The following is a 288,358-nucleotide window of genomic DNA, read 5'->3' as shown; positions in this document are numbered from 1 at the left end:
TTTTGCGGACCGTGAAAAAAAACTGTCGTGTGCATGAGGCCTAAGGCTACTTTCACACTAGCGTTCGGGGTTCCGCTTGTGAGTTCCGTTTGAAGGCTCTCACAAGCGGCCCCGAACGCATCCGTACGGCCCCAATGCATTCTGAGTGGACGCGGATCCGCTCAGAATGCATCAGTCTGGCAGCGTTCAGCCTCCGCTCCGCTCAGCAGACGGACACCTGAACGCTGCTTGCAGCGTTCGGGTGTCCGCCTGGCCGTGCGGAGGCAAACGGATCCGTCCAGACTTACAATGTAAGTCAATGGGGACGGATCCGTTTGAAGATGCCACAATGTGGCTCAATTTCAAACGGATCCGTCCCCCATTGACTTTCAATGTAAAGTCTGGACGGATCCGTCTGACTAACTTTCAGACTTAGAATTTTTTCTGAAATATAATGCAGACGGATCCGTTCTGAACGGATCCCATTGTCTGCATTATAGGAGCGGATCCTTCTGTGCAGACACCAGACGGATCCGCTCCGAACGCAAGTGTGAAAGTAGCCTAACAGACTAATCAACAACAGGAGTGAGGGCCAAGATCACAAGAGCTTACAATCCATGAAGAAACAGGGGGACAGAAGAGGTCGCAGTTAGTGTTTAGTACAATGGTCCAGCCTTAACTAAATAGAGGAGACATTTATGTTATACCTTGTGGATATGCCATAAATAGCCCTTCATCAGGTAGCAGATTTTACCTAATAGCCCCAAAACGCGTTGTATATATTGCTGAAAACTGGAATAAAAAAGGAAGATATTCTATAAGTTCAGTTCTGGCCGTGGTGGTGTCTTACCTGTGGCTCCTAATATTCCCCTGGAAGAAGGGCATTTCCTGTGGGGGTACTTACCTGCGGCTGCATACCCAAGGACTGGAACTGATTTTATTTACTCACAAGCCTACAACAGAGTTGTGCCCATATCTAGCACCCCTCCACAATCTCGGACGGACTTGCCCTATATTGCGCCTCTGTTTGTTGTTTGACAGCAATCCTTGCCTTGCTCAAATAAGTAGCCAGACGGCACAGTCCCTGTAACACTGTAACAAAGAGGTTGTGGTGGGGCAACCCATTTAAAGGGGTAGCCTAGGGGCAGGGGCATAACGTCTTTTTTTTTTTTTTAGAAAAGTTTTAGAACTGGTTTAAAAAACATATGTGGAATAAGGCCTCATCTACATTTCCGTTTTTCACTGACATGACACGGACAGCACACGTACCCATCGATTTAAATGTGTCTGTTCACATTGCAGTATTTTTTACTGACCGGAGACATGCACTACTTTGATCCGTGATGCGGACCAAGCACACCCATAGAAGTCGAGGGGTCCGTGAAAATCATGGACACACCACGGATGGCATCTGTGGTGCGTCCGTTTTTCACTGAAGACTAATAGGAGATTCTTTGTTAATACATTTTCAGCTGAGCAACATCAGTGAATTACGGATGACACACGGATGGTAAAAACGGACCAACCACAGATCCTTCACGGACATCTTCACGGATTAAAGACTTACGTGTTTTTTTTTTTCACGGACGTGTCACTGATACGGAAATGTGGATGAGACCGAAAGCTGCACTTCCACCACAATCTCAGGAGCATACCGGAGGAGAAACCTCAAGATCTCAGAGACTGATACAAGTTCGTTAAGGGGTTAATAATGCCGTGCTGTTTACTTGTTTAGCAAATTTTATTGAGACAAGTCAGTATTCGTTAGCGGTAAATCCAGCATTATTTTGTCGCGTTCACGGTCACTTAGCTGCCGGTCGTCTCTCTGTATTTGTCTGAGTTTTTACCAAGAAAAGAAAAAGGAGATGAAAAAAATAAATAAAAAAGACATAAAAAATTAAGCCTAAAAAAATCTAAAACGGTGTAATGAAGACCCCTTATGTTTGCTGTGAAGGGTGATGACTTAATAAATGGCGGGCGATGCCCTGTGGTGGCCGCGCTCGTTCCTTTTAGCCTTGTATAATTATTGGTCTGCGGTAAAGTCCTGGGACGGTTCAGGTTGAACATGACTGTGATGGACAGCTGCTTATTCACCGCCGCCCAGCACTTCCCGGGAAGCCTCAAAGATCGCAGCCAAAGAGCCGTCCCTCTGAATCGCAAATCCCCTTAGAAAGAATCCTTCGTTTAATGGCAGCTGCATGGGCCAATTATAAAGCTTTTGTTAGGGAAATCTCGCGCAGGGCCCGGCGCCTTATGAATTTTCAGAGCCCCTTTAACTAAGTTACTTTCGAGAAAACAAAAATTGCTAAAAGAAAGCCCACATTCTTAAATTCTAAGAGCTTAGCTTTTTCTCAACTTGAGTTGTAAAATTTACCGCTATATTTATTTATATTGAAACTGGGGATTTAAAGCCATCAGAAAGCAGAGCCGTGAGGTGTGAGCGCGGCGCTGCACCCTCTGTGGTCAGGAGTCCGGGACCTAAATCTCCTCTTTAGAGACTCCTGGGTTTGCCGTTGACAAAGCCTTTGTTTCTCTGCTCGGAGAATTAGCATTTTAATAAAGGCTTTTAATGGAATTCCAGGGAAAAAGCTTAAATATAAGAAAAAAAACTGGAGAGATTTAAGTGGAGCCTTCGGCTTAACAGAGATTTATTTTGTCTCTTGTCAAAGAGGGGTGCGACCCCAGCGCTTTAGAAGAAAGGTGGAGGCGGCGGCCTCACGAGATCCCCGTGTTCCCCCTGACGTAGGGTGAAGAGTGCCGCCTGTTTATTTTTAGATTATTTTTTTTTCAAGATGCCCTGACGAGGGCAGATGTCCAGTGCCAGCGGGCACTGTGCGGGGAAGTGCCGTCTTACCCTTAGTGGTCTTTGTTAAAGACTTCAAATAGAGATTAAATTGTGGATACAGTTAGGCTAGGTCTACACGACGACATTTGTCGCGCGACATTTTTTATAATGGCAGTCTATGGTGTCGCACTGCGACATGCTGCGACTGCGACGCGACAGTCGCAGAAAATCCATTCAAGATGGATTTTTCTGCGACTGTCGCAGCATGTCGCATGTTGCAGTGCGACACCATAGACTGCCATTATAAAAATTGTCGCGCAACATTAGTGCAACAAAATGTCGCGCAACAACTGTTGCGCCAGTCGCGCGACAAATGTCGTCGTGTAGACCTAGCCTTAAACCTTTGGTTGTCCCCATTTTATAAATCTAAATTATTCATGCAAACCATGTGCCTTGCCTGCCAGGGGTTAAAATAAATAGGCAATGTGGTAACAATGTATCAGTAATGTGGTAACAATGAATCAGTAATGTGGTAACAATGAATCAGTAATGTGGTAACAATGAATCAGTAATGTGGTAACAACGTATCAGTAATGTGGTAACATAGTATCAGTAATGTGGCAACGACATATCAGTAATATGGTAAAGACGTATCAGTATTGTGGTAGCGATGTATCAGTAATGTCGTAACAACGTATCAGTAATGTCGTAACAACGTATCAATAACACATTCACTGGACTGTCACAAGAATAATATTATAAAGCACTTATGAACACTGGCAGGCGGCAAATATACAGAAGTGACTCCTCAGCAGATGACAGGAAGCGAATGACATTCGGGCAATGGAACTGACGGAAGACGTCATGGTGTACAGACAGAGAGCGGATGAATGGCGGTGACAGACGCTGACCCAAATCTGCAATACTGACCCCAGCAAGAAGGCTCTAGGGGCAGAAACAAAAAAAAAACCTCAGCAAACAGTTAACAAGAAAACAACAATGTTCAATGCAGCAACAATAAAGGGGCTAGGACACAGACATGACCAGGACAGACTAGGACCAGGATACAAGAAGTACTGTGCACAGAGCCTACACTATACCCTGCAGCTAAGGAACAGAAAGCATGAATATTTAAAGGAAGGCTAGCCAATCACAAAATCCTCCCTGAATTAACCAAGAGGAGCAAAGTGATCATCAGACCCAGGAATCAGGTGTAAGGCGAGTGCAAAGTATCTGCCCCAAACAGTGTCAGTAAACAGGAGGAGATGAGGCAATAGGGGAATCCCTGCTGCTCATAAAGTATCAGGTCTGCATTAAAATAAGACTATTCTTACCCACTGTCCTGACAGTCTGTTACAATGTTGTATGGTGAGGTCAGGCAGCACTGCACGTTAGGCTACTTTCACACTAGCGTTCGGGTGTCTGCTTGTGAGTTCCGTTTGAAGGCTCTCACAAGCGGCCCCGAACGGATACGTACAGCCCCAATGCATTCTGAGTGGATGCGGATCTGCTCAGAATGCATCAGTCTGGCTCCGTTTGGCCTCCGTTCTGCTCAGCAGGCGGACACCCGAACGCTGCTTGCAGCGTGTACGCCTGGCTGTGCGGAGCCAAACGGATCCGTCCAGACTTACAATGTAAGTCAATGGGGACGGATCAGTTTGACATTGACACAATATGGTGCTATTGCAAACTGATCCGTCCCCCATTGACTTTCAATGTAAAGTCTGGACGGATCCGTCTGAGTACAAATTGGACTTAGACTTTTTTCTGAAATATAATGCAGACGGATCCGTTCTGAACGCAAGTGTGAAAGTAGCCTAAGTCGGTGGGTGCTCGGTCTTGCGCATTTAACTGCTTCGTTGAGCAGTCTGTTACAATGTATCAGGGAAGATAGAATGAATCAGTCTGGCGTCCAGGCCGTTTAGCTCACAGAGGATTGTCTAGACTGGATACAATTTTCACAAACCCTTAATTATATCAGGTATACTACACATTTGGGGTCTGTGATTTTTTTTCTGATTCTAAATAGAAACAAAAATGTTCCCATTCATCGTCCTGACACTGGATAATGTCAGGACGTTAAAGGGTTTCTACCACTTCAGTTTGACCAAATTAGCTTTCAGACACTAGCGATCTGCTAGTGTCTGATCTCCATAACCATGCGATTCTTAGACCTTTGTGTGGAGCCATTTCATTAAAAAACTAACTTTTATTCCTATGCTAATGAGCCTCTAGGTGCTATGGGGGCGTCTTTTCAGCACCTAGAGGCTCGGTCTACTCACACTGTATGCCCGCCCATCTCGTCTTGAATGCCTGCCTCCATCACAGCCATCGGACGAATTCACGCGCCTGCGCCGTTCACTTCTGTCTTCGGCACAGGCGCAGTGAGTGAAGGCCACTCTCCTGATGCCGGCTTCCTCACTGTGACGTAGTCGGCGCAGGCGCAGTGAGGAATCCGGCACCAGGAGCGTATCATTTACTCACTGCGCCGATGACAGAAGTGAACGGCACAGGCGCGAGAATTCGTCCGATGGCTGTGATGGAGGCAGGCATTCAAGACGAGATGGGCGGGCATACAGTGTGAGCAGACCGAGCCTCTAGGTGCTGAAAAGACGCCCCCATAGCACCTAGAGGCTCATTAGCATAGGAATAAAAGTTAGTTTTTTAATGAAACGGCTCCACACAAAGGTCTAAGAATTGCATGGTTATGGAGATCAGACACTAGCAGATCGCTAGTGTCTGAAAGCTAATTTGGTCAAACTGAAGTGGTAGAAACCCTTTAAGGGAACTGTGGGCAGTATGGTGGGTGCCTGTTCCAGGGCCACTCACTACAGCAATGCACAGAGTGAAAACTGTGTGCACTGCCAGGGTGGGCGTCCCCAGAGTACGGAACAGGCATACACCATTACATGAAGTCCGGGCTGCGGCGGTGAGTGGGCCTCGCAGCTTACAGGGAACACTGCTGATGACCCATACTCACTGCTGATGACCCATACTCACTGCTGATGACCCATGCTCACTGCTGATGACCCATACTCACTGCTGATGACCCATACTGCTGATGACCCATACTCACTGGTGATGACCCATACTCACCTGCTCCCTGCCGCTCCGTTCTGGCTCCCTCCAGTGGCTTCTGTTCCTCGGCCTGTAAACATCTGCATGGATGGGGGTCACGTGTCCTGATTGGCCTCAGTGTTACGTGTCTCAAAGTGGCACTTCACTGCAGGATCACGTGCTGCTCGGGGACACAGCGCCACATGTAGGCCAAGGAAGGGAAGACCGCCAGAGCAGCGCAGCGGGGAACAGGTGAGTATAAGGTACAACACGCTGCCGGGGAATGCCCTGAAAGCTGCACAAAATGACTATGCATTTCCAGTTCAAACTTCTCCCTTCACTGGTAATGAAGAAACTCTGTCCTGAAACGCGTTGCGCCTACAGATTATTACAGTTTCCCTTGAGATTATAAAAGCATCCGTGGCCAACTTCTCCATTTGGATTCTTATATTTACTGGGAATGTGATGATTTCAGGGTGAGGTCCCCTTTAATCCCGTTTTCTCAGGACGCATCCCTCCACTGCCCTTCATCCTGCACATGGCTGCATTTCCTCCAGAATCTGATGGGATTTGTGCAAAAATGGAGGTAAATGTCGTGTCTGGCATTAAGACGTGTCCCTGCAACAGATGACGCTACAGCGCAGGCGGATATAATGGCGGACACTCCTCCACAGCCCCCTCCCCTGGTAGGATTAACCCTTCATTGTGACCATAAGCACATATTATATTTAACAGCCACTTAAGGTGGGGGGTCCATGTGAGGAGTCGGGATCCTTCCTGTGGGAATAAAATGTGATAATCCCGTGGAGATAACTCATTCTCAGCCGCTACTTTGGGAAAATCCATGTGATTGAGAGCTCTCAATGTGAGGAGGCCCACACCACATTACTGATACATTGTTACCACATTACTGATACATTGTTACCACATTACTGATGCATTGTTACCACATTACTGTTACGTTGTCACCACATTACTGATACATCGTTACCACATTACTGATACATTGTTACCACATTACTGATGCATTGTTACCACATTACTGATACATTGTTACCACATTACTGATGCATTGTTACCACATTACTGTTACGTTGTTACCACATTACTGATACATCGTTACCACATTACTGATACGTTGCTACCACATTACTGATGCATCGTTACCACATTACTGATGCATTGTTACCACATTACTGATACATTGTTACCACATTACTGATACGTTGTTACCACATTACTGATGCATCGTTACCACATTACTGATGCATTGTTACCACATTACTGATATGTTGTTACCACATTACTGATACATCGTTACCACATTACTGATGCATTGTTACCACATTACTGATACGTTGTTACCACATTACTGATACGTTGCTACCACATTACTGATGCATCGTTACCACATTACTGATGCATTGTTACCACATTACTGATACATCGTTACCACATTACTGATGCATCGTTACCACATTACTGATACATCGTTACCGCATTACTGATACATCGTTACCACATTACTGATACATTGTTGGCACATTACTGATACATTGTTACCACATTACTGACACATTGTTGCCACATTACTGATACATGGTTACCACATTACTGACACATTGTTACCACATTACTGACACATTGTTACCACATTACTGATACATCGTTACCACATTACTGATACATTGTTACCACATTACTGATACATCGTTGGCACATTACTGATACATGGTTACCACATTACTGACACATTGTTACCACATTACTGATACATTGTTACCACATTACTGATACATTGTTACCACATTACTGATACGTTGTTACCACATTACTGATACGTTGTTACCACATTACTGATACATTGTTACCACTTTACTGATACATTGTTACCACTTTACTGATACATCAGTACCACATTACTGATACGTTGCTACCACATTACTGATACTTGTTTGTAACCCAGAGGCTATTTCTGATCAATAGACAATAATGAAGCCATAATTTTTTTATTTTTTCAGAAGTATAACTGTACGAGGGCTTGTTTTCTTCTAGGACAAGTTGTAGTTTCTAACAGCTTTAGGGCGCATTCACATGACCATGTGCTTCCGGTTCCGCGCCTCAGCTCCGCAAAAGATGCCTTGTCTTCTGCCACATTGAGGATCGTGGACCCATTTAAGTCAATGAGACCGCACCACGATGAGGAGTGCACATGGTCAGTGCCCATGTTTTGCAGATCCACGGTTTGTCGTTCACATTGATTGGACCCTGGGCAAGAATTTACTTGGGCCCCCTGGATCCCACCTTCCCACACCCTAGCAGGCAATCACGCCCTCCGCCACAACACACACACAAAAAAGAAATCCACACTCCTCGTAGAGTGGTAAACTTTAATAATGATGAGTGGCCACTAGACGTGTTCCTTGGCAGTAATGTAAATCCTGACTTTTTTTCTGAAAAGTCAGTGTTTACAGTAACAAGCGTGCAGAGACGCGCTACAGACACCGGAACTACAACGTTTAGCTGTTGTGGTTCTAGTGACTTTAGTGTCCCTTAATATAGAGAGAAAAATAAAAAGAATCAGCTCAAAAGTATCAAATAAAATGGCTGTATCATTATTCTAAAAATTAAAAAAAGCACAACTTCTGACACAAGTATATATTATATTTTTTTTACAATGTGCAGATAGTACTGTACTACTAACCCCTCCATCCAGGGTAATACAGCGCCCCATACCTCTTACATCCAGGGTAATAGAGCGCCCCATATCTCTTACATCCAGGGTAATACAGCGCCCATACCTCTTACATCCCGGGTAATACAGCGCCCCATACCTCTTACATCCAGGGTAATACAGCGCCCATACCTCTTACATCCAGGGTAATACAGCGCCCCATACCTCTTACATCCAGGGTAATACAGCACCCCATACCTCTTACATCCAGGGTAATACAGCGCCCTGTACCTCTTACATCCAGGGTAATACAGCGCCCATACCTCTTACATCCAGGGTAATACAGCGCCCCATACCTCTTACATCCAGGGTAATACAGCGCCCTGTACCTCTTACATCCAGGGTAATACAGCGCCCCATACCTCTTACATCCAGGGTAATACAGCGCCTCATACCTCTTACATCCAGGGTAATACAGCGCCTCATACCTCTTACATCCAGGGTAATACAGTGCCCCATACCTCTTACATCCAGGGTAATACAGCGCCTCATACCTCTTACATCCAGGGTAATACAGCGCCCTGTACCTCTTACATCCAGGGTAATACAGCGCCTCATACCTCTTACATCCAGGGTAATACAGCGCCTCATACCTCTTACATCCAGGGTAATACAGCGCCCCGTACCTCTTACATCCAGGGTAATACAGCGCCCCGTACCTCTTACATCCAGGGTAATACAGCGCCCCATACCTCTTACATCCAGGGTAATACAGCGCCCCACACCTCTTACATCCAGGGTAATACAGCGCCTCATACCTCTTACATCCAGTGACGTCTCTTTGATGTAGATGGTCTCTTTCCTCATCTTCTCCTTCAGACCAGACACCATTTTTCAGCCATTTCTCGTCTCTGAAGTTTGACAAACAGAATCTTAGTTTACTACTTTTCCATCATCCTCCCATCTTCTGGACAAATCATCCTACCACCCCCAATACTGTGCCGCTGTGTCCCCAATACTACACTGCAGAAACAGATAAACCCCCTGATAATACTAGTACCATCCAGATATTGCCCCCAACAATTATTGGCACATGGTGCCCTAAAATAGCTGGGCCCAGAAAATAGTGCCCCTGACACTAATAGTGTAAACATAACATCCCCCAAAATAATTGTGGTAAGCTGATACTGTGCCAAGGGGCCCCCACAGTAATAGTGCTCCCAAAAGTCCTACCAATAGTAATAATTCTCTGCTAGAGCACACATGGTAGTAATAGTGCTCCTACAGGGCCCCCCACTGTGCCCCAGAAGTAATAATGCTCCCATAGTGCCCATACTAGTAATCATGTTCCCCATAGACCCCCAGTAGTAATAAATCCCATCATAATACCCCCCGGTAGTAATAATTTTTCATTATAATGTGACAGTGCACAAAATACCCCCTTTTAATGCCCCCAGTTGAGCTAATGTCCCCATAGTGCCCCCATAATGTGCCAGTATAAAATACCCCTATATAGTGCCCCCATAATGCGCCAGTATAAAATACCCCTATATAGTGCCCCCAGTAAATGCCCCATAGTGCTCCTCTCCCCCCTTCTTCCTAGCCCCCCCCCCCATAATGTACCAGTATAAAATGCCCCATATATAGTGCCCCAGTAGATGCCCCCAGTGTCCCCCATAATTTGCAAGTATAAAATACCCCTTCTTAGTGCCCCCCATAGATGAGCCCATCGTACTCCTCTCTCCCCTTCCCCATAGTACCCCCCAATGTGCCCCAGTATAAAATACCCCTATAGAGATTCCCCATATACAATACCCCTTCTTTGTGGCCTCATTACTCTCCCCCCTTCCCCCAAATAAAATACCCATTCTTTGTGGCCTCAGTAGATGCCCCCATAGTGCCACCCAATAATGTGCCAGTAAAAAGTGACACCAATAATGAGCCAGTAAGATGTGCCCCCATAGATGCCCCCCAATCATGTGCCAGTAACAAGTGCCCCCATAGATGCCCCCCCCAATAATGTGTCAGTAAAAAGTGCCACCAATAATGTGCCAGTAAGATGTGCCCCCATAGATGCCCCCCAATCATGTGCCAGTAGTAGTACCCTAATTATACTTACCTCCATCAGACTGGCAGCGATGCGATGCAGGCCTGTGTCTCGCACCGTACGGCTCAGGCGGTGTGATGACGTAATCGCGCCACCTGCGCCGGCCTCTGATAGGCTGCAGGCCTAGTGCCGGCAGCCTATCAGAGGAAGAGGAAGGGAGACGCCTCTGCCTGACGCGCCACAGCACTTCCATCTGATGACTATGAAGATAAGCGCTTCCACAATGGAAGCGCTCATCTCCCTGTGCCCTGCCGCCGCCCCCCACGTCACCAGTGACCAGCGGGGATAAAGAGGCAGTACTATTGCGCCAATACCAAATGTGAATGTGGCCAGCTGTGGGACCCTGCCCAGTGAGGTGACCGGGGTGCCGCCATACACATTACACGGGTGCCAGCTGAACCCACCGATTCCCGATGTGAGGTGACACATGCATGCTTGGCCAAGTGTGCACATATACAGAGGGTGCAGAGATAGCATTCAGCTACATCTAATGTGTATGGTCGGCCTTAGAGGGGCACACCTTCATCCTCAGGATCTGCGGGGGTCAGACCTCCTCAATCATAAAGCAATGACATATCCTAGCATATGATGTCACAGAATAACATGGACATTCCCTTTTCATGATTTTGATTACTGTACGGTTTACTTTCTTGCGCAGAGACGTGACCTGGAGGTACGCGGCAGCGCCCCACCTCTGCCTCCACCTACCTGTCAATAAGCTCATCCAATGGGGACTTGTTACATACTGTGGAATCTGTATACAATGTAACGCAATGGTGAGAATGATACATTCCTGTTACATGATACATCCGTAGCTGTCATACATGTGCACGGGGCAGGGATGTGGAAGCAGAGGATAGAAGGATGGCCTCCCCATTCAGGACTGCAGGAAAGCTAGGGGATAGCCACTCTGGAAAGCTGGAATGGCAATTGTATTGGTTGTCGGAAACAGACAGAACTGGGAAATGGTGGAGTGTATTTACCAGTAGACGGGGTTGAGCTCCTCCAGTGTTGCCGCTGATCCGTCCGGCTTGTATGAGACTTGTCTGCACTCATCCCGGGGAGCACCTGGGCTGCGGAGACTGGGGATTGTTATTCCTGGGTGCTGAGATCTACTGGAGCGTGGAGCAGGGATCAGGTAGAGACCCTCCTTACGGGAGCCGGGGGCCCATTGTGTGCCGGAGAAGCTTTGGGGTTAAATGTGCCGTGACGTCTCTTATATTCTGCAGCGATAAGTAATGAGGTGAGAAGAGACGCGGCAGCTAATCGAGCGACAATAAAAATGGATTTTACTCTCGTCCGTAACTTATTCCCTCTTTTGTTTGTCAGCTGCTGAGACCTCCCATTGAGCGGCTACGTCGGTGTACTCTGCGCTGTGCTGAAGGACCAGGTGAGGGGTAATGTTCAGGTGAATATAACCGCCACATTGATTGAAGAATATACTGTAATCATCACTTGCTGTTCCCAGGAGCTCACAATCTAAGGTCCCTATCGGTATGTCTTCAGAGTGTGGGAGAACCCGGAGGAAAACCACGCAAACATGGGGAGAACATACAAACTCCATGCAGATGTTGTCCTTGGTCATATTCAAACCCACTGAGCCACCATAGTGCCCTCACCATTGTCAGGATCACTGCTTGTAGTCACTGAATGTGAATACTCTACTTCAGATCCAGAGGCTGGAACCCTGAAAGACCTAATACTTCTCACAGCTGATGGTTTGTTACAACTGTATCCAGTTTAGACAATCCGCTGTGAGGTAAAGAGCCCCAACTCCAGACTGATACATTGTAACAAACTATCAGGACGGGAGGGAGAGTTGTGCTGCTGATTGTCCGGACTGGGTAACAATTTAATAAACCATCAGCTTGTCACGATGCTGGTTGTTCGCAAGACCCAGAGGTGCACCACCAATGAGGCGAGGTGAGGCGATTGCACCAGGTAGGGGCAAGAGGGGGCAGAGGAAGGGGGATTATCTGTTTCTGCAGTACAGTATTGGGAAGCACAGTATGTGGTGCTGTATTAGGGAACGTTCACACTTACGTTATTATTTTCCGGAATTGAGTTCCGTCCTAGGGGCTCAATACCGGAAAAGAACTGATCAGTTTTATCCCCATGCATTCTGAATGGAGAGCTATCCGTTTAGGATCCGTTCAGGATGTCTTCAGTTCAGTCTTTTTGCCTTTCCAGGATGGAGATAATACCGCAGCATGCTACGGTTTTATTCCGGAACACTTGCCGGAATGCTGGATCCGGCATTTTTTGTCATTATAATGCATTAATGCTGGATCTGGCCCTGAGTGTTCCACCAAAATGGATCAGTTTTTGCGGTCTGCGCGTTCTTAGACCGCAAAAAATGTGAAATAAATAAATGCCGGATCTGTTTTTCCGGATGACACAGGAGAGACGGATCCGGCATTTCAGTACATTTGTCAGACGGATCAGGATCCTACAGATTTCTTACAAATCATATAACAACTGGACTGTCACAAGAATAATATTATAAAGCACTTATGAACACTGGCAGGCGGCAAATATACCGAAGTGACTCCTCAGCAGATGACAGGAAGCGAATGATGATAAGAGATGAGATTCGGGCAATGGAACTGACGGAAGACGTCATGGTGTACAGACAGAGAGCGGATCAATGACGGTGAATCCCCGCGCCGGCCATATGAGGGCAGGGGGCAGCAGCCAATAATGAGGGGGCAAAATGAAATATAGTGAGAGAGGGGCCACTGACAAAACCTTGGCAATAATAACCATGAGCACCGCCGTGTCCCGCCGGCCATATGAGGGCAGGGCATGGCAGTGGCAGCACTGGCATGGCAGTGCCGTGCCCTGCTCTAATATGGCCGGTGGGACACGGCGGTGCTCATGGTTATTATTGCCAAGGTTTTGTCAGTGGCCCCTCTCATTTCATTTTGCCCCCTCATTATTGCCTGCTGCCCCCTGCCCTCATACAGTCAGGTCCATAAATATTGGGACATGGACACAATGTAACATCTCTGGCTCTATACACCACCACAATGGATTTGAAATGAAAAGAACAAGATGTGCTTTACCTGCAGACTGTCAGCTTTACCTGCAGACTGTCAGCTTTCCCTGCAGACTGTCAGCTTTACCTGCAGACTGTCAGCTTTACCTGCAGACTGTTAGCTTTACCTGCAGACTGTCAGCTTTATCTGCAGACTGTCAGCTTTATCTGCAGACTGTCAGCTTTACCTGCAGACTGTCAGCTGTAATTTGAGGGGATTTACATCCACATCAGAAGAACGGTGCAGGAATTACAGCAGTTTGCATCTGTGCCTCCCACTTGTTAAGGGACCAGAAGTAATGGGACAATTGTCTTCTCGGCTGTTCCATGGCCGGTGTGTGTTATTCCCTCATTATCCCAATTACAATGAGCAGATATAAGGTCCAGAGGTCATTTCCAGTCTGCTATCTGCATTTGGAATCTGTTGCTGTCAACTCTCAAGATGAGATCCAAAGAGCTGTCACTATCAGTGAAGCAAGCCATCATTAGGCTGAAAACCACAACAAACCCATCAGAGAGATAGCAAAAACATCAGGCGCGGCCAAAACAATAATTCCTTATAAATCGCCGGTTCAATGCTTTCTGCTAGATTCGATTGAACTGGGGAATGGCATAGACCCCCTGCAGGATCCGTGCTGTCTGAATGGAGGTGTGAAATGTAACCAAATGTGGCCTGCTAGGAGTTTTCTGCTATCTGGCTGCGACTTTGAAGCAAGGCCCTCCTGTGGAGTTCACTACCTCTGCTATCTTGCAGCACATGATGGGTGTGAGGACATGGCTGATTGTAAATATTAATCCATATTCCTCACACCCTGCAGCTAAGGAACAGAAAGCATGAATATTTAAAGGAAGGCTAGCCAATCACAAAATCCTCCCTGAATTAACCAAGAGGAGCAAAGTGATCATCAGACCCAGGAATCAGGTGTAAGGCGAGTGCAAAGTATCTGCCCCAAACAGTGTTAGTAAACAGGAGGAGATGAGGCAATAGGGGAATCCCTGCTGCTCATAAAGTATCAGGTCTGCATTAAAATAAGACTATTCTTACCCACTGTCCTGACAGTCTGTTACAATGTATCAGGGAAGATAGAATGAATCAGTCTGGCGTCCAGGCCGTTTAGCTCACAGAGGATTGTCTAGACTGGATACAATTTTCACAAACCCTTAATTATATCAGGTATACTAAACATTTGGGGTCTGTGATTTTTTTTCTGATTCTGATAGAAACAAAAATGTTCCCATTCACTGAAATCAAGCAGATTATTAGTAACTGATGGTAATCTCATTCTCTCAGCCGGTTCTGTCAAACACAAAGTGACCTCTGGGTTACCAAAAAACGCACGTTTACATTTTGGGTGAAAATCCTCTTTTGGGAATGTTAAACATATTTTATGATTTTTTTGGGGTGATTTTTAAAAATTTTCTATGACACTATTTGTATAAAATAATCCTGAAGTCCTGCAGTTTTCACTCATAATATGCTGAGGCTTCCTGGTCTGTAGAGATCACTTCTCCACAGCTGTCTCATTATCATAAGAGGGCGGTCAGCAGTCATCTAATTACCATAAAAAGTAGGGACTACAAAGACAGGTAACCCTTCTAGAAACAGAGGCAGATAACACAGAATCAACCACTGCCAATAGGTGATGGTCACAGCTCACCTGCTTTCCCTCTCTGAACAGGTCACAGAGCATGCCCACAACCCCCTCCTATAGAGTCATCTGCAGACTACAGTTTTCTGCAGTCCATGTGGCTAAAGGAAATCTCTGAATGCTGTGAACAGCAGCTGAGGTAAGATGGCCGCCCCTATAATCTTGCATAGGAAATAGATAAGTAAAAAAATTAGTTTTATCAGTATCTGATGTTAATTTGTATAAAAGTATCACTAGACCATGCAGTCACTCTGTGCTTCCTGCGGATCAGTGAGGGGTCATACATAGATAGTCCAGCTCTCGAGTGGTTAAGGTGCTCTGACCTGCTCTGCACGGATCCGGGCTGTGTTCACACCCAACGTAGATGCAGCAAAAAGTCCAAATGGATCCAGGGAGTAAAATCAATGATTCTTTATTTCTTCATTTAAAAAAAATGTATAAACAAGTAATCCTCCTGCATAAAATCAACGCGTTTCAACCATAAGACAGGACTTAAGCCTCATTCACAAGTCTGTGTCCGTGCTCAGATCCATTAGCAGGTGGTCAGTGTTGCATCCGTGAAGCCGTCCATGAAGGATCGGTGTTGGGTCCGTGTGTCCGTTTTTTGCTGTCCGTGTTGCATCCGTGTTTCACTGACACTGAACAGCTGAAAAATTATATTTAAAGAATCTCTTCTTAATGATCCGTGAAACACAGATGCAATACGGATGGCATCCGTGGTTTTCACAGACCCATAGACTATAATGGGTGTGATGGATCCGTGAACACAGACAAAATAGAGCGTGCATCCGTGCTAAAAAAAAGTGGAAACCAAACTACCGAATACATATCCTGCAGGACTTAAAAGTGCACAATCGACAAAAAAAACTGAAAAGTTATAAAAGTCCAATAGAACATCTTCATTCGTCTCAAGCATACAATTGCAGTCAAGTCCCGTGACCGCCAAATACCACGTGGGACGCCGACATTCGAGCGCAATAACAGAGCATCATGAAAGAAATGAAAAAAAACGCTCTCGATTGGGCGAGTAGCTGTACAGGTGGGACGCCCCTCAGTAAGCAACACCAAAGTCTTTCGTAAGTAGAGACAATCGAATATCACAATTAGGCCTCATGCACATTTTTAAGGTTCCGTAGGTCCGTGATCCGTGACCGTTTTTTCGGCCGTGGGTCTTCCTTGTTTTTTGGAGGATCCACGGACATGAAAAATGAAAAAAAAAATCTAAGTCAAGTTTGCCATTGAAATGATAGGAAAAAACGGACACGGATCACGGACGCGGATGACAATCTTGTGTGCATCCGTGATTTTTCACGGACCCATTGACTTGAATGGGTCCGTGAAGCGTTGGCCGTGAAAAAAATAGGACAGGTCCTATTTTTTTCACGGCCAGGAAACATGGATGCGGCTGCCAAACGGTGCATTTTCTGATTTTTCCACGGACCCATTGAAAGTCAATGGGTCCGCGAAAAAAAAAACGGAAAACGGCACAACGTCCAAGGATGCACACAACGGTCGTGTGCATGAGGCCTAATTCGCAAGAAAAATCGCATCTATAAGTTGAAAGAGATATCGATAAGAGCGATATTGTCTGATTATCTCACTCTGGTCCAGCGCTTTCCACCTGCAAATACAGTGGATGTAACATTGTTACATTGTTATACATACGGTACATCGGGAAGACTACATATACTTTTCTATAAGAATAATAAAAAAACTGCAATTGCAATAACGAATGCACTTTACAAAAAGACGGGACTCACCATTGGCACATTACATGGATCTTAACATCAAGTCACAGGCTATATCATTTCTCAACTAACTTTCATTTGTTTTTATTCGATTTTAATTTGATTTTTTCATTTTTATCTGATCACCATATATTTACACCATATTTTATATTTACCACACGCTGCAAGTATATTAGATGTTCTTTTACTTGGTATTATACTGTTTTACTATATGGTCCTATTTTATGCTGTGTGTTTTTATCACCTATATATCAACCTTTTATCTAATATCAAATTTATTAATAATTATTAATATTATATCATAAATCTGATATATATGAAATACAGATGGTGAGTGCCTGCTAATTATTATTATATAATTATTCAAAGTCAAGCGATTAGGTGAATCCCTCTTGGCAGAGCACCATCACCACGGTGACAAGAGGGGTGAGCCACTATATTACAAAGCACATTCAATAAACAAAATGGCTACAAAAATATACACCCCCTTTATTGTTTGGATGACTGGACCTCCTTTATCTGTGATCCATTCATGTAGAGGTTTTGTCAGTCTGTGGGGTTCTAGAGTCTCTTGATTTCCCGGACCCAGTAACATGTTCTGACTGCACAGGGCACCAGTTTGGGTAAGTGACGTGCAGTGTCCGCCGGAGCAGTGAAGTCAAGCGTTTCCAAGAAATAGATTGTGAGATTCCTGGTGATGTTATTAGTTATAACAGGTATTATAAGAACAAAACCACAGGGTAATGACTCGCTGTCACTCGAGTTACAGGACAAGGACACTCGGGGTACAGGATAATGACACTGGCACTTGGGGTACAGGATAATGAGACGCTGACACTCGGGGTACAGGATAATTACACTGACACTTGGGGTACAGGATAATGACGCTGACACTCGGGGTACAGGACAATGACACTGACACTCGGGGTACAGGACCCTCACACTTGGGGTACAGGATAATGACGCTGACACTTGGGGTACAGGATAATGACGCTGACACTCGGGGTACAGGACACTGACACTCAGGGTATAGGATAATGACGCTGACACTCGGGGTACAGGATAATGACACTGACACTTGGGGTACAGGACAATAACACTGACACTCAGGGTACAGGACACTGACACTCAGGGTATAGGATAATGACGCTGACACTTGGGGTACAGGACACTGACACTTGGGGTACAGGCTAATGACACTGACACTTGGGCTACAGGATAAAACTATTATTAACAGATTGATACTTTCTTGGCTTTTGTCCTCCTTCTTATGACTAATTTATCTGTGATGAAACCTCTGGGCTCTTTATACTCAGGTCAGATCCGGGTGAGGGGATTTTGAAGTCTCTGTTTTTATTTCAGTGACTTCTGTAGGACTCAGCAACCTCCTGGAGACAATAGGATAAGGGGTAGGAGACGCTCAGGTTCCCCCGTTCCGGCAGAGGTAAGAGTGGGAGCAGGTCGGTGCACAGGTATCTGCATCTTCTCACTTCATGGCCTTGTAAGGAGAAGATGATTACAGAACATTCCAAGCATTTTACTGGAAGAAACGCGACAGCTGCTAATACATGACGAACATACTCCATTGTGTACTGGGAGTAGGTCAGATCCACTGGCTGAGCCCTGAGAGCGCCCTGCAGTGCCCACCGGGGGGAGGATTTGCAGGTGCAATACAACTTGCTGTGCAATATGTAAGGGGGTATAGAACATGCCCTCAAAAAAATCTCCTGACCTTAAAGGGCTTCTGTCACCCCACTAAAGTGATTTTTTTTTTTTGGGCTGGTGAAAATAGTTATATTGCGATATATCACAATATAATTGTGTTACTTACTTTGATCCAGCAGTTTCTTCAAAAAACAAAGTTTTATCATATGTAAATTCGGTCTCTAACAGCAAGTAGGGCGGCTACTTGCTGCTAGCTGCTGCAGAAATCCGCCCCCTCGTCGTGTTGATTGACAGGGCCAGCCGGGATCTCCTCCTCCGGCCAGCCCTGTCGGCATTTCAAAAATCGCGCGCCTCTGTTGATTCGGCGCAGGCGCTCTGAGATGAGGAGGCTCGTCTCCTCAGCACTCCCTCAGTGCGCCTGCGCCGATGACGTCTTCTATTTCGGTGATGTCATCGGCGCAGGCGCACTGAGGGAGTGCTGAGGAGACGAGCCTTCTCATCTCAGAGCGCCTGCGCCGAATCAACAGAGGCGCGCGATTTTTGAAATGACGACAGGGCTGGCCGGAGGAGGAGATCCCGGCTGGCCCTGTCAATCAACACGACGAGGGGGCGGATTTCTGCAGCAGCTAGCAGCAAGTAGCCGCCCTACTTGCTGTTAGAGACCGAATTTACATATGATAAAACTTCGTTTTTTGAAGAAACTGCTGGATCAAAGTAAGTAACACAATTATATTGTGATATATCGCAATATAACTATTTTCACCAGCCCAAAAAAAAAAAATCACTTTAGGCTGCTTTCACACTAGCGTTCGGGTGTCCGCTCGTGAGCTCCGTTTGAAGGGGCTCACGAGCGGACCCGAACGCAGCCGTCCAGCCCTGATGCAGTCTGAATGGAGCGGATCCGCTCAGACTGCATCAGTCTGGCGGCGTTCAGCCTCCGCTCCGCTCGCCTCCGCACGGACAGGCGGACAGCTGAACGCTGCTTGCAGCGTTCGGGTGTCCGCCTGGCAGTGCGGATCCGTCCAGACTTACAATGTAAGTCAATGGGGACGGATCCGTTTGAAGATGCCACAATATGGCTCAATCTTCAAGCGGATCCGTCCCCCATTGACTTTACATTGAAAGTCTGGACGGATCCGTCCGAGGCTATTTTCACACTTAGCTTTTTTTTGCTAATATAATGCAGACGGATCCGTTCTGAACGCTAGTGTGAAAGTAGCCTTAGTGGGGTGACAGAAGCCCTTTAACGTTTGCTACAATGTTTCAGTAAAGGCAAAATGTATTCAGGCAAAAAGTATTCATACCCCTTGAACATGTCCACATTTTTTACTGTCACACCCATAAACGTAAATGTATTTAATTTGGATTTGATGTTGATAGACCAACACAAAGTAGCAACTATGTGTGAAGGGAAAAGAAAATGATACGTGGTTTTCAACATTTGTAATAAAAAATAATCTGGAAAGTGTGGAGTGCATTTGTATTCAGCCCCCCTCAGTCAATCCTTTGTAGGACCACCTTTCTCTGCAATTCCAGCTGCCAGTCTTTTGGGGTTTGTACATCTGCAGGCTGAAATGTTTGCCCATTCTTCTTTACAGAAGAGCTTGCGCTCAGTCAGATCGGATAGAGAGCGTCTGTGAAGAACATATTTCAAGTCTTGCCACAGATTCTCACTGGGATTTAGGTCTGGACTGTGACTGGGCCGTTCTAACACATCAATATGCTTTCATCTAAACCGCCCCATAGTAGCTCTGGCTGGATGTTGAGGGTTGTTGTCCTCCTGGAAGGTGAACCGTCTCCTAGTCTTAAGTCTTTTGCAGCCTCTCCCAGGTTTTCCTCCAGGATTGCCCTGTGTTTAGCTCCATCCATCTTCCCATCAGCTTCCCTGTCCCTGCTGAAGAAAAGCCTCCCCCAGCATGGTGCTGCCACCGCCATGTCTCACGGTGGGGATGGTTTGTCGGGGGAATGCGCAGGGTTAGTTTTCCACCACACATAGCATTTTGCATTTAGGCCAAAAAGTTCACCTTTGGTCTCCTCTGAGCAGAGCACCTTCTTCCACATGTTTGCCGTGTCCCCTACATGGCTTGTGGCAAACTGCAAACAGGACTTCTTATGGCTGCTTTCAAAACTGACTTCTTATGTACCAAGATCCCACAGCTCGCATCTTAGCGAATGGCACCCTTTCCCCAAAATTCCACATAATGAACGGTACGCGTCAAGGATGCCCTCTCTCACCGTTACTATTTGTACTAGTAATTGGATAAAACAATGCTATTGCTGGAATGTCAGTCGGATCCACAATCGATAAAACTGCTGCCTTTGCAGATGATGTTTCAATACTGATCACTAACCCCAAGACTGCGTTCCCAGCAACTCAGGATCAGTACAGGATAAGTAATGTATGTATACAGTGACTGCACCAGCAGAATTGTGAATGCAGCTCTGGAGTATAATACAGGATGTAACTCAGGATCAGTACAGGATAAGTAATGTATATGTACACAGTGACTGCACCAGCAGAATAGTGAATGCAGCTCTGGAGTATAATACAGGATGTAACTCAGGATAAGTAATGTATGTACACAGTGACTGCACCAGCAGAATACTGAGTGCAGCTCTGGAGTATAATACAGGATGTAACTCAGGATCAGTACAGGATAAGTAATGTATGTACACAGTGACTGCACCAGCAGAATAGTGAATGCAGCTCTGGAGTATAATACAGAATGTAACTCAGGATCAGTACAGGATAAGTAATGTATGTACACAGTGACTGCACCAGCAGAATAGTGAGTGCAGCTCTGGAGTGTAATACAGGATGTAACTCAGGATCAGTACAGGATAAGTAATGTATATACACAGTGACTTCACCAGCAGAATAGTGAGTGCAGTTCTGGAGTATAATACAGGATATAACTCACGATCAGTTCAGGATAAGTAATGTAATGTATGTATACAGTGACTGCACCAGCATTATAGTGAGTGCAGCTCTGGAGTATAATACAGGATGTAACGCAGGATCACTACAGGATAAGTAATGTATGTACACAGTGACTGCAGCAGCAGAATAGTGAGTGCAGCTCTGGAGTATAATACAGGATGTAACTCAGGATCAGTGCAGGGTAAGTAATGTATGTACACAGTGACTGCACCAGCAGAATAGTGAGTGCAGCTCTGGAGTATAATACAGGATGTAACTCGGGATCAGTACAGGATCAGTAATGTATGTACACAGTGACTGCACCAGCAGAATAGTGAGTGCAGCTCTGGAGTATAATACAGGATGTAACTCAGGATCAGTACAGGATAAGTAATGTATGTACACAGTGACTGCACCAGCAGAATAGTGAGTGCAGCTCTAGAGTATAATATAGGATGTAACTCAGGATCAGTACAGGATAAGTAATGTATGTACAGGATAATTCCACTGTTTATGGAGATTAGTTCTATATGTTTGGATGTAGCAAACTTTTAATTGACACTTAAAGAGGTTGTCCTGGAAAAGTGGGGTCCAAGTCCTGGTTTTCCCGCTGGTCAGCTGTTTTAGGGAGCCGCAGTGCTCACTGAAGCTATGGGGAGTGATGTAGGCTCCCGCCAGGTTTCCAAGCACAGCGCCGTACACTGTACAGTGGCAGCGCTGGGTATTACAGCTCACCCCCATTGACTTGAATGTACAGTGATGTCACTGGCCTAGGAAAAGGCTGCAGTGCACAGGATTATTATTTTTTTAATAGCTAACCGGCGCGGATCCCAGGTGTTGCACCCCCGCAGATGTTATTAGCTATCCTTTTCCTGGATAACCCTTTTAACCCAACAAAAGTAAATGAAAGTCAAGTGTCAATTTAAAGATTGCTATATCTGTATACTGTTGCATGGTGTTTGCTCCACGTCTGAACATTTCTCTTATGGAAAACTGAAATTAAACCATGAACAGTAGGGGAACCATATTGCTTTCAATAGAAAGTTCTCAGTAACCTCCACAATGGCGGCTTTGCCTTTCGCTCAAATGATCTCAGAGCCGGAAGCCATTTTTCCATTGGCATCAGATTAGTCTTCTTTTTAATCTCCAAGATCTCACTCGCCTTCATCTATAAGAAAGTGCCTGAATGTATGGCTTCCCGCCTCAGCCCTCTTGAAACTAATGTTCCCTGATTGTTCACATTCGAGGGTCTTGAGTGATCAACGTAAATCGGTTTATAGCAAAACAAAAAAAAGAACGAACGCAACCGTTTGTCAAGACAAGAGTGACAAAAATCTCCTGGAGCTTCCAACTGCGTGATGAACCCACAAAAAGGGGCTTGAATTGGCGTCACGTTTCGCCGGGACTTAGCCGGGGACACACACATCGCTGGGATGAATGGTGTCCACAATGGACGCTTTGGGGAGAACAATGGCTTCTGTAAGGAAAACAGTAGAGACCTCGGCGTGCAAGAGAAAACGTGGCAAAGCCTGATAATGGCAGGACACAATCGCCCCCAGTCACCGAACCCAGGAGAATGGAGTTACCTCTTAATTTGACATTGTGAGGCGCTGCATACACATCCTGTATGCTGATCCCCACAGCCGCCCTGAGTGAGGGCAGTGATGCCGAAAACTGCGAAATGGTCACTGAGCAGAATTAAAACAACCACCCCCACCCTCCGCCCCATTTCTTAAAGCACAATGAGACACATCCTGGAAAACAAAGAAGAATCGCCCAACGTGCAACATATGAAACATTCACTGCAATGTACAGGGCATCTGGAGATCGACTGGAGACCTGGTGGACAACTGGGAATTTCATCTAGAGTTTGCTAAGATTACAGAAGAACAGCATCAGTCTTCACTTGTGGCACCTGCTACATCAAGAAAATGGGTGAATTTGGGTTTTTAAAGTATATACAGTGGATATGGATGTTAAAAATGTCAGGTTTCTGTGATATAAAAAAAATGAGACAAAGATAAATCATTTCAGAACTTTTTCCACCTTTAATGTGACCTATAAACCGTACAACTCAATTGAAAAACAAACTTAAAATCTTTTAGGTAGAGGGAAGAAAAAATATAAAAATAAAATAATATGGTTGCATAAGTGTGCACACCCTTAAACTAATACTTTGTTGAAGCACTTTTTTATTTTATTACAGCACTCAGTCTTTTTGGGCATGAGTCTATCAGCATGGCACATTTTGACTTGGCAAGATTTGCCCACTCTTCTTTGCAAAAACACTCCAAATCTGTCAGATTGCGAGGGCATCTCATGGGCACAGCCCTCTTCAGATCACCCCACAGATTGTGAGGGCATCTCCTGGGCACGGCCCTCTTCAGATCACCCCACAGACTGCGAGGGCATCTCCTGGGCACGGCCCTCTTCACATCACCCCACAGATTGTGAGGGCATCTCCTGTGCACAGCCCTCTTCACATCACCCCACAGATTGTCAATCGGATTCAGGTCTGGGCTCTGGCTGGGCCATTCCAAAACTGTAATCTTCTTCTGGTGAAGCCATTCCTTGGTTGATTTGGATGTCTGCTTTCGGTCGTTGTCAGGCTGAAAGATGAAGTCCCTCTTCATGTTCAGCTTTCTAGCAGAAGCCTGAAGGTTTTGGGCCAATATTGACTGGTATTTGGAACTGTTCATAATTCCCTCTAGCTTAACTAAGGTCCCAGTTCCAGCTGAAGAAGAGCAGCCCCTTGGCATGATGCTGCCACCACCATGCTTTACTGTGGGGATGGGGTTCTTCTGGTGTTGTTTTTGGGCCAAACATATCTTGGAATTATGGCCAAAAAGTCCAACCTTGGTTTCATCAGACCATAACACCTTTTCCCACATGCTTTTGGTAGACTTCAGATGTGTTTTTGCAGACTGTAGCCTGGCTTGGATGTTTTTCTTGGTAAGAAGAGGCTTTCCTTTTGCCACTCTGCCCCATAGCCCAGACATATGAAGAATACGGGAGATTGTTGTCACATGTACCACACAGCCAGTACTTGCCAGATATTCCTGCAGCTCCTTTATTGTTGCTGTAGGCCTCTTGGTCGCCTCCCAGACCAGTTTTCTTCTAGTTTTTTCATCAGTTTTGGAGGGACGTCCAGTTCTTGGTGATGTCACTGTTGGGCCATATTTCCTCTACTTGATGATGACGGTCTCCACTGTGTTCCATGGTATATCTAATGCCTTGGACATTCTTTTGTCCCCTTCTCCTGACTGATACCTTCTAACAATGAGATCCCTCTGATGCCTTGGAAGCTGTTTGTGGACCATGGCTTCTGCTGTGGGAGGCGACTAAGAACATTTCAGGAAAGACCAACTAGAGCAGCGGAGCTTTATCTGGGGTTAATCAGAGGCCCTTTACATGATGGCCGGTGTATGCTGACCAGTGCAGTTTCCAGGTAAAATTTCTCTCAGGGCGAGTGTCAAACCCCCCCCCCCCCAGCCCCTATATTAGGCCCAAAATTGCGGAACGCATGCGGACCCATTTTGCGGACGTGTGAATGGAGCCTAACCCCTACACAGTGTAGCGGTATACTGTACATTGTGGGGCACAGTGTAGGCTATATGTGTATAACAAACATATTTCATATGAAAACTTACAGTTACTTGGCTTGGCCCTTGGGGATCTCGGACGCCACTTCCACACTTTGGCCGGGGGCTCGGCGGAGCTGATGTGTTTTATCCTAATGAGAAAGATTTCATAATAAGGATTAAGGGGCAGAGGGGATATCAGAGCAGGGAGAGGATGGTGCTGCTACTAGGGGGTCATACCATGGGGGAGTAATAAAGCCCACCATAATGCCCCCCCAGTAGTAATAATTCTCCTTATAATGTGCAAAACATACCCCCTTGTAATGCCCCCAGTTGAGCTAATGTCCCCAAAATGTGCCAATATAAAATACCCCTTCTCAGTGCCCCCGTAGATGACCCCATAGTGCTCCTCTCCCCCCTTCCCCATAGTACCCACCATAATGTGTCCCAGTATAAAATGCCCCTATATAAAATAGCCGTTCTTTTTAGCCTCTGTAGATGTCCCTATAGTGCCATCCAATAATGTGCCAGTAATAAGTGCCCCAATAGATGCCCCCCAATCATGTACCAGTAAGATGTGCCCCCATATCATGTGCCAGTAAGATGTGCCCCCCACCATCATGTGCCAGTAGCCTGAGTGCCCCCTATCATGTGCCAGTAGCCCCCCTATCATGTGCCAGTAGCCTCATATCATGTGCCAGTAGCCCCCCTTATGTGCCAGTAGCCCCCTTATGTGCCAGTAGCCCTCCTATCATGTGCCAGTAGCCCCCTATCATGTGCCAGTAGCCTCCTATCATGTGCCAGTAGCCCCCCTTATGTGCCAGTAGCCCCCTTATCTGCCAGTAGCCCCCTTATCTGCCAGTAGCCCCCCTTATGTCTGTGCCAGCAGCCCCCCTTATGTGCCAGTAGCCCCCTTATGTGCCAGTAGCCCCCCTTTTGTCTGTGCCAGCAGCCCCCCTTATGTCTGTGCCAGCCTCCCCCCTTATGTCTGTGCCAGAAGCCCCCCTTATGTGCCAGTAGCCCCCTATATGTCTGTGCCAGAAGCCCCCCTTATGTGCCAGTAGCCCCCTTATGTGCCAGCAGCCCCCCTTATGTGCCAGTAGCCCCCCTTATGTGCCAGCAGCCCCCCTTATGTGCCAGGATTGTCATTTTTACATATAAAAAATAAACTTATACTTACCTCCTCCAGGATGCGATGCAGCCTCTTCCGGCCTGTGTCCCTCGCTGGCTCAGGCGGCACGATGACGTCATTGCGCTGCCTGCACCGGCCTCTGATAGGCTGCCAGCACTAGGCCGGCAGCCTATCAGAGGAACAGGGAGGGGACACACCTCTCCCTGCCCTGCCGCATTACAGACATTTGTATCGCTGTCCCGAGGATACATATGAGGTGACTTTGGAGATGAGTGAGCGCTTCCACAATGGAAGCGCAGAGCTCATCTCCTGCTGTGCCCTGCCGGCGCCCCACTTCTGACAGCGCCCCGGGCGGCTGCCCGGCCCGCCCCAAGAAACGGCCCTGATGCTGACTCCTATCTAACAGGATTCTGAATGTGATTGCTTAATTCTGAATACAGCTACATCCCCAGTTATAAGAGGGTGTGCACACTTATGCAACTACATTAGTTAATTTTTTTTTGTTTTCTTCCCTCCACCTAAAAGATTTCAGTTTGTTTTTCAATTGAGTTGTACAGTTTATAGGTCACATTAAGGGTGGAAAAGGTAAAAAAAAAATTACATCTCAGAAACCTGACATTTTAACAGGGGTGTGTAGACTTTATATATCCACTGTACATATACTAGAATACATCCTGGAGAATATTGGTGCCAGCTAAGCTATAGCACTCAATGCCAGGCAGCAGCCGCAAAAGCAGATGTCACCTTAGGCTGTATTAAAAAAAATATATATAAAATCCTGATCTGGTGGAGGTTCTGCGCATGCACCCGACCTTGGCATATACAGCAGAGGTATAAACTGGGGAATACTCCTGACATATACTTCCAATGTATAGACATATGGTTTTTACCCCAGTAAGGAGGTTGCACAGTGGTTGCAGTAATCTGCGACTTGACCGCCACGTGACAGAAGTCTTTGTGGATCCTTATTCTATTGGAATACGAAAACCTGAGATAACAGGCTCTCCCGTTACCCTCTCACTGTCTCCTTTCTGGTTAGGATCTACCCATAATATAAAGAGGTCTCCCACCATGGATGGGCCGGGGGGGGGGGGGGGAGAAAGGTGTGTTCTCCTGAGAAACACAGATAAGAGTGTGAGGAGCTTTTCACACCCAGGCGGTCGCCTCCTCTTATGCCTCCATTGTTTGTCCCTTGGCTTCTTCTTTCGGGAGACATCCTAACAATGACACAGCCGGGCGACCTCTTGAACTTCATTTCATTTTTCACAGGGGTGGACGAGAGAATAATACTCCTGCCCATTGATGCAGGAAAAGCAAAGAAAGAAGAAAAAAAGTCTTAAAGACAACAAAATACAAATCCAAAGAAGCTGGATCTGAATCCCATGGGACGTTTGCATCAGAGGTCAGAGGGGAAGCCCCGCGTCCCACCACGAGTCCTGAAGTGTAATGGGGACCAGTGTTAGGTCCTGCTCCAGGAAACAAGGTCTACGGACTAAAGAGGAAAACACTGGGAAAAAACTACCGGTACCACTGGAAAAGATTTGGGGATATGGGAGGAACTTAAAGGGGTATTCCATCACAGCGATCACTGGTAAATTTGTTAGTGATTTGACAGTGATCATTTTTGTAAATACATTTTGTTACCCAATTCCCACCCTTTTTGAAAAAATAAGTCCCCTCTTACCTGATTGTTGTCATTTGTCTCCCCTGGTTATGGCCACCTCTCGCCTGTCGAATCCCGTGGCCGCTCTTGCGCAGAAGACGGCAGATTTTCTCCTGGCCGGGCCGCACAATGTCCTGAACGCGCATGCCGCCACGCATGCGCCATGATGACTTCTTCCTGGCCAGTATAGTACAGAGCCGCGAACGCGCACGCCGGCTCTGTACTATACTGGCCACAAATAAGTCACCATGGCGCATGCGCGGTGGCATGCGCATTGAAGACAGCGCGCGGCCCGTCCAGGAGAAGACGTCAGCCCGCCCAGCCGAATCCAGGAAGTGAACGTCGCGCTCGCCGCAGTTTAGTATGAAAACTGTTGATGGGAATACCCCTTTAACTTTAGCAACCAGTGTCAGGCTATGGGACTCTTTACTGTAAGAGCAGTGAGACTATGGACTCTTTACTGTAAGAGCAGCGAGACTATGGACTCTTTACTGTAAGAGCAGTGAGACTATGGACTCTTTACTGTAAGAGCAGTGAGACTATGGACTCTTTACTGTAAGAGCAGAGAGACTATGGACTCTTTACTGTAAGAGCAGTGAGACTATGGACTCTACGGAAAGAGCAGTGAGACTATGGACTCTTTACTGTAAGAGCAGAGAGACTATGGACTCTTTACTGTAAGATCAGCGAGACTATGGACTCTACGGTAAGAGCAGTGAGACTTTGGACTCTTTACTGTAAGAGCAGTGAGACTATGGACTCTTTACTGTAAGAGCAGCGAGACTATGGACTCTTTACTGTAAGAGCAGCGAGACTATGGACTCTTTACTGTAAGAGCAGAGAGACTATGGACTCTTTACTGTAAAAGCAGAGAGACTATGGACTCTTTACTGTAAAAGCAGAGAGACTATGGACTCTTTACTGTAAGAGCAGTGAGACTATGGACTCTACGGTAAGAGCAGTGAGACTATGGACTACGGTAAGAGCAGTGAGACTATGGACTCTTTACGGTAAGAGCAGAGAGACTATGGACTCTTTACTGTAAGAGCAGCAAGACTATGGACTCTACGGTAAGAGCGGTGAGACTATGGACTCTTTACGGTAAGAGCAGAAAGACTATGGACTCTTTACTGTAAGAGCAGTGAGACTATGGGATCTTTACTGTAAGAGCAGTGAGACTATGGTCTCTTTACTGTAAGAGCAGTGAGACTATGGACTCTTTACTGTAAGAGCAGTGAGACTATAAGCTGGGTGATAACCCATGTTGGGGGTTGTAGTGGCAGCAATATATGGTGTACTCTCCTGAGAGGCAAATCCTCCTATATACAGGAGCAGGAGATAGTTCAGTACATAACCTCCCCTCCATATTGTGAGGCAGATTTACTGTCCAGGACTCTAGGAAAGCTGTGTGTCAGTCATGATAATGAATACGTTCCCCAGGAACAGATACCTAAGCAGAGAACCAAAGCCTCTCCCATCATCTCCATAGCTCCAACTGCTGGAAAATGAATCCAGGAAACCTTATAGTAGGTCATTGCTGTTTGAGCAATTCTGATGGCTGATAACTGGGAGCAATAGATTGTAGTAATCTGCACAGTGAATGGCGAGAAGGGTCGGGGCCCTTTTAGGGTCCATTCACACGTCCGTTGTTTCTTTCCTGATCTGTTCCGTTTTTTGCTGAACAGATCTGGACCAGATCTGGACCCATTCATTTTCAATGGGTCCTGAAAAAAAACGGACAGCACAATGTCAGATTTTTTTTCAGGACCCATTGAAAATGAATGGGTCCAGATCTGGTCCAGATCTGTTCAGCAAAAAACGGAACAGATCAGGAAAGAAACAACGGACGTGTGAATGGACCCTTAATCTTCCAGCTCTGTTCTAATTCTGGAACTTGTGCTTCCACATTTAGCACTTATTGATCCGCAGATAATACAGTAAATAAGTCAATCAGTTCTAATAAAATCCTGGCCCTCGGGTCATCAGGGAGGCGGCTGCGGTTATCCGATATTGATTGACTTTACTCTGTAACCTCCACTATATGGCAATCAGCGCACATTGTGTAACACAATGCAAGAGTCTGTGCCTATAGACAGCAAAAAGTAACAGCGCCCGCGTGCAGGAGCATATATGGTGTGATATGGGTGTTAATATATATGCGACGTCTGACAGCGACAAAGGGTCCCTTTAATAAATATTTGTGATGCCAGTTGCAGTGAAGCAACAACGGGACAGAGTCCCTTTTAAGAAATGGCAGGCAAACTCCTCTCTGCTACATCTGTTGCTCTCTGGCTCTGCTGTACTAACAGAGTAGCTGTATAACTTAGCTTCCTCTGGATGCTGCAACTTCTCTCAGTAGTCTGTCTCTTAAGTAGTACCGGGGAACTCTACTCCCTGGCTTCTGAGGCTTGAGGCAGTGGCCTCCATATCCAGCAGAGCTGAAGGTGCTCTAGCTGGGACGTGGCCCCTCACAACCCTTAGCAGGGGGTAAGCTGAAACTAACTCTAACTAGAACTCCACCCTTCCTGCAGCAAGTGGGACACGACCACCACAGAGGGGGGATAGAATGTAAAAGAAGGTTCCACTCTATGCAACTGTAGCTCTGCCTTGTTTGCTGCCACCTGCTGGTGAACCAGGCACATTACATATGAACAATTGCGTAACAAGATTATGAATGCACATTCATGTGGAGGACCTGGAAAGACATAGATAAGATGACATTATATTAGCCCATTAGAGATAGTAGCAGGGTGCAGTCTGGGGTGTTACATATACGCATAAGGGGAACCACAAATTACCGTCTGCTCCCAATATATGATCTGAGCCCCATGATGAGGCGGCGGGGGTGATTGTCAGAGCTCTATATGACCAGGATTCTGACCCAACTTTCCCAGGCTCCTGAGTCTCAAATATCTGGTGTAGTTATACATCCCCTGCCCCAATATCTGGGGAGGTTTAGGGTACGGCTACACGGTGGCACTGATTGCGGGCAGCTTCGCCAAGTATCAATAGAAATGAATGGCATCTCGTGCCCGGCACAAGAAATGCAGCAGTGTTGGATTTCTTGCAACGGACGCCGCCATCGCATTCACTTCTATGGAATCACCTGGCCACAACATATCGACTGTCACCCAGCTTTCCCAGATACAGATAAGATAATATTCATATAATCAATAGTGGATGATTTCCCTGGGAGCTCCTCGTCCTGTATGATACAACAGATCCCGCTGACAGCCATTACACTGCACACACGGGTTCTCACCCAGCTCTCCGCAGACCCTGCGTCACATTTCCGTAAGCCTTGTTATGTAGTGTTACATATGCCGCCATCCTTGTCTCCTGCCCTCCCTGTGTATGAATCAGGAAGCCCAGGATGAGCAGAGTCCATGTTATGTTTCTGATGGGGCAGTGTTGCTGTGCCAGGGGATGAGGGAAATATATTTCTGCCCATTGATGTCATTATGCTGAGGACCCTGGAAGACAGGACGGCGCTCTTTATTGTCACAGACAACATTGGGGGTCATTTGCAAACTTTTTATGCCAGTTTTTGGCATGTTTGGGATTTTTTTTTTAAACAATTAGTTTGTTGCACAGTATTTTTTTGCTCTGCCTTCGACACCAGGCCAACAGGCGTACATGTTGGCGATAAGCTACTCCAGCCAGGTGCACGGACTGCTGAAGGTGCGCCTAATTAATGATGAGGCACAAATTATTTGCATCTTGCGGCAGCAAAGCCAGCGCAAAGGAGAGTACAAGACCAGCAATGCCGGTCTTAGTAAATGACCCCCAGTGTGTTCTGCAGGGGACGTCATCAAGTTATTATCTGTTATTGTATCATTCAGGCGAGGGCAAGTCAGTGCTGCAGTGACACCTGCAGGTAAGAGGAGGTACTGCACCCTGATGATGATTATATAAAGGAGAAACATTCAGTAATCTTTAGTTTCATATGGTCTTAGATAAAGCTGAGTGACAACCACTATGGCCGCCATTATAGGGTTGTCTCCTTGATTTCCAAAACTCCTAAGCAGCCAATTTAGCTAGTTCTGCTGCTGTACGGGGGCAGGGGCTAAATGCACAGGCAGTGCATGTGTTAGGGCTCATGCACACGACCGATGTTCTTGTTCGCATCCGATCCGCATTTTGTGCAGTCTAGATTTAGACCCATTCATTTCAATGGGGCCGCAGAAGATGCGGCACAGCCCGCCGTGTAATGTCTGCATCCGTATGTCCGCTCCGTGGGACCCACAAAAATATAGAACATGTCCTATTCTTGTCCGCATGATGGACAAGGATAGTACTGGTCTAATATGGGCTGGATGTTCCGTTTCGCAAAATGCAGATGGAACACGCCAGGTATCCGTGTTTTGAGGACTGAAAAAAGGCTGTGGCTGTGTGTATGAGCCCTTATACTGCGTGCATGTGATTAGGGATGAGCGAATCGACTTCGGATGAAAGTACGGAGCTCCGTACAGTATTAGAATGTATTGGCTCCGATGAGCCGAAGTTATTGCTTCGCGAAGTCTCGGGAGACTTTGTGCAATAACTGCATAAATTAATTTCTACTATAAAAAAAACATTTCCCAAACTCGGGTTTGGTTCCAATAACTTCGGCTCATCGGAGCCAATACATTCTAACACTGTACGGAGCTCCTGCATTAGAACAAAGTTTCATCCGAAGTTGATTCGCTCATCCCTACATGTGAAGTTGTGTTATGTGGTGACACTTTTGGGTCCTGGCTTGCTAAACTGTTGGGCCGCGGTGCTTACCAGCGCTGCCATGCGGTCACGATAGCTGACATAGCAGAGTGCACAGTGGCGCTGGAGGGATGCAGATGGAGCAGGTTCTGGTGGTCCGCACGTTGACCTGTCTCATCTGTCAGGCTTAGGGCACGACCACACGGTCAGGTTTCCTGATGCCGTTCTGGAAGCCGAAATCAGGAACCTGAAGGAGTGACTGTACCCTTGGGCCCCATTCACATGAATGTGTAGCATCTGTGCTCATGTTGCAGAATGCTGACTTGAATGGGTCCGCGATCCGCAACATACGGCAAAATATAGGGCATGTCTTATCTTTTGCAGTGCGGAGGCACGGACCTGGAAACTCACAGAAGGGCTTCCGATCTGTGCCTCCGCACCGCAAAAGATAAGACAAGCCCTATCAAGTCAATGGGTCCGCACCTCAGCACGGACCTCACACGATCGGTGCCCCTGTAATGCAGTCCGCAACACGGGCTCGGAGGCCATACATTCATGTATCGAGGGAGTGTCGGTGATCTGGAGGTCGGAGTGGGCTGTTTGCAGGGGGAGGATCGGTCGGCTGGAGGTACAGGATGGCCTGTCCATTGCAGGAGAAGCCAAGGGGGCACAATAATTAAGCCCGCCTTTTTTTAGGGGTAAAAAGAGACTGGTGGATTGCCTCAAATGTATGATCCCTTAATAAATCTGCTTAATCGTATTGGATTTAAGTCTGACCTCTAGTGGTTGTTTTCTTGTAAGACAGGCTCATATTTACTAAAGCCTCATTCACACATCAGTGATTTCCATCAGTGATTATGAACCAAAACCAGGAGTGGAGCCTCCGCAGACATGAGCTATAATGGAAAGATTTGCATGTTTTCTGTGTATAGAGCTGCGCCTGGTTTTGGCTCAAAATCACTGATGGAAATCACTGACCAGACACTGACGTGTAAATGAGGCCTGAGACTTGTCTCCTTGGTTTGCACATGAAAAAATTCTGCAAATGACTGGAAAAAAGTCACACCTCTATGTCTTTCAATGTAAAAAATTGCACAAGTTCCCCCTCAAAACAGATGGAAAAAATAAGCCTGGTCCGGAGTGGAGTAGAAATAAGACTGTTTATGCGCCTAATTCAGGTGCAAAAAAGGCGCACCAACGTAAATACATCGGAAATAATGCAGAAAAAAAACAACTCAAAAACTAGTCTTAAGATAAGAATTAGCCTACATGCACACGACCATTCCGTTTTTGCAGTCCGCAATTTGCGGAACGGAACGGGCAGCCCATTGTAGAAATGCCTATTCTTGTCTGCAAAACGGACAAGAATAGGACATGCTATATTACTTTTGCCGGGCCTCGGAACGGAGCAACGGATGCGGACAGCACACAGAGGGCTTTCCGCATCTTTTGCAGGCCCTTTTGAATGGGTCCGTGTGGAGTCAGCACTGTCAGAGGGTCCGTGTGGAGTCAGCACTGTCAGGGGGTCCGTGTGGAGTAAGCACTGTCAGGGGGTCCGTGTGGAGTAAGCACTGTCAGGGGGTCCGTGTGGAGTCAGCACTGTCAGGGGGTCCGTGTGGAGTCAGCACTGTCAGGGGGTCCGTGTGGAGTAAGCACTGTCCATGCACCAAGCCCCTTCTCTGCACCAAGCCCCTCCATGTAACAAGCCCCCTCCCAGCACCAAGCCCCCTCCATGTACCAAGCCCCCCCTGCACCAAGCCTCCTCCATGTACCAAGCCCCCTCCATGTAACAAACCCCCTCCCTGCTACTCACTCACTGAGAGCAGGCTTTAGTGGGACTGTATTGCCACCTTGTGGTGACTCACCACAGTGCACCCTTCTGCTTCCTCTGAATGCCACTAGCAGGTGCGGCCTCCCCTCCTGCCTCTATGGCTATCAGTTTGGCTGTTGTCACTTGATACAGTAACTGGCACAGCAGAGGGCGGCTGCAGGCAGTGCAGAAAGATAGAGAAGGCCCAGTGCTGCCCCTGCCCCCCCCAATAACTGTCCTTATGGCAAATGTTATTTTGTGCAATTTGCTGGAAAGTTGCAAGAAAAAGTAAGTGAACAATTTGGGATTAAAGGGGTATCACAGTTATTTCAAATTAAACCCTACCCACAGGATAGGGAATAACTATTAGCTTGGTGGGAGTCCTACTGCTGGGTCACTCACCAGTCATGAGAACAGGGGCTCCGTTCCCCACAGTGACCCCCAAAATGGATGCAGTGGCAGGTCAAGTATGTGCATTCATCTCTGTAGGACTCAGGGGCGGACTGGGAACGTAAAGTGGCCCTGGAAAAAAACCTAAAAGTCGCCCCATGTTGTAGGCGGGACTAAATTGATAGAAGACGGGGCAACATAAATAGGCAGGGCCTGCAATACCACAGTGCAGCACAAAGTACCGCCGCAGCAGAATCAAATACCACAGTGCAGCACAAAGTACCGCCGCAGCAGAATCAAATACCACAGTGCAGCACAAAGTACCGCCGCAGCAGAATCAAATACCACAGTGCAGCACAAAGTACCGCCGCAGCAGAATCAAATACCACAGTGCAGCACAAAGTACCGCCGCAGCAGAATCAAATACCACAGTGCAGCACAAAGTACCGCCGCAGCAGAATCAAATACCACAGTGCAGCACAAAGTACCGCCGCAGCAGAATCAAATACCACAGTGCAGCACAAAGTACCGCCGCAGCAGAATCAAACACCACAGTGCAGCACAAAGTACCGCCGCAGCAGAATCAAATACCACAGTGCAGCACAAAGTACCGCCGCAGCAGAATCAAATATCACAGTGCAGCACAAAGTACCGCCACCCTCTCCACAGTATTCAACTGTATCACAGTCCTGAGGATGGTAATACAGATAAGTTCAGGAGGGCAACTGCAGCCGTTGAGCATCGGATCATTATGTAGCTGGCCTGCAGCCATCAGAAATGCTTGGGTGACCCCCTGGTTCCATGTAGGGTCTATTGCCAATCCACCCCTGGTAGGACTGCTGAAGATAGCAGAGTTCAAGCGGTTATCCCATAGAGATGAATGAAGCAGCAGTGCGCATGCTTGACTTACTATTAAATTCATTTTGGCGGCCCCTGTTCTCATGATCAGTGGGAGTTCCAGCATTCAGCCCCCCATCGAATAGTTTTCTCCAATACTCCTTTACATGTAGTCTGATTGTTATCTAAGTCACTATTATAGACAAACACAATGTAAATAAATGAATCCCACATAAACAGTTCATGTTTTTTATTGGAGAAAAAGTAAGTGAACCTTTGTGTAAATGACTTTTCCAAGAGTTGGGGCAGAAGGTTTTTCAATTAAGGAGATTCGAAGTGTGGGTTTCACAGGTGCTATGTCTATTAAATAAAGGCACACAATGTCCGGTTACTGACAAATCTGTTCTTCTTGACGAATGTGGGTTGTTAGAGTGAACCATGCCTCAATGCAAGCAACCATTAGAAGACCTCAGAAGATGGGATATAGAGACGCATGAAGCTGGTAAAGGCTGCAAAAGATAAAGACCTGGGCATCAATCTGTATAGACGACATATCTACAAATGGAGAACATTCAGGACAGTTGCTGCTCTTCCTCGGAGTGAACGTCCTGGTAAGATCACTCCAAGAACACAACGAATAATCCTGAAAAAAGTGAGAAAACTTGAGAGGAGCAGCAAAAGACTTACCAAAGACTCTACAAACTGTAAACCTTCTGTCTATGTGTCCATTAATATAAAAACACTGATCAAAACTGGTGTTAATGAAAGGACATGGAGGCTGCAGCCCACCTCAAGTTAACCCAAGACCACCTGGATGTTCCACAAAGCTTCTGGGAAATGTTCTATGGACAGATGGGGCAAAATTCTCTCGTCACAATGCACAACACTATTTATGGAGAAAAAAAGACACTGCACAGCTACACCTAAACTCATCCCAACTGTGAATCATGGTGAAGGGGGCATCATGGTTTGGACTTTTTGGAGGGGGCATCATATTTTGTGGCTGGTTATGGAGCATCATGGGTTAGGTCTGGTGGAAGAAGCATCATGGTTTGGGTCTGGTGGAGGGAACATCATGTTTTAGGGCTGGTGAAGGGAGCAGCATGGTTTGGGGCTGGTGGAGAGCATCATGTTTGGAGCTGGTTGAGGGGACATCATGGTTTCGGGATGGCGCAAGAGCATCATGATTTGTGGCTTGTGAAGCAGGCATAATTTTTGGGGCTGTTGGAGGGGGACATCATGGTTTGGGGCTGCCTTAATGCCTCAGACCCTGGATGCCTTATGATCTTTGAGGGAACAATGAATTCTAGGGTGTATAAAAAACATTTTAAAGGAGACTGTAAAGACAGCATCCAAGACCTCAAGCTGGAGAGTGATACAACAACATAATGATCCAAAGCACATATGCGGGTCAACTAAAGAACAGTGGGAAAAAAAGATAATTTTTGCTTTGGACTGACCGAGTCACAGTCTTGACCTTGACCCTATGGAGATGCTGTGAAGAGTCCTGACCTTAACCCTCTTGAGATGCTGTGACATGACCTGAAGAGTCCTGGCCATAAAGGGGTTGTCGGGGTTCAGAGCTGAACCCGGACATTCCTCCATTTTCACCCAGGCAGCCCCCCTGATGTGAACATCAGAGCAGTTAATGCTCTCCTTTACCCTGCGCTGAATCGCGCAGGAAAAAGGCATTTTCTGGAGTTCCGGTGAGGTAGTGGGCTCTCCATAGGGCTGCCAGGCGGAGGCTTCTGCCCAGCAGTGAACCCAGTGACATCATCGGCACTGATGGGTGGGCTTTAGCGCTGACCTAGCCTGTAAAATGGCTAGGGCAGCGCTAAAGCCCTCCCATCAGAGCCAGAAGCCTCCGCCCAGCAGTGTGTTATTGTAAATAAAAGAGCCCTTGCCCTGCACTATCCAGCGCAGGGCAAGAGAGAGCATCGGATGCTCCGATGCTAACATCAGGGGGGCTGCCTGGGGTAAATCATGGGTATGTCCGGGTTCATCTCTGAACCTGGACAACCCCTTTAACCCTATGGAGATGCTGTGACATGGCCTGGAGTCCTGGTCTTAACCCTATCTACATGCTGTGACATGACCTGAAGAGTCCTGGCTTTAACCCTATGGAGATGCTGTGACATGGCCTGGAGTCCTGGCCTTAACCCCATCTAGATGCTGTGACATGACCTGAAGAGTCCTGGTCTGCACCCTATCTAGATGCTGTGACATGACCTGAAGAGTCCTGGTCTGCACCCTATCTAGATGCTGTGACATGACCTGAAGAGTCCTGGCCTTAACCCTATGGAGATGCTGTGACATGACCTAAAGAGTCCTGGCCTTAACCCTATGGAGATGCTGTGACATGACCTGAAGAGTCCTGGCCTTAACCCTATGGAGATGCTGTGACATGACCTGAAGAGTCCTGGCCTCAACCCTATGGAGATGCTGTGACATGACCTGAAGAGTCCTGGCCTTAACCCTATGGAGATGCTGTGACATGACCTGAAGAGTGCTGTGCACACAAGGCATCCCCTCAGTGTTGTAGTTAAGTGGAGGTGTTTGCTACTAAAGAAGGATCTAAAGGTTATTCAAGTTAAGGTTCACTTGCTTTTTCTCCCTGCTCTGTGGATGTTTATATCGTGTGTCACATGAACGATACAGTTGTTTGTTATTACTAGTTACATTGTGTTTAAATATAATTGTGATTTAGATAGCTACATATTATTAGGAATCAATGCAGAAACCAGATCATTTCAAAGGGTTCACTTACTTGTCAAGTTATTTTTTGCCCTATAAGATGCACTTTGCTATCCCCCAAAGTGGGGGCAAGTGCCAGTGCACTGGAACCGCTCATTATTAGTACAGCAGGACCAGGAAGCGGTGTGGAGTGGGGTCACAGCGCAGCAGGAAGACCAGGAAGAGCGCTGGGTCTCAGGAGCGGCAGCCGCGTCCAGAGCAGGAGGGGTAAGTTGTTGTTATTTTTTCTTTCTGAGGTCTGCATCACATGGGGGCTTATGAACATGGGGGTCTGATTGGGGGTCTTATAAAAATTGGGCATCTGATCTAAGGTTTGATTGGGGGTCTGATCTGAGATCTGAATAGGGGCCTTATTAACATCGGGGGTCTGATCTGAGGTCTGATTGGGGGTCTTATTAACATTGGAGGTCTTATGTGAGGTCTGATTGGGGGTCTTATTAACATTGGAGGTCTGATCTGAGGTCTGATTGGGGGTCTTATTAACATAAGAGATCTAATCTGAGGTCTGATCGGGGTCTTATTAACATTGGAGGTCTTATGTGAGGTCTGATTGGGGGTCTTATTAACATTGGAGGTCTTATGTGAGGTCTGATTGGGGGTCTTATTAACATTGGAGGTCTGATCTGAGGTCTGATTAGGGGTCTTATTAACATTGGAGGTCTGATCTGAGGTCTGATTAGGGGTCTTATTAACATTGGGGGTCTGATCTGAGATCTGAATAGGGGCCTTATTAACATCGGGGGTCTGATCTGAGGTCTGATTGGGGGTCTTATTAACATTGGAGGTCTGATCTGAGGTCTGATTGGGGGTCTTATTAACATAAGAGATCTAATCTGAGGTCTGATCGGGGTCTTATTAACATTGGAGGTCTTATGTGAGGTCTGATTGGGGGTCTTATTAACATTGGAGGTCTTATGTGAGGTCTGATTGGGGGTCTTATTAACATTGGAGGTCTGATCTGAGGTCTGATTAGGGGTCTTATTAACATTGGAGGTCTGATCTGAGGTCTGATTAGGTGTCTTATTAACATTGGGGGTCTGATCTGAGGTCTCATTAGGGGTATTTTTAACATCAGGGATCTAATCTGAGGTCTGGGGGTCTTATTAATACTGGGGGTCTGTTCTGAGGTCTGAATAACATTGGGGCTCTGATCTGGAGTCCGAACTGAGCTCTGATAAATATTTTTTTCCTTATTTCCCTCCTCTAAAACCTAGATGCGTCTTATGGGCAGGTGCGTCTTATAGGGTGAAGAATACAGTAAACTGAAACTGTAATTAGAGCAGCTGCAGTAGATATATGGCGTCTCACAGATAACAGCCTAAAGCCACGACGAATATACTCCTGTGGGGGTAGGGCACTATACTTGAGATTACCCATAGAGCAGGTGGATCTGGGCAAGCTTACATGGAGCAATGATCAGGAACGAGTGCTGAAGAGGGCGCCCGATCACCACTACGTGTAAATGTGCCATAAAGGGGTCGTCTCACTTCAGTCATTGGCATTTCTCATGTACAGAAAGTTAATGCAAGACACTTACTAAGGTATTGTGATTCTCCATATTGCCTCCTCCTTTGCTGGCTGGAGTCATTTGTCTATCATATTATACACTGCTGGTTTCCATGGTTATGACCACCCTGCAATCTGTTAGTGGTGGTCGTGCTTGCACAGAATAGGAAAAAGCACTGGCCTCTCTGGTAGCCAGGACCCTGGGAGTGCACGTAGGCAAGCACTTTTTCCTATAATGTGCAAGCACGACCACCAATGCTGGATTGCAAGGTGGTCGTAACCATGGAAACAAGCAGTATATAACACAATGGAAAAATTAATCCAGCCAGCAAAGGAGGCAATATGGAAAATCACAATACATTAGTAAGTGCCCCGTATTAACTTTCTCTACATAATAAATGCTATTTGCTGAAGTAACACAACCGCTTTAAGGAGCTGCACAAGCGGGGTCATTTTATTCAGAACTGCTGCCTGGAGTTGTCGGCTGACACGTGTCCAGGTAAAGCAAAGCCCCCAGGGGCCCCTCCACAAGCCCAAGAATGTTAACAGCTAGAGACAAGGAAGTTATTTCACAGAAATCAAGGAGGAAATGTCCAAAAATAACAAAGTCTTGATCTCCACGGCTCAGAAGTTCAGGAGAGAAGGATCGGATTTGCAGAAATTAAAAAGAGACCATGGCGGCTCTCAGGCCTCCCATGTACACGAGCCTATTAGTCCCTGCCAGAGGCAGTATCTGATAGGAGGCCCGTCAGTATAACTAAGACTCAGGGTCAGAACGGAGCTTCACTATGAAGTGTTCTCTGCATCCCAGACCCTCTGCTATACTGCTCGCTTGTAGCTCCCCCTGCTGGTCATCAGCAGAACCTGGCAGAGTAAAACTTCATATTCACACTACTCCTGGTGAGAAATCTCTACAAAAGGGTATGTTTGTCCTGCTCTCCCCAGCCTCTACCTTGTTTAGCACAGTCAAAACTGCTGACAGACTCAGTTTAAAGGGGTTTTCCCATCACAGACAATGGGGGCATATCGCTAGGATATGCCCCCATTGTCTGATGGGTGCAGGTCCCACCTCTGAGACCCACACCTACCCCGAGAACGGAGTGGGGAGCTCTGTGGCTGGAGGACCTCGGGTTTGCCAGTGCTCGGCTATTTTCGGTGGCCCCATAGAAATGAATTGAGGTCGGCTGATCAGGCGCAGTGTGCCCTTCATCACCTTACCACGCTCCGTTCTCGGTGAAGCGGGACCCGCACCTATCAGACAATAATCAGACCATTGTCTGTGATGGGAAAACCCCTTTAAGTACAGGTGAAACTAGAAAAACTAGAATATCCTGCAAAAGTCCATTTATTTCAGTAATGCAGCTTAAAATGAGAATATTGTGAAAAGGTTGAATATTCTGGGCTCAGAGTGTCACCCTCCAGTCAGCTAATTACGCCATACCCCCTGAGCAACGGGGACCTGAGATTGGGACTTTGGGGTTCCATAACCTATAAGCCATAATCATCCAAATTATACCAAATAAAGGCTTGAAATATCTCGCTCTGCCTGTAAATGAGTTTCACCTTTTAAGTTGCATTACTGAAATACATGAACTTTGCACGATATTCAAATTTTTTGAGTTTCACCCATATATCAATGCAAAAAAAAAAATGCTCACTTCTGGACAGATCTACTATCTTCAGTTTCCGTGGGTGGGCAGCAGCTCATCCCAGTGACATGGTCATCAAGCACCTGCATCTCCCAGGAGTGCACTGCAGTCAGCTCTTGTTAACCCTTTCCTCCCCTGAAATATAGCCCCCCATACACAGAAGCAACGATTGCCCTAATAAATAGCACTATGGTATGCAGTCCCCCCCTACTGACCCCCTCCCCCGGCCGAGTTCTTTTTACACTAGAGAGCGATACGGCCATAGACTGCTGTATCAGAAAGGTGTCCGGGCCACTTCAGCAGCTCCACATGAGACCAGTACGCCAGCTCTCAGAGGAGGAGGGAAGCTACTGAGCATGTGCGTCCACCACTGAGAAGGTGGACCGGAATGATAAACAGCAGGGGGCGATACAGAGAGAAAAATGTACAGAAAAAAAAACACCATTCCAATATTTTATTGCAATAATTTTTCATTTAAAATGTCCGAATAACTTTTCCTGGGAAAACCCCTTTAATAATATTTGTATTACTGCTGCATTTCTGCTGCACATTAGTCGGGACTGTGAGGTTGTTGTAGGTATTGTAGGAAGGCGCAAGGGTCCGTTGTTGACGGAAGGTACAGTCCTCATCAAAAGTTTAAGACCACTTGAAAAAATCTTATTCAGCATGGCTGGATCTTAACAAGGTTCTGTCACGAGGGTGTCAAGAACCACGCCTGACTCTGTTATACCCGGGGTCAGGAAGTCGCAGCGGTTGGCTGCGCGCTCTATGTAAGATAGGGCTGTTTCCTTATGGTAGCTTTCTGGGTTTGCTTTGCAACCCTTTTTGGCTCACTCAGGGATCCGTAGCTCCTTCTCACCAGCTGTTCCTTGTCCAGCACTCCCAACCTCCTTATATTCCTCTCTCCCACTTCTCTGGTTGCCAGATATAGAGCTTCCTGCCTGGACTTCTATACTGACCCACTGGAGCTGTGTTGCTGCGTTCTCTGGTTGTTGGTCCAGAACATTTCCCTCCGGATCCCTGATGGGCCTTTGCGGTCTACTGTGGTCGCCCACCTGGGTTTATGTGTTTGTCTGTATTGTCTGTCCTCTCCTTGGTGTTTTCCTTTTAGTGTCAGTGGTGCGGACTAGTGATCCCACCGCCCCGTTCACTACCTAGGGCTCATCTTAGGGAAAGCCAGGGTTTAGGCATGCGATCGGCGTACGGGTGAGGAACCCGTCTAGGGACGTCAGGGCAGTCAGGTGCCAGCCGCAAGGTGAGTCAGGGGTCACCACTTTTCCCTCTCCCTTGGGCAGGGCTTTCCCTTTTCCCTCCCTGTGCGTGACGCCGGTCATTACAGGTTCCAAGTAGAGCTTCAACATGCGAGAAGAAGAAATCGGGGTGAGACAAAACATTTTTTGAGCATTCAATTTAATGAAAATAACGAATAAACTGACACAGGCTGTTTTTCAGCTGATCCATAGTTTAGGACCACATGCCTTTAAAAGGCCAAATCTATGCAAAGATGTGGATTCATTGTCATCTTCTGTCAGGTAGTCACACGTTGTGATGGCAAAGGCAAAAAATTCTCCCTTTTTGAACGTGGTCGGGTTGTAGAACTGCATAAGCAGGGTCTCTCACCGCGCGCCATCTCTGCTGAGGTGGGACGCAGTAAGACAGTCATTTGGAATTTCTTAAATGATCCTGAGAGTTATGGAACAAAAAAGTCAAGTGGAAGACCCAAAAAATGTCCTCAGCACTGAGCCGGAGGATCCAATTGGCTGTCCGTCAAGACACTGGACGATCCTCGACCCAAATTAAGGCCCTTACTGGTGCTGACTGCAGCCCTATAACCATCAGACGGCATCTGAGACTGAAGGGCTTCAAAAACAAAAAACGTCTTCAAAGACCTCGTCTCCTTGAACGCCACAGAACTGCTCGTTGGGACTTTGCAAGAGAGCACCAAACATGGGACATTCAAAGGTGGAAGAAAGTTTTATTCTCTGATGAGAAAAAATTTAACCTTGATGGTCCTGATGGTTTCCAACGTTACAGGCATGACAAGCAGATCCCACCTGAGATATTTTCTACGCGCCACAGTGGAGGGGGAGCCATAATGGTCTGGGGGCTTTGTCCTTCAGTGGAACAATGGAGCTTCAGGAAGTGCAGGGGCGTCAAACATCCGCTGGCTATGTCCAGATGTTACAGAGAGCAATCCTCATGACTGAGGGCCCTCGTCTGTGTGGTAACAGGACAACGCTACAGTACACAATGCCCGCAGGACAAGGGACTTCTTCCAGGAGAATAACATCACTCTTTTGGCCCATCCTGCGTGTTCCCCTGATCCAAATCCAATTGAGAAGCTTTGGGGATGGATGGCAAGGGAAGTTTACAACAATGGACAACAGTTCCAGACAGTAGATGGCCTTTGTGCGGCCGTCTTCACCACTTGGAGGAATGTTCCCTCTCACCTCATGGAAACGCTTGCATCAAGCATGCCGAAACAATACCGGCTGAGCTACTCATTACTGAGGTCATGTTTGGAAGTTGGATTTCTGTTTTGGGGGGGTTTCGTTTTTTTGGGAGGTGTGGTCCTAAACTTTTGATCAGCTGAAAAACAGCCGGTTTCAGTTTATTCGTTGTTTTCATTAAATTGAATGCTCAAAAAATCCTTTGTCTCGCTCCCATCTCTTCTTGTTGCATGTTGAAGCTCTACTTGGAACCTTGATAAGATCCAGCCATGCTAAATAGTATTGTTGGCCATTTTTCAAGTGGTCTTAAACTTTTGATCAGGACTGTCTGTGTCACCGAGGTTCCTGGCCTTGGTGAAGTAAGAGCCGGTATGTTCAGGTGTCAGCGGCAGCTAATACTGATTGACACTTTACTATTTAAGTATGGCTGTTTATTTTAGTTTATGCACAAACTTTCTACTCGGTGTGAACAAACACCAACCCTGCAAAGAGTGTTTTGGTTTGACCTTATGTGTGAATAAACACGGACATTTGAATTATGAACTTGTACTTTGTCTCTGCGCTGCACCCGCTTATCCCAACTAGCAGAGCGAATCCCCACAGTAACAGGTACCAGCCGGAATACAATCATCACATCTTTGGAGGTCGTACATATACACTCACCTAAAGAATTATTAGGAACACCATACTAACACAGTGTTGGACCCCCTTTTGCCTTCAGAACTGCCTTAATTCTACGTGGCATTGATTTCACAAGGTGCTGATAGCATTCTTTAGAAATGTTGGCCCATATTGATAGGATAGCATCTTGCAGTTGATGGAGAGTTGAGGGATGCACATCCAGGGCACGAAGGTCCCGTTCCACCACATCCCAAAGATGCTCTATTGGGTTGAGATCTGGTGACTGTGGGGGCCATTTTAGTACAGTGAACTCATTGTCATGTTCAAGAAACAAATTTGAAATTATTCGAGCTTTGTGACATGGTGCATTATCCTGCTGGAAGTAGCCATCAGAGGATGGGTACATGGTGGTCATGAAGGGATGGACATGGTCAGAAACAATGCGCAGGTAGCCCGTGGCATTTAAACAATGACCAATTGGCACTAAGGGGCCAAAAGTGTGTCCAGAAAACATCCCCCACACCATTACACCACCACCACCAGCCTGCACAGTGGTAATAAGGCATGATGGATACATGTTCTCATTCTGTTTACGCCAAATTCGGACTCAACAGAAATCGAGACTCATCAGACCAGGCAACATTTTTCCAGTCTTTAACAGTCCAATTTTGGTAAGCTCGTGCAAATTGTAGCCTCTTTTTCCTATTTGTAGTGGAGATGAGTGGTACCCGGTGGGGTCTTCTGCTGTTGTAGCCCATCTTTCTTTCCCATTCTGACATTCAGTTTGGAGTTCAGGAGATTGTCTTGACCAGGACCACAACCCTACATGCATTGAAGCAACTGCCATGTGATTGGTTGACTAGATAATCGCATTAATGAGAAATAGAACCGGTGTTCCTAATAATTCTTTAGGTGAGTGTATATAATACCACAATATACTGTGCATATAAATAATACTGCTATATACTGTACATATTGTATATATAATACCACTATATAGTGTACATGAGAACACTGAAATGGAAAGATGCGTTTTGTGAACACTATATAGCTAAACATCAGCTTTATTATATATCATAAGTAAAAATCACACATATTTAGTAAAGACAGAAAACAGCAGATGACAAGACACCTACTGGGGTCAAAAATAACCCAGTTGGACCAATACAGACAGAGCATAAAGTGCAGTGAATGAGGCGCCTATTGGGTCTGTATCTCGGTACCCCCCCCCCCCCCCCCCCACTCTGGCCTCACTTCCTGCACTTTTTGCTCTGTCTGTATTGGTCCAACTGGGTTATTTTTGACCCCAGTAGGTGTCTTATCATCTGCTGTTTTCTGTCTTTACCAAATATGTGTGATTTTTACTTATGATTAGGGATGAAACATCCAAAGTCGATTTGCATAAAACTTTGAATTCTGTACGGAGCAGGGAATGTACTGGTTCTGATGGCTCAGGTACCACTTGGAAGCAAACCCGAGTTTGGTCAAAGTTTTTTTTACAGTAGAAATCTATTTATGAATTTATTACCCAAAGTCTCGCGAGTCAGCTCTTCAGAGCTAATACATTCTAATACAGTACGGAACGCTCGCCCCAGTATATTCTAATTCATGTGAATCGACTTCAGATGTTTCATCCCAAGTGCATTCGCTCATCCCTACTTATGATGTACAATAGAGATGAGCGAATTTCATATTGTGAAATAAAGGTGATATTTTTAACCATACAGGGGCACATTTAATAAGACCAGCGGTTTAGACGCCGCTCTTAATAAGCCCCTGCACCGGTGGTGGATCCGCCGTAGTCATGAACGGCCCCACCATAACTTCAGCGCATCCGGCGCCAGTTCTAAATGTGACACGGCTTCCTCGCTGTCTTATATTTAGACCATTTTATACACTTAAAAAAGACGTAGTAAATGAGGAATGAGACGAGCCTGCCGACCCTTCCCCACCGCGCTCACTTTTTTTAGACCTGACATGAGTGGGGAAAAGTCGCAGATTGAAAAGTCGCCTAATATAGGCGTATTTCAGCATCATAAATGACCCCCATGGTGTTGGTGGAGCGCATCTTTCCATTTTGGTGTTCTCATATCTACCCTACGGCACCTGCGAGGATTGTTAGCGGGCCTGTTCCTTATAGCTGTTTTATTATGTACTGTACATGTAAATAATACCGCTATATAGTGTACATATAAATAATACCGCTATATACTGTACATATAATACCACTATATACTGTACATGTAAATAATACCGCTATATACTGTATATATAAATGTTACCACTATGTACTGTACATATAAATAATACCTCTATATACTACACATAATAATACCGCTATATACTACACATATAATACCGCTATATGAATAGAATAAAAAAAATTAAAGTCTGTAAAAGAGAGTCAATATAAGAGTCTTCAATAGCTAAAATAATGTCTGTAGCAATCGGACAGAGGATCCTTATCCTGAGAGAACTTCTCCTAAGGAAGGTAGTAATATAGTTTCAATGACACGTCAGTTGTAGACCGTATTTGTGGTGAAGGTTAGATATAGAACAGTCAGGTGCGCTCTATTAGACCGCAAGCCAGACGTGATGTCAGATTTGCTCTCCATCCAGTATTCCAAATACCATATATTGGAGCAGCTCGATACGGTTCCCAGAGTTCACCTTGTACAGGACATGTTTAGGTCTAGGAGCGGACTCGTGTATTTCTGTGTTTCTGGTGGCGTCCCACCATACGCTCATACACGGGCCGCTATTACCTGTCGCGGCATCTTCACAAGCTCCCACCGCTGCTGTATGCCCGATGGCATGTGCTCGGCGTCCCACGTGGCTCCGCGCCGGGATGGTGTGTGCTCGGCGTCCCACGTGGCTCCGCGCCAGGATGGCCTGTGCTCGGCATCCCACGTGGCTCCGGCGCGCCAGGATGGTGTGTGCTCGGCTGGTGGGAGCAGGTATCACAGAAGTGGTTGCGTGGTCTTCTGTGTTCGGCGTCCCACGTGGACTCTCGGGTTTTCAGGCACAGATGAAGATGAATGGCTACAAAGAAGCGCTTCCAGATATTGAATTAAATAAAGTCCGTATGAGCTTGTGCGGTACTATGCTGCGTTACACCAAACGCAACACCAAAGAGAAAAAAGCATAGCACAACTAATAACGAATACACTGTATTTATACCATAAAAATGGATAAAAGTACAAATACAAACAGTACAGTGGCGGATAAAAGACACACAGGATAAATGGACGATCACAGTCTGGATAACACAGTAAGACAAGTAGCAGAAAGGTCATAGAAGGTAAAAAATTCCCAGACAGGTATAAAATGCTAAATACAAATACATGTATGAAGTGCAATGTGCAAAGTAAAAAGAAATGGCAGTGGAAATGAACAAAATGGTAAATAAATAATTACATAAGTACCAGAGTGATGATCGGCCGACCCGACGTGTGGATTCCTGGTATTTGATTGGATTCCTGATCTTGAGAGACGTTTTGGGTTCATACAAAGAGGAATCAATGAGAGCGTCAAGCGTGTTTAATCATTATTTATATATCTTACATCTTTTTTTTTCTTCCTTATGTACAGTATATATACTTATATGTTCTTCTTTACACCTTTTCCACTCTTTCACTTTCATTTTTCCACACTCCACACTTTTTTACATTTTTTTTTACACTTTTTGATGCACCATTTTTCATTTTAATTATATATTATTATTTATTTTTTATATATTTTTTATATATATTTGTTATATATTATATGTCACATTTCATCATCACTTATTCACGCTTTTTTTATGTATTCTTTGATATACACCTTTCACATTTTAACACATTTTTAATTCTTATCTGTCTCATGAAATCGCACGGCCATTATTTATTAATTCGTTACGGATTTGTTTTTTAAGGTCATTCATTTATATATCTCTTATGTATTTATTGTATATGCACCTATACGAGGGCTGCTGTGTGTGTATTGTTCGAGCGGTGGCTGCAGTGCCGATACTTCCGTTTTTCGCACGTGTGCGTTCCAACTGGTCACATGATCGGCCTTATGCGTTCTGTTTCCATATTAGGCATTTCCGCTTTTACCACTTTGGATGCCCGTTACGTTTACATTTTATGTTTTCTTTTCCTCTCTCATGTTAAATTGGTAACATTATTTATAATAAGAAAAACTCAAAGATTGGCAGCACTACTCATTGCTTGATAAAGACCAAACAAGGTCGAAACGTCGCTGTATTCTAGCTGCTTGAGGGAATAAGTCACCAATTTTTCACCAACTACCGGCGAGCGCTGCGGATTATTGAAATTTCATTATTTATAATAATCCATCCTCTGTGTTATATCGGGCTCCCTCTGTCTTTTTCTGAACAGGACGTGACGCAGTGAGTTCCACGGTGGAACGCACACGCTTCACTTCCATGTGTGGCCAGACATGTGTTTCTTTCTCCCGCTGTCTATTATTAAATTTAGTTGGATATATATAAAAGGCACCCTGTCAGCACTATACACTTACACCCCCTGAGGAAGCTTACGCGAAACGCGCGTCGGGCCTGCGGATAATCACCCTGGTACTTATGTAATTATTTATTTACCATTTTGTTAATTTACACTGACATTTCTTTTTACATTGCACTTTATACATGTATTTGGCTTAGTGTAATGCTTTATGGGTCTTAGGTCAGAATTTTTTTACCTGTCTGGGGATTTATTACCTTCTATGACCTTTCTGCTACTTGTCTGTGTTATCCAGATTGTGATCGTCCATTTATCCGCCACTGTGCTGTTTGTATTTGTACTTTTATCCATTTTTATGCTATAAATACAGAGTATTCGTTATTAGTTGTGCTTTGCTTTTTTCTCTTTGGTGTGGCTTATTTGGTATGTAGGCGTAGCACACACTTATCTGAGCTATAGGCGTGTATTTACACCAAGCGTGTTTCGAAGTCTCGCTCTGACTTCCTGGTGACCCACGTCTCTCCATTCTTCCATGCTGTTAAACCCTATAGGGTCGGACTGGAAGTCTGGGGGGTGTTGATCCATTTGCTTTAGTGCATTCTCTGGAAGTGTAATCTTATCTTATTTGGCTTCTTCTCACAGTAGGTTTGGTATAGACATGAGTCTAATGGGTCTCTTTATAAACTGACCAGATTTCGCCTTATTTATGTCCAATGCGGTAACGTTGCGTTTTATTATTGGTATCCATCTTCTGTATATTTCATCAATGTTTATTCTCAATCAGTGTCGGACTGGGGTGCCTAGGGCCCACCAGTAAAATTTATTTTGGGGGCCCACCGTACAGAAACATTCAAATATAATAAATAATTCAACCAGTTTTCTATATGAACACAGGCTGGTGGAGGGGCTGTACATTGAACATATGTATGTAGTGCAGTAAGTCTAATGTGTTATGTGCTACTTGTGCAGGGGGTGGGGGACTAGGGGTCCACCTTGCTCAGGGGCCCACCGGAGGATTCCCCTGTACCCCTGTGGACCAGTCCGAGCCTGTTCTCAATAGTCATATATACTTTATAGTCTATTAGATACAGGTGGTGCTGTACGGAATTCGCCCTTATAGTCGCGTGGGAATTTATAATACCGGAGGATGATAGAATTTCCCATATATCTAATTGATTGACTTCTCCATCCATGCCTTCATGTTCAATAATAATGTCATGATGGTGATGTGGGGGATTGATTGTAGTGGATGAGAAGAAGGATGGGGGCTCCAAGGGGGGATCGAGGTGCTGGTAAAACAGCCTGACCCCGATCCGCCGTGGGCTCAAGACACCCACCCCGTGAGCTACAGAAAGCCGAAAACTTGGAGTTCGGCATTTAAGCCCTCGGGTAGGAGGGTGTTGAATTCAAACATGTATTTGGACTCCAACGAGACATTCCCTTAATGCGGTTACCCCCCCCCCCCCCCCCCCCAATGTTCTGATGTATTTTAAAGTGCTTTTCATAACCAATTCTAATATTGTTGATGTGCTCTGATAGCCTTTTCTTTAATGTCTTTTTTGTATTGTTTTTTTACAAGGACATTGTATCATGTAGATAATGTTAGTGCTGCTACAAGTTAAGAACGCCTTCATTTCGTATGAGTATGAACTAGTCGTCGACTAGATGGTCTCTGTTTTCTTTTGAAAGGAGGTGATTTTGCAATTGCAACATTTGTTATTTTTTATATTATTATATTATATTTATTTATATTTTTTACATATCCCCCCCCCCCCCCATCCTTTTCCCATTGTGATATTAGCACTATCTGCCTTCTAGCGTGTTATTTACAATTTTACTTTGGGAAGTGCACACATCCACCATAATCACTTCCATGTGTACGCCCCAATCCCTTCATTCTATGTGTTAGTGAATTGTCTATCCTATTTGAATGCATCTGCATGACTATAAATATAGAGTGCGGGTCTATACTATTATCCCTAATACCGCTATATACTGTACATCAGGCATGTCCAAACTGCGGCCCTCCAGCTGTTGCAAAACTACAACTCCCAGCATGCCCTAATAGCTGTAAGCTATCCAGGCATGCTGGGAGTTGTAGTTTTGCAACAGCTGGAGGGCCGCACTTTGGACATGCCTGCTGTACATATTTTACCATTATATAATGTACATATAAATAATATATATATATACAGTACAGACCAAAAGTTTGGACACACCTTCTCATTCAAAGAGTTTTCTTTATTTTCATGACTATGACAATTGTAGATTCACACTGAAGGCATCAAAACTATGAATTAACACATGTGGAATTATATACATAACAAAAAAGTGTGAAACAACTGAAAATATGTCATATTCTAGGTTCTTCAAAGTAGCCACCTTTTGCTTTGATTACTGCTTTGCACACTCTTGGCATTCTCTTGATGAGCTTCAAGAGGTAGTCACCTGAAATGGTCTTCACTTCACAGGTGTGCCCTGTCAGGTTTAATAAGTGGGATTTCTTGCCTTATAAATGTGGTTGGGACCATCAGTTGTGTTGTGGAGAAGTCAGGTGGATACACAGCTGATAGTCCTACTGAATAGACTGTTAGAATTTGTATTATGGCAAGAAAAAAGCAGCTAAGTAAAGAAAAACGAGTGGCCATCATTACTTTAAGAAATGAAGGTCAGTCAGTCCGAAAAATTGGGAAAACTTTGAAAGTGTCCCCAAGTGCAATCACAAAAACCATCAAGCGCTACAAAGAAACTGGCTCACATGCGGACCGCCCCAGGAAAGGAAGACCAAGAGTCACCTCTGCTGTGGAGGATAAGTTCATCCGAGTCACCAGCCTCAGAAATCGCAGGTTACCAGCAGCTCAGATTAGAGACCAGGTCAATGCCACCCAGAGTTCTAGCAGCAGACACATCTCTAGAACAACTGTTAAGAGGAGACTGTGTGAATCAGGCCTTCATGGTAGAATATCTGCTAGGAAACCACTGCTAAGGACAGGCAACAAGCGGAAGAGACTTGTCTGGGCTAAAGAACACAAGGAATGGACATTAGACCAGTGGAAATCTGTGCTTTAGTCTGATGAGTCCAAATTTGAGATCTTTGGTTCCAACCACCGTGTCTTTGTGCGACGCAGAAAAGGTGAACGGATGGACTCTACATGCCTGGTTCCCACCGTGAGCCATGGAGGAGGAGGTGTGATGGTGTGGGGGTGCTTTGCTGGTGACACTGTTGGGGATTTATTGAAGGCATACTGAACCAGCATGGCTACCACAGCATCTTGCAGCGGCATGCTATTCCATCCGGTTTGCGTTTAATTGGACCATCATTTATTCTTCAACAGGACAAAATATGTACTGTACATATATTACCACTATATAATGTACATATAAATAATATAAATATATGTTACATATACTACTATATACTCTATATATAATACCGCCATGTACTGTATATAAATAGTAACCTAAGTTTTTTCGGATCAGTGTTTTTGTGTCCTGTGACTGTAGCCTATGTAATGAATGTAATGCTCACCTCTCACCGCCAGGAGGCGCGGCTGCACACAGGGGGCGGGCTGAGTGGAGGGCAGCGGCTGACTCCGCCCACTTGGCTGTGACGTCACTCCGCCCCGGGGTCGGGCTGTAGAGGCTCCGGGCTGCAGTTCGGGAGTTTCTTCGGGGACTGGGCCTGGGGTTCTGTCACAGGATGTGTTGCGCCTACAGGTGAGTGATATAGCGATATGCTCCTCTGCTGCACTGGTTAGTTATGTCACGACATAACGGCGATACCCTCAGACAGACCAGCATGAAGTCGCGACACGAATAGCGGCTCCGTCCGTGTCGTGACATATGATGTGTGTGACGCAATGTTTGTGTAATTATCGGCCAGACGCCATGAGTGCGGATAATACGGGGCCCCTGCAGGAGAGGACACGGGGGCCCCGGCTGTATAATGTCACCGAGTGAGTGCCCTCATATCACACCTGTTATATCTGCCCCGGGACTGTTATATTTCCCCCCCTCCTGTGCTTTACATGGGACTGTTATATTACCCCCCTGTGCTTTACATGGGACTGTTATATTACCCCCCCTGTTCTTTACATGGGACTGTTATATTACCCCCCCTGTTCTTTACATGGGACTGTTATATTACCCCCCCTGTGCTTTACATGGGACTGTTATATTACCCCCCTGTGCTTTACATGGGACTGTTATATTACCCCCCCCTGTGCTTTACATGGGACTGTTATATTACCCCCCCCCCTGTGCTTTACATGGGACTGTTATATTACCCCCCCCTGTGCTTTACATGGGACTGTTATATTACCCCCCCCTGTGCTTTACATGGGACTGTTATATTACCCCCCCTGTGCTTTACATGGGACTGTTATATTACCCCCCCTGTGCTTTACATAGGACTGTTATATTACCCCCCCTGTGCTTTACATGGGACTGTTATATTACCCCCCCTGTGCTTTACATGGGACTGTTATATTACCCCCCTGTGCTTTACATGGAACTGTTATATTACCCCCCTGTGCTTTACATGGGACTGTTATATTACCCCCCCTGTGCTTTACATGGGACTGTTATATTACCCCCCCTGTGCTTTACATGGGACTGTTATATTACCCCCCTGTGCTTTACATGGGACTGTTATATTACCCCCCCTGTTCTTTACATGGACTGTTATATTACCCCCCCGTTCTTTACATGGGACTGTTATATTACCCCCCCGTGCTTTACATGGGACTGTTATATTACCCCCCTGTGCTTTACATGGGACTGTTATATTACCCCCCCTGTGCTTTACATGGGACTGTTTATTACCCCCCCTGTTCTTTACATGGACTGTTATATTACCCCCCCTGTTCTTTACATGGGACTGTTATATTACCCCCCCTGTTCTTTACATGGGACTGTTATATTACCCCCCTGTTCTTTACATGGGACTGTTATATTACCCCCCCTGTGCTTTACATGGGACTGTTATATTACCCCCCCTGTGCTTACATGGGACTGTTATATTACCCCCCTGCTGTACACTGGGACTGTTATGTTCCCCCCTGTGCTGTACACGGGACGGTTATGTTACCCCCCTGTGCTGTACACGGGACTGTTATGTTACCCCCCTGTGCTGTACACGGGACTGTTATGTTACCCCCTGTGCTGTACACGGGACTGTTATGTTACCCCCCTGTGCTGTACACGGGACTGTTATGTTACCCCCCTGTGCTGTACACGGGACTGTTATGTTACCCCCCTGTGCTGTACACGGGACTGTTATGTTACCCCCCTGTGCTGTACACGGGACTGTTATGTTACCCCCTGTGCTGTACACGGGACTGTTATGTTACCCCCCTGTGCTGTACACGGGACTGTTATGTTACCCCCCTGTGCTGTACACGGGACTGTTATGTTACCCCCTCATATTATATGTCATGTGACGGTTATTACACGGCAGTGCGTACGTTTCTCGCGCAGGGCGCTGGCTTCAGGTGTCATGTGACCGATTTTTACGTGCGGAGAGATGGCTCCTGGGGTCATTTAGGATGAGACGCAGGTAAGATCCGGCTCATCCGCATCTATGTGCCTGTATGGGGGCCGTATATAAACCCCTCCATGTAATGTACAGTCTTGTCCTATTGATGGCGCTGCACCGCCCCTCAGTGCTAGAGAAGAATCCCTCAGTCAAGAGGCGCTGCAGCAGCTCCAGCCTGACCTGAGTTCTCTACACAGATGACAGATCCGTGGTGACAGGCAGAAAAGGCAGCCATCGCTGTGCCTGTACGTGCTGCCCGTCAGCAGCATTGTGTTACCCTGCACACTCTTCTGCCTGTGTGTCAGTCTTCACTGCTGTTCTGGCATTCTATTTATGAACCAGGATACTCAGGATGAACAGAGCTATAGGACCTGCTCATATCAGAAGATGCTGCAGTGCAGAGCATTGTGGGTAGACACTTATGATATATTATTAACCCTGTGCTTGCCCTCTGGACTGAAGCTGCGTCTGATCATTGCGAAGCCGCGTGTTCCTTGCTCTGAGGTTTCATATCTTGTGGCGCCCTGGAATGTGGGTCAGCTAAGGCCGGAATGTGGCGCCTCCCCCGTCAGGACCCGTTTGGCGAGTTTTGGGGTATTTTACTTATTTTTCTTTGTCTGCAAGGTGACAGATATTAACCGATACAAAGAGATACTAAAGACGACAATCATTTAAAGGGGTATTCCAGCAGGATCACTCCGAGCGGCCTGCCAGTGACTCCCCCATGTGCACCCCATAAGCCCCTCCTCCAGTGCCTCCGGATATGGTGGAAAGTATTGTGTGACCGGCTTCCCTGTGACAGGAGGAGTCACAGAGGAACCATCTCATCTGAGATGAAGGAAGGGGAGCAAGCCAGTGGCGTACTGCCAATATAGGCAGACCACGCCATTGCTATGGGGCCCGCGGCATATGGGGGGCCCGGAGCGCATGGAAGGCCCCGTCCCCTACAATTTCTATGTACGCCCCTGCTCCGGGCCACTCCCATGCTCCCTCCAGTATCTGACCGCTGTCTCTTTCTGGCCTGAGCTTGATGAGCCGCTGTCACGATGAGCCGCATTTATCACGACAGTGCAACGAGCCGGGTCCGGAGGGGAAACACTTGAAGCTACGGTGGGCCGATGGGGGTAGTAGTTCATGTACTCACGGTTAGCATATCCTCCCTGGGCCGGCAGTGCACTAAATCCTCCGGGGCACTCTTTATTGCAGGGAACACCAGCCGGATGGTGGTTGAGGTGCCCTTGATGGTAGGGGTGTTTAAGGTGCTTTGGCGGCTGGGCCCCTGTGTTCGTGACGCCAGCACCGTAAGGTGAAAATGTTGAGTGTAGTAGTAGAAATGATGAGGAGTCGGTTGTAATTAGACAGTTGAACATTTACTGAATCGATTGTCTTCAGGTAGTCAGTACAGACACAGTTCATTTGTATGATATAAGTGATGACTCAGAAATAGGTTCAGTAGTATTCCTTTTATCAGGTTTAGGCAATTGTCAGTTGAGGAGTTCTCTTTAGGGCTGACACTTTACAGGCAAGACTTCTGTAATTATTCTAAGTCCCAACTATAGCACTCTGGTACTAAATATGCTGTTGTCTACTTATCTTGAGCGATCCGATAAGGGCGTTCTCCCTCCTGGCAGGCAAACTCTCTGCGACATTATTTGCAGGATGCTCTCCTGAAGGAATCAGCTTTTTAAGTTTCCACTATATCCCGGAATGCTCCTAGTGAATAAGGACAATTCTGTGCAGTAATCATCCATTCGTGTCCCAGCACTTGGAAAGTTACTCTCAGGCACTGGTGCTGGTGAGGTCCATAGGCTGGATTCAGCTGTAGCCCTCACTAGGCTTGCTTCATACTTAGGCCTCATGCACATGACTGTTGTGTGCATCCGTGGCCGTTGTGCCGTTTTCCGTTTTTTTTTCACAGAAAAAAACTGAAAATGCACCGTTTTGCAGCCGCATCCGTGATCCGTGTTTCCTGTCCGTCAAAAAAATAGGACCTGTCCTATTTTTTTTGACTGACAACGGTTCACAGACCCATTCAAGTCAATGGGTCCGTGAAAAAACACGGATGCACACAAGATTGGCATCCGTGTCCGTGGTCTGTGGCCGTAGGCTACTTTTACACAGACGGATCTGCAGATCCGTCTGCATAAAAGCTTTTTCAGAGCTGAGTTTTCACTTCGTGAAAACTCAGATCCGACAGTATATTCTTACACAGAGGAGTTCCCATAGTGATGGGGACGCTTCAGGTTAGAATATACTAAAAGAACTGTGTACATGACTGCCCCCTGCTGCCTGGCAGGTGCCCCCCCCTCCCCCCCTGTATTTAACACATTGGTGGCCAGTGCGGCTGCCCCCCCCCCTCCCTCCCCTGTAGTACTGTAGATTCATTGGTGGCCAGTGGGCCCTCTCCCCTCCCTCCCCCTCCTAATTTAAAATCTACCCCCTATCATTGGTGGCAGCGGAGAGTACCAATCGGAGTCCCAGTTTAATCGCTGGGGCTCCGATCGGTAACCATGGCAACCAGGACGCTACTGCAGTCCCAGTTGCCATGGTCACTTAGGGGGGACGGATCCGTTTGCAATTGCACCAAATTGTGTCAACGTCAAACGGATCCGTCCCCATTGACTTGCATTGTAATTCAGGACGGATCCGTTTGGCTCCGCACGGCCAGGCGGACACCAAAAGGACTTTTTTTTCATGTCCGTGGATCCTCCAAAAATCAAGGAAGACCCACGGACGTAAAAATGATCACGGACCTACGGACCCCGTTTTTGCGAACCTTAAAAAAAAAAAAAAAAACGGTCGTGTGCATGAGGCCTTAGACATAGACATTACTGTCTGGTGCTTGGCTGCTGTAGAGGAATGTTCGCTGTACTCTCTTAGCCTGGCCATGACCAAGGGGTAGAAATAGCAGACTACATGGTGGACGATGCCTGTTTCTCTCTTCCATACACTTGTTTCTCCTCTCCACAATACACTCTGTGCTAACTAACTTTATGAACACACCCCTAACGATATATATTATGTGGTGCCAGCACCACCTAGGGGCGAATGGGTGAAATGACATTGCCAGCCTGATAATAGGAAATACCATACAATGCAAATACATTAGATAAATAGGTAGATGTTTTAAATGTCCCTTTTACACACATGTGTGGGAAGCTGCATACGCCACTGCTAGAATATAAGTCGTCCTCGACGTTTGCAGTGATAGAAGCTGTGGATTTCTATGCTGCCTTCTGAAATACACCAAATATGCTCCACACTAGGGCTGCATAAACAATTATTTTAGAAATCGAGTATTCTATCAATTATTTTTTACGATTAATCGAGTAATCTAATAATAAATAATTAATTAATACACTGTTTACCTTTTATAAAAACTCATCAGACCCCAACACTCTTTGTTCCCCCTGTGCGATCAGCCCAAGTGCATCAGTTCCCCCCTAGTGCCATCGCCTCCACTATCCCCAGTGCCTTCAGCTCTCCCCCCACCCCAGTGCCTTCAGCTCTCCCCCCACCCCAGTGCCTTCAGCTCTCCCCCCACCCCAGTGCCTTCAGCTCTGCCCCCCACCCCAGTGCCTTCAGCTCTGCCCCCCACCCCAGTGCCTTCAGCTCTGCCCCCCACCCCAGTGCCTTCAGCTCTCCCCCACCCAGTGCCTTCAGCTCTCCCCCCACCAGTGCCTTCAGCTCTGCCCCCACCCCAGTGCCTTCAGCTCTGCCCCCACCCCAGTGCCTTCAGCTCTGCCCCCCACCCCAGTGCCTTCAGCTCTGCCCCCCACCCCAGTGCCTTCAGCTCTGCCCCCCACCCCAGTGCCTTCAGCTCTGCCCCCCACCCCAGTGCCTTCAGCTCTGCCCCCCACCCCAGTGCCTTCAGCTCTGCCCCCCACCCCAGTGCCTTCAGCTCTGCCCCCCACCCCAGTGCCTTCAGCTCTGCCCCCCACCCCAGTGCCTTCAGCTCTGCCCCCCACCCCAGTGCCTTCAGCTCTGCCCCCCACCCCAGTGCCTTCAGCTCTCCCTCCTTCTAGCCATGACCCCAGCGACAGTACTCACCTTTCCTGTAGGGGTGCCGCTCCACAGCTCCTCCATATTCTTCTATGCGTCGGGTCACAGTGTGCACTTACGTGCACTATGACCTGACGATGTGTCAGGAAGAAAATGCAGCCCTGTGCGGGCCAGCGGGTGACCATGGAGCGGTAAGTAATAGCAAGTGCTTCACTCCCGCTCCATGGTCACATGACACAAACGAATCCTCAATGCAAAAAATTCAGTCAAGTAATCGTTTCAGCCCTACTCCACACACACAAATATGCGTATGCTAACGCAGAGTACTATTATGGCACATGGCACTCGATAACCTCCTGTGAATAAAGGGTTAAGCATAATAATGCACCTTAGGCATCATCACAGATACATTTTTCTTGGTTTCTGCTCTCATGGCGACAAAGGGTAATTGGGCGTTGTAATCTTCGGTGCTTGACAGGGACAAAAGAGCGGTGATCTCACATTTGCGGCAACAAAATTCCATGACATAGTCCTGAGACAAAGTCCATCTCTGATTTGGGGTACGAACAATTTTTAATCGAAAGGATTAAAGTGCAAAGGTTTCTGATTTATAAGAGCATGTGCGTTGCATAAGATGAGGCACAGAAAAGTCTTTCTGGGTGTAGTTCCTTGAACGTTGCATAAAATGTTTGACTTAAAGTCCCAGACAACCTGAGAAGGGGGTGAAAAGATGGAAGGATTTTCCTCCAATTTCTGTATCCTGAGCTTCGGCCCAACCATGGGTTTTTCGGCAATAAAGGGCTGTTTTACAACAAGAGCTGGTACCACTGTAGCTGTGGGTCTTTGGTGACACAAACAACTTCAGTAGATAGCTCTGTCTCCTCCTCGAACTCAGAGTCTTTAACATGTTCCGGAACCTCAGATGGTTGCCCAGGTCACTAGACCGCAGTGGCATACGGACCACGGGTGCCCTCCACTGGGGTGAATTCCACAACCTCATTTGCATAAAGACTATGGAGCCAGCTGGAGAGTTCCTTTCGTTTGACCGATCTACGGTTCACATAATAGTTCCGGTCAGTTTCCAGATCACGGACCCAAACCCGCGCGTCTTTCAAAAAGACAGAACCCTGCCTAGTCTCCTTACTGGGACTGGAGTATGTTCCAGGGGTTCCTCTAGGAGTTTACGAGTTATATCCTCGTACTTTTTACACGCGTGAGTGCGCTGTAGACGGGCCGCCTTAATTTCAGCCGAGATAATTTGGCCCACAGTACAGCATGGGCAGCAACTGGCCACATAAGATCAGGTGCAGCTTGGTCCGGACCGGACCTTTCGGCTAAAATAGTTGCGATACACTGTTCAAGGGTGCTCTGATCTGCAGTGGTAAGCGGTCTGGGTGGTGGGTCCACACCACACTCCATCCAATGTTGATCCCAAAGGTCTTCAGCCTCCAACTCCGGGGTGATGGGTGTATGGATCATTGTCTGCACGGTAGAGTGGGCACTCCCCGCTCCCTCGGGTACAGCTCCCGATGCAGGACCGGCTTGCTTTTCAGCCATGCTGCTCGCTTCTCTCAGCTCAGCATCTACTGACGTGTTCAGCGTGCGCACGTACGTCACGCTCTTCTGGTGCGCAACCCTCCCCCTGGGTTCACTTTGCATAGAGGAGGCGCCGGCATTGTTAGGACAATACAACATTGGTTTGAGGCACATTATTAATTACTTTACATAAAGGGGTGGCAAAATAGATTTTCCCGCTCTGAAGGGGGTGCACCTAAATTTTCCCACTGCTAGCAGGGTGTAACTCAAAGTAATGGCACAGCAAATTAATCAGAAGGGTTCAATTGGAAAGTCAATTCACTGACAGCAAGCAGTCTTATTGACACAACATGTGATTTCTGACACTGCGATTCGGTAGCAAGTGACTTGGGTAGTATGCCCATGTTGTTTAAACAATTCACTAGTTCAATAAAGACATTTAAAGTTTCCACTGTGTCAGCACATACAAAGTCTCTCAATTAGACAAATAGGGCTTATTCTCATAAGGCGCAGAGGATTTTGTATCCGGTTCGTGACGCCAATTTTAAATGCAGCGAGCCGGACCACAGGGGAAACCCGTAAGGCTCGCGGTGGGCCGAAGGGGGTAGTAGTTCATGTACTCACGGTTAGCAGAGCCTCACTGGGCCGGCAGTGCAGTGGATGGGAAGACGGCACTAAATCCTCCAGGGCACGCTCGGTTACAGGGAACACCAGCCAGATGGAAGTTGAGGTGCCCTTGGTGGCTGGGCCCCTGTTTTCGTGACTCCGGCACTGTAAGGTGCAAATGTTGAGTGTAGTAGTAGAAATGATGAGGAGTCGGTTGTAATCAAACAGTTGAACATTTACTGAATCAGTTGTCTTCAGGTAGTCAGTACAGATACAGTTCATTTGTATGATATGAGTGATGACTCAGAAAAAGGTTCAGTAGTATTCCTTTTATCAGGTTTAGGCAATTGTCAGTTGAGGAGTTCTCTTTAGGGCTGACACTTTACAGGCAAGGCTTCTGTAATTATTAAGTCCCAACTATAGCACTCTGGTACTAAATATGCTGTTGTCTACTTATCTTGAGCGATCCGATAAGGGCGTTCTCCCTCCTGGCAGGCAAACTCTCTGCAACATTCTTTGCAGGATGCTCTCCTGAAGTAATCAGCTTTTTAGGTTTTCACTATATCCCGGAAGGCTCCTAGTGAATAAGGACAATTCTGCGCACTAATTATCCATTCGTGTCCCAGCACTTGGAAAGTTACTCTCAGGCACTGGTGCTGGTGAGGTCCATAGGCTGGATTCAGCTGTAGCCCTCACTAGGCTTGCTTCATACTTAGACATAGACATTACTGTCTGGTGCTTGGCTGCTGTAGAGGAATGTGTGCTGTACTCTCTTAGCCTGGCCATGACCAAGGTGTAGAAATAGCAGACTACATGGTGGACGGTGCCTGTTTCTTTCCTCCATACACTTGTTTCTCCTCTCCACAATACACTCTGTGCTAACTAACTTTATTAACACAGCCCTGGCTATATATATTATGTGGCGCCAGCACCACCTAGGGGCGAATGGGTGAAATGACATTGCCGGCCTGATAATAGGAAATACCTTACAATGCAAATACATAGGCAGATGTTTAAAGTGTCCCATTTACACACATTTCTGGGACGCTGCCAGAGTGCCTTGCAGAATAAGCCCGTACTTGATGAGCGGGTGTCGGGAGAGGGGGCTGTACACAGGGGAGAACTGGCCCTGCCCTGGTGACTGGGCACATATAGCTATGAAAGCCTATGGTCACGTCTCTGGGATATTGCATGCCGTATTTGAACAGAAACCAGTATTTCTGGCCAGCCCTTGTTCACACTAAGCGTTGTCACTACCTCAGGGACATGGCTGTGTACAGAAGCCATACACTGACTGGAGTGTAACCATAGGCTTCTGTAGTGCAGACCTGTGCCAAAGACATGTGTTTGCCCACTGGCATTGTGTTACATGGACACTTGGAGCCCCCCACCCTCAGTCTCTGCTTCAGATGCATTGCCCAGAGGTTTGCTGAACTTAAAGGGGTATTCCAATAATAAATTGTCACCATTCCTGGATGTGGGTCGTGGTGACTTGCTAATCCCCCACTCCATTCTGGTGATCAGTGACCACACCATTCCCAGCAGTTATCGCCTGTCCAAGGTTATAATTTGTCACTGGAATACCCCTTTAAGCCCCTTACACTCCATGTTTTATGATGTGTGAGTATAGGAAAGTGTTCTTTTTGATTATTCTTTATTTATTTATTTTTTAAATTTTTCAGAAAAAGGAATTAGATGGAAATTAAGATGCAAGTGTATGCTGTGTTAGATTTTGTGGCATCAGCGGCAAGGAGTTAAAGGGGTTATCCAACTTCTAAAATGCCCGGGCACCTTACTTACCCCACTCCTCGGCACCCGCATCACTCGTGAGGGCTTATTTTTTGCAGGACAAGTTGTACTTTTATATGGCATACAATGTAGTGGGACGCGGGCAAAAAATTCCAAATGGGGTGGAATTGGCAAATGGGGGTGTGGCAGGGGAGGGGCCTGGGCAGGAGATGGGATGGGCCAGGGGTGGGTAGTGGGCGGAATTAGGGGGCCCAATTCAGATTCTTGCTATGGGGCCCAATGATTTCTATGTACGCCCATGGAGGAAGCCGTCTCATTGGCTCCTTGGATCACGACAGACTTGTACAGGGAGGGGCGAGACCCAGCTTTCCCAGATTCAGTAATTCCAGCTTTACTGTATTGCATGTTGAGGAGCCTAGGAAAGCTGGATGAACTATACGCTCCAGTATAGTTCACCCCCCCTGACTCCTCATCTCTTCCGGTCAGGTCATGTGACTGGTGTTTCGTTCGGTTCGCCATAAGCGGCATCCTCTGACATTTGCGCACAGAAGGTGGTCGTCCCACAGATGGTTTATGTTACATTGTAACCACCGCTTTTGTGCATTCTCTTCTCCAGGCTGTAGGGGGCAGCGTGGGAGACCATGCCACAGGAGCCGCCGAGCATGATCACCGAGAGCGCTGACTGTGCCTGGGAGCCGCTGTCCCGCAGGGAGGAGGTGCCGTGTGACCGCTTCAAGCACGCCGCGGTGGCGTCTGACGGCTATGTGTACATCCATGGCGGCCGGCAGGACAGCGTGCTGGGAGACTTCTGGAGATACAGTATAGGTGAGCGACATTTTACTTTCCGCAGTTTATTCATCTGGATTGTTCTGTGACGACCCACAAGCAGGTTTCATTCTCCGGGGTGACCCCAAGAGCTGACTGTCTGCTCCCACGTCAAGCGGAGGCCGGAGAGGAAAGGAGCCAAGTGCTGGGTCGGGAAGCAGGTAAGTATGCTTCTCATCACGGGTCTACCTGGAGAGAAGTAGAATAGTCTGGACATGCTGGCAGTTGTAGTTCTCCCCTTTTAATTATGGGGCATTAGTGGACATTACATGGAGAGAGCTACAACTCCCAACATTTCTAGGACTTTATTATGGGCTATCAGAGGACATTGCAGTATGTGAGTATAATGAAAGAACTACAACTCCTAGTATTTGACAACTTACAGAGGGAACCACTAAGCTCGTGCACACTGCACAGGAGCTCCGCCCACGTGGTGACATCACTCAGGTCCTTCACCACTTCTCTGCACTGCTGAGCTCTGTCTTAATGAAATTGGCTGGAGTGGAATGAGCAAGATGAAAAGGCGGGGGAGGAGGAGAGAGCGTGGCTGCGGGGACCGAGGGCAGGACTTCTATAGCACTGCGGGCTCGTGGATGTGCCACCATTTCAGTGTGGTTAGGCCCCGCCCCTCTCCTGGATTTCTGTTCAGTGTGTGATGACATCAAACTCGTTCACTCAGCCGTTCTGTAGCCGAAGATGGGAAGGACTAAAGGAAAAGACAGCGCTTTGTCTTCAAGATCTTCCCCAAACTCCTTATGACAGCACCGTGTAGACGCAGCGCTGTGTGAACTATGGATTTAATGTATTTGTCTGATTTACGTTTTTTCAGGGTTTAGTTTCCCTTTAAACACCAGTGAAGATGTAGATTACATAATTGTATTCATTTTCCGTAACATAATTTATAAACAGATGAGCGAACTTTGTGTTTTACAAGTTCGAAGTCGGGGTACAGGTTTTATTACAATTCCATTATGGATTCCGTTACCACGAACCATAACGGAACGCATAACGGAATGTCTTTAAAAGGCATTCTGTTATGCAATGCGTCATAGAATTGTGTTACGGCTCGTGGTAACAGAATCCATAATAGAATTGTAATACTGCCCGAACTCGAAATTTTAAAACACAGGTTCGCTCATCCCTATTTAGAACCATTCCATGATGTCACCAGAGTTCCACTTTAACCCTTTCCTGCATTATGTGATGGGGCACAGAGACTGTACCCAGGATACCATGATTGACAGCTGTGATCCGAAGAAAACAATGAACCCGACCATTTAACTTTTTGTCCTCCGACGACATGGCTGGACGTACCCCACTGACTAGACTGCCGTCTGTCGAGATTTGTCATTTTACTGGAAATTGTAGCGCTGCGTGCTGCACTGTTACATAGCAGGGCCTCCAACACAGATGTGAGATGCAGATTGTAGGTAGCAGTGCACTGACGGCAGGCAGGGGAGGAGGTGCACTGACGGCAGGCAGGGGAGGAGGTGCACTGACGGCAGGCAGGGGAGGAGGTGCACTGACGGCAGGCAGGGGAGGAGGTGCACTGACGGCAGGCAGGGGAGGAGGTGCACTGACGGCAGGCAGGGGAGGAGGTGCACTGACGGCAGGCAGGGGAGGAGGTGCACTGACGGCAGGCAGGGGAGGAGGTGCGCTGACAAGAGCTTGTCAGTCAGGCTAGGGGACCCAGTTGGTGAATATTCTGGACTCCTAAAATGGTCAGGCAGGTGAAGCCATTCTGACATAGATTTTCTAGGTAAGTCCACCGGCTTCATCAGGTCTAAGAGATCGATTTTGCAATGTATGAACAATGTATTGTATATTGTAACGACTCCTGTTTCCTGCTCGCACGTCGTCACTCACAGTCTCCGCTCTGGTTCCAGCTCTCCGCCAATGGGAACAGCTTCCCAGCTGCAGACAAGCTCCGGATAAACTGGAAGGACACTCCATGGTGGCCCACGAGGTGAGCGTGTGTTTATTATGTATATATTGTGTCATTCTGGAGACTTCCCTGTGTCAGGGAGACTTAAGGGGTTAAAGGGATCATCCATTTTGTGGCAGTTGCCCGATTAGGACAGTAATAAAGGGGCTCTCCACATTGTGACACGTCCTTATATACACAGAAGAGCACAGTTTGATCCCCTACAACCACTCTATATTGTGGGGCCCTTTACTGGGTAAACTGGACATTCCCTTTGAACAGATACCTGTGTAAGGAAAAGGGGGCGTGGCTGTGACAACTTCAGGGTCGCTGAAAGCCAGTGCCACAGTTATGACAGCCATAGAGACATCAATCACAATTCCATAATTAATAATCACGGGGCGGGGGAGGGGATGCCTCTGGCAATAAATGATCCATCTGAGTATATCTTTGTTTCCTGTCATGGTGGCCTGCAGCCAAGAGTCCGCCATTCTCCGTAGAGGAGGAAATGTCAGAGATCGGGGCTTTTTCCATCCACAGGAATACATTACGTTTCGTCGTTGACAAACAATCAAACCACAGTTCACACTGCAACTTTGTTGCAACACTGTTCAGTTGCATCATGGGAGTAGAATAGAACCCAGTAACTGTGAGGGCACTTTCACACTAGCGTTAGAAGAATCCGGCAGGCAGTTCAGTTGCCGGAACTGCCTGCCGGATCCGGAAATCTGTATGCAAACCGATATCTTTTTTTTTTTTTTCTGGATCAGGTAGACTTATTCCTTGAAATACTGCATCCGTCTTTCCAGTATCATCCAGAATAACGGATCTGGTATTTATTTTTTTCACAGCTAGAACGTACTGTGCATACCGGAAAACCGAAACTAGCGATGCAGTAATTTCTGGGACACTTGGTACCGGATCCAGCATTAATACACTTCAATGGAAAAGTGCGATAGTGTTCCGGGATTTTGTCCAGAAAAAATACTGCAGCATGCTGCAGTATTTTGTCCGGTCAAATACCGTACAAGGGACAGAACTGAAGACATCCTGATGCATAATGAATGGATTGCTCTCCATTCAGGATGCATTGGGACAAAACGGATGCGTTTTTTCCGGTATTGAGCCCCTTTACTGCATTTCAATACCAGAAAAGAATAACGCTAGTGTGAAAGTACACTAACTTCCTCTTGTTATCTCTCCGCAGGGTGTGCTCTATGTATTCGGGGGAATGGTGGACTTTGGGGCCAATCGGGACAATACCCCGCTCTGGATGTACGCGACGGGTGAGCATCATGTGACCAGAGAACTGCGTGTGATGGATGGAAAGAGCAGCATGTGTTCACTGGACCCCCGGAGCCTAATGTATTACTGTACAGACCTGAGAGGGGGTGGAGCTCCTGAGTCTGCCCCGCCCCCGAACAGGTTAATAAGGTTCATACATGAATTGTAATACAATATGTTACAAGTTTAAACAAAAAAGGGGTTGGGTCCCTTTAAGAATGTTTCAAAAATAATCTTTTGAATTGTTACATTTTGTATAATGCAGGGGTACTCAAGGGCTTACCTGGGTCTGCTGTAAGGAGGGACAACACCAGTAAGCCAACCTAATCCCCAGTAAGAGTGCCCCCTTAGTGCCTCCCCACACACAGTGATGCCCCTTAGGTGTCTCCCCTGCACAGGGGTGCACCACCAATGAGGCCAGGTGAGGTGGTCGCCTCAGGCAGCACCAGGTAGGGGCAACAGGTAGGGGCAAGAGGGCGGGACGGGCTGAAGGGAAAGGGTTAGGTTAAATAAATTGGCATTGGGGAGGGGTGGTGCTGTCTCAGGTTTCGCCTCAGGCAGCAGAAAGGCTAGGTGCACCCCTACCCTTACACACAGTGATTGTGTTGTGCCTCCAGTTTGAGTACTTACCTACCCCACATTTCTCCAATGAACAGAGCAGAGCACGTGAGCTCCGCTCTGTTCAGCAGACGCGATGACATCACCACATGGTGCCACGGGCAGCAGGGGAATGGTGAAGCAGAGAGCTGGTGGCCCCCTGCTTCACCATTGTATTCATCTGAATCCTGAGGATGTGAATACAGCTGGGAGCAGGGCCTGCGGGGTCCGGACAGCTGGCGGCCGCCCTCCATGTATAATGTGTGTTACGTGTATAAATTCTCTGGCACGTTATTACATCGGCGATGGCGCTTTTCTTCTGATGTGACACCAAGTCCCTTCCTTTGTTTACTTCACGACTCTTCTCACCGTGGGCAATAAATAACTTGCCCTGAGAAGTGCTCGGCGTCAATAATAAAAGGTCGGTCACCAGATTATAAATAAGACCTGAGACCAGAGGAATGAAACGCGTCATGTATCATGTGATTATTCTCTGTCCCATCAGACACAAGACGATGGTGTGAGTTCAAGGCCCAAGAAGGACAGGTAAATATTACTGTATGTAGGGACGAGGCTGCTCCTCGGGGGTGGAGCAATGCAGGTTCAAAACTTGTTTCTGTGTTACAGGAAAATAGACCCACGAACAGAAAGGGGCACAGTGCGGTCGTGAACCAGTCGGCCATGTTTGTGTATGGAGGCTACTTCGATATTGAGGGGGCAGTGGAGGAATTCTGGGTGTATTATTTTGGTAATCTGCAGAGTGTGAACTTGTGTCTGTACGTAAGAGAATCTCTGTTCCTGTTCTAAACGTCTGTCCTGCTATAACATTGGATGGTTGTCGTCTCTCCCTTGTCAGATACACAGAAGTGGTCGCAGCTGTGCCCTCACACACGGGGCGTGGGCCCGGGGCCACGACATGGACACTCCTGTGTTGCCCATAATGCTGCCATGTTCCTGTTCGGTGGACTAAAGAATATGGCCGAACAAAATGACTTCTGGAGATTTGATTTTCGGAGACACAACTGGTCAGTCATCAAAACCAGGTGAGACAAGTATTATAGTGTAGTATTATAGTAGTTATATTCCTGTACATAGGAGGCAGTATTATAGTAGTTAGATTCTTGTACATAGGAGCAGTATTATAGTAGTTATATTCCTGTACATAGGAGCAGTATTATAGTAGTTATATTCTTGTACATAGGGGGCAGTATTATAGTAGTTATATTCTTGTACATAGGAGGCAGTATTATAGCAGTTATATTCTTGTACATAGGAGCAGTATTATAGTAGTTATATTCTTGTATATAGAAGGCAGTATTATAGTAGTTATATTCTTGTACATAGGAGGCAGTATTATAGCAGTTATATTCTTGTACATAGGAGCAGTATTATAGTAGTTATATTCTTGTATACAGAAGGCAGTATTATAGTAGTTATATTCTTGTACATAGGAGGCAGTGTTATAGTAGTTATATTCTTGTGCATAGGAGCAGTATTATAGTAGTTATATTCTTGTGCATAGGAGCAGTATTATAGTAGTTATATTCTTGTGCATAGGAGCAGTATTATAGTAGTTATATTCTTGTGCATAGGAGCAGTATTATAGTAGTTATATTCTTGTGCATAGGAGGCAGTATTATAGTAGTTATATTCTTGTACATAGGAGGCAATATAATAGTAGTTATATTCTTGTACATAGGAGGCAGTGTTATAGTAGTTATATTCTTGTACATAGGAGCAGTATTATAGTAGTTATATTCTTGTACATAGGAGCAGTATTATAGTAGTTATATTCTTGTACATAGGAGGCAGTATTATAGTAGTTATATTCTTGTACATAGGGGGAAGTGTTATATGTAAATATTTTCTTGCATCTTAATCTGGTTCTTCTCTCTACATTTTCTGTCTGAAGTTTTGGCCCCCCAAAATTGGTTGGACATGGTTCTGTGATCCATCAGGGCTGTCTGTGGATAGTCGGAGGAGGTTTACCATCTCGCAGTCCAGCTCACAATTTATGGAGATATCACTTTGCATCTCGTTCTTGGAAGAAAATCTCGAGAGTAAAGCAGCGGGTGGACTGTGCGCGGGTGTATCATTGTGTGGTCGCGGTGGGCGGTAGATCCACATCTGGTGGCAGGAGCTCCTCTTTGTGCAGTGAACACTCGGAGACACTGGGTGGCGACTCCTCCGCGGAGAAGCTTTACTCCTTCCTTACTTTGGGCTCTAACAAAGTCGCCACGCTCTCCGCCTGCAACCTCATAGAGATGAAAACTTTTAATGAGCGTCCGGCGCCCACTGCGCTCTGCTCTTGCTCGTTCTCCACAGGCGCCGATGAGCAGCGCTTGCTGACCGGTTATGAGAATGAGTCTTTCACACTCCTGGAGGAGGGTTATCCGCAGACCGCACCGTCCTGTGGGGATCCAGCGGAGGAGGAGTTCTTCCTGATGATCGGGGGGAAGCCGCTCTCCAGACATTGTGAGATCTCCATAGGCCGGGTTATGATGAAATAGCAAAAATCAGAGAGACATCTTCTGGATTATCTGTTACATCACATTATGAATCACCATTGACGGTGAGTGAGGGGTGACCTGTGTGTTGCCATGGTTACAGCACTGCGGTCCCTGGCATCCAGGTGGCGCCTCCACATCTAGACCATGAATGAAGTTGTGATGTTGGACGGACATGTGGAAAGAATCTTTCTATATTTCTCAGACCTAACACAAAATGCTGCATTTACAGGAGCAATGGTGCTTTTAAAGGGACACTACACCTGTAATCTGTGGAGGTGTATGCGGCATGTTATTCTGTGTTAGCAGCTGTTCCAGGCTGACCGCAGTGTGATAAGTTATTAGAGGTGCAGATCCCCTCCATTTATAATGCTATTGTGAAATTTAGATTACTGGCCCTTTAAATCTGGGCTAGATGTAATTCTATATGGAGCCGTGTATCCTAGAAGCTGCAGCTGATCCTTGGAGGGAGCGTCTCATAGGACTGACTGCTTGCTGCGTAGGTTATTAATAAATGACCCCCACTATAATAAGACATGAGCCATGTCTCCAACCCGGACTGGTGCTGCAGGAAGCCCCCCGACCACATAGCCTACTCGGCAAACGCACGTCACTGAGGGGGGACCACGCCTGGCCATAGACTGCATGGACCACCATTGATTTGATCAGCTTATGAGACAATCCCTTTACGGAAAAGCAAATGGGGTAAACAAGTGCCTTTTGATCTGCAGCGCGAGGATACATGGCAGCAAAGGGAAAACTATAAAAAACCACCAGAACACAGGGAGCTGCACTGGAATCCTCAGTAGTGCAGACCACCGTCTTCCATATTTATGTGCCAAATATTCAATTGACATGTTATCCAGGGACATCATCCGGTGCCTTACATTGGGATCTGAAAGAGAATGTTACCTGTTTTTTTAAATTATGTTTTTATGTTAAACACAGTTTTAATGGTTATTTTTAATCTTCCATGTCAATATCTATTTAAATAAAATCCTGCAGTTTTTGCACTGGCCACTATGTCTAATAATTGGCGACGCTTCTCGGTCTGTACAGATCACTTTACCGTAGTTATCTGCTTATCTATCGTTCTAATCCTGCCTGTAATGATACCACCTAGGTGTATAGATAAGACGAGCTCTGACAATCGCCTGTTGTGAATGGTGGTTCCCATCTATTCCCTCCCTGTACAATGGCCTCCTCACAGGTCACAAAGCCCAAAAAACTCTCCCCATAGAAGTCAATGAGGTCCCCTCCTGACCATTGTGTCTACGGCTCATGTGGCTGCCATAAAGAAAATCTTTGAAATGCTGTTACGAAAAGCTTAGGCAAGATGGCCGCCCCCATAATAATGTTCTGCAAATTGAACTTAAAAAGTCTAATCAAAAATATAAACATTAGAAGAAAAAAAAAAAAAAGGAAGGCGCTGCCATCTGGTTCAACTGGCAGAAAAAAAGAATTGATGTTTCCTTTTAAAAGGGAAGTGAACACAAAAGCCTATAGGGAAAGGCGAGGGGCCCCCATGCAGAAAATCTGCCCACAAATAAATCAGCGCTATTTATCGAGGTTTTTATGGTGGATTTTGGTGCAGGTTTTATGTTAACAACACCATTAAAGTCCATGGGGAAGACCACCCAAGGTGCGGATCCGCACGAACCAACATGCTGTGCATTTTAAAATCTGCACAGAAGGAAAAAAAAAAAAAGCAAAGTGTACATGAGGTTCGGCGATCTCCCTCACTTTGCCGCTGCTTTTTTCCAGCAGGAGAATCCGCATCGCGTGCAGGTGCCCTGAATGTGCCGCTGCTCACCGTAATGTAACGATTATCGGATTGTTATTGTGAGAAATAGGTGAATTACAAAAGTTGCTTATGTCTCTTAGAGCTCATGCACACGAACGTATTTTCTTTCTGTGTCCATTCCATTTTTTTTTGCGAACTGTGTATAGAACTATTAATTTCAATGGGTCTGCAAAAAAGTTACTATGTGCATTCCATTTCTGTAAGTCTGTATTGCCGTTCCGGAAAAAAAATAGAACATGTTCTATTATTGTCCGCATTACAGACAAGGATAGGACTGTTCTATGAAGGGCCAGCTGTACAGTTCTGCAAAATACGGAATGCACACGGACGTCATCCGTGTTTTTTGCGGATCACTAAATACATACGGTTGTGTGTATGGCGTTGAGAGGGGAAGCAGTGTAAAAGCAGCCTGCAGTGTAAAGAATGGGTTTTTTCTGCTGGCTGTGGTCAGGGATATACAGTCGTGGCCAAAAGTTTTGAGAATGACACAAATATTAGTTTTCACAAAGTTTGCTGCTAAACTGCTTTTAGATCTTTGTTTCAGTTGTTTCTGTGATGTAGTGAAATAGAATTACAGGCACTTCATACGTTTCAGAGGCTTTTATCAACAATTACATGACATTTATGCAAAGAGTCAGTATTTGCAGTGTTGGCCCTTCTTTTTCAGGACCTCTGCAATCTGACTGGGCATGCTCTCAATCAACTTCTGGGCCAATTCCTGACTGATAGCAACCCATTCTTTCATCATCACTTCTTGGAGTTTGTCAGAATTAGTGGGTTTTTGTTTGTCCACCCGCCTCCTGAGGATTGACCACAAGTTCTCAATGGGATTAAGATCTGGGGAGTTTCCAGGCCATGGACCCAAAATGTCAACGTTTTGGTCCCCGAGCCACTTAGTTATCACTTTTGCCTTATGGCACGGTGCTCCATCGTGCTGGAAAATGCATTGTTCTTCACCAAACTGCTGTTGGATTGTTGGAAGAAGTTGCTGTTGGAGGGTGTTTTGGTGCCATTCTTTATTCATGGCTGTGTTTTTGGGCAAAATTGTGAGTGAGCCAACTCCCTTGGATGAGAAGCAACCCCACACATGAATGGTCTCAGAATGCTTTACTGTTGGCATGACACAGGACTGATGGTAGCGCTCACCTTTTCTTCTCCGGACAAGCCTTTTTCCTGATGCCCCAAACAATCGGAAAGAGGCTTCATCGGAGAATATGACTTTGCCCCAGTCCTCAGCAGTCTATTCACCATATTTTCTGCAGAAGATCAATCTGTCCCTGATGTTTTTTTTGGAGAGAAGTGGCTTCTTTGCTGCCCTTCTTGACACCAGGCCATCTTCCAAAAGTCTTGGCCTCACTGTGCGTGCAGATGCGCTCACACCTGCCTGCTGCCATTCCTGAGCAAGCTCTGCACTGGTGGCACTCCGACCCCGCAGCTGAATCCTCTTTAGGAGACGATACTGGCGCTTGCTGGACTTTCTTGGACGCCCTCAAGCCTTCGTAACAAGAATTGAACCTTTTACCTTGAAGTTCTTGATGATCCTATAAATTGTTGATTGAGGTGCAATCTTTGTAGCCACAATATCCTTGCCTGTGAAGCCATTTTTATGCAACGCAATGATGGCTGCACGCGTTTCTTTGCAGGTCACCATGGTTAACAGTGGAAGAACAATGCTTTCAAGCATCACCCTCCTTTTAACAGGTCAAGTCTGACATTTTAACCCAATCAGCCTGACATAATGATCTCCAGCCTTGTGCTCGTCAACATTCTCACCTGAGTTAACAAGACGATTACTGAAATGATCTCAGCAGGTCCTTTAATGACAGCAATGAAATGCAGTGGAAAGGTTTTTTTGGGATTAAGTTAATTTTCATGGCAAAGAAGGACTATGCAATTCATCTGATCACTCTTCAGAACATTCTGGGGTATATGCAAATTGCTGTTATAAAAACTTAAGCAGCAACTTTTCCAATATTTATGTAATTCTCAAAACTTTTGGCCACGACTGTAGATTCATTGCCACTGTTCATCTTTCCAATGTATTTAGCATAAAGGATACGTTGTATTTTCATGGACTTGACCTCACCATAGCAACTAGAGAGAAGCGAATTTCATGTTATGAAATTCTTTCACGCTTCGTTTGGTGGTAAAAACAGAATTGCGTAATGGATTCCGTTACCACGGACCATAACGCAATTCTATGACGTAATGCATAACTGTTTTCTGTTATAAGAGAAGTCTATGGGCTGTAGAACGGATCCGTCCTGTTCCCATTATGCAGCCCATAGCCTTCTATTATAACAGAATGCAGTTATGCATTACGTCATAGAATTGCGTTATGGTCCGTGGTAACAGAATCCATTGTGTAATTCTGTTTTTACCACCAAATAAAGCGTGAAATAATTTTAAAATATGAAATTCGCTCATCTCTAATAGCACCATTGTTTACACTGCTGGCTGCATTCAGAGAACTAGAAACCAGTGCAATATGGAGGAAATCATCCTCTAATATACAGTATTCATCCCTGAGTAAAGAGCCTGGGCAATAGCTGTAGTTCATGAATAGAATGCCAGCAATACAGTGTAGACTGACAGATGAGCAGTAGAAAACAGAAGTGGATGCTGTCTACAGAATCACATGGCATTCAGGACCTGTGGAAAGCTGGGTGACAACCTGATCGGGATAGTCACCCAGCATCTCGAGCAGGAATGAGGGAGAACTGGTGAGCGGGCGCTACTGCAGGAGTTAACAGCACAGGAGTTGAAGATTGGTGCAATACCTCATATTCTGCCCACTAACCGCCACTTATTTCCTGTTGTGGGTGAGGAAGATAAATAAAAAGTATGAAGACAAGTTAGATTTTTTTTTTTATGTTTTTTATTTTTAGATTTGACAAAAAGAGAATAAAACAATTTCCCCAATGATCTGTTCTGTACAAACCAGAATCGCGTTCAGGCATCTACAAATAATTGTCGCAGAAGAGATCCAGCGCCAAGAAAAATAAATTATATTCTGATCTACAGCAAAATATCAAAAAGAGTAAAAATCCTGTTAGTGCGAAAAAAAAAGAGTAAAAATGCTAAAAATACAGTCAGTGGCTATGAGACATCTGTACGGTGTGAACAGAGGGTGGAGCCTAACATGACCCCGCCCTACAAACATTGAGAAACAAGTCTATCCTGTGCCATCTTTTGCTCTAGTTACAGCCAGAGCGGCAGTCAGAGTTCTGCTGTTACATCATGCCTCATACTCTGTTCACAGCCAGAGCTGCATTTAGATTTCTGACTTTCTGCAGAGCCCAGCGCTCCTGCCAATACAAGGAGGAGTCGGGGAGAGTTACAGTCTGAAATCTGGGTGATGGGACCAGACATTGAGCGCAGTCTTCACAAGGTACAGGAGGTAGAAGAACATCACCCAGAAGGTCAGTGTATGATGGAAGGACTGGAGGAGAAAGCAGAATCCGGGAACTGGAGGACAAGGCGAAGTCACAAACCAGAGAACTTGGTAATAAGTCAAAATTAAGTTGTAAAATGTTCATAAAGTGAGGTGGTGGTGATAATCCAGTGATCGTGCTGCAGGGAATAAAGTGCCAGACTGGGTCACAGCTACTGCCTGCTGGGGGGAGTAGTTCCTAACCAGAGGAGAGGTGAAGTGTTTATGTCGTAAGAGTCAAATTACATTAAAACAAACCTTGTGTCAGTACATTTCCTGGACCGGAGCCCGAGTGTCACCCAAGACCAAGATCCTCCTTGCCCTGTACACATACAGAGTCACATCTTATACTCTGGTCACATCCAGAGCTGCAGTCAAAGTCCTAAATGCAATAGTAACTGCGTCCCGCTGCACTGCTTTGTAGTGGATGTAGTCAGTTTATGACAGATGTAGGGTTTACTCCAGGCAATCTGATGTACAATGTATTGTAAGCAGGGAGAAGCAAGGTTCTGCGTACAATGTATTGTAAGCAGGGAGAAGCAAGGTTCTGCAGGGTTTTCTACAGAAAACCAGCAGGGTTGTGAATGCCACTTTGGATGTGACTGGAGCAGAAAACATGCAAAAGCCTTCAAATCCATCAAACAAAACCTACCTGCAATACTGAAAGTCTGTTCTGAGTGTGTCCTCGATGCTTCCCAATGTATCACCACAGTGAAGGAGACACACTCTGGTATGTGCTGTGTGAACAGCAGGGGTCAGCCACCTCTGGAACACCAGGTGTTGCAAGACTACAACCTCCAACATCTGTTACCCACTTAGTCACCGTTTCTCGGAACTCCCATATGCGTGCATGCTGGGAGTTGTAGTGTCACATCAGCTGGAATGCCTAAGGTTGCGTATTCCTGGTCTACAGTATCATGCCCCTCTGTCTACCCGCCGGCGCCTAGTGGCAGCATTCAATCACAGGCAGCCTCTACCCTGTGTGCCCAGGATGGGGCAGAAGGGGCACCGCAATGCAGTCTTAAGCAGGGCTGCCTTCAAGTGCTGCTCAGGCACTGTCTGGGTGAACTGAAACATACAGCCAATGCAGATTTCTAGGGCGAGAAACCCAATGAAACCATTTCATTATCCGTGCAGGACGTACAGACTAGAACATAACACACTGTGACGCTGCTGCAGCTCTTCGCCGACACAAAGTGTAAATACAAATATACACACAAAACTAAATGCAGACCAAGTCTGAGAGGGAATGTAGTGTCCTTAAGGTCTAGGTTCACCTATCAGTTTACACAGTACATGATTGTGAATACTCTAGTCACAGCCAGAGCTGCAGAGTTTACAAAGCATCTGGCTAACAACAAATGCACCATGGTCTGACTTTACTGCATTCTGGAATAGGTAGCTTCTGTCAGGCATAAAACATCTCCCGGAATACCCCCAGGCTGCGGCTGTGATGCAGCTTTGGCTGTGACTATAGAGAAGACGACACAAGTCAGTCTGCATCAGTAAAGTATAAAAAAAAAAAAGTCCATATTGTATGCTAGACGAGGTTTATAAATGAACCTGCTCTAAAATGACAGGAACAGAATTTACAGTGTTAAAACAGAACATGGCCTCCTGGGCCAAACACCCCGAGGGGCAGAATAGCAGCCTCCATCCTGAAGCACGAGCCTCCTGGGCAGAATAGCGGCCTCCATCCTGAAGCACGAGCCTCCTGGGCAGAATAGCGGCCTCCATCCTGAAGCACGAGCCTCCTGGGCAGAATAGCGGCCTCCATCCTGAAGCACGAGCCTCCTGGGCAGAATAGCGGCCTCCATCCTGAAGCACGAGCCTCCTGGGCAGAATAGCGGCCTCCATCCTGAAGCACGAGCCTCCTGGGCAGAATAGCGGCCTCCATCCTGAAGCACGAGCCTCCTGGGCAGAATAGCGGCCTCCATCCTGAAGCACGAGCCTCCTGGGCAGAATAGCGGCCTCCATCCTGAAGCACGAGCCTCCTGGGCAGAATAGCGGCCTCCATCCTGAAGCACGAGCCTCCTGGGCAGAATAGCGGCCTCCATCCTGAAGCACGAGCCTCCTGGGCAGAATAGCGGCCTCCATCCTGAAGCACGAGCCTCCTGGGCAGAATAGCGGCCTCCATCCTGAAGCACGAGCCTCCTGGGCAGAATAGCGGCCTCCATCCTGAAGCACGAGCCTCCTGGGCAGAATAGCGGCCTCCATCCTGAAGCACGAGCCTCCTGGGCAGAATAGCGGCCTCCAAACATGAGCCTCCTGGGCCAAACATCCCAAGGGGCAGAATAGCAGCCTCCATCCTGAACCACGAGCCTCTTGGGCAGAATAGCAGCCTCCATCCTGAACCACGAGCCTCCTGGGCCATACACCCCGAGGGGCAGATTAGCGGCTTCTTTCCGGGGCCTGGTTTCCCGATGATTTTCAGCCTCTCGCTTTACAGCAGGACTATGGCAGTGATACTCAGGAGCAAAATTATGTAAATTGTTACATTTAGCACACAAATATAATAAAGGATAAAATAAAAGTTAATGGGGAAGAAGCAATTCTGTGTAATGAGCATCACATGACCGCGGCGTCAGGTGTGGTGCGGGCTCAGGTGCGAAGCTTCACGTACGATCCCCTGGGAGATTCCACATCCAAGCAGAAACTGGTTTTATGACGCGGTCGTCTCGAGGATGCAGTTATACATTATCAGCGGTGAACCATAAAACCAAGGAGAGATCCGAGCATAAGGCAGAGCGGAATGTCGCATCTTGTGGCAGGCGTTCGAAACGCCACCGGACAGGGCAGCGGGGGAGGGGAGAAAGATTCCAGTGTATCATAGCTTAAAGTGACGGAACGTCTTATCGTCTGTCAGGAGATCTGGTCAGGCTCATCTGCAGCTCTTTGTACTGATAACACCGTCCCTTTAAATGGCCAGTCTTCCCAGATGGCGCCTCAGAGCTCCGTGGTCAGCAGACACCGCGGTCTGGTCCTTTCCGTGGGGGTCACAGTGCTGGAAGAAATCACAGGTGTCAAATGCAAAATTAATTCCTACAAGATTAGAAAAACGTGGCTACGTCTACCACAAATAGCGCCACCCCTTGTCCACAGGTTGTGCCTGGTACTGCGGATCAGTCCCATTCACTTCGATAGAGCAGCACTACCAGACACAACCTGGGTACGGGAGGGGGGGCGCCGTGCTCCTGTTATCCTGGACAGCCTTCTTTAAGAATAAAGCAAGAGACTGATGATCTCACCTGGAGGCGGCGGCAGGAACTTGCGTTACATTTAGGCTCTCGGCGGCAGCGGGTGGAGAGTCGATCACATTATTCAGGACTTTTGGTGGCAGGGACGTCTCCGCTCCGAGGTGACCGTTTGATACAACTCCGCTCTGAGAGGAGAAAGATTGAGCAGGTTGTCAGGAAATCATTCATTGTCATTGGCCAAGATGGCAGACAGACGCCAAAAAGTCTTACCCTGGGTTCACACCTGAGCGTTTTACAGCGTGTTCCTACGTGCTGTAAAACGCTCAACAAGGAGAAACCAATGCTTCCCTATGGGAATGGTTCTCACCTGGGCGTTTTACAGCGTGTACGATCGCGCTGTAAAACGCCCGAGGCTCAAAAAAGTTCTTGAGCTTCTTTGGGGCGTTTTGTCGCGTGTTCCCGTACATAGACTTTCGGGAACGCGCGACAATGGGCGTTCGCTTGTCTCTGTATGCGCGATTGCAAACACCGGTACAATCGCGCATACAGAGTGCTCCTTTCAGAACGCTCAGGTGTGAACCCAGCGTTATACTCCAGTCACATCCAAAGCTGTCCCTACTGTGTTGCATTGTTGGAGAAGTAGCATTTACTGTCTAATAAGCTGACGGTAAGAAGCTGCTGTTCACACCTACCCGTGAATCTGCCTTCAAAATGTACCCCTAAAAGATGTGCACTTACCGGTATTAACCAGCGGGGGGCGACAGACACATAGGATGGGACCTGCAGGGAACAACCAACATGTCAGTTCCTCACCGAGGGCTCGAGCAATGTGACAGACACTAGAAGTGGGGTTACCGGCGGTGGCGCAGGGGTCTCCGTGAGGTCGATCAGGTTCTCGGTCAGCGATGCCAACAGCAGGTCCAGGTCATCAGTCACACTCTACAGGTGGAAGGGCCATCAGATGAAAGAGGTACAGTCCAACCGCCCCAAAATGGTAGAACCAGACGCCCATAGCAAAAACAGGGCAACACAAACCTTCAAAGGGGTATCCCAGCCAGAAGCATCTATCAGCCCCCAGCCGCAAGACCAGGAGGAGTCTGAATGGAGTGGCGGGCCGGCATGTGCCCTGATGCTCTATTCAATGTCTATAGCAGAGGTGCATACTGCTAGATGGGCGACAAATGCTTCTGGCTGGAACGCCCTTTTTAACCACTTCAACCCCGCTAGCTAAAACCCCCTTCATGACCAGGCCACTTTTTACACTTCGGCACTACACTACTTTCACCGTTTATCGCTCGGTCATGCAACTTACCACCCAAATGAATTTTACCTCCTTTTCTTCTCACTAATGGAGCTTTCATTTGGTGGTATTTTATTGCTGCTGACATTTTTTACATATTTACTTTTTTTGTTATTAATCGAAATTTAACGATTTTTTGCAAAAAAAAAAAATGACATTTTTCACTTTCAGCTGTAAAATTTTGCAAAAAAAAAAAAAGACATCCATATATAAATTTTTCGCTAAATTTATTGTTCTACATGTCTTTGATTAAAAAAAATAAAAAATGTTTGGGCAAAAAAATAACAAAAAGTTTGGGTAAAAGTTATAGCGTTTACACACTATGGTACAAAAATGTGAATTTCCGCTTTTTGAAGCAGCTCTGACTTTCTGAGCACCTGTCATGTTTCCTGAGGTTCTACAATGCCCAGACAGTAGAAAAACCTCACAAATGACCCCATTTCGGAAAGTAGACACCCTAAGGTATTCGCTGCTGGGCATAGTGAGTTCATAGAATTTTTTGTCACAAGTTAGCGGAAAATGATGATTTTTATTTAAATTTTTTTTTTTTCTTACACAGTCTCATATTCCACTAACTTGCGACAAAAAATAAAAAATTCTAGGAACTCGCCGTGCCCCTCACGGAATACCTTGGGGTGTCTTCTTTCCAAAATGGGGTCACTTGTGGGGTAGTTATACTGCCCTGGCAATTTAGGGGCCCAAATGTGTGAGAAGTACCTTGCAATCAAAATGTGTAAAAAATGGCCTGCGAAATCCGAAAGGTGCACTTTGGAATGTGTGCCCCTTTGCCCACCTTGGCTGCAAAAAAGTGTGACACATCTGGTATCGCCGTACTCAGGAGAAGTTGGGCAATGTGTTTTGGGGTGTCATTTTACATATACCCATGCTGGGTGAGAGAAATATCTTGGCAAAAGACAACTTTTCCAATTTTTTTATACAAAGTTGGCATTTGACCAAGATATTTTTCTCACACAGCATGGGTATATGTAAAATGACACCCCAAAACACATTCCCCAACTTCTCCTGAGTACGGCGATACCAGATGTGTGACACTTTTTTGCAGCCAAGGTGGGCAAAGGGGCGCATATTCCAAAGTGCACCTTTCGGATTTCGCAGGCCATTTTTTACACATTTTGATTGCAAGGTACTTCTCACACATTTGGGCCCCTAAATTGCCAGGGCAGTATAACTACCCCACAAGTGACCCCATTTTGGAAAGAAGACACCCCAAGGTATTCCGTGAGTGGCACGGCGAGTTCCTAGAATTTTTTTTTTTTTGTCGCAAGTTAGTGGAATATGAGACTTTGTAAGGAAAAAAGAAAAAAAAAGAAAAATCATCATCATTTTCCGCGAACTCGCCATGCCCTAAAGCGTGAGAAGAAGTCTGGAATATAAATGTCTAAAAATGTTTACGCATTTGGATTCCGTGAGGGGTATGGTGAGTTCATGTGAGATTTTATTTTTTGACACAAGAAGAAAAGAAAAAACAAAAAAACAAACAAAAAAAATATATATATATATTTCCGCTAACTTGGGCCAAAAAAATGTCTGAATGGAGCCTTACAGGGGGGTGATCACCCATATAGACTCCCTGATCACCCCCCTGGTAAGGCTCCATTCAGACGTCCGTATGATTTTTACGGATCCATGGATCGGATCCGCAAAACACATGCGGACGTCTGAATGGAGCCTTACAGGGGGGGTGATCAATGACAGGGGGGTGATCAGGGAGTGTATATGGGTGATCACCCGCCTGTCATTGATCACCCCCCTGTAAGGCTCCATTCAGACGTCCGTATGTGTTTTGCGGATCCGATCCATGTATCCGTAAAAATCATACGGACGTCTGAACGGAGCCCGACAGGGGGGGTGATCAGGGAGTTTATATGGGGGTGATCATGGGTGATCAGGGGTTCATAAGGTGTTAATAAGTGACGGGGGGGGGGGGGGGGGGGTGTAGTGTAGTGTGGTGTTTGGTGCGACTTTACTGAGCTGCCTGTGTCCTCTGGTGGTCGATCCTAACAAAAGGGAACACCAGAGGACCAGGTAGCAGGTATATTAGACGCTGTTATCAAAACAGCGTCTAATATACCTGTTAGGGGTTAAAAAAAAAAAAATATCACATCTCCAGCCTGCCAGCGAGCGATCGCCGCTGGCAGGCTGGAGATCCACTCGCTTACCTTCTGTTCCTGTGAGCGCGCGCTCACAGGAAATCTCGGCCCTCGCGAGATGACGCGTATATGCGTCACTCTGCGCAGGGCTGCCGCCTCCGGACCGCACATCTGCGTTAGGCGGTCCGGAGGCGGTTAAAGGGCCAGAGTCCAGTTTTATGTGACTAAAACTCAATCACTGTGTAATGAAAACTTCAGCAATTTCCGAACAGACTCTGTTCCCATTCACTGATGATAAGCAGAGATCTTGAAAATGGCGAAGAACTGAAACACATTCTTTTTTTATATCCGAAGGCTGAAAACCTGCGTTCTGTTCACACAGCTGAGGGTCCGCTACAATGGTTGACAACCTTCCTGTCCTGATAGTTTCAGTTTGAAGTCCAGGATGTTTACATCACAGAGGATGGTCTAGACTGGATACAATTGTAACAAACCCTCTGCTGCGAGAAGTATTAGGTCTGCACCTGGGTGTGAAGATTTTCTCCATTCACTGTCAGCAATCAGAAACTCTAGTAGAGCTGCTCATTTACCTTGATTTGAGGGACCTCCTCTGGGGGTATCAGGGTAGAAGATGACATCACCACGCTGTCGAATTTGGATTCCTTTAGTTCCTGGGACCCAACATTTCTACAGAAAAAAATAAAATAAAACTGTTTTCTAAAGTGAAGTTTGGCTGATACCAGCGAGCAGCGGCGTTATTCTGCTGCCTGGGTTCGCTCTGTGTAACCTTCCTGTACACAAGAGACAGCTCAAGGCATCTAAGTGACATCTCAGACTTCACAGCATCTCGCGAGACCGCTCTGACCAGCAATAGTGGTCACATACGGATCCCAGAGATTGTGACACATAAGGCCAGTTTCACAGCAGGGAAGGTGCAGGAGGCGTATGACGGAAGGCTAAGGTCAGAGGAGAGGGAAGGTGCAGGAGGCGTATGAAGGAAGGCTGAGGGAAGGTGCAGGAGGCGTATGAAGGAAGGCTGAGGGCAGAGGAGAGGGAAGGTGCAGGAGGCGTATGAAGGAAGGCTGAGGGCAGAGGAGAGGGAAGGTGCAGGAGGTGTATGAAGGAAGGCTGAGGGCAGAGGAGAGGGAAGGTGCAGGAGGCGTATGAAGGAAGGCTGAGGGCAGAGGAGAGGGAAGGTGCAGGAGGCGTATGAAGGAAGGCTGAGGGCAGAGGAGAGGGAAGGTGCAGGAGGCGTATGAAGGAAGGCTGAGGGCAGAGGAGAGGGAAGGTGCAGGAGGCGTATGAAGGAAGGCTGAGGGCAGAGGAGAGGGAAGGTGCAGGAGGCGTATGAAGGAAGGCTGAGGGCAGAGGAGAGGGAAGGTGCAGGAGGCGTATGAAGGAAGGCTGAGGCCAGAGGAGAGGGAAGGTGCAGGAGGCGTATGAAGGAAGGCTGAGGGCAGAGGAGAGGGAAGGTGCGGGAGGCGTATGAAGGAAGGCTAAGGGCAGAGGAGAGGGAAGGCGCGGGAGGCGTATGAAGGAAGGCTAAGGGCAGAGGAGAGGGAAGGTGCAGGAGGCGTATGAAGGAAGGCTGAGGGCAGAGGAGAGGGAAGGTGCAGGAGGCGTATGAAGGAAGGCTGAGGGCAGAGGAGAGGGAAGGTGCAGGAGGCGTATGAAGGAAGGCTGAGGGCAGAGGAGAGGGAAGGTGCAGAAGGCGTATGAAGGAAGGCTAAGGGCAGAGGAGAGGGAAGGTGCAGGAGGCGTATGAAGGAAGGCTAAGGGCAGAGGAGAGGGAAGGTGCGGGAGGCGTATGAAGGAAGGCTAAGGGCAGAGGAGAGGGAAGGTGTGGGAGGAGTATGAAGGAAGGCTAAGGGCAGCGGAGAGGGAAGGTGCAGGAGGCGTATGAAGGAAGGCTGAGGGCAGAGGAGAGGGAAGGTGCAGGAGGCGTATGAAGAGGAGGTAAGGGCAGGTGCAGGAGCCGAGAGAAGCGGGTTAGGGTAGGGAATATGCAGGACATTACTCACGCTATGAAGATGGTCTGTGCTGGGATTTGTGGTTCTCCGTCTGGACTTTCCGGCACCAGCGAGCGGTTATTGATCTTGACACTGACGCTCCTGTGACAAACATCAGCCATGATCTTAGGGGGGGAGGGGAGGATGATCTACAAATGAGGGTGGGGGAGGGGTCAGGGGGCACTTACCTGGAAAGCGTCTCCTCAGCGCTCACAGTCCTGTGACCGATCCCCAAATCTTCTATAATCTGTGAAGATGGAAAGCCCCAGGGTCAGACAATGTGAGCATAACACTGCTACCCCAATAGTATGGAGTGATCTACCACAGATAGCACCAGGGGCTCAGTAACGCTGCATAAATACAGGCGCCCCCCCAACCCCAGCCGCAAGAAGTCACCTTGTGGCCGGCCTCCACCTGCGCCTTCAGGATGTTGCTCTTTATATCTGGGGGTGGCCATACTGGAGCCTCCACCATGTTGTTCAAACATTTCTCCAGCAGCTTCACAGGGTCCTCCTGAGACAGACAATGATGGTGGTTATACCAGAGAACTGAACTGCATAGAATGGACGGGGTCCATATGTATGGGGTTGGGGACATAGGGCACAGGAGGGGTTAAAAGGGGCAAAGGACCTGGAAAGGGCAAAAGGTGCAATGGATCGAGCCTGGGGTAAAATAACCTAAATGCTACACTCCTTAGCCTCACGGAGCCGCCCATACCTGCTTGTTCACATTGATATTTAGTCGCAGTGGAGGAATGGCCACCATATTGGCGTCCACGTTATTCAGCTTCACGGTCGCATCTTCAAAGGCTGAAGAAAAAAAAAAAAAAAAGAAGAAGAACACGCATTAGACAGTGAGCGCCCCCCTATATCAGTTGGGGGGGGGGGGGGGGGGTGATCCGAAAACTGATGACCCATCCCCCGCTCCGATACTGCCAAACAACTAGAAGGCCTTGGAATCTAGGACAGCTGGGCGACAACCACGGGAGCCTCACTGGCTGCATTCACCCAGCTTTCCCAGGAACAGATACACCGCTTCTCTTACCTGGGGGGGCGTTTGGCTGTGCGACGGGCATTTCCTCTACGCAGGGGTTGGAGAAGGCCAGGATTCCGGGCTCCAGACTGGTTCCCGTGGACACCGGCAGCGCCAGGAGCTCGTCCAGCTTCTTGTCCAGCGATTCCTGACTCTCGGTTACACTAACAAAGCTGTGGAGGCAGCAGGTAAACCCTGAGAACCAACCCCCGGAGCAGCGCTCAGTGATGTCCTGTACTGCGCCGCCATCAACGGATCCACACAGACCGCGAGTGGTGGAGGGGGTGCTGTGTACCAAGAACGGTATAGAGTCTGCAGACACACATTCAAACTGTCCTCCCACTATTCCACTGGGAAATTTACCTGTGCTCATCCTTTACCCCCTGCTTCATGAATAGAATACCAGAATACAGTGAATACTGACACAATCAGATCCACAAGATCCAGGATGCCACTCAAGGCCGATGGCTCAGTTACCCCAGACACAGGGGGAGATTATGAGCAGACTAGGGGCGGACATGTACCCGTCTCCTCCGAGGGAAGCGTTAATAACATCAGGACCAGGCAGGATTTTATTTGCATTTATTGCCCTTACACAGAAGTCTTGGTGTTTGTTTTTTTTTTGGTTTTTGTTTTTCTGCTCCAGCAAAGACTAAAATGTCTTAATTGTGCTGTGTCCCCCTGATAACACTTCCTGTCCTCTGCAGCTCAGGGTTAGGGCAATTTCTCACGAGTGTGCTCAGTGCGGGAAATCGGCTCCGTGTGTCGGTAGCATTTCCCAGACTGAACGCTGCTCCTGTGACATGAACTCATAGCATTACAATGGCTTATAATGCTGTGTGCTACTCCTGCCCAACATCGGCTGTAATGAACTGTACATAACGGCATTATGAGTACAATTCATTAAAGCCGAGGTCGGGCAGGAGGAGCACACAGCATTATAAACCATTGCAATGCTGTGAGTTCATGTCACAGGAGCAGCGTTCATTCTGGGAAATGCTACCGACACACGGAGCCGATTTCCCGCACTGAACACGTGTAAAAAGGTCCTTAGATTTCACAATCTGAGCTTAAAAAAATAAATAAGAGATTCTGATTGGCTGCCAGAAGCCCCTGAGAACACTAAGTGCTCAGAGCACACAGACAGGAAAGGTTATCATGAGGACACAGGTGAAAATAAGAAAAATATATACATAATTGCCATTTTCTTCACCATTTATCTTGTAATTTTTAGGTTTCACATTTTTTTATATCCATTCATCTATATATAATATAACTTTATAGAGGTCAGAGCCCCAAATCCCCGACATAGAAGGAGCGACATGATGAACTCTGTGCTGCCTGCAGTCACCACTAGGGGGAGCTCCCTGTAGTCTGTGATATTGAGTTCAATGTACAGTACAGACCAAAAGTTTGGACACACCTTCTCATTCAAAGAGTTTTCTTTATTTTCATGACTATGAAAATTGTAGATTCACACTGAAGGCATCAAAACTATGAATTAACACATGTGGAATTATATACATAACAAAAACATGTGAAACAACTGAAAATGTGTCATATTCTAGGTTCTTCAAAGTAGCCACCTTTTGCTTTGATCACTGCTTTGCACACTCTTGGCATTCTCTTGATGAGCTTCAAGAGGTAGTCACCTGAAATGGTTTTCACTTCACAGGTGTGCCCTGTCAGGTTTAATAAGTGGGATTTCTTGCCTTATAAATGGGGTTGGGACCATCAGTTGTGTTGTGGAGAAGTCAGGTGGATACACAGCCGATAGTCCTACTGAATAGACTGTTAGAATTTGTATTATGGCAAGAAAAAAGCAGCTAATTAAAGAAAAACGAGTGGCCATCATTACTTTAAGAAATGAAGGTCAGTCAGTCCGAAAAATTGGGAAAACTTTAAAAGTGTCCCCAAGTGCAGTCACAAAAACCATCAAGCGCTACAAAGAAACTGGCTCACATGCAGACCGCCCCAGGAAAGGAAGACCAAGAGTCACCTCTGCTGCGGAGGAGAAGTTCATCCGAGTCACCAGCCTCAGAAATCGCAGGTTAACAGCAGCTCAGATTAGAGACCAGGTCAATGCCACACAGAGTTCTAGCAGCAGACACATCTCTAGAACAACTGTTAAGAGGAGACTGTGTGAATCAGGCCTTCATGGTAGAATATCTGCTAGGAAACCACTGCTAAGGACAGGCAACAAGCAGAAGAGACTTGTTTGGGCTAAAGAACACAAGGAATGGACATTAGACCAGTGGAAATCTGGGCTTTGGTCTGATGGGTCCAAATTTGAGATCTTTGGTTCCAACCACCGTGTCTTTGTGCGACGCAGAAAAGGTGAACGGATGGACTCTACATGCCTGGTTCCCACCGTGAAGCATGGAGGAGGAGGTATGATGGTGTGGGGGTGCTTTGCTGGTGACACTGTTGGGGATTTATTCAAAATTGAAGGCACACTGAACCAGCATGGCTACCACAGCATCTTGCAGCGGCATGCTATTCCATCCGGTTTGCGTTTAGTTGGACCATCTTTTATTTTTCAACAGGACAATGACCCCAAACACACCTCCAGGCTGTGTAAGGGCTATTTGACCATGAAGGAGAGTGATGGGGTGCTGCGCCAGATGACCTGGCCTCCACAGTCACCAGACCTGAACCCAATCGAGATGGGTTGGGGTGAGCCGGACCGCAGAATGAAGGCAAAAGGGAACTCCTTCAAGACTGTTGCAAGACCATTTCAGGTGACTACCTCTTGAAGCTCATCAAGAGAATGCCAAGAGTGTGCAAAGCAGTAATCAAAGCAAAAGGTGGCTACTTTGAAGAACCTAGAATATGACATATTTTCAGTTGTTTCACACTTTTTTGTTATGTATATAATTCCACATGTGTTAATTCATAGTTTTGATGCCTTCAGTGTGAATCTACAATGTTCATAGTCATGAAAATAAAGAAAACTCTTTGAATGAGAAGGTGTGTCCAAACTTTTGGTCTGTACTGTATAAACAGTTTGCAGTAAACTTCCGAGCTCCCCCACTGGTGGCTGTATAATCTGCATGTAGTGAGCTCCCCCCTTAGTGGTGGCTGTATAACTGCATGTAGTGAGCCCCCCCCTTAGTGGTGGCTGTATAATCTGTATGTAGTGAGGTCCCCCTAGTGGTGGCTGAATAATCTGCATGTATGTAGTGAGCTCCCTCTAGTGGTGGCTGTATAACCTGTATGTAGTGAGCTCCTAGTGGTGGCTGTATAACCTGTATGTAGTGAGCTCCTAGTGGTGGCTGTATAACCTGTATGTAGTGAGCTCCCCTAGTGGTGGCTGTATAATATGTATGTATGTATGTATGTATGTATGTATGTATGTATGTATGTATGTATGTATGTATGTATGTATGTATGTATGTATGTAGTGAGCACCCCTAGTGGTGGCTGTAGGATTTGTAGCTCTGACCCCTAAATATACAGATCTCCAGAGCACCATTTCTTAACCTTACCACTGCAAGGAAACCCTGGAAAAATGTCCCGACTCCTGGGGATCTCAATGCCATTCCTGCCTCATACATTTTTGTGATTTGAGGGGGTAAAGCTTCTATACTTCTTGACTGGCACAATTTGGCTCAGGTTTGGTGACTGCACTGCAGAGGACCTCAGAGCTGAAATCAGTTGATCTTCTGTATTGGGAAGGTGCCCGGTCTTCCGATGCCATGTTCTGGGAACCAGCAGCCGGACATTTATGACACAGACAGGATATGCTGTCCGATAGGTGGGACCCGCACCCATCTCAAGAACAAGGCCCCGCTGTAAGTGCAGAGCACACGGCACCTGTGTGGCTTCCTCCATTTGTGGCGGGGCCCCGTTCTTGAGATAGGGGCGGGGCCCAATAAGACCGCCACACGCTTCCACATCACTAATGAAAAACCGCACATTTTACAAAGTTTATAGACGCCATCATTTTTCGCACCAGAATTTTCTAATGACCCCTTTGCCTTCCAGGGGAAGGGCCCCTCATTTCTCATGTGGACTCAGTATCCTTCACCCCAAAACCTACAGGGATAAAGGCAACGTTGTAACATGTTCGCCGACTTCATAAAATGTATCATATCAGTCCGGCAAGGGGCGGAGCTCTTCATGAGAGTTCAAGGTCCAGTATCAATACGGATTGAAGTGACATCATCAGCTGAGGGGCGGAGTCTTCCAGAACGGTAAAGACAATGGATCTTCTATCCTTGATACATTAAGATATCTACAGGATCCCGCAGTTACACTTCTTATAATTCCGTCATGGCCGCCCGAGGATTCAGACCGTGGAGCTCAATCGGTTTTCCGGCATTCCTCACATTGTGCCGATACGCGGAGTGGGTGTAGCTTCTGTCCGCCAGCAGCGCAGAGGAGGAGGAGGACTGCGGCTTCCAGTGGCTTCCACCGTCCTGCGAGGCGCCTGGAGGCCTGAGGTTGTTTTATTCAAAGACTGAAGATTAATAATCAATAAAACAACCATGAAAAGTGCGAGGAGAACTGCAACCGAGAGAAAAGCGAAGAAGAGGAGGGAGAGTCGGCGATCACTGCCGCTTCCCTAAGAGCATCATTTTCTGCAGGAGGGAACTGAGCAAATCATCGATCGGAAGATCCACCATTAAATCAGAACTATGCGGATCAGACCACAGGATTGGGGCTCGTTCACACATTTTGCGTTCCGCATACAGAACCATTCATTTCAATGGGTCCGCAAGAGATGCAGACAGCACTGTGTGTGTGCGCGCTGTCTGCATCCATTGCTCCGTTCCGTGTCCCCACAAAAGGAGTCCTGTCCTATTCTTGTCAGTTTTGCGGACAAGAATCTGCATTTCTATAATGGGCCTCGTGTTCTGTTCCGCAAATTGCGGAAGGCATACGGGCGGCATCCGCTTTTTGCGGATACGAAATTTGTGGACCCGCAAAAAACGGCACTGTCGTGTGAACGAGCCCTTGCTAGGATCAGATCAGAGATGTATGGGGGGGGAAATCAGATTACTAGGATCAGATCAGAGACATATGGGGGAATCAGATCACAGGATTACTAGGATCAGATTACAGGATTACTAAGATCTGTAAATCATGTAGCCAAACAAGCAGCTATTTCCCGGCCACCATGTGAGAATCTACCCTCATGGATCATTGTTTAGATGCCACAATTGGCAATTCATTATTTAGACTGGATCACCGATTATCAATCTGGTCTAATTACGAGCAGGTCATTAAATGGGATCAGATCACCGACTATTGGCTGAGATCAGATCATTGATTATATAAAAGGGAAAAAAAAAAACGATCATGATGAGCAAGAGATCATAACCGATTGCGGATGTGGATGGTTTAAATGGTTAACTATTTATTTATCAGGGTGGATCACTGAGACCAGATCACCGACTGATCACTACTTGCACTGGATTACTAAATTTCAGTTGCTTTAATCCAATCTTGGACAATTAAAGGGGTTTTCCGACATTTAATACTGATGACCTATCGTCAGGATAGGTCACCAGTATCTGATTGGTGGTGGTCCGACACCTGGGACCCCACCGATCAGCTGCGGCCTTCTCTCAGCTCCTCCTCGGCCAGAGACGTCACGCTTATTGGTCACGTGGTCGAGGCGCAGCCTCATAGAAGTGAATGGGGCTGAGCTGAATACCAAGCACAAGCAGTATACAGTGTACGGCGCGGTGCTTGGTGAGGAGGGCGCGCTGCTCACAGGAGGCAGTGCCTTCTCAAAGAGCTGATCCGTGGGGGTCCCGGGTGTCAGACCCCCACCCATCAGATACTCAAGACCAATCCAGAAGATAAGTCATCAGTATCACAATCTCAGGAAATCCTTTTAATTGATCAGATCACTGACGATTATGGACATTTGAATCCCAACTTCTTCATCTGGACAGATCATTGATCAGAATGGATTGTCTGCATTATTGATTACCTAGACTGGATCACTGACAGCTGGATCCTCAGAAAAGGTCAAACAATGGATTGGGTGATTGACTACTGGCATCAGTGTACAAGCTATTGATTAGTCAGACTGGATCGCGGATGATTGATTGGATGGATCAGAGCTTCTTCCCCGGCCGATCATTGATTACTCGCTTCTCTGCAGGATCAGCTCGTACGTTTCCAGTGATTGGCAGCGAAGGTGAAAGATTACAGGAATCAAGTCCCAAAAAAATCACAACGTGGAGCAGAGAGACGAGACAGCGATACAGATACCAGAGAAGATGGCAGCTGATATCCGTATCCACAGGACCCCAAGCCTCCAGCAGCCCCCCACCACCACAAGCAGCAAGGTCTGATTGGTGAAAAAGCAGCGCAGCACAGAGACAGCGGCACCACCCGAAACACTACAGGAAATCACCCCGTGCCCCTCCCCCGCCACCCCCGCCACCCCCAGTGATCAGGACGTGAAACTAGAAAACTGACACAATAGGAGAGGGAACCCAACATCAGAACAATCACCCTCATCAGCGGAGAACATGAGATCCCTCGCTTCTAGACCAGAGCTGCAACGCGGCTGAATAATAAGTCGCCCCCAAGGCCGCGTCCGACGCCCTGCGATAGTCCAGGGGGACAGTTTCAGCCGCGGCGCAGAGCCCTCCTTATTCCTGTCCAATGTAAATAAAGCCTGGAATTTCTGCAACTTTCCAATACGGTTTGCGTTTTGATGCGTCGTTCTTCACAATGAAGGAATATGGGAAGAAGCAGAGGGAGAGAACCGCTGAAGTCTGCTCCGAAATGGATTGAGGTTTGGTGTGGAGAACACAGGGTCCCATTAAAGCTTCCATCTCCGGGGGTCAAGACCTCGCGCGAGGGATACGGAGACTATATTATGGGGGAGGAGCGAGGAAGAGGGGCGCTTTTTTTTTTTGCAAGACAAGTTGTACTTTCTAATGGAGTAGGGATGAGCGAATCGACCTCGGATGCTTCATGCTCCGTAATACTGTACGGCGCGGGAGCCGATGAGACCAATTACCTTGGAACCAAACCGGAGTTCAGGATCAATGTTTTTTACTGTAATTAATTCTCTCCCCCCCCCCCCCCCCACATTTTTGGTGTATATGGGGCACTTTATTCATATTTGTTATAAAAAGAAATAAAAAAACAAATTAGCGACGTAAGAAACAGTCCCTTCGCTGTCAAGCAGAGATTTCGGTGAGGAACGGAAACGCTATTACAAAGTTGCAGAACTTTTCATTATACAAAGATGAGGCTTTATGTACACAAGACAAGAACGTGTCCGGAAATAGAGGGGGTCGGTCAGGGTTAGAGAAACGTGCACCACCCCTGTCCATGGGTTGTGTCCGGTACTGCAGCTCCACTGAAGCAAATGGGGCTAAGCTGCAATACCAAACACAACCTGTGGTCAGGTGTGGCGCTGTTTCTTGAAGAAAGCAGCCATGTTTTTTTTTTTTTTTCAATCCTGCACAATTCCTTTAACCCCAAGTAAATAATCTTTGGTCTGCGGTTTCTCAGGGAGTATTCACACAGCTGCGCGTTGCAGTATGCAAACCACAGGCGTGTGATCGCGCCCTCGGCAGGTTAGATACACAGATCTAGAGGGCGTATCCACCAGTCGGGAACTGTCTCCAGGGTGATGACGGTGATTGTCCATTACTAGTTCTGTTAAAGGGGTCGTCCCAACGATGGGGATTATTGCACTAGTGGTGCCCGCTGCCCATCCATGAGAGCGGCCACCGAGGTCACCCCCAAATATAACCAATAGGAGATTTCCACACACTGGACGGTCAGATCAGGCTCTTATCACGTGCTAGTCGTGTGGCAGGGATATTTGGGACGACCCCTTTAAAGGGAACCTGTCACCGGGATTTTGTGTATAGAGCTGAGGACACAGGTTGCTAGATGGCCGCTAGCACATCTGCAATACCCAGTCCCCATAGCTCTGTGTGCTTTTATTGTGTAAAAAACCTGATTTGATACATATGCAAATTAACCTGAGATGAGTCCTGTATGTGAGATGAGTCAGGGACAGGACTCATCTCAGGTTAATTTGCATATGTATCAAATCAGGTTTTTTACACAATAAAAGCACACAGAGCTATGGGGACTGGGTATTGCGGATGTGCTAGCGGCCATCTAGCAGCCCATGTCCTCAGCTCTATACACAAAATCCCGATGACAGGTTCCCTTTAAGGACGACAATAATGTATAATGAACGGCTTCTGACACCCGGATAATCGATGGCAGCGACGGTGGCCCCGACCACCGCGAATCTCGGGAGCCAAAGACAATAATAGAGAAAAGACAAACCATTTCTTCTCTGGGTGATGGCCTCCTGGACTCTGATGAAGGGCCCCAATCTCAAAAAGTGGTGACTGCGCAGGGACAGAGGGCGCCGGGCGAGCAGACTGCTTCATGGGCCAAACCTGTGATACAGGCAACGAGTTATAATACTGCTGAGCCACTGTATCTAATCCTATCCTGTGTGATACTACCTGCTGAGCTGCGTATCTAATCCTCTCCTGTGTGATACTGCCTGCTGAGCTGCGTATCTAATCCTCTCCTGTGTGATACTGCCTGCAGAGCTGTGTATCTAATCCTCTCCTGTGTGATACCGTCTGCTGAGCTGCGTATCTAATCCTATCCTGTGTGATACCGTCTGCTGAGCTGCGTATCTAATCCTATGAAGTGTGATACCGTCTGCTGAGCTGTGTATCTAATCCTATCCTGTGTGATACCTTCTGCTGAGCAGCGTATCTAATCCTATGAAGTGTGGTACTGTCTGCTGAGCTGTATATCTAATCCTATGAAGTGAGGTACTGATCTTCTGTATCTAAGCCCATCATGTGTGATACAGTCTCTTCATAAGGCTTCATTCACACGCCTGTATTAGTGAGTCCGCATCCATTCCGTAATTTTGCGGAACGCATGCGGACCCGTTCATTTCTATGGGGCCGCAAAAGATGCAGACAGCACACAGTGTACTGTCCGCATCCGCTGCTCTGTTCCGTGGCCCCAGGAATCAATTCTGATAATCCGCCATCTTCCGGATCGCAGCCGGATAACTGCCACACACTGACGTATTCGGCCATGCTCCCTCAGCGGCCAGTCCACATGGCGCTCTGACTACATCGTTAACCCTTTGGACGATGGAGGACTATCAGATTTTGCGGTACACCAGGCACAGCATTCAGGGCGGACGCCATGTTCTCATACCGGCTGAGCTCCATTGGGGTGGACCGCAGGCTCTGCTCTGTCAGCGCTGGAGGCAAGAGAAGGAGAAAGAAGGGGTTAAAGACGCGAAGCTCCACCAGCCGCAGGAGAAGGAAGGGTCTGTACTTACTTAATCAGGTTGGGCCTCTGAGCTTGAGCTGTGAATAGAGAATAAAAGTAAAATTAGACTCTGTAGCTTTAATGATTTCACAGCAGGCAGTAAAGCGAGGCAGAGTCAGAACCGTGGCCAGACTGCGGCGAAATCTGCACGGCTTCCACCATCACTTCACTTACATCGACTTAACAGGGTTCTCCGCGAGTAGCGTTTGCTGGGTCTGCGCTCGAAGGACGACGAACGCCGCGGTTTGCTGGATTTCGTCGTCTGGTATTCAGTTTTCCCGCTGCAAAGAAACAGAAATAGAGAAACTGAAGACCACAAGGACTAAAGAGGAACTCCGACTGCTACAATGGACAGTGGGGCGCTTATAACACTTGTGACCCGCAAAATAGCTGGCAGATCGGAGCAGCCACCGCAACTTACATAGGACTGCAGGTAAATCAGTGAAGAGGGCCACTAAACACTAAAATCGCTGATCCAGCTCTGCTACATCTGTCTTTATTGCTGAACTTCACAGGTAACATTCAGTCACTCTGCTTTCTGGTCATCTTATACTCTAGTTACATCCAGAGCTGCATTCAGAATACTACAAGTTTCTGCATCGCATACTGACGAAGGATCTTTTTCCCAAGCGGATTTGCTTGAGAGCAAAAATGGGAGTGCAGCTCTGGTCATGACTAGAGTATAACATCTGATGCAAAGTAAATCAAAGGGCGACAAATGTGTAACCTAGATAATGAGGTTGAAGGCAGTCCGGGTATGACCCGTATAGCTGCACTGTGTGTGTAATGCTGCGCACCTGTATCTGAACCGTGACCCCAGCCGTATAAAGCTGGAGCGGCTGGAGCCTTTCTGCGTGGGCCCCCGGAGACGGAAGAAGGAGTGGTGCTCCACAGCACACTTCCACAGATGCTTGCACGCCTTGGGATGATCCATTTTGAAACAAAACGTGTGTTCCTGCTCCTTGCCCTTTAAATAAGGAGGTTACAATTAGTCACAAGATCCAGGCGGTCACAAGGGGGCGCACTACATCATCACCGGGCCCAGGGCTTATTCTGTACCCGCGCCAAGACTCTAAATGCCTCTAGAGCAGCGCCCTCTAGCGGCCAGAACACTGACACAGCTCAGCGAGTTGCCACATTCCCCGCCAGGGCCGACCCTTCACTCCCTCACCTGCTCATCATCCTCAACCACGACCAGCGTCAATCTCGACTTCTTGAAGTCCAGGCGAGTTATTTTGGGCCTACGAGAGAAGATTGGGAATGAGCGCAGAAGGCGGAGTTACAATTAATTCCTTTAATCAGACAGGTGCCAGATAAGGGTCGGCGCACGCTAAACCGCGATTCGTACATCCAGGGCATTGTCTAATAAGTTGTACTTTTCATAGTTTTCAAGATCCTTTTTGCTTGCCGTCAGTGAAGGGAAACATTCCTGTTTACACAAGTTTTAAAAACCTAATCCAATACTTCTCACAGCTGAGGGTTTGTTACAGTTGTGTCCAGTCTAGACAACCCTCAGACTGATACACTGTAACAAACCATCAGGACAGGAGAGCGATCTGGGCACACAGGAGGATTGTGTACACTGGATATGATTGCAACAAACCCTCAGCTGTGAGACGTATTAGATCAGGGAAGGTTTTCAGCTTTGTCCCATTCACCGACAGCAAGCACAGATCTTAAAAATGTTTGGAATTGAAACAGTCTATTATAAAGCCACAGAACATTGGAAATCTCTCCAGTGGTAAGTGTCCGATAATCCGCAGCGCCGTCATCTGGATTATGGGGAGTGGCGATCTAATGATATCATGGTTCGCCGCAGTTTGTTACAATGTATCAGAACCTGTAAGGGCAGGAAGCGCGGCTGAGGAATGACCTCCGCACACACCCCTATATCTGGACCTGGCAGACACTTCCTTGTATCTGGGAGGAGCGCCCCCTGGTGTCCATCTGCAGAGGACGGGACGATCCGATTTCACATATTTCAGGAGATGTCGCAATCGTCCTCATTCCTGAAGAATGTGTCACCTTATGTAAGGGATCGGGTGTGACGAGCGCAGGAGACTGTGCTGCCCCCTGGTGGCAGAGTCCAGTATGACAACCACCATCAGTAGGTGCAGCAATGGGACAATGGACTACAATACACAACTGGTCAGACTAATACTCCCATTGGACGCTATGCAGTCACTTCTATCCGTCTGCCCCACAGAACGTACGCCATGCATGCCCTAAAAACGCTCCCCTGGGAGATCTCACCCCCTGACAGACACATGCCAGCTGAGCTCCCAGCATGCACTGCACATTCCAGACCCAAAATGGAAAATTTAAAAACTGGCACCGCAGAAAGAGTTAGCAGGGGCCGAAGCTGGATTCAGCCCCTGGTGTCCGGCATCACCGATTCTGCGCAATCCCATAATTCCCTAAAAACCAAACCCGCAGGAGAGCGCTCCGTACAAGACTCACCAGAAGAACAAGCCGATCTTAGTGTTCCCCTCAAATACCAGAACTCCTGTCGGGGTCAGTCCCAGCTGATAGTCGTTGCCGTCTCGAGCCTGTGGTGGAGAACGTGGGGTCAGTACCAAGTGCAGACACTCAGGGGACCCTTAGGGCTCCTTCACACGAGCGGATACCATGCGCGACATCCGCTGCGGTAATGAGAGCCAAGACCAGCTGCGGACAGCGGAGACACGGAGCAGTAACTCTGATCTTTTTACTACAAAATCACAGCAAGATAAAGTGGTCACCGTGATAGTAAACAGATCACAGAGAGGCGCCGAGCGTTATCAGTCAGGTTACTGCTCCGTGTCTCTGCTGTCCGCAGCCGGTCTTGGCTTTCGTTCATGCAGCGGATGTCGCGCACGGCATCTGCTCGTGTGAAACAGCCCTCAGCGTACCCGGGGGCCACACTGACAATACTTTGCATCATATATTTAGGGGTTTTCGGTTCTTCTCTATGAATAGAATACTAGGACTGCAGTGAAGACTGACACCTGTATAGCAAGCAACGAACAGCATAAATATGTCTGGGGCAAACTGGTTTGCAAACCTTTCTAGGTGTCCTATCATTAGCGTTAGTCAGCCCGGATCTTTAATGACATGTTGGGAGTTGTAGTGTCACAACAGGCAGCAGATCCCTGGTCTACAGATCTAAGGTTCATACAACCATGAAGTGGATGTTCCTTTAGAACAGCGCAGGCGCGGCTCATCTTCGGGGAAACCTCTCCGCTGAAGGGACTCGTGCAGATGGCGGCGCTCACCTTCACGATGTGCATGTCCACGCCGTACATCTCCAGCCACTTGGCTTTGTTCAGATAATTTGTTTCGGCCTCGGCAGGCGTCTGACCCCTGGAGGAGGAGGAGGAGAACGGAACCCGGTATTAATGTAAACATCTCCCACAATGCAATGCAGCGCGCGGAGGGAGGAGACATGCTGCTGGGGATCAGTCCTTCAGATGCTATGACACAGCAGAATATTGCTGCAGCTCTGGATGTGACTAGAGTATAAGACGTGATTTAGCTCACAAGGTCCGGATTTATAAAAGACGCTACCTGAACTCCTTCCACTTCTGATACACTGCAAGCTCCATCTCCTCCGTCTGCGTGGGTACAAAGCGAAACTCCGACACCAAGTCCGGCGTGTGCTCTGTGGGGTCAAAATCTCCGAGTTCACCTGGAGGAAGAGAAAAATAATGTCTCAAGGGGCCCTAAATAGGCCCCGTGATATCCTAGCATTGGGCATCCCCACAAGGACCCTTCTGTCCCTACTTGTGACCCATAGAGATGCAACACGACCCCACACTGAAATTATCAAAAAAACGCTTTGAGGTGGCCGGCAACGTTTGGGGCAGTTTGGGTACAAGGGGTTAATTCCCACAGCGCTGATAGACAAAAGGTTAACACAGGATTCCTCTGGAAATATCATGTCTCCCGGGAGCCAACGCTGCTAAATCCGGATTAACGTCCCGTCTCATCTCAATCTCCTTATGATCCCAGAGCCAGACAGGGGGCTAACCAGGCAACACCCCCCAATGTGCCAACCAAAGGGGTGCCAGGCACAGACTACACCTACGTGTGACCCATGTGCAGTCAGTGACCCCCGCCTCTACCCCTTACCTTGGAGCGTGTACGCCGCCAGCTGCACAGCAGTGTCGAACGGGCACTCCAGCCTGGAAGACAAAGAAAGCAAATGGCTTTAGGACGACTCTACATCCCATCAGGTGCTCCTGTCCCTTTAAGGAAATGTAAAAAAACTATACAAAAAAACAAACAAATAGGGAAAATATAATCACCCCCCCCCACGTTGTGTCAGTGACGCTGCGCATGTCATGGCGCCAACTTAGAGATTGACATGTGTGAAGCTTAACCCTTGCAGAATTAATAACAAACAATCTGCAACTTTTTAACGGACTTTGGGCTTTTAATTTTCGCCCCATAAGACGCACTATAAGGCTACTTTCACACTTGCGTTCGGGGTTCAGCTTGTGAGCTCTGTTTGAAGGCTCTCACAGTCGGCCCCAAACTGATCCGTACGGCCCCAATGCATTCTGAGTGGACGCGGATCCACTCAGAAAGCATCAGTCTGGCACCGTCTGTCCTCCGCTCCGCTGGCGGACACCCGAACGCAGCTTGCAGCATTTTGGTGTCCGCCTGGCCGTGCGGAGGCAAACGGATCCGTCCTGAATTACAATGCAAGTCAATGGGGACGGATCCGTTTGACGTTGACACAATATGGTGCTATTGCAAACGGATCCGTCCCCCATTGTCTTAATGTAAAGTCAGGAGTCCCTATTAATATACCATCGGATCTGAGTTTTCTCCAATCCGATGGTATATTTTAACTTGAAGTATCCCCATCACCATGGGAACGCCTCTATGTTAGAATATACCATCGGATTTGAGTTAGATCATGAAAATTCAGATCCGACAGTATATTCTAACACAGAGGCGTTCCCATGGTGATGGGGACGCTTCCAGTTAGAATATACTACGAACTGTGTACATGACTGCCCCCGATCTCTTACAGGGGGCTGTGATCCGCACAATTTACCCCTCAGGTGCCGCACCTGAGGGGTTAATTGTGCGGATCACAGCCCCCTGATCGGGTGATGCCAGACAGCAGGGGCCAGACCCCCCTCCCTATTATTAAAAGCATTGGTGGCCAGACCATTATTTATATCTCTCATCTCTATCAATAGATTAGTTTATAGTCTCCACAAAATACACTGTACAATTAACCCTTTCCTCACAGAAGGATTTTCACTTTGCAATGCAACAAACATTATATAGACTATGAATAAAAATACATAGTGAACATGGAGGGGGGGGGGGCACTTACTTTCCACTGAAAATATCTTGTTTTAGTTGCAGAACAAACAAATATCTGAGGGGGGGGGGAAAAAGAAAAAAGAAAGAAATCAAATCAGTGAGGAAACTACAAGAGCGACACACCGCTACCAGCTCCAGATGGTGTATCTAATCCCATCCTGTGCGATACTGTCTGCTGAGCCGTGTATCTAATCCCGTCCTGTGCGATACTGTCTGCTGAGCCATGTATCTAATCCCGTCCTGTGCGATACTGTCTGCTGAGCCGTGTATCTAATCCCGTCCTGTGCGATACTGTCTGCTGAGCCGTGTATCTAATCCAGTCCTGTGCGATACTGTCTGCTGAGCCGTGTATCTAATCCCATCCTGTGCGATACTGTCTGCTGAGCCGTGTATCTAATCCCATCCTGTGCGATACTGTCTGCTGAGCCGTGTATCTAATCCCATCCTGTGCGATACTGTCTGCTGAGCCGTGTATCTAATCCCATCCTGTGCGATACTGTCTGCTGAGCCGTGTATCTAATCCCATCCTGTGCGATACTGTCTGCTGAGCCGTGTATCTAATCCCATCCTGTGCGATACTGTCTGCTGAGCCGTGTATCTAATCCCATCCTGTGCGATACTGTCTGCTGAGCCGTGTATCTAATCCCATCCTGTGCGATACTGTCTGCTGAGCCGTGTATCTAATCCCATCCTGTGCGATACTGTCTGCTGAGCCGTGTATCTAATCCCATCCTGTGCGATACTGTCTGCTGAGCCGTGTATCTAATCCCATCCTGTGCGATACTGTCTGCTGAGCCGTGTATCTAATCCCATCCTGTGCGATACTGTCTGCTGAGCCGTGTATCTAATCCCATCCTGTGCGATACTGTCTGCTGAGCCGTGTATCTAATCCCGTCCTGTGCGATACTGTCTGCTGAGCCGTGTATCTAATCCCATCCTGTGCGATACTGTCTGCTGAGCTGTGTATCTAATCCCATCCTGTCTGATACTGTCTGCTGAGCTGTGTATCTAATCCCATCCTGTGTGATACTGTCTGCTGAGCTGTGTATCTAATCCCATCCTGTGTGATACTGTCTGCTGAGCTGTGTATCTAATCCTATCCTGTGTGATACTGTATCTAAGCCCACCCTGTGATACTGACCTGGTGAGCTCCTCCCGCAGGTTGTTGGGCTCGGAGGAGTAGAACTTGACGCGCAGGTGCAGACAGTACGGTGGGCCGACTGCAGGAGAAACATCAAGCGTCAGGTTTATGTGATGGACGCCGGCAGAAGCAGTGACCCGCACGCGCCCCGCACTCACCCCGCGTCAGCATCATCTCAGCCTCCACAATTATACAATTAAATCGGACACAAGCAGATTAATCCGGAGTTCTGAAGCCGTACAGCTGCGCGGCGGCAGGGAACGGGGCCATGCAGATTATTGCAAAATGTAAATTTCATCATTAAAGGGGAACTCTGCCCAAAACAACAAACACCCCTCCCCCCATACAGCCGGTGCCAGCTCTCCTCTCTTATTTCCTTACTTGTATCAGCACCCAAGGCTTTCTGTGTCATCGACAGATTGCTAATCAGCTCCAATAAACCATATGTTATACTCCAGTCACACCCAGAGCTGCATTCAAAATCTTCTTTCTAGCACGTTTTTCCACATCAATATATATATTTGCGTCCTGGCATCTGTTCATACCTGTCCGCACGGTCTACTAAATAGAAAGTATGCTACACTTCCCACAATGCACAGCAGCCGAGCATGCTCCACACAGACCAGGGACATGCACAGAATACACATGGCCTATCCACGCCATGCCGCTGCTTACCTGCTACCAATTTTACCAGGAAGGTTTGCCACCTTGCAGCCTGAAAGCGGTCTGGAGGTCAGCAGGTTTGTGGATGCAGCTCTGGATGTGACTGGAGTATAGGGCAAATTAAAGGATTTGCAATTTTGTGACTGGTGGCACTGTGACGGGTGGCGCTGACTGGTGGCGCTGACTGGCGACAGCGGCTGCTGTGTGTGGCTGAGAGTGCTGGGACTGTGCGGCTCTGATGCACAGACAGTAATGGCGGTGCTGTGACGTGGAAAGCACAAAATAACCTGCCAGCGGCGGCGATTTGGTGGCGTGCAGGTGTAGAGCGCCATGTGATGATTGGTTGGCTCACCGCGCTTGTGCAGTTCAATTATCGGCACACAGGCACAGACACGCAGCCCTGAGCACGCACACAGGGCTTTTATTATAAGAGATCGCTTGTACCATGGATTCCCTCAAACACAATGTATAATAATAAAAGCCCTGTGTGCGTGCTGATAATTAAACAGCGCATGCACCGCGACCAATCAGCACAAAGCACTGCCCGTACCACTCATTACACAGCTGTACCCCACACCAGGTGCTCCCCGGGGCTCCCATTACCTGACAGGCCGCAGTGCATGCCTCTGTACAGCTCCAGCACCGGCGCCATCACCAGATCCTGCACGCTGCTCCCTCCTCCTCCAGTGCCCGGGCACTTCTGCTTGAGGCCGCCCGACGGAGGACCCGCTCCCAGGGGCTCAGCTCTGAGGCGGCATCAGATACTGAGTGCAGGGGGCTGCTGCAGACTTGGTGTTTGCCTCTAGTGATACTGCCCCCTGCTCCAGGTAACCCCCCCCCCCATCAGCTGCCCCCAGGACCCCCCCTCCCCGAGTACCCCTGCTCCAAGTGCCTCCCCTTTAGTTCCAGATGCCCCCTCAGTGCCCCTGCTCCAGATGCCCTTCCTCCCTCTGGTGCCTGTGCTCATGCCACTTCCGCCTCCTGTCATGCCCCTGTTAAGGTGGTCTCTGCTCCAGGTAGCCCCCTTGCGATGATGAGGATTCAAACCTATGCCTCCTCACCGCCTCTTTCACCAATCAGTGGTAGAGTGCTTCTCTCTCTCCCGTCTCTGTTCTCCGGCACGCTGCGGCCACGTGTGGTGCGCTGCGATTCTATTGGCCGGCGCGCATGCGGATCTAACATCGGCACACACGCATGGACACATCGCAGCCACAGAGGGATTTTATTATAGCGGATGGATAAATGAAAGGGTCCCTAACCGCCGCGGCGTCATGTGACTGGCCGGGGACTTCTCTCCCTGATCGTGACCTCAGCTGCTCCCTAATTTCAGGCATCAGAGAATGAGGAATGCAGAACGACCTTCGCCCAATTAAGTCATTTTACATGGATGTGACCAATAATTGTGCTCATCAAGCATGGCATTCCTCCGGCCCCCTCCCCCGCACCAAGGTGGCAGAGCGGACGATAATTTACTGTAATGTCAGGGAAGTGCTGGGCGCCTGCGGTGCAGCATATGGACCAGACAGGATTAGGCCAAGTTCAAGGTCTCTTAAAGGAGACATGACAATAAAATCCAGGTGTGACTGGCATTTTGCAGGGCACCCCTAATACAGCACTGATAGGACAGGTGCCCCAATCTGCCGTGAGACGTCGCGGGCGCTGTACTTACTCTTCACCTGCTTTTTGATGCTCTTGGTGTTGTCCAGCCAGTGCTGTGGAGAGACAGGGAGGGGGAAGAGTTAACTCACGGTTCAGTAAATTGTTACAACGTTTATGATACAATTAGAAATAAAGTTACATTGAGGATCCAGAGGAATCGGCAGGAGGTTTATGGGGGAGACCCGAGGAAATCTCACTGATGGAGTCATGGGAAGAACGACAAAAATAAAGGAGCGCAAGATAACTGCGCCAAATTATCGAGGTGGCGACCAACATGTAATAGATATGGTGCATCGCCCTTACACCTCCTCTTGGTTCTCGTACAGGGACATCCATATTTGGGTTCAGATGGTAGAAAATAATAATCAAATGTGTATGGGAGGCCGCCCGAGTGCCCACGCCGGACCTGCCTGGACCGTGGTTCCACCCCGTGTACAGCCAGGAGACCTCGGGTACGTGCGAGGCCGGTCAATGGGGATAAAAACCATCAGATGGAGGGCAGCGATGGGTACTACACTACAGAAACTACAGGATGTAGCAGAGCTGGGTCTGTCTCTACAGGGTGTATTAGACACCCCGATGCTGAAGGCGATTGTCAGGAGGGAAGCGCTTCCTCACGGGAGACGCCAGACGCTATTACATGCAGGACAGCGGGGTGCCGGCGGCAAATCCAGACCCTTTAGCAGTATTAGTGTTCATTCACACGTCCGGAACCGTTCCGCAATTTTGCGGACAGATTTATTTCCATGGGGGCTGCGGAACAGAAGTGCGGATGCGGACAGCACAACGTGTGCTGTCCGCATCCGCACTTCCGTTCTGCAGCCCCGCAAAAAATAAATAAAAAACAGAGCATGTCCAATTCTTGGCCGCAGACACAGACAAGAAAAGACATGTGCGGCCCGGTGTTTTGCGGAACTGCAAATTGCGGACCTCAAAACACTTGCGGACGTCTGAATGAGCCCTTAGACTGCACAAGATGATGGGTAACGAGGGTTCATATTGCAGAAAATGTGCCCGTCTAACATACCCTTTAATTGCTTCTTGACTAGAGAAAACACAAAAGGTTTTCCAGCAGTCCTATGTAACACCACAGATAACTTAACCGCCTCTCCTTACTGAAAACACATGCATACTCGGCTGAGGCCTGCATGCATGTGTACAGGGGAGTCAGGTGGTGACTTGTCTCCAAATTCCCAGATCTCGGTCCATCATCTGCGGGATCCATGGAGGCCGCACCGAGCAGCTTACAGGATCCGATACCACAGACAGGACACCTCGGAGGTCACGTGGAGTCCGATGGGTTGGCGCACGATATTAGGCAGTGGTATTAATCTTCTGGTGCGATCGCTGAATTCTAATTTCATCCGCTGATTATAAAGTTCGGGATCACACTCGGCTTTGCTTCCTGTAGTTGTCACTTGACCCTTTCCAGCCCTCACTTTGCTCCCACAGGAGGAGGGGGACCCCCGCACCTCTCGGTGCCTGTCTCAGAGCTGCTCAATTCCAGCCCAGGAATGTGGAGGAGATGAAAGAAAACAGGCTCCTAGATGAAGAAAAACAGCCGGAGCTCCTCACCCCCCCCCCCCCCCCCCCAGCCTCCCCCACCCGGGGCCTGCACCGCACCAGCCTGGCTCCGAGAACATGAGCGCTGGGGCCACAGAACAAGGTTATCTTGCTGGAACAGAAATGGTTAATTGCTGCAATTCTGGGGAAATCCGTATACTGCGCTGAATATGCAGAATCAAGTACAAAAGCGGGGGGGGGTCTCCAATGCCCCAACTTACCGCCCCCCTCAAGACCCTAACTTACCGCCACTTGTGCTGAATCCATGAACTGTAACCCAAAGTAATCGATCTCAATCAGGTCCAGGTGGTACATGATCTGATCAAACAGCTCCTGACCTCTGGCTTTTTTCTAAAACAGAAGAGAAAACCAGGAATTAACCCTCAGAGGGGCGAGACTTCGTATAGACACCCGCACTACAAGACCCAGCAACCCCCGTCACAAATACAGCATCAAGCATCGCGGCAGGAGAATAAAAACTCCACGAGAAGATACAAAATGCTGGAAATGTATCAACCAGGAAGAAGTGTCAGCTATTGTCCTGTGTCATCAGCCACAGAGCCCGACCCCGGGAGGAGAAGGCCTCACAAGTCTCTGTTACTGGGAAAGCTGGGTGACCATGGTCATGGCTGGTAGGCCAGGAGTCAACTGGTTTCAAGGATTCATCCAGGAGCAGTATTGTAAGCCATACTGGTTTTCACCCAGCTTTCCCAGTTACGGCGCAGTTCCTGCTGGTCATTGTTTTAAGATCAGGGCAGGAATTTTCTGGCATTCCTTCATCAACACTTAAGAAACCATCATCAGAGTGAAGGATGCAGATAAATGCCGGAGAACTGGTTTCTTACTGGTTCTGCTCTCTATTGCGCAGGTCAGGACTGGGAGTGAGGAGGAATGCGGTGGCCCTGAACGGGGAGGGGGTGCAGGGCAGGGGCTCCTCGCTGCAGGACGGGCACCGGCTGGGCAATGGCTGAAAAGCCTCTTTGTGTCTCTTAATGAGAGCTGAGCCGCGGCCATTGTCCTGGACACAGGGGCTGCACCTCATGCCACTCCTCCTGCCCAACAAATACTGAACTGGAGCAAGAGGCACTGGAGCCTCGTGAGCCAAGGTGCCTCACATGTCCGGATACACCTCGGACTCAACCGACGGCAGCCGCGGACCCCGAGACAAAGTACTGCAGAAATCACATGAGGGGGATTAGATACACAGCTCAGCAGGCAGTATCACACAGGGTAGGATTAGATACACAGCACAGCAGGCAGTATCACACAGGGTAGGATTAGATACACAGCTCAGCAGACAGTATCACACAGGATAGGATTAGATACACAGCTCAGCAGACAGTATCACACAGGATAGGATTAGATACACAGCTCAGCAGACAGTATCACACAGGATAGGATTAGATACACAGCTCAGCAGACAGTATCACACAGGAGAGGATTAGATACACAGCTCAGCAGACAGTATCACACAGGATAGGATTAGATACACAGCTCAGCAGACAGTATCACACAGGATAGGATTAGATACACAATCAGCAGACAGTATCACACAGGAGAGGATTAGATACACAGCTCAGCAGACAGTATCACACAGGAGAGGATTAGATACACAGCTCAGCAGACAGTATCACATAGGATTAGATACAGAAGTTTAGCACACAGTTTTATATATAAGATCAGATACACATGATGGGATTAGATACAGCTGCTGTATCACTGAGGGGTGATGCATGTACTGGGGCAGTACCAGGAGATGTAGAGGCTGAAGTCATACCTAGGCCGCAAAAACCTCTTCCTCATATCACAGACCAGCAGAGCTATACATATACATCATGGCGCCCACACCAGCAAAAAAGGAGTTAAATGCCCGTCAGGTCATGATGGGAGTTGCAGTTTCACAGCAGCTGGAGAGCCACAGGTTTGTAAACACTGCCTTACAGGTTCTAGAACATTTTATAAAATTTCTAGTTCTCTGGATGCAGCCTGCAGTGTAAAGAACGGGGGGTTTCCTATTCTCCCCATGTTTCGCGCCTTTAACTGCGGTCACATAATGGAAACTGGAGCGGCGTCCGCAGCTGGTGAATGTTTAACTTTCGCTGTTATTTGTGGTTTATTTCTGTTGCCTGAACCCTTCGCCGACTTGTGTAACTGAGGACTCAGCAAACATCCCAGCGAGGTGCAAACCGGCCCCAAACCACTTCAATCAGACAACACTTCCTGTCACACAACGGGAATCTGCACTTTATGGTAACTTGAAAATGACCCCGACGGCAGAGAAAGAGCAGCTCCGCGGGGGGATATATTCTCCCTGTCCCCTACCACCGGGTTGGCCCTTGGTATTGAGCCTAATGCAAAGTCATGGCACAGGGAACGCCAGCCGGAGGCGCTCTTTCAAGCCTTTCATCATACTTTGCCACCTCAGACAATTTTCAAGATCTCTGCTTGCTTGAACATTATTGTTTACACCCTAAGGCAAAAGTTCTGTACAGACTTAATACTTCTCACAGCCGGGAGTCTACCATAACTGCATTCAGTGTAGACTGACACATTGTAGCAAACCAATACAGGAGCTCTGTGAGCGGATGTGTAGAGTTCACAAGGATAGTCTATTCTAGACTGATGCACTGTAACAAACCCTCAGCTGTGGGTATAGTATAATATATATCGCTAGAAGTTCTCAGCTTAATATAAGCAAGAATATTTCCATTCACTAAGAGCAAGCAGAGAGCTTGAAAACTGATTACAAGACAAAGTATAAGAAAGTGGCTGATTTTCTGTTGTATTTAACCTTTGTTTTTAAATCCTTGAAAAAAATAAAAATGTATTCAGTGACCAAAGGGGCAACTTGAATTTTAAACAGGGGCCCATGAGATACATTACCGGGCCCCAGCCTACTGGTGTCGTCTTATTTGGCAAGGGGTTGTCGGGCCCCTGAGCCACCAGGGCCCGGGTGTGACCGCTTCCTCTGCACCCCTGACTGGCGCTGCTATTGGGGACATCATATCACCTAAAATATTTGCCAGTTCAGTCACAAAAGTCGTTCTTCTGGTTCCACCTGACAAATCCGGGAACAACTCTCTGGGTCACATGACCTCACCCCTGTGATACATTGTATCCATCAGCTCCAACAACCAGGGATGATCATACAGGAGTCCTCCGGGGGTCACCGCACAGGATCAGGAAAGGAGCCGTAATGCTGATTCTATGGGCGAGCACCCAGCTTTCCCAGATACGGACGAGTCCCGGATTTCCTGGGATGTTCTCTCTCTCTCTGAGCTGATAATGTGACAGGCGTCTCCAGCTCTCCCAGACAGCCGTTATTATAAGAGACTGTCAGAGAGTGAAGAACACGGACAGAACCAGTCGGACAGCAGACGCAGCGGGTCAGGGAGGAACCAGAGGGAACCGGCTGCCTCATTATAACAGTTATTAAAGGAGCTGTCATCAGCTTATTATACTACAACAGCGGTATAAGAAGAGCGCCCAATAGGTCACATCTTATTACAGTATAGCAGCATTATAAGAGGAGCAGCAGATATCAGTCACGTCTTATTACTTTATGGCAGCATTATAATATGAGTGTCTAACATCAGTCATATATTATTACAGTGTAGCAGCATTATAAGCCATGTCATTACAGTACAGCAGCTGATATCAGTCGCATCTTATCCATTTACAGCAGCATTATAACATGAGTGGCCAATATCAGTTACGTCTAAGGCTTTTATCACACTGGCGTTTTGAATTCAGTTTGCGAGATCCGTTTTAGGGCTCTCACAAATGGCCCAAAACGGATCAGTTCAGCCCCAATGCATTCTGAATGGATAAGGATCCGTTCAGAATGCATCAGTTTGGCTGCGTTTGGTCTCCGTTGCGTTTTTGAGGCAGTCACTAAAAAGCAGCTTGCAGCGTTTGTGTCCGTCTGACGACGCGGAGCCAAACGAATCCGTCCTGACTTACAATGTAAGTCAATGGGGGACGGATCCGTTTTTCACTGACACAATATGGTGCAATTAAAAAGTGATCCGTCCCCCATTGACTTTCAATGCAAGTCAAGACGGATCCGTTTTAAGTTAGACTTTTATTTATTTATTTATTTTTATGAATAATGCAAACAGATCCGTTATTAACGGATACAAGCGTATGCATTATCGGTGCGGATCCGTCTATGCAGATACAAGATGGATCCGCACCAAACGGCAGTGTGAAAGAAGCCTTATAGTATAGAAGCATTATAAAGGGAGCAGCTGATATCCGTCACATCTTATTACAGTACAGCAGCTGATATCAGTCACATCTTATTACAGTACAGCAGCTGATATCAGTCACTCCTTATAGTATAGCAGCATTATAAGAGGAGTGGTCGATCATTCACATCTTATTACAGTCCAGCCACTGATATTGGTCACATCTTATTACTTTACGGCAGCATTATAAGAGGGATGATATCAGTCACGTCTTATTACAGTTAATGGCCGCCACTGTTTCTTGTTACTTTGCATCTGTTGAGAATCTTACAAGACTAAACAAATAGGAACCGTCCCTTTAAGAATCGCACTCACCGGCAGATCCACGCTGACATCACTCCCATCCAGAAGGGAAACCCTACATGTGATGACGGACCTGGCATCGCCAGCAGCTGGTATGTGGGTGACGGCTCTCTGGGCCTCCCGAAGACGTTCCTTCTCGGCATACCGGTGAATGGACCGGCGCCCAAGTGTGCGCCGGAAAAAACTCAACATCTTTTGGCTGCAGAAAACAAAAGAAACATTAAGCAAAAAAAAACAAACAAAAACACCAATTTATAAATGAGGAAAACAATAAAATGATGAATCAAATGTTTCCGGGAGCGATGGCGACAATCGTACCACGGACGGAGTCGGGACTGAGGAGGGAAGGAGCACAGACGCCGAAACGGCGAGATCTGTAGAAACCAGTGACTCATCTACTGATACAAACTGGTTTCATCAAATGAAGTCTATGCCAAGGACAGTCGTGTGTCTGAACATGAACCACAGCGTCATCCCGGAACCTGCAGGGACAGGCCCACACCTGAAGGGGGCGACAGATCAGACAGCGGGGAGGCCATCAGAACACAAGCGCTATATTATATTATACCAAAACAATCGGAATCAGGATGAGCCACGGCCGGAATATCACCCGCTCCATCAGGACATAATCAGTAACTCCAGGTCAGGATTCTGTGCTCTCTCCACCATACTTTACACCACAGCTCTGCTTCTTAGCACAAACTCAGCAGGAAGTCAACACATGGAGAGAGGATTTCTATTTCAGCAAAGACAGAAGATTATAAAGTACAAGAAGCAAAACAACCAGCGAGAAAGATGAAGATGATCAGGAAATTGTGTCACATAGAGGAGGTGGGGCCTCAATAAGGGGAGGAGCCTCACATTTATTGTTAATTCAGACTCCCTATCTCTCTAGTCCAGAGCGGGGGGGGGGGGGGCATTCTGATTGCAAGCTCTGCAGCTCCAGAGAGATGCTCTGCAGAGTAGGCTGCCACCTTATAAATAGAGCCGCAAACGATGGGGATGATATTCAGACGTCCCAGAAGACACAAACCTGATAACTGTTCTGACCTGGAAACGCCAAATCAGGAGCGAAGCCGAGATAAACCCCCCATTAAGATAACTCCATAACACACGTGACTACGCAGAGGAGAGGAAAAGCTGCATGGGACCAGAGGGACTACTACTCTCAGCAGGCAGTTTCTATACCCCAAGCTGTATACATTTGTCCAGTTTGGATGTTTTGTTTAAAGGGGTTTTCCAGAATTTTAATAGACAACGTCTCCTCAGGTGATGGGAAGGCTGCACTCGCACAGTCCGAGGCCTTCTCTGCAACCAGCTGAACGGCGGAGGCGCCGGGTGTCAGACCCCCACAGATCCGATACTGGTGACTAATCCTGATGACAGCTCATCAATAGTACAAGCCTGAAGAACCCCTTTAAGGGAGCTTCCAAAGTCTGGAGAGTCCTGCTAATACCGCAGGGTGCAGAGGATGCAGCACAGAGTCCTGGGGGAAGCCAAAGGCCCCCATACTATTATAAATGGTAGATGGTGTCACAGAGGCTGCACTGGGGCCCCTGGAAACCCCCTTCCCACCAGGATCAAGTGAATACAGTCTATTGCCCCCTGTTATCAGCCATTTCAGGGGAGAGGATGACTGTAGGACAGGAGAATACAGTCTATTGCTCCCTGTTATCAGACATTTCAGAGGAGAGGATGACTGTAGGACTGGAGAATACAGTCTATTGCCCCCTGTTATCAGCCATTTCAGGGGGAGAGGATGACTGTAGGACAGGAGAATACAGTCTATTGCCCCCTGTTATCAGCCATTTCAGGGGGGAGGATGACTGTAGGACGAGAATACAGTCTATTGCCCCCTGTTATCAGCCATTTCAGGGGAGAGGATGACTGTAGGACAGGAGAATACAATCTATTGCCCCCTGTTATCAGCCATTTCAGGGGAGAGGATGACGGTAGTGTTCTCATGTCGGATTAGTAGAATAGCAGTTATCCACCAGGCATCCATCGATTTCGGTAAAGACGCGCCAAGGACAGTTATTACAGACTATTGTGACAGGACTGGTCATATAACGAGGACCGGTGGGGTCTGGCCCTGGGATCCCGATTATAGGTGGGATTGTCGCTCCCCATCCTGGTTTCAGTAAATAAATGGGGGTTTTGTTTATTTAAATGATGAAACATTTCACAATAGACTGTGTCAAGTCCTTAGGGTTTCAAGATCTCTGCTTGCTGTCATTCATTCTGGATCTACATCTCTCCTGGTGATGTGATGGACACACTGCTGCATAGATAAGACGCTGCACCTGTCAGTCCATTTCCCACCCAGGACATGAATCGTCAGGTGTAATAGAGTCCTGGAATCTATCGTATTGCACTGACCGAATGCTGTCAGTGAATAGATTCCAGGACTCTCAGGGTCACACAGCGTTATAAATCAGTATAAGGGCTCATGCACACAAACATATTTGTTTCCGTTTCCATGCAGTTATTTTTTTAGGTCCGTATGCAGATCCATTCACTTCAATAAGTCTGCATAAAAAACATAATTTATTCCATTACTAGAACATATCCCGTAATACGGAAAAGTTCAGGACAATTCTATTATAAACCGGAAGTTCTGTTCCGCAAAATGCAGAATGCACATGGCCTGTATCCGTGTTTTGCGAGTTCGCAATTTTGTGCATGATCCCTAGTGCTGTGCGATCCTGTCAGAGGAGCGGAGGTCAGATTGGACACCTCACGCTGCGAGTTTACCACATTTATCTAACTCAGGCATCTCAGAGGGAGAGGGGGGGGGGACCTGCATGCACTTGTGGTCCCATTCTTGAGATGGTACCTGCACCTCTCGGACCCTTTATGGCTGCTCCTCGGTGCCGCCCGGCTCGTTCGGCGCTGGTTTCCGTTGTCTGAACCTCCTTCTCTGTACATTTACTGTGGGATACCGAAGACACTGGAGGAGACTTCACTGCCCCAAATACCCTGCCCCCGACCTCCCATCAGCACTGGTAAGGAGACAATCACTCCCAGCAGTGACAGATCTACTACTTCCGTAGCGGTGGTGGAAACAATAACATTGGACCAGCTGCAATCTGTTCTCTGCTGGACCAGGCTGTTGTAAAACTACAACTCTCAACATGGCCTGAAAACATCCAACCGCTGTGCTCAGCCAAAACTAGCTGTGCCCCGTCTCTAGTGGTCAGAGGGACTGGCAGCAAATAATATAAAGACCCCCCCCCCCCCCCTCTTATTACAGGAGGGTTCCTGAGTCACCTTCAAGTCATCTATTTACCACCCGGTATCCTGCCCCTTCCCACCACACAGATAACACTGCGGGGGAGCAGCGTGCGCAGAGGTCATGAGATACAATGGAACAAACACCGCCCCCCCCCACTAAAATAAATAAGTCATACAATCCTCCCCAAGATGTGATGATCAATGAACTATTGTAAATTGTGATACAAAGTATCCAGTGACCCTGGAGCATTATAAGAGGAGCGGCTGATATCAGTCACATGTGATGTAATGTCTCTGGAGGTTATATCAGTGCTGGAGCGTTATAAGAGGAGCGGATGATATAAGTCACATGTGATGTCATGTCTCTGGAGGTTATATCAGTACTGGAGCGTTATAAGAGGAGCGGCTGATATCAGGAGGTGTCAGCACTGAAGACTAGTGATATATAGTAGTCGTCATGGGGGGCAGGGATGTCTCTACAGTCACTCATCCCACTGACAGCTTCTCCTCGGCCTGGACCAGTTGATAACCGGAAACAAGTCACATTCTTCCTTTTTAAAGGGGTTTTCCAAAATTTTGCCCACTGCTGGAAATTGTGATAATAAGAATAAAAGCTACTCCCATCATCTCCTTCCCCTCTCTGCCAGGCTTTGTTTACATGGCTGTAGTGGTGACAGCTATAGCCCCCATGTGACTGCTGCAGCCAATCACTGTCCTCCGTCAGAGGTAACACAGAATTAAACCCGTCACTATGAATGGCACGACTGCACCGTAATGACCGTCTATGGCGTCGCCCTGTGACGTACAGCGACACGGACGTCGCACAAAAATCCAAGTTGGACGAATTTTTTTGCAACTGTCATGTCGCGGTCTCTGTAGGTCACATATCACAGTGCGACTAGAGAGGAGCGAATTTCATATTTAGAAATTTCGTTCACACTTCGTTTAGTGATAAAAGCAGAATTGCGCTATGGATTCTGTTACCACGGAGCATAACGCAATTCTATGACGGACTGCCTTTAGAGGCATTCCGTTATTCATCCCGTCATAATAGAAGTCTACGTTCCGCAGAACGGATCCGTCCCGTTTCCGTTATGCAGGGGAGTCCTCTAAAGGTAATCCGTTATACATTCCGTTTTGCAATTGCGTCATAGTCCATGGTCACGGAATCCATAGCGCAATTCTGCTTTTACCAACAAACAAAGCGTGAACGAATTTCAAAATATAAAATTCGCTCCTCTCCAAGTGCGACGCCATAGACCAGGGATGGCCAACCGGCGGCTCTCCAGCTGCTGTAAACCTACAACTCCCCCCATGCCCTGCTGTAGGTAGTATGGGCATGCTGGGAGTTGTAGTTTTTCAACAGCTGAAGAGCCGCCGGTTGGCCATCCCTGCCATAAACTATCATTATAAAAAGCGTCATGTGATAAACGTGGTCATATAGCCAGGAGAGCGCGGCGGACGCCCCGTCAGCATCAGACTACACCGACTTGTTTGTAGTCTGTCACCATGGAAACGCATGGGTCTGCACAGCAGCTGTAGACCATTAAATACAATGTAATAAAAACACCCGGACTGTACCACTCTACACCAGTGGCAGGTAAACGCTGCGATCGTCCATCACCAGGCCATAAACCGCCGCTGCACAAGTTTCCATCACCAGAGCGGATCCATCTTTACCAGAAAACAGAACAATAAATCCACACAAACATCGCTCTGGACGGAGACGTCACATGACACACGACCGATTCCGTAAACGCCTCAAATAGTCCTCCACGGTGAATGAGCCCCATAATCATTTACCTCTGACAACAATAATTATCGGAAGGATTACTGTGCATCTGCTCAGCCTCAGATACTGAAGAATATCGGATCGATCTGATCGCCCATGGGTGGGATTGCACTTCTATGGCCGATCAGCCACAACCAGAGCCCCCGGTTATAACATTCACCTCCCGGGACTGAGCTGCCGACAAGCGCAACAAGTGTCGCCGCACAGCTGGCGGCTCGGTACAGTGTGTCGGGAGGCGGCGCTCGGCGGATACATTGTCCCGGTCCGGGGGGGGTCGGCGCTCACCTCGGTGCGGGGCTCCCGGTGCGGAGGGCGACTCTCCTCTCACTGTTCTCATCTCCCAGGAAATGGCGTCTGGAGCTGAAGGCAGGAGCTGAGCTCTTAAAAGGGCGACGCCCCCTGCAGGCGGTGGGGTCCACACAGAGCAGGGGCGGGGGGAGTACAGAGCGGAGGGGTCCACACAAAGCAGGGGCGGGGGGGAGTACAGAGCGGAGGGGTCCACACAGAGCGGGGGGAGCACAGGGCGGAGGGGTCCACACAGAGCAAGGGCGGGCGGGGGAACAGAGAGGAGGGGTCCACACAGAGCAGGGGCGGGCGGGGGAACAGAGAGGAGGGGTCCACACAGAGCAGGGGGGGGACGGGGACAGAGAGGAGGGGTCCACACAGAGCAGGGGGGGGGGGGGGACAGAGAGGAGGGGTCCACACAGAGCAGGGGGGGGGGACAGAGAGGAGGGGTCCACACAGAGCAGGGGGGGGGGAACAGAAAGGAGGGGTCCACACAGAGCAGGGGGGGGGGACAGAGAGGAGGGGTCCACACAGAGAGGAGGGGTCCACACAGAGCAGGGGGGGGAACAGAGAGGAGGGGTCCACACAGAGCAGGGGTGGGGGGGGAGCACAGAGCGGAGGGGTCCACACAGAGCAGGGGCGGGGGGAGCACAGAGCAGAGGGGTCCACACAGAGCAGGGGTGGGGGGAGCACAGAGCAGAGGGGTCCACACAGAGCAGGGGCGGGGGGAGCAGGCGGAGGGGTCCACACAGAGCAGGGGCGGGGGGAGCACAGAGCAGAGGGGTCCACACAGAGCAGGGGCGGGGGGAGCACAGAGCAGAGGGGTCCACACAGAGCAGGGGCGGGGGGAGCAGGCGGAGGGGTCCGCACAGAGCAGGGGCGGGGGGAGCACAGAGCGGAGGGGTCCACACAGAGCAGGTGCGGGGGGGAGTACAGAGCGGAGGGGTCCACACAGAGCGGGGGCGGGGGGGAGTACAGAGCGGAGGGGTCCAAACAGAGCAGGGGCAACAGAGCGGAGGGGTCCACACAGAGCAGGGGCGGGGGGGAGTACAGAGCGGAGGGGTCCGCACAGGGCAGGGGGGGAGCAGGCGGAGGGGTCCACACAGAGCGGGGGCGGGGGGGAACAGAGCGGAGGGGTCCACACAGAGCAGGGGCAGGGGGAGCAGGCGGTGGGGTCCACACAGAGCAGGGGCGGGGGGAGCAGGCGGAGGGGTCCACACAGAGCAGGGGCAGGGGGAGCACAGAGCGGAGGGGTCCACACACAGCAGGGGCGGGGGGAGCACAGAGCGGAGGGGTCCACACAGAGCAGGGGTCCACACAGAGCAGGGGCGGGGGGGGGAGCAGGCGGAGGGGTCCACACAGAGCAGGGGTGGGGGGAGCAGGTGGAGGGGTCCACACAGAGCAGGGGCGGGGGGAGCACAGAGTGGAGGGGTCCACACAGAGCGGAGGGGTCCGCACAGAGCAGGGGCGGGGGGAGCACAGAGCGGAGGGGTCCACACAGAGCAGGGGCGGGGGGGAGCACAGAGCGGAGGGGTCCGCACAGAGCAGGGGCAGGGGGGGAGCAGGCGGAGGGGTCCACACAGAGCAGGGGCGGGGGGGGGGGGTCCACACAGAGCAGGGGCAGGGGGGTCCACACAGAGCATGGGCGGGGGGAGCAGGGGCGGAGGGGTCCACACAGAGCAGGGGCGGGGGGGAGCAGGCGGAGGGGTCCACACAGAGCAGGGGGGGGGGGTTTCACGGTATGTTTTGTGACACTTTCCTTCGCTTGGTTGTCCGTGGCAATGTGTGGTGTTGTGTGCATGTGGTGGCAGTGTTTCAGCCCTATGGCTGATCCACAGGACATGGTTGCCTCGCATGCCGTTGCCCGCGGCAACAGGTGAAGTGTGTGTTTATGTGTGTACTTCCCCTTTAAGTGGCCGTCTTGCCTTGTGTTGGAAGGGTTAACTCCCTTCTGTGTGTGTGATCACCTGGTGTGTCTGAGTGTGGGTGTGGCTACTTTGGGCTGTAAAGCCTCTGCTGTTTTCAGTTAGCTGAGGGGTACTTCAGCCATGGTTGCTGGAGCAGCCTCCTGTTATACTCTCTGCCAGTGGGGGCCACCCTTGTGGTCATAAGCTTCATGTATGGTGTTAAGTAGATGTTTCTTTGGTCTTTATTTATTGCAGAATATGGTTTCCTGGGTTCCCGTGTGATGTCTTTTGTGTGCTGTGTCCTTTGTGTTGTTGTGGACAGCAGCACTTGTACGTGGGTTCCAGGTTGTGTGTCTGTGGCAGGTAAGTGTGGTACTAGTCTCACTTACCTGTCATTGCCATATGTCTGTTTGTGTTCCCCTTTCTGTGTGGCTTGGCCAGTGAGACTCTTGTTCCTTCGTGTCTAGGAGGAACAGATTGTCTTACCCTGCTTCTAGTCCAGGGCCATCCTGAGGGCTAGCAGGAATGTCAGGTTCCGGAGTATGAGCCCTCCTACCATCAGGGTCGGCTCATACAGGCTAGGAGACAGGGTCAGAATTAGGGATTGTTTAGGAGGTGACCTGATCCCTGTCCTGGCCATGCTCTGACCATCCATCTTCTGATACCGCACGGCTGAGGGTTTTCCCCATCCTCAGCCGTGACAGGGGGTCCGCACAGAGCGGAGGGGTCCAGGAGCTCTGCACAAAACCTGAAGCCCCCAGAGGAGAGGCCTCTTTATTCTTTTTATTCTTTTAATTATATTATGTATTTACATTATTTGTTATTTATGTATTTTTTTATTTATTATTATTCCTTTTATTTTCTTATCACTTTTTGATGAGGAAGGATTTTGGTTAAAAAACCACAACTGGAAAATAAACTCCATTCAGATACCTGGACATGATGCGGATTACGTGTGGTTTTTCTGCACAAATTTTCATGCAGGAAAACCGCAGTGTAAGGCCTCATGCACACAAACGTATTTTCTTTCCGTGTCCGTTCCATTTTTTTTACTCCGTGTGCATTCCGTTTTTGTATGTCCTATTATTGTCCGCATTACGGACAAGGATAGTACTGTTCTATTAGGGTCCGGCTGTTCCGTTCCACAAAATACGGAATGCACATGGACGTCATCCATATTTTTTGCGGATCCGTTTTTTGTAAACCGCAAAATACATACGGTCGTATTTATGAGGCCTGATACAGTAGCAGTGATCTGACAAATCTCATGTAGACTTAGCTTTTTTCTTCCGTGCGGAGCAGCGCGTCGGTCCTTTGTGCGATTCCGCGTCGTCTGTAGAGGGGTTTCCCCTTAGACTCCCATTGCGTTATTAATATAAAGATAAAATCTGCACAAAAATATGCAAAAAAAAAAACAAACACACAAAAAATGCGCCTAACCCGCAGTCAACAGTGCAGATTTATGTGGGGTTTTGTCACAGATTTTCTGCACATGCGCCGTGCGCAGCCCCCCTCAGGTCGTGTTCACAAGTGACTGAAAATCCAGAAGAAAAAAAGTGCACTCAAAACCGCAACAAACCCGTGCGTATTACATGCGGTTTTTTCCATGGAAAAGCCAGAAGATTTCACTCTCTCCTTCAGAAAAGGTCAAATCCGCAAGAGAAATCTGCTGTATAAATTCACATGCTGCAGATTTAAAATCCGCCATACCGCAGCTTTTCTGCTGTGTTTTTTTTGGGCGCAGCGCGTGACGAAGAATTCTAAAATTGTCGTCTACTTTGCTGGTACCGCACAGCGCCGCAGCTAATCAGTCACGCGTGACCCTGGCCTAAGGTTACCTGCACACATTGCAGAATACGCGCGGTTTTTTCGTATCCCAGCACCAGCAGAGTGTATGAGATGACACAAATCTCAGGTGCAGTTTGCAGAATTGTGCGGAAATTGACCCTCAGCGCGGACGTCCAGATCCGCAGAACGTCAGTTATGTTTTTAGCTGCAGATTTCACCCTTTTCCGATGAAGGATGAGATCTGCGGCAAAACCGCATTTAATCGGCAGTTAGAAGTTGTAGATGTTGGTGCAGAAATCCGTACGGAAATTAGTGCGGATCTTATGTGTGTTCACCCGCACTCGAGTGCAGGCGGCCTGAAGGCATCTTCAACACTGCAAAAATGCTGCAGATATCTGCGTTTTGCAGAAAAACAGCTACGACCAAGGCCTCTTGGACACAAACGTGTGCGCCCCATGCGGGCCGCAATGCATCCACCGTGGGGCACTCCGCAGTGCTTCCATAGGGTTCCATTTCGTGCTTCTATTCCGCATCTCCGGATTTGCGGACCCATTCAAGTGAATGCGGAATGCACACGGAACGGCGCCCGTGTATTGCGGATCTGCAAATGCGGTCCGCAATACGGCCACGGAGCGCACACGTTTGTGTGAAAGAGGCCTAACTGATAGCCCCTGACTGGAGTAGCTTTTACTCCTGTCGTAAAAGATAGTCAATGTGTTGGGGCGTAAGTCCTGACCCGCCGCGCCCCAGTCACACCCTCTCCACTCACACGTGGCGACAACGGTGCCATAATGCCCGCGTGACAAAGTATTGTGGCACGGGCGTTCAAAAAAAAGGGTCTTGCGACATTTTTACACTTAAAACTGGCATAAAAATATTCAAAAATGACCCCCAATGTCTCTGTATGGGGATGGATGATGGGAGTAGTCATTGCCCGTACAGTAAGGGAGAGCGCTGTGTGTAATATAATATGTAAATGCGGCTCTTCCCCTCCACGGACGAGCAGGCGGTTATCAGTAGCGTTGAGCGAATCAAAGTTCACAAAGTGGACTTTGAGCTGAATTTCACGGAAAATTCTATTCTCTGCAAAACTGAATTTTCTTGTGTTTTATGGTAACAAATAAATTTTCACTAAAATGGCGGTAAAATGAAAAAAAATCTAACTCGCCTTGTCCATTTGAGCGCGAAGATCCTGCACGTCATCTCATGCGCAGTGACGTATGACATCACCACTCCAGCCAGCGTGATGACATCACACAACGCGTGAGATTTTGCGCGGGATCTTTAACCAAGATGGCCACGGCGGCCTTTTTGTGCTCAAATGGATTACGTTTTTTTTTTGTTTTGTTTTTTTAACTGATTAGCCCTCATTTTTCATCGCAGATGCCGCGATCAGCCATCAGGGGTTCAGTGAAGGGGGGAGGCGCCATCGCCGTGCCCCATCATTGTGCCCGCTACTTACAAAGAAATGCGAAGTAATTCGTCACGAAGCAAATTTCCTCATGACAGTCTACGAAGCAGCCAAGTCCTGTAAACTTCGCTCATCTCTAGTTATCCGGAAGGAACGCTCCTTCCCAACGACGGCGTGCTCGCTCGCTGCGGATTTTCATGTGGATTTCTCTGCCTTTCTCCGCACAATCTCACACTTTGCGTTGCAGAGGGTGAAATCCGCGCTAAAAATCTGCAGAAACAATTGAAATGTTGTGGATTTGCTCCGTTCCGAGGTCCGCAAAAAAAAATATAACCTGTCCTATTCTTGTCCGCGTTTTGTGGACAATAATAGGCAGTTATATTAAAGGCTGTTTGTGCTGTTCTGCAAATTGCGGAACGCACACGGCCGCCATCCGTGTTTTGCGGATCGGCGATTTGCGAACTGCAAAACACACAATGGTCGTGTGCATATAGCCTCAGCCTCGGATTTCCACTGCAGCGCCTGCGACAAGGTTTTTCAGCGGTGTCTTTTACATACTTTTAGGCTGTTTTCACACAATGTTTTAGTTAAAAATTCCATGTTTTTATGGCGTTTTTTATGAGCTTTTTCAAAATAGATAATGAAGCAATCTTGAAAAAATATCAGTGTACCCGACCAATTCCGCTCTACCATTTTTGGTCACAAGCAGAGGCAGAAGACACACGCAGAGAGTTTGTTACAATGTATCGGTGTGTACGGCAGGATCTCCCGTGTCTATGCCATATGTGTCAGACATGTACAGTAAGGCTACTTTCACACTTGCGGCAGGACGGATCCGACAGGCTGTTCACCATGTCGGATCCGTCCTGCGGCTATTTCGCCGTGCCCGCGGACCGCCGCTCTGTCCCCATTGACTCTAATGGGGACGGGGGCGGAGCTCCGGCGCAGAACGGCGGTGCATGGAGAAAGCCACCGGACTTAAAAGCCTGACATGCAGTAATTTTAGTCCGGCGCCCTTTCTCCGTGCACCGCCGGATCTCCGCCCCCGTCCCAATTATAGTCAATGGGGACGGAGCGGCGGTCTGGCGGCACGGCGAAATAGCCGCAGGATGGATCCGACATGGTGAACAGCCTGTCGGATCCGTCCTGCCGCAAGTGAGAAAGTACCCTAAGCTGGCGCTGAAATCCATGCCACTTGCCAAGAAATGCTGCGCACCCGCTCAGATTGCAACCTAACGTTTTCTGCTTCAGTATCTGTTTTTTGTGGTCCGTATGCGGAACCATTCATTTCAATGGGGTCCCAAAAAATGAAAATGACTCAGTGTACATTCCGTTTCCATATGTCCGTTCTGCAAAAAAAAAAAAGAACATGTCCCATTAGGCTCCATTCACACGTCCGCAACGTGTTTTGCGGATACACGGAGCCGCGGATCCGCAAAACACGGACACCGGCAATGTGCGTTCCGCATTTTGCGGACCTCACATCGCCGGCACTTAATAGAAAATGCCTGTTCTTGTCCGCAATTGTCCGATGTGCTGCCCCATAGAAATGAATGGGTCCGCAAATCCGTTCCGCAAAATGCAGAACGAAATTGCGGAAGTGTGAATGGAGCCTTATTGTCCACATTCCGGACAAGGATAGGACTGTTCTATTAGTGGCCAGCTGTTCCATTCTGCAAAATGCGGAATGCACACGGACGCCATCCGTATTTTTTGCAGATCTGGGTTTTGCGGTCAAATTTCCCTTTAGGCCACCTGAACACGGGTAAATATGCAGAAGATCTGAATGAATTGCGCACTTCAGCACCAACAGCCGCATTGGTCTCTTGCAGCTTTCGGTGCGGATTTGATGCAGTTTTGCTGCGGATCTCATCCTTGCATTGAAAATGATGAAATCCGCACAAAAGAACCGCAAACACAATTAAGATGCCGCAGCTTTCTAAACCCGCACGGCGGCAGGTCAGATTCCAGGTGGAACGAAAAACCCAAGTGGCCATGAGGTCTATCTGATCCCATACGCTCGGCTCATTCTGTATTACGTTGCATGAGAATCTGTACGGAAAAAAAGGATTATTTCCTTCCATTCTTGACGCGGATTCCACATCCAGAATTCCCATTGAAAATGGGCAAGAATGAAAATCCTCGCTGAAACCGCACAAAAAACTGCGTTAAAAAACACCCCAGGAAAAAAACGTATCCCCAAAAAAAAACCTGATGTGGATTGGCCATCAGTTTTTATCACCACAGAAAATACTCCACGTGAATGCAGCCTTAGGGAAGGTTCAGTTGAAGGATTGTGTTGCATCGCCAGACGCCGCTGCGCTGTTTTGCGGTCTCTGCTGTGGGTTTTCATACGGTTTAGCTCCACTGAATCTATCTAAACCGCGAGCCGGCTGCCGCCATGGCGTTGTGAGGAGTCCACATGGTGTCCAAACCAAGAATGGACCAGTACATTCTCGTTGCGGTCTTAGAAACTGGCAAAAACCCTCATCCGCATGAACTGTGCACAACGAGAGGCGGTTTCGGTGCAGATTTGGACTGGTTTTTGGCACCGAATCTGCACTGACACCTGCGCTAAAATTCCTCTGTGTGAACCTACCCTCAAGGCACCTGCACACAAACATATTTTTGGTCGTCATCTGATTTCCTTTTTTTGCGGATCAGATGAGGACCCATTAACGTCAACTTCACTTGTGTCATGTCCTTGTCTTTTTTACGGACGAGGATGGGACTGTTCTATTAGGGGCCGGCCGATCCATAAAATGCTAAATGCACGCGGCCGGTATCCGTGTTTCGTGGACCAACAATTTGCGGACGGTTGGAAATCCAGATTTCTACTCATTTCTGCACCAAAAACCACATGTCACTTGCGCATTTTGTTGCGGATTTCCTGCAGATCTCACCCTTCCCTTGAAAAGGGTGAAATCTGCGCAATTTTTTTTTTATAAATTACACAAACAATTGAGATGCTGAGAATTTCTAAATCCGTCCGGCAGGTCAGTTTCCACACGGCGTACATGTGCTGGTTCCGTATTACGCTGCGGTTTAACCGCCTGAGAATCCGTGTGCAGTCCGCATCATGTACTGGGACCTCGACTCTTCTCGATGAGACCGGGCAATCTCTGGTAGCCCAGACATGCACGACTACCGCTCCGTTCAAATGGGGGAACACGGGACCCCTGTGCTCGTGATGGGGGGGGGGGGTCCCGATGATCGGACCTCTCTCTCTACATTTACACCAATATTTTGTCACAATGGTATTTAAAAAGTCCCCTAGGAATCTGGGGCGCAGGGAAAGGATAAATCTCCCTTGTGCCAAAATTTGGGCCCAAAATGATGCTTCCCAGGCCACACCCTTTCCCGCTAAATCACACCCAATAAGCCCCACCCCCTTTGGTAAACTAGGTGCATAGTTTTTTTTTTTTTTAAACCTGTAAATACCAGATTGCAGATTTTGGGACAAGGTCTAGCGCTGGTCACGGTGTCTCCTTTCAGACTCGCCGGACTTGCTCTACCTGTTAGACGATTCCTCCAGTGACTGTAACATTGCGCGGATATTGTGCTCCGGGGTCTGGATCCTGGTATACGCGGCAAAGGGAAACTCCTGAAAGTCCTACCTGTCTGTGCTTCTAAACAGGAAACTCACTGCAGGATTTAAAGCGGCAACGCCACCTCCTCCGCTCCAGTGCTGAGGATAGAACTAGAAAACGCGCTTGGTATGGGATCGACGCCTTCCCATATGGAGCGCCCCCCCATGGTACCAGTAATGAGGGGATCCGGTAACATACCGCACCCATGGTTCAGTATAAGTGAGGTACAGAGGCACTGGACAGGAGGTGGGCTCTAAGCCGGGGCCCCCTTTATGGAGAAATCAGGCGAGTGGCTGCTGTCACTAGTAGTGTTGAGTGAATGGACTTTGATCCGAATTTCATGGAAAATTTTATTCACCGCAAAGCCTACGGTAATTTCCTCACACTTCGTGGTAGGTAGTGAATTTAAAAAAAAATAATAAAATCATACTTACCTCATCTGTTTGAACGCCATCTTGATTGATGATCTTGCACGTTCTTCCATACGCAGTGACGTAGGACGTCACCCCGCCAGCCAACGGGATGGTCATCACAGGCTACGCAAGATTTTCTGCTAGATCTTCAATGAAGATGGCGGCGGCCGGCTCTTCGCGATCAAATGGATGAGGTAAGTATGATGAATTTTCTTTATTTTACACTTCGATATTAATGTCAGATGCTGCGATCAGCGATGAACGCAGCATCTGAGGGGTACAATGACAGGGGTGGCGCAATCACTGCTTCCTGTCATTGCATCCACTACTTACAAAGAAATGCGCTTCGTGATGACGTAAATCGTCACAAAGCGATTTTTTTTTTGGGTGAAATTCGATTTTACGATACTTCGCTCATCTCTAGTGACTAGTATCAGCCGAGATTTCCAGATGCCGCCTTTTCTTCCTTTTCATTACAGTTTCCCGCATTTATGTTTCTCTCTTTCTCTCTAACTGGTCCCGAAGTTTTTGGCTAAATTTACAAAAAAAAAAAAAAGTCTGCCACTTGTATCAAATCAGCGCCACAGGTAATTACAGTAAGAAACGGTCGGCTGCACTTGTCCTGCTGTTAAGATTGTTACAAATTCTGAAATAATTTGTAACAATGTAAAAATAGTGTTATGAGGAGCAGGGGATATGGTTAGTATTAACCCCCTCAGCCCCCCTAGCTTAAACCCCCTTAATGACCAGACCACTTTTTACACTTCGGCACTACACTCCTTTCACCGTTTATCGCTCGGTCATGCAACTTACCACCCAAATGAATTTTACCTCCTTTTCTTCTCACTAATAGAGCTTTCATTTGGTGGTATTTCATTGCTGCTGACATTTTTACTTTTTTTTATATTAATCAAAATTAATTGCCAAAAAATGACATTTTTAACTTTCTGTTGTAAAATGTTTCAAATAAAACTACATTTCTATATAATTTTTTCTCTAAATTTATTGTTCTACATGTCTTTGATTAAAAAAAAATGCAATAAGTGCATATTTATTGGTTTGGGTAAAAGTTATAACATTTACAAACTATGCTGCAAAAAAATTAATTTACGCACTTTGACTTTCTGAGCACCTATCATGTTTCCTGAGGTTCTACAATGCCCAAACAGTAGAAACACCCCACAAATGACCCCATTTCGGAAAGTAGACACCCTAAGGTATTCGCTGATGGGCATAGTGAGTTCATGGAAGTTTTTATTTTTTGTCACAAGTTAGCGGAAATTGAAATTATTATTTTTTTCTTACAAAGTCTCATATTCCACTAACTTGTGACAAAAAATAACATTTTATATGAACTCACCATACCCCTCACGGAATACCTTGGGGTGTCTTCTTACTAAAATGGGGTCACTTATGGGGTATTTATACTGCCCTGGCATTTTAGGGGCCCTAAAGCGTGAGAAGTAGTTTGGAATTCAAATGTGTAAAAATGCCCTGTGAAATCCGAAAGATGCTCATTGGAATGTGTGCCCCTTTGCCCACCTTGGCTGCAAAAAAGTGCCACACATGTGGTATCGCCGTACTCAGGAGAAGTAGGGCAATGTGTTTTGGGGTGTATTTTTACATATACCCATGCTGGGTGAGATAAATACCTCTGTAAATGACAACTTTTTACTTTTTTTTTTATACAAAGTTGTCATTTAACAGAGCTATTTCTCTCACCCAGCATGGGTATATGTAAAAATACACCCCAAAACACATTGCCCAACTTCTCCTGAGTACAGCGTCTGCCAGGACATTGGCGCTCCGCCCAACATCCAAAATATCAAAACTGATTTTTTTTTAATCATTGACAGGGGTGATCAAGGGGTTAATTGGGGTGATGGGGGGGGGGTGATCTGGGGCTAAATATGTAGTGCTTGGTGTACTCACTGTGATCTGTGCTCTCTGCTGGGACCAACCGACGAAAAGGACCAGCAGAGGAGCACAGAAGCCATTTAACACATTATATTTATAAATGTGTTCTCTGGCTGGTGGTTCATTATTTTAAAAGTCACCAACCTGCCAGCGCTGATCATTGGCTGGCAGGCTGGTGACCAACTCCTTGTGCGCCTTTTGCCGACCCGCACTGCGCCTGTGCGGGCCAAATATGCGCGTAATCTCGTGTCTCACGCGTCAAGGAGGAATAACCCGGCCGGCCGCCCGCCCGCAGGACGCATCCCTGTGTTAGGCGGTCGAGAGGTGGTTAAAGGGAACCTGTCACCGGGATTTTGTGCCTAAAGCTGAGGACATTGGTTGCTAGATGGCCACAAGCACATCCGCAATAGAAACATAGAATGTGTCGGCAGATAAGAACCATTTGGCCCATCTAGTCTGCCCAATATACTGAATACTACGGATAGCCCCTGGCCCTATCTTATATGAAGGATGGCCTTATGCCTATCCCATGCATGCTTAAACTCCTCCGCTGTATTTGCAGCTGCCACTTCTGCAGGAAGGCTATTCCCTGCATCCACTACTCTCTCAGGAAAGTAATACTTCCTGATATTACTGTTAAACCTTTGCCCCTCTAATTTAAAACTGTGTCCTCTTGTAGCAGTTTTTCTTCTTTTAAATCTTCTCTCCTCTTTTACCTTGTTGATTCCCTTTATGTATTTAGCAGTTTCTCTCCTCTCCCCTCTGCCTCGTCTTTCTTCCAAGCTATACATGTTAAGGTCCTTTCATCTTTCCTGGTAAGTTTTATCCTGCAATCGATGTACCAGTTTAGTAGCTCTTCTCTGAACTCTCTCCAAAGTATCAGTATCCTTCTGGAGATATGGTCTCCAGTACTGAGCACAATACTCCAGATGAGGTCTCACTAGTGCTCTGTAGAGCGGCATGAGCGCCCCCCTCTGTCTACTGGTAATGCCTCTCCCTATACACCCAGCATTCTGCTAGCATTTCCCGCTGCTCTAAGACATTGTCTGCCTACCTTTAAGTCTTCTGAAATAATGACCCCTAAATCCCTTTCCTCAGATACTGAGGTTAGGACTGTATCACTGATTTTATATTCTGCTCTTGGGTTTTTACGCCCCAGGTGCATTATCTTGCACTTATCAACATTACATTTTAGTTGCCAGATCTTTGACCATTCCTCTAGTTTTCCTAAGTCCTTTTCCATTTGGTGTATCCCTCCAGGAACATCAACCCTGTTACAAATCTTTGTATCATCAGCAAAAAGACATACCTTACCATCGAGGCCTTCTGCAAATTAGCTGATAAAGATAATAGACAATATGGGTCCCAGAACAGATCCCTGAGGTACCCCACTGGTAACAAGACCATGGTCTGAATATACTCCATTGACTACAACCCTGTTGCCTGTCCCTCAGCCACTGCCTAATCCATTGAACAATATGGGAGTCCCCATAGCTCTGTGTGCTTTTATTGTTTACAAAAACTGATTTGATACATATGCAAATTAACCTGAGAAGAGTCCTGTCCCTGACACATCTCACGTACAGGACACTTCTCCGGTTCATTTGCATATGTATCTAATCGTTTTTTTTTTCCACAATAAAAGCACACAGAGCTATGGGGGACAGGGTATTGCGGATGTGCTAGCGGCCATTTACCAACCCACGTCCTCAGCTCTAGGCACAAAATCCCGGTGAAAGGTTCCCTTTAAACAAATGTGGTAACATCGTAATCGTACTGACCCAGAGACCGAGGGGAACAGGTCCGTTTTCCCGTATAGTAAACGCCATAATAATAAAAACCCATTAAACTGTGGCGGAATAGTGTTCCCCCCCCCCCCCCTCCCAATTCCACCCCATTTTTTATTTTTTTCCAGCTTTCCACTACATCATATGCTATAGGAAACTGCGTCATTAAAAAGTACAACTTGTCCCACAAAAAACAAGCCCTCATACATTTATGTGAACGGAAATATACAAAGTTATGGCTCAGAGTAAAAAATGAAAATGCAAAAACAAACAATCGCCCGGTAATGAAGGGATTTGTTAGTGACACCGACGCCTCTGCTTCATTAAACTATCAGGGAAGTCTTAATTAGTAGAAAATATTTATTTTCCAATTTCCTGTCGCCTAAACCTGAGGGCGTCTTCTAGTCCTGAAAAATATGTTCTATACACAGTGGAGTCCCATTATTTCTGCCGATGCAGCTTTGTTATCGGGGGAGCAGTGACCGTCCAGATACGCAGCAGGTCCTCTGCACTGGTGCCCGCTGGGTGATTTTAGCTGCTCCCCTGCAGCGTGGGCCGCCCTTGTGCACCTTCGTAGCTGATGTTCACCCCTCTCATCAGTGGCATGTGGTGCTCTGTGGTTTCCACGTCGCTTATTCACAATGGCGCCATTTGTCCACAAATGATACAATTTCACCACAGAGAACAGTTCACACTGCGCAGGTTCAGGAATACCTCCCCGGGGCCTGAAAGTCGATAACCATCCCTTCCTGCAAATCTGATAATTCTCGCCTTTTACCTATGACAGTAATGATTGATGTGTGTGCAGACAGCCTATCACACCCCTTATATGCCCACCGAACCAGCTCACCACACTTTATATACCCACCGAGCCAACTCACCACACCTTATATACCCACCGAGCCAACTCACCACACTTTATATGCCCACAAAGCCAGCTCACCGGACCTTCTATACCCACTGAGCCAGCTCACCACACGTTCTATACCCACTGAGCCAGCTCACCGGACCTTCTATACCCACTGAGCCAGCTCACCGGACCTTCTATACCCACTGAGCCAGCTCACCGGACGTTCTATACCCACTGAGCCAGCTCACCAGACGTTCTATACCCACTGAGCCAGCTCACCAGACGTTCTATACCCACTGAGCCAGCTCACCGGACGTTCTATACCCACTGAGCCAGCTCACCGGACGTTCTATACCCACTGAGCCAGCTCACCGGACGTTCTATACCCACTGAGCCAGCTCACCACACGTTCTATACCCACTGAGCCAGCTCACCACACGTTCTATACCCACTGAGCCAGCTCACCACACGTTCTATACCCACTGAGCCAGCTCACCACACGTTCTATACCCACTGAGCCAGCTCACCACACGTTCTATACCCACTGAGCCAGCTCACCACACGTGATGGGACTCAGCCGTGTACAGTATATACGCACTGTGGAGAAAGTGAAAGAAAAATAAATGCAAAAGTATAGCTAAAATAAGAAGACTGGCGGTTGTGGACTCGCTCCCTGACAACCACCTATTCATGGCTGCTTTCTACCAAAATCAGCGCCACTTCTGTCCACAGGTTATTTATGGAATGGCAGGTCAGTTAGGACAGGTGTGGCTCTGTTTTTGGAACAAAGCCGTCATGAATAGGTGGTTGTCAGGGAGCGAGTCCATAAGAACAGTTTGTGTTTGGTGCAACGTGTCGCTAGTAACCAGCCTGTCGGACAGGACACAGGCGAGAAGTCATTCGGTGCCACTGATCATCAGGTGGTGATCGGCAGATTTCTTCTAGTTTCTGTGACCACAATATGGAACATGGTCGTAAATATTGCAGCCGTCCAGACCTCGTCTGCAGCCAAGAGCCGGCATGGAGTCCTAGCAAAATAAACATCCAAAACCATTGCAACCATCTGGAGTTACTCCAGTCACATCCAAAGTTACATTCCCAGTTCTGCTGGATTCCTCTGAGCTCTCAGGACCTCCCTGCTGACTCAGCGTCTGTACCGAGCAGGCTCTGCTGTGTAGCACTGCGGGAGATGTAGTGTTCTACGCGGCGCTGTACGTCTGCTGATAGCTATTCATTGGAGGCAACAGGAACTGTGCTGCCAACCCTAGAGCCAATGGGCGACACAGCAGAGCCGACCTGACCGCTCACTGCTGCCCCCTACTGGTCCAGTCTCATAGCAATATTAGAGCCCTACACTGATCCAAGCCAGGACTGGCTGATATCAGGGAGCAATAGAGCGCAATCGCCATCTACAGACTCCGCTGTCGCCCCACAGAGCACAGAAAATAGAATTGTATTAGCAGACTTGGCAACGAGATGAATAGTTAATGGCACCACAGACAGGAGGTTAATCAATAAGTCACAGAGATCAGCAGAACAAGTATCACAAAGGGTTAAACAGACACCAAACGGGGGGGCGGGGCGCGGACTGGAGCTGGTTACTGGGACCGAATACTACATTAATGAGGGGTGCACGGCCCCGGACCCCTCTGGTAATCACTGAGACTGGGTCTGGAATCCGCAGATGATGTTGACTAACTTACCTTTACTCACCTTGCATGTCTTAGGCTCCAGTCACACCCAGAGCTGCATTCTACTAGTGTTTTGTTAGATTGCAGGCCCTTAAATCTCACCAATGCCCCTGCTGCTTCAGTGTCTGCAGTCCTGCTGCATTTCACACGCCAGTATTCGTATAAAGTGCAACCAGTAAGGTGCACCAGAAGCAGCGCAGGCAAAAAAAAGCTGCTTGTGCAAAACCTTGTGACCGCCCCCCAACATCACCCATGATACTCTGTATCAGGGGGCATGGCCTTACTGTACCTAAGCTAGGCTGGCAGTCAGACTCTTAAATGCAGCTTTGGATGTGACTGGAGTAGAGAACATGACAAGATGCTCAATATCACAAGGAGCTGTGAACTGCACCCTATACACCGGACAGGACGGGCAGCCATTCAAAAATGCAGCCTGGCCTCAATGCCACCCCAACACAGACCGGACGTGAACTGGACACCGGTGGAACGAGAACGACGCGGCCGATACGGAATGGAAGCCGCATTTCAGTGGTTCAGGATCCATCAAGACCATACAAAAAAACACTTTAGTGCAGCATCAGTGGGACCGGATATGTTCTGGATCATCAGACTTTACAGAGTACTGGACAAACAATGGTCTGGAAACCTAAATGTTGATGGTCTGAGGAGGTGGAATACGTCTCTTATCACAAGGTGCGGCCACAATAATCGCAATCTCACCGACCTCAGAACAGTCTACAAGGACCTGTAATACCGATTCCGCCCACCGAGAGGCAGCACAGACATTGCATTTTATAGATTGTCTTATATCCTGCCGTCCATATGCACAGAGGGTCTGACCCCGAATCATGCCCACCTCTGTGAAAACGCGTCACTGGCGCAGCTTGGAGGGACGCCATACTTGCAATTATTGATGCACTTAAGAAATAGCCGCTTCCACCATCATGACAATTACATTTAATGGAAGAAATAAAAATATATTATTGTATTAGTGGTCAAGGAAACAAAAAAACAAAATCATCTCCAAACCTGCGGCACTCTCCGGCTGTTGCAAAACTACAACTCCCAGCATGCACTGAGCCCGCTGGCAGCTGTGGTTTAGCGACAGCTGGAAAGCTCCGGGTAGGGGACCACTGCTCTAGGAAATACCCCTAGAATGGGTCTGAGTACACTAACATTTCACAATTATCGCTGACAATGATGAGCGGCGCCTGCACCAGCTGATCAGCGGCAGGCGGCTGGTGCTAGTTCATGGAGGGTGCCCGGTGGCGGCTCAGTTCCAGTTCAGTGTACCGGATGACGTTTGCGCCGATAACTCCAGTGATTGGTCCTGGGGGGTGGACGGGGTTCGGTGTAGATTGTGAGGGGGGGGTGACTGTATGATCCGGGAGCTGCGGCCGTGTGGGTGAGATGTATAGGGTTCTCTGGCAGTGAATGTACAGAGGAGGGGCGCTGTAGTGCACAAAGCAACGTCACATAAATAAAAATCTCATCTATTCGTTCCAAGCGAAGCGGTCGGAGAATCAGTTTTCTAAAGAAACAAAACCCATGGCGTCTCTGATGCGGGAGAAATGTCGACTTCACAAATCGATTATTATAAAGTGCAGCAGTGCTGATTTGTCCTCCTCAGTCCTTCTGTGTGGTCGGATCCTGGGGCGTGCAGGCGAATGATCAGCGCGCGCCCCTGCCGCAGGGCGGCCTCCTTTGTCGGCCGGCTCCTTCCGTTAATGAAGTGATGAAGGTTTTACCATCCCCTCCTCGTAGACCTTCAGGATCGCTTCACACACAAATCTGTACTGACTCTGCAAGACACAAAGAGCACCAGCATTCATCACAGGGTCAGACGGGTCAGGTGCAGACCCCCATGATTGCCCCCCTTTGGCCTTCATCTCCTCTGCGTGTGCAGACCCCGTATACTTTCTGTGGAGCGCGCCTCGAGTCGGTGGGGGTCTCACCACCCGGACCCCACTGATCAAAGCTTCTGACATCACTATGATATGGGCCGTGCGCCCCTTTTATGAAAGTTTAGTTACCCTTCGAAGGGATTGTAGGACACTATAAAAACATGGCGGCTGACTTCCAGAAACAGCGCCACACTTGTCCGTGCAGGCAGATCTTTTGGGGCTTGTGAAAAACTCCCTGAAACTTTTGTCTTTTATACAAGCTTTTTTTTTTCTTGTGTTTTTTAATCATTAGTACCCGGAGATACTGGGTACTGAAGGATTATACTACTGATGGCCCATCCCATGATCATCAATCAATAGCAGATCGCGGGGGTCCCTCCACCCTACACCCCAAAGGATGAGCTGTTTCAGGGTGGCTCCGATGCATTGTGTAGCAGATGGAGGTGGTAACTGCAGCGCTGCTCCCAGTGCATGTAACCAGATCACAGTGGTCTATCCCGGAAACCCCCTTTAAGGGTCCATTCACACGTCTGTAGAATGGGTCCGCATCTTTTTCGCAATTATGCGGAATGGGTGCAGACCCATTCATTCTCTATAGGGCCAAAAGAGATGCGGATGGCACACAGTATGCTGTTCGCATCCGCAATTCCTTAGCGCAGCCCCGATCTTCCATTCCGTGGCTCCCGAATAAAATAGAAATTGCGGACAAGAACAGGCATTTCTGTGGGGGTGCCGGCCGGGTGTATTGCGGATCCGCAGTGCACTACGGACGTCTGAATGGAGCCTAAGGCTCCTTCACATGCACTACATTTGGAGCATTTTAAACAATTTAAAAACGTCATGTAGTTCAAGTGTTTCTCATGGCGTATTTTTTCAAGAGCGCTTTCTTTCATTACGCCCCCTCTTTTTACGCCAGGCAGTGCAGGACACACAGCACAGTCCATTGGTTGTGACGTTACCGGAGTCTGGATCATCATGGCGCGCTGATCTCTCATCGTCCGTACAATGTCCAGTGGGTACACGGCCTGGTTACACTCCATCAGACACATCGCTGTCTCCATGGTGATAAGCACACCCGTCCGACCGATCCCAGCGCTGACAGAGAACAAGATGAGAAATTAATTACAAAAATTCCCATAAAACTCACATTACACTAGTTTGCCTTTAGAACAGCGGAGCCTGGGAGAAACCAGAACAACTGCAATGTTCTCCATGGCCACAGGGGGGCAGTCAAGGAATAAAAGTTCTTGTCATTTTGCAGCTTTTATTAAAGTTATTAAAACCTTTGTTTTAGCAGTTTCCTAATTTATTAATTTTTCTCGAAAGCTGCGTGAAGACGACTATGGTGACAGCACCATGACCCAGCTCTCCAAGAGTCCTGAATGGTAACTGTGTCTTGCTGTGCAGGGATATGAGAAACATCCCTCTATATCTGGCCAGACACAGGAAAGCTGGGTGAGAACCAACACTGTCAGCAAACAAGTTACCTCGGGTGGCACCTGGGCAGGGAGTCCATGACAGCTGTCATATTGGTCATCACCCAGCTTTCCCAGCCTGCTGGATGTTATAACTGTCTCCATTCAGTAAACTGGGAAAGCTGGGTGCTGCCTGCAGCAACAATCTGTCCATACAGGAAAGGTGGACTGCAGCGCTCCAACCAGGGGCTCTCCAGCTCCTGCACTACTACAACTCCAGCCATGCCCTGACAGTTTGTGGTTAGTTTTGGAACAGCTGAGAGATGCAGGTTGGGGACCACCGATATCACTCTTTAACCCTTTCATGCCCGGAGTGTTTTTTATTTTTTTTTGCGCTCCCTGCCTTCCCAGAGCCATAACTTTTTTATTTGCTTGTTCACATAGCCATATGAGGGCTTGTTTTTTGCGGGACAAGTTGTACTTTCCAAAGTCCCCATTTAATATTGCATATGATGTAGTGGGAAGCGGGAAAAAAATTCCTAATGGTTTGAAATTGCAAAAAAAAAAAAAAAAAAAAAAAAAAAAAGCAATTCCACCACAGTGTTAATTTTTTATTTATTTATTTATTTACGAAGTCCGATAAAACCGACCGGTTACTTTTATTCTACAGGTCAGCACGAATCCGGCAATACCTTATATGTATCGTTTTTCTTGCGTTTTAATAGTGGTAAAAAAAAAAAAAATTAAAAGGTGAGGGGGGAAAAAAAAATCTGGTTTATTTTTTGGTCGCCATATTTTGACCCCTATAACTTTTTTGTAATTGTGTATACGGAGCTGGGTGGTGGCTCATTTTTTGCAGGGTGATCTGAACTTTTTATGGATACCATTCTGGGGTGTGTATGACTTTTTTTTATCACTTTTTATTTAATTTTCTTGTAGAAAATAATGCGACCAAAAATGTAGAATCAGCCAATTTGATGCTTTTTTTTCTGTATGGGAAATATATTGATGTGTATTTTTTTTTTTTACACTTTTTTACAGTTCCCATAGGGAACTATAACAAGCAGTCATTAGATTGCTATTCTCATAGACTCCAATGCACTAGCATTGGAGTCTATGAGAATATTGCTTGTTTCCTATGGAGCCCTATTACAGGCAGCCTTCCGTCATTCATAAAGACACGAGCTGCTGCACACTCGCTCCGGCTCCTCCGATCGCCACATGGGGGAGCCGGAGCATAGCCAAAAGTGCACACTTTCGGTTTCAGCGAGCTAAGATGCCATGGTCAGGATTGACCACGGCATCTAAACAGTTAAATGTCCACGATCGGCATTACTGCCAGTTGCGGACATGAGCCACTGGTGTCTGCTAAAAGAAGCAGACAGCCACCCGTGGCTATGGCGCCCGCAGCTGGCGCCATCTATAAACACCCGCCCAGCACCGTACATGTACGGTGCTGGGCATGAAGAGGGTAACCCATGTGGTTCCATCCGGGATGACGCTAGAAAGGCAATTCCCCTAAAAGTTTACCAGGGAAGGGTGGGGGTTACCTGCAGTGAACGACCACCGGCTGCTCGTGGTTAAACCTCTTCTGCCTCACAAGACACACAAAATCCAGGAAGTCGCTGGAGTCGTCTGGGACCCCGTGGTCGGGCCACGCCGTGTACTGGATCTGGGTGAGCGGGCGGCTTTCATCCTTCTAAAAAGGAAATTTCGTCTGTAAGCAACAGCCGCACAAACCTCCGGATCTGCCCTAATATCAGGGACCGATGGGGACCCCAGTGCATGGCCTGGAGGTAGCAGCCACCTCACGCCTCCCACTGCTGTCACCAATCCTCACCTCCAGGTTAGTCAGCGTCATCTCTCGGAAAACATATGCAGGGTTCCCCTCCTCTGAATGGCAGGCGATTCTGAAATTCCCAAATTCTGAGCTGACAGAGGGCTCCGGCCAGTACTGGTGGCACTTTACCTGAAACCACAGCAATATTGGGCTATCACCACCAGGTATTAAGAAAAAGTAACCATTCCTGCTTGCTGTCAATGAATAGAAACATTTCTGTCTGCATTCACAGACTTAAAAATCCATGTAACCTCACAGATGATGGTCTGTTACACTGTATCAGTGTAATATCTACCCTTTACCTGGGGTAGATCAGCATTAATGTGGAGTTTTGAGACAAAGTGCTATCCTCTGGACATCCGGGATAGAAGATTTGTGCAGCTCCTGATTTTAGCTCACAGAAGATTGCATTGACTCCTACACTGTAACAAACCCTCATCTGTGTGAGGATGAGTATTCAGCCCCTGAATCTCAACAAGGATGTTCCCAGTCAGTGACAGGAGGCAGAGATTGTGAAAATGGTGAATAAATAGATCAATCAGGGGGGAAAGGGAGTACATGAGCTCTGGACGAGCAGTAGTGTAACATTCAAGACTGGAGAAACATGCAGACTATTGCACCCAGAAAGCTGCAGCCATTGGCATATTGGAAACATGGCTGCAGCCCCCAAGATCGGGAGTGGAACTAGAAGTTATTCTGTGGGATATATCATGTTTATATCCTCGCTGACTCCTGATCTTCTCCAGCCATGAAGGCTGAGGGATCTCATAGGGCTCAGCCAAGACGCTGGAGGAGAACGTACCCTCCCCCGCTCCACCTGCGTAGTGAGCATGACCACCATGGACGAGCCCTGCTCCCAGGTCATCTGCCAGAAGTCTGGACAGGTATTTGGCAGCGGCCCCTGGCAGGCGATGTACCGGTTGATTATGCTGGAGGACGGTATCTCCATCTGCAGGGAAACAATAACAATCATGAGTCGGGAAAGGTCCTTATTACTGGAAGGAGCCGATCAGATCCGGAGGCGATGAATCCCTCGGCCGGTCGCCTTCGGGGACGGACTGTTTATGTGAAAACAGAGGCGCAGATTTCCAGCTTCGCTGCCAAATCACTTCAAAGTCATGAGGAAAGGTGGAACATTGCAGCCGCGGTGTCCACCATTATGAATGAGAATGAAGATCAATCACTATGTCCCAATGTCTCATTGTTTTCATGATCTCTCCTTGCTGTCAGTGAATTAAATCATTTGCAAGATGAAGATCCGTCCAGTTCAAACGGACATGGGTGCAGTAAAGAGCTCTGCTCCTCTGTCAGCTGGTCATGGATTTTAAAACATGAATTTCAAGAAGGAGATCTGCATTCACTGACAGCAAGCAAAAACCTTAAAAAGAGAGTGAGGAATTGTAACAAATTCTGTTAGGAAAGTTGCAGAACCATATTCACTGCGTTACCCTCCGGAGCGGTCACTCACATTGATGTAATTTGCATTGATGTAATCGTCGCCCCCGTGTAATATGACCCGTGTAGCATCATCTGCAGAAACAAGAACAGAAAATGACACACAAATAAAAAATTTGCTTCAGTTACTCAGATTTATCAATATTTGCATTTGCTGTCAATGAATCGAAACACTGCAGACTGAACACTGGTCCTGATCATATCGGACTGGCACAGGTTCAGACCCCGTTACAATGCGTCACAGCAAGAGGCGAGATCAGGGTGGGCTCTTCAGGCTCCGAGAGGAGGACAGGTGGGCGATTGTACGGACTCTGCTACATCTCCACAGCCCCGAGCTGTCGCTCTTCTCTGTCCTATCACTTTGCTCTGTTACCACACGGCTGATATCTTACCAGCTGTAAAATCATGACAGCAAGAGAAGTGCGGAGAGCGGAGGCAGCTCATTAGAGAACTGCTTTGACCCGTCCTGATGTGTTATTAGGACGGGTTTTGTTTATTTCCCCTGATTCTTGCCCCCCCCCCCATTATAAATAATAAAATCTATTTGGAAATGTGTTTATAATAAAGTAATATTTAGATATTTTCAGTAATTTTATTTCAGTAATTCCCGGAGAACCCCTTTAAAGAATATTGCCTACAGTTCTGTCCCTTTAGTTGTGAGAAGCTTCGGAGCAGAGAGCAGCACTTACAAGGTGAAATGTCTCTGTATCGATTTTTGGAAATATTCTGAGGTAATTTGGCACAAGACATGGTCATCCCCGGCTTCTTCCTGTACAGTTGCTGAATGCAAAAAAATAAAAATAATAATAATTACACATTTTTGAAGATGAGCATCACTGGCAACAGAGATCTTTGAAATGATGAGGAAATGAAAGACGGCCATGTGGTTTCGTTACAGTGGGAACCTATGGGTGACGCACACCCCTGTATACCGTGCCACACAATGGAGCAACCTCTAGTCAGTAATACATGGAGGGCGAGTGGCTCCTTACATCGAACTGCACTAGGACCGTGCCATTGAGCAGACCCTCCGCCAGCTGGATCATGGACTCTCTCAAAGCGTCGTCCTCCGAGTGGACACAGTCTATAGGAGTCTTCTCGGGGATGTACTGAAAATCCGGCTCATTCTCCATCCTTTCTTCTACGATGTCATAGACGGCTGAGACAGAAACACAAGGTGATGAGAGCAGGGACAGCGGCTGTGTGATATGGCAGAGCTTGGCGAGACCGCCATAAGGACCCCCTTGTCTGTAGGCCCATGAGGTGCCCCAGGTGGGCTCTCTATAGTACACACTGTATACGTCCTTGTTCTTAGGGCCCCCCGAAATGAGGACATTGTATAGAAACATGAGGCGGGACTCACCATTCGGTCGCACCAGTAGCACCAGCTCCCTAGAATGCCTCTCACAGCTCGCCTTAATGAACATGACAACCTGATCGTGCGTGTGCTCCGATATGTCCCGGCCATTGATCAGTACAACCTGATCCCCTTCATTAAGACGGGGGACACACAGATCGGCCTGCAAAAGGAGATGAGACACAGGCATCAGACATACAGCTACTGACACATTGTACCGAAAGCTTTATAGTCAGGAAAGGGAGGGGTGTGCCCCAAGATGACGGAATGAAGCCTCACAAAACCGCTGCCCATGTGACATGAATTAGGACGGGGTGACTTTCCAATGTACGCTACAGCCCAATTCTGCGCAGGTTTATGACTATGCAGACTATGCATGTATGGAGCTCTACGTACAGAGGTTCCTGGAGCCACGCGGGACACGATGACCGGCATCTTCTGATCATAGCCGCCCTGCACAAGAAGAACAATGGATCAGTGAGGACGTCCGGCCGGTACATGGTCTGTACCTCCTGTGTGATGAGGCATCATGTGACATGACTAGTCGATCATACAGCTGAATTCACATTGGGAAATCTCCCTGCGTATACATGAAATGTATCTATAGACGTCCATTCACCCAAAAAAGGCCCTTGGGCCGGTATACGTTTTATTCCATCAGTAGACTACGCCATTTTCTTACAGGGACGCGCAGTGCGCCATATCCCACAGACTAGCATTCACAGAGGCGTACATCGGGATATGCCCCCTAACACAGATCTGGGGGTTTACAGAGCTTCTTACCTTAACATTAAATCCAAAGCGCCCATTCTCATCTGGTCTCATTCTAATCAGAACCAGATTGTCGTGGGGCACAAAGCCATTGGGCTGCAAGAAAAAGGCAGGACACGTTAACAGAGCGGCATGAGGAGCAATCCCCCCAGGGACACATCACAAGGGGGTCTACAATTGTCAGGATCTCTCTGGTCCTCTGACTTCGTTTTACGTTACTTTCTACTTTCTGTTTAATCCTCACCCTTGTCAAGCTAGCTGTCAGTGAATAGAAACATTAATTCCATCATGTTGAACTGTCTTAGCTGTATGGCTTAGGAATCTGGGATGGCTGGGTGACAACCCATGTGGGCGCTGTAACGACGCATATTATAACGGCTGCTCCTAATTTTCCCGATCAGCCATATTATCTGCACAACTAGAAGGATTTCCCCTCAGGAGTCTGGGAAAGCTGGATGCTGACTGAGGAGCCGCCTCCATTACAGCTCCCTGGTGGCTGCCCTCATCTTTTCCAGGGATACGGAGGGCCAATCTGTCCAGCTTTCAGTCTTGATATCACTACATAACCACGCCATTCAGGACACCAGGAAAGCTCTGTGGCGACCCTTGCTGGAGCTGTGAATGTGGTCATATTGGTTATCACCCAGCAGTACTAGGAATATTATAGGAAATCTATTATAGAGAATCTGTCACCTTGATTTTGGACTAGAAATTTTTTTAATAGCAGCACAACGAAAAAATGAAACCTTTCTTGTGGTGGTGCCAGAAAGACCATGATGGTCGAAACGTCACATTTTTGCTGGTGAATAAATCCAGCATAATTGAAGACGAGTGAGTGCTGCGTTTTTTTTACATATACGACGCTTGATTTCGGACTATTATCTAGAGCAGATAAGCAGTCCGTATCACTATTTTTTTATTTCGTACTGCCACCTGTTCCCCCGCCGTCAGCACTCAGAGCTGCACTGAAATACACCGTCCGGACTGCTGTGCTGTTCCAACATAATGGAGAGGACTCCTGTGCGCATGAACAGCAGTCCTGATAAAGTATTTTAACAGCGTGGAAACGAGGGGCATTAGGAAAATAAAAAATAGTGATCAGGGCTCCTTATCCGCAGTAATACTCATGTTTCACCCAGCATTTCCAGGAACAGACAAATGTGATGAATAGCTGAAAACAGTTTTTTCTGCAACCGGCTAGAAGGTGGTGAGCCATATTATTGGGGGCCGTATAATAGTGCATTCACACTGGGGTTCCTCGCAGTGCTGTTCATTCTCTCTGTGGGGAACCAGTTTCACTTGTAATAAGACTTCAGCGCAGAGGAAAGGAGAAGCGATCTCATCATACACAATGACTTCCACTAAAAGCGGGTGAGAGGAAGGACATGCAGAGAAGTGAGACCCCGGGGTCAGCGCGCACTCACTGTGGATCTCTCGGGAGACCAGCCCTCGCTGACGTGGTTGTCCAGCTCCTGCGACTGGTAGATTTGGCTGTTCTTCTTAGACTGTTTTGGGGGCAGCGCAGGTGGGGGGGCCTCCAAGGAGGTGTCTTGTGATCTGTGAATGAAGCAGAACATATAGTAAATAAGTAGACACCACATGTCAAGGGAATGCTGGGAGATTTAAGCACTGGAATATAAAACAGGTGACAGAGCCATCTGCTAATGAAGAATAATTCTAGATGTAACTGGTGAGGAAACCAGATGCTATAATATCACCAGATGCTTTATAACTGAGTGAATGTTCATAATTTCATCTTTATAGTAAGCAGATAACAATTTGTCCGATACAGAGCTCCAAATCTTCTGCATAAACAGAGGGAGCTCAGGGGATTACTACATACAGATATATACAGCCACCACTAGAGGGAGCTCAGGAGATTACTGTATACAGATATATACAGCCACCACTAGAGGGAGCTCAGGGGATTACTACATACAGATATATACAGCCACCACTAGAGGGAGCTCAGGAGATTACTACATACAGATATATACAGCCACCACTAGAGGGAGCTCAGGAGATTACTACATACAGATATATACAGCCACCACTAGAGGGAGCTCAGGAGATTACTACATACAGATATATGCAGTCACCACTAGAGGGAGCTCAGGAGATTACTACATACAGATATATGCAGTCACCACTAGAGGGAGCTCAGGAGATTACTACATACAGATATATACAGCCACCACTAGAGGGAGCTCAGGAGATTACTACATACAGATATATACAGCCACCACTAGAGGGAGCTCAGGAGATTACTACATACAGATATATGCAGTCACCACTAGAGGGAGCTCAGGAGATTACTACATACAGATATATGCAGTCACCACTAGAGGGAGCTCAGGAGATTACTACATACAGATATATACAGTCACCACTAGAGGGAGCTCAGGAGATTACTACATACAGATATATACAGCCACCACTAGAGGGAGCTCAGGAGATTACTACATACAGATATATGCAGTCACCACTAGAGGGAGCTCAGGAGATTACTACATACAGATATATACAGTCACCACTAGAGGGAGCTCAGGAGATTACTACATACAGATATATACAGCCACTACTAGAGGGCGCTCAGGAGATTACTGCTTACAGATATATACAGCCACCACTAGAGGGAGCTCAGGATATTACAGCATATAGATATATACAGCCACCACTAGAGGGAGCTCAGGATATTACAGCATATAGATATATACAGCCATACGGCGCTCCTTTCCTTCTGCGCCCTGCCATTAGTTTACGACCACATCTGGGGTGTTTATGTAAACTGCAGAATCAGGGTAATAAATATTGAGTTTTCTTTGGCTGTTAACCCTCGATGTGTTAAAGAAAATAATTGATTAAAATGGAAAATCTGCCAAAAAAGTGAAATTTAGAAACTTCATCTCCATTTTCCTTTAATTCTTGTGGAACACCTAAAGGGTTAACAAAGTTTGTAAAAATCAGTTTTGAGAAAAACTTAAGGGGTGTAGTTTCTACAATGGGGTGATTTATGGGGGGTTTCCACTATGTAAGCCTCACAAAGTGACTTAAGACCTGAACTGGTCCTTTAAAAGTGGGCTTTTAAGAATTGATTCTAAAATTCTAAACCTTCGAACGTCCTAAAAAAATAAAATATTTACAAAATGATGCAAACATAAAGCAGACACATGGGGAATGTTATAAATATTTTATGAGGTATCACTTTTCTGTTTTAAAAGCAGAGAACTAGAAACTTTGAAAATTGCAAATTATTCAAAATTTTTGGTAAATTTGGGATTATTTTATAAATAAAGGTGAAATATATCGACTCAAATTTAGCACTGTCATGAGGTACAATGTGTCATGAGAAAACAGTCTCAGAATGGCCTGGATAAGTAAAAGCGTTCCAAAGTTATTACCACATAAAGTGACACGTCAGATTAGCAAAATTAAGCCTGGTCAGGAAGGGGGTAAATGGCCCAGATGTGAAGTGGTTAACATACTCAATGTTCTCAACTACATTAACCCCTTCACTGCCCTAGATCACCAGCGAGTCTACCATTAACCCCTTTACTGCCCTAGACCACCAGGGATCCTTACATTTTTACTGGCCTAGACAATCAGGTATTGTTACATTATCCCCTTCACTGCTCTACACCACTAGGGATTCTAACATTAACCACTTCACTTCTCGAAACCACAAGGAATATTGACACTCACCCTTTTCACCGTCATAGCAGTTATACTGACACTTAATTTCCAGGGATGCTGACACCAACACCTTTACTGCCACAGACCACCCGGGATACAGATATTAAACCCCTTTTCTGTCAAAGATAGGCAGGTAAACAGAAATTATGCTTTCACTACCCTAGATCTCCAGGGATTTTTACATCAACCCCTTTCACTGCCCTAGACATCAAAGGTACTTAAATGAACCCCTGGACAGCCTAATTCTGACATTAACCCCTTGACAACCCTAGACCACCATGGATTATGACACTAAATCCTTTGCTGCCCAAGAACACCAGGGTAACAGACATGCATCCTTTAAATGCCAAAGCCCAGAAGGTCTGCTGACACTCAGCTTAGATCCAAGGGATGCGGACACCTTTACTGATATCAACAACTTCACTGCCCTAGGCCACCAGGGATGAAGAAATTGACCTTTACTGCGCTATCCCAGGATGCTGTTTAATGCTATTTGCCTGGATGCGATCTGTCCTGTATATTTGGTTTCTTTAATATTTGGGCTAGAGGGAGCAGTGTCCACGTCCATAACTGCCCTGCTCACTAACTACAAAGGCCTACAGGGAACATTGGTCCTAACGCCACTAAGCAAGGTGTCACCACACTATAGAGTCTGACCCTATCCGATTTTTTCAGGGTGTCATTTACTGGCTTGGTGTGGACTTCTCGCAGCATGTGAGCAGCTCTCACCCCGGTGTCTGCTCATCACACGTAACTGGGCAAAGCCAAATAACCGCTATATCAGTCGCACCACCACAGCTCGTAAAACTTACTGCGGAGAGTCCAGGATGATGCTGTTGGCCTGTGTGGAGGATGGCGACCTGTGGTTTGTGAAGACTTCGCCCGGAGAAGTGTGGACTATGTGGTCTACCAGGTGCCCGACTGACGATGGCCGAAGCCGCGTGCCTTCCTGAGTGAACGTGGAGTTCCGGCTACAATGGAAAAACCTGCTTAGAAGGATGGGCAGAGAACCCGAACAAAAGAACTCCCATCATCCTGTTCTGTCAGACATTTAAACTCAGCTATTTCTTGTATATATTTCTGATTCCAGGAAAGCTGGGTGACCACCAGCATAACCACCTCTACAGGCCGTCAGTCTGCTTTCCATGACCGCTGACAGGTAAATCTGCAGCGATATGCGGTTCCTGCACCAGGATAGATAAGCAGATTTACCAGTCAGGACTGCATGAAAAGCTGGGGGAGGTCTGATGGCCGCCATGTCACCCGACTTTCCCAGACAGAGAAGAGGACAAGTCCAGGATGATCCAGGAATGTGTGTCTACGTACTGATTGGGGCTTCCAGGAGGCGAGCGGGACGGCAGGCTCTGGGTCTCCAGCCTCTCATTGGACAGGGAATTCCTGCTCACCACCTCCCAGTCCATATCGCTGACCAGTTTACGTGACAATGGTTTACTGGGAGACCTGTGGAGAAAGAATCATCAACTTCAGATCTGTCCCAGCACAGATGCACTGCAAATTGGGTGCAGCTTAGACAGTGCTCAATATTCAGGGCTTCACGAACACAATGCCAGGACTACAGTGAGGACTGACACTTCAGAGCAGTCGACGTCAAACATTGCGAGGCTCCATTTAGATATCGGGGAAAATATCTTTAGATGGATTTTGTGCACAAACCCAGAAATTCATCGCCTTCTGCCTCAAACCGCACACCGTCATCGCGCTTTTCTCAGCTGCCTTACAAGTTCAATGTGTAAACCTTGTCCACTCGGTTGGCGACACCTCCCCCGCATCCACACAGAAAATGCAAGACCTCCTATCTGTATCATTTTTATATCACAAAGATTTAAAGGGCAAACGTGGCCGAGCTGACTGTTCTTCTGTAAAACCGCCGCGTCCTGTCATTGAAATTTTAGGTCGCTTTTCCAGATTTATAGAAATCAATTGTCATATAAAGAGAAGTTCTGCATCCTTCAAAATTATATTGCATTTTCATCTCTTCAAGATCTCTGCTTGCAGTCACTAAATGGTAACATACTGCTCACACCACTGACGACCTTGCTACAATGTATCAGTCCCCACAACAGCAGCACAAATCTCTCTCCTGTGCTGGGAATTATGCTCTTATCTACACTGACACACCGACAACCCCACCAGCTGCATGGACAGGGCAGACATTCAGCCTCTAAAAATAATGGAGAATGCTCCCATTCACTGGCAGCGAGCAGAGATCCTAAATTTTAAGGAATGAAGAAATAAAATGCATTAAAAAGATGCAGAACTTAAAAAAAATAAAAAATAAATGAATAAAAAAATATAAATAATCCCTGCTGTTGCGGAGGGGCTGCGCAGATTTGCTCCTTAGTTTTCTGTGTCATACAACCAATAAGAGAAGCCTCTGACAATTCCAACAGGACATCATGTTACGTTGTTATGGCCGCCTGGTACCGGGCAGATGAGACTCACCTAGCGGGCTCAGCAAGAGCCTGCGGTCCAGTCACGTCCGATACAGCTGGTACCAGGGGAAAGGATGCTGATGGTAGTCACCTGGGGGGTCCAGTCACAGCCAATACAGCTGGTACCAGGGGAAAGGATGCTGATGGGAGTCACCTGGGGGGCTCAGCAAGAGCCTGGGGGGTCCAGTCACAGCCGATACAGCTGGTACCAGGGGAAAGGATGCTGATGGGAGTCACCTGGCGGGCTCAGCAAGAGCCTGGGTCGTCCAGTTACAGCCGATACCGGGCAGATGATGCTGATGAGACGCACCTGGCGGGCTCAGCAAGAGCCTGGGGTCCAGTCACAGCCGATACAGCTGGTACCGGGCAGATGATGCTGATGACTCACCTGGCGGGCTCAGCAAGAGCCTGGGGGGTCCAGTCACAGCCGATACAGCTGGTACCAGGGGAAAGGATGCTGATGGGAGTCACCTGGCGGGCTCAGCAAGAGCCTGGGTCGTCCAGTTACAGCCGATACCGGGCAGATGATGCTGATGAGACGCACCTGGCGGGCTCAGCAAGAGCCTGGGGTCCAGTCACAGCCAATACAGCCGGTACCAGGGGAGAGGATACTGATGGGAGTCACCTGGCGGGCTCAGCAAGAGCCTGGGGTTTAGTTACAGCCAATACCGGGCAGATGATGCTGATGGGAGTCATCTGGCGGGCTCAGCAAGAGTTTGGTGTCCAGTCACATCCAATACAGCTGGTACCAGGGGAAAGGATGCTGATAGGAGTTACCTGGCGGGCTCAGCAAGAGCCTGGGGGGTCCAGTCACAGCCGATACAGCTGGTACCGGGCAGATGATGCTGATGAGACGCACCTGGCGGGCTCAGCAAGAGCCTGGGTGGTCCAGTCACAGCCAATACAGCCGGTACCAGGGGAGAGGATACTGATGGGAGTCATCTGGCGGGCTCAGCAAGAGCCTGGGGTCCAGTCACAGCCGATACCAGGGGAGAGGATGCTGATGGGAGACACCTAGCGGGCTCAGCAAGAGCCTGGGGGGTCCAGTCACAGCCAATACAGCCGGTACCAGGGGAGAGGATACTGATGGGAGTCATCTGGCGGGCTCAGCAAGAGCCTGGGGTCCAGTCACAGCCGATACAGCTTGTACCAGGGGAGAGGATGCTGATGGAAGACACCTAGAGGGGTCAGCAAGAGCCTGGGGTTTAGTTACAGCCAATACCGGGCAGATGATGCTGATGGGAGTCACCTGTCGGGCTCAGCAAGAGTTTGGGGTCCAGTCACAGCCAATACAGCTGGTACCAGGGGAGAGGATGCTGATGGGAGTCACCTGGCGGGCTCAGCAAGAGCCTGGGGTCCAGTCACATCTGATACAGCTGGTACCGGGCAGATGATGCTGATGGGAGTCACCTGGCGGGCTCAGCAAGAGCCTGGGGTCCATTCACATCCGATACAGCTGGTACCAGGGGAGAGGATGCTGATGGGAGTCACCTGGCGGGCTCAGCAAGAGCCTGGGGTCCATTCACATCCGATACAGCTGGTACCAGGGGAGAGGATGCTGATGGGAGTCACCTGGGGGGCTCAGCAAGAGCCTGGGGTCCAGTCACATCCGATACAGTTGGTACCGGGCAGATGATGCTGATGGGAGTCACCTGGCGGGCTCAGCAAGAGCCTGGGGTCTAGTCACGGCCGATACATCTGGTACCAGGGGAGAGGATGCTGATGGGAATCACCTGGAGGGGTCAGCAAGAGCATGGGGTCCAGTCACCGCCAATACAGCTGGTACCAGGGGAGAGGATGCTGATGGGAGTCATCTGGTGGGCTCAGCAAGAGCCTGGGGTCCAGTCACAGCCAAAACAGCTAGTACCAGGGGAAAGGATGCTGATGGGAGTCACCTGGTGGGCTCAGCAAGAGCCTGGGGTCCAGTCACATCAGATACAGCTGGTACCAGGGCAAAGGATGCTGATGGGAGTCACCTGGCGGGCTCAGCAAGAGCCTGGGGTCCAGTCACATCAGATACAGCTGGTACCAGGGGAGAGGAAGCTGATGGGAGTCACCTGGCGGGCTCAGCAAGAGCCTGGGGTCCAGTCACGGCCGATACATCTGGTACCAGGGGAGAGGATACTGATGGGAGTCATCTGGCGGGCTCAGCAAGAGCCTGGGGTCCAGTCACATCCGATACAGTTGGTACCGGGCAGATGATGCTGATGGGAGTCACCTGGCGGGCTCAGCAAGAGCCTGGGGTCCAGTCACGGCCGATACATCTGGTACCAGGGGAGAGGATGCTGATGGGAGTCACCTGGAGAGGTCAGCATGACCCGGGGGTCTAGTTGCACTTCACGACAGGCCTGGTGTCCGGAGCTCCGCATAATCTTAGGTATTTGTGACTCTAATAAACAGTTTTGAGCGCCCGGGCGCCACCGCCCACTTATACTTTCTTCTGCATTTCCTCTTGAGCCCAGCAACGCGTTCTGAAGTTTACCACAAAGCTGAACATCAATTTTGCAGTAGGTTTAACCCTCCATTTGCCAGAGCTGGTTGCAGATATGGTGTTGTTAAAAATGACAGAAGCACCAAAAAAAACTGGTGCACGTGTCTTTCAGCACCTCATCTTTTAGGCACTTCTTGTGCCTCACTAGGCAGTACTGAAAAATATCTTGGAGAAGGGGGCATGGTTTAAAATGCACCAACTTAAAGGGGTTGTTTAGAATTAGAAAATCAGCTTTTTTTCCCCATAAACAGTGCCACCCCTGTACACTGGTTGTGTCTGGTATTGCATCTTAGCCCTGTTAAAATGCATGGGGCTAAGCAGCAATACCACACACAACCTATGCACAAGTGTGGCACTGTTTCTCTAAGAAAGTAGCAGTGTTAAAGGGGACATAAGGAGGAGGAAACTTACTCATAAGTCTAGCAAGAGAAGCCAAATCTCTCTCACCACATGCGCCACCGGGATAAATGTATGACATCTTCTGCTGCCTGGTACAGAATTAAGCTGAGGCATCAGTGCTACGGCGTCTTACCTGGCAAACACTCGGTCCTTATTGGCCTTCTCCTTCCCATACTGCACGGACTGCACCTCCGTCCTCCCACTGCAAAGAGCGGCACATGAATCAGGGCGCGGCAGAAATTATGTCATCAGTACAGAAAGCCACACCGGCCATTAGAGTGACCAGTGCAAAAACATGAAACAAATATCTGCATCCTCAAGGGGTTATTTTGGTCCTTCATTTTTATCATCATGTCATAATATATATTTTTGCAAAAGGGGAAGGGGTGTGGTCAGAGACCAATTGTCTCAGAGCGCTCCAAATCCTCTCCATAGCCATAGAGTTACATGACAGAATTCTAGCTGCCTGCAACCACCACTAGAGGGTGCCGCTGCCTGCGAACCACCACTAGAGGGTGCCGCTGCCTGCAAGCAGCAAGGGTCATAACATAATTCCATGTCAATGCAGGGAATTCAGAGCTCTTTATGAAACCTCTGTGCACTCCTTACAGATTAAGGAATTAACCCGGACCTAAAAGAAAACTGTAATTAAAGACGGACATTGACTTTAGGCAACTAAATAGTTCAAAGCGAACCAACACTTTGACTTGGATTGCAGGGAGTAAACATGAGCCTTGTAAGCAGCAGGTGCTGGGCCGGGTCTCATGTGTCAGCGCACTTCTAGACCAAGACGAGGGGGATACCACTGGAAATGTCCTCTCTTCTGTGATCAAGAGCTGACCTAGGGAAGACTGGAGGAGGCAGATGTGACCAGATCACTGAGCCAAGATGTGGCCGAGATCATTTTTAGACACGGACGCTTTGCCAGCACACTTGGGCCTGTCAAACAGCAGTGAAATATCTGACACTTATGAATGGAGGCAAGCGGACAGGGGCAGCGAGGAGGAAACGGGATGAGTCAGAAACATACGGTTCATTGCCCGAGCAATTCTCGCTGTAAATCCAGGTACATGGGCACCACCCAGGCCTCTTAAATTAGCATCTTCTCTAGTAGCAGCACAAGCAAGTGAAAACGGTCCTAAACAGAATTTCTGCCATTGGCTGAAGAGAGACCACCCCTTTGATCTGACAAACGATCACTACATTACTGAAATACTTTTTCGGCCAGGAGTATGGGAAAGCTGTTTTTCTATTTTTTCCATTTGCAAAATACACTGCACAGAAAACAGCATCAGTGACTGCAGACCACAGGGCAGAGGGCTCTACTAGTATTAGCGAAGATCCCATCACCTCGGACAACACATGAGCACTGCAGCCAGTCCCTGGTCTCCTCGGTGCACCGCCCAGTCACCGCTGCAACCGGGTGAACAGGCCTGGAACCAGACCGCCCCATTAAAATCAATCACACCCTGGACTGAGCCTCGAAATCAATCAAACCTCAGCCTGGCCTGCTAAAGCTAAATATAGACCCCCAGAACAGACACAAAGTTAACTCGGACCCCAGACCAGATGGCAAAATACTTCCAGACCCCAAAATTCATTCAGACCTGAGAACAGACCCTACAATCACTCAGACACAAGACCAGGCTGCTACAGCCTTTACTTATATTGGACGTACATTTTCAGGGGGCAGGGTCTGCAATCCGATGTGGATGTCACCTACGCCATGTCAGCAGCCCATAAGAGATTTGAACGGTGGCAGTAATCTAGTTTCCTTCTACAGTCTTCATCTGAAACACTTACCAGTACCGAAACCGGGAACCCAATGTAAAATAATGGGCAAAGAAGTTTTTGTGTGGTGGCAGTGGAGAGTCGAGCCGAAAGAAGGTGTGATGCTCTACACACGTCTTCCAGACATTCTTGCAGGCTCGGTAATTCACCATATTAAATCCCAGCAACGTCTCTCGATATTCATTCTGAAAAATAGGAAAATATCATCGGTCAGCACCAGGAGAGTGTGTGCACCCCAATCCTATAGCCAAGACGTGTGTGCACCCCAATCCTATAGCCAAGACGTGTGCGCACCCCAATCCTATAAGCCAAGACATGTGCGCACCCCAAACCTATAAGCCAAGACGTGTGCGCACCCCAATCCTATAGCCAAGACGTGTGCGCACCCCAATCCTATAGCCAAGACGTGTGCGCACCCCAATCCTACAGCCAAGACGTGTGCGCACCCCAATCCTACAGCCAAGACGTGTGCGCACCCCAATCCTACAGCCAAGACGTGTGCGCACCCCAATCCTACAGCCAAGACGTGTGCGCACCCCAATCCTATAAGCCAAGACGTGTGCGCACCCCAATCCTATAAGCCAAGACGTGTGCGCACCCCAATCCTATAACCAAGATGCGTGCGCACCCCAATCCTATAACCAAGATGCGTGCGCACCCCAATCCTATAACCAAGATGCGTGCGCACCCCAATCCTATAACCAAGATGCGTGCGCACCCCAATCCTATAACCAAGATGCGTGCGCACCCCAACCCTATAACGTGTGCACCCCAATCCTATAGCGAGGATATGTGTGCACCCCAACCCTATAGAATGTGTGTGTACCCCAACACAACAGAACTATGTCTGAAGCGGTCATGTGCACCCCTGTCTAATATGGCTCCTGTTGTTCACACCAAGTGCAATGTAGTAAAAGGAATGAGCCCCTCCAGGATGCGACGCCGACCACTTACCAGTTCTCTCCGGAGCTGAATGAAAAACTGTTTACATTTGAAGGAAATTTTTACAATCTTCAACCTGAAAAATCAGAAAACATGAGATGAAACAACAGCCGGACATGCTGCACCTAGCCAGCTCTGCTGTATACAGTCGTCTATATTCACGTCACATAGCAAGACATCTCATGTGCTTTTCCTCAAGAATCCTTGCTAACACCGGACCCCCTGATACAGATTGTGGATAAGATCAGGGTGGCGTTGGTGATGGTGGGGGTCTCTCGCGCTGACAGTTTGCGCTTCACTTGCTGTTCCCCCAGGACACAGATGAGAGGCCCCTTGACTATGACCTATTTTTCAGCTGAGGAGACCCTCCACGAATCCAGTGACCTTCACCGACCACAGAAAGACTGGTTATTTTTATCCTTGTGTGCAATCGAGAAGATGTCGCCCAGGAACATCACAGGGGACGGATTGCGGAGAGATTAGAAACATTCCCAAGGATCGCTTCCCGAGGCCCCAAGTAACTGGACATTCCCGGCTCCTGGGGGCTATCTACAGCCCCTCCTGTGTCACAGAGCAGCATGGATGACAAGTATGACCTATGGGACATCATCGCCCCCCCCCCCTCAGGTGCCGCTGGGAGATCTACGCGGACCCTCGCCCTGGTGGTCCTGGCCCATTAACACTAGACTTCCCCTGCATGGGCTCGAGGTGATCAGATGGTTGTGATGAGACAAGGAAAATGCCAACATACAGCATTATACAGTTAACCCTTCAAAACCCAGGCCTAATGATGGCTACGTTTTTCGCGTTTCTGCGTCTCCCCATTTCAGCAGCCATCATTTTTTTTCACTGACGTGGTTGTGGGAAGCCTTGTTTTATGCTGGAGAAATTGCTGCTATTGGCACCGTGTGGGGGAACATCTACCATCCTGTCCGTTATGTATCATCAGTATTTGTGGCTTCACACTGGTTGTGGTTGTCCGGCAATGTACCTTGCCTGGAAGAGTATCGTACACGTTTCCACTTAAATAAAACGTGGTGCACTTTTAGAGAGGCACACAAAGACACAATAGAGCTGTCGCCTGTACGTATGCCGCGGTACGGTCTGCCGGAGCTGTGCCACATTTTGCTTAGTAAACCTTCCCCAATGTATTGAATTTGCCCGAAGTGTTCCTTTACTATAGTTATGCATTTACAATTTAGGAAGTTAGGTATCAGACTGATAAACTCCCCTCTTACCATGGAAAAGTATTAATCCGCACCCCGTTTTTATAAATGACAATGCCACCCGACATAACGCCAATTAAGATTTCATTGTTACTTTGATCCTGAAAAATTAAAATAAATGGCATTACATAAAACCTCAAAAACAAAGTTTCATTTTGCAAGTTTCTCTGCATTTTGAATAATGGAAGAACAGAAAAATAACTGGTGCAGTCACTGTGTACATACATTACTTATCCTGTACTGATCCTGAGTTACATCCTGTATTATACTCCAGAGCTGCACTCACTATTCTGCTGGTGCAGTCACTGTGTACATACATTACTTATCCTGTACTGATCCTGAGTTACATCCTGTATTATACTCCAGAGCTGCACTCGCTATTCTGCTGGTGCAGTTACGGTGTACAAAAATTACTTATCCTGAGTTATATCCTGTATTATACTCCAGAGCTGCACTCACTATTCTGCTGGAGCAGTCACTGTGTACATACATTACTTATCCTGTACTGATCCTGAGTTACATCCTGTATTATACTCCAGAGCTGCACTCACTATTCTGCTGGTGGAGCCCTGTAAGGTAATTGCTGGAAATAGGAAGGTGGAGAAGTGATAAATACCAGGAGTAGCAGATGACATATATACACACAGGTGTAAGTAATGGTAAAATTGCTGTGACAGAGGAGTAACGCAGTGTATGAAGTGGAAGGATCTGGTTGCGGCTCAGTAACGAACCTGTACACAAGAGACAGCAATACCCTGAAGGTTCCTGGCGCAGCGAGAACACGGCATGAGCAATGCAAACAGACAATAACCATGAGCTTGTCCTCATGACACGCTCTTCATTCACTGCTCGCATCGGAGCGCAAAGAAACACTGCAGGAAGGAAACACTTGTACGAAAGGAAACATCAAAACCAAAAGGTCAAGGCTGGGAAATGAGATGCAGATAAGTTATGGGGGGGGGTAGCAGCGTGTACACACAGACACCGCCTTCAGTAGTGTAGCGTGGGGGATGGTCAGTTGGCCAGGGGGCCAAACTGCAGGGGGTTCTAGGCAGCAGGGTCACTTGAGGCCAGCTCAATGAGGGCCACAGGAGTCTATGGCTCCCGTCCTTTCCACTAGGCCTGAAACCTATGAGGCAGTAGAACAGGGTGGGAGATCACAATGACATCAGTGCGACCCGCGCCGGGTCTCGCAGGATGACATGAAGAAGGGGTGCAGGAGGACATGGTGATGTGTTTGCAACCGCCTGTGCCAGGTCATCCACTCGGGCCACAGGCGGAGACAAAGTTATTTTTTGTTCTTTTATGCACACTAAGGGTCCATTCACACATCCGCAAAATGGGTCGGCATAAGTTCCGCAATTTTGTGGAACAGGTGCAGACCCATTCATTTTCAATGGGGCCGGAATGTGCTGTCCGCGTCCGCATTTGCGGAACCACACTTCCAGATCCGCAAAGCAAATAGAACATGTTCTATTCTTGTCCGCAATTGCGGACAAGAAAAGGCATTTTCTATGAGAGTGTCGGCGATGTGTGGTCCGTAAAATGTGGAACGCACATTGCCGGTGTCCGTGTTTTGCGGATCCGCAAAACACATAAGGATGTGTGAATGGACCCTAATGCAGGCATTACTGGGGGGGGGGGGGGGGCATTATAAATACTATAAGGGAGAAAAACACACTAATACAAAGGAGGACATTATATATATATATATGTATATATATATATATACACACACACATACACACACAGGGCATTTTATATACACTGCACAAGCAGGATAGTGAGTGCAGCTCTGGAGTATAATACAGAATGTAACTCAGGATCAGTACAGGTTAAGTAATGTATGTACACCGTGACTGCACCAGCAGAATAGTGAGTGCAGCTCTGGAGTATAATACAGGATGTAACTCAGGATCAGTACAGGATAAGTAATGTAATGTATGTACACAGTGACTGCACCAGCAGAATAGTGAATGCAGCTCTGGAGTATAATATAGGATGTAACTCAGGATCAGTACAGGATAAGTAATGTATGTACACAGTGACTGCACCAGCAGAATAGTGAGTGCAGCTCTGGAGTATAATACAGGATGTAACTCAGGATCAGTACAGGATAAGTAATGTAATGTATGTACACAGTGACTGTACCAGCAGAATAGTGAATGCAGCTCTGGAGTATAATACAGGATGTAACTCAGGATCAGTACAGGATAAGTAATGTATGTACACAGTGACTGCACCAGCAGAATAGTGAATGCAGCTCTGGAGTATAATATAGGATGTAACTCAGGATCAGTACAGGATAAGTAATGTATGTACACAAAATCAGTTCACCGACTAGTTCTCCTTTATCCAGTTGGCACATAAACAGGACCGAGTTGCAGATTCCTTCTGCTTCCAGCCATGACACATCACTTCCGATCACTTACCCGTGCGTAGTGCAGCTCCACACCATACAGCTCTAAAGTGCGAGCAGTGTTTAGATAACTGAATTCCGCCTCTGCTGGAGACAGGCCTCTGAGAAAAACAAAATCATAAAACGCGTCAGTGCCTGCAGAAGCACTGTACAATGCAAGACTAAAACCTGCTACAAAAATCTAGAATATATGAGCCACATAAAGAGCATTCTGTGGACACAAGACTCAGCAGCTGTCCCGAACACCTGCGCTGTTGTTTTTGCAGCGTGTGAACAGGTTTCACAGTTGACATATATTGTACCCGGTGGTAGTTTACGGCAGAATGACTTGAGAAGACATCGGTGTCGGCTCTGTAGAGATTAGGGAGGAGCTGCCCTAATGAAGGTTCAACTTCTGAAGGTTTTCCAAACAAAACCTGACTATACCATGGATCATGCGTTCCGTTCACTGCGTGACACCAGGGAAACTCTTGCCATACGAAATGTTCCCGAGAGCTCAACTGACGTCCAACAACAACCTAAAAGGCAGAGTTAGTCATTGGCACATGGACGCAGGGAGGTGTAAGGCGGGTGTCCACACCACAGAGGTCAGGAGGCTGAGGAATCCTAGGCTGGCAGCTGCGGTTTATATTTCTACTGATGTCTATGACTGTGCTCCAGGACTGGTCTAACCGGGTGCTAGAGTCCATAGCATCTGTCCACCCGTCTAAGCTCGTCAATCAGTACAATTAAAGGGGCTGTCCAAGAGTTTTTGCAAATGAAGCTTACATCCGTAAAATGTTATAATATATAAAAAGAAGGCGGCTACTTAGCTGTAAACTCCCCTCAGCACTACTGCTGCTCCAGCCACTGGTTTACTTTCCCTACAGCGATGATGTGCAGCACATCCAGTGTCTTCAGGGATGCTGACTTGTACTGCATGCAAACACTTGATTGGCTGCAGCAGTCATGTAGATGTACAGCATGTCATCGCTGCATGGAGTAAAAAAATTAAAAAAGGACAGCGCACAGCATATCCGCACTGTTCACACTTCTCGCCACATCAAAACCGATGAGAAAAGTGAGCGGGGCTAAGCAGGAGGGGACAGCGCCAGACTCGACTCCGCACACACTGACTTTGAGTAAATTTAATGCGTTAGTCCAGCAGACTTATGAAGTATGAAAACCAGTAAATGATGCCCTTTCAGTTTCAGTTTCTCACCACTTTCAATATCTCCGCTTGCTGAGGTGAAAGGGAAGTGCCCATGAGAGAGACAACCCTGCAATCAGCTACCGTTAGTGTATATTGAAAATTCTGCGCCGGCCTCATTCATCTGAGAGAGGTCTGAAGAATTCCATGCACCTGCTACAACAACCACCCCATTCACATGAATGGAAGGACTTTCAAGTCGCAGAGATTTCAGCAACAAATCTGTTGCATGTGAATATACACTTAGGCCTCTTTCACACGAACGATACGGATTGCGTCAGGATGCGTTCAGTGAAACTCGCAACAAGTTCAGTCACTTGCAACCATCAGTGAAAAACACATTACACCCGGATGCAATGCGTTTTTCACTGAAGCCCCATTCACTTCTATGGGGCCAAGGCTACGCGAAAAACACAGAATATAGAACGTGCTGCGATTCTCTAGCAACGCCTTAGGCCACTTTCACACAAGCAAGTTTTCTGTGCGGGTGCGATACGTGAAGTGAACGCATAGCACTGAATCCTGATCCATTCATTTCAAAGGGTCTGTGTACGTAAGTGTATTTTTTCACGCATCAGTTCTGCGTTGTGTGAGAATCGCAGCATGTTTTATATTCTGCGTTTTTCACGCAGCCCTGGACCCATAGAAGTGAATGTGTGCTGTCCCAGCATCTAATTCTTCCATTTAAGATTACCATGTTATGTAATGCTGCTAATGCCAATTCTGGTTATAGCTTTCCTGAATGTGTTATGTAAATCCCATTTGCCCTTTGCTCCCTGTCTACTCCTCCCCTTTCGGTGACATCACATCCTGTTCTCTCGGTTCCTGTGTGCTTTTTCTTCTGCAGCAGACTCAGAGCTGGTGAGAGCATTTCGTTTTGACCTCTAATATCCTCAATGTGTCTTTTCTCAAGGTAAATTCAATAAATTACCAAAAGCATCTCCATTGTATGCTCCTCACTGGATTATCACATGTAACTGGTACCACGACCTAGGGATATTAGTGAGTTCAGCTGTCTACCATTGCTTGTACAGAGTTTACCACTCACAAGCAGTCAGAGACTTCTCTAACGTACATCTGTGGCAGAATAGTCAAAACGAAGCCTAAATCTACAGTCTTTGCATGTCTACACGCAGTCTGCAAGCTGTCCGCCATCTTACATGCACGTGGCTTCATAAGCACAGTGAATAAGCTGATATCCTTTCTTAAAGAGACAGTACCACTTAAACAGGAATAACATGTCCGCAAGAGGCTCCGTGGATTTCTCGGTCACTGAACATACAGAAACTCACCCTGCTTCCAAAAACTCAGATATACAGGAAGCAGATTAGAGAGAACTTTGATGCAACCAAAGAAGAGTTACGTGACCATTTAAATGATTTATGGCAAAGAATTGAACACTATATAGCAGCTCTTTTACGCTATAACAATGATGCACCAAATTTAATCACAGCGTTGAATCGTTTAACACCTATGTCCGCTATCAGTGACTGTCTGCAAAGTACATCACCTTTCTGAACGATTCCGATTTTGATGATGCTTCAGAAGGGCTGAGAGAGAGAAAGAATCTCCTCAAAGAGAAGGATGCCTTAGTACAAGGCAGAACTCCACATCGCACACTTGCAGGAGGCGAGATACCATCGATCAACTGCAACCAAATATACGCTTTCATCTTCTAAAACCTCTTGTTCCGGAAGGTCGGCGTTACATGACAAGATTATAGAGATCCGGGCAGAAGCAGAGGATCCTAGTTTAAGAAGTTCCTTTGCTAAGAGGGAGGCTGAGATCGCAAAGAATAGAGCAGAAATGGAGGCTGAGATCACAAAGAAGAGAGCAGAGATGGAGGCTGAGATCGCAAAGAAGAGAGCAGACACTGTGCAGATGGAGGCAGAGGCAGAAGCTTAACTAAAAAGTCTCTAAACAGAAAGGGAAGAAGCAGCCACCTTAGCCAAACTGAAGGTCTTCGACAAGCATTAGGACAAGGTACCGACCTAGACGGTTTGATCCCAGAAGAAGTGGGAGACCCAGCTGACCGCTCTGCCAGATGTGTGCTAAGGCAATCATCGCCTGCTCCTCCTGCTAAATCGCATGTACCAATGCCACTTCTAAATCACCAACTAGTGAACCCACAGAGCACCAGATATCGTCACCCACCGATAACAAGGTAATTTCTAGCCTCGGGCCAGCTGATCCTCCAGAGACTAAACCACAGCTTAATCCTTATGCCACATCATTCTGTCCTGATCAATCTAAGCCTTATATGCCAGAGCCCCTACACGCCCCAGAGACCCCACAATGCAATCCAGCAACAAGGAAAGGGAGAGCAGACATGTCGGACTTTGCCAGATACTTGATGCGCAGGGAGATGATTAACATTAGTCTCTCTCAAAGTATGAAGACTGTGCTGAAAACTACAGAGCCTGGAAATCGAACTTTGAAGCTGTGACCTCATTGCCAAGGAAGAACTTGACTTGCTTGTCAACTGGTTAGGCCCAGAATCTGCAGAACACAAAGACATTAAAGGGAACCTGTCACCAGGATTGTGTGTATAGAGCTGAGGACATGGGTTCCTAGATGGCAGCACATCCGCAATACCCAGTCCCCATAGCTCTGTGTGCTTTTATTGTGTAAAAAAAAAACGATTTGATACATATGCTAATTAACCTGAGATGAGTCCTGTACGTGAGATGAGTCAGGGACAGGACTCATCTCAGGTTAAATTACATATGTATCAAACAGTTTTTTTTTTACACAATAAAAGCACACAGAGCTATGGGGGCTGGGTATTGCGGATGTGCTAGCGGCTATCTAGCAGCCCATGTCCTCCGCTCTATACACAAAATCCCGGTGACAGGTTCCCTTTAAGAGCAGTTCATGCATGTCACTCAGAGGAAGGTCTCGCTGCAGCATGGAAGAGACTTGAACAGACCTATGGCAGTTCTGAAGCTATAGAAAGCGCCTTATTCAAGAGACTTCAAGCCTTCCCAAAGATAACTGGCAAGGACAATCGCAAGCTCCAGGATCTGAGCGACCTACTAAAGGAATTAGAATTGGCTAAACTGGACCCACGTCTGCCATGACTGAGTTACCTTGATACTGCCCATGGTGTGAATCCAATTGGGTCGAAACATACAACACGGCATGCAAGAAAAATGGGCAGACCAGGGCTCCAGATACAAGAGAGAACACAACGTGTCTTTTCCCTCAAATTTTTCCAGATTCATCAGTGCTCGGAAGAAGAATGATCCCAGCTTTGACTTCACAGAATCCACTCTGCCTGCTTCACCCTCATGCTCAAGGTATGACAACACAACAAGTAAACGTAGAGACTTAAGGGGAACAGTCTCAGTTAGGAAAACAAATGTCCCACTTATTACAACCTCCACTACTAGGAAGGACACCCCCGTCCTTAAAGAAAAGGACCCTAATCGCATGTGCCCTATTCACAAAAGACCCAATGTCGTGGGCTCAGGGCAAAGACTTTGCAAGAACGCAGAGAGACACTCAAAGAGCTTGGAGTGTGTTACGTGTTGTGCCTCGTCAGATCTTATGGCAAAAGACTGTAAAGCTATTATCAGGTGTGCAGAATGCAGCATGTTGGATAAATGCATCCTACTTTGCCTCCAGACAATGCACTACCTCATACTGCAACCAATGCCGTCGCACTTCATGACGGGGAGCCGCCGGCTCAAGAGCTAGCTACAACGACTGTCTCCTCCTCCTGTATGGAAATATGTGGCAAGGAGACTGGTTCCAAGTGCTGTGCTAAAGTGTGTTTGGTCAACATCTACCCAGAAGGGCAATCTGAAAAGGCCACCAGGATGTACGTCATTACAGATGAACAAAGCAATAGGTCTCTGGCGAAACCCAAATTCTTTCAGATCTTCGGCATTATGGGGGAAACAACACCGTACACCCTCAACACTTGTTCTGGTCGTGTAGAGACTTATGGCAGAAGAGCCACTGGATACCTTTTCTCCTCCATTAACGGGAACGTTCATATACCCTTGCCAACATTAATCGAATGCGATCAGATACCAGATGAAAGAGATGAAATTCCTTCTCCAGAAGCTGCATACCATCATTCCCACCTTAAACATCTAGCTAGTGAGATTCCTCCTATGGACATGAATGCTGACGTCCTACTCTTGCTCGGGAGAGACATTCTGAAAGACCAGAAGGTGCGGCAACAATGCCACGGTCCTGACAACCCCCATATGCACAGAGACTCGACTTAGGCTAGGTGATTGTGGGCGATTTATGTATAAATAAGAGCCACAAACCATCTCAAGTGAACTCCTTCAAAACTTTTGTGCTCAAAAATGGTCGGACATCTCACTTTAAGCCATGTGTTCATCATTACGAGGTAAAGGAAAAGCTTTCTAACCTCCTTAAGGCACCGTATATCATTCCTACCCTTTATGACAACTTACGAAGATCAGTGTTTTGTACAAGACCAGAGGACATCAGATTAGCCTTGTCCATAGATGACAAAGAGTTTATTAAAAGAATAGACAATGGATTCTTCAAAGATGCATCTAATCACTAGGTTGCACCTTTACCTTTCTGTGCTGCAAGAGCCAGACTTCCTGACAACCGGGAACAGGCACTATCCAGATTCATCTCCTTGCAACGGACGTTAAAAAACAAACCCGAAATGAATAATTATTTTGTGGCCTTCATGGAAAAGATATTTCACAATGACCATGCAGATCCGGTTCCACCTTTGCAAGAGCATGAGGAATGCTGGTACCTTCCCCCTCCTTTGGAGTATAACACCCACGGAAACCAAACCAGATAAGAGTGGTATTCGACTCAGGTGCCAAACATAATGGCGTATCTCTGAACAACGTCCTTCTCAGCGGTCCAAACCTGACCAATTCTGGTAGGAGTACTTATGAGAGTCAGAAAGGAGCCAGTTGCCATTACAGCAGACATTGAACAAATGTTCCACTGCCTTATCGTACGGCAAGACCACACAAATTATCTCAGGTTTCTTTGGCACAGAGACAACGACACCAGCAAGGAAATGGTTGAATACTGCAGGAAGGTGCACATGTTCGGTAACAGTCCTTAACCTGCTGTGGCGAGTCAGAGTTTGGGAAAGATGCCCGAAACTTAATTGAAAGAGACTTCTACGTGGACGACACACTCAAATCCTTGCCCACAGTGGAGGAAGCCATAGATCTGCTCAAAGGGACACAAGGTCTGGAGTTTTTGCTGAACCAGAGTGAAGAAACTCCTACTCAAGACGTCTTCAGTCTCCAAGACCCTCATGAAGATCCAGAGACTCGCCCTGAAGTTAGTACCCTTGTCACCAAGTCTGAAAAGAGGTCTGGCTTGGGCTGTCACCGCTTTGAACGCTTCTCCAGATGGTCAAGGCTCGGTTACACCATTGCAAGGTTAGTCCACAGCGTACATTGCTTTCACGCTGAGAGACATAACACTGAATGTTACGGTTGGCACGTGTGCCATAAACCTCTCACTGCAGAAGATATTGTCCTCAGTGAGCTGCTTGTGATACGTAACGTACAGCAGAGTGCCTTTCACATGGAACCTAAATGTATACATCACAAGCAAGATATTCCAAAAAGCAGCCCCACTGTCATCTTGAAACCAGTAATTGAGGATCACGGCATGCTGAGGGTTGGTGGTCACCTAAACAAGGCTAAGTTAGAGACTTCAGAAAGGAATCCCCTCATTTTTCCTGCCACTCACCATGTTACTACACTGCTGATACGTCATCATCATCATCATGAAAGAATCAAGCACCAAGGCGGACATTTCACTGAGGGTGCTTTAAGAGCCGCAGGTCTTTGGATAGTGGGAGCAAAAAGACAGGCTGCTCATATCATTCACCATTGCATTAAATGTCGCAAGGAAAGGGGAAAACTGCAACATCAACAAATGCCTGATTTGCCAGTTGATAGGACAAGCACTGAACCCCCGTTTACTTATGTTGGTCTGAATGTCTTCAGGCCATGGACAGTCACTGCACGAAGGACCAGAGGTGGTCATGCAGACAGCAAACGATGGGCAGTGTTGTTTACATGCTGAAGTGTACGTGCCATACACACTGAAGTAATAGAATCCATGGACGCTTCTAGTCTCATCAATGCTTTAAGACGATTTCTAGCTATCAGAGGACAAGTAAAGCAAATGAGATCTGACTGTGGAACCAACTTCATTGGCGTCAGCCGAGAATTGAAAATCGACTCTAAGTCAGTTCAAGACTACTTGGCCAACAATGGCTGTACACGGATCTTTAACCCCCTCATGCCTCTCATATGGGTGGTTCATGGCAAAAAATGATAGGCATCACACCCAAGACATTGGACTGTTCCTGGCCACCCATTCTAGTTTACTGTGTTTTCTTTATTGCTTTTTGTCTTTCAGGTTCCAGTATTCGCATAGAACTTCATATGGACATTCATGTTTAGTGTATAGTGTGAAATCCTAGGATTTCAGACGGGGAGTGTGCTGTCCCAGCATTTATTTCTTCCATTTAAGATTAATTGCTGTATTTGTGTTATCATATTATTACCATGTTATGTGATGCTGCCACCCAGTGGTCATTCTTGTTATAGGTTTCCTGAATGTATTATGTAAATCCCATTTGTCCTTTGCTCCCTGTCTACTCCTCCCCTTTCGGTGACATCACATCCTGTTCTCTCTGTTCCTGTGTGCGTTTTCTTCTGCAGCAGACTCAGAGCTGGTGAGAGCATTTCGTTTTGACCTCAATATCCTCAATGTGTCTTTTTGCTCAAGGTAAATTCAATAAATTACCAGACCATCTCCACTGTATTCTCCTCACTGGATTATCACATGCAACTGGTACTACAACCTAGGGATATTAGCGAGTTCAGCTGTCTACCATTGCTTGTACAGATTACCACTCACAAGCAGTCAGAAAGTTCTCTAACGTACATCTGTGGCAGAATAGGGCTTCAGTGAAAAACGGATTGCATCCGGATGTGACCTGGATACAGTCCGGATGCAATGAGTTTTTCACTGATGATTGCTAAAAGATGTTGTTTGTAAACCTTTAGTTTTTTTTCATGCGCGTGAAAAACGCATCAAAATGGATTGCACCCACGCGGAAAAAACGGAACAAATGCACGCAATCGCAGACAAGACTGACAACTTGCTTGCAAAATGGTGTGAGTTTCACTGAACGCACCCTGAGCCAATCCGTATTGTTCATGTGAAAGATGCCTTAACAGGGCAGAGTAGGAGAAGGGGAAGGCCACAGCAGACTGCAGCGAAGCGTCTCACCTGTGCTGCTGATGCAGTTTAGCAATCTCCTTCTCAAAGTCCAGCGGCTGGTTGGTTATGAATGTGAAGTCGACAAGGTAACCAGGCAAGTGCTCCGAGTGACTGTAATCTCCGATCTCAGCTTTTCAGGGAGAAAATAACATAAATCAAACGTTAAGAACGCAGGGAATGAAGATCTGCAAAGGACAATGCTGCAGCAATACTTACACTGGACGGCGTAAGAGGCCAGCAGGGCGGCAGTATTGTAAGGGCAGGGCAGCCTGCAAGGTAAGAGAAGAACTCAACTGCAAAACACGGAAGCTGCGAGCTATAAGCTTATTATGCAAGTCGCTCAATGTGACACTTGTGATTTTAAGGTTACAAACATTATTATAATACTCATGATCGCCTCATCTATATCAATGTCCATAGCTCCCCTATTACTTCTAGATACGTGCACCATGTGTTATACTCCAGTCACATCTAAAGCTGCAGAGACACTTCTGCTGGTTGCACCCTGCTTCATCAATATGCTAGAGTGATACAGTAGTAGGTGTCAGCACTACATCTTCTGCAGTGATGAGCTCTGCACCGAGTCTGAACCCAGGAATATATCTGGGTTATAAATGGCTCCATAGGTCGTTTGTTCCAGTCACTTACCTCCCAGTCAGAATGTCCTGTTTTATCTGCAGGAAGTACTGATACCTGGAAGAGAGGGGGACTGGATCTGAACAGCAATCACAGGAAGCTTTTTTTTTTTTTTTTTTTGCTTTTTATACATTTTTGCAGGAATTTTGGTAACCAAATGTGCCCATGCTGAAGGTATATACTGCCTGCTCGCCCATCTGTCATGGCTGATTGTGAGCGCATTCGTAAATGCGTTAAATCTTTGTGTACTTTGTGTATTCCTCCTGTAAGTTGCTGGGGCCCCTACCTTGTGTATTCCTCCTGTAAGTTGCTGGGGCCCCTACCTTGTGTATTCCTCCTGTAACTTGCTGGGGCCCCTACCTTGTGTATTCCTCCTGTAACTTGCTGGTTCCCCTACCTTGTGTATTCCTCCTGTAACTTGCTGGGGCCCCTACCTTGTGTATTCCTCCTGTAACTTGCTGGGGCCCCTACCCTGTGTATTCCTCCTGTAACTTGCTGGGGCCCCTACCTTGTGTATTCCTCCTGTAACTTGCTGGGGCCCCTACCTTGTGTATTCCTCCTGTAACTTGCTGGGGCCCCTACCTTGTGTATTCCTCCTGTAACTTGCTAGGGCCCCTACCTTGTGTATTCCTCCTGTAACTTGCTGGGGCCCCTACCTTGTGTATTCCTCCTGTAACTTGCTGGGGCCCCTACCTTGTGTATTCCTCCTGTAACTTGCTGGGGCCCCTACCTTGTGTATTCCTCCTGTAACTTGCTGGGGCCCCTACCTTGTGTATTCCTCCTGTAACTTGCTGGGGCCCCTACCTTGTGTATTCCTCCTGTAACTTGCTGGGGCCCCTACCTTGTGTATTCCTCCTGTAACTTGCTGGGGCCCCTACCTTGTGTATTCCTCCTGTAACTTGCTGGGGCCCCTACCTTGTGTATTCCTCCTGTAACTTGCTGGGGCCCCTACCTTGTATATTCCTCCTGTAACTTGCTGGGGTCTCTCTCTACCTTGTATATTCCTCCTGTAACTTGCTGGGGTCTCTCTCTACCTTGTATATTCCTCCTGTAACTTGCTGGGGCCCCTACCTTGTGTATTCTTCTATAACATGTTGGGGTCCGTACCTTGTGTATTCCTCTTGTAACTTGCTCAGGTCAGAGACAAAAAACTTGACTCTAAAGCTCAGGCTGTGTGGAGATCCCCCTGTAAGCGAGTAGAAAACAGATGCGAGAGGCTTTACCGTCTTCACTACAAACTGAGAGACCGCCATGCACAATGCACTGCGGATGAGACCGCCGCTCATATACTCGGCAGTATTCAGAAATCTCCTCCTCAGGTGCTTGTGGGAAATGACTTACTTTTCAGCTGCTTCCTGATTGGTTTATTCGGGTCTAGCCACCTCTGAGTGCGACAAAAAGGAAAAAGGACTTGAAAAGACCAGAAAGGACGGGAGATAAAGAAGTGACAACAGAATGGCGCCCATGAGATGCAGTGACTGCGCCGTGCACAGAAACCACGTCATCAGTCTTACCGGGTTATCGCAGGAATCGTCGGCCAACTGTAGTCCAAAATAGTCCCGCTCGGTCAGATCCAGGAACTTGAAGACTAAATCTAGCAGCACTTGTCCATGGTCGTGCTTCTGAAAAACATGGCGGAGACGACAGCTACATGTAAAGTTCTGCAAACATCGGGGAGATGCTGGGATCCAACATTTTCTGACAGCCATAACTTTTTTATATTTCCGTCCACAGAGCTGTATGGGGGCTTGTTTTTTGCGGGACGAACTGTAGTTCTTCTTGGTACCGTTTTTGGGGTCACTGATCAATGTTATTGAAGTTTTTGGGCGGGGAAAAGGTGACTAAAAAATGGTGAATCATGTGGATTTCATTTTTTTTCATTACAGCATTCACTGCACTGGAATTTTTTTTTATATTTCAATAGTTTAGACATTTTTGGACACAGATACCGGATATAAAAATATATTAACAATTAAAAAATAAACATATGTACAATTGGGAAAGGGGGTGATTTAAACTTTTAATTTTATTTTAGTTTTTACTTTTTATTTATTAACTATTAGCCCCCTGGAGGATCTTTTGATCCCTTGTCCAATTCATTCTAATAGAGATTTATTAGGGTTAATAGGATTCTGACACCGTCCCTGCTGAGCTGTGCCTCGTGGATAGCACAGCTTACCATGGCACTCCTGAAAGGCTTCACATTTACTGCGGGGGTCTCCTGTCGGAAGGCAGAGGGAGCCGTATCCCTCTGCCTTACCTCACAGGTGCCGGCACTTGAGGGGATAAATGACAGGGTTCGGCGGGATTGCCTTTCCCCGTCATTGCGGCGGGGTGTCTGCTCACCGCAGCACCTCGCTCCATACAGTCCCTCAACCACTGTGACATACGGGTCAAGGTGGTTGAAGGGGTTAAAGTTTATTAATGATAAACATAATAGGCCGTGAGAATAATTTCCTTTGGTGAGGACAGTTCTCTCGTGTGAAAGGTTCCTTTCATTTAGATCCTCTGTCCATGCACATCGCGGCACATCGATTCAATCCCTGCGCTGTCAGTGGATCCAGTCGATTCTACATGTAAGAGCTTCATTACTGTCTTACATTTAGACCATTTTCTACGCATAAAAAATTGTAGAAAATGGTAAATGAGACGGGCCAGGCCGCCCCCTTCCCTGATTCCGCACCACGGCATGCGACAACATCTGCGCCACATATATATACTCTTAAAGGGGTTCTACAGTTATTTTAAACCGATGATCGGCGGGGTCCGACACCTGGGACCGCCTGGGTGGGGCTAAGCTCTGTTCACTTGAATGGAGCTTAGCCCCGCCCCGGCCACTGATACTAGTCGTCACTGGGCCTGCGGTTAACAGCGCAGCTGCCGTGCGGCGCTACTGCCAGCGCAGCTGCCTTCTCAAACAGCTGATCGGCGGGGGTCCCGGGTGTCGGACCCCCGCCGATCAGATGCTGATGATCTATCCAGAGGATAGCTCATCAGTTTAAAATAACTGCAGAACCCTTTTAAACACAGCAACTAATTTGAAAAATCAGAGCTGCAGTGTAAAGCATGGGGAGGAACAGAACAGCAGCCTTTGAGGAGATGAGAGGTGGATTACAGACTACCTCCGACTTTTATAGACAATGCCACCAAGCTGGAGTCACTGATCACAGCGGTACCTTAATGAAGCACAACTAAAAAGCCCCCCCACCCCCCATAATAAGCAAGCCAAGTTCCCGAACCAGAAAGTGTTCACAGGAAGAAGCTTCTCCGGGGATAAGTTACACGGAGATGAGAAAGTCAGGGACGTTTTCAGTTTATGCTTTACACGTGGAGCCGCGGGGAGTCCTCAATATTCATGAGATGAGGGACCAGAGATGCCAGTGACCCCCGTCGGTGGCTCCTGGACATGACTCTTGGTCACACGTCACCAGATACAAAGAAAAAAATCTGAGCTGCTCAGTGATTTTATGGGAGAAGTCAGCGTCAGGAGGGGGCGGCCGGCTCGAAATGCTGAGTGAATGATTGATAGGAGAGGTTACAGAGAGCGCTGCGGGCAGGGAGCGTCTCGGATGAGAGGGCTGATAACAGAGAGCGAGGCATTCAGCTGCACAGGGAACGTGGTGTTAATGTGACTAACATTTCTTTCAGTTTCTGGAAATGCAGGACTTGTGACTGTGGATATTTGATTTCAGCATTTATTTATTTTTAAAGTTAGTTTTTTTAACCTGTAATGTTAAAGGGGTTTTCCCCTGAAATAACCAGAGTGGCAGTTCTATGGGAGTTCTGGAGACAGCAGAGTACAGCGATCAGGGGGCCCCTGCTCTCGCGATCGGTGGGGGTCCCAGTGATAGGACCCCAACCGATCTGCCAGTTATCCCCTATCCTGTGGATGCGGGATAGCTTTTACCTAGTGGAATACCCATTTAAGACACACGTTACATCACAGCCTAAGGGAGTATTCACACGACAGTGTTGGTTTTGCGGTCCGCAAATCACGGATCCGTGTGTTCCGTATGTCTTCAGTTATCTTTCCGTCTCCGTTCCGTAAGTCCATATAATACGGACGTGGTGCTTCCGTGTGTCATCCGTTTTTCACGGTCCGCAAAAAAACTCAGGGGTCTGCAAAAAACAGATGAGATACGGATGCATTTTCGTGTGCTGTTTTTTTACGGACCCAATGACTTTCTATGGGGCACGGACCGCAATTTGCGGCCAAGTATGGGACATGTTTTAAAATAAAAGCAACGGACACACGGAACGGACAGCACACGGATGACAATGAAAGGCATTTCGCAATTTTTGCGGACCCATAGAAATGAATGGGTCCGTGCATGGTCCGCAAAAATTGCGGAACAGACGCGGAATGGACACGGAAGAAAAACACGGTCGTGTCAATGCTCCCTAAGAGGTGAGCCCCCTTCCTACATCCCTGCGGCCTGCACTGACGGTGAAACAATCTGGATCAGAGCTTTTTGTGCTCTTGGTTGTTAGTATGGGGGGTGGCTGTAAGTCACAACTGTCCATCAGCGGCGGGTGATCATATGTGCACAGCTTCTGCGCCCCATCACGTGCGTGTGGATGCAGGAAGTGGTTAATAGCGGATCTTAAATAAGTCATTTATGAAACAATGCCCCTTTTAAATTTAAATGGGTTTTCTGGGAGCACAATATTGATGGCCTATCCTCAGGATAGGTCGTCAACATCTGATCTCTGGGGGTCCGACGGCCAGCACCCCCGCCATTCAGCTGTATGAAAGAGTTACAGCGCTGGAACAAGCCCTGCAGCCTCATCACAACGCTCTATAGTGGCCGTGCTTGGTACTACAGCCCAGGCCCACTCACTTGAATAGGACTGAGGGGCCCATGTGACTGATGAATGTGACGTCACTGACATAGGAAGAGGCAGGAGCGCTCCAGTCTCTCCAAAGAGCTGATCGGCAGGGATGTCGGGAATCAAACCCATGAGGATAGGTCATGAGAACCCCTTGCAAACGCAAAGGACAGCGTTCACATGGTAATGGATATACATGGGGCTGACCCCGCGCCCAAGGCTATATTATTATGTTGGCACTTACATTTACACGGAAAGCTTGCACACTGTTATCCAGAAGGAGAACGCTGCACACCACCTCTGTGCTCTGTCTGTCTCGGGCCTGCTCCGATGCGCGCACATTGTAGGTTCTGCCGGCAGGCAATCGGAAACGTGCGCTCATTACTGTCCACACAAAGTCTGCGAAAAGGAGAAAAGGCGGAAAACATGAGGCAGAACGTTCATGGCTTCACAGAAGAGCAGCATCACATCATAGTAAGGCTCTCATCATGTCGGAGGTGCATGTTGGGAGTATTCCCCGAGGTATACTGAGGACCTGGACAAAGCGTTGTATGGGAGCACATAGACAGTCCTGGCATAAGCACAAGGAGATTCCCAGCGCAGAACTATCCACATAATGTAATGTGAACAGAGCCTAAAGCTAATACTTTACTGCAATGGAAGTCAGGCACGGTCGTACTTCCGCTCAAGTTCATGGCGACCACCCTGATGCTGATCAGCGGCGCACATTTTTCTTTTCCACCTAAAAACCAATCCAAACAAAACTGCAGAAAGCAAGACGGCGACGCAGATCCGATGTCCGGGAGTCATCAATCAGAAAGACGGGAAGGTCTGCGTCACCATGGGGGCTAATGTCTGCAGGTACGTGGCATGGGTACCGTCTTCACATACCCCACATTATTTCACCATAGTGACCCCTATACATCATCAGGTCATAGGTCAGACTAGTATAATGACCTGAAGCTGATTATAAGAGGTGCCCTGTACAGATGGAGTGTTACCCTGTGTAACGGGCCTCCTGCTGGCCCTGAGGTCGGCTCAGTTCACACTTTGCATTTTCTAGTAGGGTCCAGTTACACCTCGCCCTTCCTTTAGCCTCCTGTCTGCTTCTGGAGTACACAGAGCAGGCTAGTGACACAGCGGGCAGTGCCACGCACCTCTATTTGGGAATATAAGCCTTACTTCCAGCGCCATGAACCACGTGCTACCTGCACGGCGACACCACAGCGTGCGCAGGTTCCTGGCGGTCAATACATTATGTAAGAGCATGCTCGCTGCTGTCTTATCGCATGCCCTGTGGTCTGAAAGGATAAAAAGTGAAGCTGAACAATTTCCTTAGTGAGGGGAAGATGGGACGTTTCCTTTAAGGAGGGGCCGCCTGCAGCCGCTTATCAGTCCCAATGTCAACACTGGCAGCAATCAGACTTCCTGCAGCATTTCACCAGGAGAGGACAAAGTTATAAAGGACGCCACCACCCATAACAACTACTCTGCTATTACTATGTGCAGCCTGTGTGCTTAGTAGTAAATGTACATCTACAGGTATGCAAACCTTCATGCTTTACACTGCAGGCTTGATCCTCAAAACTGGAAAATGGAGCAAAAAAATAATAATATATAGTTTTACAAGGTTAATTCCTGTAATATCCAAATTTAGATGAAGCTTCAATTCGGGTAGGTTCACGTACGGTTAGTGGAGGATGCCGAGATCAAAAGGAGTCAATACTTTTCCTGCTCCGCTTATTAATCCAGCTATCAAATACATAGACAGCGACTGAGGATATAACTTATGGAGCGAAGGAAGGAGAATGAAAGGGGGCCACCATACAATGCCTAGAGGGGCGGTCGCCCTGGATAGAGGTCCTTGTATTAAAGGGATACTACCAGCATGTACTGGACGTTCAGATGATGCCCATGCCCAATGCTCTCCACAAGTACAGCTGGTAATGGGTCTGCAAGAACTACTACTCTCAATTCTCTGTATGTTACCATTTTGGAGAATCAGGGACTCACATTGCACTAGGGCCTTTTAATGCCTGTGCCCACCATGCCTGAATGCTATACTGATCTGCAGTGATATAACTGGTGGTCTTCCAGCAGATACGGGTTGTAGACCACGAGGGTCCATTCATATGTTCAGGATTTATGCAAATTTCAGGGAATCTCAATGTCAAATTCAACATAAAATCTGCAAACACTCCGCATCCCATGTCTGACCGGTTGACATGGTATGGAAGATCTCCGCATGGACTGTGTCCAGGCTTTGGAAATAAGAAGTATGCGACTTATTCCCATGGATTCAGCCGATCGGCCACACACAGGGGAGACCACTGAAGGCAGATCCGTGGCACCAACTGCAGCAGAAATCAGAAGGTCAAAAACTCTTTCTTACATGAATCCTGTAGTAAATATGGAAATCCACCATGTGTGAACATTCCCTTACACTGAACTCTTACCCCCAATGCTGGACAAGTGTCAGTCTATACTGTGTCCACGGCAGTCTAGCACCAGGAAGATCAGGATGAAGAAAAATCTCTTCCTTCTGAATACAAAGGTGGAGATTTCGGGAATCCTGGTTTTCCGGGAGAAGCCTGCACGGACGACATGACGATCCAGATTCATGCATTGGATCACTATGGAAGAGCTTTCCAACACCCGTCAGGAAAGCAGATGTGTGTGTGTGCAAACACTGCATCAACACTCTGCTATGTAAAGGGAAGACGTTGGCGCGGGCCTGGAATTAAAACCAGTGGGAGGTTTAATAAAATTTTAATGAGGCCTCGGCCTGACAATTCCCCCGAACCGAGGAATGAAATTCACAGATGATTGATGGGCACGGCGCAGAGCACAGAGGTGATGAGACGGTGATGTGATTACAGGGGCAGGAAATATCCGTCCAGCTCCACAGCTGCCGCAACAACATGGCGGACGCCGCTATCAGGGCTTATGAGGGGATTGTTTAAAGGGGTATTCTGACATATATGAGGACATACAGATATCTCCCGCCATATAACACCCCGGATATCAGGAAGCACGGCCACACTCTGCTACTGCGGGCATTGCTCCCAGGGCTGCAGCTAATGAAGGGAAGCTCGTTAGGACGGTTAATTGTTCATCAGATGCATATTTATTAATCAAGGCTTTGTATGCTGAGCAGGCGGCAGCGACAGACCCTAATAATGACCTGACCTACATCCATCATCATGTGAAGGCGCAATACAAGACACCCCCAGTAAATTCCAGTCCTTGAGTTGTCCATTAAAATTCCATTGCAAGTCTTTCCCCAATTTTGGATGTGTTCTGGGAAAGCTGGGTGACTACCAACATGGCCACCTACAAGGTTGTAAATGTTACCCAGATTTCCTACAGACCTCAATGGTAAAGCTGTCTAATTATGAAACACCAGAGGACGAATCGCTGTGTATCTGCCATTCAGGAATCTGGGAAAGCTGAGGGACGGCTCCTGCATTTTTAAAGGAATTATTTTTTTATGAAGCAACATGCCCCCCAGAGCGACACAGACCCTGCAGAGAGATGAGCCCCCCAACAAAGAGATGCGAAGAGCGACACAGACCCTACAGAGAGATGAGCCCCCCAACAAAGAGATGCGAAGAGCGACACAGACCCTACAGAGAGATGAGCCCCCCAACAAAAAGATGCGAAGAGCGACACAGACCCTACAGAGAGATGAGCCCCCCAACAAAAAGATGCGAAGAGCGACACAGACCCTACAGAGAGATGAGCCCCCCAACAAAAAGATGCGAAGAGCGACACAGACCCTACAGAGAGATGAGCCCCCAACAAAGAGATGCGAAGAGCGACACAGACCCTACAGAGAGATGAGCCCCCAACAAAGAGATGCGAAGAGCGACACAGACCCTACAGAGAGATGAGCCCCCCAACAAAAAGATGCGAAGAGCGACAGACCCTACAGAGAGATGAGCCCCCCCAACAAAGCGATGCGAAGAGCGACACAGACCCTACAGAGAGATGAGCTCCCCAACAAAGCGATGCAAAGAGAGACACAGACCCTACAGAGAGATAAGCCCAACAAAGCGATGCAAAGAGCCACACAGACCCTACAGAGAGATGAGCCCCCCAACAAAGCGATGCAAAGAGCCACACAGACCCTACAGAGAGATGAGCCCCCCAACAAAGCGATGCAAAGAGCCACACAGACCCTACAGAGAGATGAGCCCCCCAACAAAGCGATGCGAAGAGCGACATAGTCCCTACAGAGAGATGAGCCCCCCCAACAAAGCGATGCGAAGAGTGACATAGTCCCTACAGAGAGATGAGCCCCCCCCAACAAAGCGATGCGAAGAGTGACATAGTCCCCACAGAGAGATGAGCCCCCCAACAAAGCGATGCGAAGAGTGACATAGACCCTACAGAGAGATGAGCCCCCCCCAACACAGCGATGCAGAGTGACATAGACCCTACAGAGAGATGAGCCCCCCAACAAAGCGATGCGAAGAGCGACATAGTCCCTACAGAGAGATGAGCCCCCCCAACAAAGCGATGCGAAGAGTGACATAGTCCCTACAGAGAGATGAGCCCCCCCCAACAAAGCGATGCGAAGAGTGACATAGTCCCCACAGAGAGATGAGCCCCCCAACAAAGCGATGCGAAGAGTGACATAGACCCTACAGAGAGATGAGCCCCCCCCAACAAAGCGATGCAGAGTGACATAGACCCTACAGAGAGATGAGCCCCCCAACAAAGCGATGCAAAGAGTAACATAGACCCTACAGAGAGATGTGCCCCCCAACAAAGCGATGCAGAGTGACACAGACCCTACAGAGAGATGAGCCCCCCCCCCAACAAAGCGATGCAAAGAGCGACACAAACCCTACAGAGATGTGCTCTCCAAGGGGGCAACACGCATCCTACAGAAAGATGTGCCCCCCAACAGTGAGGAGCAGAGCAACACACTCCCTACAGAGCGCCGTGCTCCCGAACAGAGCGACACCCTACAGAGCGCCGTGCCCCCCAATAAAGCCATGCACACGGCGACTTACATTCTACAGAGAGATGCGCCCCCCCAACCACAGGATGTGTAGAGTGACACAGACCCTACAGTGCAACAAATCACCCCTATAAAGCTGCTGGGTTATGGAGTGCATAGTTGGGCAGGTTTTCTACTCTGGACCCTAGAAAAGCTGGGTGACAGTAGCTGTGACCAGCGGCCTTCTCAGATGAATTTCTGACACCGAGAGAACAGGACAACGCCAGGATTTCTATTTTCTGGGAATGTGTCACCTCTAAACAGTCCTGTCCTTTCTCTGAGGACATACACGCGGGCTGGTTTTTATGTAGGCCTCCTATTTGAGCAGCCTCACAGACCCCCATAAACATCTAGCATCTGATGGTCTGGAGTTTCTGGTAATCCAGGAAGCCACAAGAACCTACCTGGTCCATTTCAGCTGGGTCCGCCTCGCACACAGTATTACGGCCACGCGTCCACATGGCGCCCGGGCGCTGTCCACTTTTCTCACAGATCCATTTGCATGAATGAGCCGTGCAGGTATACTGGGCTCGCTATCTGTACGATGGTGTGTGTGGAAAATGAGCCATTGATTGCTATGGACTGAGAGCGGTACCCAAAACAATGCACTGGAACATGTGCATCAATACGGGTCTGTGATACATCATGAAGGGGGATGGGGGGGGTATCTGCACATCCCTATGCTTAGACCTCGGAGGAAACACTTCATGCATTATTAAATAAGTCCCCAGGGGGTGTTGTGCAGGGACCGACCTGTGCGCCCCACCGATCCTCCATGACTACCCCGGCAGTGTCCTAGCAGATGTCCGCATCCACAGACGCCTCTATGATAACCCAGTGACCTAGATTCCTGCTCTGTGTCTGGGTGAAAGCACAGGCCCCGCATGGCTCCAAACAGGCACTCCAGCTGTTGCAAAACTACAACTCCCAGCATGCATACTTGCTCTTCTCAGAACTCCCGTAGAAATGAATGGAGCATGCTGGGAATTGTAACAGCGGTCACACACACGACATGGGTGACCATAACACAAACTGCCCAAACAACTACACTACTACTAGGTTTTCACCATTTTTTTTGCTGCATACTTAGAACTAGCATTTTTCCTGCACTTTTAACTCTCAGAGAAAATCCTAGGGGAGAAAATGCTCGAAGAAAAAAAAAAAAGAAGCCAAACCTACAGCATGCCGCGCTTCCAAACTGCCACCGATTTCACACAAACATTTTTGGTGGGTTTCTTTGCAGCATTTTTTCTGATGTTTTTATGTAATCAGATGCTACTTTACCATCTATAGTTATAAAATTCAATAAAGAGACAAAGCTTTTTTTTTTGCCAGGCATTTTTGACATTAGGTTTGAGCTTTTTTGTTACTGTTGTTTTTTTTTTTTTTTGCCATTTTCCCAATAGAAATCTATACGGGGGCCTCAATTTTTTTTTTTAAATGCTGTTCTATACAATTAAACAACACATTAAAAAACAAACAAAAAAAACACTTTTTCACTATGAAAAACTAAAATGATACAAAGCCTCAGAAAGGCGATGGAAGCCTCAGAAAGGTCTTTTAATGATCTTGACATTTTGAACATTTCCGGAGACGAGCAGCAGTGACCTTCCCGCTGCCGGCAGCCACGGCACGTTACACGGCTACAGCCATGTCACCCAGCATGGAGGATGGGAGTTCACGGCCATCGACATTCCTGAGCTGCAGGTTACCTTAGAAACTACCAGTATCCATCATGTTTACACCACCCTGCTGCTTCGACAGAGTGCGCTGCCCCTTTAAGACAGAGACCTCACACGACACCTGGCGAGCAGAATACAATGACCGGACCATTCGTGTGTATCTGCCGATTGTCCGATGAACCATCTGACACATGAGAGTTGTTGCTAGTGGACATGTGTACATCTGTACCCCACAAAAAAAAGGGAAAAAAAATGTCTCATGCTAAATATTCATACTTTATAATGTGATGGCTTTCAATCTGTTACAAAACTACAACTCCCAGCATGCCCTGTCCATCTCTTCACCCCTGCCGTTACTGTTGCAGTATAGTTTCCACATTGTTTATCTCCATGATGTTTCCATCCCACAAAACAGTTGTCCGGCTTGACCTTCTTAGGTGTCAGGTGACAGACTCGGTTTCTAGTGGGGGCCGCAGGGGCCGGTACTGGGCCTCGGACTACATTAATAACCTACTTTAGCGCACAGTAAACTAAATGCAGCAACCAGTGCCAGGCAGCGGCTGACAAAGCAAATAGGATCATGGGGCTCACACACAAGACGAGAACGTTGGGGGGGCGACGCAGCTGAGCAACAATGACAGAAGCCACCAAAATCTACGTGTACGTCCAGCTCGTCTGCCCCGCCAAGGAAGCCCCAATTCTGACGATACTGAAAATCCTACAGAAACAGGAATCTTGTAGGGACATTTAGGAAGGGGCTTCATTATTTCTCCTTGAATCCTGCTTCCTCAGCCACTGCTAACGATTGCAGAGATGGCGCCCATCAGTCCAGCGGAGCCCAGTGTTTGTCAGGGCCATGGGCTCCGGATCTGAGCACACAGCGGAGGCCAGAACAACGTGCAATCAGAGAAGGATGCGGGGAAAGCAGAGGAGCGCGACATCCATCACGGGTGATGCCCCAGTGCCACACACATGCATTATAGACAGAGACATGCGCCAGGGGAGATCTCCGATGAGGCCGACGGGTCCGATGCTGGCAAATGGAAGAAACAAACAGGGAGGGGAGCGGTCATACACTGGGTGATGGTCAGGAAGTCGCTATACGAGGACCACAACCCTTATATAAAGAGCTGCTGGACGTAGATGGAACCTTGAAGTCCGGTCTCTTCCCAGCCTGCAATGGCTGATAACAGGGAGCAGGAGACAGCAGACACAAGGCTCCCCTGCCGTTATAACAACGTATTCCCCATAAAATAGCAATTCTACAGTATCTCTTCCTAGAAGTCATTGTGCCGTTACCAGTTGTGTGTCCCTACAGTCTGCCCCTGTCCGATCAGTGCTGCCAGTTCCAGGAGGTGTAGGGGCAACACCTCATCGTAAGAAGAATGGATTTATATATAAATTTACAGGAGGAATAAAAGGGAAAAAGTTCAACAAAGAGGAAAGACGCCCCAGAAATGGAGAATGCAGAAGAGAGCGGATGGATAATACTAGGGCCTTGTTCTTAGGACTTTCTGCTGCAGAATTCACTGCAGAGAAGAGAGGTGCACCCCGGGGTAAGAGTTCTGCCACATAAGACAGGGGGGGGGGGGGGGCGACGACCCCAGGATCAGGCACCCAAAAGTTAAGTTACCACAACAGTTTCCACAGGTGCACAGCAGACACTATAGGTACAAGACAGAGCGACGGGTCAGTGACATTCCTATAATCCGCCATCCGGGAGACCCGAGAGCTGCCGGATCATGAGAGGAGACGCTGCTGGGGCCCAAAATATCAGATAAGAGGAAATCTCTACCCAGTCTCCGCTGCAGGGAAGGCGATCACTCTCATTATCCCTGTCCCCAGGAGTCTGCAATCTCTTCTCTATACACAATGTATCACTCCCCATGTCCATCTCTGACCCTATGAGCTCACAATCTAATCTTCCCATCTCATACACAATGCATCACCCCCATCATCCCTGACACCAGGAGCCCACTATCTAATCTAATCTTTTTTATACACAAAGTATCACTTCTATCATATACCTGTCCCCAGCAGCTCACAATCTAATCTCTCCATCTGATATGCAATGTATAGCCCCCATGATTTCTGACCCCAGGAGATCACAATCTATTCTTGGGGAGAGCACACAGACTCCATGCAGAGGGTCTCTGCCCAGATCTGGAGTCCACAGTCACACTCAGCCGATTTGTCACAGATATTTCTGCCAATCGGTTTCATTCATCTGGATGGGAGTTTTCTGCACACACGGAGCTGCTGTGTGTGAATACCGGCTTAGACCGTGGTTCTGTGCCGGACTATCAGATGAAAGGAATTGCAGTGCAGACAGAACAGGAGCAGACACAGGAGCGGACGCCGGAGATTCTGAGCCGTCAGGTTCACTTCACACATTACATGTAATTAAAACAGTGTGAAAAGGATTAAGGGGTGGAGGGGGGTCACCCCAGGGGCGGCCATCTCTGCACTAACCACTTCCGAAACAAGTAATTGCGAGCTCAGGGGAAGCCAATCATTAGACATAGCGCGCATATTTCTGAGGACTTCAAGCGTCTCGGATTACATGAGCGCAGGCGGATGATGCTGGAGATCCTCCGACTACTGCTCCCCCGGGGCTCCTCCACGAAGCTTCCAACAGTGCTCCTAATGTGTAAATCGCCAGGATGATCCACCGGATCCGTGCGGGACCTCCCTGATCACCGCGCTCCCTGCTGGGGATAATGCACTTTATGTTTTATCACTCACATGAAATTAAATTAATTCAAACGATCTTCTAATAGACGCCGGAGGAGATTTATCACCAGGAGCTTTTGTTGCCACAATTTGTGCTAAATTTATCAAATATTGCCCAATGTTTGATAAATCTGACGCACCGTTAAAGGGGCGTGCAGGCAGTACATATCGATGACCTATCCTGTTGAAATGTTGAACATTTTTGAGCAATCTGCCACCACTCCAACACGGTTCTGGTCCCGTGGGTGCCCGCTTTCTGTCCCAGCTTAACCTGCTAGAAATACCAGAGGCTGCTAAGGCCAATCGCTGGCAGAGGCACGTCACCACTAAGACCAGTAATTGGCTGAGTGGAACTTTCCAAGCATTTGCAGCAAACCCTCAGCTGTGAGCAATACCAATTCTGACTTGTTTTCACTCATTGGATGTTACATTTTACTGACAGCAAGCAGAGATTTTAACTGATTCTTAAAATTTATAGTCACTCAACAACTCAATAAGTTAAGGTGCAACCACCAGTGGTAAAAGGGGGCGAATCGTCCGATAATCAGACTAATGAGATGATGGGAGTCTTCTCCCCCAGGAGGCTTGGCGACATTTTGTTATCATGTATCCCTCTAAATATTTTCCCATACCCACAGGTACACAGGGGTCTACGAATATGCAGTCTTCTATTTCAGCAGCACAGAGGAAGTCAGGATTTATTCAGAGGCAGAACTACAATGCAGCATTATTATGTCCAATCACCTGCAACCTGTGGCTCTTGAAAAACTACTACTCCCATCATCCTCTGGTAGCTGCAGGCTGTCAGGGCATGCAGCGAGATATATTTCCGCAGCAGCTGGAGAGCCCCAGGTGGCAGGGCACTGCATCCAGAGCAGAGGCACAGGGAGGCACTGGGTACTGCAGGGAATAATGTGCCGAATGTCGGGCTGCTCGCCTTCTCCAGTCACAGATCACCACAAGCAAGAAATATGTCATGCAAAGCAAGTGCACTGTTCATCCGCAGCTTCCTCTGACAAAGGGAAAGATCCCGCTGTGGATGTACAGTGACGTCACCTATGGCCATGGACTCCCATAAACTCCACTGATGAACATTGCAGAAAAATCCAGGCAGCAGCTCACACTGCAAACCCCACCATAGTAGCTAGAAGACCCCCTATTTACATGAGGCACCAACAGCTCAATATAGGGGAATATATAGGGGTGGGGGGTACATACTTTCATTCCCGCAGGACACTGACAACATACACTTTACCTTCATATAAGATCCACGTTCTGCAGTTTGTGGTGAGGAAATGGGTCTCCCAGCTGCTCCAGTGTCAAGGGTGGGCGTCTCGCTCCTGGACCTCAGTCACACCGGTCTCGGTGAAGGCAGCGGTCTCGGCAGATGGAGCCTCATACTGTCAGGCAGGATCATGGATGTTCTGCAGAGAAGGGAAAACAGCTAGGGAGGGGTGGAACCTATAAACGAGGGGCACAGTACAGATGTGTGGGTGCTGCCAGGGTACCATTCACTAATGGCTGGGAGATGTGCGACCCCAAGGACCTATAGGGGCCGGCAGGTGACGAGCTATAGGTATACGGAGTGTATTACTATGCACAGGCAAGAGCTGCAGATACAATGTATCTATAGGTATAAGGGAAAACAGCAGAGCCGTAGCTACAATGTATCTATAGGTATGGGGCAAACAGCAGAGCTGTAGCTACAATGAATCTATAGGTATGGGGCAGACATCAGAGCTGCAGATACAATGTATCTATAGGTATGGGGCAAACAGCAGAGCTGCAGATACAATGTATCTATAGGTATGGGGCAAACAGCAGAGCTGCAGATACAATGTATCTATAGGTATGGGGCAAACAGCAGAGCTGCAGATACAATGTATCTATAGGTATGGGGCAAACAGCAGAGCTGTATCTACAGGTATGGGGCAAACGGAAGAGCTGTAGCTACAATGTATCTATAGGTATGAAAAGAGAAAGTAAGTCAAAGGAGAGATACTGGGCCAGTCACAGTATACAGGTGAAAGGCAGTATTACCAATGGATGGTAGGAAAAAGTAATGCATGGGTGACAGAAGTTCACTCCGACAGCTAGTCAAAGCATAGATCTATAGGTGACAGATTCCATTTAACATCTGCAGATGTTAAAGGGTGACAATCTATAGGTGAAACTAAAGTTGGTCTTTATGCCCAGGCAGATAAGCAGGAAGGGGTCAATTCTATAGATCTCCATAGCGGTTATTGGGGGGCTATAGAGCTGCAGGTGACAGGGAGGGTTCATATACCCCAACAGATAGTGCTGGGGGTAAGAATCTATAAGTGATGCAAGAACCGGTCTGAATGTGAAACGATATGGAGGATGGAAGATAGGAATCTATAGGTGACAGGAAGGGGTCTATATGCTCCAAGCACTAGGGGTGGGTGGAGCAGAGGGGTCTATATTCCAGCAGCTGTAGGTACTGGTTTGGGTGATATATCTATAGGTAAAACGCTGAGGTCTCTACACCAGGCATCAGTAGGAGGAAATGGTGGATCTATAGGTGACAGGGTCTATATATTCCAACAGCTGTAGTTACAGGTGGGACATATACCTACAGGTGACAGGCAGACTCTATATGCTCCGGTTGATGGTTTCAAAAGTCCCTTTAAATCCAAGCAGCTGCAATTGAAGCGTGGGGACCTATAGGTGAAAGGGTCTTCAGCACCTGAAGGTGCACGGTTGGCGTATATCTGTGACACGCTATATGCTTCAGTTGATGGTCACTTAATATCCAGGAAGTCGCAGGTGGAGACTATGGATCTATAGGCAGCAGAGATCTATATGTTCCAGCAGTTGAAAGATCTCTCTGTATGTGACGCTCTATATGCTCCAGTAGATGGTCTTCAATATATCCAGGCAGCAGCAGGTGAAGACTATGGATCTATAGTCCAGCAGCTGTGTATATATAGATGGCACTCTATATGCTCCAGTTGTTGATTTCAGATAAATATATCCAGGCAGCAGCAGGCGAAAACTTATTAATCTATAGGCGACCGGTTCTATTTACATTCCAGCAGCCGTTTATCTATAAAGAAATGCTCTATATGCTCCAGTTGATGTTTGCAGAGGTCCATATACATCTATCCAGGCAGCAACAAGCGAAGACTGTGGCAGATGAGTATCTATAGGTGACACGTGGAGAGTCTATAGGCTCCAGCAGAAGATGCGGTCTTCATATATCCAGTTCACCCTATAGGTTGTGGTCAGTCTATAGGTGCTGTATATGGCCCCCTGTATATCCAGGTCACTCTATAGGTGCTGTATATGGCCCCCTGTATATCCAGGTCACTCTATAGGTGCTGTATATGGCTCCCTGTATATCCAGGTCACGCTATAGGTGCTGTATATGGCTCCCTGTATATCCAGGTCACTCTATAGGTGCTGTGTACGGTACCGTGTATATCCAGGTCACTCTATGGGTGCTGTATATGGCCCCCTGTATATCCAAGTCACTCTATAGGGGATGTATATGGATCCCTGTATATCCAGGTCACTCTATAGGGGATGTATATGGCTCCCTGTATATCCAGGTCACTCTATAGGGGATGTATACGATCCCTTGTATATCCAGGTCACTCTATAGGGGCTGTATATCCAGGTCACTCTACAGGTGCTGTATATGGCTCCCTGTATATCCAGGTCCTCTATAGGGGCTGTATATGGCTAACTATGTCTAGGTCACTCTATAGGGGCTGTATATGGCCCCCTGTATGTCCAGGTCACTCTATAGGGGCTGTATTTGACCCCTGTATATCCAGGTCACTATGGGGGCTGTATATGGCCCCCTGTATGTACAGGTCACTCTATAGGGGCTGTATATGGCCCCCTGTATACCCAGGTCACTCTATAGGGGCTGTATATGGCCCCCTGTACACCCAGGTCACTCTATGGGGGCTGTATATGGCCCCCTGTACACCCAGGTCATTCTATAGGTGGTGGTCAGAGTCTATAGGGGCTGTATATGACCCCCCCTGTACACCCAGGTCACTCTATAGGGGCTGTATATGGTCCCCTGTACACCCAGGTCACTCTATAGGGGCCGTATATGGCCCCCTGTACACCCAGGTCCCTCTATAGGGGCCGTATATGACCCCTGTACACCCAGGTCCCTCTATAGGGGCTGTATATGACCCCCCTGTACACCCAGGTCCCTCTATAGGGGCTGTATATGACCCCCTGTACACCCAGGTCCCTCTATAGGGGCTGTATATGACCCCTGTATGTCCAGGTCACTCTATAGGGGCTGTATATGACCCCTGTATGTCCAGGTCACTCTATAGGGGCTGTATATGACCCCTGTACACCCAGGTCCCTCTATAGGGGCTGTATATGACCCCCCTGTACACCCAGGTCCCTCTATAGGGGCTGTATATGACCCCCTGTACACCCAGGTCCCTCTATAGGGGCTGTATATGACCCCTGTATGTCCAGGTCACTCTATAGGGGCTGTATATGACCCCTGTATGTCCAGGTCACTCTATAGGGGCTGTATATGACCCCTGTATGTCCAGGCCACTCTATATGGCTCCAGCAGGTGGTCGCGGGGCTCCCTGACCAGGGGCGCTATAGGTTCCAGCAGCTACAGGATATCTAGAAGGGCAGCTCACGGGCTCGCTGTGTCCAGGCGGGGGCCCCTGAGTTGGGCTCTCGGGAGACAGACGTGTCGCTCGCTTGTGGTGTCCGGTCGCTGCGGGGTTTCTGGGGCCCCGGCCCGGGGAGATGTGCGGGCTCCGGCCTCGGTTTGTCACTGCTCCCCTACCCCCGCCCTCAGGCCGGAGCATAGCAACGGGACATGGCGCAGTAATCGCACATTCTCGCGAGAAGTGGCCGCAGCGATGACGTCACCGCCGTAATCCGTTCTCTGCCGGTCGCTTGCTCCTCCAATACGGAAAATGAGATGCGTTACCTCGTCCGGTGCACAGGTAAAGCACAGAGAGCCCGGCACACGGCGCCCGTCACCACCGCCTCACCGGGCAGCGCCATCTTGTCACATCACGACCGAGGCGACCGCAGTCACCAAGAGGTGGACAACAGCGACACCTGCAGGACGCGCCGGGAACTGTAGCTCCCACTACTGCTATTTATGCAAATGATTTGTATTTTATTTCCATTCATGTAGTAACCATTTATTGATACATTTTATTACTCTTTATTATTTGCTTCAATTATTATTACATGGTTTCTATATTATAACATTTATTCTTACACTTTGATGTACAGTTGTGGCCAAAAGTTTTGAGAATGACACAAATATTAGTTTTCACAAAGTTTGCTGCTAAACTGCTTTTAGATCTTTGTTTCAGTTGTTTCTGTGATGTAGTGAAATATAATTACACGCACTTCATACGTTCCAAAGGCTTTTATCGACAATTACATGACATTTATGCAAAGAGTCAGTATTTGCAGTGTTGGCCCTTCTTTTTCAGGACCTCTGCAATCCGACTGCGCATGCTCTCAATCAACTTCTGGGCCAATTCCTGACTGATAGCAACCCATTCTTTCATAATCACTTCTTGGAGTTTGTCAGAATTAGTGGGTTTTTGTTTGTCCACCCGCCTCTTGAGGATTGACCACAAGTTCTCAATGGGATTAAGATCTGGGGAGTTTCCAGGCCATGGACCCAAAATGTCAACGTTCTGGTCCCCGAGCCACTTAGTTATCACTTTTGCCTTATGGCACGGTGCTCCGTTGTGCTGGAAAATGCATTGTTCTTCACCTAACTGCTGTTGGATTGTTGGAAGAAGTTGCTGTTGGAGGGTGTTTTGGTGCCATTCTTTATTCATGGCTGTGTTTTTGGGCAAAATTGTGAGAGCCCACTCCCTTGGATGAGAAGCAACCCCACACATGAATGGTCTCAGGATGCTTTACTGTTGGCAGGACACAGGACTGATGGTAGCGCTCACCTTTTCTTCTCCGGACAAGCCTTTTTCCTGATGCCCCAAACAATCGGAAAGAGGCTTCATCGGAGAATATGACTTTGCCCCAGTCCTCAGCAGTCCATTCACCATATTTTCTGCAGAAGATCAATCTGTCCCTGATGATTTTTTTGGAGAGAAGTGGCTTCTTTGCTGCCCTTCCTGACACCAGGTCATCTTCCAAAAGTCTTCGCCTCACTGTGCGTGCAGATGCGCTCACACCTGCCTGCTGCCATTCCTGAGCAAGCGCTGCAATGGTGGCACTCCGATCCCGCAGCTGAATCCTCTATAGGAGACAATCCTGGCGCTTGCTGGACTTTCTTGGACGCCCTGAAGCCTTCTTAACAAGAATTTAACCTCTTTCCTTGAAGTTCTTGATGATCCTATAAATTGTTGATTGAGGTGCAATCTTAGTAGCCACAATATCCTTGCCTGTGAAGCCATTTTTATGCAACGCAATGATGGCTGCACACGTTTCTTTGCAGGTCACCATGGTTAACAATGGAAGAACAATGATTTCAAGCATCACCCTCCTTTGAACAGGTCAAGTCTTCCATTTTAACCCAATCAGCCTGACATAATGATCTCCAGCCTTGTGCTCGTCAACATTCTCACCTGAGTTACCAAGACGATTACTGAAATGATCTCAGCAGGTCCTTTAATGACAGCAATGAAATGCAGTGGAAAGGTTTTTTGGGATTAAGTTAATTTTCATGGCAAAGAAGGACTATGCAATTCATCTGATCACTCTTCATAACATTCTGGAGTATATGCAAATTGCTATTATAAAAACTTAAGCAGCAACTTTTCCAATTTCCAATATTTATGTAATTCTCAAAACTTTTGGCCACGACTGTAGATGCATTAATGTTCTATTCATTTTGCTGATTGTTACCTTCATATTCTTCTTTATTACAAAATTTATTGAGTAGAAGATGAGAGTCTGGATGTGTTCGGGGGTCCGGTGTGGTCTGTATCATGTATGGGTCTGGATGTGTACGGGGGTCCGGCGTGGTCTGTATCATGTATGGGTCTGGATGTGTACAGGGGTCCGGTGTGGTCTGTATCATGTATGGGTCTGGATGTGTTCGGGGGTCCAGTGTGGTCTGTATCATGTATGGGTCTGGATGTGTTCGGGGGTCCAGTGTGGTCTGTATCATGTATGGGTCTGGATGTGTTCGGGGGTCCAGTGTGGTCCGTATTCATGTATGGGTCTGGATGTGTTCGGGGGTCCGGTGTGGTCCATATTCATGTATAGCGACAAATCGAATCAGCCAGCACTCAATGCACGTTGCACGGGATAGGAGCAATCTCCACTGGTAATGTAGAAGAAATCCCAGCAATCGTCGTGTCTTGATAGTATGTTGTTTTTAATTGCATCAAATCAATATGTCCTACACCCAGGACGCGTTTCGGCTAGCATGCCTTCAACAGGTGAAAAATAATCAGACAAAACAGGTAAATAAAGGAAACAATGTATCGCCTCTCATGACGTCTTGCCCATAAGGATGAGTTTTGGAGTACCGCACACCTGTATGTTGCACTGGTGCTTGCAAGGACTTCTTCAGTCACGTTATGATAATAAGGAAATTGCAGCACACAGTATCTCTTGATGCTTTTAAATTTTAATTTCACATTTTTACATTTTTTTAAACATGCTTAAAGTTCCGGTGCAATATTCACAGTGGAAAAGGTAGAAGATGTGTGACCAAACGTTTCGGCCTGTCACGGCCTTCTTCAGTGGTCTAAATCTATAAAGATAATTCATATTTATCAGTCATATGTTATATGCATTGGTATCTTCATCACATGAGGATAAAATGTTTTCATTTATCTATGTACACATTTATAATTTGAACGTAAGAAAAGTTAATGTACAAAAGATGTATTATTAAAAACAATAGACAGCTCATTATCCCTTCTGAGTGAACCTAGTATCAACCATTATCAGCTATTATCATTAAACTCTATGCAGTTCAGTATGTTATTATTGGTCAATGGATCCCTGGACATGGTGCGTCACCGCATCCTGATTGTATGCATAGTGATTCTGTCCAATGCGGAACACACCCACACTATTATGTAAATATTATACTTAGTGTTATAGACAATATGTATATCACTATTGAGGCATATATCAATTTTGTGTGTTGTGTCCGTCATTGGGCAGCCCCACTAATGCATACAGTCTATGGATAAGGCTCATCCTCAACTTAGAACGGTCGGCGGTCACATCAAAATCACTTGGATAGACCTCAAGGTATCATCTATATGGGCAAAAATAAGTTCCATCTGGAATATGCAAGTAAGCCATTCAGTAGAGTAGCAAGTGATTGATCTGTGATCATTACCTTCAGTGCTGTGTCTTCAAGGAAAAAGCGCCGGGTGTATAATGTGGGAGCCGATTTTGGCGCCTTTTATTATCGCGGGGGATGCGCGTCATTGCGCTCTACGTCATACGGCATTCCCGGTCATGTGATTGGGAAGTGCGTGCGTTCCATTTGCGTGTCAAGCACGCAGACCGGCCGTGTGCTGAGTTGCCGTGCGCATGCGCAAGCAGGACCGGAACTGTCCTGCGTTCCACCTGCGTGTCATTCGTGCCGTTCGGGGGAAGGGAAGTGTTATGCGGCGTAACATTAATATGGTATCGTGCGCTGGGGCTGCAATGAGCCACCTTGTGTATAGCATAGCCATACATTTAAATGTGGAGCCTGGATACAGTGAAGCACCAATTCAGAATAAACCTGTTACATCTGATATATGTTAATTGAGCAATATAGAATTTAATATTATGAAAGAGAACCTTAGTTCCATAATGCAAATATAATGTCCCTAGTGTGATGGGAAATGGGTAGGATGGATGGATAACAGGAAAGAGGGATGGGAAAGATCTCAGGAGGGGGAGGAGGAAGGGGGGAGGAAATGGGGAGGGAAAGGGAAGAAAAAAGGGGAGGAGGGAGGAGGGGGGGGGGGGGGGGGGTGGGGGGAAAGTGTTATCTCACCCTCGCAGGTCGTGATATCAGCGGGTCTGTAAGGAGAAATAAAGAGATTTCTTTGTTAACAACACATAGGGATTGCTCAATATATTAAACATTAATGGAAAAGTCACATTCTCGATTTAAACCATGTGGTGTAAGAGTCCCGAGTGTGTGGATCCAATACGCTTCTCGTTGTTTTAAATGTAAAATCCGGTTTCCTCCACGTCTTGGAGAATCGACCTGTTCCAATATTTGGAACCGTAATTGTGATGCCTGGTGATTTTTCTCTTTGAAGTGGTATGGGACGGGTAGCAAGGTGTGTCCGAGTCTAATTGTGGACTCATGTTTACTTACGCGATCGCGTATATGTTGGGTAGTCTCGCCCACATACGCCAGTCCGCATGGGCATTTCAGTATATAGACCACAAAGCTTGAGTCACACGTAAAAAAACCTTTAATGGGGTATTGTCGTCCGGTTCTTGGGTGGGTCACGTATTCGCCTCTGGTGACGCTTGAGCATTGAGCGCAGTGTAAACATGGGAATGTACCTTGTCGTTGACTCCTCAAGAAAGTCTGTTTTGGCAGCCTAGTAAGGCTACCTATGTCGGCCTTGACCAGTTTGTCTTTGACATTATGGGGTCTCTTGTAGCATGTGATTGGGGGTTCGCTGAATTCCGGAATGTTGGGATATGCTTTTACGAGTAATGGCCAATGTTTTCTTAATGCTTGGTGAATTTTAGGTATCAAGGGGTGGTATGTTGTTACACAGGCTAGTCTTTTGGGTTCTTTGTGACGTGGTCTAACTCTTTCGTTAATATTATTTAATGTCGAATTAAGGAGTGTTCGGGGATAACCTCTTGTCTGGAATTTCTCTGTCATCTCCATCAGTCTGGTTTCCCTTACTTCGGTGTCCGTGACGATGCGGTTAACTCTTATGAATTGGGACTTCGGCAGAGAATTTTTAGTAGCCCTGGGGTGGCAGCTGTTAAAGTGGAGAAGACTATTACGGTCAGTGGGTTTATTGTATAGATCCAATGTTATATTGCCTGAGGGGTCGAGTTCAATTATTGTGTCTAGGAAACTTATTTTCTCTTTACTTGACTGTATGGTGAATCCTAGTTCTGGATAAATGGAATTGAGATCCTGTACAAATTTTTCAATAGTGTTTGTGGGGCCCCCCCATATGCAAAAAATGTCGTCGATGAACCGTAGCCACGTGATTGAAAATTGGTTAAATAAGGGATGAGTATATACATGATCCTCCTCAAAGGCTATCATATATGCATTTGCATATGGCGGGGCCACATTTGACCCCATGGCGGTACCTTTTTTCTGGCCGTAGTATGTGTCCCCCAACAAGAAGTAATTTTTGGTTAGTATAGTTGTCAGTAATTCTATACAGAACTTCTGTTGTGTTGTTTCTAGATTTGAGTGATTATGTAGTAATCTGGTGGTAGCTTGAATCCCTTTTTCGTGTTCAATGGATGTGTATAAACTGTTCACATCTAGGGTGATTAATGTGCAACCAGGTGGCTTATCTATCTCTTGTAATTTGGAGATAAAGTCTGTTGTGTCAAGAAGAAATGATCTGGATGTTTTAATCAGGGGCGTTAGGATTTTTTCTAGATAAATAGCCAATGGTGAAAATATGGAATCTGTGGAAGCGACAATAGGGCGGCCAGGGGGATCTTGTAAATTTTTGTGGATTTTGGGTAAAGTGTAAAATACGGGTATGATGGGATCTTGTTTGCTGAGAAATGTTACGGTTTTGGAATCAATTATCCCTAGATTATTGTATCTTGTTAGAATGTTGGAGATACACTCCTGAATTTGTGGTGTTGGAACCCAACACCACAAATTCAGGAGTGTATCTCCAACATTCTAACAAGATACAATAATCTAGGGATAATTGATTCCAAAACCGTAACATTTCTCAGCAAACAAGATCCCATCATACCCGTATTTTACACTTTACCCAAAATCCACAAAAATTTACAAGATCCCCCTGGCCGCCCTATTGTCGCTTCCACAGATTCCATATTTTCACCATTGGCTATTTATCTAGAAAAAATCCTAACGCCCCTGATTAAAACATCCAGATCATTTCTTCTTGACACAACAGACTTTATCTCCAAATTACAAGAGATAGATAAGCCACCTGGTTGCACATTAATCACCCTAGATGTGAACAGTTTATACACATCCATTGAACACGAAAAAGGGATTCAAGCTACCACCAGATTACTACATAATCACTCAAATCTAGAAACAACACAACAGAAGTTCTGTATAGAATTACTGACAACTATACTAACCAAAAATTACTTCTTGTTGGGGGACACATACTACGGCCAGAAAAAAGGTACCGCCATGGGGTCAAATGTGGCCCCGCCATATGCAAATGCATATATGATAGCCTTTGAGGAGGATCATGTATATACTCATCCCTTATTTAACCAATTTTCAATCACGTGGCTACGGTTCATCGACGACATTTTTTGCATATGGGGGGGCCCCACAAACACTATTGAAAAATTTGTACAGGATCTCAATTCCATTTATCCAGAACTAGGATTCACCATACAGTCAAGTAAAGAGAAAATAAGTTTCCTAGACACAATAATTGAACTCGACCCCTCAGGCAATATAACATTGGATCTATACAATAAACCCACTGACCGTAATAGTCTTCTCCACTTTAACAGCTGCCACCCCAGGGCTACTAAAAATTCTCTGCCGAAGTCCCAATTCATAAGAGTTAACCGCATCGTCACGGACACCGAAGTAAGGGAAACCAGACTGATGGAGATGACAGAGAAATTCCAGACAAGAGGTTATCCCCGAACACTCCTTAATTCGACATTAAATAATATTAACGAAAGAGTTAGACCACGTCACAAAGAACCCAAAAGACTAGCCTGTGTAACAACATACCACCCCTTGATACCTAAAATTCACCAAGCATTAAGAAAACATTGGCCATTACTCGTAAAAGCATATCCCAACATTCCGGAATTCAGCGAACCCCCAATCACATGCTACAAGAGACCCCATAATGTCAAAGACAAACTGGTCAAGGCCGACATAGGTAGCCTTACTAGGCTGCCAAAACAGACTTTCTTGAGGAGTCAACGACAAGGTACATTCCCATGTTTACACTGCGCTCAATGCTCAAGCGTCACCAGAGGCGAATACGTGACCCACCCAAGAACCGGACGACAATACCCCATTAAAGGTTTTTTTACGTGTGACTCAAGCTTTGTGGTCTATATACTGAAATGCCCATGCGGACTGGCGTATGTGGGCGAGACTACCCAACATATACGCGATCGCGTAAGTAAACATAAGTCCACAATTAGACTCGGACACACCTTGCTACCCGTCCCATACCACTTCAAAGAGAAAAATCACCAGGCATCACAATTACGGTTCCAAATATTGGAACAGGTCGATTCTCCAAGACGTGGAGGAAACCGGATTTTACATTTAAAACAACGAGAAGCGTATTGGATCCACACACTCGGGACTCTTACACCACATGGTTTAAATCGAGAATGTGACTTTTCCATTAATGTTTAATATATTGAGCAATCCCTATGTGTTGTTAACAAAGAAATCTCTTTATTTCTCCTTACAGACCCGCTGATATCACGACCTGCGAGGGTGAGATAACACTTTCCCCCCCCCCCCCCCCCCCCCCCCCTCCTCCCTCCTCCCCTTTTTTCTTCCCTTTCCCTCCCCATTTCCTCCCCCCTTCCTCCTCCCCCTCCTGAGATCTTTCCCATCCCTCTTTCCTGTTATCCATCCATCCTACCCATTTCCCATCACACTAGGGACATTATATTTGCATTATGGAACTAAGGTTCTCTTTCATAATATTAAATTCTATATTGCTCAATTAACATATATCAGATGTAACAGGTTTATTCTGAATTGGTGCTTCACTGTATCCAGGCTCCACATTTAAATGTATGGCTATGCTATACACAAGGTGGCTCATTGCAGCCCCAGCGCACGATACCATATTAATGTTACGCCGCATAACACTTCCCTTCCCCCGAACGGCACGAATGACACGCAGGTGGAACGCAGGACAGTTCCGGTCCTGCTTGCGCATGCGCACGGCAACTCAGCACACGGCCGGTCTGCGTGCTTGACACGCAAATGGAACGCACGCACTTCCCAATCACATGACCGGGAATGCCGTATGACGTAGAGCGCAATGACGCGCATCCCCCGCGATAATAAAAGGCGCCAAAATCGGCTCCCACATTATACACCCGGCGCTTTTTCCTTGAAGACACAGCACTGAAGGTAATGATCACAGATCAATCACTTGCTACTCTACTGAATGGCTTACTTGCATATTCCAGATGGAACTTATTTTTGCCCATATAGATGATACCTTGAGGTCTATCCAAGTGATTTTGATGTGACCGCCGACCGTTCTAAGTTGAGGATGAGCCTTATCCATAGACTGTATGCATTAGTGGGGCTGCCCAATGACGGACACAACACACAAAATTGATATATGCCTCAATAGTGATATACATATTGTCTATAACACTAAGTATAATATTTACATAATAGTGTGGGTGTGTTCCGCATTGGACAGAATCACTATGCATACAATCAGGATGCGGTGACGCACCATGTCCAGGGATCCATTGACCAATAATAACATACTGAACTGCATAGAGTTTAATGATAATAGCTGATAATGGTTGATACTAGGTTCACTCAGAAGGGATAATGAGCTGTCTATTGTTTTTAATAATACATCTTTTGTACATTAACTTTTCTTACGTTCAAATTATAAATGTGTACATAGATAAATGAAAACATTTTATCCTCATGTGATGAAGATACCAATGCATATAACATATGACTGATAAATATGAATTATCTTTATAGATTTAGACCACTGAAGAAGGCCGTGACAGGCCGAAACGTTTGGTCACACATCTTCTACCTTTTCCACTGTGAATATTGCACCGGAACTTTAAGCATGTTTAAAAAAATGTAAAAATGTGAAATTAAAATTTAAAAGCATCAAGAGATACTGTGTGCTGCAATTTCCTTATTGTCTTGCCCATAAGGGCGGAGCCAATTAATAATACACGACTTGTGTCTCAGCAGTCACACAATGGCAGGAGAAACCAATGAACCAAAATAGATTAAACAAATAAATCCAAATATCCTGTTATCAGCTGTGGGATCCCTCAATGGACCGTTTATGTCTGAAAAACATTCAAATGCAATCATGAATCTTGTGAATAAATCCTATCTCAAACATGCATGGATTTGAATCAGTTTTTTTCGAAAACTACGATTAAAGGTACATTTTGCTACATCGGGTGAATATTCGCATGATGGAGATGTGGCGGAGTGGGGGCCATTGTGGCTTACGTCTGGTGGATCTGGGACTTAGAAATATAAGCCAATATATGCCTCTTAAAGTATACCATCCGATTGAAACTTATATCCAGTTGGTGAATCAGATTGATTCCGTTAAAAGGGGCGATTAAAAAATGGCACAAAATGTAAGCGCGAATGAAAGAATTAGATCGATTAGATCTTTGATGGAGGATAAGAATATAATTCTGAAACCGGCGGATAAAGGGGGCGCGATCGTCCTTGTGGACAGAGATAAATATATGGCTGAAGTAATGCGACCGCTTTCTGACCGCAATACATATGAACAGTTACAAAGTGATCCAGTGTTTCGGATAAAAGAAAAGATGGTGAAAATAGTACAGCACTTTTTATCTATGGGAGTAATTGATGGAGAAATGTACACATTTTTGATTAATCACGCACCCATTACCCGGTGTTTTATGTTCTTCCCAAAGTGCATAAAGCTTTAATTGACCCCCCAGGGCGCCCTATTGTGGCATCTGTGGATTCGATTTTATCGCCCCTAGCAATTGTACTGGAGAAGGTATTAACGCCCTTGATTAAGGATACTACATCTTTTTTGTTTGACACACAACACTTTCATCAATTCCGTCAGATAGCCTTCTGGTAACTCCTGAGGTAGTTCGCTGGTACACCTCTATTGACCACAGCAGGGGTATACAAGCAGTGAGATCAGACAGAAGTCAATACACGAAAAATGAACAATAATTTTTTCTTCAGCTTTTACATCTTGTGTTGTATGAGAACTGTTTTATGTTCGAGGATAACTTCTATCTACAGCGACGTGGGACCGCGATGGGCGCGAACGTGGCCCCGCCCTCTGCAAATGCATATATGTCAAGCTTTGAGGATTCCTATGTATACAATACCGAATGGTACCAAAATAATATCCTCGTTTGGAAAATATTTATTGATGACATTTTTTGCATCTGTGCGGGGCCACGTGAGACCCTATCAGCCTTCCTTGACCATTTGAATCATGTATATGAGGAACTACAGTTTACATTGGTTTGTGACGATTACATGGTGAGCTTTTTAGATACACTAGTAATTACAGGGGTTTTCTCAACACGCTATTTGATACTTACCTGGTCCCGACGCGCCGTCCACTTCCTGATTTCGGCACTCGGCAGGGGGCGGGCTCCATCTTGATTGATGTCTTCTCCCGGCCGGCCAGGAGAAGAAAAGAAAAGTCGCCTGCACACGCGCGGCCAGCGCGATTCCTGAGAACAGCGGTGGCCGTAACCAGGGGGGACGGAAGACAACGGTCAGGTAAGTATAGGTTTATTTTTTTCTAAGGGGTGGGGATTTGTTAATTAAATATATTTAGAAAAATTATCACTGTTAAATCATTAAGCTGATAATACCCCTTTAAGGATCAAATGGGTAATTTGTCAACGGATCTGTTTAGAAAAGAGACAGATAGAAATAGCATTCTTCACTTCTCCAGTTTCCATCCACCATCCCTAAAGAGGGCAATTCCAAAATCACAATTTCAGAGAGTCCAACGAATAGTCTCAGACCCGCATGTACAAATAACTAGGATAAATGAAATGTCCAGTAGATTTGAGGAGAGGGGATACCCCCCCCCCCCCCACACCCCGCCTCAACTATGAAGGAACTGAATAAAGAATCAGGTAAAACTAAGGATATAAAGTCTCCAAGATTGGCATTAGTGCACAAGTATCATCCCTATAATCAGAGGTTTGATAATATTATACGTAAACATTGGCATCTGTTGGGTAAAGCATATCCCCTGATTGAGGAATTTAAAAACCCTCCTTTGATATGTAACAAAAGAAACCCTAATTATAGGGACAGACTTGTGCACGCTGATTTAGGGCTCTTTCACACTTGCGTTCTTTTCTTCCGGCATAGAGTTCCGTCGTCGGGGCTCTATGCCGGAAGAATCCTGATCAGTTTTATCCTAATGCATTCTGAATGGAGAGAAATCCGTTCAGGATACATCAGGATGTCTTCAGTTCCGGACCGGAACGTTTTTTGGCCTGAGAAAATACCGCAGCATGCTGCGCTTTTTGCTCTGGCCAAAAATCCTGAAGACTTGCCGCAAGGCCGGATCCGGAATTAATGCCCATTGAAAGGCATTGATCCGGATCCGGCCTTAAGCTAAACGTCGTTTCGGGGCATTGCCGGATCCGACGTTTAGCTTTTTCTGAATGGTTACCATGGCTGCCGGGACGCTAAAGTCCTGTTTGCCATGGTAAAGGGGAGCGGGGGAGCAGTATACTTACCGTCCGTGCGGCTCCCGGGGCGCTCCAGAGTGACGTCAGGGCGCCCCACGCACATGGATGACGTGATCACATGGCACGTCATCCATGCGCATGGGGCGCTCTGACGTCACTCTGGAGCGCCCCGGGAGCCGCGCGGACTGTAAGTATACCGCTCCCCCGCTCCCTGCTACTACTATGGCAACCAGGACTTTAATAGCGTCCTGGCTGCCATAGTAACACTAAAAGCATTTTGAAGACGGATCCGTCTTCAAATGCTTTCAGTACACTTGCGTTTTTCCGGGTCCGGCGTGTAATTCCGGCAAATGGAGTACACGCCGGATCCGGACAACGCAAGTGTGAAAGAGGCCTTAGGGAGTAGGAAAGTGACATTAAAACAACAGGTACTGACAACACAGCGGAAGGGCACATTTCCGTGTTTGCGCTGTCTACAGTGCTCCCACATTATTAAGGGCCCGACATTTTATCACCCTCATAATGGACGACCATATCCTATAGAGGGTTTTTTCACTTGTGAATCCACTAATGTGGTTTATCTGATAAAATGTCCTTGTGGCCTATTATATATAGGGGAGACAACACAAACAATAAGGCCTCTTTCGCACAGGCGAGTATTCCGCGCGGATGCGATGCGTGAGTTGAACGCATTGCACCCGCACTGAATCCGGACCCTCTCATTTCTATGGGGCTGTTCACATGAGCGGTGATTTTCACGCATCACTTGTGCGTTGTGTGAAAATTGCAGCATGCTCTATATTGTGCGTTTTTCACGTAACGCAGGCCCCATAGAAATGAATGGGGTTGCGTGAAAATCGCAAGCATCCGCAAGCAAGTGCGGATGCGGTACGATTTTCACGCACGGTTGCTAGGAGACGATCGGGATGGAGACCCGATCATTATTATTTCCCCTTATAACATGGTTATAAGGGGAAATAATAGCATTCTGAATACAGAATGCATAGTACAATAGTGCTGGAGGGGTTAAAAAAATAAATAAAATGTAACTCACCTTAATCCACTTGATCGCATAGCCGGCATCTCTTCTGTCTCCTTTGCTGAACAGGACCTGTGGTGACGTCACTCCGGTCATCACATGATCCATCACCATGTTAAAAAATCATGTGATGGACCATGTGATGACCGGAGTGACGTCACCACAGGTCCTATTACTGCACACAGCACAGAAGACAGACGGAAGGAGATGCCGGCTGCGCGATCAAGTGGACTAAGGTGAGTTAAATTATTATTTTTATTTTTTTAACCCCTCCAGCGCTATTGTACTATGCAGTGTGTATTCAGAATGCTATTATTTTCCCGTATAACCATGTTATAAGGGAAAATAATACAATCTACAGAACACCGATCCTAAGCCTGAACTTCTGTGAAGAAGTTCGGGTTTGGGTACCAAACATGCACGATTTTTCTCACGCGAGTGCAAAATGCATTACAATGTTTTGCACTCGCACAGAAAAATCGCGCGTGTTCCCGCAACAAACCCGCACCTTTTCCCGCAATGCCCGTGTGAAACCAGCCTAAGGGATCGCATTGGAAAACACAAATCAACAATTAGAACAAAAAATCTTATGTTACCCATCCCGTTTCATTTTGATCAGTGCAAACATACTATAGCCCAACTTAGAATTCAGATTTTGGAACAGATTAAAAGACCAAGGAGAGGTGGAGACATTAAGAGGCTATTACGACGCCGAGAGGCTTATTGGATCCATACATTGGACACTTTGTATCCAAGGGGCCTGAATAGGGCTATGAAATCATGCATGTTTGAGATAGGATTTATTCACAAGATTCATGATTGCAGTTGAATGTTTTTCAGACATAAACGGTCCATTGAGGGATCCCACAGCTGATAACAGGATATTTGGATTTATTTGTTTAATCTATTTTGGTTCATTGGTTTCTCCTGCCATTGTGTGACTGCTGAGACACAGGTCGTGTATTATTAATTGGCTCCGCCCTTATGGGCAAGACGTCATGAGAGGCGATACATTGTTTCCTTTATTTACCTGTTTTGTCTGATTATTTTTCACCTGTTGAAGGCATGCTAGCCGAAACGCGTCCTGGGTGTAGGACATATTGATTTGATGCAATAAAAAACAACATACTATCAAGACACGACGATTGCTGGGATTTCTACTACATATTCATGGTGTGTCGTCTGTATTCATGTATGGGTCTGGATGTGTTCGGGGGTCCGGTGTGTCGTCTGTATTCATGTATGGGTCTGGATGTGTTCGGGGGTCCGGTGTGTCGTCCGTATTCATGTATGGGTCTGGGTGTGTTCGGGGGTCCAGTGTGTCGTCTGTATTGATGTATGGGTCTGGATGTGTTCGGGGGTCCGGTGTGGTCCATATTCATGTATGGGTATGGATGTGTTCGGGGGTCCGGTGTGTCGTCTGTATTCATGTATGGGTCTGGATGTGTTCGGGGGTCCGGTGTGTCGTCCGTATTCATGTATGGGTCTGGATGTGTTCGGGGGTCCGGTGTGTCGTCTGTATTCATGTATGGGTCTGGATGTGTTCGGGGGTCCGGTGTGTCATCTGTATTCATGTATGGGTCTGGATGTGTTCGGGGGTCCGGTGTGTCGTCCGTATTCATGTATGGGTCTGGGTGTGTTCGGGGGTCCAGTGTGTCGTCTGTATTGATGTATGGGTCTGGATGTGTTCGGGGGTCCGGTGTGGTCCATATTCATGTATGGGTCTGGATGTGTTCGGGGGTCCAGTGTGTCGTCTGTATTGATGTATGGGTCTGGATGTGTTCGGGGGTCCGGTGTTTGGTCTGTATTCATGTACAGGTCTGGATGTGTTCGGGGTCCGGTGTGATCTGTAATTATGTATAGGTCTGGATGTGTTCGGGGGTCCGATGTGTCGTCTGTATTGATGTATGGGTCTGGATGTGTTCGGGGGTCCGGTGTTTGGTCTGTATTCATGTATGGGTCTGGATGTGTTCGGGGGTCCGGTGTGTCATCTGTATTCATGTATGGGTCTGGATGTGTTCGGGGGTCCGGTGTGTCATCTGTATTCATGTATGGGTCTGGATGTGTTCGGGGGTCCAGTGTGTCGTCTGTATTCATGTATGGGTCTGGATGTGTTCGGGGGTCCGGTGTTTGGTCTGTATTCATGTATAGGTCTGGATGTGTTCGGGGTCCGGTGTGATCTGTAATTATGTATAGGTCTGGATGTGTTCGGGGGTCCGATGTGTCGTCTGTATTCATGTATGGGTCTGGATGTGTTCGGGGGTCCGGTGTTTGGTCTGTATTCATGTATGGGTCTGGATGTGTTCGGGGGTCTGGATGTGTTCGGGGGTCCGGTGTGGTCTGTATTCATGTATGGGTCTGGATGTGTTCGGGGGTCCGGTGTGTCATCTGTATTCATGTATGGGTCTGGATGTGTTCGGGGGTCCGGTGTGTCATCTGTATTGATGTATGGGTCTGGATGTGTTCAGGGGTCCGGTGTGTCGTCTGTATTCATGTATGAGTCTGGATGTGTTCGGGGGTCCAGTGTGTCGTCTGTATTCATGTATGGGTATGGATGTGTTCGGGGGTCCAGTGTGTCGTCTGTATTCATGTATGGGTCTGGATGTGTTCGGGGGTCCGGTGTGTCGTCCGTATTCATGTATGGGTCTGGATGTGTTCGGGGGTCCGGTGTGTCGTCCGTATTCATGTATGGGTCTGGGTGTGTTCGGGGGTCCGGTCTGTCGTCTGTATTCATGTATGGGTCTGGATGTGTTCGGGGGTCCGGTGTGTCGTCCGTATTCATGTATGGGTCTGGGTGTGTTCGGGGGTCCGGTGTGGTCCATATTCATGTATGGGTCTGGATGTGTTCAAGGGTCCAGTGTGGTCCGTATTCATGTATAGGTCTGGCTGGTGTGTTCGGGGGTCCGGTGTGATCTGTATTCATGTATGGGTCTGGATGTGTTCGGGGGTCCAGTGTGTCGTCTGTATTCATGTATGGGTCTGGATGTGTTCGGGGGTCCAGTGTGTCGTCTGTATTCATGTATGGGTCTGGATGTGTTTGGGGGTCCGGTGTGTGGTCTGTATTCATGTACAGGTCTGGATGTGTTCGGGGGTCTGATGTGTCGTCTGTATTGATGTATGGGTCTGGATGTGTTCGGGGGTCCGGTGTTTGGTCTGTATTCATGTATGGGTCTGGATGTGTTCGGGGGTCTGGATGTGTTCGGGGGTCCGGTGTGGTCTGTATTCATGTATGGGTCTGGATGTGTTCGGGGGTCCGGTGTGTCATCTGTATTCATGTATGGGTCTGGATGTGTTCGGGGGTCCGGTGTGTCATCTGTATTCATGTATGGGTCTGGATGTGTTCGGGGTCCGGTGTGTCGTCTGTATTCATGTATGGGTCTGGATGTGTTCGGGGGTCCGGTGTGTCGTCTGTATTCATGTATGGGTCTGGATGTGTTCGGGGGTCCGGTGTGTCGTCCGTATTCATGTATGGGTCTGGGTGTGTTCGGGGGTCCAGTGTGTCGTCTGTATTGATGTATGGGTCTGGATGTGTTCGGGGGTCCGGTGTGGTCCATATTCATGTATGGGTATGGATGTGTTCGGGGGTCCGGTGTGTCGTCTGTATTCATGTATGGGTCTGGATGTGTTCGGGGGACCGGTGTGTCGTCCGTATTCATGTATGGGTCTGGATGTGTTCGGGGGTCCGGTGTGTCGTCTGTATTCATGTATGGGTCTGGATGTGTTCGGGGGTCCGGTGTGTCATCTGTATTCATGTATGGGTCTGGATGTGTTCGGGGGTCCGGTGTGTCGTCCGTATTCATGTATGGGTCTGGGTGTGTTCGGGGGTCCAGTGTGTCGTCTGTATTGATGTATGGGTCTGGATGTGTTCGGGGGTCCGGTGTGGTCCATATTCATGTATGGGTCTGGATGTGTTCGGGGGTCCAGTGTGTCGTCTGTATTGATGTATGGGTCTGGATGTGTTCGGGGGTCCGGTGTTTGGTCTGTATTCATGTACAGGTCTGGATGTGTTCGGGGTCCGGTGTGATCTGTAATTATGTATAGGTCTGGATGTGTTCGGGGGTCCGATGTGTCGTCTGTATTGATGTATGGGTCTGGATGTGTTCGGGGGTCCGGTGTTTGGTCTGTATTCATGTATGGGTCTGGATGTGTTCGGGGGTCCGGTGTGTCATCTGTATTCATGTATGGGTCTGGATGTGTTCGGGGGTCCGGTGTGTCATCTGTATTCATGTATGGGTCTGGATGTGTTCGGGGGTCCAGTGTGTCGTCTGTATTCATGTATGGGTCTGGATGTGTTCGGGGGTCCGGTGTTTGGTCTGTATTCATGTATAGGTCTGGATGTGTTCGGGGTCCGGTGTGATCTGTAATTATGTATAGGTCTGGATGTGTTCGGGGGTCCGATGTGTCGTCTGTATTCATGTATGGGTCTGGATGTGTTCGGGGGTCCGGTGTTTGGTCTGTATTCATGTATGGGTCTGGATGTGTTCGGGGGTCTGGATGTGTTCGGGGGTCCGGTGTGGTCTGTATTCATGTATGGGTCTGGATGTGTTCGGGGGTCCGGTGTGTCATCTGTATTCATGTATGGGTCTGGATGTGTTCGGGGGTCCGGTGTGTCATCTGTATTGATGTATGGGTCTGGATGTGTTCAGGGGTCCGGTGTGTCGTCTGTATTCATGTATGAGTCTGGATGTGTTCGGGGGTCCAGTGTGTCGTCTGTATTCATGTATGGGTATGGATGTGTTCGGGGGTCCAGTGTGTCGTCTGTATTCATGTATGGGTCTGGATGTGTTCGGGGGTCCGGTGTGTCGTCCGTATTCATGTATGGGTCTGGATGTGTTCGGGGGTCCGGTGTGTCGTCCGTATTCATGTATGGGTCTGGGTGTGTTCGGGGGTCCGGTCTGTCGTCTGTATTCATGTATGGGTCTGGATGTGTTCGGGGGTCCGGTGTGTCGTCCGTATTCATGTATGGGTCTGGGTGTGTTCGGGGGTCCGGTGTGGTCCATATTCATGTATGGGTCTGGATGTGTTCAAGGGTCCAGTGTGGTCCGTATTCATGTATAGGTCTGGCTGGTGTGTTCGGGGGTCCGGTGTGATCTGTATTCATGTATGGGTCTGGATGTGTTCGGGGGTCCAGTGTGTCGTCTGTATTCATGTATGGGTCTGGATGTGTTCGGGGGTCCAGTGTGTCGTCTGTATTCATGTATGGGTCTGGATGTGTTTGGGGGTCCGGTGTGTGGTCTGTATTCATGTACAGGTCTGGATGTGTTCGGGGGTCTGATGTGTCGTCTGTATTGATGTATGGGTCTGGATGTGTTCGGGGGTCCGGTGTTTGGTCTGTATTCATGTATGGGTCTGGATGTGTTCGGGGGTCTGGATGTGTTCGGGGGTCCGGTGTGGTCTGTATTCATGTATGGGTCTGGATGTGTTCGGGGGTCCGGTGTGTCATCTGTATTCATGTATGGGTCTGGATGTGTTCGGGGGTCCGGTGTGTCATCTGTATTCATGTATGGGTCTGGATGTGTTCGGGGTCCGGTGTGTCTTTTGTATTGATGTATGGGTCTGGATGTGTTCGGGGGTCCGGTGTGTCGTCTGTATTGATGCATGGGTCTGGATGTGTTCGGGGGTCCGGTGTGTCTTCTGTATTGATGTATGGGTCTGGATGTATTTGGGGGTCCGGTGTGATCTGTATTCATGTATGGGTCTGGATGTGTTCGAGGGTCCGGTGTGATCTGTATTCATGTATGGGTCTGGATGTGTTCGGGGGGTCCGGTGTGTCGTCTGTATTGATGTATGGGTCTGGATGTGTTCGGGGGGTCCGGTGTGTCATCTGTATTCATGTATGGGTCTGGATGTGTTCGGGGGTCCGGTGTGTCATCTGTATTCATGTATGGGTCTGGATGTGTTCGGGGGTCCGGTGTGTCGTCTGTATTGATGTATGGGTCTGGATGTGTTCGGGGTCCGGTGTGTCTTCTGTATTGATGTATGGGTCTGGATGTGTTTGGGGGTCCGGTGTGATCTGTATTCATGTATAGGTCTGGATGTGTTCGGGGGTCCAGTGTTTGGTCCGTATTCATGTATGGGTCTGGATGTGTTCGGGGGTCTGGATGTGTTCGGGGGTCCGGTGTGGTCTGTATTCATGTATGGGTCTGGATGTGTTCGGGGGTCCGGTGTGGTCTGTATTCGTGTATGGGTCTGGATGTGTTTGGGGGTCCGGTGTGGTCCGTATTCATGTATGGGTCTGGGTGTGTTCGGGGGGTCCGGTGTGTCGTCTGTATTGATGTATGGGTCTGGATGTGTTTGGGGGTCCGGTGTGATCTGTATTCATGTATAGGTCTGGATGTGTTCGGGGGTCCAGTGTTTGGTCCGTATTCATGTATGGGTCTGGATGTGTTCGGGGGTCTGGATGTGTTCGGGGGTCCGGTGTGGTCTGTATTCATGTATGGGTCTGGATGTGTTCGGGGGTCCGGTGTGGTCTGTATTCGTGTATGGGTCTGGATGTGTTTGGGGGTCCGGTGTGGTCCGTATTCATGTATGGGTCTGGGTGTGTTCGGGGGGTCCGGTGTGTCGTCTGTATTGATGTATGGGTCTGGATGTGTTCGGGGGTCCGGTGTGATCTGCACTCACACACCGGACTGTAGTCTAGGTTGCCTTTTCTTACATCTCTACCTTGTGATGTTCCTGTATTATTCCTCAGTGAAATTATGGGGGTCCATCATTCGCTTAGTCACTAGGCTGAAGCAGGAGCTCTGACCGGAGAGTGTCGGGTACAACCCTAAAAACACCCCTCGTCAGTGTATTCCGACATTGCCATGAGGAGTAACAGAGGATCAGCACAATGCAGAGCTCTGAGGGAAGCCGCTCTAGAAGTGTGAATTCATGGAAGGACATAACAAAGCAGACATGTCAGGAGCAGCGTCACATTGAGGGTCATTTACTAACACAAAACTGGCGTCAAATAGTCTCAAAACCCGGGTTTTCAACTTTCTAACACCCGTACAGCAGATGCCCGGGTGCTTTCAGGGCCACGCCATCGACCCCAGCATATTCGCTTATATTTCTGCCAGTTTTGGGTGTAAAAGACGCAGAAAATCTCCTCCACTCATGTGTTCAGTCCGGGCGCAGGGACTTCCATAGGTACGCCTAATTTACGATGGGGCGCACACCTTGTCATAAATTGTGTGCATCCTCCGGCAGCGCAGGGGAGAATCAAAGACCAGCGTAAAATACTGCTCGTTGTGAATGATCCCCATTGACTTCAATCCTTGGAGGACTGTGGCCATCACAGATGAAGCGTAGACGATGATGACACGCAGCTTATAATGCATCCATCTTCCCATCTACATGTACTGCAGCATTTCCCTAGGCTTACAGCGCTGTTCATCCAGAGCCTTCTGATTCCTAAACAGAATACTAGAACTGCAGTAAAGACTGACACACAGGGCGTGCTGGTTATAAGGCCTCTGTGTCATGTGCTCTCATTGTAAGATAAAGCTGTCTGTTAATCCTGCGAGACGCCATTGTACGTGTCAGAATTTTGTGATCAGACCAATCCCAGACCAACGTTTTGCCCAGTGAAAGTTACCTTTGTCTCGCCTGGCGATTTCCCCAAACGCCTTCATGTTTGAGGACCGGAGGTGGCGGTAATATTTCTTGCTGAGCCGTGAAGATGACGTCTCTAAATATAGCAGATTTACTGCGTGCCAAATCTCACTGGTAATAGGACATTGCTCGCCACGGGCTAAGTGTCCGAATTATCAAATCCAGTTTTACAAGCTGCGAGATTAACCCCTCCACTGCTGATCTCTAGTGCTGCTGGTAATGCAAGGGTTAAGACTGGGAGCTTGTGCGCTATCGCTGAAGGAAATCCATAAGACATGAAGAGAAATGTTGAAGAATTTAAAGGGGTTGTCCAGACTTAGCAAAACAATGGCTGCCTTCATTTTAAAACAGCGCCACCCCTGTCCATGGCCGCGTCTGGTACTGAAGCTCAGCTCCATTGAAGTGAATGAGGCCGAGCTGCAATACCACACAAAACCTCTGGACAAGTGAGGCGCTGTTTCTGGAAGAAAGCAGCCATCTTTATCTACCCCTGGAAAACTGGGGTGCAACCGTTCCATAGGTAACTCTGTCCATAGGGGTCACTTCCTGGAAGCAGCAAGAATACATCCATCTCCAAGCTGTCCCTACCCCCAAAAGCGGTTATGGGGGAGCAGAATCAAGATGGGATGTATATTAATGGGATGTATATAAATGCTCCTACAGTGTCACATTTGGGACAATTGGACGTGTCTCTTAACCCACATTTGTTTCTCCACTGTGGATGAACAAATGTGGGTTAAGAGACACGTCCAATTGTCCCAAATGTGACACTGTAGGAGCAGACTTTCTCCATATGATATGGACCTGTCCAGAACTTATAAACTACTGGAACGGTATCAATAACTATATTATGTGTAAATTAAAAATTCTAATCCCTTTTGAACCACAAGTATTTATTCTCAATGATCTCTCCAAATTAAAAATTCATAGTTATCAAAAGATTTTCTTGAGTAGAGTATTCATGTTGGCTAGAGTTTTGATCAGCCGCACCTGGTTTGCCCGATCCACTCCAAATAAAAACACATGGATAAATTTAATCGATAAGGTAAAGAACTACGAAAAAATTTTATATAGACGGAGGGAAAATGAATACCAATGGACCAGGATATGGGGTGGTTGGAGGTCTGGTTAGCTGAGATCAAGTTGTTTTATTTATAAGGGGTCCTACTTTGACGCACCACAAACTGGGAGGGAGGGAGGGGAGGGTTTTTCTAAATATTTTGAAAAGATGAGTGGAATATACGCACATATAATTACTTGGGTTACTAAGAATTGAGAGATTGTAATAAATTTTTTATTGTAAACGTTATGTAGTTTTCCCAATAAAAAATTTAAAAAAAAAAAAAAAAAAAAAAAAAAAAAAAGATGGGATGTATATTGGAAAAATGCTCCCTGACCCAAAGGAGCAGTGATTTATGAGACTAGAGCGCCACTTAAAGGGGGGTTCCGTTTTTACCCATCTTATAAAATATCTTCGTGACAGGCCACATGAACAGCTGGGGATTGCTGAGCTGGGACTTATACAGACCTCGTGAACGTGGGGGCTTCTGTACCGACCGCTGACCCTTCTCCAGTCCTGATAGTTTGTTACAATGTATCAGTGCAGGTAAGATGTATCCGTCTGCAGTTTGGGCTGTTTATATCACAGAGCATTGTCTGGTCTGGATACAATTGTAGCAAAGCCTGCGCTGTGAGAAATAATAGAGCAAGACAGGTTTTCAGCTTCTGGATGAATACAAACACGTTTCTGTTCTCTGACAGCAAGCATGGATCTTTCCTTGAGACTTGAAAAACCCTGTAAAGGATAATTCTACAATCACAGCATTTCAGCTTCTGGCCAAAAATATGCATTTCTGTACTGAGGGGGGAAGGGGGGCTGCAAAAATATCTGAATTCTCATTAGCACCTGTAACATAGTAACATAGTAACATAGTAACATAGTAACATAAGGCCGAAAAAAGACGTTTGTCCATCCAGTTCGGCCCGTCATCCATTACTTTACTTCAGAAGTGATGTGGAGCACAGTCCGTATATATGTCTGCCATAAAATGCTGCAGTGACGTCCATCCTGGTGATGTGGCCGACTGTCCACCAGCTGCTCCACATGACGAAGACGGCAAGTTTATTATAACGGAGGAATTACAATAAAATGTGGAAAGGTTTATAAAGTTTAAATATTGAATCCAACACAACCATCAGTAATATACCCTCTACTAGTGTAATATACCATAAATACCCTCTACTAGTGTAATATACCATAAATACCCCCTACTAGTATAATATACCATAAATACCCTCTACTAGTATAATATACCATAAATACCCCCTACTAGTATAATATACCATAAATACTCTCTACTAGTGTAATATACCATGAATACCCCCTACCAGTATAATATACCATGAATATCCCCTACTAGTATAATTTACCATAAATACCCTCTACTAGTATAATATACCATGAATACCCCCCTACTAGTATAATATACCATGAATACCCCCTACTAGTGTAATATACCATAAATAACCGCTACTAGTATAATATACCATAAATACCCCCTACTAGTGTAATATACCATGAATACCCTCTACTAGTATAATATACCATGAATACCCTCTACCAGTATAATATACCATGAATATCCCCTACTAGTATAATATACCATGAATACCCCCTACTAGTGTAATATACCATGAATACCCCCTACTAGTGTAATATACCATGAATACCCTCTACTAGTATAATATACCATGAATACCCCCTACTAGTATAATATACCATGAATACCCCCTACTAGTATAATATACCATGAATACCCCCTACTAGTGTAATATACCATGAATACCCTCTACTAGTATAATATACCATGAATACCCCCTACTAGTATAATATACCATGAATACCCCCTACTAGTGTAATATACCATAAATACCCCCTACTAGTATAATATACCATGAATACCCCCTACTAGTGTAATATACCATAAATACCCTCTACTAGTATAGTATACCATGAATACCCCCTACCAGTATAATATACCATGAATATCCCCTACTAGTATAATATACCATGAATACCCCCTACTAGTGTAATATACCATGAATACCCTCTACTAGTATAATATACCATGAATACCCCCTACTAGTATAATATACCATGAATACCCCCTACTAGTGTAATATACCATAAATACCCCCTACTAGTATAATATACCATGAATACCCCCTACTAGTGTAATATACCATAAATACCCTCTACTAGTATAGTATACCATGAATACCCCCTACCAGTATAATATACCATGAATAACCCCTACTAGTATAATATACCATGAATACCCCCTACTAGTATAATATACCATGAATACCCCCTACTAGTGTAATATACCATAAATAACCCCTACTAGTATAATATACCATAAATACCCCCTACTAGTATAATATACCATGAATACCCTCTACTAGTGTAATATACCATAAATACCCTCTACTAGTATAATATACCATGAATACTCCCTACCAGTATAATATACCATGAATATCCCCTACTAGTATAATATACCATGAATACCCCCTACTAGTATAATATACCATGAATACCCTCTACTAGTGTAATATACCATAAATACCCTCTACTAGTATAATATACCATGAATACTCCCTACCAGTATAATATACCATGAATATCACCTACTAGTGTAATATACCATAAATACCCTCTACTAGTATAATATACCATGAATACTCCCTACCAGTATAATATACCATGAATATCCCCTACTAGTATAATATACCATGAATACACTCTACTAGTATTATATACCATGAATACCCCCTACCAGTATAATATACCATGAATACCCCCTACTAGTGTAATATACCATAAATACCCCCTACTAGTGTAATATACCATGAATACCCCCTACTAGTATAATATACCATAAATACCCCATACTAGTGTAATATACAGTCAGGTCCATAAATATTGGGACATTGACACAATTCTAACATCTCTGGCTCTATACACCACCACAATGGATTTGAAATGAAGCCGACAAGATGTGCTTTACCCACAGACTGTCAGCTTTACCTGCAAACTGTCAGCTTTACCTGCAGACTGTCAGCTTTACCTGCAGACTGTCAGCTCTACCTGCAGACTGTCAGCTTTACCTGCAGACTGTCAGCTCTACCTGCAGACTGTCAGCTTTACCTGCAGACTGTCAGCTCTACCTGCAGACTGTCAGCTTTACCTGCAGACTGTCAGCTTTACCTGCAGACTGTCAGCTTTACCTGCAGACTGCCAGCTTTACCTGCAGACTGTCAGATTTACCTGCAGACTGTCAGCTTTACCTGCAGACTGTCAGCTGTACCTGCAGACTGTCAGCTTTACCTGCAGACTGTCAGCTGTAATCTGAGGGGATTTACATCCAAATCCGGTGAACGGTGCAGGAATTACAACAGTTTGCATCTGTGCCTCCCACTTGTTAAGGGACCAGAAGTAATGGGACAGAATAATAATCATAAATCAAACTTTCACTTTTTAATACTTGGTTACAAATCCTTTGCAGTCAATTACAGCCTGAAGTCTGGAACGCATAGACATCACCAGACGCTGGTCTCATCCCTGGTGACGCTCTGCCAGGCCCCTACTGCCACTGTCTTCAGTTCCTGCTTGTTCTTGGGGCATTTTCCCTCCAGTTTTGTCTTCAGCAAGTGAAATGCTCAATCGGATTCAGGTCCGGGGATTGACTCGGCCATTGCATAACATTCCACTTCTTTCCCTTACTCTTTGGATGCTTTTGCAGTATGCTTTGGGTCATTGTCCATCTGCACTGTGAAGCGCCGTCCAATGAGTTCTGAAGCATTTAGCTGAATAGGAGCAGATAATATTGCCCGGAACACTTCAGAATTCATCCTGCTGCTTTTGTCAGCAGTCACATCATCAATAAATACAAGAGAAGCAGTTCCATTGGCCGTCATACATGCCCACGCCATGACACTACCACCACCATGCTTCACTGATGAGGTGGTATGCTTAGGATCATGAGCAGCTCCTTTCCTTCTCCATACTCTTCTCTTCCCATCACTCTGGTACAAGTTGTATCTTGGTCTCATCTGTCCACAGGAGGATATCCAACATCTGTATGACCGCTACCACAGGAGGATAGCCAGCATCTGTATGACCGCCACTAGAGGAGGATATCCAACATCTGTATGACCGCCACTAGAGGAGGATATCCAACATCTGTATGACCGCCACTACATGAGAATATCCAACATCTGTATGCCAGATTCTTCTATGGTGACAGTCATACAGATGCTGGATATCCTCCTGTGGTGGCGGTCATACAGATGATAGATATCCTCCTGTGGTGGAGGTCATACAGATGCTGGATATCCTCCTATAGTGGCGGTCATACAGATGATGGATATCCTCCTATAGTGGCGGTCATACAGATGATAGATATATCCTGCTGCAGACCCCAAAACAAAGGGGGCACCACCTTGTGTGATTAGTGCCAGAGCACCACGAGCAGTGAATCGCATGGACACCTTTGGGGCGGTTGTTTTTATTATTGCCTTCTACTCACTTTGGGCTAGAAATAATTGTTTCAATCAGTCTTTAATTAAAACTTTCAACAGCTTTTCCTGTACAGCTTTCCATTTCAGATCATCTGCCGGCAGCAGGCTCTCCCCTCGCAGGGAATCCCGTTAGTTTGATAAGAACTCAGGCTCGGACTGGCCCACAGGGGTACAGGGGAATCCCCCGGTGGGCCCCTGAGCAAGGTGGGCCCCTAGTCTCCCACCCCCTGCACAAGTGGCACATTAGATTTAGTACACTACATACATATATTCAATGTAGAGCACCTCAACCAGCCTATGTTCATATAAAAAAAATGTTAGATTATTTATTATATTTGAATGTATCCGTACAGTGGGATCCCAAAATACATTTTACTGGTGGTCCCTAGGTACCCCAGTCCGACACTGTAAGAACTGACCTATATAATGAGCTTTTATGAAATGGCAGGAGTTCAGAGATAAGGGCCATACATCCAACCGTCAGAGCAGTTCTGCAAGTGAATGCTGTACAGGAAAAGCCATTGAACATTCGTAATAAAGACCAACTGAAAAAAAAAACATTTTTAGCCCCAAATGAGTAACATTCAATAATAAAAAGAAATTACCTCCAAAGATGTCAATAGCCGTTCAGTTTTCCATATGTTCTTTTTCTATTTTCAGGCAGTGTATATGGCACTATGTGACTGGGACTATGATATGGGCACTGCTATGTGACTGGGACTATGATATAGGCACTGCTATGTTACTTAGACTATGATATGGGCACTGCTATGTGACTGGTACTATGATATGGGCACTGCTATGTGACTGGGACTATGATATGGGCACTGCTATGTGACTGGGACTATGATATGGGCACTGCTATGTGATTGGTACTATGATATGGGCACTGCTATGTTACTTAGACTATGATATGGGCACTGCTATGTGACTGGTACTATGATATGGGCACTGCTATGTGACTGGGACTATGATATGGGCACTGCTATGTGACTGGGACTATGATATGGGCACTGCTATGTTACTTAGACTATGATATGGGCACTGCTATGTGACTGGCACTATGATATGGGCACTGCTATGTGACTGGTACTATGATATGGGCACTGCTATGTTACTTAGACTATGACATGGGCACTGCTATGTTACTGGGACTATGATATGGGCACTGCTATGTGATTGGTACTATGATATGGGCACTGCTATGTTACTTAGACTATGATATGGGCACTGCTATGTGACTGGTACTATGATATGAGCACTGCTATGTGACTGGTACTATGATATGGGCACTGCTATGTTACTTAGACTATGACATGGGCACTGCTATGTTACTGGGACTATGATATGGGCACTGCTATGTGATTGGTACTATGATATGGGCACTGCTATGTGACTGGGACTATGATATGGGCACTGCTATGTTACTTAGACTATGATATGGGCACTGCTATGTGACTGGTACTATGATATGGGCACTGCTATGTGACTGGGACTATGATATGGGCACTGCTATGTGACTGGGACTATGATATGGGCACTGCTATGGAACTGGTATTATGATATGGGCACTGCTATGGAACTGGTATTATGATATGGGCACTGCTATGTGACTGGTATTATGATATGGGCACTGCTATGTGACTGGTACTATGATATAGGCACTGCTATGTTACTGGTACTATGATATGGGCACTGCTATGTGACTGGTATTATGATATGGGCACTGCTATGTGACTGGTACTATGATATGGGCACCGCTATGTGACTGGGACTATGATATGGGCACCGCTATGTGACTGGTATTATGATATAGGCACTGCTATGTTACTGGTACTATGATATGGGCACTGCTATGTGACTGGTATTATGATATGGGCACTGCTATGTGACTGGTACTATGATATGGGCACCGCTATGTGACTGGGACTATGATATGGGCACTGCTATGTTACTTAGACTATGATATGGGCACTGCTATGGAACTGGTATTATGATATGGGCACTGCTATGTGACTGGTACTATGATATGGACACTGCTATGTTACTGGGACTATGATATGGGCACTGCTATGGAACTGGTATTATGATATGGGCACTGCTATGTGACTGGTATTATGATATGGGCACTGCTATGTGACTGGTACTATGATATGGGCACTGCTATGTGACTGGGACTATGATATGGGCACTGCTATGTTACTTAGACTATGATATGGGCACTGCTATGGAACTGGTATTATGATATGGGCACTGCTATGTTACTTAGACTATAATATGGGCACTGCTATGGAACTGGTATTATGATATAGGCACTGCTATGTGACTGGGACTATGATATGGGCACTGCTATGTTACTGGGACTATGATATGGGCACTGCTATGTTACTGGGACTATGATATGGGCACTGCTATGTGACTAGTACTATGATATGGGCACTGCTATGGGACTGGTATCATGATATGGGCACCGCTATGTGACTGGGACTATGATATGGGCACCGCTATGTGACTGGGACTATGATATGGGCACTGCTATGGAACTGGCGCTATTATATTGTAGGTCTGTGCTGTGGGGCCTGGTCCACGTCCGCTGCCCTTATATCACAGGCTTCCAGATAAGCTGCCAGCGGTTGGCTATTCCTGCCAGGGTCTGATCGGTGATGGCACCAGATTTGGTGGCGTCCCCATCATGGCTACATTATGTAGGGGCCGTGAAATGGTTAAATAGATTTATGACGGACAGGAAGCCGCCTCTGGGTACACTGCTTTATTATAAGGGGCACCTTTACGATGCCAGCCGGAGTCCGGCACCTGGCACCGTCATGAACATTTGTAGATTTTACTTCGGTCATAAACTCCTTCCACAAATATCTCCGGATCTTCCCGAATTTTACTGACCTATAAAATGTCACAGGAGCCTCATACGATACCAGAGTCCTGGGGAGGCTGCGAGGAGCGAGAGCTGCAACCCCTGAAAAGTAAGTACCCCCCCCCCCCCCCGCCCCGGGTAAGAAGGAATGTAGTGACATTATGTTATATACGTATAGATTAACCCTATAGATGTAGAGAATTCATGTATACAGATCTTATAGAAGTGTATATATAGTATAGTCCACGTGCACAGTATATACACCCCATATATGTATACGGCACATATACCCTATAGAAGTATATGTATAGTATAGTCCATGTGCACAGTATATACACCCCATATATGTATACGGCACATAGACCCTATAGAAGTGTATATATAGTATAGTCCATGTGCACAGTATATACACCCCATATATGTATACGGCACATAGACCCTATAGAAGTGCATATATAGTATAGTCCATGTGCACAGTATATACACCCCATATATGTATACGGCACATAGACCCTATAGAAGTATATGTATAGTATAGTCCATGTGCACAGTATATACACCCAATATATGTATACGGCACATAGACCCTATAGAAGTATATGTATAGTATAGTCCATGTGCACAGTATATACACCCCATATATGTATACGGCACATAGACCCTATAGAAGTGTATATATAGTATAGTCCATGTGCACAGTATATACACCCCATATATGTATACGGCACATAGACCCTATAGAAGTATATGTATAGTATAGTCCATGTGCACAGTATATACACCTCCAGAGTACAGTCCGTGTATACGGCACATAGACCATCACCTATAGTCGTTCCTGCTTCGTACACAGATTTCCAGTTTTACCTGAATCTTTGCATAATCAGCAGTTCTGTGACTCTCATATACTTTGTGTTTCAATTCTTTTCCATTATCAAGATCTCTGCTTTCTGTCAGTGAATTAGGAAAATTCTTGTTTACAGACTGAAAGGCTATGGCCGTCTTTGATGATTGCATTTACTCATTTTAGGCTAAAAATATATATTTTTTCAATTGGTCTTTATAAAAACTGTTCAACTGTTTTTGAGAAACAGGAGTTAAAAAAAATCTGTCTGTTTGCAGAGTATTAGTGTCAGTCCTGTCAGCTGAAGGCTCATGTGAGGCCTTATTTCTGATCTTCTGACCTTATAAACAGTCATTAAATTTATGACTAAACCCTTATCAAACTGATAAGAATATGGCTTAAAGGAGAACCCCTTCAAATGAGTGTTTATGAGACTGATTTTTTAACCCCCATTTTCCAAAAATGGCTTAACTTTTTTTTAATAAAGACCAATTAAAAACATTTTTTTTTAAGTGAGTAAAATGTAATTGTTACAGAATTGCCCCAAACTTAGCCTTTAAAGAGGTTCTCTGACTTCATCAAATAGCATTTATTATGTAGAAGAAGTTAATACAAGGCCCTTCCTAATGTATTTGGATTGTCTATATTGCTTCCTTTGCTGGCTGGATTCATTTTTCCATCATATTATGCACTGCTCGTTTCCATGGTTATGACCAGCCTGCAATTCATTAGTGGTGGTCGGGCTTGCACTCTATAGGGGGGAAAAAAACGCCTCTCTGGTGGCCAGGACTTTAGGACCACACAAAGGCTGGTGCTTTTTCCTATAGAGCGCAAGCATGACCACCACTGATGGATTGCAGGGTGGTCGTAACCGTGGAAACTGGAAGTGTGTAATGTGATGGAAAAATTCATCAAGCCAGCAAAGGAGGCTGGCTTCCATAACGTCACCCGCAAGGGAGGCACGTCCCTGTCACGGCTGCTATTGGCTGCTCCCCACGTCGGCGGATGTTTTGATCCGTGTGATGATGCAGCGGCGGCTGTGCAGGGATCAGGAGCGACACCAATGCCGGGGTGCGGCGTAAGTATAATCTATATGAGGGGCCCGGGCATGTTTTAGACTTTTAATAACCCCATTAAGTTTATGTGATTGTTCATCCTCTGCATGTGAACAAGAATGTTACCAGTAACTGACAGGAAGCAGAGATCTTGAAAATGCCATCCTACTGCAGGAGTTGACATGCCATTCTGTTTTTTTCAGGATGACTCCTCCATGGACGTTCACCCTGTGTTTCCTCTTCACTTGGACCTTTGGGGGATGTAAAAATCTGACCTTGGTGCCCCGATCAGATTTATACTCGCTACTGGCGAACAGACACCTGCTGACTGACGCACAGCTGCGGCAGCTGCTCAATGTGCCAGCCAACGGGGTGTACAAGGGTGAGTAGCATCATCCGACACCCCCCCACAGTGAGAGGCATTTTCTTCTTCTGAGGGGGTGAAGGAAAAATCTTAGGGGGCGACCAGGATTACGGAATGGGCGCGGCGAATCCGCAAGGTTTACAGCAGCAGCAGCAGCAAAGTGAAGGAGAATTTAAAGAATCTGCACCGATATCCGAACAGAACTGGAATCTAATAGTTTTTTTTTTCAATTGGTCTTTATAAAAACTGTTCAACAGTTTTGGAGAAACCGGAGTTAAAAAAAAAAAAAAAACAGTCTGTTTGCAGAGTATTACGCTGGGTTCAGACCTGAGCGTTCTGAAACGAGCGCTCTGTATGCGCGATTGTACGGGCGTTTACAATCGCGCATACAGAGACAGGGGTGCACACATTGTCGCGCGTTCCCGAATATCTATGTGCGGGAACGCGCGACAAACGCCCAAAAAAAAGCTCAAGCACTTGTTTGAGCGTCGGGCGTTTTACAGCGCGATCGTACGCGCTGTAAAACCCCAGGTGAGAACCATTCCCATAGGGAATCATTGGTTCTTGCCTGTTGTGCGTTTTACAGCGCGTAGGAACGCGCTGTAAAACGCTCAGGTCTGAACCCAGGGTTAGTGTTAGTCCTGTCAGCTGAAGGCTCATGTGAGGCCTTATCTCTGATCTTCTGACCTCATAAACAGTCATTATAACTAAACCCTTATCAAACTGATAAGAATATGGCTTAAAGGAGAACCCCTTCAAATGAGTGTTATAAGTTTTAACCCTCATTTTCCAAAAATGCCTTAACTTTTTTTTTTTCAAACGACAGCGCGTAGCAAATCTGCAGCTCCAGGGCCACTGGCATCTACTGACTGGTTAAGATCCAGTCCCCTCCAGAGCTGCACTCACAACTTTGTTAGTAAGGAGACTGTGACATTGCTTCTGAGCTCCCACAATGCAATAAAAGCTCTCTGGTAACCATCAGAATTGTGAATGCAGCTCTGGATGTGACTAGAGCATATTGTTACAATACAATTTCAGATAAATGATAAAAATTGTGAATGCAACGCTGGATGTGCTAAGAACATTTTAATATCAAGACAGTTACTGATAAATAATAAAGAATTCAAAATGCAGCTCTGGATGTGACTAGAGCATATCATGCTAATACATACTGATAAATGATAAAGATTTGTGATTGCAGCTCTGGATGTGACTAGAGCATATCGTTACAATACAATTTCGAATAAATGATAAAAATTGTGAATGCAGCTCTGGATGTGACTAGAGCTTATCATCGTAATAGTTACTGATAAATGATACAGATTTGTGATTGCAGCTCTGGATGTGACTAGAGCTTATCATCGTAATAGCTACTGATAAATGATACAGATTTGTGATTGCAGCTCTGGATGTGACTACAGCATATATCAATACAGTTACTGATAAATGATACTTTGTTTTCTCTTTATCAGAGCTTGTGGCTAAAGATTGCAGAGCGGCCTATCTTAACATGAGAAGAAAGAGTGGGCTCTATGTGGTGTGGCCTAAGGACTCCCCTCCAATGGTGGTCTTCTGTGACCAGAGTCCACAGGGGGGCGGCTGGACCTACCTGCAGAGGAACTCACGGCGGGACACTCCATCTTTTGAGTCACAGAACTGGACCCAGTACAGAGATGGGTTTGGCGACCTGATGAAGGACCACTGGTTGGGCAACGACCTGATCTACCACCTTACCCGGCAGAGCCACTTCATGGTCAGGTTCCTCCTGGTGGACAATCAGGGTAACAGATTCCATGCAGACTATTCCAGCTTCAGGGTGGACAGTGAGGGCGACGACTACACCCTGAGGTTGGGCGACTACTCTGGGAATGCTGGGGACGCACTGACCATCTTGAAAGAGACAGGGACCCACGACAACATGAGGTTCTCCACCACAGACAGGGACAACGACCGGTGGAACAAGAACTGCGCCGAGGCCTCCGGAGGAGGAGGGTGGTGGTACGACAGCTGCCACACTGCCCTCCTCAATGCCGACCACACCATCTCCTGGGGCGGTCTGTGCAACGAGGGCAGAAGCTGCCGGGCCGCAAGTATCATGATCAAACCAAGCAGCAAGAACTGCTCCCCCATCCCGCTGCCCGGGGCCGGGGAGTATTACCCCATTCATAGCCCCTCATAGATCCGCAGCCAGAAGCCGCGCTCTGGATAAGATCTCTGCTGAATGTGATTAAACCTATGTAACAATAAATCCGCAGCTTTACAATAAATGTCTCTTTCTTTGTGCTCCGGTTTTCTTAAAGCTGCACATTCTTTGCAGGTGCCTGCCCATAGCAATGGCTGGTGCTAGCCTGCAAGCTGGGGTGGGCATAGACCGAAATGAGCTCCTCGTGTGAGAATGACACATGCAGACCCCTTACCCCTAATTCTCTGTAATAATACAATTCATCAGCTCAGCCCCTTCCATACCATCTGGTGACAGCGGACCCCCTTACCTACTGGTGCCCCGATAGGCCATGTCTGCCCCTTGTATTACTAGGGAAGGTGTCAGCAGGGAATGCCATGATGTGTGAGCTCAGGGCCACGAACCATCTACAAGGGAAGGAGGCTTCTGTAAAGAAGGCAAAATTACTATCTGATGAAATGCTCTGCAGCCTTCTCACACTCTACACCATTTCCAAGATCTCTGCTTGCTGCCAGTAACGGAGTACATTTAATCCAGAGGCTGCAAAACTGTACATAAAACTTCTCAAAGCTGAGAGTTTGTTACAGATAATTTGGTCAAGAAAAACCTCCTGTAAGCGAAATAGTCTGATACATTTACCTCCTCTGATACATTTTACCTCTCCTGATACATTTGCCTCCCCTGATACATTTACCTCCCCTGATACATTTACCTCCCCTGATACATTTACCTGCCCTGATACATTTACCTCTCCTGATACATTTACCTGCCCTGATACATTTACCTGCCCTGATACATTTACCTCCCCTGATACATTTACCTCCCCTGATACATTTACCTCTCCTGATACATTTACCTGCCCTGATACATTTACCTCCCCTGATACATTTACCTCTCCTGATACATTTACCTGCCCTGATACATTTACCTCCCCTGATACATTTACCTCCCCTGATATATTTACCTCTCCTGATACATTTACCTCCCCTGATACATTTACCTCTCCTGATACATTTACCTGCCCTGATACATTTACCTCCCCTGATACATTTACCTCTCCTGATACATTTACCTGCCCTGATACATTTACCTCCCCTGATACATTTACCTCTCCTGATACATTTACCTGCCCTGATACATTTACCTCCCCTGATACATTTACCTCCCCTGATACATTTACCTCCCCTGATATATTTACCTCTCCTGATACATTTACCTCTCCTGATACATTTACCTCCCCTGATACATTTACCTCCCCTGATATATTTACCTCTCCTGATACATTTACCTCCCCTGATACATTTACCTGCCCTGATACATTTACCTCCCCTGATATATTTACCTGCCCTGATACATTTACCTCTCCTGATACATTTACCTGCCCTGATACATTTACCTCTCCTGATACATTTACCTGCCCTGATACATTTACCTCCCCTGATACATTTACCTCCCCTGATACATTTACCTCTCCTGATACATTTACCTGCCCTGATACATTTACCTCTCCTGATACATTTACCTGCCCTGATACATTTACCTCCCCTGATACATTTACCTCCCCTGATACATTTACCTCCCCTGATACATTTACCTGCCCTGATACATTTACCTCCCCTGATACATTTACCTCCCCTGATACATTTACCTCCCCTGATATATTTACCTCTCCTGATACATTTACCTCTCCTGATACATTTACCTCCCCTGATACATTTACCTCCCCTGATATATTTACCTCTCCTGATACATTTACCTCCCCTGATACATTTACCTGCCCTGATACATTTACCTCCCCTGATATATTTACCTCTCCTGATACATTTACCTCTCCTGATACATTTACCTGCCCTGATACATTTACCTCTCCTGATACATTTACCTGCCCTGATACATTTACCTCCCCTGATACATTTACCTCCCCTGATACATTTACCTCCCCTGATATATTTACCTCTCCTGATACATTTACCTCTCCTGATACATTTACCTCCCCTGATACATTTTACCTCTCCTGATACATTTACCTGCCCTGATACATTTACCTCCCCTGATATATTTACCTCTCCTGATACATTTACCTCCCCTGATACATTTACCTCTCCTGATACATTTACCTCTCCTGATACGTTTACCTGCCCTGATACATTTACCTCTCCTGATACGTTTACCTCTCCTGATACATTTACCTCCCCTGATACATTTACCTCTCCTGATACATTTACCTGCCCTGATACATTTACCTCCCCTGATACATTTACCTCTCCTGATACATTTACCTCCCCTGATACATTTACCTCTCCTGATACATTTACCTGCCCTGATACATTTACCTGCCCTGATACATTTACCTCCCCTGATACATTTACCTCCCCTGATATATTTACCTCTCCTGATACATTTACCTGCCCTGATACATTTACCTCCCCTGATACATTTACCTCTCCTGATACATTTACCTCTCCTGATACATTTACCTGCCCTGATACATTTACCTGCCCTGATACAATTACCTGCCCTGATACATTTACCTCTCCTGATACGTTTACCTGCCCTGATACATTTACCTGCCCTGATACATTTACCTCCCCTGATACATTTACCTCCCCTGATACATTTACCTCTCCTGATACATTTACCTCCCCTGATACATTTACCTCTCCTGATACATTTACCTCTCCTGATACATTTACCTCTCCTGATACATTTACCTGCCCTGATACTTTTACCTCCCCTGATACATTTACCTGCCCTGATACATTTACCTCTCCTGATACATTTACCTGCCCTGTTATATTTACCTGCACTGATACATTTACCTGCCCTGATACATGTACCTGCCCTGATACATTGTACCTGCCCTGATACATTTACCTCTCCTGATACATTTACCTGCCCTGATACATTTACCTGCCCTGATACATTTACCTGCCCTGATACATCTACCTCTCCTGATACATTTACCTCCCCTGATACATTTACCTCTCCTGATACATTTACCTCTCCTGATACATTTACCTGCCCTGATACTTTTACCTCCCCTGATACATTTACCTGCCCTGATACATTTACCTCTCCTGATACATTTACCTGCCCTGTTATATTTACCTGCACTGATACATTTACCTGCCCTGATACATGTACCTGCCCTGATACATTGTACCTGCCCTGATACATTTACCTCTCCTGATACATTTACCTGCCCTGATACATTTACCTGCCCTGATACATTTACCTGCCCTGATACATCTACCTCTCCTGATACATTTACCTCCCCTGATATATTTACCTCCCCTGATATATTTACCTCCCCTGATATATTTACCTCCCCTGATATATTTACCTCCCCTGATATATTTACCTCCCCTGATATATTTACCTCCCCTGATATATTTACCTCCCCTGATACATTTTACCTCTCCTGATACATTTACCTCCCCTGATACATTTACCTCTCCTGATACATTTACCTCTCCTGATACATTTACCTGCCCTGATATATTTACCTCCCCTGATACATTTACCTGACCTGATACATTTACCTCTCCTGATATATTTACCTCCCCTGATATATTTACCTCTCCTGATATATTTACCTCCCCTGATACATTTTACCTCGCCTGATACATTTACCTGCCCTGTTATATTTACCTCTCCTGATATATTTACCTCTCCTGATACATTTACCTGCCCTGATATATTTACCTCTCCTGATACATTTACCTGCCCTGTTATATTTACCTCTCCTGATATATTTACCTCTCCTGATACATCTACCTCTCCTGACACATTTACCTCTCCTGATACATTTCACCTACATTTGTTGCAAAATATCAGATTGTGTTGCTGGAGGGTTTAGCTCCCAGCGGTCAGAAGAATTAGGTCAGGACAGATTTGCAGATGTTTTTGCATAAACAAGAATGATGCTTTCACTGGCAGCAAGCAGAGATCTTAATTATGGGGAGAAGCATAAAGAATATGTGAAAGCTGAAGAATTTTCTAGAAAGCACCGTTTGAGCTTGATGAGTCTGTGAGGGTCCCTATAGGAGCCTCACAACCCCTTCCACATCCTCAGTATTAAACGGGTCCTCTCACTTCAGCAAATCTAATTTATCATGTAGACAGAGTTCATACAAGGCCCTTCCTAATGTATTGGGATTCTCCCTGTTGCCTCCTTCGCTGGCTTCATTTTTCCATTACATTATACACGGCTCTTATCCAGGGGTTACGACCACCCTGCAATCCAGCAGCGATGGACGTGTTTGTACATTATAGGAAAAAGAGCCTGTCTAAGGTGTTCTCCCACGGTCCCAGCCATCAGAGCGGCTGCAAACACGTCCACCGCTGCTGGATTGCAGGGTGGTCGGAACCCCTGGATATGAGCCGTGTGTAATGTGATGGAAAAATGAAGCCACCAGGCAAAGGAGGCAACAGGGAGAATCCCAATACATTAGGAAGGGCCTTGTATGAACGCTGTCTACATGATAAATGCCACTTCCTGAACGAGACGACCCGTTTAATGATACCGTAGGGTCCACCTAAATATAATGCAGGCCACGCTCTGTAGAGATGGTATAATGTGCACACATTGGTGAGAGAAAGTATGTGCCCCCCATCTGTATGTCACCTATTCTTTTATAATTGTCATACTGAATGGTGTCAAGTCAGGGTTTAGAGCCCATTGGCCCCTATGCTTTACCTGGACTCCCCGCCAGGTGATGACCTCAGCAGACCTGTATACAATATATACATCCAGTATACAGCGGTGCCTCCGTCATGGCGCCTTCACATCATCCATCTGCTGCTGTGTTCTGATGTCACTGATTGGGGGCAATACACCCCCCCCCCCAGACCGTTACTCCTGCACCCCATTACTCCACTGCTAAAAGCAACCTGAGTAATCATATGACGTGACTCATGAATTACTACGTATCCACCATGTGCAAAAGTAAGCGTCCCCGTAAACAAAGCCTCCTCCAGCCTCTGGCATCACGGAGGATGCATTCGGTCCTCTCTCCTCCGCTGTCTCCTGGGCGGACTGTGCATTTCAGGTCCAGAAGAGATGACCGACATCTGGAGGGGGTCACGGAGGTCGAAGTAAAACCGCCACATGGAGATCACAGCAGTCAGTGCACACTGTGATATGGATCAGCAACCTCCGGCACTCCATCTTTTCAGGAACTACAACTCCCAGAATGCTTAATTCACTTTTATGAAAGTTAAAAGAACAGCCAACCATGTTTGCATGCTGGGAGTAGGGTTGAGCGATATACCGGTATCCACGATATACCGCGATATTAAAACACGGCGATATCACAGTTTCCGAAAAACGGCGGTATTTAATGACATCATAGGAGTGGTCGCATGTGTGCTGACCTTCTTCTAAAATGTCCAATTCCGCCTGCTTATGTTCCCCGGTCACTGGCCTCTGCCTCCTGCGTTACTACTAGCATGCGGAGGGCTGAACCTGGCTGGACAAATGTCTTTTTTCGGCCTTATGTACTATGTTACTATGTTGCACTGTATGGGGCAGCCACAAGGAGACGTTGCACTGTATGGGGCAGCCTGTCATCCTGCAAGTTGATCCAGAGGAAGGCAAAAAAAAAACTGTGAGGTAGAAGCTAATTTTCCCCACTTTAGGGGAATAAAAAATTCGTTCCCGACTCCAATCAGGCAATCAGAATAACTCCCTGGATCCCCGACCCCTTCTCTAGTATCTATAGCCTGTAATATTATTACGCTCCAGAAATACATCCAGGCCCCTCCTGAACACTGGTAGTGTACTCACCATCACCACCTCCTCAGGCAGAGAGTTCCATAGTCTCACTGCTCTTACCGTAAAGAATCCTCTTCTATGTTTGTGTACAAACCTTCTTTCCTCCAGACGCAGAGGATGTCCCCTCGTCACAGTCACCGTCCTGGGGATAAATAGATGATGGGAGAGATCTCTGTACTGACCCCTGATATATTTATACATAGTAATTAGATCTCCCCTCAGTCGTCTTTTTTCTAAAGTGAATAACCCTAATGCTGATAATCTTTCAGGGTACTGTAGTTGCCCTCCTCTGGACCCTCTCCAGCTCTGCTATGTCTGCCTTGTTCACAGGAGCCCAGAACTGTACACAGTACTCCATGTGTGGTCTGACTAGCGATTTGTAAAGTGGTAGGACTATGTTTTTATCACCGGCTTTTTTGCCCCTTTAGATGCAACCTATTATCCTATTGGCCTTGGCAGCAGCTGCCTGACACTGGTTTTTGCAGCTTAGTTTGCTGTTTATTAAAATTCCTAGATCCTTTTCCATGTCAGTGTTACCGAGTGTTTTACCATTTAGTATGTACGGGTGACTTGCATTATTCCTTCCCATGTGCATAACTTTACATTCGTCAGTGTTAAACCTCATCTGCCACTTATCTGCCCAAGCCTCCAATCTATCCAGATCCCTCTGTAGACGTATACTGTCCTCTGTAGTATATATATATATACACATACACAGTATACTGTCCTCTGTAGTATATATATACACAGTATACTGTCCTCTGTAGTATATATACAGTATACTGTTCTCTGTAGTATATATACAGTTGCAAGCAAAAGTATGTGAACCCTTTGGAATGATATGGATTTCTGCACAAATTGGTCATAAAATGTGATCTGATCTTCATCTAAGTCACAACAATAGACAATGACAGTCTGCTTAAACTAATAACACACAAAGAGTTAAATGTTCCCATGTTTTTATTGAACACACCATGTAAACATTCACAGTGCAGGTGGAAAAAGTATGTGAACCCTTGGATTTAATAGCTGGTTGAACCTCCTTTGGCAGCAATAACTCCAACCAAACGTTTCCTGTAGTTGCAGATCAGACGTGCACAACAGTCAGGAGTAATTCTTGACCATTCCTCTTTACAGAACTGTTTCAGTTCAGCAATATTCTTGGGATGTCTGGTGTGAATCGCTTTCTTGAGGTCCTGCCACAGCATCTCCATCGGGTTGAGGTCAGGACTCTGACTGGGCCACTCCAGAAGGCGGATTTTCTTCTGTTTAAGCCATTCTGTTGTTGATTTACTTCTATGCTTTGGGTCGTTGTCCTGTTGCAACACCCATCCTCTGTTGAGCTTCAGCTGGTGGACAGATGGCCTTAAGTTCTCCTGCAAAATGTCTTGATAAACTTGGGAATTCATTTTTCCTTCGATGATAGCAATCCGTCCAGGCCCTGACGCAGCAAAGCAGCCCCAAACCATGATGCCCCCACCACCATACGTCACAGTTGGGATGAGGTTTTGAGGTTGGTGCGCTGTGCCTCTTTTTCTCCACACATAGTGTTGTGTGTTTCTTCCAAACAACTCAACTTTGGTTTCCTCTGTCCACAGAGTATTTTGCCAGTTCTGCTGTGGAACATCCAGGTGCTCTTGTGCAAACTGTAAATGTGCAGCAATGTTTGTTTTGGACAGCAGTGGCTTCCTCTGTGGTATCCTCCCATGAAATCCATTCTTGTTTAGTGTTTTACGTATCGTAGATTCGCTAAGAGGGATGTTAGCATATGCCAGAGACTTCTGTAAGTCTTTAGCTGACACTCTAGGATTCTTCTTCACCTCATTGAGCAGTCTGCGCTGTGCTCTTGCAGTCATCTTTACAGGACGGCCGCTCCTAGGGAGAGTAGCAGCAGTGCTGAACTTTCTCCATTTATAGACAATTTGTCTTACCGTGGACTGAGGAACAGCAAGGCTTTTGGAGATACTTTTATAACCATTTCCAGCTTTATGCAAGTCAACAATTCTTAATCGTAGGTCTTCTAAGAGCTCTTTTGTGCGAGGCATCATTCACATCAGGCAATGCTTCTTGTGAAAAGCAAACCCAGAACTGGTGTGTGTTTTTATAGGGCAGGACAGCTGTAACCAACACCTCCAATCTCATCTCCTTGATTGGACTCCAGTTGGCTGACACCTCACTCCAATTAGCTCTTGAAGATGTCATTAGTCTAAGGGTTCACATACTTTTTCCACCTGCACTGTGAATGTTTACATGGTGTGTTCAATAAAAAACATGGTAACATTTAATTATTTGTGTGTTATTAGTTTAAGCAGACTGTGATTGTCTATTGTTGTGACTTAGATGAAGATCAGATCACATTTTATGACCAATTTGTGCAGAAATCCATATCATTCCAAAGGGTTCACATACTTTTTCTTGCAACTGTATATATACTATATACAGTATACTGTCCTCTGTAGTGTATATACAGTATACTGTCCTCTGTAGTATATATACAGTATACTATCCTCTGTAGTATATATACAGTATACTGTCCTCTGTAGTGTATATATACAGTATACTATCCTCTGTAGTATATATACAGTATACTGTCCTCTGTAGTGTATATATACAGTATACTGTCCTCTGTAGTATATATATATATATACAGTATACTGTCCTCTTCAGTGTTAATTACTTTACACAGTTTAGGGTCATCTGCGAAAATTAATACTTTACTATGCAAGCCTTCTACAAGATCATTAATAAATATATTGAAGAGAAAAGGGCCCAATACTGACCCCTGAGGTACTCCACTAGTGACAGTGACCCCTCCAGGACTGACCCCTGAGATACCCCACTAGTGACAGTGACCCAATCTGAGTGTGTACCGTTAATAACCACCCTCTGTTTTCTATCACTTACCCACATACAGAGGTTTTCCCCCAGTCCGAGCATTCTCATTTTATATGCTAACCTTTTATGTGGTACAGAGTCAAATGCTTTGGAGAAGTCCAGATATACGACATCCATTGATTCGCCGCTGTCAAGTCTAGAACTTACCTCCTCATAGAAACTGATTAAATTAGTTTGGCATGACCGATCCCTCATGAAGCCATGCTGATATAGCGTTATTTGCTTATTTCCATTGAGATGCTCTGAGATAGCATCTCTCAGAAAACCTTCAAACAGTTTACCCACAACAGATGTTAAACTTACCGGCTTATAGTTTCCAGGCTCTGTTTTTGGACCCTTTTTGAATATTGGCACCACATTTGCCATGCCCCAATCCTGTGGGAATTTCCATGCCAGTATAGAGTCTGCAAATATCAGAAATAAGGGTCTGAATATGACATTACTTAATTCCCTTAGGATACGGGGGTGTATGCCATCTGGTCCTGGCAATTTGTCTATTTTAATCTTTTTAAGTCGCTGTTGTACTTGTTCCTGGGTCAGACAGGACACTTTTAATGGGAATTTATTTTTACATTCTGCATTTCATCTGACAACGTCTCCTTGTGGCTGCCCCCATACAGTGTAATGACTCCTTTTGGCCCCAAGTGTTTTTTTTTCTGCTAAATGGGTATTTATCGCGATATATATCGTTATCATGATAAATTTCCTAATATCGTTATCGTGTGGGAATATTTTTGATATCGTCCAACCCTAGCTGGGAGTTGTAGTTTCACAGCAGCTGCACTATGAGAAAACAGAGTCATAACAAGGCATCTATGGGACAGATGTTCATGGGTCACGTCTAGGGGTCCCGTCACTGCAGGAGGATTGCCTCAGGTTTACATATTTACTCACCCCTCAAAAATAAGTAAATTAAATAAAAATCCCCTCTATATAGGACCACCCCATTCAGAAAGCGGGGCCCTATCCCAGAGACTAGTTATGAGGGTCTTGCTGCTGGGGCCTTATGACCAGACCATTATGTTCTTGCAGAGAAAACAAATGCTGCCCATAATTATTCATACCTCTGGCAATTTTTGACTTAAAGTTACTTTTATTCAACCAGCAAGTAATTTTTTTGATGGGAAATGACATCGGTGTCCCCCAAATGATAATTAGACGATGTACAAGAGACATTATTGTGGAGAAAAAAACAATTTCTCAGCTTTTATTTACATTTGAGCAAAAAATACAAGATGTTCCGCACTGTGGAAAATCTCAGAGGACGTGGTCGGAAGCCAAAAGTGACCCCTGTGCTGCCAGGAGGATAGTTAGAATCCAAGGATCACCACCAAGGCCATTCTGGTAAATCTGGGCTCTGCTGGTGGCAATGTCTCAAGGCAGACAATCCAAGGGACACTGCAGACCAAGGAGGACGCCACTTCTCCAGATAAGGCACACAAAAGCTCGCTTGGCCTTTGCAAAAGCTCATCTGGACAAAGAAGACGACTTCTGGTCTTCTGTGTTATGGTCAGATGAAACAAAAATTTTATTGTTTGGTCACAATTATGTTTCCTTCATTTGGCGTAAAAAGGAGAAGCCTTCACCCCAGAGAGCACCATCCCCACTGTCAAACATGGTGGTGGGGACCTAATGTTTTGGGGGTGTTTTTCAGCCAATGGACCAGGGAACCTAATCACAGTAAACGGCACCATGAAAAAAGAGCAATACATGAGGATTCTCACCAACCACTTCAGGCCGTCTGCAGAGAAACGTGGCCTTGGGCACCAGTGGACATTCCAGCATGACAATGACCCAAAACACACAGCAAAAGTGGTGAAGAAATGGTTAGCAGACAACAACAACGCTTTGGAGCGGCCCAGACAGAGTCCAGACTGGAATCCAATGGAGAATCTGTGGAGGAGCTAAAGATCAGGGTGATGGCAAGAAGACCCTCCGACCTGAAAGATGTGGAGCTCATTGCTAAAGATGAATGGGCAAAAATACCTGTGGAGACCTGCAAAAAGCTGCTCTGCAATTATAGGAAGCGTTTGATTGCTGTAACAGCCAATAAAGGCTTTTCTATTGATTATTGAGAAGGGTAGGAATAATTTTGGACTGGACACTTTTTGCTCAAATGTAAATAAAAGCTGAGAAATGTTTTTTCCCCCATAATAATGCCTCTTGTACATCGTCTTATTATCTTTTGGGAGACACCGATGTCATTTACCGTCAAAAAAATTATTGCTGGTTGAATAAAAGTAACTTTAAGTCAAAATTTGCCGGGGGTATGAATAATTATGGGCAACACTGTAGGTGAATGTGAATGATATTTCAATGAAGTGAAGTAGATAAGTGGCTGCCTGAGAATTATGCTGCCGCTTATCTCCCTGTCACACATGAAGGGGTTGGATGTATAACAAAGGGCATTGGATGGAAGCAGCACAATGTACATATGATAGAACCTACAAGAACTGCACGGAGACCCAATGTTATGAGGCCCCTCCCCTTTATTGAGGCCCCTCCCCTCCTTTTGTGCCGCATTTTCCTGACAATCTTTTTCTCGCCATTTAATTTCTTGTAGTTTATATTTCTGTCCTGACTGTAATTTAATCATCTCTCCATGTATTGCTGAGCTTATTCTTATAGTCAGCAACATGCTGCAGTGTAAATGATGGAGGAGAAGCAGAACAGCAGCCTGGGCTTCTGATGAGACAGGAAATGGATTACAGAATACCCCAGACTAATAGACAGTGCAACTGAGATGAGCTCCTACAAAGCAGCGCTGTAGTATGAAGAAGGAAAACTTCTAATAAAAATAGGTAATTTCAGACTACCTTAGGCTCCAATGCAGATATACTGGAGTCACTGATCATAACTGTGCACTAAAAGAGCAGAGCTGCAGTGTAAAGCATGAGGAATGGACTGAATAGAAGACTACCTCAGGGTACTTTCACACTAGCGTTATTCATTTTCCGATATTGAAATCCAGTAAAGGGTCTCAACATCGGAAAAAAATGCATCACTTTTGTCCTAATGCATTCTGAATGGAAAGCAATCCGTTCAGTATGCATCAGGATGTCTTCCGTTCCGTCCCTTGTACGGTATTTGATTGGACAAAATACAGCAGCGTGCAGTATTTTTTTCCGGCCAAACTCCCAGAAACACTACCGCACTTGCTGGATCCGTCATTCATTTCTATTGAAATGTATTAATGCCGGATACGGTACAAAGTGTTCCGGAAATTGCTGCATCGCTGGTTTTCCGGTCTGCGCATGCACAGTTCTTTCTAGCTTTGAAAAAATTAAATGCCACATCCATTATTCCAGATGATACCGGAAAGACGAACCCGTGATTTCAATGCACGAGTCTAATGGATCCGGAAAAAAAAAAAAGATATTAGTTTGCATACGAATTTCCGGATCCGGTAGGCAGTTCTGGTAAAGGAACTGCCTGCCGGATTCTTCTAACGCTAGTGTGAAAGTGCCCTTAGGCTGCAATAGACGATGCAGATATTTTGGAGTCACTGAAATTGGATTAATAGAGGAGAGCTGCAGTGTAAAGTATGAGCAATGAACAAAGTTGAAGGAAGCCTGGACCTCTAATAAAGCAAAAGGCAGATCTTAGACTACCCCCGGCTCCAACAGACATCACAGCTAAGCTTGAGTCGGTGACCATAGCTCTGTCCCGACGCTGAAACCAGCAGGTAAGTATCATCTGGGGGTCGCCACTTTTAGATAATCGTTCTGGTCAGACTGAAGACGTGGAAGAAGATGACTCAAGACTTGGAGGAAATGATTCACGTTGGCAGCAGACGGATAAATGTCTCATAAATCCGGGTAATGTCACTTATAAACTGTTACCACGTTCTTAAGTACATTGAGAAAAGACAAATATTCCTGCATCCGACAGGTGTCAGGTACGCCACTGACCCCAACCGCGTCCAGTCTACGAAACGTAACCCTCGCCCCCACACGTCAGTCGGTGCCCGCACGGGGATATTTGCTCTGGTTTTACAGGATTTGATTCCGGGTTCGGTGCCACCTGACAGCTGCCGGACTCGCATATTAAAGTTAACGACCGACCCCTCAATGATCAAATATAAAAGGTTTTTTTTTTCACTTTTTTGAGTCTCCGGGTCTAGGACACGCGCAGAGGTGCGAGATCCCAGTGCCAGGATGATGGAGGTAAAGCTGTGGACCATCTGCTGCTTGATGCTATCGGGAGTCCCGGTCTCCTGGACGGAGGAGGAGATGGACCTAAAAAAACTGGCAAGTTCACAGATTGCGAACATCGACATGATTGATGACGTAAGCGTCATTATCAACTATCACCAGCTGCGAGAGAAGAGAGGTAAGCGCCTGACGTCATCACGCGGTGCAGACTGCGGGGGTCTGGTGGGGTTTGGAGAAGGGTCATCCATAGCTTGCTCCATCGGTGCGGCATATGTATAGTATTTACAGGCTGAAAACCTGTACAGATAAGGCTACTTTCACACTAGCGTTTTTCTTTTCCAGCGCCGAGTTCCGTCCTAGGGGCTCAATACCGGAAAATAACTGATCAGTTTTATCCTAATGCATTCTTAGGCTACTTTCACACTTGCGGCAGGACGGATCCAACAGGCTGTTCACCATGTCGGATCCGTCCTGCGGCTATTTTGCCGTGCTGCCGCTCCGTCCCCATTGACTATAATGGGGACGGGGGCAGAGGTCCGGCGCAGCGCGGCGAAAGGCCGCCGGACTAAAATTACTGCATGTCAGGCTTTTTAGTCCGGCGGCTTTCGCCGTGCACCGCCGGAGCTCCGCCCCGTCCCCATTATAGTCAATAGGGACGGAGCGGCGGTCCGGCGGCACGGCAAAATAGCTGTTTCACATGAGCGGATGCCGTGCGTGACATCCGCTCCGTGAATGACAGCCAAGACCCAATGCGGACAGCAGAAGCACGGAGCAGTAACATGATTGATAATGCTCTGAGCCTCTCTGTGATCTCTTTACTACGAAATCACAGTGACAACTTTATCTCACTGTGATTTCGTAGTAAAGAGATCACAGAGGCACGGAGCATTATCAGTCATGTTAGTGCTCCGTGCTTCTGCTGTCCGCATCGGGTCTTGGCTGTCATTCACACACGGCATCCACTGGTGTGAAACAGCCCTTAATGAAGAGAAATCCATTCAGGATGCATCAGGACGTCTTCAGTTCAGTCTTTTTGAATGATCAGGCAAAAGATAAAACAGCAGCATGCTACGGTTTTATCTCCGGCAAAAAAAACGCAGTTTCGGCATTTTTCCCCATAGGAATGTATTAGTGCCGGATCCGGCATTCAAGCATGCGCAGACCGGTAAAAATGTGAAAAAAGATACAAGACGGATCAGTCTGTCCGCATGACAAGCAGAGAGATGGATCCGTTATTGCAATGCATTTGAGAGACGGATCCGCATCTGGATGCGTCTTACAAATGCTTTCAGTCACATGCAGATCGGCAGGTCCGGCGGGCAGTTCCGACGACAGAACTGCTTGCCGGATCACACTGCCGCAAGTGTGAAAGTAGCCTAACACTACTCACAGCTGAGGAGTTGTTACAATGGTGTCAAGTTGTCTGTGAGCTAAACCCTGCAGGGACACAATAGTTACAATGTATCACTGCAGGCATAAAACGGATCAGTTTGGAGCTCCGCTTGTTTACACACAGGGGATTGTCTAGACTGGATACAATTGTAACAAGACTGCAGCTCTGTGCAGGATTAGAGCTATACAGTTTTTCAGGCTCTGAATTGAAATAATATTGTTCCCACAAACCGACAGCAAGCAGAGATCTTGCACAGAAATTTCAGTCACAAAAAAAACCTTTTAATATTAAAAAACTGTCTCCGTTATTAGTAGGATTTGGTGACCATTTGATTGGTGTCTCTCCAGAATAAGGGCTCATGCACACAAATGTATTTTCTTTCCGTGTCTGTTACGTTTGCAGAACTATTCATTTCAATGGGTCAACAAAAAGAAAGGGAAGTTACTCTGTCTGCATTCCATTTCCGTATATCCATTCCACAAAACGATAAAACATGTCTGCATTACGGACAAGAATAGAACTGTTCTATTAGGGGCCACCTGTTCCGTTCTGAAAAATCTATATTGTCGTGTGCATGAGCCCTTACAGCAGGGATCTCAACTCTCCCGGAGGTTCAGGGAGTCTCCCGCTATTAGATAGACAATATCTCCCGGAAAGGTTTATCTCAGTCAGATAGCAGAGCAGAGAGATAAGAGAAGTGACAGGACAGAGTTTAGATTACAGGTTGAATTAACCCTTTAGGGTCAAATTGGCTCCTCAAGGAGATATATATGTTAAAGGCATCCCTTCTGTCTCATTCAGTAGCCAGGGCCGGCCTTAGGTGTTCAGGCGCCCTGTGCGAGCTAACCTTGTGGCGCCCCCCCCCAAAAAAAAAAAACAAAAAAAAAAACTGCTTGTTGCTGGCATCATGGCATAGGCTGGCTGACTATCCAACCAAGTAGTTACCAGCCCTCACACCCCAAAGGCCGGTGTAATGTTATACTTCCCTAGTTCGTGAGATTTCCCTACCCTCGTCACTTCCGGTCGCACCGGACATGACATGAGGAGGTGTGCAGCATCGCGCAGGCGCACAACGACAGGTTAGGGAAATTTCACAGCAGAATGTGCATGCGCCAGGAGCCTCGCCGGCGGTTAGGGTAGGGAAAAACTATGGGCCAATGCGCAGTGATCGGATGGATGTTTTCAGCTGAACACCGGCCGACACTGCGCATGCACCGGGAGCCTCACCAGCGGTTAGGGAAGGGAAAAATTTACGTACGGGCCAGTGCTTTTTCCCTACCCTAACCGCTGGTGAGGCCCCCAGCGCATGTCGGCCGGTGTCCAGCTGAGAAAATTAGTTTCCATGTAGTATTAATAACTAAACAATTAAATAATAAACATATTGCATTGTCTACTTACCACCAGGACAATAAGATGATCTGGACTCTGGCTGCAGTCTGGCTCTGGGGACTTCTTGTCACTCTCTCCCCCCCCCCCCCCCCTTCCCTCGTCACTCTCATTATTCCCCCCCCCCCCAATCACTCTCATTATTTCCCCCCCCCAATCACTCTCATTATTTCCCCCCCCGCCATCACTCTCATTATTTCCCCCCCCGCCATCACTCTCATTATTTCCCCCCCCGCCATCACTCTCATTATTCCCCCCCTGCCATCACTCTCATTATTTCCCCCCCCCCATCACTCTCATTATTTCTCCCCTCCCCCCCATCACTCTCATTATTTCTCCCCTCCCCCCCATCACTCTCATTATTTCTCCCCCCCATCACTCTCATTATTTCTCCCCCCCCATCACTCTCATTATTTCTCCCCTCCCCCCCCCATCACTCTCATTATTTCTCCCCCCCCCCATCACTCTCATTATTTCTCCCCCCCCCATCACTCTCATTATTTCTCCCCTCCCCCCCATCACTCTCATTATTTCTCCCCTCCCCCCCATCACTCTCATTATTTCTCCCCCCCTCCATCACTCTCATTATTTCTCCCCCCCCCATCACTCTCATTATTTCTCCCCCCCCCCATCACTCTCATTATTTCTCCCCCCCCCCATCACTCTCATTATTTCTCCCCCCCCCCATCACTCTCATTATTTCTCCCCCCCCCATCACTCTCATTATTTCTCCCCCCCCCATCACTCTCATTATTTCTCCCCCCCCCCATCACTCTCATTATTTCTCCCCCCCATCACTCTCATTATTTCTCCCCCCCCCATCACTCTCATTATTTCTCCCCCCCCCATCACTCTCATTATTTCTCCCCCCCCCATCACTCTCATTATTTCTCCCCCCCCCCATCACTCTCATTATTTCTCCCCCCCCCCATCACTCTCATTATTTCTCCCCCCCCCCATCACTCTCATTATTTCTCCCCCCCCCATCACTCTCATTATTTCTCCCCCCCCATCACTCTCATTATTTCTCCCCCCCCATCACTCTCAGTATTTCTCCCCCCCCCATCACTCTCATTATTCTCCTTCTCCCCCCCCCCCATCACTCTCATTAATTTCTCCCCCCCCCCATCACTCTCATTATTTCTCCCCCCCCCATCACTCCTCATTATTTCTCCCCCCCCCATCACTCTCATTATTTCTCCCCCCCCCATCACTCTCATTATTTCTCCCCCCCCCATCACTCTCATTAGTTCTCCCCCCCCCCATCACTCTCATTATTTCTCCCCCCCCCATCCTCTCATTATTCTCCCCCCCCATCACTCGCATTATTTCTTCTCCCCCCCCCCATCACTCTCATTATTTCTCCTCTCCCCCCCATCACTCTCATTATTCTCCCCCCCCATCACTCTCATTATTTCTCCCCCCCATCACTCTCATTATTTCCTCACCCCCCCATCACTCTCATTATTCTCCCCCCCCATCACTCTCATTTCTCCCCCCCCATCACTCTCATTATTTCTCCCCCCCCCCCATCACTCTCATTATTTCTCCCCCCCCCATCACTCTCATTATTCTCCCCCCCCCCCATCACTCTCATTATTTCTCCCCCCCCCCATCACTCTCATTAGTTCTTCTCCCCCCCCCCAGCACTCTCATTATTTCTCCCCCCCCCATCACTCTCATTATTTCTCCCCCCCCCCATCACTCTCATTATTTCTCCCCCCCCATCACTCTCATTATTTCTTCCCCCCCATCAATCTCATTATTTCCTCCCCCCCCCCTCTTCACTCTCATTAGTTCCTCCCCCCCCCCCTCTTCACTCTCATTATTTCCTCCCCCCCCCCCTCTTCACTCTCATTATTCCTCCTCCCCCCCCCCCTCTTCACTCTCATTATTTCCTCCCCCCCCCTCCCCCCCCCTCTTCACTCTCATTATTTCCTCCCCCTCCCCCCCTCTTCACTCTCTTTTCCACCTCTAGTGTAGCGTGGCCGAGCTCTGTTCGATCCGAGGTACAGGAGCATTTGTTTCCTGTACCCGGCCGGACTGACAGGAAGTGCACACTAAGTGAGCACTTCCTGTCAGTCCGGCCGGGTACAGGAAACAAAAGCTCCTGTACCGCGGATCGAACAGAGCTCGGCCACGCTACATTAACAGCACACAGCAGGCGCAGGCAGGCGCTCAGCCTCAGCCACTCAGGCGGCGCCGCCAGCCGCCCGAACTTATATAAGCAAGTTTGTTTTTTTTAAACTGCAACGTGCGCCCCCTGCTGAATACAGGGGAGGGGGAGATGGAGGGGGCGGGGGCCCGCCCCGTGGGAAAACATAAGTGCCGCCTCGCCTGCCCATATTACATTGCGGGCTGTCGGCCGCCCGGCGCCCCTGTTGCTATGGCGCCCTGTGCGGCCGCACACCCCAAAGGCCGGCCCTGTCAGTAGCTATATAACTATTGAAAGAGATGCATTTTTTTTTTAATACATTTACACATTTAACCCTTCATTTTAATTATATTATTTACCCCAGTGTTAAATTCACACCCCCTGGATGCTTTAGGCTCCTTTCACACTAGCGTTCATAGGTCCGTTCGTGAGCTCCGTTTGAAGGGGCTCACGAGCGGACCCGAACGCAGCCGTCCAGCCCTGATGCAGTCTGAATGGAGCGGATCCGCTCAGACTGCATCAGTCTGGCGGCGTTCAGCCTCCGCTCGCCTCCGCACGGACAGGCGGACAGCTGAACGCTGCTTGCAGCGTTCGGGTGTCCGCCTGGCCGTGCGGAGGCGTGCGGATCCGTCCAGACTTACAATGTAAGTCAATGGGGACGGATCCGTTTGAAGATGCCACAATATGGCTCAATCTTCAAGCGGATCCGTCCCCCATTGACTTTACATTGAAAGTCTGGACGGATCCGTCCGAGGCTATTTTCACACAGCTTTTTTTTTGCCATTTTAATGCAGACGGATCCGTTCTGAACGGAGCCTCCGTCTGCATTATTATGAGCGGATCCGTTCAGAACGGATCCGCCCGAACGCTAGTGTGAAAGTAGCCTTAATCATATATATAAATATGATAATTTGGGGCAGGGTAATGAGCCCGGTCCTCCACACCATAGAGAAAAGTGTGCAGATACTTCATATGTTTGGAAAATGTAATAAAAAGTTCGTGAAAAAAAACAAAAAAAAAAACCTCCCTGAAATGAGTTTTTGCAGGTTGGGATGTCTGTTACAGGGAGGATTCAATGGGCGTCCTCTTCTATTACCTTTCAGTCTTCCATAGTTCTCACCACGTGGGACATTTATGGCACATTGATAGGATTTGCCATAAAAGTGGGACCCGCTCCTATCTCAAGAATGGGACCCCAGAGGGGATGGAGAGGATGCTGCTGCTCATGTGCAGTCCTAATTTTGCTTTGTTTGGTCTCTTCCAGTCTATTTCACCAGGGACTGCGATGAGCTCTACCTCTTGGGGCACAGGAAGAGCGGCGTCTACGTGATCCAGCCTACAGGCTCCCCTTATCTGGTGGTCCAGTGCTACATGTATGACTGCGGGGGCTGGACCGTCATCCAGAGGAACAGCTTTGACACGTACATCAGCTGGCATGAGACGTGGACCGCTTATGAATACGGCTTCGGGAACATCGTGTTGGATCATTATCTCGGCAATCACTATATCAAACTGTTAACTGCGCAAAAGTGGTACAAAGTCCGGTTCCTCCTGGTGGATTCTGAGAACCGGACCAGACGTGCCGACTACGACAGCTTCTACCTGACCAATGCCACGGACAAGTACCAGCTGAAATTAGGGACCTACGAGGGAGACGCCGGCGACTCCCTGTCATCCGGGAACCACAAGAACCTGCATGACAATATGAGGTTCTCGACTTATGACGACGACAACGATCGGCTGCACAACGTAAACTGCGCCAATAAACACGGCGGCGGCTGGTGGTTCGATTCTTGCTACGACGCTCACCTCAACAATAAGGGGCTTCTGCACTGGAAGACGCTGTGTGACCATAACTGCAGGCGCTCGGTCATCCTGATAAAACCCGTTCATATGTATTGTAACCGGGTGTAGTGAGGGCGCAGGCCCGGCTCAGCTACATACAACACGCCAATCAATTATCTACATCATTTGTAATTCTGATTAAAATTCTCATCATAGAAACCTCCGAGAATCTCTCATGTCCTCAATGGTGCAGGCGTCCTAATGATTCATACGGTGTCTAATAAATAGCAGCATGTGAACAGGGTCCAGAAGTCTTACAGTCTGTGAGCATCTCCGCATGTTGGGTTCAGACGTCACTGGGGACGTTTGATACAAGGGGTTTCCACATTCAACAATTCTGACGGTGGGGGGGGTCATCATATTACTACAATTCTGACGGTGGGGGGGTCATCATATTACTACAATTCTGACGGTGGGGGGGTCATCATATTACTACAATTCTGATTGTGTGTGTGTGTGTGTGTGTCTCATCATATTACTACAATTCTGACAGTGTAGATTAAATTTTGTAGGGAAACAAGCCAAACAATATAATCAGGGGGGGGTCATCATTACTACAATTCTGACGGGGGGGGGGGGGGGGGGAAGTCATCACGTTACTACAATTCAATATATTTATTTATAATTAATAATGTATATGAAAAATGATAGAAAATATCCTTTTAGTGTCTCGGTGCCGATTCAGTGGCCGGTGAGCGATGCCGTGCAGTATTTCAAGTCACATGACACGCCCATATGTGTAGGGCGCGGAGCACAGGGTCACGTTCTCTGGGATTTGCTGTAGGACATTTCTTATTCTGTTAGTTGCTCCTTAGTAACAAGCTACACATAGCTACACTGTAACAGGATCAGGAGCAACTGAGAGAAATCTCCTGAGATAGTGGAGCCAGCGAAACATCCATTATAAGAAGGTCCTATTCACTGGCAGCAAGCAGAGCAGGTGCGACTTCGTACCTTGGACTGACTGACGACTCCTGGGTTATTAGGGCCCCTGCAGCCCAGCAGGGGAGGATCCTGAGGACAGGACAGTTAGTCGCCCTACAGACACAGTGGACCCAGTTACATGCTATGTGCTCGTGGTCTGGGGTCCACTGACCACTGGGTGAGGTTCCCCGCCATTCATGATCAGTCTTGCTGCTTTTCCAGGGCGCGCAGGATCCGGTCTCTCCGGGACGTGTATGGGGCGTGCTTCATCCTCAGTTTATGTTTGGGGAAGACGTTCCCGCTGGGTGCGTACATGGTGCCCCCCTGCTCACCCATAATCCCCCGCAGCAGCCTGTTGCGTGTCAGTATCTTCTCGTAGAACTCCAGCCCTCCCCGGGCATAGGCCTTGGAGACGGCGGCGGCTCGCCGGTCAGACCTGTAGTCCAACCACTGACTGACGGCATCAGAGCACAAGAAGTAGCCTGTAAACCCCAGGAGGATGGCCAGGGCATTGAAGACGCCCCTCAATAAGATGGGCCCGGAGTACAGCCCCAGGAGCTGCTTGAGAGCCACACTGGAGACACAGACGCTGGTTAGGCAGAGTGGGGCCACAGACGCCTGAAGGATAGGGCCACTAGTCTGTGCATGAATGGCTTCCCGAGCCAAGGAGAATTTTTGTGCGTTTACTGAAAAGGTGAGGGAGTCTCGTAATCTGCGGCCGAGCTCGCTGGCCCAGTCCACCTCCTCCCCGTTAATCACCAGCAGCCGGTCAGTGACCCCCGCGCCGTCCTCCATTGTGCCGTTATAGTTTGCAGGAATTCCAATCAAGCAGCCGCTGGGAAGCCACGGGACCCCGGCACTGATGGGCTGGAAGCCATAAGCAGCAAAGGGAGAGAAACGGGTGGAGGCCAAGCGGGTGTCGTCCAGGACGTCCTGGAAGAGGGCGCGCAGCTTGTCGGAGAGCGGCGTTGGCTCGCCCTTTGACCAGCCCTGATACAACCTCCTGAAGGTCTGCTCCGGGAACGCGTGGTAGGAGACGTTCACAGCCAAAAGTCCAAGAGAAGACGCCCCGAGAAGCTTCCCCCGATGCTGCCGAGTAAAGACACAGAGCTTCAAGAAGAGGGGGTACGCCATGCTCCGACAACCTGACAACCTGACAACCAGAGAAGGGGACATCGTTACCTTCAGAAATATCAGTACAAAAAATACTCTGCAATCTTAACAGTGAGCGTCTGCGTGTCCGACCCCCCATACCTTCAAGAGGGAGGGATTGGCATCCGGGGGGCGCTGCAATCACCTGCACATCCAGACTCCTTACAAATATGCCCCCACTAACATTAAGGGGCTGTCGAAGGGCAGAGCACAATATGAATAAAGCCATTCACTGACAGCAAGCAGAGATCTTTGGATTCTGAAGAAGCGAAACACAGAATCTATCGTCATCATATAACGATATGACCTCATAGATGTGAATAGGCCACGTCCACACGGGACACGCAAAGAAAAAAAATCTGCTGCAGATACTCTGCCTGCAAATCTGTCCAGAAAAATTACAGCGCGTCCGCTATATGTGAACATGCCCTTAAAGGGATGTCCCAGAACCCAGCAGCCGCGTACCATCGCTCCACTCAAACGGGGACCCCCAATCTCAGGACCCCAGGGACCCCCAACAATCAGGGACCCCCAACAATCAGGGCCCCCCCCCCGATCAGATACTGATGACCTTTCCACCTATGCTGTGGAAGCCCCCTTTAAAATCAGACAGTAAACATCAGCAGAGACCAGATGAATCCCAGCCAAAGGTCCAAACCCTTTCACTAGTGATACCAAGGAGGTACGAGGCATCTCCTGCAGAACCTCATTGCACATGTGCCATAAAAAGAACTTCTCTGGAGCCTATAAACCTCTGTCGCGATAAATCCCCTCAGCTGTAACGACCCCGGTAAAGGCACTGACCTCCAACACATGTGCTGCACCTCTACCGTAAAGCGCAGCCGCAGGAAGTCGTAACGCAGAACGTTGCGTTCCAGTGAAGCGCGCGCCGGTGACGTCACAGGGCGGATACAATGTATCAGTTACGTTATGTACAATGTGTCAGAGATGCAGGTGAGGTGCAGCGCGATCTGCCTCCAGAAGGTGGCGCGTGGAGCTGACTCTGGACCTGCCTGACACTGGCGCCCTTCTCTCTGTGCCTTTTATATTATTATTTATTATTATTATTATTATTATTTATAAAATATATATTTTTTCTGATTTTGGTACTTTTTCACATTATTGGTATTTTGTGGCTCATAGTTTTGTATTTTTTGTGTGACATTTTTGGAGCTTTACCAGTAACTGGTTGACTCAGGTACTTGACTTTACAGACTGAGTGGATTTACTAAAAAGGGTACGTGCACCTTTACGTTAAGATTCTTCTTCTTTAATAATAATTTTTACATTGTAGTCAATAACAGCACGAGCGTCAAATCGAGAAACGCATTGAAAAACCTGACGGACGCTACTTAGATACTTACATAGATTTGTCGGGATAGATTTTGAGATAAATCTGATCCATTGAGGAGCCGCGCTGCCAGCAGAATGGCGCAGAGTCCTGCCCCCGGCGCGTTTCGGCAATCACCCAGTACCTTCATCAGGCCAAAATCCTGATTGACATAGATTTGTCATTGGTGCTGTCAAGAGCATTGAGTGTGAATGAGGCCTTAAAGGGGGTTTCTGAGGTTGTAATACTGATGACCTCTCCTCAGGACAGGTCATCAGTATCTGATTGGTGGAGGTCCGAAACCCAGGACCCTCGCCGGTCAGACGTATGAGAAGGGAGCAGCGCTCCTGTGACCGCTGCGGCCTTCTGTCAGCGTTTCCCAGGCCAGTGACATCACCTTTATCTGTCACATGACCTAGGACAGGGATCAGCATCCTCGGCACTCCAGCTGCCGTGAAACTACAACTCCCAGCATGCACACCTATTCGCCTGTTCTTGTAACTCTCCTAGAAGTGAAAGGAGCATTCTGGGAGTTGTAGTTTCAGAACAGCTGGAGTGCCGCAGGTTGCTAGGAGCAGCTCAGCCTCATAGAAGTGAATAGAGCTGAGCACGATACAAACGCGGCCACTATACAATGTACGGCGCTGTGAGAAGGCCGCGGCGCATACAGGAGCACCGCTGGCTTCTCAAACAGCTGATCGGCGGAGGTGCTGGATGTTGGACCCCCGCCGATCAGATGCTGATGACCTTTCCACAGGATCGGTCATCAGTATAAGGGTACTTTCACACTTGCGTTAAAGTTTTCCGGTATTGAGTTCCGTCACAGGTGCTTAATACCGGAAAAAAAACGCTTACGTTTTATCTGAATGCATTCTGAATGGAGAACATTCCGTTCAGTTTGCATCAGGACGTCTTCAGTTCAGTCACTCTTACGGTATTTGCTACGGTATTTTCTCCGGCCAAAATTACGGAACACTGAAATGTATTAATGCCGGATCCGGTACCAAGTGTTCCGTTAAACCGGATCCGGTTTCCCCATCTGCACATGCGCAGACCTTTAAAAATGTAAAAAAAAAAATATACCGGATCCGTTTTTCCGGATGACACCCGAGAGATGGATCCACATCTGGAAACAAATGCTATTCGTTTGGAACTTCCTGCTGGAATCCAACAACGCAAGTGTGAAAGTGCCCTTAAAATCACATTAAAATCCTTTTAAACATGTTTAAAAAAAAAAATGAACGGACCTCTCCATCCTCTGCCGTTCCAGAGCAGACATTTTAGTGGTTCCTGTGGTCTTTTCTCTTTGCAAGCAGCCAGTATGTGACCGCGGCAATCAATGGCGGCCGCAGTCGTGTGCCTCACTACTGGCATCATGGCTCCCCTCGCTGAGCAGTGACACCAGACGTACATAACATGACAGCCGAGGCCCCTGAGGGGCGACATAGCAGATGCTTGAGAACATAGACTGGGGGCTGCCAGCGGATCAGCAGGGATTTGAGGCAATGAGTCATTTTTATATTATTTTTTGTAGAATTTGCAGCTCTTTTTTGAAAGAAAAATACAGAAAACCCATTGTTTTTTTTCTGGCATTTTCATCCTTTTTTTGTTGCTTCCTTGCAGTTTTTGAGTTGTTTGCTGTAAAATCGCCAGCTCCGGATGTTAGCTGACAGTCTATGGGAGATTGGAAATGCAGGATACACAAGCTCTTTGCTAGTGGTGTTTTAGCTCATTAGGTGCCCCTTGTCTTTCTTGCTTCTTTTCAGATGCGCAGCCGGCAGGACCCTTTGGTGTTTATCTGGAAACATCTTCTCTATAGGGGAAAAGGGCAGAAAACGCTGCAAAAGCCGCAGGTGGCCCCAAAAAAATGCAGCGCTAATTCTGGATTTTGTTTCACAGGTAAAATAAACTATAAGCTTTGTGTGTAAAAAGCCCTGTTTCCTAGAACTACAACATTGATGCTATTTTGGTTAAATAATAATAAATGTATAATAAAAATTATAATAATTGTATCATAATATCAGCGAATTAGAACCACACTGTAAATAAATTGCAAGTTACCCCAAAAAATCCAGCATTGATACACACGGTGCAGTATCATGAGGTCATCAGTGTAATGCACTATGAAGACGGCACGATGAAGAGATCAGGACAGAACCAGTTGTAAGATCCCTAATACAATGGGAGGCTGCGAGGCCACCTATAACCGGCCACGTGACACAGGCTATGTAGGAGCTTGGCTGACAGTCGGTCCTTAGCACCTCTCAGACTGTGTTCACACACGATAGGTAGTTTAGCGGTAGGATCCACGCCACACTTAGATACCTTGATGGGGTCCGTTATGTTCCTGATTGGAAGATATTGGCTAAAGTCTCAGCTTTTAACATCAGTGAGGGTCTGGCCAGTACGGTCAGTCGCATATTATTGTGATGCACCTTTTTTCCGTGATTTATGAACTTTTATATTTTCATCCACACATTATTTCATCTTGTGTAGGATGTTTTTGTGGTGCATGTGGTCCGCTGCTGGCATCCTCCATTGTATGCATTTTTGCTGGGGATTGCCGTTAGCGACGGATCACATGCAGAGGAATTGCTCCCCCGATTATAAACACGCCACAGTGTTGGGGGTTGAGCATTTCCTCCCATTTAGGCCACTTTACTCAGTGCGTTTTCTTTAATGGCAGGCGAACCTGAAAAACCTTCAGGTCATATTTACAGCAACCAAATACTCACTAGAAGTGCACAAATAGTCCCACAACATAAACAGTGACATACCAGAGGGGGATCGATGACAAAAATTCCCACAAAAATATGTGTTTTAATCAAGGGCCATTTTTATGCGTCTTAAAGGGAAACTCTCAAAAATGCGCCCTGCTGGAGCCTAGAAACATTTTATTTTAGGCCACGGGAGTACAGGCCCCAAAAATTAGGCATTCACCTGACAGAAAAGGCCTTTTATGCCGCTGTATATACATAAGACAAGGACCATTCCTTGTTCTGGGTGGTGGCGGATATGTGTGGGCTGGCATGAGGAAATTCAATTACACGTGGTCGTCACAGGTGTTGAATTCTTCCGAGATCCATGCCTTATTCATTTTTAGAAATGCTTTCGGACAGGACACTCGACGAGGGGCATGCCAAGAGTTCCATGGCATATTGTGCCTGCTCTGGCCATAGGTCAAGCCTGCACATCCAGTAGTCAAGAGGTTCCTCACTTTTCAGAGCGTCCACATCGGCCGTCAACTCGATGTAGTTGGACACCTGTCGGTCTAGGCGTTTCCTGAGGCTGGATCTGGAGGGCGGCTGTCAATAGGTTGGCTGCATGAATGATCTCATATCCGAAGTGACCAACACATCTTCAAACCACCCTCTTCTTACAGGCGCGGTAGGATTGGTACCCGCACCTGTTTCTCTGTGGGTGGAAATTCCTCTGCCAGCGCCCGCAACAGCAGAATGCAGCATCTCTCTCAGCAAGGCCTGGAAATGCTGCATTCTGCCAGCCCTCTGTGATGATGGTAACATGTCCGCCATTTTGTGTTTGTACCGGGGGGTCTAAGCACGTTGCCACCCAGTACTGGTCCTTGCCCTTTATGCTTTTTATGCTCATCGCCCAGGAGAATGTCGTCCTAGGTCTCCTCCCCCCAGCCACGGACAACACCAGGGATCCCCAAAAAGTTTAATGTCCCCCTCAAAGCCTGCTCTTCTTGCTCCTCTTCCCCCCAGCCACCATCCTCCTCTGACTCCTCTTCAGACTCCTGCTTGTCTCAGATGGAGTAGCCCCCCTGGGAATTCATCCAGCATTGCGACTTCCTCATCTTCCAGCTCCTGCTCCTCGACGGCTTGATCAATGACACCACGCAATGCACACTCCAGAAAGAAGGTACGATGTCACTGATTGCGCCCTGGCTGCGACTGACGTCGCGCATGAGCAGCCGCTGGCGCAGTGAAAAGATACCAAGCTCCCCCAAACCTGTCCTGCTGCAGAGTTCGTACAGGTAGTTGTTAACGGCACGTTTCTGCTGGAGCAGTCTATCAAGCATATGCAAGGTTGAGTTCCATCGCGTCGGGCAGTCACAAATCAGACGCCTGACGGGCAGCTGGTGTCGCCGCTTAACCTCAGCAAGGCGAGCTATGGCCGTAGAAGATCTTCTAAAATTGATCTTCTGGAGTGTAATAATATTACAGGCTATAGCTACTAGAGAGAGATCGTTGATCCAGGGATTTATTCTGATTGCCTGATTGGAGTCGGGAAGGAATTTTTATTCCCCTAAAGTGAGGAAAATTGGCTTCTACCTCACAGGGTTTTTTTGCCTTCCTCTGGATCAACTTGTAGGATAACAGGCCGAACTGGATGGACAAATGTCTTTTTTCGGCCTTATGTACTATGTTACTATGTTATGTACTATGTTACTAAAATGGCCAGAGATTTTCCTGGCCTGCCGCAAGATCGGTGTGGCTCTTGGCTTCCGGGCACAACAGACGCAGCACAGCATGGCATTGTCTCACCTGGCACGTCGAATAGGTTCTGGGGAGCTTGGGGGGCGCAGCGGAAGAGGCGGCAGCAGTGGAAAAGTAGGAGTCAGCCGAGGAGGAGACGGAGGATAGAGTAGGAGGAGGAGAAGAAGAAGAGGCCGGCCTGCATGCAATCTGTGGCGGTAACACCAAATCCACACAGGTGCCACGTGTTACATGCTTGGTGGCCGTCAGAAGGTTTACCCAGTGGGCAGTAAAAGTTATGTACCTTCCCTGCCCGTTGTTGCTAGACCACGGTGGAAGGTGGAGGACAAATGGGAGGAGGAGAAGAGGCAGGACGTGGAGCGCCGGGAGTGTGGCTTTGTGGATTCTGACGGTGTTGCTCCCACTGGGCTCGGTGATGGGAGGCCAGGTGCCTTCATAAGGCAGTCGTCCCTAGGTGAGTGTTGGGCTTATCGTGACTTATGTGTTGACAGCACAGGCTGCAGATGGCAACACTATTGTCAGCAGCTGACACGTTAAAAAAAGCCAACACTGCGGAGCCATGTGCCGGCGTCCTGGGAGCGCAAGATGTGACCGTGCATGGTGGATGGCTCGCTCCAGATACATTAGCAGTTGCTTTTTGCCTCCTGTGCCCTGTAGGTTCTGCCTGCTTCTCCTCCCTATCTGCTGCTCCGTCTCTTCCTCTGAACTCCACTCCTCTTCCTCTCCTGTGGGCACCCACGTGACGTCCATCGGCACGTCATCATCATCACCTTAACCAACACTGACATTAGAAATCTCGGAGTAGGCAGCAACAGCGGGGACCAACCTCCTTGGGCTGATCTGTCGTACTGTGGCGGCTGTTGCTACCTCCTCTTCCTGATGGCTGCGCATCGGTAAGGTCTGGGAATGGATGGGAAAATTATTCCTCTGACTCGAGTGAAGGGGCTATGGTGGTGGTGGTGTCTTTGGGGGTGCACACAGCAGAGAGTGAGGAGGGTGCAGAAGCGGAAGATGAGGAGGGAGCAGATACAGAAGATGAGGAGGGTGCAGATACAGAAGATGAGGAGGGTGCAGAAGCGGAAGGCTGAGTGAGCCACTCAACCAACTCTGGTGCGTCCTTTGACGTAATCGCACGCATCTTCTCCAACTTCCCACTTAGGCTCGGGCCTGGTGCACCTGCCCGACCTCTACCACCCCTGCGGAATAGCCTGCCTCTTCCTCTGCCTGCCGTTTTCAAAAATACCCTGTAACAAAGTCCCTAGGGAAGAGCAGTATTTGTGGAAGCAGGTATAAGGCAGGCCTCAATCAGTGTTTGGTGGAAGCCGGTATATCAAACCCCTAAATCAGTATTTTGCAGAAGCAGGTATATCGCACCCTTCATTCAGTATTTTGTGAAAGCAGGTATATCAAAGCTCTTTATCAGTATTTTGTGGAAGCAGGTATATAGAACCCCTTAATCAGTATTTTGTGGAAGCAGGTATATCGTACCCCTCAATCAGTATTTTGTGGAAACAGATATATCAAACCCCTAATCAGTATTTTGTAGAAGCAGGTATATCGCACACCTCAATCAGTATTTTGTGGAAACAGGTATATAGAACACCTGAATCAATATTTGGTGGAAGCAGGTATATCGCACCCCTGAATCAGTATTTTGTGAAAGCGGGTATATCAAACCCCTCAATCAGTATTTTGTAGAAGCAGGTATATTGCACCCCTCAATCAGTATTTTGTGGAAACAGGTATATAGAACCCCTTAATCAGTATTTTGTAGAAGCAGGTATATCGCACACCTCAATCAGTATTTTGTGGAAACAGATATATAGAACCCCTTAGTCCGTATTTTGTCGAAGCAGGTATATCCCACCCATCAATCAGTATTTTGTGGAAACAGGTATATAGAACACCTGAATCAATATTTGGTGGAAGCAGGTATATCGCACCCCTCAATCTGTATTTTGTGGAAGCAGGTATATCCAACCCCTTAATCAATATTTTGTTAAAGCAGGTATATCGCACCCCTCAATCAGTATTTTGTGTAAGCAGGTATATCGCACCCCTCAATCAGTATTTTGCGGAAACAGGTATATAGAACACCTGAATCAATATTTGGTGGAAGCAGGTATATCGCACCCCTCAATCTGTATTTTGTGGAAGCAGGTATATCCAACCCCTTAATCAATATTTTGTTAAAGCAGGTATATCGCACCCCTCAATCAGTATTTTGTGTAAGCAGGTATATCGCACCCCTCAATCAGTATTTTGCGGAAGCAGGTATATCAAACCCCTTAATCAGTATTTTGTGGACGCAGGTATATTGCACCCCTCAATAAGTATTTTGTGGAAGCAGTTATATCGCACCCCTCAATCAGTATTTTGTGGAAACAGGTATATAGAACCCCTGAATCAATATTTGGTGGAAGCAGGTATATCAAACCCCGCAATCAGTATTTTGTGGAAGCAGGTATATAGAACCCATTAATCAGTATTTTGCAGAAGCAGGTATATCGCACCCCTCAATCAGTATTTCGGTGGAAGCCCGTTTTTCGCAGGCCTCAATCAGTATTTTGTAGAAGCAGGTATATCGCATCTCTCAATCCGTATTTTGTGGAAGCAGGTATATAGAACCCCTTAATTAGTATTTTGTACAAGCAGGTATATCGTACCCCTTAATCAGTATTTTGTGGAAGCAGATTTATTGCACCACTCAAGTTTTTTTGGGGGTAACAGGTATATCACACCCATTGCAAATAGTTATTCCAATAACGCTTGTCCCTCTATATACCTGCCGTATAGCAGCAGAACCGCACACAACTGCTGCACAATACAAATGCACTATATACTTTCTATATATCACACCTATCGATAGTACACCTATACCAGTCCCTAAAAGGACTTTTGTGGCACTTTTAGCTAGCGTTTGGTGTCTCTAACAGTCTATCCTCCATCCTACCTGTGCTCTCCACAGTGCTGCACACCCAAAATCTATTCCCTTATCTCTGTCTACCTTCCTACTCGTGTCCGCCACAGTGCTGCATCCCCTACATCTCCTCCTCATCTCTGTCCTCCATCCTGCCCGTGTCCTCCACAGTGCTGCACCCCTATATCTCCTCCTCATCTCTGTCCTCCATCCTACCTGTGCTCTCCACAGTGCTGCACCCCTATATCTCCTCCTCATCTCTGTCCTCCATCCTACCCGTGTCCTCCACAGTGCTGCACCCCCTACATCTCCTCCTCATCTCTGTCCTCCATCCTACCTGTGTCCTCCACAGTGCTGCACCCCCTACATCTCCTCCTCATCTCTGTCCTCCATCCTACCTGTGCTCTCCACAGTGCTGCACACCCAACATCTATTCCCTTATCTCTGTCTACCTTCCTACTCGTGTCCTCCACAGTGCTGCATCCCCTACATCTCTTCCCTCATCTCTGTCCTCCATCCTACCCGTGTCCGCCACATTGCTGCATCCCCTACATCTCCTCCTCATCTCTGTCTACCATCCTACCCGTGTCCTCCACAGTGCTGCACCTCCTACATCTCTTCCCTCATTTCAGTCTACCACCCTACTCGTGCTCTTCGTTCTGCCACTGATCTAAGATTAATACCCTCCATAATTCGAATTTCTCACTCCTGTCTTTAAGACTTTTCTTTAGCTGCACCAGTTCTCTGGAACGCACTTCCCTGGACAATCAGGTTTATTCCCAACTTCCTTAGCTTTAAACGTGCCTTAACAACACATCTTTACGGGCAAATCATCATCATCCCTAAACTGATTCTTCCCCATTTACCTCCCCCCATTTTTCAGAACTGAACGCCATCTTCTGACAGTAATACCCACTCTGTCTGCACTGATCCTTCTAGTACACAGATCAGCAATCTTCGGCACTCCAGCTGCTGTGAAACTACAACTCCAAGCATTTTCATGTGACTCCCACAGAAGTGAAAGGTGGATTCTGGGAGTTGTAGTTTCAGTGCCGGAGGATGCTCATCTCTGATCTAGTATAAAGATGGCCAGACCACTTTATAACAACCAGTGTTACCATTTGTCTCGCCTCCATTTCCTCATAGATTGTAAGCTCTTGTGAGCTGGGCCCTGACTCCTCGTGTCTCATTGAATGTGGTGGTGCTATATCAGGATTATTCTAAGATTTCTCCTCGTGCAGATGTGTAAGGATGTAATAGGTGCGCAGAGATCTGGTGTGAATACTGGCACAGGGGCTTCTCCATATATTGCAGAATACTAGGACGTGACCTGGCAGAGAACTGGCTGGCATTTTGCTCGTGGACCACCAGGGGGCGCCAACGAGATCTGTTCTCTGGGTAATTTTTCAATAGCATTTTCTACACGTTGCAGATTACGCAGTTTTATCGCGTAGAAAAACCTCAGTGTGATACAGTATCAGGAGATTGCATGAGATTAGACAAATCATGCACACGTTTGGGGTCATTTATTAAGAATGGCATTTTAGACGCTGGTCTTAAAACGCCTGCGCTGGCACCTGATGGGCCGAATCTATGTAGAGGCGCATCCCCCGCCGGCAGTCTACATCAGTTCCCTCGCTGTCATAGATTTAGATAATTTTGTAGAAAATGATAAATGACCTTCTTCCTCGCACACGCCAGAAGTCGCAGATTTGGGGGCAAATCCCCTTTGCGATCGAATCTGTGACAAATATACGCCAACAAGTGTCGTATATCTAATCATAACTGACCCCCTTTGTGTTTTTTTTTTCTGCGCGGAAACTGGCCTGCTGTGTGGATCTTCAAATGCACAGTACGACAATTCTGCGTGCGTCTCTGCGGCAAATTTGTTGCATTTTTTCGGCCATATATTCAATGGGGTTTGTACTTTATGCATAAAATCTGCATTAAATCAGTGCAGTTTTCAAGCTTTTTGCAGCAGATTTTTGTCGAGATTTTGGTGCGTTTTTGCTTTCCATGTGGATAATCTGCGTACAGATCCTCAACGTGCGCAGAAAGCGAAGACACATCTGCCATCGCCCATCATCCGTGTCCATCCGTGGATTCAGTCTTCTGACCAGAAATGCCAGACCCTGTGCATGAAGACTGGACACCGGCGCTGACTGATGACCCGGGTCCCACAGAAATTATTTCCATCCACTTTTCTGTTTTTCTCCACAAAGGTCGTCCTACAAAATACAAGAGTAAACCTCGTACAGCGCGATTCAGAGCGACTGGCAGCCGTGTAGACACAAAACCCGCCAGAGGCATCACCGTATCTAATACTATCCTGTGTGATACTGTCTGCTGAGCTGTGTATCTAATCCTATCCTGTGCGATACAGTCTGCTGAGCTGTGTATCTAATCATTCCCTGTGTGATACTGTCTGCTGAGCTGTGTATCTAATCCTATCCTGTGTGATACTGTCTGCTGAGCTGTGTATCTAATCCTATCCTGTGTGATACGGTCTGCTGAGCAGTGTATCTAATCCTATCCTGTGTGATACGGTCTGCTGAGCAGTGTATCTAATCCTATCCTGTGTGATACTGTCTGCTGAGCTGTGTATCTAATCCTATCCTGTGTGATACTGTCTGCTGAGCTGTGTATCTAATCCTATCCTGTGTGATACTGTCTGCTGAGATTCTGTATCTCATCCTATCCTGTGTGATACTGTCTGCTGAGCTGTGTATCTAATCCTATCCTGTGTGATGCTGTGTATCTAATCCTATCCTGTGTGATACAGTCTGCTGAGCTGTGTATCTAATCCTATCCTGTGTGATACTGTCTGCTGAGCTGTGTATCTAATCCTATGTGATACTGTCTGCTGAGCTGTGTATCTAATCCTATCCAGTGTGATACTGTCTGCTGAGCTGCGGTATCTAATCCGATCCCGTGTGATACAGTCTGCTGAGCTGCGGTATCTAATTCTATTATGTATTATACTGATTGCTAAGCTGTGTATCTCATCCTCGTGTGATACTGTCACAGAGAACGCTGCTCCCTCGCTCCGGTGTTGGAGAACATCACTTTAAGCAGCATCAGGCATTGATTATTTGTAATAGGATCAAGTTCACAGGGGCCACAAGTATCTTCCATGTGGGGCTCTGCCGACAGTACAGCTCCCCCGAGGGCGCCAAATAACATTACCAATGGATTTCAGTGATCGCCCTGCATCCTCAGCTGAGACTCTGCACTATATTTATGGCCACAGACAGATAAGAGAATCTGAAAGCCTCAAATATCCCAAACTTCCTCCCAGGACATCACTGCGCACATATATGTAATAACCATGACCAGACACAACGGAAAGTAAATGTAACTGTGACCAATTGTGGCATAATTTATGTTATTTCTAACTTGCTGTGAGAATACAGCACCTTTATATACTATGCCTTCCTTTATCCTAAAATATTAACTACAGCACCGTCCCCTATGTACAAGATATAATTATTATAATACTGCTCCTATGTACAAGAATATAACTACTATAATACTGCCTCCTATGTACAAGAATATAACTACAATAATACTACCTGCTATGTACAAGAATATAACTACTATAATACTGCTCCTATGTACAAGAATATAACTACTATAATACTGCTCCTATGTACAAGAATATAACTACTATAATACTGCCTCCTATGTACAAGAATATAACTACTATAATAATGCTTCTATGTACAGGAATATAACTACTATAATACTGCTCCTATGTACAAGAATATAACTACTATAATACTGCTCCTATGTACAGGAATATAACTACTATAATACTGCTCCTATGTACAACAATATAACTACTATAATACTGCTCCTATGTACAACAATATAACTACTATAATACTGCTCCTATGTACAACAATATAACTACTATAATACTGCTCCTATGTACAACAATATAACTACCATAATACTGCTCCTATGTACAAGAATATAACTACTATAATACTGCCTCCTATGTACAAGAATATAACTACTATAATACTGCTCCTATGTACAAGATATAATTATTATAATACTGCTCCTATGTACAAGAATATAACTACTATAATACTGTTCCTATGTACAAGAATATAACTACTATAATACTGCCTCCTATGTACAAGAATATAACTACTATAATACTGCTCCTATGTTCAAGGATATAACTACTATAATAGTGCTCCTATGTACAAGAATATAACTGCTATAATACTGCCTCCTATGTACAAGAATATAACTACTATAATACTGCTCCTATGTTCAAGGATATAACTACTATAATACTGCTCCTATGTTCAAGGATATAACTACTATAATACTGCTCCTATGTTCAAGGATATAACTACTATAATACTGCTCCTATGTACAAGAATATAACTACTATAATACTGCTCCTCTGTACAAGAATATAACTACTATAATACTGCTCCTATGTACAAGAATATAACTACTATAATACTGCTCCTATGTACAAGAATATAACTACTATAATACTGCTCCTCTGTACAAGAATATAACTACTATAATACTGCTCCTATGTACAAGAATATAACTACTATAATGCTGCTCCTATGTACAAGAATATAACTACTATAATACTGCCTCCTATGTACAAGAATATAACTACTATAATGCTGCTCCCTGTGCACAGTTATGTGGCTGCGGTTCAGATTCTCAGGGTTTGTCGGTACTTTTGCTCCGGATTCTCTCGCTTTTATCATCAGATTCATTCTAGAAATATAAAATCCCATTTCACGTCCTGGATATGGAATAAGCAGCGACGCTTCCCCCGGAGCTGACGTTCCTACTGTTTTATTCCCCTAGAAATAAGTTAATACATTCACAAGGAAAATAATAAAACACAACTGTGTGGAATTACATTGCGGCCGTTTTTCCCACCGCCCGGTAACTCCCATCGGATTTCGTGTCTCACTAAAACACTGCTTGACAAGTCCTCACACAAATGAAAATACTCGGGGAAGAGAAGGGCCCTTTTCATTCCTTCTGGCCTCGTTCCAGGGTTTGACACATTGTCTGGGGTTCCCCGCCAACTGGAATGTATTCTCCCCTCCCAAAATTCATTTCAGATTCGGCTGGTTAACCCTTTCAGCGCCTATGGCTTGCAGGAGACTGGGTGAGCACCAGAGACACAGCGGGTCCTAGAAGAAAGTGCTTCATGGCTGATTCATTAAAAATGACGTAAAACAAAGGTAAAAAAAAAAAAAAAATACAAAAAAGAAAACGCCTCGAATCCTGCGGTGTCCGGATCCTGGAGGTGAAATCAAGAGTTCAGAACCTAAGACCTTGTAACATAGCACCAGGGGGCAGAGGTGCGCTACCATATGATACTGGAGTCTTATGGTCCTCTGTACCGGGGGATGGGCACTGGTGACGAAGAGTCAGAAATACTTAAAAAGTGCAACATAAATCCATTGTCTCGTGTGTCCTGGCACTTTAGGGGGAGCAGCAATGCAGTGGTTAACACCCGGACCTCAGGCCTGATTCGGGCGCTGCGGCCAAATGGCTTCCTTGCCTGAGGGATTGATCCCTCCAAAAAATGTCATTACCGCCATAAAAAAAAAGGACCACGTTATACAGGAATAAATACGTCCCCACTCCAACAGGAGGGTGAGGGGAGGTTCAGTCGGTGCCATCTCGTCAGTGGGCACTGGCAGCATTGCCCACCATCTCAGCTCGTGGAGTGGGCGCGGCGGTCTACACAGACGGCGTGGGTCTGGCCCAGCATCAAGTATTGGATGTGACAGCCCCCAAGCCGGGGTCGCTGCGGGTACAGGACAGGCAGTGTTCGGCAGTTGTGTCCATGCCCAGATGTCACAAGACCACGCAGAACGGCCTGTGTGTGCCCGTCCCGCGGTCGCCCCGCCACTTGGTGTTCCTCTTCCGCTTCTGATTCTTGTCTGGAACCTGCTGCCTGCGAAACATTGTAACAAAGGAAAGGTTTAACATTGTAACACTCTGATACATTCTTCTGTGACCTTCACCCCCATTAATGCCGTGGCACTGGTGATGCCACCTGGTGGTCAACACACAATTCAAATAGTGGAGTCAAAAGTGTAAAGGGCTGCAGTTTAAAGCAGGGGGGATGCAGAAACCTAATAGGGTTTGGTCCCGACTCTTGCCAATGTGAAACGGACATGGGCAGATGTAACAGAGGTTGGAGGGGGGAGGGGGGGGGGGGAGTGTCACTGGAGGGGTCTGCACAGGGTCTCACCTGATCACCCTGACGAGGTCATGGAAGGCTTTGTCCACGTTCTGAGGAGGATCCTTGGCACTGGTTTCAATATAAGGAATCTGAAATCCAAACAAAACAAGGTTGTCAGCCTGATGGTGGTTGGGGTTGGAGGAGGCTGGGAGCTGTAGTAGATAGGAAAACATGACATTTTCATATATGCCGTTCACTTTTAAGTGGGTGGGGCTTATCAGAAGGGGGAGGGGCCCTCTTGGTCTGACACATTTACCACTAGTTAAGCCAGAAATGGGGCAAATTATACTGGAAACCAAACCCAAAGTTGTCGTACGCCGGACTGCCTGACAGGTTAGTCTCAGTAACTCTGCCGCTCTGTCTACGCTTGAAATTATTATTTTTTTTATAGAAAAATGAAGAAACTCTGCAAACAATCCAGATTAAAAAACTCTCGCTTTGTGTACACAGCTCCCATGCAGGGCTATGTGTCTCCAAACCGTCAAACCCTGTTTGATCTGATACTGCGCCCATCTGCCCTGTACTTTATTCTAAGTAGACAGTCATCAGCTTATTTAGTTGCAGCTCTACACAGTTTGTAAGATCTCTGCTTGCTGTTAGTCCCCGGAGACCTTCATTGTTTCTGTCCTGGTCATGCTCATGGCTTGGAGCAGTCCAGTTATCAGAGCTCTCTCCTGTACCGCACCACGCACCTGTGCCAGACTTCCAATGTCAGGGGCAGGAGTCTGAGTGGGTGGGGCTAACAAAGGGGTGGGGCTTAGTAGGGGAGGGCTCCTGCCACAGCCAGTTTCCTTACATCTAGACAGAGGATAGTGCGGAGTGGACAGCCCCTTTAAGTCACATTATTAGCATCTACTTTTTCCCATCAGCCCCTGCACTTACGTTGTGTTTTACCGCCATCTCTTTCCCTTGTTCACTTGATATTTTTCTTAAGTGCATCAGATCCACTTTGTTCGCGACTAAAATTATCGGGAAAGAGTCTCTGAAAGACGAAAAAAATATCCATATGAAGTTGCCTCATACAGCCTGAATTTACAGGGTGCTACACCTGTAGGCGGTCTACTCTATTCCAGAGAATACAGTTTATTGCCCCCTGTTATCAGACATTTCAAGGGGAGAGGATGACTGTAGGACAGGAGAATACAGTCTATTGCCCCCTGTTATCAGCCATTTCAGGGGGAAGGATGACTGTAGGACAGGAGAATACAGTCTATTGCCCCCTGTTATCAGACATTTCAGGGGGAAGGATGACTGTAGGACAGGAGAATACAGTCTATTGCCCCCTGATATCAGCCATTTTAGGGGAGAGGATGACTGTAGGACAGGAGAATACAGTCTATTGCCCCCTGTTATCAGCCATTTCAGGGGGAAGGATGACTGTAGGACAGGAGAATACAGTCTATTGCTCCCTGTTATCAGACATTTCAGGGGGAAGGATGACTGTAGGACAGGAGAATACAGTCTATTGCTCCCTGTTATCAGCCATTTCAGGGGGGAGGATGACTGTAGGACAGGAGAATACAGTCTATTGCTCCCTGTTATCAGCCATTTCAGGGTAGAGGATGACTGTAGGACAGGAGAATACAGTCTATTGCCCCCTGTTATCAGCCATTTTAGGGGAGAGGATGACTGTAAGACAGGAGAATACAGTCTATTGCCTCCTGTTATCAGCCATTTCAGGGGAGAGGATGACTGTAGGACAGGAGAATACAGTCTATTGCCCCTGTTATCAGCCATTTCAGGGGAGAGGATGACTGTAGGACAGGAGAATACAGTCTATTGCTCCCTGTTATCAGCCATTTCAGGGGAGAGGATGACTGTAGGACAGGAGAATACAGTCTATTGCCCCTGTTATCAGCCATTTCAGGGGAGAGGATGACTGTAGGACAGGAGAATACAGTCTATTGCCCCTGTTATCAGCCATTTCAGGGGAGAGGATGACTGTAGGACAGGAGAATACAGTCTATTGCCCCCTGTTATCAGCCATTTCAGGGGAGAGGATGACTGTAGGACAGGAGAATACAGTCTATTGCCCCCTGTTATCAGCCATTTCAGGGGAGAGGATGACTGTAGGACAGGAGAATACAGTCTATTGCCCCTGTTATCAGCCATTTCAGGGGAGAGGATGACTGTAGGACAGGAGAATACAGTCTATTGCCCCCTGTTATCAGCCATTTCAGGGGAGAGGATGACTGTAGGACAGGAGAATACAGTCTATTGCCCCTGTTATCAGCCATTTCAGGGGAGAGGATGACTGTAGGACAGGAGAATACAGTCTATTGCCCCCTGTTATCAGCCATTTCAGGGGAGAGGATGACTGTAGGACAGGAGAATACAGTCTATTGCCCCCTGTTATCAGCCATTTCAGGGGAGAGGATGACTGTAGGACAGGAGAATACAGTCTATTGCCCCCTGTTATCAGCCATTTCAGGGGAGAGGATGACTGTAGGACAGGAGAATACAGTCTATTGCTCCCTGTTATCAGCCATTTCAGGGGAGAGGATGACTGTAGGACAGGAGAATACAGTCTATTGCCCCCTGTTATCAGCCATTTCAGGGGAGAGGATGACTGTAGGACAGGAGAATACAGTCTATTGCCCCCTGTTATCAGCCATTTCAGGGGAGAGGATGACTGTAGGACAGGAGAATACAGTCTATTGCCCCCTGTTATCAGCCATTTCAGGGAGAGGATGACTGTAGGACAGGAGAATACAGTCTATTGCCCCCTGTTATCAGCCATTTCAGGGGAGAGGATGACTGTAGGACAGGAGAATACAGTCTATTGCCCCCTGTTATCAGCCATTTCAGGGGAGAGGATGACTGTAGGACAGGAGAATACAGTCTATTGCCCCCTGTTATCAGCCATTTCAGGGGAGAGGATGACTGTAGGACAGGAGGAATACAGTCTATTGCCCCCTGTTATCAGCCATTTCAGGGGAGAGGATGACTGTAGGACAGGAGAATACAGTCTATTGCCCCCTGTTATCAGCCATTTCAGGGGAGGCTGACTGTAGGACAGGAGAATACAGTCTATTGCTCCCTGTTATCAGCCATTTCAGAGGAGAGGATGACTGTAGGACAGGAGAATACAGTCTATTGCCCCCTGTTATCAGCCATTTCAGGGGAGAGGATGACTGTAGGACAGGAGAATACAGTCTATTGCCCCCTGTTATCAGCCATTTCAGGGGAGAGGATGACTGTAGGACAGGAGAATACAGTCTATTGCCCCTGTTATCAGCCATTTCAGGGGAGAGGATGACTGTAGGACAGGAGAATACAGTCTATTGCCCCCTGTTATCAGCCATTTCAGGGGAGAGGATGACTGTAGGACAGGAGAATACAGTCTATTGCCCCCTGTTATCAGCCATTTCAGAGGAGAGGATGACTGTAGGACAGGAGAATACAGTCTATTGCCCCCTGTTATCAGCCATTTCAGGGGAGGCTGACTGTAGGACAGGAGAATACAGTCTATTGCTCCCTGTTATCAGCCATTTCAGAGGAGAGGATGACTGTAGGACAGGAGAATACAGTCTATTGCCCCCTGTTATCAGCCATTTCAGGGGAGAGGATGACTGTAGGACAGGAGAATACAGTCTATTGCCCCCTGGTATAGTTTCGGGCCCTTGGGAGCCAGACATAAATGCATCAGGAAATATTGGCAACCACATAATAATAGTAAATGTACGCCTCTGGATTATCAGTATGTACTTTGCTAGATAAAGGAAGACACATTTCTTAATGACCCCCATAAGGTGGCGACACCCCGGCTCCTGCTCCCCGTTCTCACCTGTCTTTGACCCTGAGGATGAGTTGATGAAAGCGATCCACATGTTCGAAGCTCGCCTTATCCGTGACCGAGTAAACGATGAGGAAACCATCGCCAGTTCTCATGTACTGCTCCCTCATGGCGCTGAACTCCTCCTGCCCGGCGGTGTCCAGCACTGCACCAAACACAAAGAGAATCCACTCACTACAACGACTGTAATATTTGTCTTGTTTATTTATACCTTAAATTTTATTTTATTTTTTAAATTTTTATTTGTTGCTATTTATTTGCAGGAATTGTGGCCCCAGGCATTGGACCCATCTCCTGACCGCACACACCCTAACCTGACACCTGCTTGGATCAGGCAGCTCCTTGGTCTCTCTCTCATACTTTACACTGCAGTTTTACTCCATTAAGGCACAGTTATTGTTATTATTAACTGCATTGTATAAAGCAGTCTGAATAAATCTGAATTTCACCTTTTGACTTAGAGGCGGCTGCTCTGCATCTTCCCTGTGCTTTACACTGCCGCACATTAGGTAAGGGGAGGAGCCAGAAAAAGGGCAATAATGGTCTGAAGAGGAGACTAATGCAAGTCTGTGCTGCATTAGAAAGAGCAGGGGGACCACGACCTTGGACTCTGCACCTCTCTGTGCACTGCAGAGGTGTCGCACCTCACCAATCTCCTCTGCATATTACACAATCTGCCGCCCCGGGGCAGCTCTTCACTTGCCTGCGCAGGTCACCGCTGCCGGGTAGGTGCGGTCGGACTTGTGATGACGTTTTAAGGAGCGGCTGTGATAAAAAAAGAGAACTTGCAAATGTGAAACTGATGGAAACCTGGCACGGGCAGCTTAACCCCTTCAGTGCCTGCGGTTGACATAGTCCCAGTGCAGCTGAACGACTCTACATCTCATAGGCAAAGACCATGGTCCTGCGGCCGCGCTCACGCTGCAGAGGGAGGGGGTTTTCACACAAGTTCCAGTGAAAAATGTCACTTATAAAGCGAATCTGATCTACCAGATCCCTATTCTCGTCTATTCTGGTTAAGGGCTCATTCACATCACCGTGATTTTGGGCCGCATCTGATCTGCATTTTTTGTGGGTTAGATGTGGACCCATTCATCCCAAGAGTCCATTCCTCAGCCCTGCAGAAACTGAACATGTCCGATTCTTGTCCGTTTTGTGGACAAGGATAGGATATATCAGTGTTTTGCGGACCACAAAAATGGCTACGACCGTGTGCATGATCCGGGGTCAGGCCGCACTTTATATAAATCACAGGCCCGGTGGGAAATATTAATTCAGATGCCAAAACTTTGAGCTTATCCCACAAGAACCAATGAGCTCTGATAACAGATACGTGTCACATAGAAGAGAGACGATTATTCGGACGCAGCGCTGCTGACCGCGTGATGACAAGTTCTGTAACTTTCTTATCGACTTTTGTTTCTATTCCTCACCAGTAACATTTCTGCTTGATGTCAGTGAATGAGAATGTTCCTGTTTACGCTCTGAGGGTCTGACACTAATGTATCCTGTCTAGCGCAAATCTCTCTAATGTCCAGATAGTTTGTTACAATGTATCAGTCTGGAGTCCAGGCCACTTATTTCAGAGAGGATTCTTCAGACTGGATTAAACTGTAGCAAACTCCCAGCTGTGAAGGATTTTACCCTGTAAATATATATATGATACTTCCCATTCATTCAGAGCAAGCAGAGGTCTTGAAAATGGTAAAATGGAACACAAAAGGTGGTTATTTATTAACTCCTATAGCTGGCGGTGGAAACGCTGGAGTTATGAAGAGGGGTCGTCGTCTACATAACTTCGGCGCGTCCAGCGCCAGTTCTAAATGTAAGAGCTTTCTTGCTGTGGTGTAGAAAATGCTAAATGAGAAGGGGCTTCTGGCCCCTCCCCTCACCCACCACGCCCACCTTTTTTAAATTGGTGCAGACCTTTGCGCCGCAATCTACGCCAGAAATACGCCTAATGTTGACGTATTTCTGGTTGGTAAATGACCCCCAAAGTATTCTAGAAAGAGATTTCATTCACAAAGCAGAACTTCTAACCATATTAAAAGGTGACCGAGATATTCTTGTTATGTGCAGTGGATCCGTTTTTACTCACAGGTGAAGGTTTGTTACAATGTATCCAGTCTACACAATCCTCTGGGGGTCCGGACTCCAGACTGATACATTTTAACAAACTCTCAGGACAAGAGAGATTTTTGTTGCTCCTCTGTATAAGGCTACATGCACACGAACGTTGTTTGTTTCCGTGTCCGCTCCGTTTTTTTTTTTTAAGGATAGGATGCGGACCCATTCATTTTAATGGGTCCGCAAAAAACCTTGGACATCAGTATGTCCGTTCTTTAGGGCCACAAAAAAATAAATAAGAACATGTCCTATTCTTGTTCGCTTTAGGCATTGTTACAATGGATCCGCAAAAAAAACCAAAAAACGGATGGCATATGGATGTCATCCTTTTTTTTTTGTGGATCCGCAACTTGCGGACTGCAAAACACATATGGTCATGTGCCTGTAGCCTAACACACATAGGACTGCCTGGACAGGATACAATTGTAACAAACCTTCAGCTGTGTGAACTTCTGTACAGATTTTCAGCCTCTTGGTGAAAACAAGGATATTCCTATTCACTGACAGAAAACAGAGATCTTGAAATGATAAGGAATTGAAGCACAAACTCTACTAGAAAGTTGCAGAACTTTATAATGACTGCGGCGCCGGCCCTTTAACATCTTGTAACCTATGGCAGCCTCCAGTACATAATATCACAACGAATGAAAACTGTACAGCAACAAAAGGGTCAATTTGTGAGTGACAGCGTTACCCCCACATTTAACCCGTCAGGGGCCCAGGATCCCATAGGTAGCAAGCGGCTTCATGGAGGCGATTAGTGGCGGTTGTCAGATCTGGTTTATGGACAGGATGCTAAGTGGGAACAAATGAGCAGTGTTGTCAGGCTGCATTACAGCGCGGTGATGAGACACAGACTGCCCGCGCGGGAGCCGAAAGTGACAGCTTGTCAATCACTGCGCACTCACTGCATCCCTGAAACTCTGCAGGATCTACATATACAGCGCCTCAGAGTACAGACCACCCCATATACAGCCCCTCAGAGTATAGACCACCCCATATACAGCGCCTCAGAGTACAGACCGCCCCATATACAGCCCCTCAGAGTATAGACCACCCCATATACAGCCCCTCAGAGTATAGACCACCCCATATACAGCGCCTCAGAGTACAGACCGCCCCATATACAGCGCCTCAGAGTACAGACCACCCCATATACAGCCCCTCAGAGTATAGACCACCCCATATACAGCCCCTCAGAGTATAGACCACCCCATATACAGCGCCTCAGAGTACAGACCGCCCCATATACAGCGCCTCAGAGTACAGACCGCCCCATATACAGCCCCTCAGAGTATAGACCACCCCATATACAGCCCCTCAGAGTATAGACCACCTCATATACAGCCCCTCAGAGTACATACCACCCCATATACAGCGCCTCAGAGTACAGACCACCCCATATACAGCGCCTCAGAGTATAGACCACCCCATATACAGCCCCTCAGAGTATAGATCACCTCATATACAGCCCCTCAGAGTATAGACCACCTCATATACAGCCCCTCAGAGTACATACCACCCCATATACAGCCCCTCAGAGTACATACCACCCCATATACAGCCCCTCAGAGTATAGACCGCCCCATATACAGCCCCTCAGAGTACAGACCACCCCATATACAGCCCCTCAGAGTACATACCGCCTCATATACAGCCCCTCAGAGTACAGACCGCCCCATATACAGCTCCTCAGAGTACAGACCACCCCATATACAGCCCCTCAGAGTACAGACCACCCCATATACAGCCCCTCAGAGTACATACCACCCCATATACAGCGCATTAGAGTACAGACCACCCCATATACAGCCCCTCAGAATACAGACTACTTCATATACAGCCCCTCAGAGTACAGACCACCCCTTATACAGCGCCTCAGAGTACATACCACTTCATATACAGCCCCTCAGAGTACAGACCACTTCATATACAGCACCTCAGAGTACATACCACCCCATATACAGCGCCTCAGAGTACATACCCCCTCATATACAGCGCCTCAGAGTACAGACCACCCCATATACAGCGCCTCAGAGTACATACCGTCTCATGTACAGCCCCTCAGAGTACAGACCACCCATATACAGCCCCTCAGAGTACAGACTACTTCATATACAGCCCCTCAGAGTACACACCGCCTAATATACAGCCCCTCAGAGTATATACCGCCTCATATACAGCCCCTCAGAGTACAGACCACCCCATATACAGCCCCTCAGAGTACAGACTACTTCATATACAGCCCCTCAGAGTACACACCGCCTAATATACAGCCCCTCAGAGTATATACCGCCTCATATACAGCCCCTCAGAGTACAGACCACCCCATATACAGCCCCTCAGAGTACAGACCACCCCACATACAGCCCCTCAGAGTACAGACCACCCCACATACAGCCCCTCAGAGTACATACACAGCTTCTGTGATCAGCACAGTATAGTCCAGGACCCAGTGATCTCCCAGAATGCATCACTTTTTGCAGACTGCTGATGGAGTCTCAGTCACTGCTCCTATATCAGTTCATGGTTCGGCAGATTTACCATTCAGGGCTGAGAGAGCTGGATGACAACTTTACATTAATGGTTGTATACACAGATTGCTACATTGTTTCCTCACCGTCCAGAATGGCCCATTGTCCGTCTATTTCCGTGTGCTTCAGGTAGGAGTCCTCTATGGTGGGGTCATAATCCGGCACAAAGATCTTCTGGAAGAACTGGATGGTGAGCGCGCTCTTCCCCACGCCTCCATCGCCCACCACCACCAGCTTGTAGGTCGGCAGGTTATCGCTCAGGACAGCGCTGGTAGCCATCTTCTCCTCAGTACAGTTCCTGCAGAGATGGAGATGATTTAGTCACAGAGTAACAAGCCGGATGCAGATGACGGAAAGGGTTAAAGGAAAGTTACACAACTCAGCTATGCAATGAGAAATTAGCGAGAGGGAACAAGCCTAATCATGAGTCAACCTGACCCTCCTCTAGTCTGGCATCTGATACTTCAGAACGTCTCCTAGTGAAATGTACAAAACCTGAAGAACCCGAGAATCACCACATGGGGGCGTATTCACATGGAGCAGTCATGTATTGTGTTTTTTTGGCACAATTTCCATTCACAGCAAAAACCACAATATGACCATATAGTGTGATTACACCCATAATATAGTGATAGGCATTGATAGAGGTCATAAGGAAATCAAAAAGGATCAAGGGACCCATTATAAGATTTGGCCAAATGAAAAGGAAAACCCATTAGAAATGAGACACCTGCCTGGAGTTGAAATAGGACAGGGGCTCAACTAGGAGATGGACACAACACGCATGGTGATAGCGCCAAAACCCAATATCATCTCCCATGGGCTCAGCTCTGGGGTAAAGTCCCCATACAGGTTGATGATATTTTATCTGCAAGGTCATTCTCAAAACCTGCCCCCCAATGTGTATGAGGGGTAATTCCACCTCAGACTACGTGTTTATGTTTCTCTTTCCATGTCCATGGACAATGTCAATAGAGGACCAACAAGTCTGAGAACATAAAAAGCCACTGCTGACCTGGAGAACACAAGAAGCCACCGCCGACCCCAAGAACACAAGAGGCCACTGATGATTTTGAAATGAAAAGAGGCCACGACCAAGTCCGAGAACATAAAAAGCCACCAGAGACCCAGAAAACACAAGTGGATACCGCCAACCCCAAGAGCACAAGAAACCGCCGTCGACCCAGAGGGCAAAAGAGGCCACCTCCAACCCTGAGAGCACAAGAGGCCACCGCCGATCCTGAGAACACAAGAGGCCACCGCCAACCCAGAGAGCACAAGAGGCCACCACCAATCCTGAAAGCACAAGAGGCCACCGCCAATCCTGAAAGCACAAGAGTCCACCATTGACCCCAAGAACACCACCGACCACAAGAGGCCACCGATGATTTTGAAATGAAAAGAGGCCACGACCAAGTCCAAGAACATAAAAGGCCACCAGAGACCCAGAGAACACAAGTGGATACCGCCAAACCCAAGAGACCGCCATCGACCCTGAGGGCACAAGAGGCCACATCCAACCCTGAGAGCACAAGAGGCCACCACTGATTCCGAGAACACAAGAGGCCACCGCCAACCTTGAGAGCACAAGAGGCCACTGCCAACCCAGAGAGCACCAGTGGCAGAAGAAGCCATTGCCCATCCCGAGAGCAGAAAAGGGCACCACCAATCCCGAAAGCACAAGAGGCCACTGCTGACCCCAAGAAAACAATAGGCCACCATTGACCCTGAGAACACAAGAAGCCACGACCAAATCAGAGAACATAAAAGGACACCACCAAGTCCAATAACACATGAGGCCACCAATCAGAACACAAGAGGATAAAGTGGAAAGACGCTAGCACTCAGGATACAGAGCACACCGGTTTATTGTATACATTTATTTTTATTTTGGCTTTGTATTGTATGAGAGTTTAATTTTTATTTATTTTAATTGATCACATTTCATATTGCTGAAATATATGCCTGGAGCACTCCACTATTATTATACCCTCTAAATGAATTTATGACCCATTACAGCCAAACCAGTAACCCCCATCTGTAGCTGTAAGAACCTTGGGCAGAAAATTACCACTAACATTTACTGAGGGATCCACTGGTGTCCCTATGACACTTCTGAGGCCAAAGTTACATGGACTCACCTATGATGAGGGTTATGATCTTGTTCACTAGCAAAGCCACCATGAGGGTCAGTTGGCCAATTATATGGACATGAAAAAAGCCACATGTTGATATGGAGTCACAGTAACAAGGCTGCTTGACCACAGGAACCAAATGACCATAATTCCTGCCACGTTTGTATCCAAAAGTATCAGCGTTTGTCCATATCTCCACACAGAAGGGACGCTAAGGAACCATCGCTATATAGTCAGGCGTGAAATGGTTGACTAATAATTGAGCAACCACCAGCTGGAAAGGGTTAATGTGCCATCCAAGAGCCTGCCTAGCGAATTCCACAAAGACCATCAGAAATTTTTCAGATGCACATTTTCAGAGAAGCAATTCTCGTATCTGTGGCAACGTGTGATGTCTAAATTGCTTAATCCCATTATAACCGCCCCCCCACCTCCACACGAAAGGCAAATTACAGCTGCAGAGTCTTAACCCTCCTCTCCTCAGATATCTGACCATCTCCCCAAGAAGCTGAGAGGACTGAGGGGCATCAAAGCGCATATCAGGCCAGGCATACAGTACAATATCACACATCATCTGGAAGGATCCCAAATTCTACTACAGTTGTTGGCAGAAGTATTATAGTAGTTATATTCTTGTACATAGGAGGCAGTATTATAGCAGTTATATTCTTGTACATAGCAGCAGTATTATAGTAGTTATATTCTTGTACATAGGAGCAGTATTATAGTAGTTATAGTCTTGTACATAAGAGCAGTATTATAGTAGTTATATTCTTGTACATAGAAGCAGTATTATAGTAGTTATATTCTTGTACATAGGAGGCAGTATTATAGTAGTTATATTCTTGTACATAGAAGCAGTATTATAGTAGTTATATTCTTGTACATAGGAGGCAGTATTATAGTAGTTATATTCTTGTACATAGGAGGCAGTATTATAGTAGTTATATTCTTGTACATAGGAGGCAGTATTATAGTAGTTATATTCTTGTACATAGGAGGCAGTATTATAGTAGTTATATACTTGTAACTAGGACTCAGTATTATAGTAGTTATATTCTTGTACATAAGAGCAGTATTATAGTAGTTATATTCTTGTACATAGGAGCGGTATTACAGCAGTTATATTCTTGTACATAGGAGGCAGTATTATAGCAGTTATATTCTTGTACATAGGAGCAGTATTATAGTAGTTATGTTCTTGTACATATGAGCAGTATTATAGTAGTTATATTCTTGTACATATGATCAGTGTTATAGTAGTTATATTCTTGTACATAGGAGCAGTATTATAGTAGTTATATTCTTGTACATAGGAGTTATATTCTTGTACATAGGAGCAGTATTATAGCAGTTATATTCTTATACATAGGGGTAGTATTATAGTAGTTATATTCTTGAACATAGGAGGCAGTATTATAGCAGTTATATTCTTCTACATAGGAGCAGTATTATAGTAGTTATACTCTTGTTCATAGGAGGCAGTATTATAGTAGTTATATTATATCATAGCATTATTATACTGGTTACATTTTTTCCCACTGGCATTACATCTACAAGTGCTTGCATCAGCATCGGCTAAAGGGTTAAATATTCAGGAATTGTTTGGTATATTCCCGCAGATTCCTAGATTACAGATCCGCTCCTCCTTCCGGCTACTTTCTATGGTGCCAGGTTCCACTCATGCAGCATTATATATCCTTAGCAGTTGCCAGCATGAAATGGCCTAATTCACTTCCGATTCATGACTTAAGAATGTGAAAGCTGAAAAACCAAGAGTGTGAGCTCAGGAGCCTGATGGAGCGGCCGGGGGAGAGGGAAAGAAAGTAAGACTATAAATTGTTAATGAACCGTTTACAAACCATTGCTCACAGCCAAGTCGGACCAATAATACATAATTATATTACTGGAGATTAACCAAAGGGCAGAAAATACCAAAACCTAGTCTTACCTCAATTTTTTGTATACATTCTACTAAATTTGGAACAAAAAGGAGCAATGTGGGGTGGTGCCTCGCTAAGGTGGCTGCATCTCTCTGCGCAGGCTTCCTTTATCCGAATACTACATGGAACCATGTACAGTAAATACTTATCCTGTACTGATCCTGAGTTACATCCTGTATTATACTCCAGAGCTGCACTCACTATTCTGCTGGTGCAGTCACTGTGTACATACATTACTTATCCTGTACTGATCCGGAGTTACATCCTGTATTATACTCCAGAGCTGCACTCACTATTCTGCTGGTGCAGTCACTGTGTACATACATTACTTATCCTGTACTGATCCTGAGTTACATCCTGTATTATGCTCCAGAGCTGCACTCACTATTCTGCTGGTGGAGTCACTGTGTACATACAATACTTATCCTGTACTGATCCCGAGTTACATCCTGTATTATACTCCAGAGCTGCACTCACTATTCTGCTGGTGCAGTCACTGTGTACATACATTACTTATCCTGTACTGATCCTGAGTTACATCCTGTATTATACTCCATACTCCAGAGCTTCACTCACTATTCTGCTGGTGCAGTCACTGTGTACATACATTACTTATCCTGTACTGATCCTGAGTTACAACCTGTATTATACTACAGTGCTGTATTGACAATGAGCAAACATCTCATGTTATATTCTTGTACATAGGAGCAGTATTATAGTAGTTATATTCTTGTACATAGGAGGCAGTATTATAGTAGTTATATTCTTGTACATAGGAGGCAGTATTATAGTAGTTATATTATTGTACATAGGAGGCAGTATTATAGTAGTTATATTCTTGTACATAGGAGGCAGTATTATAGTAGTTATATTCTTGTACATAGGAGCAGTATTATAGTAGTTATATTCTTGTACATAGGAGGCAGTATTATAGTAGTTATATTCTTGTACATAGGAGGCAGTATTATAGTAGTTATATTCTTGTATACAGGGGCCATATTATAGAGAACATAGAGTATTACAATACACAGAAGTGACTATGGCATGTGTATATATATAAGGACATCGGCTGAAGTTCCCTTGAAAAGGGTTGTAAATGTTACTTTCATACTAGCGTTTTTGTTTTCTGGTATTGAGTTCCCTCACAAGGGCTCAATACCGGAAAATATCTGATCAGTTTTATCCTAATGCATTCTGAATGGAGAACAATCCGTTCAGGATGCATCAGTTCAGTTCCTCGTACATTTTTTGGACGGAGAAAATACCGCAGAATGCTGCAGTTTTCTCTCAGACCAAAAATACTGAACACTTCCTGGAATGCCGAATCCGGCATTAATTTACATTGAAGTGTTTTAGTGCCGTTATTAAGTGTTTCGGCAAAACGCATCCGGCTTTCCAGCCTGCGCATGTACAGACCTTTAAAAATGCAAAAAATAATAACGGATCCATTTTTCCGGATGACACCGGAGATTTGGATCTGGTATTTCAATGCATTTGTCAGACGGATCTGCATCCGGATCCGTCTGACAAATGGCATCAGTTTGCGCCCGGATTGTCGATTCCGGTGACGGAACTGCCTGCCGGAATCCTCTGCCGCGAGTGTGAGCGTAGCCTAAATTGTTGTGTGGCAAAACCTAATGTGATAAGAAATGATGTTCTACTCAGCGCTGTTGTCCTCTGCCCCTTCCTGCACCGCGCTCGGGTCCACCTGGTGGTGTTTATCTTCCTTGGTGCGGTGTGGACACCAGGTGATCACTGCAGCCAACCGCTGGTCTCAGCAGTGAACCGCTGTAGTCTGGCCAGTGGCTGTGGCCGCACATAAAGTCCACTGAAGGAGCCTGGGAGCCACAGAGATGGAGAAGTGAGGAGCAGGTGGCTGTGATTTTTCTATACTGGGTGGGGAAGAAAATTCCGGAACCCCCTGTAAACGGTTATTGTCTCCGATTTCCTGCTTTGTAATCCGGCGTCTCCCCCGACTATAATCCGGGTCCTTCACCCGAGGCCTCGAAACCCTCCGAATCCAGACCTTTCGGTTCACAGCAACGTGGCACAGATCTGAACATTTCTTTCGAGTCGTCTGAGATCTTTTCAACAATCAGCTGGCACGAATGTTAATGAGATCTGCGAGAGCTGGATGTTCTGATGGATGAGAATGGCGCTAATTGCTGCGAGCCGAGAGGAGGAACGTTAACCCTCTGCTGCTCGCTGGAGATGTAGAGGAGGCCACATGGCACCACCGCCTCTCACCCAGCTGGCGACACACATCCCCCTCCCATCCCTCTGAACACAGACACAAGTGTAAAGATCACTTTACATCTTGGGGTACATCGTGTTATCTACTACAGTCACATCCAGAGCTGCATCAAAAAAAAAATACAATATTGCTGTTTTTCTTTTCGCACTATAGCTGCAGGACTTCATAGGCACCTGCACCTCCTGCTGGTTCACTCTCTGGACAGGGGGCTGATCTGTAGGGGCTTTTGACTGCAGCTTACGGAGTGACTAGAGCACAAGATATGTTGTCATATACGCCAGTCACATGACGCCTTCTACTTACCTTCGCGGAGGTATGTATGCTGCTTGCTGTCAGTGACTGTCTGGACCCTCACACTGGACCTGCCGGGAGGTGGGCAATTATTCTGGATTATTGGACGGCCATTGAGAAGTAGATATATTCTCATACACAAGGGACTGAAAATGAGATTATTGCTCTGGATCAGGGATGCCAAACCTGCGGCCCTGCAACTCTTGCAAAACTACAACTCCCAGCATGCCCAGAGAGCAGGTTATGATGGAAGCTGTAGTTTTACAACAGCTGGAAGGCCGCAGGTTGAGTATCCCTGCTCCTGAATTATCGAAAACGGCACAAAGGACACTTTTCTGTGTAATATCCAGATGCACGTCCGTCCAATGGTCCGGAAGATGCCAGATGATAGGAATTTTACTGTCTATGGAAAGACGTTAATTTAACCTGTAAATTGCTGATGAAAAGTGCACTGTGATTCCAAAAATTAAAGCAAAAGTCCATTCTGATCAGAAGCCTACCTGATACCCCAGCGCCGGCCGCCTGTGCCGCGCCATCAGACTAACGCACTGCGCCATTCACCGGCGTGGCCGATAATTAGAAAAGTCTTCCGTCAGAATGTGCGGCCAGTAATGAATCTCAGGAGAGGAGAACCCGCCGGGTACCAGGCACGTCTGCTCCGAGCACTGCCCAATCATCCTGCGGATTTACTGCGGTCAGCCCGAGTGATGCACATCTGCACCTCGGATTAGAAGGCTCCACAGCTGGCGAGGGGGCGGGGCTGGCAGACGGCTGTGCCCGGGTCACAAGTGGATGCCTGGTGCAGCAATCGCATCCGGAAAAAGGGGCAATAGGCAGCAATGGGTTAATATCAGTGTCCAAAGCTGTAGACTTTGAGAACTACAACTCCCAGCATGCACTGGTAGCATGGATGCTGTTTATAGTCTGTTACCAGATAACATTCAGGTGACAACCACAAGGTGCCACTATTTCCGTATCCACAGGGGTTGTCAGCCATCTTTCTAGAGGTCCTAAATAGAATAAAAAGCCGAGCTGCATGCAGTTATATTCGCCCCCTCTACTATATAGCTTGCTGCCTGTGTGTCGGTCTTCACTGCAGTACTAGCATTCTATTCAGGGAGCTCAGTATGAACAGAGCTATAAAGCCCACTCACGCAGGTAATTATGGAGGACATATCAGGGTAAGACATTATCCTGAGGACGAGCAGATGACTGCAGCCGCCGACAGCTCCGTGTCCTTGTGCAGCCGCTATGGGGGTTTAATATACAAACTGTGGACATAACAATGGCTGAAAGAAAACGGAGGCCACACGGAGGCGTATCAGTCACATCATATGATATCAGCCGCTCCTCTTATAACGCTCCAGCGCTGATATAACCTCCAGACATTACATCACATGTGACTGATATCAGTCGCTCCTCTTATAACGCTCCAGCACTGATATAACCTCCAGACATTACATCCTATGTGACTGATATCAGCCGCTCCTCTTATAACGCTCCAGTACTGATACAACCTCCAGAGACATTACATCACATGTGACTGATATCAGCCGCTCCTCTTATAACGCTCCATTACTGATATAACCTCCAGAGACATTATATCATATGTGACTGATATCAGCCGCTCCTCTTATAACGCTCCAGCGCTGATATAACCTCCAGAGACATTACATCACATGTGACTGATATCAGCCGCCCCTCTTATAACGCTCCATTACTGATATAACCTCCAGAGACATTATATCATATGTGACTGATATCAGCCGCTCCTCTTATAACGCTCCAGCACTGATATAACCTCCAGAGACATGACATCACGTGTGACTGATATCAGCCGCTCCTCTTATAACGCCCCAGCACTGATATTACCTCCAGACATTACATCACATGTGACTGATATCAGCCGCCCCTCTTATAACGCTCCATTACTGATATAACCTCCAGAGACATTATATCATATGTGACTGATATCAGCCGCTCCTCTTATAACGCTCCAGCACTGATATAACCTCCAGAGACATGACATCACGTGTGACTGATATCAGCCGCTCCTCTTATAACGCCCCAGCACTGATATTACCTCCAGACATTACATCACATGTGACTGATATCAGCCGCCCCTCTTATAACGCTCCATTACTGATATAACCTCCAGAGACATTATATCACATGTGACTGATATCAGCCGCTCCTCTTATAACGCTCCAGTACTGATATAACCTCCAGAGACATGACATCACGTGTGACTGATATCAGCCGCTCCTCTTATAACGCCCCAGCACTGATATTACCTCCAGACATTACATCACATGTGACTGATATCAGCCGCTCCTCTTATAACGCTCCAGCACTGATATAACCTCCAGAGACATGACATCACGTGTGACTGATATCAGCCGCTCCTCTTATAACGCCCCAGCACTGATATTACCTCCAGACATTACATCACATGTGACTGATATCAGCCGCTCCCTTTCCTGCCGTATCTTACACAATATATTGATTATTCAGGGAATGTCCGTCTTTGATGTTGGACGTGGGCACAACAATCGCGCACTTCACTATTCCATCCGTTCCGGAGGAGACAACCAGGGATCCCCTCTTGTGTGCTAATGATGATATCACCATAGAGACGCTGATCTCCGCTCCTGCATCCGGATCTCACTGACGTTTACTGTGACAAGCGGCAAAAGGAGCAGGATGAGGGGAAGATGCTGCACCCCCTCCCCCGTCCCTGGGTCTTTACAGCACTGGCCAGAGGGTCACAATCAACGTCCAAACGGGCCCAATAAACTTCATGGAGTCCGACGTGGTTCTGGTAGTTTTTACACCAACTACACGCAGCTGATATTAAAATACTAAAAACATAAAAGAAACCAAGACGCCCAGAAAGCCGATGTGAACAGGACCTTTTACTTTGCTTTCCTGCACCGATACACTGTAGCAAATTCTCAGGACAGGAGAGAGGTTTGTGCTGCTGAGATATTTACATTGGACGGACTGGGCTCGATACACTGTAACAAACCCTCGCTGTGAGATTAGGTCAGGACAGGTTTTCAGTCTCTGAATGTAACTTTTCCATTCACTGAGAGCAAACGGAGATCTTGAAAAGGTAAAGGAAATGAAATAGGAAGGATATTACAACAGAATTACCATTCAGATGTATTTATACAAGACGTGGTCGGCCCTTTAAAGAGGCTCCAGAACCGTTTCCACGGATATTGCTCTGGTCGGTTGCCAAAAAAAATTATCCATTTGGAACAGTAAAATGCGCAAATTATTTTCAGACGCGTGACTGAGCGATTGTCTGATCTGCATCCACTCTGTGTCCATGAATAATGTACAAGAGCCATACAGAACGTGGGCATCACCCGGGTACGGCATGTACAGCAATTCCTCAGGTAGAAGAAAATGCTAATAAAAGACAATTCCCTAACAGATTTGTGCAGATTCAACAGAGCTGCAATACCACACCCAACCTGTGGCCAGGGGTGGCGCTATTTTGGTATATTTACTATAATGGTGGACAAAATGAAAGCTCCAGCTTTGGGGATACATGAAGGCATATAATGGGGAATTGTACTGTTAGCAATTTTCTAAATATATTAACCAATAAAATGAATCCTTATTGGAGTGCAACCAAAACAGCCACAGGTATTAATATTCCGTAAATGTCATTGTGTGGCTACCCTGCTGGTGCCATCTACACCATACAACACCCCACAAGGTACCCTAAGGCCAAACACAGTACGGCTGTGGCGGTATGAGCGGGACTATATGTGGTGCTTTAGGTCTCCATAGAGACAGTAAACACAGGCTCTGCGGTAGTGATACCGTCATGTATCAGCCCCCCATCACTCCTGCTGCTCTAACCAGGAGACCCCCACCCCCATCATCCTCTGTAACACAAGACTTTTGTTATCTTTAGTCACATGAATGGAAACGTATCAAAAAGTAACAAACTTTAGACACAATAAACCAGAGTTCCCAAATCCAGATCTGCGCGCCGATCATTCAGCCAATAACAGTGATATGACCATAACACGGGGTCGGACTGTCCCGCCAGTGTACCAGAGGATCCTCCGGTGGCCCAAGTTCTTCCAATAATGGGCCCCTAATAAAACAGGGCTCTTAAGGTCCTATAAAGATTTGGGGGCCCAAGGGACCTCAGTCCGACACTGCCATAACATATAAAACAGGGCCAAACATATAAGGGTACACTACAGACTCCCCACACTCTGGGAATCATTAGGGGCCTTAACCCAAAGAAGTCCAGCAGTGGTCATCACAGAATAGTGAGTGCAGCTCTGGAGTATAATACAGGATGTAACTCAGGATCGGTACAGGATAAGTAATGTATGTACACAGTGACTGCACCAGCAGAATAGTGAGTGCAGCTCTGGAGTATAATACAGGATGTAACTCAGGATCAGTACAGGATAAGTAATGTATGTACACAGTGACTGCACCAGCAGAATAGCGAGTGCAGCTCTGGAGTATAATACAGGATGTAACTCAGGATCAGTACAGGATAAGTAATGTATGTATATGTACACAGTGACTGCACCAGCAGAATAGTGAGTACAGCTCTGGAGCATAATACAGGATGTAACTCAGGATCAGTACAGGATAAGTAATGTATGTACACAGTGACTGCACCAGCAGAATAGTGAGTGCAGCTCTGGAGTATAATACAGGATGTAACTCAGGATCAGTACAGGATAAGTAATGTATGTACACAGTGACTGCACCAGCAGAATAGTGAGTGCAGCTCTGGAGTATAATACAGGATGTAACCACAGTTTTATTGCTCTCTTATCTTGATGATTTATCACCTTTCTCAGTCACTCTTTGCCGCCTGATGAAGGAGCCTCAGCTGATAAAGGTTTTGCTGTAACTTCTCGTCTTTATTAACACAGAAATGAAGGAGTTGAGGTTCTTTATGCAAGAACTTGAGGAAATCTACTCCGGCTTTTATGACTTTGGCTGTGGGTTTGTGGCTCCTGGTCCGGATCCCCCTCCTGTGGCTCGGTGGCCCCTTGTCCAGCGCCTTTCAGGGTCACATGATGAATCTTTTCGGTTCCTCATAACGCTTTTTGTAATCGGTTACATAATTTCTGTTTATAAAACCCTCAGAACAAGTGAATTTCTGGATTCTGGAGAAGATTTTTCACAGATTATTGCCGTAAATGACAAAAAGCAAAATTAAGCTGGAATTAACCCCATAGTTTCAGACCTTACACGCTTAACCTCTTCAGTGCCGGACATTAATACAGTCAGTAATTTCCTCACATAGCTGTCCTGTTTCCAGGAATATACCGTACACTGAGGAACAGCTGTTTTGTATTATTTTTTTTTAGGTTTTATAACTATTTTTTCATCAGTATTTGATTGTTGGGGTTTAAGTTGAAAACGGTGAAGCCGCGGTTCCTTGGTAAATATTGACGGGGGACTCACTGGATTGTGTGGGGTCCAGGAGATTTTAATTGATCACAGTAGTTACGGATAGGTCATCGATTTATATTCCTGGAAAACCCCTTTAATTAAAGTGGTTGTAGAAGATTAGAAAAACATGGTTGGCCTCTCAGGTCTGTCTGTGGGTTGTGAATTTTGATGAACCTGTGGACAGGTGCGGTGCTGTTTTTGGAAGTAAAAGCCATGTTCTCCTAATCCTGGACAACCCCTTTAAGGGCCGGTCAGTGTCCACATCGGACGCCATGTATTTTTCGGATTATACGACCCATACAGTAGACCAGAAGTCACCCGATGAGGCCGAAGTGAAAGTGAAGGAAGAACCGACCGTCCCTCAAGGAAGTTTCTGCCGAAATCTTTTCTCAAAAACTTTTTCCTTATTCCTTTTCTCAGAAATGGCAAAGGAGAACCCGGAGCTGGCGTCAGCGATCAGATGGCGGTGCTGGACCTGGCGCCGCTCCCTGAGTCACATTATCACAGTGACTGGACCTGACGTCACCCGCCACATACTACAACTGTCAGCGGGCAGCACTACAAGTCCCATCCTGCCCGAGACCAGACCATTCCTTCAGAACACGGGGGAGGGGTCAGAAGGACAGTTTCAAAATATACGCGATTCCTATGAGCATGGCATTCCAATGCAAATTGATATTATTCCCTTGGGGGGGAGGGGAAACAGATGCAAATTTTTCGAAGTGTGACTTTCAAAATAACGCATTTTTTTGGTGTCCGTTTCTATTAGACAACTGTTCACACAGGGCGCGCGCTGAAATATATTGGGGGGGGGGGGGCCAAAGCCTCCAGCGCACAGATAATCACCATTATAATCACTATTAACCCTTTAATAGACAGACCCCCCCCCCCCCCCCCCCCAAAAAAAAATTTGACTGGAAAGGTTTTGGCCGCAGTGGTTAACCCCTGCATGCCTGGAGAGCAAGTACTTAGCAGCCTCTTCCAGGGCTTCTCTGCAGACTGGTGGTCTCATCCCCCCCCCCCCCCATGATGAGATCATGGCAGATTCCTGTCTCCCACTGTGAGTATACCCAGTTATAGGGGGTCTCTGTGCCAGCCCCCCAGGGTGCAGATGCCACTCACCAGATGTGTGGCCCCCGGGGCCCTCACTTCATCCTGTCCCGGGTGCAGGGACCCCTCTTCTGTGGGAGCTCCTGCAATCCAATGCTCTCAGCTTTTGCTAACCATTCTTTATATTGCAACAGCTGATGCTAAAAATAGCAGCTGCCGGGGGGAGGCGCTGACACCCCCGCCGCGCCCCCCGAGTCTGTCTGCAACATTGCATTAATTTTCTCATAAAATCCGATACAAAGTTTCATTTTTTAACTTCACCAATATTTTTGCCGTTGCAGGGAACAGATCTATACAACGAAAGTATAAAAAGGCAGAACGTGCACCCCCCCTCCCGGGCAGAGTGGACTCTTCCACGAGCAGTGCCCTCAGCTCGCTGCTCTTAAGGTGGTCCGGGACTCGGGGAGGACTGGAGGACTCTCTGGGAGGAAGGGTCCGGGCTGCGGGGGGCTGAAGCTGGTCTTCATTAGGGAGGGTGAGAAGACCTCGTATTTTGGGAGCTTAGTGGTCGGGGGGGCAGGATGGTGAGACCTGGGGGCTGGACGTCCTTAAGAGAACCACTCCTTGCATGGGGCTGGTTATCTGTCATTCTCCCAGGGCTGTTATCATGGGGCTGCCCAACCCTGTGGTGCCTGCTGGCTGCATGCAGAGCGATCCTGCGTCCTGCCTGCGTGTGACTCATGATCACCTGTGGCCTGTATGACAGGAACCCATTGCAGGGGCCCCTGTACAGTGTCTGCATGGCCTCTTAAAGGGACTGTCCATATTGTCCTATAAATGCAGTGACTAGACTGGGGGTCCCGCGCTCCGTCCTCTATACCCAGTGCCCTGGGGGATCTGCGGTTTCTGTGTATTACATAATGGGGGGCGCCCTGTAGTGAATATTGGGGGAGCCCTGACTGTACAGAAGGAAAGGATTTTCACTTATATCATCATCTTTAGGTATGTCTATGGGCACCTTGTGTGGCCCTTCCGGCCTGCAGTTAGTGGGGCCCCCGATTGTTCCCGCTCTGAACGTTCTGTTGTCGGAGCCTTGCAGATGGAAACGAAGGACCGCGATAAAACGTAATATTACGTCTCAATGAGACAGCTTCGTGCCAACAATCAAATCCGACAAAATGCTCGGGAATGTCCCATGAAAAATATTCTACAGTTTTCAAACCAGCACCGGATCTGAATATATTTGCAGTTGCATGTCAAAAAAATTTAGCATAGCCTCTGAGTAATTCAGTGAAATGTATCTGTACAGCGCCACCTGCTGTTTTTTCTTCATATTTCTATGTCCTGCTCACTGAGGTGGCCGCACATGCTCAGTTTCCTCCTTCAACTGTATCCTGAGTTGTGATAGGGGGAGCTGAGACACACACCCTGAGCTGCAGCAGAAGAGACACACCCCCTGAGCTGCAGCAGAAGAGACACACCCCCTGAGCTGCAGCAGAAGAGACACACCCCCCTAAGCTGTGATAGGTAGCGCATGGACACGCCCCCTGAGCTGTGATAGGTAGAGCATCACAAAGATGCGGACAGCACACAGTATGCTCTGCGCATCCATAGCTCCCACAAAAAGATTAGAACATGTCCTATTCTTCTCCGCAACTGCGGTCAAGAATAGGCGTTTTCTATGATATCAAAATGTGGAACGCACATGGGCCGAAATCCCTGTTTTGCAGATCCCCCGTGATGTACAGATAAGTCATGGTTGTTGAAGGGGTTAAGTCACATTCTTATCAGTAAGATAAGAACTGAGCTATAATGAGTGTTTATAAGGTCAGAGGTCAGAGATAAGGAGCCGTCAGCTGAGCTGCCTGATGGAACAGATTGAAAATTTAGATCCTGCTACTAGAGAAACTTAAGGCTGCAGAGAGACAGAGGTTCAATATTTTTCAACAATTGAAAAGATGATTTTTAACTCAAAATGAGTGCAATGCAATAATAAAAAAATGCCCCCAAAAGTGCACATTTCCCTTAAATCCGAACCTGGGTGGTGCACAATGCATAGAAGCCATACGGGTAAAATCCTCTGCATAGGGTGGACACGTGGCCTGTATTATATAGGTAAGTCCATCAGGTGACGCAGGAGAGATGTGGAGAACATGGGCTCATTGCAAATAAAAGAAGGATGAATGAGACTTTATTTGGACATGTGCGTCCCACCACAATGGAGAACTTACCAACAGGTGGTGAAGACAGGAAGCCGGGGTCATAACGAGGAGCCGGGCACTAGGACCCTTGGGCTTCAACCATAGGAACCATTTCAGTGCTTTCTTGTAACATATAATATTTAGTTTTTTTTTATTGTACTTTGCTTTTGTTATTAATGTAGCACAATTTTAACCCTTTATGTGCGCCCGCATGTATTTTTATGTTTTTTTGCTGGGCGGGACGTCCTTGTGTAGGCCAGGTGAAGTGTGGATGAATTTACTCATCCCACGCGTGGACTTAAAGGGGCCCTGGAAAGAAAAAACAAATTCATAAAAGGCGGGGAAACACAAGTGGGCAGGGCCAACACAAGCCACAATTAGGCAGGTACAACAGAAGTAGGCGGGGCCAGCAATACCGTTGTGCAGCACAAAAAAACGCCCCAGTGGAACCAAATACACAGTGCAGTATTAAATACCGCCCTATCACCATACTGAGGACGGTGATACAGTTGAATTCAGGGGGGCCCCTCTGCCACATAAGAAGGGACCAGTGTTATAAATGGCACATGGCAGGTGGGGGGGGGGGGGGGGTCTGTTACAGATTTTGTGTTGGGCCCCGGGGGCTCCTTCCTGTTGATAATAAGTTTATTGTCTGCGGTCGTCTGTCTTCCAGTTCTGCTCCCCAGTCACAATCAGTGACTACTGCTCAGCTGCATTGTCTATTGGAGTCTGGGAAGTCTGAAATCCATCTCCTGGCCCAGCAGGGGCTTACACAGTTTTCTGGCCCCACCGCCATGCTTTACACTGCAGCTGTGCAGGTTAGTCCATCAGCTGCATAACCTGGACTAGGTTGGGGCAAGGGTTCATAAAGTGATGCATATTGCTTTCTGTGCAGCCGAGTGGCGGGGTAATGGGGGGACACTGCTGATCAAGCACTGTGGCCCCTTTATTATCAGGATGAGTAAGGGCCAAACATAAAGAGATGATGTATCCTGATGAAATCACTTTAGAGGATAATAATACTCCTTAAAGCTTCGGAATGTAAACAGAGAATGTTGAAATTCACTGACAGGAAGCAGAGATCTTAGAAATGGTGAAAATGATGAGTGACAAAGCCATCATACTGTGGCATATCCAGAGGAGCTGAGGGTCCCGAGGACTCCCCTAGAAGTGGATTGTAGGATCACCGGACCTCAGATGGGGTGGGGGCCCCGCTCTCGAGATAAGTAGCTCCCGTTATACTAGATATATTATTAGTATTATTATATTATTAGATGTGATCTGCCGTCACGAGGAGGAACTGGTCACTAGTGTTTGTATCCAGTGATTGTTGACTGGTTGCCGTGGGTTACGTCGTCACCACTATAGCCGTGTAGTTAGAACAATGTAGTGGAGGAACCGTGACGTGTTCTCACTGACACCTGGAGGCAGAAACACGCAAACATGTGACACCATGGAAAACATTGCACGGCTCCGGTAACAAGAGCCTGCGGCATAACTAGTGCACAAAACAGGTGATAAACATACAGCGTCCACATAATACTGCTATACACTACCTATATAACAGTACCATTCACTGTCCACATAATACTACTATACACTACCTATATAACAGTACCATACAGTGTCCACATAATACTACTGTACACTACCTATATAACAGTACCATACAGTGTCCACATAATACTACTATACACTACCTATATAACAGTACCATACAATGTCCACATAATACTACTATACACTACCTATATAACAGTACCATACAGCGTCCACATAATACTGCTATACACTACCTATATAACAGTACCATACACTGTCCACATAATACTACTGTACACTACCTATATAACAGTGCCATACAGTGTCCACATAATACTACTGTACACTACCTATATACCAGTACCATACAGCGTCCACATAATACCACTATACACTACCTATATAACAGTACCATACAGCGTCCACATAATACTGCTATACACTACCTATATAACAGTACCATACACTGTCCACATAATACTACTGTACACTACCTATATAACAGTGCCATACAGTGTCCACATAATACTACTGTACACTACCTATATACCAGTACCATACAGTGTCCACTTAATACTACTAAACACTACCAATATAACAGTACCATACAGAGTCCACATAATACTACTGTACACTACCTATATAACAGTACCATACACTGTCCACATAATACTACTATACACTACCTATATAACAGTACCATACAGTGTCCTCATAATACTACTATACACTACCTATATACCAGTACCATACAATGTCCACATAATACTACTATACACTACCTATATAACAGTACCATACAATGTCCACATAATACTACTATACACTACCTATATAACAGTACCATACAGTGTCCACATAATACTACTGTACACTACCTATATAACAGTACCATACACTGTCCACATAATAGTACTATACACTACCTATATAACAGTACCATACACTGTCCACATAATACTACTGTACACTACCTATATAACAGTACCATACAGCGTCCACATAATACTACTATACACTACCTATATACCAGTACCATACAATGTCCACATAATACTACTGTACACTACCTATATAACAGTACCATACAGAGTCCACATAATACTACTATACACTACCTATATAACAATACCATACACTGTCCGCATAATACTACTATACACTACCTATATAACAGTACCATACAGTGTCCACATAATACTACTATACACTACCTATATACCAGTACCATACAATGTCCACATAATACTACTATACACTACCTATATAACAGTACCATACACTGTCCACATAATACTACTGTACACTACCTATATAACAGTACCATACAGCGTCCACATAATAGTACTATACACTACCTATATACTAGTACCATACAATGTCCACATAATACTACTGTACACTACCTATATAACAGTACCATACAGAGTCCACATAATACTACTATACACTACCTATATAACAGTAGCATACACTGTCCACATAATACTACTATACACTACCTATATAACAGTACCATACAGTGTCCACATAATACTACTATACACTACCTATATACCAGTACCATACAATGTCCACATAATACTACTATACACTACCTATATAACAGTACCATACAGTGTCCACATAATACTACTGTACACTACCTATATAACAGTACCATACAGTGTCCACATAATACTACTGTACACTACCTATATAACAGTACCATACAGTGTCCACATAATACTACTGTAAACTACCTATATACCAGTACCATACAGTGTCCACTTAATACTACTATACACTACCTATATAACAGTACCATACAGCGTCCACATAATACTGCTATACACTACCTATATAACAGTACCATACAGTGTCCACATAATACTACTGTACACTACCTATATACCAGTACCATACAGTGTCCACTTAATACTACTATACACTACCTATATAACAGTACCATACAGAGTCCACATAATACTACTATACACAACCTATATAACAGTACCATACAATGTCCACATAATACTACTGTACACTACCTATATAACAGTACCATACAGAGTCCACATAATACTACTATACACTACCTATATAACAGTACCATACAGAGTCCACATAATACTACTATACACTACCTATATAACAGTACCATACAGTGTCCACATAATACTACTATACAATACCTATATAACAGTACCATACAGTGTCCACATAATACTACTATACAATACCTATATAACAGTACCATACAGAGTCCACATAATACTACTATACACTACCTATATACCAGTACCATACAGTGTCCACATAATACTGCTATACACTACCTATATAACAGTACCATACAGCGTCCACATAATACTGCTATACACTACCTATATAACAGTACCATACAGTGTCCACATAATACTACTATACACTACCTATATACCAGTACCATACAATGTCCACATAATACTACTATACACTACCTATATACCAGTACCATACAATGTCCACATAATACTACTATACACTACCTATATAACAGTACCATACAGAGTCCACATACTACTGTACACTACCTATATACCAGTACCATACAATGTCCACATAATACTACTGTACACTACCTATATAACAGTACTATACAGTGTCCACATAATACTACTATACACTACCTATATAACAGTACCATACACTGTCCACATAATACTACTATACACTACCTATATAACAGTACCATACAGTGTCCACTTAATACTACTATACACTACCTATATAACAGTACCATACAGAGTCCACATAATACTACTATACACTACCTATATAACAGTACCATACACTGTCCACATAATACTACTATACACTACCTATATAACAGTACCATACAGAGTCCACATACTACTGTACACTACCTATATACCAGTACCATACAATGTCCACATAATACTACTGTACACTACCTATATAACAGTACTATACAGTGTCCACATAATACTACTATACACTACCTATATAACAGTACTATACAGTGTCCAAATAATACTACTATACACTACCTATATAACAGTACCATACAGCGTCCACATAATACTGCTATACACTACCTATATAACAGTACCATTCACTGTCCACATAATACTACTATACACTACCTATATAACAGTACCATACAGTGTCCACATAATACTACTATACACTACCTATATACCAGTACCATACAGTGTTCACATAATACTACTGTACACTACCTATATAACAGTACCATACAATGTCCACATAATACTACTATACACTACCTATATAACAGTACCATAAACTGTCCACATAATACTACTATACACTACCTATATACCAGTACCATACAGTGTCCACATAATACTACTGTACACTACCTATATAATAGTACCATACAACATCCACATAATACTACTATACACTACCTATATAACAGTACCATACAGTGTCCACATAATAGTACTATACACTACCTATATACCAGTACCATACAGTGTCCACATAATACTACTATACACTACCTATATACCAGTACCATACAATGTCCACATAATACTACTATACACTACCTATATAACAGTACCATACAGTGTCCACATAATACTACTATACACTACCTATATAACAGTACCATACAGCGTCCACATAATACTGCTATACACTACCTATATAACAGTACCATTCACTGTCCACATAATACTACTATACACTACCTATATAACAGTACAATACAGTGTCCACATAATACTACTATACACTACCTATATACCAGTACCATACAGTGTCCACATAATACTACTGTACACTACCTATATAACAGTACCATACAATGTCCACATAATACTACTATACACTACCTATATAACAGTACCATAAACTGTCCACATAATACTACTATACACTACCTATATACCAGTACCATACAGTGTCCACATAATACTACTGTACACTACCTATATAATAGTACCATACAACATCCACATAATACTACTATACACTACCTATATAACAGTACCATACAGTGTCCACATAATAGTACTATACACTACCTATATACCAGTACCATACAGTGTCCACATAATACTACTATACACTACCTATATACCAGTACCATACAATGTCCACATAATACTACTATACACTACCTATATAACAGTACCATACAGCATCCACATAATACTACTATACACTACCTATATAACAGTAGCATACACTGTCCACATAATACTACTGTACACTACCTATATAATAGTACCATACAGCATCCACATAATACTACTATACACTACCTATATAACAGTACCATACACTGTCCACATAATACTACTATACACTACCTATATAACAGTACCATACACTGTCCACATAATACTACTATACACTACCTATATAACAGTACCATACAGTGTCCACATAATACTACTATACACTACCTATATAACAGTACCATACAGTGTCCACATAATACTATTAATATTACAATAGCTTTATATGCAGATAGAGTGCTCCAATCCGAGGCGGCTCTTCCATTATGCAACTTAGGCTGCCGCCTAAGGCCTCGTGCTGGTGGGGGCCTCGCTCTGGCTCCCACCCGACACCGCCGCAAGTACAATTATTGGCTTCCGCAGCCGGCAGGTGGTCTAAGCAGACAAATGGAAAAGCTACAGCGGTGCCCGCGGCCGCTCTGAGCCCCTCTCTGCCTCTATAAGAGAGCAGTGGCTGCTGGGGCTCGAAGCGTGACGCCGCACAGGGACATCTTCTGAACGTTGCCAGCCCCGCCCCCAGAGTGCTGCGCAGCCACGCAGGGGAGATGAAGAAGGAGCCAGGGCCCTCACCTCAGTCCGTGTCTGGCTGCCGCCCACAGACAGTGGTGCCCAAGGTGTGTGTGTGTCTCACTGCGGCTGCCCTGGCCAGTGTCCACTGCTGGTCAGGCCACAGCAGCACAGCAGTCAAAAACAGGGCAATTGCCTGCTGGCTGCTGTGCCCCCCGATCAAACATCTTATCTCCTATCCTGTGGAGAGAGAATAAGATCTTGGGGAAAAACTGAGTTATTTATTTAAGGTATTTGAAAAATGTTGCACTTTGTACCTGCTCTGTAACCTGCACTGTTGAGGCAGTATGCTATGTTACATTTTTCTATGTTTTACTGTTTGCATGTTCATCCAAAGAAAGGTGATTTATTCTTAAAATTGATTACATAGTAATTTTCCATATTAAACATGTGTTGTAAGAGTATTTATTTTCCCTTATAACAATGCTGACAAACGTATTGCACATTTAATAGACAGACTCTGGATATTATACCAAGTGTTTTTGTTTGTAGTTGATATTTATTATCACTTGCATATCTTGTGTTCGTGGGGGCCTCATGCGCAATACGTGAAACCTCACATTTTATCAGGTCTGAGTGGATATTACTGATTGGTGCACTAAGTATTGTTGTGACATCACAGCGCTATGTCTGTAGCTGTATGTACGGACAGCAGAACCTATCCCACTGCCTAACACCCTGCACTGGAACCTATCAGCTCCACTATATCAGGATAGAACCTACACTGACTATCTATATCAGGATAGAACCTACACTGACTATCTATATTAGGATAGAACCTACACTGACTATCTATATCAGGATATAACCTACACTGACTATCTATATCAGGATAGAACCTACACTGACTATCTATATCAGGATAGAACCTACACTGACTATCTATATCAGGATAGAACCTACACTGACTATCTATATCAGGATAGAACCTACACTGACCATCTATATCAGGATAGAACCTACACTGACCATCTATATCAGGATAGAACCTACACTGACTATCTATATCAGGATAGAACCTACACTGACTATCTATATCAGGATAGAACCTACACTGACTATCTATATCAGGATAGAACCTACACTGACTATCTATATCAGGATAGAACCTACACTGACTATCTATATCAGGATAGAACCTACACTGACTATCTATATCAGGATAGAACCTACACTGACCATCTATATCAGGATAGAACCTACACTGACCATCTATATCAGGATATAACCTAGACTGACTATCTATATCAGGATAGAACCTACACTGACTATCTATATCAGGATAGAACCTACACTGACTATCTATATCAGGATATAACCTACACTGACTATCTATATCAGGATATAACCTAGACTGACTATCTATATCAGGATAGAACCTACACTGACTATCTATATCAGGATAGAACCTACACTGACTATCTATATCAGGATAGAACCTACACTGACCATCTATATCAGGATAGAACCTACACTGACCATCTATATCAGGATAGAACCTACACTGACTATCTATATCAGGATAGAACCTACACTGACTATCTATATCAGGATAGAACCTACACTGACTATCTATATCAGGATAGAACCTACACTGACTATCTATACCAGGATATAACCTACACTGACCATCTATATCAGGATATAACCTACACTGACTATCTATATCAGGATAGAACCTACACTGACCATCTATATCAGGATATAACCTACACTGACTATAATATTGTCACAATTTTTATTAAACACTTCATAAATACATAAATCTGGCTTCACATAATTAAGAACATTTAAAATCTCATATGTTGGAGGTATATGGTGATATTAATTCATCAATGTAAAGTGCAAGTGCAAACATATACATAGGGTAGTAAGTGAAATAAATGCACGCAGTATTAATACTGACCCATGGTAGATAAATGTCACTAAATTCTACAGCAGATATCTAGTGTTGCTTCTACTAGACTCATAAGTACTGTATAAAGTACATAAATGAAGTTGATAAAATAGGTATTACAAAGAGATGTTCCATAGATGCCAACTGCTAGTATTATGCAATAATAGGTACTGCGAGATCACAACATAGTTACCAGACTATACCAAATAGATAGCATATAATCAACGCAATGCAATACATACTAAGCCAATATCTACACCACACCACCACCAAATCGTGCCCCGCGTTTCGCTGTCAGCTTTTTTAACCCCTTGAATCGGGGCACGGTTTGGCGGTGGTGTGGTGTAGATATTGGCTTAGTATGTATTGCATTGCGTTGATTATATGCTATCTATTTGGTATAGTCTGGTAACTATGTTGTGATCTCGCAGTACCTATTGTTGCATAATACTAGCAGTTGGCATCTATGGAACATCTCTTTGTAATACCTATTTTATCAACTTCATTTATGTACTTTATACAGTACTTATGAGTCTAGTAGAAGCAACACTAGATATCTGCTGTAGAATTTAGTGACATTTATCTACCATGGGTCAGTATTAATACTGCGTGCATTTATTTCACTTACTACCCTATGTATATGTTTGCACTTTACATTGATGAATTAATATCACCATATACCTCCAACATATGAGATTTTAAATGTTCTTAATTATGTGAAGCCATATTTATGTATTTATGAAGTGTTTAATAAAAATTGTGATTATTTGAGTATATATTGTGTGGAGAAATTATTGTTTGCTTAAATTTTGATCCATATATTCTTTGTTATTGGTTCCGTCTATTGTGATATTGGCTCGCATATACATATATGGGAAAATTATTCGTTGGTTGCTTTAATATTGATTGGACCCTGGGCAAGAATTTACTTGGGCCCCCTGGATCCTGCCTTCCCGCACTGTAGCATGCAATCGCGCCCTCCACCACAACACATCTCGTAGAGTAGTAAACTTCAATAATGATGAGCGGCCACTAGACGTGTTCCTTGGCAGTAATGTAAAAACTGCATTTTTTTCTGAAAAGGCAGTGTTTACATTAAGCCTACTTTCACACTAGCATTCGGGGCTCCGCTTGTGAGTTCCGTTTGAAGGCTCTCACAAGCGTCCTCGAACGGATCCGGTAGCCTAAGAAGCGTGCAGAGACATGCTACAGACACCGGAACTACGACGTTTAGCTGTTGTGGTTCTGGTGACTATAGTGTCCCTTAATATAGAGGAAAAAAAAGATTCAGCAAAAAAGTTTCAAATATAAATGTATTAATCATTATTCTAAAAATCAAAAAAGCACAACTGCTGACACAAATATATAGTATTTTGCAGATTACTTCTTTTTTTTTTTTTACAATGTGCAGATAGTACTGTACTACTAACCCCTCCATCCACCCCTACATACAGCGCCTCATACCTCTTACATCCAGGGTAATACAGCGCCCCATACCTCTTACATCCAGGGTAATACAGCGCCCCATACCTCTTACATCCAGGGTAATACAGCGCCTCATACCTCTTACATCCAGAGTAATACAGCGCCTCATACCTCTTACATACAGGGTAATACAGCGCCTCATACCTCTTACATCCAGGGTAATACAGCGCCTCATACCTCTTACATACAGGGTAATACAGCGCCCCGTACCTCTTACATCCAGGGTAATACAGCGCCTCATACCTCTTACATACAGGGTAATACAGTGCCTCATACCTCTTACATACAGGGTAATACAGAGCACACACCTCTTACATACAGGGTAATATAGCGCCTCATACCTCTTACATCCAGTGACGTCTCCTTTGATGTGACCACAGCACTCGTGTATAAGGCTTTTGTGGGTGCACGCCTCCAATCGATTCCTTCCACCCCAGGAGTCTTTTATACAATTTTCCACAAAAGATGGCGGAGACAGCACACCAGATGAAGTTGCTATTTGGGTTTGATTCGTACAGTAGTACACACGATTACATTTACGGCTAATGCAACGTTTCGGGCCCTGATACGGTGCCCTTTATCAAGCTTGAGCCTGGATTATGGCAGACATGGCGTGATGTTCTCCTTTGATGTAGATGTTCTCTTTCCTCATCTTCTCCTTCAGACCATGCCACCATTTTTCAGCCATTTCTCACCTCTGCAGTTTGACAAACAAAATCTTAGTTTACTACTTTTCCATCATCCTCCCATCTTTTGGACAAATCATCCTACCACCCCCAATACTGTGCCGCTGTGTCCCCAATACTATACTGCAGAAACAGATAAACCCCCTGATAATAGTAGTACCATGCAGATAATGCCCCCAATAATTATTGGCACACGTTGCCCTAAAATAACTGCGCCCAGCAAACAGTGCCCCTGACACTAATAGTGTAAACATAACGTCCCCCAAAAATAATTGTGGTAAGCTGATACTGTGCCAGGTGCCCCCACAGTAATAGTGCTCCCAAAAGTCCCACCAATAGTAATAATTCTCTGCTAGAGCACATATGGTAGTAATAGTGCTCCTACAGGGCCCTCAACATGTCCCCACTGTGCCCCAGAAGTAATAATGCTCCCATAGTGCCCATACTAGTAATCATGTTCCCCCTAGACCCCCAGTAGTAATAAAGCCCATCGTAATACCCCCCAGTAGTAATAATTCTCCTTATAATGTGCCAGTGCAAAAAATACCCCCTTTTAATGCCCCCAGTTGAGCTAATGTCCCCATAGTGCCCCCATAATGTGCCAGTATAAAATACCACTATATAGTGCCCCCAAGTAAATGCCCCCATAGTTCTCCTCTCCCCCCTTCTTCCTAGTGCCCCGCCATAATGAACCAGTATAAAATGCCCCATATATAGTGCCCCAGTAGATGCCCTCAGTGTTCCCCATAATTTGCAAGTATAAAATACCCCTTCTTAGTGTCCCCCATAGATGAGCCCATCGTACTCCTCTCTCCCATTCCCCATAGTACCCACCATAATGTGTCCCAATATAAAATACCCCTATACAGAGCCCCCCATATACAATACCCCTTCTTTGTGGCCTCATTAGAAGCCCCCATAGTGTTCCTCTCCCCCTTCCCCCATATAAAATACCCCTTCTTTGTGGCCTCAGTAGATGCCCCCATAGTGCCCCTAATAATGTGCCAGTAAGAAGTGCCCCCATAGTGCCACCCAATAATGTGCCAGTTAGAAGTGCCCCATAGATGCCCCAATCATGTGCCAGTAACAAGTGCCCCCATAGATGCCCCCCAATCATGTGCCAGTAACAAGTGCCCCCATATAGGCCCCCCAATCATGTGCCAATAACAAGTGCCCCCATAGATGCCCCCAATCATGTGCCAGTAACAAGTGCCCCCAATCATGTGCCAGTAACAAATGCCCCCATCGATGCCCCCCAATTATGTGCCAGTTACAAGTGCACCCATAGATGCCCCCAATCATGTGACAGTAAAAAGTGCCCCCATAGATGGTCTCCAATCATTTGCCAGTACCTAGTGCCTCCATAGATGCCCCCCAATCATGTGCCAGTAACAAACGCCGCCATAGATGCTCCCCAATCATGTGCCAATAACAAGTACCCCCATAAATGCCCCCCAATTATATGCCAGTAACAGGTGCCCCCATAGATGTCGCCCAACCATGTGCCAGTAACAAGTACCCCCATAGATGCCCCCCAATTATGTGCTAATGCAATGGCCAGGATACATGTGGATTAATGTTCTGTATTTGTCGTGACGCCAATTGCAGTGTGTGCAGGGTACTATCCCAGGGCCCTTCCAAGGTGTTATAATGCATGTCCCAGATTAGGAATGTAATGGCCTATAATGTCTCTGTAGGTGGTGATAATTGTGTCACAGTGTCTCCTACCGGGGTACGGCCGGACTCCTGGCTCACTTGCAATAAATTTGAGTGTAGTGATAGTAGGAGTAATAGAGGAATTTAGCAGCAGAAATGATGTCCAGACCTTTGGATGAAGTTCAAACATTTCTTTACTTGACATAACCTGTATCCAAGCAGTATACAGCTTTGGTCTCTTGGTCCCAGCAGGTTTTAGCAATCATTGGCAGGAATGAATACTTCTGCTTTAAATTTGGAGCTTGCAGGATAAGTCGTCTGCTTGGTAGCTCTGTAATTGTGACAGGAACTAATCTTCTGCACTTTCTGTAACTTCTGCTTTATGGGGACAGACTAGCTGAGGAGGAACGGCTTCTCCTAGGTCTCTGGACTTTACTCACAGATAGATTCTCAGGGGATGCTTTCTTCCTGGAACTCTGGAGTCTGTAGTTTCTGCTTTCTTCATCCAGCTAAGGCTGAGGGTGCTCAGACTGGGAGTATGACCAAGTCTCAGACGAGACCAGGTCCTTGCTGTCTTCCCTATACAGGAGGTAACTCAAAACTGGTTCTAACTGGTTTTTCCCTCTCTTGCTGCAGGAAGACGGAATAGTCCACCTCTCTTCAGCAGGGGGGCAGAATAGAACAGGATTGTTCCACTCTGAACTGCCATAACATTAAAACTATCCCTACCAATGATGCTGCCACCTTCTGGTCAATCTAGAAAAT

The 288,358-nt window shown here is 46.8% G+C and overlaps 7 protein-coding genes across 15 annotated transcripts; 3 read left to right on the top strand and 4 right to left on the bottom strand.

Annotated features, from left to right (window-relative positions):
- The first annotated feature begins 52,772 nt into the window (after positions 1-52,772).
- LOC122922550 (actin-fragmin kinase-like) lies at positions 52,773-70,759 on the top strand. Of its 4 annotated transcripts, XM_044273190.1 has the most exons (9): positions 52,787-52,892; positions 54,654-54,732; positions 63,221-63,429; positions 65,316-65,395; positions 66,561-66,639; positions 67,740-67,780; positions 67,862-67,982; positions 68,091-68,277; positions 69,147-70,759. In XM_044273190.1, the coding sequence occupies exons 3-9, from the start codon at positions 63,246-63,248 to the stop codon at positions 69,742-69,744; spliced, it is 1,290 nt and encodes a 429-aa protein (XP_044129125.1). In that variant the 5' UTR covers positions 52,787-52,892; positions 54,654-54,732; positions 63,221-63,245; the 3' UTR covers positions 69,745-70,759. The 4 variants fall into 4 exon arrangements, with proteins under 4 accessions (XP_044129126.1, XP_044129125.1, XP_044129124.1 ...); XM_044273189.1 differs by lacking the exon at positions 54,654-54,732; XM_044273192.1 differs by lacking the exon at positions 63,221-63,429.
- A 5,752-nt stretch (positions 70,760-76,511) lies between these two features.
- On the bottom strand, positions 76,512-122,850 carry EPB41L5 (erythrocyte membrane protein band 4.1 like 5). Of its 3 annotated transcripts, none has more exons than XM_044273196.1 (26): positions 122,767-122,850; positions 108,847-109,033; positions 104,528-104,632; positions 102,729-102,771; positions 100,397-100,475; positions 99,266-99,310; positions 98,044-98,096; positions 97,480-97,600; positions 97,188-97,275; positions 96,394-96,482; positions 95,105-95,174; positions 94,731-94,900; positions 94,108-94,214; positions 93,944-93,971; positions 93,817-93,862; positions 92,911-93,026; positions 84,640-84,800; positions 84,313-84,404; positions 83,992-84,108; positions 83,784-83,842; positions 83,608-83,697; positions 82,177-82,273; positions 79,031-79,114; positions 78,914-78,955; positions 78,227-78,360; positions 76,512-77,982 (listed from the first exon to the last, which is right to left on the bottom strand). In XM_044273196.1, the coding sequence occupies exons 1-26, from the start codon at positions 122,796-122,798 to the stop codon at positions 77,925-77,927; spliced, it is 2,313 nt and encodes a 770-aa protein (XP_044129131.1). In that variant the 5' UTR covers positions 122,799-122,850; the 3' UTR covers positions 76,512-77,924. The 3 variants fall into 3 exon arrangements, with proteins under 3 accessions (XP_044129131.1, XP_044129132.1, XP_044129133.1); XM_044273197.1 differs by lacking the exon at positions 122,767-122,850 and adding an exon at positions 114,146-114,273; XM_044273198.1 differs by lacking the exon at positions 122,767-122,850 and adding an exon at positions 109,403-109,608.
- A 7,586-nt stretch (positions 122,851-130,436) lies between these two features.
- PTPN4 (protein tyrosine phosphatase non-receptor type 4) lies at positions 130,437-182,052 on the bottom strand. Of its 3 annotated transcripts, none has more exons than XM_044273194.1 (28): positions 179,593-182,052; positions 178,255-178,423; positions 167,821-167,975; positions 164,261-164,368; positions 164,088-164,130; positions 163,854-163,932; positions 162,759-162,803; positions 162,327-162,379; positions 162,120-162,240; positions 153,669-153,756; positions 151,249-151,337; positions 150,023-150,086; positions 149,081-149,253; positions 147,411-147,479; positions 143,261-143,395; positions 142,747-142,920; positions 139,666-139,798; positions 138,254-138,337; positions 137,867-137,923; positions 137,477-137,633; positions 137,106-137,272; positions 136,803-136,893; positions 136,127-136,188; positions 135,461-135,607; positions 134,659-134,787; positions 134,369-134,517; positions 132,363-132,498; positions 130,437-131,301 (listed from the first exon to the last, which is right to left on the bottom strand). In XM_044273194.1, the coding sequence occupies exons 3-28, from the start codon at positions 167,956-167,958 to the stop codon at positions 131,224-131,226; spliced, it is 2,769 nt and encodes a 922-aa protein (XP_044129129.1). In that variant the 5' UTR covers positions 167,959-167,975; positions 178,255-178,423; positions 179,593-182,052; the 3' UTR covers positions 130,437-131,223. The 3 variants fall into 3 exon arrangements, with proteins under 3 accessions (XP_044129129.1, XP_044129128.1, XP_044129130.1); XM_044273193.1 differs by having other exon boundaries at positions 179,597-182,052; XM_044273195.1 differs by having other exon boundaries at positions 142,747-142,905; positions 179,597-182,051.
- On the top strand, positions 174,901-215,085 carry LOC122922555 (fibrinogen-like protein 1-like protein). Its single transcript, XM_044273200.1, has 4 exons — positions 174,901-175,003; positions 176,467-176,665; positions 212,746-212,924; positions 214,379-215,085. The coding sequence occupies exons 1-4, from the start codon at positions 174,901-174,903 to the stop codon at positions 215,083-215,085; spliced, it is 1,188 nt and encodes a 395-aa protein (XP_044129135.1).
- A 12,831-nt stretch (positions 215,086-227,916) lies between these two features.
- LOC122922554 (fibrinogen-like protein 1-like protein) lies at positions 227,917-235,210 on the top strand. The gene is made up of 2 exons (XM_044273199.1): positions 227,917-228,091; positions 234,112-235,210. The coding sequence occupies exons 1-2, from the start codon at positions 227,917-227,919 to the stop codon at positions 234,759-234,761; spliced, it is 825 nt and encodes a 274-aa protein (XP_044129134.1). The 3' UTR covers positions 234,762-235,210.
- An 82-nt stretch (positions 235,211-235,292) lies between these two features.
- On the bottom strand, positions 235,293-237,623 carry TMEM177 (transmembrane protein 177). Of its 2 annotated transcripts, none has more exons than XM_044273184.1 (2): positions 237,573-237,623; positions 235,293-236,761 (listed from the first exon to the last, which is right to left on the bottom strand). In XM_044273184.1, exon 2 carries the CDS (start codon positions 236,748-236,750, stop codon positions 235,818-235,820), a length of 933 nt encoding a protein of 310 aa, XP_044129119.1. In that variant the 5' UTR covers positions 236,751-236,761; positions 237,573-237,623; the 3' UTR covers positions 235,293-235,817. The 2 variants fall into 2 exon arrangements, with proteins under 2 accessions (XP_044129119.1, XP_044129118.1); XM_044273183.1 differs by having other exon boundaries at positions 235,293-236,769; positions 237,573-237,617.
- Positions 237,624-250,298: 12,675 nt separating this feature from the next.
- Positions 250,299-273,470, bottom strand: MRAS (muscle RAS oncogene homolog). Its single transcript, XM_044273185.1, has 6 exons — positions 273,376-273,470; positions 260,269-260,480; positions 255,513-255,666; positions 252,608-252,707; positions 251,735-251,814; positions 250,299-251,434 (listed from the first exon to the last, which is right to left on the bottom strand). Exons 2-6 carry the CDS (start codon positions 260,459-260,461, stop codon positions 251,335-251,337), a joined length of 627 nt encoding a protein of 208 aa, XP_044129120.1. The 5' UTR covers positions 260,462-260,480; positions 273,376-273,470; the 3' UTR covers positions 250,299-251,334.
- Positions 273,471-288,358: the final 14,888 nt, after the last annotated feature.

The sequence above is a fragment of the Bufo gargarizans genome, unplaced genomic scaffold, assembly GCF_014858855.1.
Source record: "Bufo gargarizans isolate SCDJY-AF-19 unplaced genomic scaffold, ASM1485885v1 fragScaff_scaffold_45_pilon:::fragment_2:::debris, whole genome shotgun sequence".
NCBI lineage: Eukaryota > Metazoa > Chordata > Amphibia > Anura > Bufonidae > Bufo > Bufo gargarizans.
The sequence above is the reverse complement of the archived record's forward strand: the minus strand, read 5'-3'. Positions and strand labels throughout refer to the sequence as shown.

What these genes read in the sequence shown, in the direction of transcription:
- LOC122922555 (XM_044273200.1), top strand. Translation starts at nt 174,901, where the DNA reads ATGACAGAAGCCACCAAAATCTACGTGTACGTCCAGCTCGTCTGCCCC. An exon ending in CCTACAGAAACAGGAATCTT is followed by an intron (nt 175,004 to 176,466) that starts GTAGGGACATTT and finishes GATTTGTCACAG; the next exon opens with ATATTTCTGCCAATCGGTTT. An exon ending in AGCCAACGGGGTGTACAAGG is followed by an intron (nt 212,925 to 214,378) that starts GTGAGTAGCATC and finishes TCTCTTTATCAG; the next exon opens with AGCTTGTGGCTAAAGATTGC.
- LOC122922550 (XM_044273189.1), top strand. Translation starts at nt 63,246, where the DNA reads ATGCCACAGGAGCCGCCGAGCATGATCACCGAGAGCGCTGACTGTGCC. An exon ending in GCTCTGGATGTACGCGACGG is followed by an intron (nt 66,640 to 67,739) that starts GTGAGCATCATG and finishes CTGTCCCATCAG; the next exon opens with ACACAAGACGATGGTGTGAG. An exon ending in ATTCTGGGTGTATTATTTTG is followed by an intron (nt 67,983 to 68,090) that starts GTAATCTGCAGA and finishes CTCCCTTGTCAG; the next exon opens with ATACACAGAAGTGGTCGCAG.
- EPB41L5 (XM_044273196.1), bottom strand. Translation starts at nt 122,798, where the DNA reads ATGTTACAGTCACTGGAGGAATCGTCTAACAG. An exon ending in TGGACATGCACATCGTGAAG is followed by an intron (nt 96,483 to 97,187) that starts GTGAGCGCCGCC and finishes TCTCCACCACAG; the next exon opens with GCTCGAGACGGCAACGACTA. An exon ending in CCCCCCGCTGGTTAATACCG is followed by an intron (nt 78,361 to 78,913) that starts GTAAGTGCACAT and finishes TTCTCCTCTCAG; the next exon opens with AGCGGAGTTGTATCAAACGG.
- MRAS (XM_044273185.1), bottom strand. Translation starts at nt 260,461, where the DNA reads ATGGCTACCAGCGCTGTCCTGAGCGATAACCTGCCGACCTACAAGCTG. An exon ending in ACAATGGGCCATTCTGGACG is followed by an intron (nt 255,667 to 260,268) that starts GTGAGGAAACAA and finishes TGTTTGGTGCAG; the next exon opens with TGCTGGACACCGCCGGGCAG. An exon ending in GACCTCGTCAGGGTGATCAG is followed by an intron (nt 251,435 to 251,734) that starts GTGAGACCCTGT and finishes AATGTTTCGCAG; the next exon opens with GCAGCAGGTTCCAGACAAGA.
- PTPN4 (XM_044273194.1), bottom strand. Translation starts at nt 167,958, where the DNA reads ATGAGCGCACGTTTCCGATTGCCTGCCGGCAGAACCTACAATGTGCGC. An exon ending in CCTCCTGGAAGCCCCAATCA is followed by an intron (nt 142,921 to 143,260) that starts GTACGTAGACAC and finishes CCTTCTAAGCAG; the next exon opens with GTTTTTCCATTGTAGCCGGA. An exon ending in GGTCTCCCGAGAGATCCACA is followed by an intron (nt 138,338 to 139,665) that starts GTGAGTGCGCGC and finishes TTTTTCTTGCAG; the next exon opens with CCCAATGGCTTTGTGCCCCA.
- LOC122922554 (XM_044273199.1), top strand. Translation starts at nt 227,917, where the DNA reads ATGATGGAGGTAAAGCTGTGGACCATCTGCTGCTTGATGCTATCGGGA. An exon ending in CCAGCTGCGAGAGAAGAGAG is followed by an intron (nt 228,092 to 234,111) that starts GTAAGCGCCTGA and finishes GGTCTCTTCCAG; the next exon opens with TCTATTTCACCAGGGACTGC.